This window comes from Stegodyphus dumicola, chromosome 4 (assembly GCF_044657685.1).
Source record: "Stegodyphus dumicola isolate Sdum_Otavi_A_Nest chromosome 4, ASM4465768v1".
Classification (NCBI taxonomy): domain Eukaryota; kingdom Metazoa; phylum Arthropoda; class Arachnida; order Araneae; family Eresidae; genus Stegodyphus; species Stegodyphus dumicola.
The window spans coordinates 50548928-50788034 of record NC_140771.1 but is presented as its reverse complement, the minus strand read 5'-3'; the positions used below and the strand labels follow the sequence as shown (position 1 = coordinate 50788034).

Genomic DNA, 239107 nt, shown 5'->3' with positions numbered 1-239107 from the left:
ATCTAACATTTAATAAATATATATATCTTTTTGCTTTCGAGAAAATTCCAGAAATTTCTAGCGCGCGATTTATAATCATATAAAAGGAGGAAAAGCTCTCAGTTTGGTGTGATTTTTGATTAGTTAGTTTGTTGTTGTTTTTAAGAGTTTGCTTAGAAAACTGCTCTTGTTCACAGTAGCGAATTCGCGGATTAGCTTTCTTTAGCTGTTTTGAATTACGTTCTCTTGAACATTTAAGTAGTTAAAAGTTAACTACTGTGAGATATTATTATACTGAAAGAATACCAGAGGAAAATTAGGTGCTACTTTGGTAGACGGTTGTACGAATTTTTGGCGATTTACGTTGGTGCAATTGTTAGAGCGATTTTTACAATCGTCAGCCATCTTGAAAAACGCTGCTTTTACGCATAGTAAAGTATTCGAAACTTAAAAAAAAATAAATATCGTTAAAAGTAATGGATTAATTTTTTGTTGAAAATGTCGTTTTTTAAGATGGCAGGCAAGTGTAAATAAATACATTTACTATGAGTATGAAATACTAAAGTAAGGCTATTATTACTTTCATATAGCAAAAAAGAGAATAAAAACATTGTGCAAACGCTTAATTAGATTAAAATATTACTGAAATCGAATTTAAAAATCATCCTACCAACATTTAAAAGAATTAGAATATTATTAAATTCAAATACTTTAAAATACGTTATATAAAATATAATTAACATTAAAACATATGTGACAATAATTATCTCAGCAATTTTTGAAAATAATGTATTAATTTTTTTAACAAAAATTGAAGTATACAATTATAAAAGAAAAGAAAAATATGTACTTACAATTTTTTGAGTAATTTAACCTCTTGTTTATTGTTAAGTACCACAAAAAAAATCGAAATCATAATTGAATCGGCTCTTTTAACCATCTTCATCTGTTATCCACATATCTCGCACTTCATTGAAGAAGCAATTAGCGATGTTTCCTCCAAAAATTTTAAGTAAATTTCCTCTGACGCTATTAACAATTTATAAATAAATCTTTGATTAGGAAAGACAGGTTTGCCAAAATAAGGTCTCAAAGGGCAATTTTTTTATTCCAAAACCAATAATTCTTGGTAATTACCAATAACAACATTCATCTTCGAAACAGAGATATCCATTCCATTTCAAATCTGACGAATTCGAAGAAATGAATAATAAAATTTTAAAATGGGGCGGTAATGCACAAATATTCGGTAACCAATCAGGGAGCTGATTACATCACGCATAGAATTAAAATTATTTAAATAATCATTCATAATATAATCATTTTTAAAACAAATGCAAAATTAAATTGTATTTTAATATTTAACAGCCATAAATAATGTTTAAAACATTAGATTAAATTTATAGATATTAATAAAACCAATTACTTTTTAAGTAAAGTGACGTCATTGATTGCATCATCAACAACATAAAATTATATAAAATATTAAAAACAACAAAATTTTTATTTCAAATAAAAATGTAAAATTAAATTGATTTTTAATATTTAGAAGCCATAAATAATGTTTACAACACGGAAGTTATGCATAATAAAACGCATTATTTTTTAAATAAAATGACAACAAAGTATTGGTTACCATAAATAACTTATCCAGCAATGGGTTTACCATAAGTTGTATTACTCGCCAAAAAATCGCCAAAATCCGTGCAACCGTCTACCAAAGTAGCACCGAAAATTAAGCATTTTTGTTGTGATAATAATAAATTTTCTTCATTTTTCATCGGACTTGTGCATTCATTTCGTAACGAACCCGTACGCACGCAACAATTTTTGGTGTCAGGAGTGGGGTTTGAATGCCAATAACAGGAGCGATGGAAAAACAATTGAAGCAGCTCATCAGTGCTTTTGCTGCGTTCCAAGAAATGATGGAAGCTGGACAAACATATTTTAAAGAAGAAATTAAAGAGGAGATGAAATCTGGTCAGAAAAAGATTGAAGCAGGTCAAGAAAAGATTGATGCAGATCAAGAAAAGATTGAAGCAGGACGCGAAAAGATGAAAAGGGAAATAACCTGCATAATAAAAAATAAATTTGAGGCTATGGAAGGCAGAATAGACGCGGTTGAAAACAGAGTTGGGCAAATTGAAGAAAACGTTTCTTCTGTCAAACAACAAATAGAACAGAAAGTTTCGACCGTAGAACAACAAATCGATTATAGAGTTTCTTCAGTGAACGATCAAATAGAAGAAAGAGTTTCCGCTGTGGAGCAACGGATAGAAGGAAGAGTTTCTGCCATTCAACAACAGATTGATGTCAGAGTTTCTGCAGTTGCCAGAGAAGTTGATAATTTAAAGAAATTCGTAGCGACGGCAGGGAGCACTTCGGATGGTTTAAAATTTCTACCCATGCCTGCTCGTCCCTCTCTGAAGCTATCGACATATGATGGGAAGACCTCCTAGCAGGTGTATAAGACACAATTTTTTATCGTGGCGGGTGCGAATGGATGGGATTCCCAAGCTAAGGCCTGTCATCTCGCCGCTTCTTTAAGAGCAGGCGCAGCAGATATCCTTCAGACTATTCCCGAAAACAAAAGGTTAGGTTTCGAAGCTCTGTCCGGCGCCTTGGAGCTGCGCTTTGGGAGTGTGTTTAAAAGACTACAGCAGGCTCAAATTAAAATCTCGTTAACAGAAGCCTACCGAAACACTTCAGGAGCTCGCCACGGATGTTGAAAGGCTAGCTCATCTCGCCTTTTCGGAATGCCCGACAGAAACAAGGGAAATCCTGTCCCTGTAATACTTTAAAGAGACGGCATCCTGGATACTGAAATACAGAAAGCTCTACTAAAGGCGGATGTAAAAGATTTAAAAAGCGCTCTAGTGTACGGCATAAAATTCGAGGCAGCCCGGCAAGCAACTCGTAGAGAACACCACCCATTCAGAGCTGCTCATGTCCAGGAGCCAAGGGATAAAGTCACTGTTCGTCTAGAGGATATAACCAAACTCAATGACTTGAGAAGACATATCAGTGAAAAGATACCGACCTTAAAATGTTGGAACTGTCGAACTGAAGGACACATACGGCGGAACTGCAGGTACGGATGTTAAGACCGCTCCAAAAAGCAGCAGGGAAACTAATTAGTGGCCATCTAGCGGGGTGGAGGTTGCCAGATAATGAAAAGTCCCAGTTTAAAGCGCTTCAGATTTCTGCAGTGAGAGGCGGCAGTAACGAACTTTTCATAATAGGAGATATTAATGGAGTTCCCTGTAATATGACGATAGATACAGGAGCAAACGTTACCATTATCCGAAAATATTTGGCTCAACAACTGGGAGGCAAACTTATCTGGACGCCGCCCTGCGTTACCCTCCAAACTGTGTCCGGTGAGAAGATCGAAATCGACGGAAAAGTAAGCGTTAACATCACGTTTGGAAGTGCCGCTTAACATCACACGGCATATGTAGCAGAGATCACTGATCCTTGCATACTCGGATTGGACTTTCTAGGGAAATACAATTTTTCCTTAGACTTTAAAAATAACGAATTGCATTCTACATCTGAGGACATAGCCCTATTCGGAATTAATAATGAAGGAGTGAAATCTATCCACAAAATTATAGCTCAAGACGATATCACAATACCCGCAAGAACCAAGTTTTTACTTCCTGGATCCATAGTCGAAAATAGAAATTTCCGCTACGGCATCATAGAATATCCCAATAACTGTAATAGCCCGAAAGGAGTACTAGTAGCTTCAACACTGGTCGACCTATCCAAAACGGTTATCCCGGTGAGAGTCGCCAATGTAACTGAGAAGGCGAGAGTTATTAAGAAAGGTGAAGTGTTTTCAGCATCTTCTCCTGAAACCAGCGTTGAAAAAAAGAGTAACATCCCAGAATCCGTGCCCTCAGAGAGTATTACATCGGGGTTATTGAAGAATGCGCAATTAAACGATGAAGAGAGGAATGCTTCGATCGCGTCATTAAAGATCTTCAAGTGTTTTTCTCCCGTTCGTCTTCTGACGTGGGTCGAATCAGTTTGACACAATATAGAATCGATACCGGCGATCAGCCCCCTATCAAGCAACATCCAAGACGTCTACCGTTTGCTAAACAGGAAGAGGTACGAACACTTTTAAAGGATATGGAAGAAGACGATGTCATCGAGCCTTCAGAAAGTCCATGGGCATCTCCCATCGTCCTTGTCAGAAAGAAAGACGGCTCAACAAGATTTTGCGTTAACTATAGCCGGTTGAATGAGGTTACAAAGAAAGACAGTTACCCTCTTCCTAGAATTGACGACATTCTAGACCCATGTTTTCCAACGTGGAGCCCACGCCCCACAAGGGGGGCAATTCGAAAAAGGACTCGTCCAGTGTTTAAGGGGACAAAGGACGTTCTAAATATGTTTCTTCATGAAGACAAAATTTTTCTAAATTTAATTTTTTATTCCCCAAAATAAAGATAAATGTAAGTGATGTACATGTAAAAAAGTTTTTAAATTGCGGCGCATTTTAATTATTTTATAAAGAATCCTCTGTATACATGGACATTTAAATGCTTTTAAAGGCATTTAAACAACTGACACATTATGCTTTCCAGACGTTTCTCGCACATTTCAGCCAACAAATTTATTTTATTTTTTACTGTAGGAATGGCAACCGGTATATTATTCTTTCCTTGAATGGCAACAGCAGCTGCTTTCAGCTTTGTTTATATTGATCTTATATTTATTTCTCTCAGCCCTTAGTGAAATGAGGGGTGCAAGCAAGAAAAAACGTTCGTCGGCTTTCGGAGGCATATTTAAAATTTGGTTTCATACCCGGTCCATAAACGGTCAACTTTTGTCCTTTTATGCCAATAATGCCTGACCAACAAATCAATGAAACTAGGTCGTCTTGAGGCACATTTGAAGGCGAAACATAATGCTGATATTAATTCAGATTTGAATTATTTTCACACTTTAAGGAAAATTTTTGAAAAAAAGAGTTATATTAAAGTGTCTATTTACTGCTCATAATGCAACTGTTAATAGTACTCTTGAGGCTATTTATCAAATTTCAATACTCATCGCTTAATCTGGGAAAAGCCGTACTATAGGGGAGAATTTAATCAAACCATCAATATCAGCATTTAAAACTGTTCTAGACAAAGATGACAAAGACGTTAAAGCTATGCCACTAAATAACAATACTGTTTTCAGAAGAAAGATTAAATGAGTGAGGATATTGAAATACAACTTGTTGAAAAGCTGAAAACAAGAAAATTTTCGGCGCAAATGGATGAACCAACTTTGAGAGACAGTGAGGCGTACTTGTAACTTTTGTAAGATATATTCATAAAGGTGATTTTGCCGAAGAAATGTTCTGTAAATCATTAAAAAGCACCACTACCTCCAAAGATATTTATAGTAAGCTAAAAAATTACTTAGATATAAAAAATATACCAATAAAAATATAATACATCTTATACTGCAGATGGTGCTCCTAATATGATGGTTGAAAAATAAAATAAAACACGGAATAAGAAAAAGGGTTGCTTAAAATTGATAAAAGATGAGAATCCAGAAATGCTTCTTGTGAATTGTGTTATTCATAGAGAAAACCTGGTAGCTAAAAACAATTCGCCTCTTCTAAATGAAGTACTCAATTCAGTTATAAAGTGTATCAATGCCATTAAAGCTAGGGGCAAATGTGAACGTCTTTTTAAGTTATTTTATGAAGAACAAAATGAAGACTATATGAGACTTGTACTTCACACTGAAGTAAGAAGGCTGTCGAAAGGGAACTGCTTGGAAAGATTTATGGAACTATTTGATACTCTTAGTTATTTTTTAAGCGACAAACACCTGAAATGAAAAATTCGTTAACGGATGATAACAAGGCAATTGTGAGTTATTTAGCCGATAGCTTTGAAAAATTAAATATATTAAATAAACAACTTCAAGGAGCAAATAAAACTTATGATGCAAAAGGAAGATACTATTTGGTTTCATTATCTTTGTTGAATTATGTCAGGCATATACTATTTACCACAAAAATTTTGAAAAGTCTCATTGATTCCAAAAATGTGACGTGACTACCGCTATACTTGTTATTGTCGATCATCTGAAAATTTTATCGGCTGATTTAAGAGATTTTCTAACTTAAAATAAATTGATTTTCCAACTTGGATGATGCAGCCAATGCTAGTGGATTTGGCTGATATTTCAAATATGCAGTAAAACGAAGAACTCGCAGAAATGCAAAATGATGGGTTAATTAAACTTTATTTAATATAAAAGGAGCGATGACATAGCTTTGTGAGGGAACCGGAATCAGATGTCCAAATGCAACAAAATTTGCAAGAGAACTATTGTTACCCTTTCCATCTTCATATTTTACTGAATGCAGATTAATGCCATAAATTATTTGCTGCTAACAAAAAGAAAGAAATCGGTTGGATATAATGAAACCGGGAGATTTGAGACTCAAGTTATCTAAATTGGAATCTGACATAAAATTTCTTTGCAGCAAGTATCAAGCGCAAGGAGCTCGTTAAATTTAAATAATAAAAATTACTAATACTTAAAATAAAAAAACTTTCATTAAAATGAGTTTTTTCTTGAATTTCAGTTCTCCATGTTTTCAAAGTTCACTTACTGTGTTTGCTCACAAAATTTCGTAGTCATTTCTTCCTAAGAAACTTGAATGATAGCTAAAAACTTGAATGATAAACTCGAATGATTCAAGTTTCTTTTGTGAAAAATTCAATTTTTAAAAATTAAAAATTATGTATATGCTAGGGGGAGCTTAAAACTTTTAGAGAGGATTAGGTGGGGCATAGCACAAAAAAGGTTGGGAAACGCTGTTCTAGACACTCTTTCTGGAAGCAAGTGGTTCTCAACACTTGATTTAAAGATTGGGTATTGGCAGGTAGAAATACATGCTGAAGACCGAGAAAAGACGGCATTTAGTACGGGACAAAGGCTTTGGCAATTCTAGGTGATGCCGTTTGGACTGTATAATGCGCCGGCAACATTCGAAGGCCTTATGGAGACTGTTTTGAAAAGTCTTATGGAGACTGTTTTGAAAGGTCTTTCCTACGAAGCCTGTCTGATATACCTGGACGATATCATCATCGTCGGAAAGAGTTTTGAAGAGCATCTAGAAAATCTTAGAAATGTGCTTCAGAAACTGAAAGAAGCCAATCTGAAGCTGAGTCCCGCTAAATGTAAATTGTTCCGAAAGGAAGTGACTTACCTGGGACATGTCATCTCTGCAGAAGGTGTGCGCATGGATCCTGAAAAGGTATCAGCGGTTAAATCCTGGAAACGTCCCGAAAATGTCCATCAGCTGAGAAGCATCTTAGGGCTTCGCACCTACTATAGGAGATTCGCGAAGGACTTTTCTTCCATCACAAGACCCCTTCACAAGCTGACAAAGAGCAAGCAAAGGTTCTTGTGAACAAAGGAATGCGAGGATGCATTTAACAACTTAAAGGAAGCTTTAACATTGATCCAATCCTGACGTATCTTCAGTTCGACAGACCATTTATTCTCGACACGGACGAGAGCAATAAAAGTGTCGGTGCTGTTTTGTCCCAAGAAATAGACGGCCAAGATTGTGTAGTAGCTTACTGGAGCAAGTGCCTATCTAAATCAGAGAGGAATTACTGTGTCACTAAGAAAGAGTTTCTCGCCATAGTTAAAGCCATAGAGCATTTCCATCATTACCTATACGGCAGGAAATTCCTCCTCCGCACGGACCATGCCTCATTGGCCTGGCTTTTAAATTTCAAGAATCCTGAGGGTCAAATAGCCAGGTGGATACAGAGACTCCAAGAATATGACACCACTATCCGTCATCGTAAGGGATCATCACACGGGAACGCCGACACCCTGTCTAGAAGACCTTGCCCAGAAAGCTGCCAGTATTGTTCCAGGGTGGAAGCGAAATACAAGCTGCTGACATCAACATCGGCTGATCGAGAACCGTGGAGTGATGATGTAGTCAGGAAAGACCACCTGGAAGACCACGACATTAAAACCATAACTGATTTAATGGAGTCATCAAACAGAAAACCTACCTGGCAGGACATTTCTATCTGTAGTCTTACAACAAAACAATATTGGGCACTCTGGGACTTCACATTCGAAACGGCGTCTTATACCGAAAATTTGAATCGGGCGATGGGAAGACGTTCCGATGGCAGCTGATACTTCTAAGATCCCGGATTCTTGATGTCCTTAAAGAACTACATAACAGCCCTACAGGAGGTCACTTTGGAATAATGAAGATCTTACAGAGAGTTCGTGAGCGCTTTTACTGGAATAATGCAAAGAATGACGTGCAAAAGTGGTGCCAATCTTGCGATGCCTGTTCAGGTAGAAAAGAACCGAGAAAACGCAGCCGAGGCAAGCTGCAACGTTACAACATAGGTGCGCATTTTAAACGTATCGCTTTTGACATCGTAGGACCTCTGCACCAACTGATGATGGCAACAAATACATACTCGTTGTCATTGATTACTTCACTAACTATCAAGTGGCCTGAAGCTGTATCCTATTCCTGATCAGGAGGCTGTCACAGTAGCTGAGGTGATGATACAACACTGGATTTCCAGGTTCGGAGTGCCTCTACAGTTACATTCCGATCAGGGAAGGAATTTTACGTCAGCAGTAATCAAATAACTCTGCAAACTACTCGGCATTGACAAAACCCAAAAAAAAACGCCATTACATCCCCAGTCGGATGGCATGGTAGAGAGGTTCAATCGAACCATCCTTAATAACCTCTCATTAGCGGTTTCCAGAAACCAACAGGACTGGGGCATGAAATTACCACTGTTTTTACTGGCTTAACGCAGTGCTGTCCACGAGACTACCGGCTATTCCCCATCACAGATGCTTTTCAGTCGTGACCTTCGTCTGCCTTGTGATCTATTGTTTGGTCACCCTCCGGATGCTCCTGCATCGTCTGAGGAATATATTCAAGATCTCTAGGCCCGGTTTGAAGTGATGCACAACTTTGTACGAGAGCGAGTCAACTTGAAGACGGAGATGATAAAGACCCGATACGACACAAGACCTACTGAACATCAATTCCAGGAAGGAGACAAAGTGCTGTTGTGGAATCCTACTCGAAAGAAAGGACTCTGTCCGAAATTACAGTCACTTTGGAAGGGTCCGTACACAGTCCTAAACAGGCTGAATGATGTCTTGGTTCGGATCCGTAAGTCATCGAACTCTAAACCTAAAGTTGTTCATTACGACAGGTTAGCTCATTACTATGGGCATAGTACGTAGCATAAATAATAGTAAATAATGTAAGACCATGGTCCGTTTTGTTTCTAAACGTGTATTTAGTATTTGATTTGTATTTTGTATTTGATTTGTAGGTGCTACTTTAGTAGACGGTTGCACGGATTTTGGCGATTTTTTGGCGCTTTGTTTTGGCGAGCGATACTACTTATGGTAAACCCATTGCTAGACAAGTTGTCTATGGTAACCGATACTCTGTTGTCATTTTATTTAAAATATAATGCGTTTTATTATGCATAAATTCCGTGTTTTAAATATTATTTATGACTTCAAAATAATAAAAATGAATTTAATTTTGCATTTTTATTTGAAATAAAAATTTTATTGTTTATGATATTTTATGGAATTTTATGTTGAGAATAATGTAATGAATGACGTCACATTATTTTAAAAGTAATTGGTTTTAATATCTGTAAATTTAATCTAATGTTTTAAACATTATTTATGGCTGTTAAATATTAAAATACAATTTAATTTTGCATTTTTTAAATACGATTTTATTATGAATGATTATTTAAATAATTTTAATTCTATGCGTGATGTAATCAGCTCCCTGATTGGTTATTGAATATTTGTGCATTGCCGCGCCATTTTAAAATTTTATTATTCATCTCTTCGAATTCCTCATATTTCAAAGCGAATGGATATGTCCATTTCGAAGATGAATGTTGTTATTGGTAATTACCAAGAATTATTGGTATCGGAATAAAAAAAATTGCCGTTTGAGACCTTATCTTGGCCAACCTTGCTTTCCTAATCAAAGATTTATTTATAAATTGTTAATAGCGTCAGAGGAAATTTATTTTAAATTTTTGGAGAAAACCTGGCTAATTGCTTCTTCAATGAAGTGTGAGAGATGTGGATCACACAGATGAAGATCGTTAGCGGACCGGTTTTTTTTGGTACTTATCAATATACGACAGGTTAAAAAATGTAAGTACATAATTTTCTTTTACTTCATAATTGTATACTTCAATTTTTATTAAAAAATTAATACAATGTTTTCAAATATTCCTGAGATATTTATTACAGCATATGCTTTAAAGTTAAATAATTAAATCCTATCAAACTTATTTTAAAGTATTTAAGTAATATTTTAATTCTTTTAAACGTTGGTATGATGTTTTTAATTCGATATTCAATTTAAGTAATATTTTAATCCAATTAAATGTTGCGCAATGTTTTTATAGCGGTGTTTTTATTCTATTATATGAAAGTAATAATTTAATGTTACTTTAGCATTTTATAGTCTTAGTAAATGTATTTATTTACATTTGCCAGCCGTCTTAAAAACAACGTTTTCAACTAAAAATTAATCCATTATTTTTAACGATATTTATTTATTTATTTTTTTTTTTTTTAAGTTTCGAATACTTTACTAAATGCGTAAAATACGTAAAACAGCATTTTTCAAGATGACTGACGACTGTAAAATCCGCGCCAACAATTGCACCAATGTAAATCGCCAAAAATCCGTGCAACCGTCTACCAAAGTAGTACCGATTTGTATTTTGTATTTGATTGCATTTGATTTGTTTAAGTAGTCCTTGCATTTATTGTTCCTTTTGTTTGTTATTGTAATGTAATGCTTATTGTATTTATGCCTTAGTTGTAAGTTTGGCTTCCTGTCCAGGGATTGTACTGCCCGGGACGTGCAGTCCTTGGGAAGGGGGCAGTGTTACAGATTTGGAATTTAAATAGCTAATGTTAGTTGAATTATAAATTAAATCGGTTTATTCCCCGTGCAGTGTAGCGCGTGACGAATATTAAACGAAAGCTAAGCCAGAAAATTAAAAATACAAGAGCACGTGCATCTAACATTTAATAAATATATATATCTTTTTGCTTTCGAGAAAATTCCAGAAATTTCTCGCGCGCGATTTAAAATCATATAAAAGGAGGAAAACCTCTCAGTTCGGTGTGATTTTTGATTAGTTAGTTTGTTGTTGTTTTTAAGAGTTTGCTTAGAAAACTGCTCTTGTTCACTGTAGCGAATTCGCGGATTAGCTTTCTTTAGCTGTTTTGAATTACGTTCTCTTGAACATTTGAGTAGTTAAAAGATACTTACTGTGAGATATTGTTATAATGAACGAATATCTGAGGAAAATTAAGCATTTTTGTTGTGATAATAATAAATTTTGTTCATCTTTCATCGGACTTGTGCATTCATTTCGTAACGTACCCGTACGCACGCAACATATTTTGTGATACTGCTACTGAATTGAATTTTATGGTTAAAGTGCGAAGAACATGATACTTAATAAATAAAGGTAACACAAAAAACATTAAAATACTCCTCTTTGGTCGTAATATAAAAATCTGAAAGCTTTCAGATTTTTTAAATATTTTTCATATTAAATAAAATCATGTGTTAGGACATACTGAGAAGTAAATATTAAAGATAAGCGAAAAAATATTCTTAAAATTTATTTTTCAATTTAATTTTATTAATTATAAAAAGTAAATAATTAGTTAAAAACATTTTAGCTCAAAAAGAACACACGACCAGCAAAACAGATTACTTGTTAGTTTGCAACCGGTACAATGTTTTCAGCTTATACGAACGAGGACGTGTGGTTCTCGTGTGAGATCTACCTTTTTCATTATTCCTGTGTGCTTTCGAAACATATTTTACCTCGAAAAATGTTAGGCAAGCGTTACAGATAGTAAAATAATTAATATCAGTATTTAACCCTCTCACTGCGTAATTTTTTTTTTTTTTTTTGTCAAAATAGGTTCAAAAATTGCGTATTTTTTTATTACATATTTCAAATCTACATATATTTTTGAGATGAAATATACAAAAAATTTTTGTAAAAGAGTTTTTTTCAATATAGAATTAGATCATAGGAAAAGGTTGACATAATACTGAAATCGAAGAATAATGATATAAAAGAAAAATTTTGAAAATTAATATTTGTTCAATTATGATTTATTTTTATAAAATATAAAGGTAAAACATATATACTAATGAAAATATTTGCATAATGTAATATTTTGCATATCAGTTTTGAACCACTGTCGATCGTTTTCAATAGAAACTGAATTTTCAGATTCATCACTATCTGCAGAGGAATCCGAGAAATTTTCATCAGGTTCGTTATAAGTATCTTCAATATACTTGAAATCAGAGTCAGAAATGTTGTCAGGAATATAGGTTATATCATTGGCGAAACGTTTCCTGCCAGACATCTTTGAGCTCTGAAAAGCGCGCGCAAAATACATTACGTATTCTTGTATTTGGTAGAAATGTAGATAACTAAACGCCGTCTCTTAGCCCATATCTAAATAATTTATCTACAACAGCTACGATTTTCAACTTATGTTTTTGTCATTAATTTTTCTGTTATTGAATGGCAACTATTATTATTGTTGCTGAGGAAAATATGCATTTCCTTTTCACGTAATGCCTCACGGATTGGAGGAAACGGCTTTCGCCAAAATCCTCATCTCCTTTCTTCTTGCTTAAAAGCAAGATTGCTAAAGATTTTCACGTAATCCCTAGAACGTAGTATTTTCAATTTTTTGTTTTTGTTTTTTGTTTACGTTAGCAATGCAAATTTAGGGCTGCATTTTAACAATAAATAGTCGTTAATTTTTTTTAAATTATCGAATTCATTCATCTGGAGAAATTATAGTTCATTTGAGTGATTTAAAAGGCGTCCGTAACCGTTTGTTTGTTGTTGTTATTTACATTTTCTAGCGTACGCGACAGGACTTTGCTTTTGGTTTTGAAAAAAACGTTTCAAAACCAGAAGTAAGTTTCAAGTAGCAAAAGGATTTAAGAAAGAGGACCTTTTTATATGTCGCCGAAAAAACTGGTACGACATTACCTCAAAAGATCACAGTAGCGGGACTGAAAGAAATTATTTTGCCAAGTAAGCAGCATTTGGAAGATCCACGTTACAGATTTTCTGGTAACGACTGTTAGCGAACGGAGACAAAAAGAAGAAGAGAGACGAAAACAAATAGAATATGATGAAGAGGAAAAGCGAAAATAAATAGAATCTGAAAAACCGGAAAAGATAAGACAACACGAACTGGAAATGGCGCGAGTTTTCATGCAAAATCTCCAACTGTGTCAAAACTCAGGTAAAACTCATACAAGTGCGTCTCAAAACTCTGGCATTCTCAATAGATCCAAAAAGAAATTTAATTTACCGAAATTAAAGATTAGACAATTTTAGTGGTGACATTAAGGGTTGGATACTCTTTTTTAGTCATTTCCAACAGATTCATAAGGATGAAGAAATTGATTCTGAAATTATTCACAGTACCTTATTCAAGCTACTGTAAGTGGATCCAGAGCACGAGACGTTGTAGAGTCAACAGGAGTTAACTTAACTACCCCAAAGCAGTTGCTAGTCTCAAAACTCGTTTTGAAGAGATGAACTCTTAGTGGAGGTTTAACTTAGTTTTTAAAACATAATTTCGGTTCAAAAATATGGAAATATTTCAATGGCATCTCTGTGTGATAAACCTGAAACGTATGTTACAAATTTGGTATTTAAAAAGCTAATGTTAGTTCAATTATAAATTAAATGGTTTTATTTCCCGCCCAGTGCAGCGCGTGACGAATATTAAAAGAAGAAAGCTAAGCCGGAAAATTAAAAATACAAGAGCACGTGCATTTAACATTAAATAAATAAATATGTCTTTTTGATTTCGAGAAAGTACCAGAAAATTCTAGCGCGTGATTTTTAAAATCTTATAAAAGGAGGAAAACATCTCAGTTCGTAGTAGTTGCTTAGTTTGTTGTTGTTTAGAAAACTGCTTTTGTTGATTGTAGCGAATTCGCGGATTAGCTTTCTTTAGCTGTTTTGAATTACGTTCTATTGAATATTTGAGTAGTTAGAAGATAACTACTGTGATATATTGTGATACTGCACTATTATTTGAGGACATTTAATCATATCTGTTGTGATAATAATAAATTTTCTTCATGTTTCATCGGACTTGTGCATTCATTTCGTAACGAACCCTACGCACGCAACAATTTTCGGTGCCAGAAGTGGGATTTGAACGCCAATAACAAGAGGGATGGAAGAACAATTGAGACAGCTCATTACTGCTTTTGCTGCGTTCCAAGAAAAGAGGGAAGCTGGCCAAACATCTTTTAAAGAAGAAATTAAAGAGAAAATGGATGCTGGTCAAATATCCGTTAAGGCAGAAATGAAATTGGGCCAGCAAGAAATGAAAGATGAGATGAAATCTGGTCAGAAAAAGATGGAAGAATCCGTTAAAAAGGAAATGGATACAGTTCACGAAAAGTTGGAAGCTGGTCAAGTAACTTTTAAAGAAGATATAAAAGCTGTACAAGAAAAGATTGAAGCAGGTCAAGACGAAATGAAAAGAGAAATTGCCTGCATAATAGAAAGCAAATTCGAGGCTATGGAAGGCAGAATTGACACAGCTGAAAATAAAGTTGGAAACATTGAAGAAAAGTTTTCTTCGGTAAAAGAAGAAATAGAAGAGAAAGTTTCTGCCGTGGAACAACAAATTAGTGATAGAGTTTCTGCGGTCACCAAAGAAGTTGATGATTTAAAGAAATTCGTAGCGACGGCAGGGAACAATAGTGATGGTTTTAAATTTTTACCTATGCCTCCTCGTCCCTCTCTGAAGCTATCCACTTATGATGGGAAGACATCCTGGCAAGTGTATAAGACCCAGTTTTCTATCGTTGCGGATGCGAATGGATGGGATTCCCAAATAAGGCCTGTTATATCGCCGCTTCTCTAAGAGCAGACGCAGCGGATATCCTGCAGACGCTTCCCGAAAATCAAGGGCTAGATTTCGAAGCTCTATCCGGCACTTTGGAGCTGCGCTTCGGCGAGAAATGTTTAAAAGACTACAGCAGGCTCCAATTAAAATCCCGTCAACAGAAGCCCACCGAAACACTTCAGGAGCTCGCCACGGATGTTGAAAGGCTGTCACATCACGCCTTTTCGGAGTGCCCGACAGAAACAAGAGAAATCCTGTCGCTGCAATATTTTATCGATGGCATCCGGGATCCCGAAATACAGAAGGCTCTGCGAATGGCGGATGTTAAAGATGTAAAAAGCGCTCTGTTGTACGCCGTGAAATTGGAGGCAGCCCAGCAAGCAACTCGTAGAGATCGCTACCCAGTCAGAGCTGTGCGAGTCCACGAGCTAGTGGATCAACTGATGGCGCGTTTAGATGATTTAGCCAGAGAAGTCAATACTTTGATACGGAATAGGAGTAAGAACAAAGTGGCTCTAAGGTGTTGGAAATGTGGTATTGAAGGGCACATGCGGCGGCATTGCAGAACACCCCAAGGCACGGATAATAAAGCGGATGGTTTGATAAGACCAGTGAATGCGTTGAGATGGAATACGGGTGAGAAGAAACCAACCCTAAAGTGCTGGAACTGCGATGTTGAAGGCCACATACAAAGGAACTGCAGAACACCCCAGAGCACAGAAAATAAGGCATACGATTTAAACAGACAACTAAATGCCATGGGAAGGAAAAGGATTGACAAGAAACCAAAGTGCTGGAATTCTGGATCTGAAGGCCATGTACGAAAGAATTGCAGAACACCCCAGAGTACGAAAATTGAGACCATTTCTCAGCAACGACGCAGGAAACAAATTAATGACCATATTAAGTAACGGAGGTTACCAGACAATGAAAAACCTTGTTTTAAAGCATTCAAGATTTCTACGGTGAGTGGCAACAGTAACGGACTGTCCATCAATGGGCATATCGATGGAGTTCTTTGCAATATGATCATTGACACAGGAGCTAATGTTACCATCATTAGGAAAGATTTAGCTGAACAGTTTAAAGATAAACTTATTTGGACGCCATCCTGTGTTAGCCTTCAGACTGCGTCTGGTGACAAGATCGAGATAGCTGGGAAGTTAAACGTGAACATCACGTTTGGAAGTGCCGCCTACCATCACACGGCATATGTGGCGGATATTACAGATCCATGCATACTCGGATTGAACTTTTTAAGGAAATACAATTTTTCCTTAGACTTCAAAAACAACAAACTGCTTTAAGCATCTGGTGGCATGACTATCCATCCTCAGAAGAGATCCTCACCTGGAAATGCCGACGCCTTGTCCGAAAGACCCAACTCGGGAAGCCGCCGAAATCATGCTAGGGTCGAAAAGAAACGCAAGACGACCAGCTATTCTCTATCCCAGAAGCTCTTCGGTCCAGACCTTCGTCTGCCTTGTGACCGCCTGTTTAGTCGCCGAACGGATGCGAGTGAACTTGGCGACTCACGCGAGTGAACTTGGTTTTTCTCCGTCGCGAGTGAACTTGGCGACGGAGAAAGTGAAGACCAGATACAACACGAGAGTTACTGGACATAGATTCAACAAAGGAGACAAGGTGTGGTTGTGGAACCCGATTCAACGAAAAGGAGTCAGTCATAAATTACAGTCACCTTCGGATAGTCTATATACAGTCCTGAACAGGCTGAATGACGTCATGGTTCGGATCCGTAAGTCTTCGAACTCTAAACCTAAAGTCATTCATTACGACAGGTTAGCTCATTACTATGGCCATAGTACGTAATGTAAATAAGTGTAAATAGTATAAGACCATGGTTCTTTTTGTTTTTAAATGTGTATTTGATTTGATTTGTATTTAGTATTGATTTGTTTTATTTATTGCATTTATTGTTCATGTTGTTTATTATTGTAATGTAATGCTTATTAATGCAGTTATGCCACAGTTGTAAGTTTAGCTTCCTGTCCAGGGATTGTACTGCCCGGGTCGTGCAGTCCTTGGGAAGGGGGCAGTGTTACGAATTTGGTATTTAAAAAGCTAATGTTAGTTCAATTATAAATTAAATGGTTTTATTTCCCGCGCAGTGCAGCGCGTGACGAATATTAAAAGAAGAAAGCTAAGCCGGAAAATTAAAAATACAAGAGCACGTGCATTTAACATTAAATAAATAAATATGTCTTTTTGATTTCGAGAAAGTACCAGAAAATTCTAGCGCGTGATTTTTAAAATCTTATAAAAGGAGGAAAACATCTCAGTTCGTAGTAGTTGCTTAGTTTGTTGCTGTTTAGAAAACTGCTCTTGTTGATTGTAGCGAATTCGCGGATTAGCTTTCTTTAGCTGTTTTGAATTATGTTCTATTGAACATTTGAGTAGTTAGAAGATAACTACTGTGATATATTGTGATACTGCACGATTATTTCAGGACATTTAATCATATCTGTTGTGATAATAATAAATTTTCTTCATTTTTCATCGGACTTGTGCATTCATTTCGTAACGAACCCGTACGCACGCAACACGTATAACGTTTATCACTTTAATGTGTATAATGTTTATCACTTTAATGTATAATGCTTATCACTTTAACGTAATAACGATTAATATGCTTTTAAAAACTTGTGAAAATCAAAATAAGAGAAAATGAAAGTAATCAGGGTAGTAGCTAGGTACATTTGTTCCCATATGTAGCATCCATACAACTTTCTTTTCTTTTCCTATTTAATATTGGGAAACAGAAAGCAAGAAGAAATCATAATTCTCCCGGGCGCTGAAAACCTTGGCTACGCCTTTAAAGTGATCATACAATAATAAAAAAAATATTTTTTAAATTGATCGTCAAACAACTGATCCTAAAGCCGGAAAAAATTGGGGAACAGCTTCAGTATAGCCCACCTTCAAAACTTCGCACGAATTTGTTTTGGCGCCAAAGCACGTGAAATACTTTGTTTTGAAAAAGGGTTGCCATCCAGATTTTCGACGAAACTCCGTGTTTGAAAAAATGGCAGCCATCTTGATTTCACCAGAAATCGTGGATAATAGAAATAAATTTATGACTATTATACACGATTTTAAAAGAAAGGAATATTAAGAAATGATTAATAAAAATGATTAAGTTTAAAAGGATGCAATTTTAAAAACAATACCGGAAACCTTTAGCTGTTTCACCCTTGATAAATAATTTGGTAAAAGCGTAGCATCAACAAAGTTGAGAAAGCGGAGCTATGTGACGTCCATAAACGGGCGGGAATAAGCTTGTGACGTCAAAATATATTCTCCATGGACCGCTACGCGTAGTTTCTATATTCTTTTTAAAAAAACAATAATGAATTGTTGGTGCTAATTTGGTAGACGGTTGCACAAATTTGTGGCGATTTACATTGGCGTGGTTTTTACAGTTGTCAGCCATTTTGAAAAATGCTCTTTTTACGTATTTCACGCATAGTAAAGTATTCGAAAAATTTAAAAAATAAATATCGTTAAAAATAATGGATTAATTTTTTGTTAAAAACGTTGTTTTTTAAGATGGCTGGAAAATGTAAATAAATACATTTACTAAGAGTATAAAATGCTAAAGTAAGCTTAAATTATTACTTTCATACAATAGAATAAAAACACCGCTATAAAAACATTGCGCCAACATTTAATTGGAATAAAATATTACTTAAATTGAATATCGAATTAAAAACATCATACCAACGTTTAAAAGAATTAAAATTTTTTAATTACTTAAATTCAGATCCCTTAAAATAAATTTTATAGGATATAATCATTTAACATTAAAACATATGTGGCAATAAATATCTCAGGAATTTTTGAAAACAGTGTATATAATTTTTAAATAAAAATAAAAGTATACAATTATAAAGTAAAAGAAAATATGTACTTGCATTTTTTTAAAGTATTTTACCTGTCGTATATTGATAAGTACCAGAAAAAAAAAGGATCTTCACCTGTGATCTACATCTCTCGCACTTCATTGAAGAAGCAATTACCGAGGTTTCCTCCAAAAATTTAAAATAAATTTCCTCTGACCCTTGTAACAATAAATAAATCTTTGATTAAGAAAGCCAGGTTGGTCAAAATAAGGTCTCAAACGGCAATTGTTTTTATTCCGATATCAATAATTCTTGGTAATTACCAATACCAACATTCATCTTCGAAATGGACATATCCATTCGCTTTGAAATATGAGGAATTCGAAGAGATGAATAATAAAATTTTAAAATGGCGCGGCAATGCACAAATATTCAATAACCAATCAGGGAGCTGATTACATCACGCATAGAATTAAAATTATTTAAATAATCATTCATAATAAAATCATATTTAAAAAATGCAAAATTAAATTGTATTTTAATATTTAACAGCCATAAATAATGTTTAAAACATTAGATTAAATTTACAGATATTAAAACCAATTACTTTTAAAATAATGTGACGTCATTCATTACATTATTCTCAACATAAAATTCCATAAAATATCATAAACAATAAAATTTTTATTTCAAATAAAAATGCAAAATTAAATTCATTTTTATTATGTAGAAGTCATAAATAATATTTAAAACACGGAATTTATACATAATAAAACGCATTATTTTTAAAATAAAATGACAACAAAGTATCGGTTACCATAAATAACTTATCCAGCGATGGGTTTACCATAAGTCGTATTGCTCGCCAAAAAAAATCCCCAAAATCCGTGCAACCGTCTACCAAAGTAGCACCGAATTGTTTATTATTGTAAATTAATATCAAATTCTGTACTTTAAATTTACATTTCTGACATTTAAGCTTAGGCGTAACTGAAAATAAGTATAATAAATTGTTTATATTTAAAATTACCATGATACAGTAAGCGAACTCTACCAATTATTAAAACGATAAAGAACGTCGCAGTCTCTCATATTTGTATTTCAAACTGCTTCAGTATTTTCAAAGATTTTTAAGCTTCAGCATTTATACAAATAAAAAAAAAGATTTTTTAAATTTAAATTAATACTCTGGAACATATCAATTTTATCATATTTACAAATTAACGTTCTGCTACGTAATGATATAATCCCTTACATACCAGTAACTAGACAAATTGCATTATTTTCTAAAAATTTTAAACTTCACTTTAATGAAAAAAAGGTTCTTAAATTTCTAAATCACATCATATTCTCTGTAGGCAGGCATACTAGAATTCTACAATAAAAGAAAATATTATAAGAAAATAAATAGTACAAATTTAGAATGCTAAGAAATGCTTTCCATACACACACACATATTATCAAAGAACTCATATTATCAAGTGCAATTACGATAGCAAACACTACGTATTATAATAATGAGGTAAAAGTTACTTATAGGGTGAAAGTTTACAGTTTTGCTACTGTGAGTAGATAGTCGGGCTATCGATATGTATCGTAAGTCGGAAAGCATTATAAACATATCAAAAACAAAAAATTAAAAATACAATTTAAATGAAAAATGATGTATTAAATATAATTCACAATTAAAACAACAATACAAATTTAAAATACACAAACCCTATGTTAAACATTGCATATAAAATGCGTTACATTACAGCTCGGCGTTCGCATTCGATTTATTCCGTATTCGCTCGAAAAACATCAAAGAATTGCACAAACTCGGTGTCCATGTACACATCCATCTATTTTTACCTTAAAAATATCAGAGAATTGCACAAACTCGGCATTGCGCACTACATTGGCTTTGCCCATGTACACATCGATCTATTTTCACTTAAAAATCATCCGAAAATTGCACTAACTCGGCACCGCGCACAACCTCATCATTGCGCACTACATTTGCTCTGCCCATGTACACATCGATCTATTTTCACCTAAAAAACATCCGAGAATTGCACAAACTTGGCATCGCGCACAACCTCGGCATTGCGCACTACATTTGCTCTGCCCATGTACACATCGATCTATTTTCACTTAAAAGACATCCGAGAATTGCACAAACTGGGCACCGCGCACAACCTCGGCATGCGCACTACATTGGCTTTGCCCATGTACACCTTTCCTTACTACATCGATCTATTTTCACTTAAAAAAACATCCAAGAATTGCAAAAACTCGGCACCGCGCACAACCTCGGCATGCGCACTACATTGGCTTTGCCCATGTACACATCGATCTTTTTCACTTAAAAAACATCCAAGAATTGCACAAACTAGGCACCACGCACAACCTCGGCATTGCGCACTACATTGGCTATCTCTCATATACTCGTAGTCACCAAGAAACTGTCTATATCTATAGTGACTCACTGTCGAGCATAGCCGCCATAGAGGGACCAGCCAGCTGAGACCCCTTCGTACTCAATATACAAAGGGCATTAGTCAACCTCCCGCTCAATTATCGTCCCATCATTAGCTCGGTAGCAGCGCACACTGGTGTACTCGGCAACGAGCTGGCGGACGAACAGGCAAAACAAGCGGCTTCGGATATCTTCCTGCCAGAACATGCTCTACCTCTGCCTTCCTCTTATCTCAAAAAGATTACACGCGGCGACCTTTACGCAGAATGGCAGCAGAGATGGGATATTTCCCGGACAGGTCGAAGGACGTATAAATTTATCCCAAAAGTCACAGACCTTGTCTTCTCCAACTCATCTTCATTGACTACATTCCTCTCTGGGCACGGTCCATTTCCTGATTACCTACACAGATTTGGACTTGAAGACTAAGATCTCTGTGAATGTGGACTAGTCGGAAGGCCAGACCATTATGCATTTACATGCAGATTGACAGAGGCGCACCACGTGCGTCCTTCATCAGACAGATATTGGAAGGAATGGACAAAAGTGCTACTAGAACGGAGGGGTGCGTGCTTTAAACTTCACACAGGGTTCGTACGGTCCTTAAAAGTCCTTAATTTTTTCAAAAATGATTTTTGGTCCTTAAAAGTCCTTAATTTTGGCCAAAATGAATAAACGGTCCTTAATTTTGCTCATTTGACATTTCTTATCATTTCTAATGATTGCCATTCTCAGTGTGAATTACGATTTCTCATGAATATGGAATTAAAATTACACGGCTCTTAACCAATCTGTTGGCGGATTTGCGTTTCAAACGATTAAAAAAAAACAATTAGCTACCCGAACGAAAGTATCGGTGTCTAATTGGCTATTCACCCAATCTTTCGAAACAGGTGTTATCCATAAATTTAGGCAGACTGTGACGAAATCGTGAAGCCGGAAGTTCTTTAAGAGGCGAAAGTGATGATGAAGGTGCTCGAGAAAAAAAAAAAAAAAAAAAAAAAAAAAAAAAAAGGGGGGGGAGATTCTGAAAATATTTGCCAAAATTAGAGCAATCCCAACCTGGAAGGCCACAACCCTTCCGACGCCAATAGGAACGAGATGCCTGGAAAGTGCATTTTCAATAAACTGTGGCTTCATCAAGCTGACTACAAAGACTGGATATTGATGGATGGCAATCCTTAAATGTGGTCTTTGTCTGAAACAAATTGAAATTTCTAGAATGGGAGAGTCAGCGCTGAAAATTCACATGAAAATTAAGTTTCGTTTTATCATTTCAATTTGTTTTTACACGGTTTTGCTTAGCTTAATTTCTGTGTTTGTTTCAATTAAGCCATAAATTAATTTTTTATCACCTTCTACGGAGTTTATTCTCTTTTGCACATACTATATGTATGGGATATCGGGATTATGAGTTTATTTCTGCAGAGGGTCTGTTATCGATTTCGCGGGAAATCTGTTGGCTCCATTTCGATTTTAGGTCGCGAAGGGCGAATTCGGTAACGCTAGCCGAGAAAAAGTGAACTTCGGAAATATGTTTTGAAGCTTCAATAGACAATTAAGTATTTGGTTTAAACCTATGTTGTTGATAGTAATGCACAATTTTTGCTAATGGCGATACAATTATTAGTTGAAAATAACTAATTAAAAATTTTTTAATATTTTTAAAGCTGAAAACAACTAATTGAAACTAATTTTCCTGAATTAACTAGATGCAAAATTAACTTTCATGAATTACTAAAGTTATTGGGTAGAAGTTTAACTGAAAATATACATTCCGTATTATATATATATATATATATATATATATATATATATATAATACGGAATGTATATTTTATATATTTATACAGTACAAAGTCCGAGGTCTGGACTCGTCGGGACTTCGGCAATCCCAGATTTGAGATTTTTCCGGATATTAGATCATTTTAAATCTACTAAGATGGCACGTAGAAATTATAAAAATTGAAAATATGAAATCGTGATTTATGAAATAATGAAGCATTTATTATTTAAAGGGTATCAAAGTTTACAAAAGAAAAGAGCTTAATATTTATATGTTTACTTTATTAAACATTTCTTTCAATGTGAGTTGTTTGATTTGTTTTCTCTGCTAATACTTTAGACTAATACTATAGACATATAATTTCTTGTTTAGTTATTAAGTTCCATTGTTCAAGTCCTGTAATTGCTGTGTCGAGAATTCCGAATAACTTGTCAATCAAAATTTTTTCTCGTTCAGTAACCTCTCTGTTACTTTCTTCACTATCGGTAGCTGTATTTTCTGGATTTAGAACCATACTACAGATTTCGCCCTCCGCTAATTGATTAATGATTGGGCATTGTCATCGCAATGAAAAACTTCTGTTTAACTTCGCTTAATTCTGCCGCCTGGTGCGGCCATGCGAGCTCTGGCGCTGGTTCTGGCTTTATGTGAATAACAAATCAGTTATTCTTAATTCAAATAGCACTAAATATAATCGTTTGTCCTATGAGTATCATTAACAAAATCTATTTTTAGCATAAGGAAAGAAATTTCTGCTAAATCTCCCCTTGTCAACAATTTAGCGCATTAAACTTAAATCTGTAATCGGATAATACTCTGTTATTTGGCGTCGCTGCATGATTCATCACTCGAGTTGTCATCCGTTGATAAACATGCGGTGATGAAAGCAAAATACAATAAATAATGATTCGCGATTTCGGCATCAAGGATATAAAATATTAGTTGATGTAAAATTAACAAATGTTTAGGTTTCAGATTATGCCAAGCAGATACGCAGCTATGGAGTCAAGTTACTAATCACACAAATTTATGCTAAAATAATTATTTCTTCAATAATGAGATATTTTATTTAGCGCCAAACTGAGATTAAGAATCGGGATTTCCGACATTTTTTTTTAAGATCAGGAAAAAAATGCGCAATTGGTTGGTGGTGGCTTTGAGGTCCGGATTTTAGATCATTCCAGATATTAGATGTCCGGATCTCGGACTTTGTACTGTATATATATATATATAATGTTGTATGATCTTAAATCCATTTAGTGCGAATACAAGTTATTACTACTTGCGCAATTGCTGCAAAGTTAGTTAATAATAATTTATTTCCTAAACAGTATTGATTAATTGATTATATTATCTCCTAAGTTTAATTAAAGTAGAATTATTTTAAAAGTGTGAATCCATACTGGTAAGTTATATTTTGAAAGATGTTTTGAAGTAATTTGAAAGCAAAATGTTAATAATGTTTTAACGGGGACTGGAGTTAAATCATCATGAAGAATAAAATTTCAGTTGTAAAAGGAAAAAATATATACATCTTTCAAAATATAACTGAAGTGTCTGGTGTGCAAATATAGAAAAATAACACTTCTCTGACTCCTATGGAACCAATATTTTATTCTTTACGATGTTATAGATTCTTATTCATAAGATTTATTTACATTTTACATGCACGTAGCATCGCGTGACAAAAACTCGAAGTTTGTTTACTTCGTTCTTCGCGGAGACTAGTAGGTGTTGCCATTCCGCTTTAACTAAATTTCATTAGAAACTTGATAGAACTGAAGCGACACTACACACCCCCTTCCTAGTGACAGCGATTATGGAAGATAGTCTTTAAAGTGACTGGGAAACTTCACATGTCTGCCGGTTCTAGTAGTCTTGGTTTCATGATGAGTTTCTGAATTTTCTTCAGTGTTCTTGAGTGCAGGTGTTTCCCCAAGTTCCGCTTTCTTGGAATGGGAGTTTTGAAAAGGAATATCAGAATCTTGCACTAGGAAACATGGCTTTAGTCTTTCTATTGAAACTCTTTTAACTTTTCCTTGGATTTCAATATCAAAGTACTTATCCTTTCTTGCTCTTACAGGATACGGTCCAAGATAGACAGGCTGTAGCGACGAATTATTAATGTTGTTGTATAGGAATACGTGAGAACAGTTGGAAAGATGTTTAGAAACAAAGACTGTTCTATTTCCATGGGTGGTGGTAGAACTTGGCTTCATAGCTCTTATTATTTTCTGAAGGTTTTGAGAAAATTCAGACTGTTTCATATGAGGTACTGTTGAAAAGAATTCATCAGGTAATGCTAAAGGGGTTTCGTATACAAGTTCTGCGGATGAGCAACTTAGGTCTTCCTTGATGGCAGATCTTATGCCTAAACGAACGAAAGGCAATGCTTCCAGCCATGATTTTGATTCAAGTAGATGACATCTGAGACTTGCTTTTAAAGTTCGGTGTGGTCTTTCGATCAGGCCATTTGCCTGTGGATGGTACGCAGTTGTAGTGTTTGTATGAAAACCAAGATATTTTCCTAAAGCTTGAAAAAGTTGGCTATCGAATTGCCGACCTTGGTCAGATGTTATGCGATTCGGAATTCCAAAGCGTGAAAACCAAGTATAAATCAAAGCTTTAGCAATAGATTCTGCTGATTGATCTTCTAACGGTACCGCTTCGATCCATCGTGTATAACGATCGATGATGGTTAGAAGGTATTTGAATCCTTTGCAAGGAGGTAGCGGACACACCAGATCTATGCTTAAATGCTGGAATCTGTGTGGAGGTACTTTGAATTCTCCCAAAGATGAATGTGTATGTCTGTGAACTTTAGATCTTTGGCAAGATAAACATTCTCTAGTCCATAGTTGGCAGTCTTTATTCATATTGGGCCATATGAAACGTCGTGTTATCAATTTTATCTTGGATCTTATTCCAGGATGAGATAAATTATGGATTGAAGAAAATATTTTCTGCCGAAACTTTGCAGGGATGTATGGTCGATTATAATTTGTAGAAGTATCACAGTAAATTTTCTTGTCGCTGTCCGGTATAGGGATCTGCAGGATTTTTAAGTTTGGGTTGTTTTTAAGTATCTCCAAGTCGTCATCTTCTTGACAGTCTACTATAGTTTGTAAGTCTATTGTAGATGGTACAGAAATGGTGTCTATGCGAGAGAGAGCGTCAGCGACAGTATTTTCATTCCCTTGTATGAATCGGATATCGGTTGAGAACTGGCCTATATATGATAGTTGTCTAGCTTGTTGTGGCGACGCTTTTTCCAAATTTTGTTGGAAGGCAAATGTTAGTGGTTTGTGATCCGTGTATATTGCAAAAGTTCGCACTTCTAAGATTATTTGAAATGTTTTACTGCTGTATAGATGGCTAAGAGTTCTCTGTCGTAGGCACTATATTTTTGTTGTGCTGATGTCAAATTTCGGGAAAAGAAATTTAAGGGTTGTTTTGCATTATTCACAATCTGATGTAAAACGGCTCCAATGGCAGTATCGGAAGCATCAGTTGTTAGCGATATTTCAGCCTTTTCGGATGGGTGAGTTAAGTTTGTGGCATGAATAAGTGCCTCTTTTAAGATCTGGAAGGCGTTTCTTGTTTCTGCCGTCCAGGTTATTTCTTTTCTGCAGTTCTTTTTAATACCACTGAGAAATGTTGTTAAAGGTTGTTGCAATTTCGCACAATTTGGTATGAATCTGTGATAAAAATTCACCATACCTAAAAATCGTCTTAAACTAGTAAATGACTTTGGTTCTGGGAAATTTTTGATGGCATCAACTTTCGTTGAGAGAGGTTTAAGTCCTTCAGCTGACACTTCGTATCCCAGGAATGCAAGTTTTGTTTGACCAAATTTACACTTTGCCGCATTAATACACAGGCCATATTCGTTTAGTCTCTCGAGGACTGCTCGTATATGTTTTCGATGAGTTTCTTCATCTGGAGAGGCTATTAGAATGTCATCCAAATAGCAAAACACGAATTCTAGTCCATTCAACACACTGTTCATGAAACGTTGGAACGTTTGAGCCACATTTCGTAGGCCGAACGTCATGAATGGGAACTCGAATAAGCCAAAGGGAGTGAGAATGGCCGTTTTCGGTATATCTTCTTCGCGAACTGGAATTTGTTGGTACGCTCTAATGAGGTCTATGGATGAGAAAACTCTTTTTCCAGCTAAAATGGAACTGCAATCTGTTAAAAATGGGAGAGGGTATCTATCAGGAATCGTGACGTTGTTTAACGCTCGATAGTCTCCACAAGGTCTCCAATCACCTGATTTCTTCATAGCGAGATGTAGTGGGCTCGACCAGTTACTTTTGGATGGCCTGCATAAACCCATTTGGAGCATAAATTCAAACTCCTTTTTAGCCGCTTTAAGTTTCTCAGCTGACAGTCTCCTGGCTTTAGCGAAAACTGGTGGACCTCTGGTTTCGATATAATGTTCGATGTTATGATTTTTAACTTTATTATTAACTACATTCAGTTTTAACAAATGCGGAAAATCGTTAATGATACGTTTATATGGATCATTTACGGCATTTAAAATCGGAATATTATTATTGTTATTTTGAAAACAAGGAGTTCCATTGGTTGTTAAGAATGTAGTACCATCAATCAACTTGCGATTTTTAGAATCTACCAAAAGGTTAAAATTTGCAAGAAAATCCATGCCTATTATCGGTTTGTTTATGTCCGCAATTATAAAAGGCCATGTGAATGATCGTCTGAGTCCAAGATCAAGCTTGAGTAAATTTTGGCCATATGTTTTAATTTTCGTACCATTTGCAGCAAAGAGTTCTAATTTTGAGATATTTTTTTTATTTGCAGGCAAGGGAGGAATGACAGAAATTTCTGCCCCGGTATCTATTAAAAATTGTGTAGCCGATTCTTTGTCGCTGATGAAAAGACGACTCAGCTGCATCCCTTGTCCCTCCGTCGTCAATGAGAGACGGGGAGCTGGTTTTCCGGACTATTTGTCTGTGATGTTGATGAGTAGTTGCAGGGTTGTTTACGCTTAAATGACTTATTACCGAATTTTTTATGATAGTAACAAATATCACTATATCCTATCTCGTGATTTGGATCGGTTACGACAATAGGGACGACTGTGGCGTTGCTTGTTTAAAGCAGAAACTTGTAAGCTAAGTTCACTAACCTGTTTTTGTAAACTTTCAATCCGTTTTTACCGTTCCGTTTTTACCGTTTTTACCGTTATGGATCCCGTTTTTACCGTTATTACCGTTATTCCGTTTTTACCGTTATTACCATTCCGTTTTTACCGTTATGGATGATGCAGCAGCTATTTGGGGAGTAACAGGGTTTAATTCCCAAATCTTATCGGCCATTGTAGCCACTTTTGACAAATCTTCACTACTAACAGATATAATGCTACGCATATTAATGGGTAAACGTTGTAGCCACAATGCTTTTAGGAAAGTATCTGTTACTTTATCGCCCGCCAAATTACGCATCTCACATAGCAATTGAGATGGATTTTTGTCACCCAGTTCTAACTCACTCAGTAATTTTTGGGTTTTTTGAGTCTCTGAATCAGCATATAATGAAATTAGTCTATTTTTAATTGCCTCATATTTATTATCTTGTGGTGGACTTAGCAAAATATCAGATACCTGTGACAAAATATCGGGTTCAATGGAACTTATAACATAATCATATTTGTTTGATCTGCACTAATTTTTGCATTTCTAAATTGTGCTTCTAGTTGAATAAACCATATTTTAGGATCTGGCTTCCAAAAAGGAGGAACTTTAACGCTTACCTTGGCGACAGATGCAGTTGTTGCTTTAATTTCGGTTTCGTCTTCGTCAGCCATTGTAGAATTCGATCACGCCGGGATACACCAGTGAAGTGTCTGGTGTGCAAATATAGAAAAATAACACTTCTCTGACTCCTATGAAACCAATATTTTATTCCTTACGATGTTATAGATTCTTATTCATAAGATTTATTTACATTTTACATGCACGTAGCATCGCGTGACAAAAACTCGAAGTTTGTTTACTTCGTTCTTCGCGGAGACTAGAAGGTGTTGCCATTCCGCTTTAACTAAATTTCATTAGAAACTTGACGGAACTGAAGCGACACTACAATAACTTACCAGTATGGATTAACTCTTTTAAAATAATTCTACTTTAATTAAACTTAGGAGATAATATAATCAATTAATCAATATTGTATAGGAAATAAATTATATATATATATAGTAAAAAATGTATATTTTCACTATTCAAGTATTCACTGTGACAAGTATTCTTATCTTGTCACACGAACAGGCCTCTGTGGAAAGGGGCTTCTCTGTAAATAAAGCAATTGAAATTGAAAATTTAAGTGACTCATCATACATTTTTCAACGCACAGTATTTGATTACATAAAATTTTCGGGGGGTGTTCTTAATATCGAAATTAATAAAGAAATGAGATCAGCAGCAGCTTCTGCAAGAAGTGGAGTTCGTTATTTAGAAGTTCAGTATTTAGAAGAACAAAAATCTTTAACTAAATCTGAAAATTCAAAGAGGAAAAGAAATATTATTGAGGAAGAAATTGATTATATGAAGCAGAAGAAAAAATTTTCCAAAGGGACATTAAAGATATTAATGAAGAAGTAGATGCTTTAGCAGATGAAGCTGAGACCAGCAGGAACATTGATTTGTTTATCAAAGCAAATGAACTTAGAAGAATAGTTAAAGAAAAGGAAGATTTCAGATTTAAAAAAAAGCACAAATGTGTTGTATCTTTTATTGTACAGTTTATTATTCTAGTATCTTTTAAAAAACCAAGGAAATAAATTGTATGTTCACAAATCAGTTATTTTAATCTGCAAAATATTCTTACATTGTGATTATAATAGTAGTTGACTGTGTTTAAATAAATATCAAATAAGTTAAATAATAATCATGTAAATCTCTAAAATAGTGACTGTTATTAGTGTAAAATACACTTATACATGTTTTTCAAGAAATTATGTCCCTAATTTAATGTTATCTACTTCATAACTTGTAGGGAGTTAGTTTAATTTTCAAAATTGTTTTATGGTAAGTATTAAATTAAATTTAATAATAGTGCATAATACACACGTCTGTTAGTTTTTTAAAGTGAAATTACAAGCATGAAGTCGGTTGTATGGATAACTGCTTTATTCTATTCATTTTTTGTTTGCTGATAGGTTCTTAATTTTTTCTTTGATGGTCCTTAAAAGTCCTTAATTTTCATATAAGGAAATGTGTACGAACCCTGTTCACAAGATCATCAAGTTCTGCAGGGTACACTTTTCATTTGTCACCTAATACCTCCCAGCGCATAACCCTGCTACCAGATAAGTAATGTCTGTTTACTATTGTTATGTCCATATTATTTTCATCATGCTCTTATCCTATTCGTTGAATGTATTTAACGTATTACCTTAATTACTACACTTTATGTGACTTTTACTTGACTGTAATAATCATCCTCGATGTGATTATAGTATTAACTTAATTGATATCATGTGCTTTCATTTAATCTGAATGTTGTAACTACAGTGTATGTTGTCAACACCCTAACGTGTCTAATATATTAATTTAATCATTATAATCGTAGTCTTATGCCTTCCATTTAAATTGAATGTAGTAAATTCATAATTCAATGCATATATATGTAAGTGGACTCCCGTTAGCATTAAGTAATGAACTGACAGTTTCATAAGTATGTTTCATAAGTAAATTATCTTAAGAATGTATTATATTATGTATATTTAAGCATTGCCATAAGTAATGTAAGCAAGATCCTGTATGCGTATCAATAATATGTGTTGCCAGTTGTTCAAAATTTCATGCTTGTTTAATCATTGTACCATGGTATTCTGTGCTTTGCTTATTGTACTCAGAACTTCATTCTTAGTATTCATTCATCTCAGTATGTTGTCATTTTTATCTTTTATGTTTTTGTTGCATATTACCAAGAAGTGTCATGTCAGCTTGTAGGGTTTATATTTATTTTAACTAACATTTATTTTAAGTTTAAACTATCTTTCCTGTCAAGCCTTACTTTCCCCTGGAACTGCCAATGCCAGAATATGTAAATTTTGAGTAGAACGCGCAAGGATTCAAATTATCAGCGGAAGTAGTATGAGTTAAATAGCAAGGAAACGAGTTCGGTGTGAGATTCTCTTACTTAGCGAGCGCGGAGGTAGTTAGCGAGAATTGAAGAACCCCGCGTTGCGGCCTATGTGCTTGGCGGGAAGGAGTGGTCATCGTTCCAGTGAGCTTCAAGTCTGCTGAATTAGCAGCGGTATTGTAAAACGCGGTGAGTTAGTTATTTTAGAGAGCCTCGTAGTTAGAATCTTGTCTTTATTTTTCTTTTCAGGTTATTATTTTTATTTGACTGCCAAGTTGGCATCGTCTGTAAGCGTCGAGAGAACGCAATTGTAATTTATTACGTTGAATAAAAAGGGACTTAAACCCTTCAAAAGGCTCTATCTTTTATACAAGTTTTCACAGTCACCTCTTGGTTGCGTGCAAGTTGTAGGCGCGCAACGTTATATTGGCGCCCGAACACTTATCGAACTGAAATGGCCGAAAATTGGATGGAAGCCGCTGGACAACACCAAGAAATGACAACTCAGTTAGAAGGATTTGGATACCTGGTCCAGACTTTGAGAGCATCAATCAAGCCAAACGTCTATTTCGACGGAAAGAATTCGGTGTCCGTATTTTTAGAAGGTATAGAAAACCACTTTCAGCTCTACCCTGTGCCTGAAAGACAAAAAGTTGCCATCGCTACATCAGCACTAAGAGGACAGGCCGCGCTATGGTGGAAAATATAGGCAAATTTCTTCTAGGTGAATTTGGAAGCCCGACGTATACATTTGAAAATTTCAAAAAATCGTTAGTAAAGGCCTTCCCCATAGTGAAAGATCGCGCACGGCTGGAAGCCGAGCTATATAGTTTCTATCAACGGGATACAGGAGATTTGACGGACTTTATTTTACGAAAAATCAAGCTAACGGATATGCTGTATGGGAAAAAAACCCGATGCGGAGATTATTGAAATAATATTACCAAGATTGTTACCCGCTGTCCAAGACTACTTTGAAATTAGAAACCCAAACACATTGCAGGAACTTTTCGAATTGGCGGTGAAGTTTCAAAATCGCAGAATAGCGGAAAAAGCGAGAGGGGAAACATATTCTCAACATACCCGAAGGAAGGAGGAAACCAGAAAGGGAAATCGCTCATATGGGGGAAAGAACTATCAAGCTAACGCATCGAAACTCGAAGGTCAAGGCCCAAAAAGAAAATTTGAAAATAAGCATCCGCGTACCCAGAAGACACAGATTGAAAGGAAAGCTTTAAACGACTAGAGGGGCCTGTGAAAGGGAGGGTCCAGACCCCAGAAGTTTTAAAAAAACCCTCAAATAGACATTTAAATACAGTCATCGTAAAAAACTCACAGCTACCAATTATACAAGTCCTGGTTGGCGATGTACCAGTAGAAGCCCTCATCGATACAGGAGCAGAAGGAAATTTCATGAGTGAAAAGTTCTTCAAAAAGAATTTTTATAGGATACGACTCTTTAAAACCAGAAATACGGAAATTATAGCGGCGCAAGGAAAAACATGTCACTGCATCGGGAAAGTATCATTAAACGTACAGGTAAAAGAGGAAAATCTCAAAGTATTAATTTTTGTGGTGAAACACCTGCAACACTCTCTTATTTTAGGTATGGACTTTTTAAGGGCCGCGAGGGCCAAATTAAATTTTCAAGATAGTTCCGTGGTGCTGGAGATGGACCAGAGGGTGGTGGAACCTGTGGAGACACCTGAATTGGACCTTAGCCATTTGAATGACCAGGAAAATAAAGCAATACAGCAAGTGGTGAGTAATTTTTCTCATTTGTTTTCAGAAAAACCAGGAAACTGTCAAATCGTGACTCACAAGATTCAATTAAATGCCGAAAAACCTTGTAGGACTAAACCGTATCGCTATGATAAACAAAAAGACTTAATCATCGAAGAACATATTCAGGAGATGTTAAAGAATAAAATAATAACGCCCATAAATAGTGAGTACGCGAGTCCAGTCGTACTATGTAGGAAAAAGAACGAGTTTCCTCCTTCAGATAAAAGGGCTTGGAGGTTTGCTATCGATTATAGAAAACTAAAGAGTATCACTAAATTTCCAGTTTACCCTTTGCCGGTTATAGACGAGATCATTAGACAGATCAAATCGACCAGATATATGTCTACTTTGGACTTAACGTCTGGCTACTATCAAATAGCTATGAGACCCGAAGATATACACAAAACCGCGTTTATAACAAAATCGGGCACTTATGCATTTTTACGCATGCCCTTTGGGTTGTGTGGGGCCCCATCAACATTCCAGAGAGCTATGGACATTGTTCTAAAGCCTGTCCTAGGAAAATCAACTTTAATTTATCTAGATGATATAATTATAACGAGTAGTACGTTGGAACAACACATTAATGACCTCGAAAAAGTTTTTAAATTATTAAAAGAGGCCGGTCTTACAATTAACGCCTCAAAATGCAAGTTCGCAACTAAAGAACTTAAATATCTCGGTTATAAAATTTCGCAAAAGGGTATAGAAACGCACGATTCAAAAATAAAAGCTATTAAGAATTTCCCACCGCCCAACACCGCCAAGAAACTTTCGTCTTTCCTTGGATTATGTTCTTACTATCGATCTCATAAAAGATTTCGCTAATATTGTTGAACCACTCTTAGTAATCAAAAGAAAAAAGAGTAAATTTACGTGGACAGCGGAAGCTAGCACAGCTTTTGAAAGATTAAAAGAAGCGCTTATTAATGCCCCTGTTTTAAAATTCCCGGAGGGGGACGAAAACCTGGAAATTGCAGCAGATGCGTCAGACTATGCGGTGGGTGCGGTTCTTATGCAAAATAACCATCCGCTGGCATTTTTTAGTAAAACATTGAATCAGACACAAAGGAATTATACAGCTACAGAAAGAGAAACATTAGCCGTATTAATGGCTGTACACAAATTTCGAGTTTATTTCGGCAAATCGCCAGTAACAGTCTTTTCGGATCATGCGGCTGTTGGTAGACTTTACTCGGGAAAAATCCTAACGCCCAGGTTAATAAGATGGGCTTTAAAACTCCAAGAATATAATATCACAATAAAATATAAACCGGGTAAGGAAAACAATGTAGCTGACGCACTTTCTCGTATAAAACTGGACGACGAAGGAAATGAACTTAAATGCGCTGTGTTGACTTCAAAAATTTTAGATTCTAGAGATACGGTTATTACTGAACTGAAAGCTGATCCTGAATTTGGAAATATCTATGCTTATTTGAAAGACCCCGAAAGCTTTGAGCACACAGATATCGATGCGATAAGAAATAGAGCAAAAAACTATGAAATAATAGATAATTTATTATTCTATACGAAAACAACAAACAAAAATCTTGAGTATAAGCCAGTCATCCCAGCCTCGCTTCGATTAAGCATTTTGAGGGAGTTGCACGAAAAAAAAACAGCGGGCCACCTCGGGGTCAGAAAGACTATAAAAAGGGTACGCGAGGCGGTATATTTCCCGCAATTATACAAAATAGTAACGGCGTATGTCAGGTCCTGCAATCAATGTCAGTTAATAAATGATATTAATTACACCCCGGCCGGGTACTTAAATAGCATTCGCGCTACATTTCCGAATGAAATTTTAGGAATAGATCTCCTTGGTCCCTTCCCCCATAGCGAGTTAAATAAAAATCGTTTTCTTTTAGTAATAGTAGATCATTTTTCAAAATGGATAGAAATTGTTCCTCTTAAACGCGCGTCAGCCAAAACAGTCGCAGATGCATTCTTACACAGATACATTTTAAAATACGGTGCACCGATAAAAGTCATTAGCGATAACGGAAAACAATTCATTAGTCAAGTATTTGAAAACATATGCAATGGACTTGGCATACGCCATATCAGAATGGTTCCGTATAGACCACAGGCTAACATAGCAGAAAGAGTTAATAAAAACATAGTAAAAATAATTCGCAGTTACGTGAGCACACATCACAAGCGCTGAGATGGCTACATAAATGAATTAGCTTATGCTTTAAGAACGGCACATCATGATACTAAGGGAAAAACTCCAGCAGAATTATTTTTAGGCAGAAAGTTAATTACGCCTTTAGATAAATTATTCTTTGTGCAACAAAGAGAGCAGGAGTTTAAACAACAAGATGTGCAAAAGTTGATTGATCAGGCGCTTAAAACCTCGGATACGGCAAGAAATAGACAAAAGTTATATTATGATAGAAAACGCCGTGAAGCAGATTTTAAAGTTGGGGATAAAGTATTGAAGCGGAAATTTTCTTTATCAAGTGCCCCAGACAATTTTATGGCAAAGCTAGCTCCAAAGTTTGAAGGCCCCTATGTAATTCAGGAAATCAAAGGGGTAGTATTATATCTTTAGAACGACAGAGGGGAAATCTGTAAAGCAAGTCCCGACCAGGTGAAAAAATACTATAATCCAAATGATTTTGAAATCCTTAAAAGTTTCTTGCAGGACTCAAGTCTAAACGAAATAGAAGGGCCAGAGACTGCAACAACTATTCCACCACCCAAGAAACGGAGAACTGAAGAGAGACCTAGGACTTCTACAACCCGGACGTCGGTATCAAAAAGAAAAAATGATTTTCAAACTCCGGCGTTTAAGAAAAACAAAAATACAGATGAACCGGTTAAAGAAACCGTGGTAAAGACGAAAACACCACCTACAAAGGATGGCAGGAGAAATTACACATCAAGGAGAACGCGCACACGGCCACAGAGTCAGGTGCCAGCAAAGCCGCCGTTCCGGAAACTGAAACGCCAGCAGGAGGCACAAAAATACGAGAAACAGAAGAAATTCAAGAAGGACTCCAGACCGGAGGACGTCAAGACCAGCCGTCCCAGGCAGAAACGCAAAGGCCAACAACCCGACGATTACTCCGTCAAGAGGCCAGCATGCAGAGGACGCAAAAGAAAGAGCAACGTGGACGACACTCGGAGATCAATAAGGAGAAGATTGACATCCATGAAACCTCTAACTTGGGATCAATTTTGCCAAAAACGGATGACGGAGTTTCAAGCATCGAAAACTCAAAGATAAGTTAAAACCTTCTATAAATATTTTTCTCTTTTGTTCCGAAATGTTATGCATAAGTACGAAGTTCTATGTTTTGACGAAAGTCAATATGTCTCGGTTGAGACTTAGTTTTGTTTTACTTTATTTAGCTAAGGCAAAAGTATTATTTTCTTTAAGTGTAAAAGCTAAAAACAAGCATTTTCTGTTGGTCGAAAGACTAATTCTGTTATGTTAAAGCCAAAATTTGGCCGAAGATAAAAATAACTTCGTATTCTTGTATTAATAAGAATTTTAGTTTCAGTGCCGCCAGCTTGGCGAAGAATGAGTAAAGTAAAAATTTATTTTCTCTTATTCATTTTATGGTAAATTGTAAAAAGCATATGTATAAAATTTTGTAAATGTATGTAAATACTTGAAGGTTATGTAAAAGTAGAATTTAGTCTAGAAGCATAAAATTGTAGATGCTAAAAGTGAATGCTTAAAAGCAATGAATTCAAAATTTAAGTAGTAAATTGTAGATAAAGTCATGCTTTAGAGCGAAAGCCTGCATGTTTAAAGATGAATGAGGGGGAAGTTAGAATGAATGTGTTTTGTAGGGTTCTCCACCTACATTTGAATTTTTAAGAATATTAAAGTAGCTCATTGAGTTGTAGAATGTCGAGTAAGGTGTTTCTATTTGGTTGTTGAATTCTAACAAATCATGGTGGTTAGGGGAAGTGTTGTAAGACTAAAACACGAATATTCCCGTTTGACACCACACACGGTGGAGAGCCAGGGTAAAGTTAAATTAATGCTTGAAAAATTGAATGAATGTGAAGTAAGCAATAACTAAGAAAAACGAATCGTTTAAAAAAAAATTTATTGTGTCAAGAAAGTGTAAATTATAATGTATGTAGAAAGATACTGATACTTATTCCTTCCAGATGCTGGAAGGAAAGACCAAGATTGATTGATGAAGTCCAGGAAAAGTTGCTGTAAGAAGAAAGCTTTGTAACGAGCAACAGAATTTTAGTATAATTGTTACATAAGATTTTTTTTTTTTTTTTTTTTGTGTGTGTGTGTGTGTGTGTGTGTGTAAACGAGGTTCTCGCCAGTTAGTTCAGAATTAGATAAACTTACAACAGGTCGTTTGTAGGACCTGCTTCCAAGTTTTCCAAATTCTGGCAGCGGCAAATGTAGGGTTTATATTTATTTTAACTAACATTTATTTTAAGTTTAAACTATCTTTCCTGTCAAGCCTTACTTTCCCCTGGAACTGCCAATGCCAGAATATGTAAATTTTAGTAGAACGCGCAAGGATTCAAATTATCAGCGGAAGTAGTATGAGTTAAATAGCAAGGAAACGAGTTCGGTGTGAGATTCTCTTACTTAGCGAGCGCGGAGGTAGTTAGCGAGAATTGAAGAACCCCGCGTTGCGGCCTATGTGCTTGGCGGGAAGGAGTGGTCATCGTTCCAGTGAGCTTCAAGTCTGCTGAATTAGCAGCGGTATTGTAAAACGCGGTGAGTTAGTTATTTTAGAGAGCCTCGTAGTTAGAATCTTGTCTTTATTTTTCTTTTCAGGTTATTATTTTTATTTGACTGCCAAGTTGGCATCGTGTGTAAGCGTCGAGAGAACGCAATTGTAATTTATTACGTTGAATAAAAAGGGACTTAAACCCTTCAAAAGGCTCTATCTTTTATACAAGTTTTCACAGTCACCTCTTGGTTGCGTGCAAATTGTAGGCGCGCAACGTTATAAGCTATAGTACTTCCCTGTATTCTTTATTATTTTACTGCTATATAATTATGCTTTATTGCAAATCGTACAACCTACTAAGCAAGCATATCTAATTAGAATTTATGATGCGCTTATTTAGTAATGGTGATAAGATAGTTACATCATTTCGATTTCCGCAGCAAATTCGTGAAACACAGCAGTATATTTTGCATTAAATTAAGAAATTTTGCAACTTATAGTACTATTTGCGAACTTTGTTGTGCACTTATGAGTTTCAGTATTAAATACTATTTTTTAGTATTAGTTTCTCACTATTAAACGTTATTAATGTATCTCAGTATCATTCATTTACTTACCATTTCAAATTTGCAATGTTCTGCATTCGAGTATTTTATTATTTATCTTATAATCCTATATATTATGTAGGCGCATATAATGAAACACATATATTATGTAATATGTAAATAACGTATGGCTGCAACAAAATCTCACTAAGCAACGCAACTGTAACATAACATGTGTACCTTGTAGGACCTATTTAATGTTTATAATATTCTGTGTGCACAGCTACTAATGAGTACAATATCTGTGTGGATAGTAAGTTATATAACTTGTTCATTGTACTAAGTTCATTGAGCAAAACAGTAAGTTATACATCTATTAAAAAGTCCAGTAACCAATAGTTTAAAGGCACTATGTAACGCCAGAGTAATTTTGTACTATATAATCGAACTATGTAACTACACTAATTATTAGCATTCTGTTATGTGCACTAAGGTATCTTAATATGCTCTCTATTACACGTTAATTGTGCAACCATATAAAGTACATCGCAGGATCTACTTAGTGTACTAGTAGTAAAACAGTTTAACGGTATTACTTTATAGTTTTAATGATATGTATGTTAACATTACATGTTAATGCCACGTATAATTTTGCTATGTATAATTTTTAATGCTACGCATAATTTTTAATACTGTGTATAACTTTTAATGATATGTATAATGTTTGATGCTATGTATATTTTTTAATGCTATGTATAATTTTTAGTGCTATGTATAATTTTCATGCTGTGTTTGTATAGTATGTCCTTAATTATGTGACACGGACAGATATGCAGCATAGATAAAGCTAAGTTCACCAATAATGATTTGTAGTGAAGTCAGGACACCTTACTAACTCAATGTAACAAATTTCATGCAGTGTCCTTAACCCATTACTGCCGATGGAACATTACACAAACACAGCAATTGTAATTACACGCATGTATGAATAATACTCAGCTTAGTACAACACTTACATCTTTTCATGTAGCAGACTACGTCTGCAAAGATGTCATTGTAGCAACCATTACTGTGAATCGGTAACTTCTGACTTGATAAATGCCGCTGGTTTGCGGGGCTCGCCCTGGCAGTAGCGGAAGTAGATAGTAAATAATTTCTACAGGTCAGGTACTATTCCGATTGATTATACCTCAGGTCGGAAGCATGGTCTGTAGTGCTGTGCCCATGTACACATCAAGCTATTTTTTACTTAAAAAACATCCGAGAATTTAACAAACTCGGCATCGCGCACAACCTCGGCATTGCGCACTACCTTGGCTTTGTCCATGTATATAGCGCTCTCTTTACACTTAAAAATCAGACATTGAATAAACTCTGCATTGTTCATATACTAAGAAATCTGCTTTCACTTAAAAGAAATCTGAGAATTGCAGAAACTCGCGCATAACCAACTCCATTGATTTGCGTTGTAAAATAAAAATGTTTCCAGAAAAACTGAGCTTACTACAGGCGAACCAAGATCCTAGCCTAATTGATTTCTCAGCCCTACACCTTGCATATCCAAATACTACCATTCGATGACTTTTTTTGACTAACTAACCAGCATGGTATCTTACATTTTTCACAACAAGAGTTATCCTTCAATAATCGACAATCCATCAAAAATCCTCTAAAAAGTTCATACTCTCTTGTTAATTCATACATAAAATATCTGTTTCCAAACTTAACGCCTGTTTGAAAACTCCCACCTTAAATTTTCCTTTAAAATCTCCTGATACTTAATTACAATATCACTAACAGCAGTTTTAGAGCAAGCAATAACTAAACGCAAAAATATCACCTCCAAAGTAGCCAAATATATATATATACAAAATAGTATTCACGGTAGCTGAGCGTTAAAGAATCGCCAATAACAGTGTTACGAATTGTGTAGTTAGATATTAATTTTAGTAGAATTTTAATTAAAAATGCTGTATTCCCCCCTGCAACGCAGCGTGAGACAAATTTTAAAAGAAATTTATACCGGAAAAGTAAGAATAAAAGGCACGTGCATTAATTAAACTTTGAGTAAATAGATATCTCGGTAATTTGTATTGAAATTGAATAAATGTAACTGACTACTATATTAGCTGTAACCGTAATTCCATCCTCTTGTTTACATTGCGTTTGGCAAATAGTATGTGTTTCCACATGATATCATTTATCGCCGCTCTTGGCGATATTGTTTGCTTAAAATTCCAGGTGGGCGCTATATTGATGCTGTGCCTGCTCTATTAAAGACTTAAAAGAACAATATCCAATTTTTTTTTACAGCTTGAGGATTAGTTTGACAAATTTGAACGTTTGACATCAGTGTGTTGTTTTTTATATGTTGGGTATGTGCTCAGTGATGATTACAAGATGTACACAAACATCGTTTATTCTACATTGCTCATCCACTATTCTATATTACAGTTATGATTAAAGATAATAATAGATACAGTTACAGTTACATATATAACATCTCCCTTTTTTATCAAAAATAATAATAATAGTAAAATTAAACATATTCTTTTAAATAATAAGGTTTCTTAACAGTCCTACCAGATCGAGTAACATAGTTATGTCCATTTGAAAAATTTGATGATACTATACCTCTTTGACTATTTGGTGACACAACACTTCTGTTAGGTTTTGAAGGACTTACAGGCACATCTAAATTTGTAGTGCTCCTGCTATTCTCACGTTCATCTATAACTTCATTCTCATAGTTGTTTTGTATTGCAAACTCTTTCTGATTATTTGCTTTAAGAAGGTCTCTTCTGTTCCTTTCTACAATTAATCCTATATAAACGTGGTCTTTCTGCTTCTTCTATAATTTTCCTTCTTTCATTTAGTTTTCTCCCTTTCTCTTTTATGTAAATATGATTTCCTACGGTCTTGCATTCCTATCATAATAACTTTGTTGTAAGGTTTGTTTCTTCAGTAAATGTTGTTTATGGTTTTCATATCGTTTAGCTTGGACGAAATTCTCTTTTAAAGGCATCAATCCATTTACTTTTCTTCCAAACATCAATTCTGAAGGTGACTTAATTTCATCTGAAATAGGAGAGTTACGATATCTCAGTAATACAAAATATGGATCCTTGTTGTCAACTACAGCTTTTTTTAACATTCGCTTGACAGTTTGAATATGTCTTTCAACCATTCCATTAGATTGTAGGTAATTTGGACTTGAAGTTCTGGTTTCAAAATTCCCTCTTCTTGCAAAGTCTTTAAATTTCCTGCAATTATATTGTGGACCATTATCCGAATATACTATTTTCGGAATACCATGTCTTGCAAAAATTGATTTCAATTGCTTTATCACTGCTACACTTGACAAATCTTCCAAACGTCCAATTTCAACATATTTGCTAAAATAATATATAACCATTAGATAATCCCTTCCTTGAAAGTAAAAGAGATCTGTTCCCAATACTTCCCATGGAACATTAGGTATTTCTTTAGATATCATTGGTTCTTTAGTATTAGCTTTTTGTAAACTTAAACATGTTTGACAATTCAGTATCAATTTCTTTCGACATTCCTGGCCAAAATAATATTTCTCTTACTTTGATCTTGCGTTTTACTACTCCTAAATGACCATAATGAATTCTTGTTAACATATCGTTCGTAAATTTCTTGGTACAACAACACAGGAATTTTTAAATATTAATCCATTTGCTTCTGATAGTTCTTCTCTGAAGTTAAAATATGGTTTCGCCAGTTCTGGGATCATACATGTTTCATACGGCCATCCAGTTTTAATTAATTTTCTTAAAACTATCATCAAGTTATTCATCTTTTTCTGTTTCCAGTTGAAAAACTTCCATTTTGCCTTTAGACATTGGTATACATTCTACAACCAATCCAACATGAGCTTCTATGTCTCCTTCAAAGAAATCAGATCCTTTATCAGTGAATGATATTGATAATGCATCCGCTATAAAAAGTTCTTTTCCTGGTTTATATTTTATCTCAAACTGTTATGGCTGTAATCTTATATGCATTCTTTGTAATCTTACAGGGCATTTATTTAATGGCTTTTTGAAAATTGATTCCAGTGGTTTATGGTCACTTTCCACAGTAATATATTTTTCAAATATATACTGGTGAAATTTCTGACACGCAAATACAATAGCTAAAGTTTCCTTTTCAATTTGAGCATAATTCTTCTGCGTATCTGTTAATGCCTTAGATGCATATGCTACTCGTAAATTATTCTGCAGTAAGACTGCTCCTAATCCTTCTTGAAATGCATCTACAGATAAAACTACTGGCATGTTTATATCATAATACTGTAAAACTGGTTTATTTATTAAGACATCTTTTAGTCTTCTAAGTGCTTTTTCATGTGTTGCATTAGAGTTCCAGATAACTTGTTTTTTCAACAAATCTCTTAAACATGATGTCAATTCTGATACATTAGGTATAAATCTAGAAACATATGTAATCAGTCCTAGGAAAGTTTCTAATTCTTTCACATTTTTTGGTGGTTTTATATCTAGAATAGCCTTAATTTTGTCTTCATCTGGTTTTAAACATCTTTAGAAAATATATGTCCCATATATTTCACTTCATTCTGACCAAATTTACATTTATTTAAATTAAATTCAACATTCTTTTCTCTGGCTTTGTCCAACAGCTTCTTTAATCTTAAATCATGTTCTTTCTTATCTTTACCCCAAAATAATAAGTCATCTATGTATATTTAAACTCCTTCTAAATCACTACAAATTTCAGAAAAACTTCTGTGGAAAACTTCTGGTGATGAACTCAGTCCATATGGCAACCTCAAAAAACAATATCTACGAAACGGAGTGTTAAATGTAGTAAATTCACAACTTGAATCTGACAGTTTAATTTGCCAAAATACTTTGTTTGCATCTAAAATACTAAAGACCTTTGCATTTGTCATTTGCAATGAAATTTCTTCAAAGGTTGGTATGTGATAATGTTCTCTCAATATATTTTGGTTAAGGGGATGAGGATCTAAACACACTTTTAAATTACCATCCTTTTTCCCTATTACCACTAATGAATTCACGAATTCTGTTGGTTGGTTAATTTTCTTTATAATACCATCTTTTTCCATTCTTGCTAATTCCTTTTTTTAATGGATTTAATAAGCTAAGTGGAATTTTCCTACAGGGTTCTATTTTACATACAGCTCCTGGTTTTAATTTAATATGATATGTATATCCAGTCATATTCACAGTTCCTTTAAACAAATCTTGATATCCTTTTAAAGATTCTGGTAACTTTTCATTGGAATCAGGATTTACTGTGCAAATCCTTTGTATTAGGTTTAAGTTTTGCAATGTAGGTAAACCTAAATAGCTGGAACAGTTTTATCACATGCTACGACTTGAAATTCTATTTCATCCTTGTTCCCTTTTGATGTTTCACATAATAATTTACATTTTTCGACTACATCAATTGTAGTACCATTGTAATTATTTAAAGTGACTTTTGATTTAGTCAAACATTTATCTCTTAAATTTAATTTTTTAAATTTAGGCAATGGTAACACGTTACACTGAGCTCCAGTATCCAACTTAACAAATAAGTATTTAGATATGTTTACTTTTAGTTTTTCAAACCATTCTGTCTATTTTTAGAAAATGGATTTGTATCTTCTACTGACCCTAAAATATATTCATTACCATTATTATGTAACTCATGCTCTAAATTATTCTGTACAACATTAACATTTTTATAAGTGCACATTTTAGAAAAGTGATTTTTCTTTTTACAGTACAAGCAAATCTTATTATAAGCAGGATCGCACCTATTCGATCAGGCCCGGATCGAATAGGTGCGGGGCCCGATTGGATTTTTTTTTTCGGCGCCCTCTTTCTGTATTAAATATTTAAATAAAATTCAAATTCAGTACATATATTGTTGCGTTTTCTTCTTTTTCTGACACCAGTTGTTACGTTATATTCTTCCTTCACGTTCGTACGGGTTTCGTAGATTTGGAGTGAATAACGACGACACTTGATGAAGTATCGAAACACACTTTATTTAGACAATATTGTCAGGACAGCTCCAAAACACGTTTTACAGTCGTCGATGAAACTACTATAAACACGCTGACACGATCAGCGACACAGCCTTCAGGTTATCAGGCTATCACGGTGGAGACAGCTTCCTGCAAAGCACCCGACTCTGCTTTCCGGAATACAGCTCCCGACTCTGCTTGGTCGTTCTCGGAACTCCACGTACTCTCGAAACTCTCCACACTTAAAACTCGCGATGCACTCGACGACACACAGAGCACGTTCCCGACTCTCGGTTCAGTCGTTTCCGGAGCTCAACACGCTCTCTCGACGATGCACTAACCGCGATACTCTACGAGACTCTTTCGGTGCACTCGACGACTCACTCGGCACTCGCTGCCCGGCTGTCTACTCGATCGTCTCCGCAGGGATTGACTCGCTAGACGAGACACACTCATTCGATGAGAGACGCACACTATTTGACTGCGGACCAGCAGGGTTTATTTAGCTTTCGGCTTGTGTTCGAGAACATTCTGGGCTAAACCGGTAAGAATTCATTCCAAAAGGTTCTCCAACCGTCCATGGTATATCGCCAATTTTGTCGCCAAATGTCACCTAATGGGTGGTTTCTCGCCATATATGGCAACCCTGCCCTCCTTTGCCGTTCTATGGCAACCCTAAAACTGCTTTGCGGGGAAGCCATTTTACCGCGCCTGTACATTTCGTAACACTGCCCCCTCCCAAGGACTGCACCGTCCGGGCAGTACAACCTTTGGTCAGAAGCCTAATTCGATACAAACAAAACGTAATGAAACAAACATAAGGTATAAATAAATAACATAACTAAAGAAACAGATATTTACAGTATGTACAAGTCATATACACAAATTAAACGCATAGCAATTTTAAATTATACAAATTAAAGTCTCAATTAATATCTAAAATTAAATCTAATTTCTAATTAAGTCTAAAATCTAATATCAAATTAAAGTCTAATCTCAGTCTCTGTCTTTTCATTAAAATATACCCGGGTCAAATACTTTTCCACTGCAGTTCTTAGATGTATTTCTGTTTTGCATATCACAGTCTGAAGATTCAGTCCTTTCAGATTTTTCATCCACAGGAAGTTCGGAAACAGTTTGTTCACCACTATGTAGTTCATTCGCATCATGCGTACAATTCAGCTCGGTATTTTCAGCAGCTGGTACATACTCGTTTTCCTCTATTTCCTGAAAACCAGTTCCGATGTTTGCATTAGAGTCGCGAACAGAACCCGATTCTTCACAAACACAAGTATCCAGGTTTAGAATCAAGTCCTCATCTGCACAACCTGAACTATGAGGCACACACCCAGTTTGTGAAGTGGATGAATTTTCCTGCAATACTGGAGTACACTGCTTAAGCTGCACATCAGCTTCTCCCATCTCTGCATCACATGCACTTTCAGATGGTTTAACACTTACTAACTGCGTTTTCATAACTTCACTATCAGTTTGTACAAACTTGACAGTCATATTTTCACTTTCTTCTATCTCTACTTCAGACACGTGAGAATCAAAATCTTCCTTCCCGTCTTTTATTTCTTCATGTTTTCGTTCTGTTTCTTTAATACCGTTAGATGTTTCATCCTTCATTTCTTGATCTTTCTCAGACAGTTCATTAGATACTTCCTTCATTTCTTCACCCTTTGATTCTTCAGAAGCCACTTCTCTCATATCCACATCGTCTTTTATGGCTCCAGTTTCTCCTTCAAGCTGCACTTTCACCTGCCCTCGCACCTTTTCTTGGCCGACATTTATTTCTTCTCGTCGGGCTTTCTTCTCTTCCAGTCCAGCTTTGATCTCAGATGTCATCTCTTTATATCCAGCTTTTATCTCTTTATATCCAGCTCTTATCTCATCATATCCAGCTTTTATCTCAGCACATCCGGCTTTTATCTCAGCATACCCGGCTTTCAACTTCTCCTGTCCGGCTTCCATCTTTTCTTGGAATTCAGCAAAGGCAGTCACGAGCTGTCTTAATAGATCTTGCATTGGTCTTGTCACTGGCATTCACCCTCAAATACCACTCCTGACACCAAATGTTTCGTTTTTTTATTCGTCTGACACCAGTTGTTGCGTTATTTTCTTCCTTCACGTTCGTACGGGGTTCATGTGGATTTGGAGTGAAAAACGACGACACTTGATGAAGTATCGAAACACACTTTATTTAGACAATATTGTCAGGACAGCTCCAAAACACGTTTTACAGTCGTCGATGAACTACTATAAACACCCTGACACGATCAGCGACACAGCCTTCAGGTTATCAGGCTATCACGGTGGAGACAGCTTCCTGCAAAGCATCCGACTCTGCTTTCCGGAGTACAGTTCCCAACTCTGCTTGGTCGTTCTCGGAACTCCACGTACTCTCGAGCTCGAGACTCTCCACGCTACAACTCGCGATGCACTCGACGACACAAGAGCACAGCTCCCGACTCTTCGGTTCAGTCGTTCCCGGAGCTCAACACACTCTCTCGACGATGCACTAACCGCGCTACACTAACAGACTCCTTCGGTGCACTCGATGACCCAGTCGGCACTCGCTGCCCGGCTGTGAACTCGATCGCCTCCGCAGAGATTGACTTGCTAGACGAGACACACTCACTCGATGAGAGACGCACACGGACTGACTGCGGACCAGCAGGGTTTATATAGCTTTCGGCTTGTGTTCGAGAACATTCTGGGCTAAACCGGTAAGAATTCGTTCCAGAAAGTTCTCCAACCGTCTATGGTGTATCGCAAATTTATCGCCAAATATCGCCAAATGGATGATTTTTTGCCAAATATGGCAACGTTGCCCTCCTTTGCCATTTTATGGCAACCCTAAAACTGCTTTGCGGGGAAGCCATCTTACCGCGCCTGTACATTTCGTAACAATATATATAAATATATCAAATGTCATGGATCATCAGACAGGTAAATTTCTACATAAATTTAAAAATTAAAATGTTCAAAATACAAAAACATTTATTAAATATAAATTTACATTGTTGAATATGAATACATGAATTTACATATTTCTAAGTTTTTATTCTGTAAATTCTTCTAAAATTCTTTGAAAATCTAATTTCCTTGCGTCTTCACTTTCAATCGACATAATTGCTAAACTATTTAATCTATCCTGATTCATTGTCGATCTCAGATAGTTTTTTATTAATTTTAGCCTGGAAAATGATCTCTCTCCAGAAGCAACGCTTACTGGAATTGTTAAAAATATTGGGAGACCAATAAACAAGTTTGGAAATGCCGTTGCTCTATCATTATCTGATAAAAATTTGAAAATTTGAAACGGATTTTCAAAAAATTCTGAAGGAAAAATAGATTTCAAAGCTTCCATTTCTTCGACTAATATTTTTCCGTTTATATCAGCTTCTTTCACCTTTGGTACATCATTTTCTGTTATTTTCGAAACTATTAGAGAAATTTCTAATTCAGCTGCCTGTTTTTGAAGTACTTCTTTTTCCATATTTTGAAATTTTCTCAGAAACCCAAATAATTCATTATGATTTTTTAATTGTTCAAAACGATCTTTTAGTGATTCGGTAGCTAACAACAAAACATCATCTAAAACAACATTAAAAAAGATATCTTGTATGCATTTATCGAGTCTTCAATAGTTTCATCATCGCCTTCATAATTGAAATGTTTCTTTCTTTTCCGAAGCCTTTTGTTTCGAAATTCTATTGATACTTCTACAAGAGTTTTTGCCCGAACTAGAACTTAATCGAATACAGTATTTCTGTAGTTGCTTAACCATTTTAAAAGTTTTTCAAATGAAGAAAGTGCAGTGGATACGTCTACAGATTCACTTTGAAGTTCCTTACTAACATAATTGACTTGGAACAGTAAATCGTACATAACAACCAATGATACTAAAAATTTATAGTCTTTCATTGCATTTCCCAGAGATTCTGCTTCGCTTTTAATTTGTGAATCTTCGGAAATTTTTGATGTTTCGAAAAGAGTATCATAAAATTCACCTGTTTGGTATCTCACTGCTTTTACGCTTTGAATTCGACATTCCCACCTGGTATCGCAAAGTGGCTTCACAGTAAGTCCTTTTACATATTTGAGAAGTACTAACCATCTTTTTGAAGATGCCGAAGACAAAACATATAGGCGTTGGAGAATATTAAAGAAGGTTAAAGCTTCTGGGCAAATTTTTGCCACATCTCCCAATACTAGGTTATAATTGTGACAAACGCAAGGAGTAAAAAATGGCCGTGGATTTTCTTTTAAGAATCTAGCTTGCACCCCGGAGACTTTCCCCTTCATGTTCGAATCATTATCATAGCCTTGCCCTCTTATGTTGTTGATGTCAAGTACTAGACTTTGAATTTCCTTTTTTAACACAAAAAAATAGATTTTCTCCTGTGCTGCTCTCTACATGTATAAATTTGATGAATTGTTCATATATAGCAATATTCGAGTCTGGTAATATTCCATTCGAAACATATCTGATGCTAAGAGACATTTGTTCTTGATGACTGACATCTGGAGTACAATCCAGAATCACGGCAAAATATTTTCCATATTTTATTCTATCAATAATTTTATTTTTTAGTTTGTTGCCTATTAAGTTTATTGTTTCATTTTGAATTGCTTTGCTTAAATAACTTTGATGTATTCGTTTGGTGGCAATTCTTTGTATATGATTCTGCATTACTGCATCAAATTTTCCAAGTAATTCAAGTATACCTAGAAAATTTCCATTTCGTGCATCGCCTAGGTTTTCGATGGATCCTCTAAACTTGATATTACTTTCTGCTAAAAACTGAAATACAGAAAATAATCTATCAAATATCTTATACAAACGAATTTTTTCTTGGTTCAACAACTTCTGTTGAACATTATCTAGTGTTTGCTCAGCAGAAAGTCCTTTTTGAAGCTCTGTGCATTTTAGCATAGCTACCAAATGATTTTTTGATTTTTCATGTGTGGCTAATCTATTATATATATATTTGGCCAGTTATTAAATCCTACAGTGGCTAGTGCGATTGAGGCACCCATACTGAATAGCCGACAATAAAAACAAAATATTCTGTCTTCTGATTCAGAATATATTATCAAAGAACGACTTATTATTTCCTCATTCGTAAGCTTTCTTGCAGATGCACTTTTGAAAAGTGTGTTCCATCCTCTTTGCGCGGAAACTCATTTAAGGTAATTTTTACAGGACCTTCTATAACTAAATAATCTCTTTTTTTTGAGTAATAATCTCGGGCCAAGAAACAGGATCATCAGTTATATTTTGTGATTCCATTTTCATTCCAATATTTGTTTTTTCCTGTTCCGGCTCCGGTCTGTGTAATTGTGTTTCTTGTCCATTTATAACTTATTTCTTCATCTTTATCATCAACTTCTTATTCATTTTTGTCATTTTCTTCTTCATGTGTGTCAGTACTTTCTTTTTCAACTTTGTCATTAGTTTCTTCCTCACCTTTGTCATCATTATCTATTTCTAAAAAATTGTTTAAAGCCACCTCTGAGTTTTTCACTTTGCGTTTTCCTTTTTGCACTTAATTTCCTTTTTAGACTACCACTTTTATATTTTCTTCCCACATCTTTTTCTCGTTTCAGTGGATTCGACATCTAATAAAATTATAGGTTAAGTATCCGTTTTTAATCACATAATATACTTAAATTTTTAATTTTAAAAATAATTGTTTGTTAATAAAGATTATGTAATATAATTAGTACTTACCTTATTCAACAATTATAGTAATTGTAGTCACAAAATACGACTCTAATAATTATAACGATTAGAAGAATAGCAATCTGCAAATGCAAGAAACAATTGACATTTGTTACTAGCTATACATCCACCACTGGCTGGTACGGTTGCGCAACTGGTTGCGCGTGCATATACCTGCATAGTAGTTTACGTACGCAGTGCAAAATCTCTCTAATATAGGACTATCCCGATTAAATTCAATACATTTGACATGAAATTTTACGGGTATCAGTTTTCTATATTATAAAGTATATATTATATAATAATAAACACATTAATAAATCTCATCCAGCAACACGAACTTAAAATAAATATATTTTTAATTATTTGAATAATTCATAATTTATCCATTATCGTCAAAAGCAATTTGCTTTCAATTTCGAAATATTTTTTGTTTTGTTTATTTTGATGGTAACGCGGGCTCTTTCAAATGCGGGGCCCGATTGTGCCCAATCGCCCTTTATCCGGCCCTGTTCTACACCGCTCATCTACTATTCTATATTACAGTTATGATTGAAGATAATAATAGATACAGTTTCAGTTACATATAAAACAATCAGTAAACGTGAGAGTTTTTTTAAAAACGCTGTACTAAATGGATGTAAGTTAAACTATTTATGGAAAACCTGTCTGGTTGTTGAAGAAAATAAAGAATGATATTGAGGCAGTTCATCACCCTGCTGATGAAACCGATTTGGACAAAAAAAAAAAAAAAAAACAAGCGTAATAATAGCTTACGAGAGAGTAGCCTAAAAATCAGAACGCGTGCTAGCCAGAGTATCTGGTATCTCTCTCATTAAGACAGTAGAACTTCGCGGTAAAATACCGCTCTTCCTCATTTAGAATTTAGAATTAGAAGTGGTAAGTTGAAAGCGATAGGAAAGGAAGTTTAACTCAAAATTTAATTGATAATAAAATTAACATAATCCTTACAAACCTATACTGGCAATAAAATGTTTTGTTATTAAAAAGTCCATGATTATAAATGTTATTGAATTTTTCTTCCCCAAGTATTATTATTATTATTATTTAAGGTTCTTGCTAATGCTGAAAAAACGCTACAGTCAGTTTCACCTAAAATGTTTTCAGTTAGACATATTGCTTCTTCCTCTGACTTCTGTGTAGTTGCAGAAAATGAAACTTTTTAGTGTCCCAAAAGATATTACTTCGGCTGTTGCGTTATTACTATATTATTACTACATTATTAATATAAGCTTGTAGAGTTGCGCGCCTCCAACTTGCACGCAACCAAGAGGTGACTGTTGTCCCTTTTTAAGACTGTTGTCCCTTTGTTAAGTCCCTTTTTATTCAACTTAAGAAATTACAATTGCGTGCTCTTGACGCTCACAAACTACGCCGACCCGGCGGTAAAATAAAAATAAGAACCTGAAAAGAAAATAATAACAAGACTCTAACTACGAGGCTCTCTAAAAGTAACTAACCTCACCGCGTTTTACAATACCGCTGCTAATTCAGCAAACTTTGAATATCACGTTGAACGATTAACAATTCTCCGAGGCAAGCACACAGGCCGAAACGCGGGGTTCTTCAATTTCTAGTTAACTACCTCCGCGCTCGTGAAGTAAGAGCAGCATATCTCGAACTCGTTTCCTTTCTATTTAACTCAGAATACTTCCGCTGATAATTTGAATCCTTGCGCGTTCTACTAAAATTTACATACTCTGGCATTGGCAGTTCCAGGGGAAAGTAAGGCTTGACAGGAAAGATAGTTTAAACTTAAAATAAATGTTAGTTAAAATAAATATAAACCCTACATTTGCCGCTGCCAGAATTTGGAAAACTTGGAAGCAGGTCCTACAAACGACCTGTTGTAAAGTTTCTATAATTCTGAACTAACTCTCAAGAGCCTCGTTTACACACACACACAAAAAAAAAAATCTTATGTAACAAAATATATACTAAATTTCTGTCGATACTTATATAAATCTCTCTTCTTACAGCAACGTTTCCTGGACTTCATCAATCAATCTTGTTCTTTTCCTTCCAGCATCTGGAAGGAATAAGTATCAGTATCTTTCTAAATACATTATAATTTACACTTTCTTGACACTGAATAAATTTTTGTTTTTAAACGATTCGTTTTCCTTAGTTACTGCTTAATTCACATTCATTCAATTATTCAAACATTAATTTAACTTTACCCTGGCTCTCCACCATGTGGTGTCAAACGGGAATATTTGTGTTTTAGTCTTACAACACTTCCCCTAACCACCATGATTTGTTAGAATTCAACGACCAAATAGACACACCTTACTCGGCATTCTACAACTCGATGAGCTACTTTAACATTCTTAGAAATTTAAGTGTAGGTTGAGAACCCTACAAAACACATTCATTCTAACTTCCCCCTCATTCATCTTTAGACATGCAGGCTTTCGCTCTAAAGCATGATTTTATCTACAGTTTAATACTTAAATTTTGAATTCATTGCTTTTAAGCATTTACTTTTAGCATCTAAAATTTTATGCTTCTAGACTAAATTCTACTTTTACATAACTTTCAAGTATTTATGTATATTTACAAAATTTTAATACATATGATTTTTACAATTTACCATAAAATGAATAAGAGAAAATAAATTTTTACTTTACTCATTCTTCGCCAAGCTGGCGGCACTGAAACTAAAATTCTTATTAATACAAGAATACGAAGTTATTTTTATCTTCGGCCAAATTTTGGCTTTAACATAACAGAATCAGTCTTTCGACCAACAGAAAATGTTTGTTCCTAGATTTGTACTTAAAAGAAAATAATACTTTTGCCTTAGCTAAATAAAGTAAAACAAAACTAAGTCTCAACCGAGATATATTGACTTTCGTCAAAACATAGAACTTCGTACTTATGCATAACATTTCGGAACAAAAGAAAAATATTTAATAGAAGATTTTAACTTATCTTTGAGTTTTCGATGATTGAAACTCCGTCATTCTTTTCTGGCAAAATTGTTCCCACGTTATAGGTTTCATGGACTTCAATCTTCTCCTTACTGACCTCCGAGTGTCGTCCACATTAGTATTTCTCTTGCGTCCTCTGCATGCTGGCCTCTTAGCGTAGCAATCGTCGGGTTGTTGTGTTTTTCATTTTTCCATTGGACGGCTGGTCTTGACGTCCTCCGGTCTGGAGTCCTTCTTGAATTTCTTCTGTTGTTGCTGGTATTTTTGTTCCTCCTGCTGTCGTTATAGTTTCCGGAACGGCGGCCTTGTTTGCACCTGACTCTCTGGCCCTGGGAGCGTTCTCCTTAATGTATAATTTCTACTGCGATACGTTGTAGGTGGTGTTTTCCTCTTTACCAAGGTTTCTTTACGCGGTGGCTTTTCATTCTTGTTTTTCTTAAATGCTGGAGTCTGAAAGTTTTCACTTTTTTTTTTTTGGTACCGTCGTCTGGGTTGTAGAAGGGCTAGGTCTCTCTTCAGTTCTCTGCTTCTTGGGTGGTGGAACGGTTGTCGCTATTTCTGGACCTTCTACTTCTTTTAGGCTTGAGTCCTGCAAGAAACTTTTAAGGATTTCGAAATCATTTGGATTATAGTATTTTTTCACCTGGTCGGGACTTGCTTTACAGATCTCCCCTCTCTCGTTCTTAAGGTACAATACGACTCCTTTGATTTCCTGAATTACATAGGGGCCTTCAAATTTTGGAGCTAACTTTGCAGTAAAATTGTCTGGGGCACTTGATAAAGAAAATTTCCGCTTCAATACTTTATCCCCAACTTTAAAATCTGCTTCACGGCGTTTTCTATCGTAATACACTTTTTGCTTATTTCTTGCCGTATCCGAGCTTTTAAGCGCCTGATCAATAAGTTTTTGCACATCTTTCTGTTTAAACTCTTGCTCTCTTTGTTGCACAAAGAATAATTTATCTAAAGGCGTAATTAACTTTCGGCCTAAAAATAATTCTGCTGGGGTTTTTCCCGTAGTGTCGTGATTGCCGTTCTTAAAGCATAAGCTAATTCATTTATGTAGCCATACCAGCGCTTGTGATGTGTGCTAACGTAACTGCGAATTATTTTTACGATGTTTTTTTTTCACTCTTTCTGCTATGTTTGCCTGTGGTCTATACGGAACCATTTTGATATGGCGTATGCCAAGTCCAGTGCACATGTTTTCAAATATTTGACTAATGAATTGTTTTCCGTTATCGCTAATGACTTTTATCGGTGCACCTTATTTTAAAATGTATCTGTGTAAGAATGCATCTGCGACTGTTTTGGATGACGCGCGTTTAAGTGGAACAATTTCTGTCCATTCTGAAAAATTATCTACTATAACTAAAAGAAAACGATTTTTATTTAACTCGCTCTGTGGGAAGAAACCAAGAAGATCTATGCCTAAAATTTCATTCGGAAATGTAGCGCGAATGCTATTTAAGTACCCGGCCGGGCTGTAATTAATATCATTTATTAACTGACATTGATTGCAGGACCTGACATACGCAGTTACTATTTTGTATAATTGCGGGAAATATACCGCCTCGCGTACCCTTTTTAAAGTCTTTCTGACCCCTAAATGACCCGCTGTTTTCGCGTCGTGTAATTCCTTCGAAATGCTTAATCGAAGCGAGGCTGGGATGACTGGTTTGTACTCGAGATTTTCGTTTGTTGTTTTCGTATAAAATAATAAATTATCTATTATTTCATAGTTTTCTGCTCTATTTCTTATCGCATCGATATCTGTGTGCTCAAAGCTTTCGGGGTCTTTCAAATATGCATAGATATTTCCAAATTCAGGATCAGCTTTCAGTTCAGTGATAATCGTATCTCTAGAATCTAAAATTTTTGAAGTCAACACAGCGCATTTAAGTTCATTTCCTTCATCGTCCAGTTTTATACGAGAAAGTGCGTCAGCCACATTGTTTTCCTTACCGGGTTTATATTTTATTATTAGATTATATTCTTGGAGTTTTAAAGCCCAACTTATTAACCTGGGCGTTAGGTTTTCCCCGAGTAAAGTCTACCAACAGCCGCATGATCCGAAAAGATTGTTACTGGCGCTTTGCCGAAATAAACTCGAAATTTGTGTACAGCCATTAATACGGCTAATGTTTCTCTCTCTGTAGCTGTATAATTCCTTTGTGTCTGATTCAACGTTTCACTAAAAAATGCCAGAGGATGGCTATTTTGCATAAGAACCGCACCCACCGCATAGTCTGACGCATCTGCTGCAATTTCCAGGTTTTCGTCCCCCTCCGGGAATTTTAAAACAGGGGCATTGATGAGCGCTTCTTTTAATCTTTCAAATGCTGTATTTGCTTCCGTTGTCCACGTAAATTTACCTCTCTTTCTTTTGATTACTAAGAGTGGTTCAACAATATTAGCGAAATCTTTTATGAAAGACCGATAGTAAGAACATAACCCAAGGAAAGAAGAAAGTTTCTTGGCGGTGTTGGGCGGTGGAAAATTCTTGATTGCTTTTATTTTTGAATCTTGCGTTTCTATCCCCTTTTGCGAAATTTTATAACCGAGATATTTAAGTTCTTTAGTTGCGAACTTGCATTTTGAGGCGTTAATTGTAAGACCGGCCTCTTTTAATAATTTAAAAACTTTTTCGAGGTCATTAATGTGTTGTTCCAACGTACTACTCGTTATAATTATATCATCTAGATAGATTAAAGTTGATTTTCCTAGGACAGGTTTTAGAACAATGTCCATAGCGCTCTGGAATGTTGATGGGGCCCCACACAACCCAAAGGGCATACGTAAAAATGCATAAGGGCCCGATTTTGTTATAAACGCGGTTTTATGTATGTCTTCGGGTCTCATAGCTATTTGATAGTAGCCAGACGTTAAGTCCAAAGTAGACATGTATCTTGTAGATTTGATCTTTCTAATAATTTCCTCTATAACCGGCAAAGGGTAAACTGGGAATTTAGTAATACTATTTAGTTTTCTGTAATCGATAGCAAACCTCCAAGCCCTTTTTCCCGAAGGAGGAAACTCGTTCTTTTTCCTACATAGTACGACTGGACTCGCGTACTCACTATTTATGGGCGTTATTATTTTATTCTTTAACATCTCCTGAATAAGTTCTTCGATGATTACGTCTTTTTGTTTGTCATAACGATATGGTTTAGTCCTACAAGGTTTTTCGGCAGTTAATTGTATCTGATGCGTAACTATTTGACAACTACCAGGCTTTTCTGAAAACAAGTTAGAAAAATTACTCACCACTTGCTGGATGGCTTGACTTTCATGGTCATTCAGATGGCTAAGGTCAACTTGCGGTTGCTCCACAGGTTCCACCACCCTCTGGTCCATCTCCAGCACAACTGAACTGTCTTGAAAATTCAATTTGGCCCTCGCGGCCCTTAAAAACTCCATACCTAAAATAAGAGGATTTTGCAGATTCTTCAAAACAAAAATTAATACTTTGAGGCTTTCCTCTTTTACCTGTATGTTTAATGATAATTTCCCGATGCAGTGACAGGTTTTTACTTGCGCCGCTATAATTTCGGTATTTTTGGTTTTAAATAATCGTACCCTATAAAAATTCTTTTGGAAGAATGTTTCACTCATAAAATTCCCTTCTGCTCCTGTATCGATGAGGGCTTCTATTGGTACATCGCCAACCAGGACTTGTATAATTGGTAGATGTGAGTTCTTTACGATGACCGTATTTAAATGTCTTTTTGAGGGTTTTTTTTAAAACTTCCGGGGTCTTGACCCTCGCTTTCACAGCCCCTCTACTCGTTTAAAGGTTTCCTTTCAAGTTCTGCCTTCTGGGTACGCGGATGTTTGTTTTCGAATTTTCTTTTTGGGCCTTGACCTTCGAGGTTCGATGAGTTAGCTTGATAGCTCTTTCCCCCATAAGAGCGGTTTGCATTTCTGGTTTGCTCATTTGAAGATTTCCTTCGGGTACTTTGAGAATACGATGCCCCTCTAGCTTTTTCCGCTATTCTGCGATTTTGAAACTTCACCGCCAATTCGAAGAGCTCCTGCAATGTGCTTGGGTTTCTAATTTCGAAGTAGTCTTGAACAGCAGGTAACAATCTTGGTAAGATTATTTCAATAATCTCCGCGTCGGGTTTCTTCCCATACAGCATATCCGTCAGCTTAATTTTTCGCAAAATAAAGTCCGTCAACTCTTCTATATCCCGTTGATAGAAACTATATAGTTCGGCTTCCAGCCTTGCTCGATCTTTCACTATAGGGAAGGCCTTTACTAACGATTTTTTGAAATTTTCAAATGTATATGTCTGGCTTCCAAATTCCTCTAATAAAATTTGCCTATATTTTTCCACCATAGCGCGGCCTGTCCTCTTAGTGCGGATGTGGCGATGGCAACTTTTTGTCTTTCAGGGAGAGGGTAGAGCTGAAAGTGATTTTCTAGGCCTTCTAGAAATATCGCCACCGAATTTTTTCCGTCGAAATTGACGTTTGGCTTGATTGACGCTCTCAAAGTCTGGACCAGGTATCCAAATCCTTCCAATTGGCTTGCCATTTTTTGGTGTTGTCCCACGGCTTCCATCCGATTTTCGGCCATTTCATTTCGATAAGAGTTGTCGATAAGAGATAAGAGTTCGATAGAGGCGCCAATGTAGAGTTGCGCTCCTCCAACTTGCACGCAACCAAGAGGTGACTGTTGAAACTGGAAAATAGACAGAGTCTTGCTAAGGGTTTAAGTCCCTTTTTATTCAAATTAAGAAATTACAATTGCGTGCTCTTGACGCTCACAAACTACGCCGACCCGGCGGTAAAATAAAAATAAGAACCTGAAAAGAAAATAACAAGACTCTAACTACGAGGCTCTCTAAAAGTAACTAACCTCACCGCGTTTTACAATACCGCTGCTAATTCAGCAAACTTTGAATATCACGTTGAACGATTAACAATTCTCCGAGGCAAGCACACATGCCGAAACGCGGGGTTCTTCAATTTCTGGCTAACTACCTCCGCGCTCTTGAAGTAAGAACAGCACATCTCGAACTCGTTTCCTTTCTATTTAACTCAGAATACTTCCGCTGATAATTTGAATCCTTGCGCGTTCTACTAAAATTTACATACTCTGGCATTGGCAGTTCCAGGGGAAAGTAAGGCTTGACAGGAAAAATAGTTTAAACTTAAAATAAATGTTAGTTAAAATAAATATAAACCCTACAAGCTATTTAAAAGAAATATCTTATACTCTTAGATTTTTACAGCATTATTTTTTTAAAAATCAGTAGAAAATACTTAGTAAAGTTATCAGTCTTCATCAAAAGATTTAAGTAGAATATTTTGTTTTCATATTTTTATAGATTTTCTCGGCAAAATTCAAAACTTTTAAATTCAAGCCTACTTTTATCAAATTTTCATTTCAGAATGCATTTCATCTCCATTTTAATATATGTGCAATAAGAGTAATACTATATTTATTTTGCATTACAAAAGTGAAATATATGAAATGCTACAGTTGTGATACTTTATCTCCTAATCTTTATTAATTCTATATTGCCGGTATGTTTCGTTGCACTCATTGTGATAAAAATTTCTACTATGTTCGTTTGTATTTATCACATTACCTTTTATAGATAACCCAAATTTAAATTATTTTTGTGGCTTGAATAACTGTCCTGCAACTCTTCAAACGTTTTCAACATTTAAAAAGTATTTGTATCAATACAAAGAGTTTAAATAAAAGCGTAAGCTCCAAATTAGCATGCAAAGTTTGTGGATTCAAGTCACATTTTAAGTGTACATTTATTTCGCATTTTAAAAAAACATCATATTATTTCATGTCCCTTAAATAATTCTTGGAATACATTCAAAATTTTTTCATCTTTGAAATCGCACTTGTCAAGGCATCACTCTTGTTATGCATTAATGATTTTCAGCCTGAGTTATTTACGCAGTTTGAAAATGCAAGTATACCAGAGTTGCCACATGCTGGCATCCCTAATCGTGTTGAAATATGTAATGAAAATTTCATATAAATAGGTGACTACAATAGAAATATTGCATTGTTTATTTTGAAAATGCAGGAAAATTTTTTGTTACCTAAGTTAACCATCTTGGAATTAACAAATGATGTGAATGAGCTCCAAAATGAAGCAATTTTATTAACTAAGCAATCGATAGTTGAAACATTGAAAAATGAAACAAACAATATAAATGATAGTAGTGTTTTAAAGTTGTTAAACGATTATGAAACAAGAAATTTATAGTATGTATTTAGGATAATGAAATAACAGCATCTACAGCAGAATTTTTTGAAGGAAAATTTTAATTTTGTTGAACTTGTACAGTATGTATTAAAGGCTGTTAGGCGAGTATCAACATACCATATATAAACTGCCGGGGGGGGGAAAGACAGTTTTATATGTCCCGTTCTGCTGGGCCGATTGACGAAATTCAAACTGCGTTTTTCATATCTCCAAAGCGCGACTTCGACTTAGACAGTTCTATATTACCGAGCTATTGCAGGAGCAACGTTGCCGGTTCCTTAAATTAAACCCAAGGGCACATGACATAATGAATTCAGGAAATGGGAAACATCTCGGATGAGAAAACGGAGAAAGGAAAAGTGAGAGGGGAACCAAAAGAAAAAAGGCCAAAGGCATCTAGCAGGTGAACGGACCTTGACAAGATGAAGAAAATCCGAGCGGATCCTTCACAATTCAGAGAAACGACAAATGCAAAACGTGGTTGAAAATGCTATACAACAAAAACAAAAGTTCAATACTACTATAAAACTACACAAATTCAACCCATACAACAGAAAATGAATACACAACGACTATTACAACACCATACTAGCAATCCAAACAACTTAGAGTACAGCACTGTCTTTATCAGGTAAAATGAAAGAAATTACCGCCTCCAATTGAAGAGCAAAAGAAGAAGCAGAAGTCTCATCCCATGAAGGTGTGAGCAGCAAGTGGTCTTATGTTGCGGTCTTCATTGAGTATTTCGAAGTTGAAGACTTGGGAATAGTTCACATAGTCGCATTGGACAGCTTTAGAGAAGAATTTCTCATGTGTTCTTTTAATAAATTCTGTGATGGTTTCAAGTTTAAGATCTCTATGAAGTAGTTCATTTCGGATGAGAAAGTCAGCATCAGTGATAATACGAAGAAATTTATTCTGCACTACTTGAAGTTCATGTAATTGATTAGGAGAGGCAATATTCCAAGCTGGAGATGCATAACAAAGAATAGGTCGGATGCAAGTAGTATAAATATGTTTCTTGGTTCTTAGGCTAAGGTAGAAAATTTTCCAATTACTGGAAGAAATCTGCACATAATTCCAATTGCTTTATTTTTAACTTTCTTAATATGGTTGATCCAAGTGAGATTATGGTTAAGAATCACTCCTAGGTATTTGGCTTTTGTAACTAAGGGAACAGGCTCTTAAAAAAGGAAAAGTTCATTAAACTTAATACGTTTTTTGTTTTTGCGAAGGATTAAAAGCTAAGACTGGCGTTAATTTTAACTCTCCAATTGGTGCATCAGTCCTCTACAGTGTAAAGAAAATCTTGCATTTTATCAATTGCATGATTAGCGTTGATAGACTTGATGGCTATCGCCGTATCATCGGCGTAGCATGCAAGAAGAGAGTTGTTGTCAAGTCCAGGATGAGGAAAGTCTGAGATATAAAACAGGTAAAGAACCGGACCGAGGATGCTTCCTTTTGGGACACTAGATCTTATAGGTCTCAGAGTAGAGATTTCATTGCCTAGTGAGACGAAGAACTTGCGATGTTGCAAAAAGGAATAAATCAGGAGAATTAATTCTCTAGGCAATCCAAGTGTTGATTTTTCCGATAATAATCCTATGTGCTATATCTGACTTCAAATCTAAAATTTTCTGAAGAACAAAAAAAACCTTGTCTAAAACTTAAAGGTTTATTTAACTGGAACTTCAACACTGATGAAAACTTAACATCATAAACGAAAACTTAACATCTTGGGCGGAAAAACTTCAAAGTGCTTTAAAGTAACAGCTATGCCGGCACGGTGAAGAACACTTTCCTTTAAAAGACAGAATCCATCTAGCCCTTTCGGCGTATATCTCCATTCGCTGAATTCAGACATCCGCTCCTACGTGTTTTGGACTTAAACGGCCAGGCTGGAACTGGAATAGGACTGGATCAGGACCGGAACAGGACTGGAACAAGACGGGAACCGGAACAGGGCGGGAACCGGAATCTCTCATCCCCTGGCTTCTCCCCGGGCAAGTCTATTCTGGCTCGAACTAAAAGGAACTGCGGTGCCACTAAGGAAAGCACCTCCTTTTATTGCCGGCGGTTGCCGTTACTACAGGCGACTATGCAAATATTTAACACAAGGTTGATGAGCTTGAAAACAAGCCCCTCATGCCAGACGCGGTCAAAGGCTTTTGTCCAGCATAAGGAGCTCTACTTTGCTTGTTATGAAGCAATACTTTGCTTGTTATGAAAAGCAGAACCGATGAATTCCACAATCCTGACCAGTTCACGAGTGGTGCTGAGATTTTTACGAAAACCATATTGATCATTAGGTAGAAGATGCATATAAGGTTCTAATCTTTTGAGGATGAGACGTTCATAAATTTTTCCGAGGTTCGATAATAAGCTGATTGGTCTGTATCCATCTGGTTTAGAAACATCTTTGCCTGGTTTAGGCAGAAGAAAAATTTTGGCTTGCTTCCAAGAGTCAGAAAAATAATGGGGTATGTATTAGATTTATATATAGCATCGATCTAATATAAGTATTTTGACCAAAATCGAACTTTTTCTGAAATAACATACCAGTTTTTTTCCATATTTCAGTTTTATGACTCAAATTACGCTAAACTACCAAGTGTTGTAGAAATCGCGTGAGCAGTTTTTAAAAAATTAGCTCTCAAAATTTTAGCTCCTCAATGTTAATTGAGTTTGGTATATATTTATTAATCTCTCTTTTCTTATTAAACTTATTTGATTCATCCTTCCACATTTCGAAATTTGGGTTCATTCAAAATAAAATTCACCCACTTTTTATGATTTATTTTTAAAATTTGTATTTTTAAATAATTTTTATAAATTTTTAAAAAAATGTTTGAATTATAATCTATAAAAATTTTACCATCATCTTAAAGTAGACGTATTTCTAAGCATACCTGCAAAATTATTCAAAATTTCCGAAGGTATACGTGAATTTATATATTGGCCCATTTTGAAATTTGGGATATTTGTTGAAAACGATAAAACATCAAATGTGGCTTAGACACTTTGTTAAAATTATTTGGAAGTAGATGATTTAGTTTGGTTTATTAGATTACGGCAAAGCACTCGAGGACTATCTGGCTTAAGGTAGGAATGCCTTTGTGGAGGACTTTCTAAGGGAAACTGCCTCGTATACATGTTACACATGGGGAAAACCACGAAAACACTATTTGGAAGTAGAAACGAAGTGACTTCCCCCCCCTGAATGCACAATGTGAAAAAGGTACGAACGAGGTGTCTTTTTGTCCGCTCTGGCATAGTGGAAGGGAAAGGAAAATTGGTTGCCACATGTTAAGAAGTTGGCCAAGTGAATTATTCTTGGCACAAACTGAAAAAAATTTCACCAAGATAAATTTTTGAATTTCTCCGTAAATTTCGCACTAAATTTTACAGATTTTAATATCTAGGCATAACTTAAGTCGTAGAATCGAAATATGGAAAAAATTGGTATGCTATTTCAGAAAAAGTCCGATTTTGTGTCAAAATACTTACGTTAGAACAATGCTATTTATAAATCTAATATATATCCTAATTCGTGCTTTAAAAACATGAAAAACGCAATTTGAATTTTGTCAATCGGCCCAGTAGAACGGGAGATATAGAACTTTCCCTCCCCCCTTTTTTTCGCAGTGTATCTATTATAGAAATCCTCCAAGTATTTTGTAAAAAACAGTGAAGTTTTGGATTATATCAATTTCCAGGAGAGAAAATTATATTTGTCGGATATACACAATCCTGTCTTTCTGAATTTTCCTAATGTAAAAATTTTACTTTATTTTGATAAATTTATGTGTTTTAACCCATTAATCGAGCAAAACAGAAACTGGCTGCAGTTTATTTAACTTGTACAATATCCCATCTAAATATCGTTCATCTGTTAAAGATATGCAATTAGCTGTTTTATGCAAATCTTCAGGTAAAAAACAATTTAGATTTGACAGTGTTCTGGAACCTCTGATAAAGGATCTGAAAATATTAGAAACTGATGGGATAACTCTGTCTGGTATACCCGGTAAAGTTAAGGGTGGAATTGTTTCTATAGTGGGTGATAACTTAGCTTCTCATCAGGTACATGGCTATGTTATAAATTTTTCTGGAAATGTACGTTGCTGTCGTTTCTGTAAAGCAAAAAGAAATGAAATGCAGGATCATTTTACAGGTTCTAAATTTGTACGAGGAGCAAAAGATTTGTGTAATTATCATTTGTCTTTGGTGAAAAATTGACAAAATGTGTGCCTCTGTTTATGGCATAAAGGGTAATTGCCCTTTTAATTGCTTAAAGAATTTCATTGTAGTACTATGTTACCACCTGATGCAATGCATGATTTGCTTGAAGGGGTTGTTCCACTTGAACTGGGGTTAATCATAAATCACTTGATACTTAAGAATTATATAATGCTCTCACTGTTAAACTATAAAATAAAAAATTCCAAATTTGGTTTCCATGATGCTGCTAACCGCTCTATGGAAATTTCAGAGAACTTTCAGATGGGTATTAAAATGACTGCTGCGCGCATGTGGTGCTTTTTGATACTTTTGTCAATATTTATGGGCCCAAACATCTCTGAATCTGAACCTGCATGGCATCATTTGTTATTGCTAAAAGAAATTGTAACAATTGTACTTGCTCTAAAGATTAATTTATCTTATATATCGTATTTATCTGATATAATTAAAGATCATCACAGTTGTTTCAAAGAGCTTATAAGATATTTCTCCCTCCTTCTTAGCGTGCCTTGGTGGTGTAGTGGTCTTCACGCTCTGCGCGTATTCGAGAGGTCCGTGCTTCGATTCTCGGGGAGGGTATTGCTAATTTTTCATGTCTCGTGCTTCCAAATAACCTATTCTTTCTGCAATGGCGCCCGAACTAAAAAAGGTGGTGGATGATGATTCTCCACCACCAGGACTTGGCGATTGGGTCTCCTAATTCCCAGTCGTCCTTTAAAAGGGGGAGTATATAAGGTATTTCACCCGCCATCTTAGCGTGCCTTCGTGATATAGTGGTCTGCACGCTCGGCACTTATTTGAGAGGTCCGTGGTTCGATTCCAGCATTCTCATTTTTCATGTCTCCTCCTTCCAAATAACCTAATGTCTCTACAAGCTGTTTAACACTATTAAACTTAACCTGAATTTCATTTTCCTGTACATTATCCTGAACTTATTTTTGAATTTGGTCCACTGAGTTTCTTCCTGGTCTATGCGTTTTGAAGCAAAGCACTTGTTCTTTAAACATGTCGCCAAAGTGGAAAAAACAATTTAAATTTTCCACCTACATTACCTAAAAGACATCAGCGACTGTGATGTTATTATAATTTAGAATGTTTAAGATCTGTTGGCAAAAGTGATGTAGTTACAAATGTGAAAATAGTTGATCTAAGCAGTTACTCAACTGAAATTGTACAGTTACTTACAGATTATGAGGATTTTTATTCAGTGGCAAAGACAGAACAAAATGGCATCGTCTATAAAGCAGGAATGCGTCTTGTTTCTCGATTTCATGATGAAGATCTAGTATTTGAGATAATAATTATTATTTTACGAAAAAGAACTATCATAAAATTTGTTTGCCGTACATTTTCAAGCAGTATGTTGTTTCATGTAGCAGTTTTCAAGATAGAAAGCTCAAAAGGTTTTAAAATTTTAAACTTCCAAAATTTTATTCATTCATATCCCCTATCTTTATATAAATATAATAACTGTACAGTAGTTATTCCAAAGTACTTAATATTTCGGAAAATTAATTACTAAAATATGTATCAGCAATTGGTATGCAGAGCGGCTTTATGTAAGTAAATTAAATTTAAGTTATACAATATAATTATGTTTGTTTATGAATATATATATCTTCGCGTACAATTTAACTACTTTCGTTTAGTGTAATTGTTTTAACTTGATGTGACATGTAAACTTAAGAATTAGCTGCATCGAATGTACTTTAAGGCTTTAGCTAATTTTTAACTTTCCTTTTCTTTTCAATCTATTTTAAAATTAGCTGCTCTACGCGCAATTTTTGACCAACTAGGTCTCACAACTTTTTTAATTTACTACTTATATTATATATATACTATATATATGAGTTTATGAGTATATATATCATAAACAAACATAAGTATATATTTATTTATTGTGATCATCTTATATATATATATATATATATATGTAGAGATCATCGACGACTGATGCTGACTTAGCGAATACCAAGCGAGGTGACATCATCCTAGCTTAGCACAGTGCGGAGCAGTCAAGACAACGTGAGATAGCGTCCAGACGTGGAAAAGAGCGGAGGCAAGCATACGGCTTGTAAATCCTCCAAGAGTTCGTGGAAACAGACGGTTTCCTTTGATGTTTAAGTTACTTTAACCAAGCTGATCACATTATCTAAAGCTAGCCATGGATGTTACGTGTGTATAGGACTGAAATGTTCATCATTACATGAATCCTGTGTGGACTGAGTATAACTATCATAACATCACCTGCAATATTAATTTTTACTTTTACTTTTTATTGCTTTTATCTCTTTTTTATTAGTAAAATAAAGCATTTAATAATGCAATAGACGTGCTCTCCTCGTGTTTTGAAAGCAAATTCTACATATATATGCAGTTTCTTTTTTATGTTGGGGAAAATGCCTCTCTTTTTCGGATTTAAATATGTAAAATCAGGGGTTCCTAACGGAATCGGTATCAATAGTTGATCATGCATCGGCAGTTGATCGGCATATTCAAATCTTATTGCAAAAAAAATTAATAATAAAAATGATAACTATTTATTGATATAAAACTGTATCATATAGTAAGAAAAGATTTATATAAATTAGGGCGATACACGAATGCTATGGTCTGTTATTGAACAGAATTACCACTGATCTCCGATATATCTTGATATTAAGATGCAATAAGAGTTAATTCCATTGAAGAAAGATCTTAAGCATAATCTGCAAAGTTTGGGAATTTGAAAGTAATCCAAGAGATTCATTCCAAAATAAATATTGTTGCATAACCAACAATATTGGCCTTCCTCTCTTCTTAACCCATTGAAAGCAGACTTTAGTCAAAATCAATTTACACTCTGCGTAAGTAATTAAAAGAATTTTCAAATTTGATCTACGATCTCCAGAACTACTGGATAGATTTTAATAAAATTTGGTGTGAACATAAGTTGATATAATACACAAAATAAACATTCAACAGTTATAATAGACACACATGTTCGTGTGCAACACTCATGGGAGTCTGAAGGTCTGAAACATCAGGCTTCGCAGCGTGATGTCATACTGGAAATAAGGCAGTTTATTAGTGCCTGTGGCAACTGGTCCCACTCATTCAGCAACGCTTTTTTCAGTTTCTGGATGGTTCTCGGAGGGGGTTGCGAGTTGAAGTTGCCCTCCCCAGAACGTCCCAGACATGCTCTATAGGGTTGGGGTCTGGAGACCTGGGTGGTCAATCCATCCGGCGAATATCTTCACTTTCGAGAAATTCGTCGACCAGAAGAGCTCTATGTGGCCTCGCGTTATCGTCCTGTAAGATGAATTCGTGGTCCACTGTTCGTTCCAAGACCTCATCCATGTACCTCACAACAGTCACAGAGCCTCTGTCAAAGACGTGGAGAGATGTGCGGCCATTCAACATGATGCCTGTCGAGACCATTACACCGCCACCGCCATAATTGTTGATTTCGCGGATATTGGAGGGTAGGCAGCGAGTCCCTGGCTCTCTCTATGAAAATACGGCGAGAATCGGTGTTTAGGCTAAAACGGGACTCGTCGGTGAACAGAACATTCACCCATTGCTCCGTACTCCAATCACTATGCTGCCTGCACCATGCTAATCGGACTCTCCTGTCCGTAGACGTGAGCGGGACGCAAATAGCCGGTGTACTGGCAAACAACCCTCTCTCATTCAGAATTTTGGAAACAGTCACCCTTGTTACACGGGTTCCTGTGGCTACATACAGGTCCGAGAGAGCTAAGAAGCTATAGTCCCTCTGCTACGCCCCACTCAAATGGACAAATAGCAATCTTCTCTAGTCGTCGTGGCTCTTGAAGACCTTGTCCAGGCTTTCTCTCGATGGATCCAGTATCCTGGAACTGTTTCCATAGGTTACACACGACGCTGAGCGTTAAACTCTCTGTATATCTGGGATTTGCGATTGGCCTGCCTCTAGCTTCCCCACAATTCACCACCCCATTGCATCATCTAAACGTTGGTGGTTACTCATTTTTACTGTTCCGATGTGAATTTAACTGATTGCTCCAAGCAATTCGCCGAGGTGTGCTAGCGAACAAAATTCGTTTTTTGAATACAAAAGTAGTTATACAGGGGTTCTACTGCTTTTGCAGTACTTCCCTGTAATCCTGAAAGACGTCCACAGTGGGCATGGTGATGAAAGCGCGAGTGTGTCCCATGGTGGGAGCAAGGAGAGATAAAAATTCCTCAGTAAACCCTTTGCAAACGCAATTCGTCTTATCCTCCATGCGCTTATAAAGCTTGTTTTTCTGCTGGCTCCGCCTACACACACGTGTAAGTTTACGTATTTGCCGTACAAGATTTGCACTTTTATCTAGAAGCAGCGGTTTTCCTTCAGTTCAGTTCTTTTCATGCAATTCGATAAAATATGCAAATTCTCTTAATTTATTTCACCAGTGTACTATGGAAAACAAGTTGAATATTTTTATGTGATTTAAGAATTAAACAATTTTATGCCAAATATTAAAAAGTTGTGTTGATACATTAAATAAAATGAAACCATTATTATACATTATTCAGTTACAATCTGCGATTTTGCTTCTGAAAAATTGTTTATATTTGTAAAATTAAAAACAATAAAACATGAATCTAATAGAAAAATTTCTAAACTTTTGTTGATAGTCTAACTGTTATATGAAATCATTTGAATAATCGTTATGTTGCACGCTGTTTGTTATACATAAAAAAGTCGATTGCTATAGGTTATTAATTATATAATAGACTACGTAATAATTAATAACTTATAGCAATAATTATTAATAAGCATTTCCATAGCAATAAAAGAATAAAAATATACCAGAAGAATCAGCAGAAAATGGCTAATGTGAAATTTTATGCCTGTACTCTCAAATATTTTTTGTGCGTTACACTTAATAGTTAAACATAGTTACAATTAATGGTAAATATAATTATAATTAACGGTCTTCGGTATTCCCAAATCATGTTTCAATATGTCTCCAATTTATGGTTAAATGTATTCCTAATTCCCGGTTCAACATTCTTCAATCATGGATGCTAATTCATGGTTCAAAATATTACCAAACAATGGTTCAGTCAAAGCACTAAACTATGGAACAGCATTTTATCATCTTTTGGTTGCAACTTTTTTGGTACCATAATTTGGTGAAACCTCGAACCAAATTTTTTACAGTTTAGGATTTATACAGATGGCTCCCAGGTGAATGGAATGACGGGCTGTAGCTATATCATAAAACGAAATGGAAGCACTTTAAGGTCTTTGAAAGGCTTTCTGGGCACAGGCAACTCAGTCTTCCAGGCGGAAGCTGAAGCCATACGCCAAGCAACTCTAGCAGCAGGGCATCTTCTGAATTAAAGCACATGCTGAATACCAGGGGAATGAGAAGGCGGATTTACTAGCCAAAGAAGCCGCGATCAATCTCGATGCGAAACAGCTGGCAGTAAAGTAACCAAAATCCTACGTAAAGAAGGCCGTTCTAAACGCCGCACTCAAGCAATGGCAGAAAGAGTGGAATCCTATTTTTCAAGGAAGAAAGACCTATAAATTCGCTCACAAAGTCAGCCTTGACAGGCAAATTTCCCAACCACACATCACCAGATTTATAACGAGTCACGGTCCATTCCGGGACTATTTTCTAGAACGAAAAATAACAAATACCAACATCTGTGTATGTGGCCAACCAGGTATCCCGGACCACTATGTTACCTCCTGCCTACTAACACGGGATTGGTACATGCCGTTTAACAACACAGATCCAGCATATGAACGATTCTTTATTATCCAGCATATGAACGATTCCAACCAGCAGTAATTAAAAAACTCAAATGTATTATGGACAGACTGCAGGCATTAAGCCAGGACTTGTGTGAGTCATCTTGTAGAGACATTAGGTATTTTGAAGCAGTCAAGAGATGAAAAAATTAGCAATCGCCTTCGCTGGGAATCGAACCACGGGCCTCTGGATACCGGCCCTGCGTGCAGAACCACTATACCACGAAGGCACGTTAGGAAGGCGAGAAATACCTTATAATCTTAACTATAACAGTATTCTTTCCAGATAACCAACCTATATATCCAATATACCTATGTCAATGTGCTCATGAATCCAATGGACATATGGACAGATATCAACCTTTTGCAAGTTACTCGTACCAAGTATATCAATTATATTCATGTATGTATAGCCATGCAGGACAACACATGACAATGTACCTTCATTCATTGTCATTAATTATTTCATTAATTGCCAGTGCATCATCAACAATTGTTGCCTATTATTACTTAAGTTATTAACTACCTAGATCAACACACTTATGTATCCGATGCACCTACGTCGTTCGTTTAAATGTACCATCCCTGTTTATATGTGTTAAGCCATGTAGTATAACACAGGATTATGTTTTATCATTAATCGTCATCTATGGTATTACTGTACAAGTACCATTTTCAGTACATCATTTCTATTAATGTATCAGTGTTTAAGCGTATCATTCCTAATAATGTATGTATTGCCATGTAGGATAACACACGATTATGTATCATCATTAATTGTCCTCTTTCGCATTAATGCACAAGTATCATTATCAGTGTATTATTTCAATTAATATCTGGTTGTTTAAAGGTTTCATTTCTATTAATCTAGGCATAGTCATGTAGGGTAATTTACGATCATGTATCTTCATTAATCGTCATTTTTCTAAAATATCTGTAATAAAAATTTTGGTTTAGGAAGTTCCCTTCTGCTCTGGTATTCACTAGTGCTGGTATCCACGGGAATATTATTTAAAAGAACCTGTATTACAGGTAATTGGGAATTTTTCACAACCACAGTTTTTAAGTACATTTTAGAGGGATTTTTCGATGCCCAAGGGGTCTGAACCCTCAAATTCGCAAACCTTTCTATTAGTTTAAAGCCGTTTTTCCTCTTGCTGTTTCCTGTCTAGTGGCTGGGGTCGGTCTTGACGTTTTCCTCCTCTATGAATCGGTTTCTTAGTCTGGAATGGTGGTGGCTCCTTGTTTTTTCGTTTGTTCGCCGGAACGTTGGTTCTTGGAATGTCGTCGTTGACGCGACTGCTGCATGGACACTTTTGGTTGTTTCGGGCCGTGTTGAGAGCCTTGAGCCTCAGCCGGTCTCTTTGTTCTACTCAGCGCTGGTCTTGTCGTTCTTTCAGTAAACCGCTTCTTCGCTGTATTCTGGTGTTGTCTACTGCGAGACCTTGTCCGGGCACGGCAATCCTTGTTCTTGGCAGGGGCCCTTCTTCTGGACGATTCCATTTTCTTAAATTTCTTGCTTGTTGGAGCTTCCATCTATTGCGGCATTCTTTTCTGGGGGACTCTTCGAGTTGTCTCTGGCCTTATCATCTCGTCGGTTCTTTCTTTTTCTCAGGGGGGTGGAAGCGCTGTTGGGATCAAAACCGCTGTTGTTATTGCTGCCTCTTCTGTCTTGGAAGTCTGCAAAAAACTATTTAGAATATCAAAATCTTTTCGGTCGTAGTATTTCTTTAACTGATCCGAACTAGCCTTTATTCTTTCGCCTGCATCTATAATAATGTGCATCAGTAATATAAATTACTGCCCAGCGTGTGAGAATTGCAAGTATGAACAACTTGACGGGGAGCCACTTTTGCGAGAAACATATGATGGAGTACCAGTCAACAAAGCACAAAGATAAGTGAATTTTCAATATATCCTTTCTGTCTGTAAAATTACATGTTAATATTTTAGTACGAGGTTTCATGTTCAAGTCAATTGCCTCTGTGGAGGACAAAAGTTAGTTCAGTTTATTTGGGAAAAGCGCAAAGCTAAAATGTATTGTAGAAATGTAATTTTAATGCAAAGAACGAGTATTTCAGGTTTTGTTAGTCGAAAGACTATGTTAACAAGCCAAAAGTTCTAGCTGGATACAAGCAACTTCGTATTAGTGCTTGTTAATGAAAATTTGTTTTAGATTCTCCCTTTTGGCGAGAAGAAAGAAGTCAAGTATATTTTTTTTCTCTCATTTTATTCTCTAGTATGCTAAAAGCATGTGATTGCAAAATGTGAAAATATCTATTGTGCTAAGCTAAATTATACTGTGAATGCATGTTTAATTTCTAAAGAAATTAGAATAATTATGTAGTGCGAAAAGTTTCGAAATATGTTTAAAAGTTAATGTAAGAAAATCTTGAAGTGTAAAAGTTAAATGTAAGAAAATCTTGAAGTGAGGAAATTTTAGTCAAATTAAATCATACGTTTCCGAGCGAAAGCTTGCATGTTTCAAAAGCCCGAATGTGGGGAAACATTTACTATTGTATGAATGTGTTTTGTAGGGCTCTCCACTAACACTTCAGTTAATTTTCATATTTATTATCTCATGGAGAATTTACGAATTTGAATTAGAGAGTGTCTTAGAAGGTTGGTATGTATAACTAATGTGTGTTTAGGTGGAGGGTTTGTTCACTTTCACATAAAGCACTTCCGTTTTGCACCACATATTGTGGAGAGCCAGAAGGGGATTAAGCTAAAGCTAACATGAATGTGGGTGAATACTTGTGTCCCTTAAAAACCGCAATGTCGGTAAAACTTACGGAAATTACATTAAAGTCTAAAGAGTTTGAATCTCGATAAAAAGTTTCAATGCTTGTAAATGTAAAGTGTTATTGGTTGTATGTTTACAAACATGTATTCATAGTTATTCCTTCCATGGGACTGGAAGGACAAGACTGAGTACCGTAATGAGCAAGAACGATGGATTCTACAACGGAAAATTTAGATGAAAACGAATTATTTGTATTGTAATTAAATCAAAGTTTATTTCTTGTATGTAAATGAGTCTCAGGGCTGTTTTTCTAGAATTTAACAGTTTGTAACAGGTCTTTAAGGACCTTTTTCCAAGTGTGCATCGGCAGTTGCCATGTCGGCAGTTGCCGATGCACACTTTCTGGCATCGGCAACTGTAGGGATTTATATTTATTTTAACTAACAATTTAGACCTTTCCTGTAAGCCTTCATTCCCCTAATTGTCAGTGCCAGAATAGTTAAATGTTGTAGCGCGCGGAAGGAAATGTAAATTTTCTACTTTGAAGAAAGTAGTTAAAAGCTGAGTTTCGGGAGGAGAAAGGAAGAGTTACACTTTTAGAAGCAAAAGTCCAAATATACCTGGTTGCATGATCAATAATTATGTGAATATACTTTTTAGTAGAATTATAATAATTTAAACCACCCACAGTATCAATAGACAATATTTCGAAAGGGTCACTGACCGGTGGTAGATTTTTCAGTAAACCAAATTTCTTTTGTTTTCTTTTCTTATTAAATTGACATACTTTACAATGCTTGCAATAACTTCTAATATCTTGAAGAATTCCTGGCCAATAATATGGAGAAGATAATAAATTTATGATTGAGGACACGCCAATAGGACCAAATTGTAGATGTGCTTTCTCAAGTAATTTAGTACGAAGATATATCGGAATTACAATTTTATAAAGTCCTTGTTTTTTAATAGTTAACACATCAGTCACTTTCTTATATTTAGGATTACACGCATTATCTAAATTTTGACATTCTTTTATTTCTGCTAATGATAATAAATTAACTTGCAAACTTAAATATTGACAAATAGGATTTCTAGATAGCACGTCAGCTTCAACATTAGTGTACCCTTTTTATACTTTATATTAAAATCATACATAGATAATTTTAAAGACCATTTACTAAAGAAGCGACCAGTAGAGTGTTTAATATCTTTACGCCAAAAAGCAATTGGATGTAAATTACCATCAGGATGTTCTTATCTTAACACAAGAACATCCTGATGATGATCCTTGATCCTAAACACGCAACAGATGCATCAACAAATACATGACACGGGTATTTTGGATTAAATAAAGTTAAGATAGTCCTAGAAATTGATGCACCCTTTTAATTTTTGAAAGCTATTTGACATTCATCAGTCCATTTATAAGGGGTATCTTCTTTTTAAGTAAATTTGTTAGAGAAGCTCTAATTTTAGCATAATTTTGAATAAATTTGTGATATAAGTTAATACTTCCTAAAAATCTTTGTAATTCTTTAACATTTTTAGGGGGTTTGCAAACATACCTACCTTAACATACAAAATTATTTTAAAAAAACATATCTAATTTAATATTTTTACTCACCTGGTGTTTAAACTGTTAGACTTCGTAATTATAAAATTCATGTTGTAATTTGAACAGTGAAACACAAGATGAAGACAATAATAAATAATTTAATTTGGAATTCACCACATAAAATATTACATCATTAGTGAGTTGAGCTATTTTACATGATATTTTAATAATCTTTCCCACAGAAATCGGATTAGATAAAGAAAATAATTTGCTTGTAGGTTTATCAGAAAATGATTTAATCTTGAATAGCAATACCAGTTAAAATATTGTAAGGAAGGACGTTTACCTGGGAACCTGTGTCGATAATGGATGGTACATTTTGTTGTCCTATTTGGATATTAACTTTAGAATAGACTCCTTTTTTCTGTTCAGATTTGGGCACTGTATTATGATAACTTAAAGAAGGAACTGGTTGATATTAAGCGGCCTGTGCGGATATTGAAACGTTTGCGGCCGCACATTTCTGAAATTTTGATACTGATAATGATGCGGTTGAAACAGCCTGCTATAGTAACCAGGTGGATTTCCCTAAGGGAAATAAAGCGTTGACTACGACTTGAAGTTGATACTTCCTCCAGCGCAAATGGTACAGGGAATAGTTTTCGTATCATTTCTATCTAGTTTCAGGGGTGTTAATGTTCTGCACAATTAACAGCATCCTTAGTGCTTACGGAAGGCCTTGATTAAGTGCTTCAACTAATGTTTTATCACTCCATTTTAAACTGGATCTATATCGTAATCTTGCCCCAAAATATTTATCAATATGATGAAATTTCTCATTCGTAATAGCTACAAAGTCATTAAAGGTTGACTGCTTCCGCTCTTGAAAAGTATGTAGTAAATTTGTCCTTTACTGTTTTCCAGTTATCATCTACGCAGTCCCTAAATGAAATATGCGAGTGCTTCTCTTCTCAAGCACTCGGAGAATATTAATGGTTTGTCCTTATCCTCAATATTTTTGGCATCACACTTTTTCAAATAATGACAGATATTTATCAATTGGAATATCACTATTAGAGCCATCAAAGATGGCACACCGAAATTTATCTACATTTACAGTTGCATTTTAAATTTTTTCTGTAGATTTAGTATGGGATCTTGTCTCCATAATTAATTTTAACATTTTCCCCGAGGAATTTGCACCAATGCTTTAAAAACATTTTTTGAAGCACCGATAGTCAATTTTAACAAAACTTAAATTTAAGCACCAATATTGAATATTGAATCATATTAATCAAATACTGAAATTTCTAAAAAATTTATAAATCGCTGCACATTTTTTCTAAAGAAGTTACTTTAAATAACTGAAACACCTTCATACCTTCACCTTCATATTTCACTGATCACATGAGACACTATACCCATCACCATATTTGAAGATTTAACGGTATATCACGGCACACCTGAAGACACCTCATTGCGTAGCCGACGAAAAGCAAAAGTACAGAGAGATTTTGTCTGCAGATGATTGATACACTATGCGAATGTATCCTTGACCCGCATTAGAAAAGGAAGTTAGAAGCGCGTCCGAAGATTGTAGAAATAAATCCAGAAGAGTGTTTTCCCACGCAGAATAAATCTTACCGGCTATTTAATAAACTGTCATATTGTGGCAGTCAGGCACAGGAATAATGAAGCTTGGCATCAGAATCCGGACATTGTTGTGGTATCATCTAATGACGACAGAGAAGTTAGGTGTTTTGATTCCACATCTTTATTCAATTCAAATGGCAAATCATTATTCTTTTAGATTCTCCGAGATTGCATATGCGATAGCAATTTAAACTAAAAATAGGATTAACTTCAAATTTCCTGCGTCATACTATTCAAACAAAGAAAGTCAGACAGGAAGAGCGGCAGCAAGGGTCTGATAGCTGCAGGAGGAGAAAAGCAGTCTGACGAAAAATGACGCAAACTCTACATTTATAGTAGCGGTTACATAAGATGCCAGAATGTTCTCGAAAGTACTGGTCTATGGGGAAGATCCTGAAATTGCGGAAAGTTAATTAGAGGTTGCCTGTTCGCGTAAAGCAAAGCTATCGTATTTTAGGTTGGGACAAAAGTCATGGCAACTATTTTTTTTTCTTGAAGATATCAGTCCGGTTGAAAAATATGACATATACAGACGAAAGGACAAGGTCTTAACTACATTTGTGTACAATAAATAGCACTGAAATATCGTAACACACGAATTTATTACGGTAGTATACAGGACAATATAGCCTTCACCGTGCAAAAGAATGATAACACAATACACACAGAGTTGACATGACAAGCCTGGGCCTGATGCGACCATCAATGTAGTCCCCTGCTACTGTCACCACACGCTGCTAACGATGTGGGTGGGAGGCGCTGAATACCATCAGCATTTGCCGCACCATGTGTGAATCAGGTCTGCATACACACTATTGGCGCACAGCATTAGCAATGTCCTCTCGTGTTGCAAATCGCCTACCACGTATTGGTTCCTTAATCTCGGGAACGAGATCAAAGTCACAGAGCGAAAGGTCAGGAGAGTACAGCGGGTGCTCCAATTCTTCCCATCCCCAACATCGGAGTAGCTGCCGTACACACTCTGCTTTATGTGATCTTGCATTGTCGTGCAGAATTATTGCACTGTCTACAAGATCCGGACGTTTATCCTGAACGCCCCGTCGTACCTGTCGCACCAGGAAGTCCCTGTAATACTGTGCGGTCAATGTTCTGCCATGAGGAACAAAGTGGAAAACAATGACACCCCTGACGTCATACGCGACGATCACCATCAATTTGACTGAGGAAGGATTCTGACGCTAGACCATTACGCAATATCCTGTGGATGGTGCGTTTCTCGATGCCATTTGCCTTCTCTAACTCCAGTAATGTCCATCGTCTGTCTTCATCCATGAGGTGCTCGATGACGGCAAGTGCCAAGTCGGTCCGCACACTCACCGGTCGTCCCGAACGTTGCTCATCACTGGTTTACACACGTCCTTGCTGAAACTTTGCTACCCACCGTGCTACTGCACGGTATGGTAGAGCGTTATTCCCAAGGGCTTCTACTAATTCACTGTGACATTCCATCGCATTTCTCCCTCGGAGAACGGCTATTTTGATGTAAGCACGCAGCTCAACACGGGTTACTTTCATCTCGCACGGCACTCACCAACTGACTGATTTCAGAGCCCTCGCTACCACAGAGCCATCTGTTGTTCTGCATACACACTATGCCTTCAGAACTTCCACACCACATATACGTTTTGTGATCCGTTCACATATCTACAAGAAAATATAGTTGCGATGACTTTTGCCCCAACCCTCGTATATATATATATATATATATATATACGTATATAACACATACACACACATAAGTTACCGAGGTAAATCTTTACATATAATAAAAGAAAGAGTCTGTCTGTGTGTGTGTGTCTTTCGCTCGCGCTGCGCGTAAGCTAATAGACCAACGGCTACGAAATTTGGTACATAGAAGCATATAGACAAGAGCCAGTGCACCTCGAAGCGATTTTTTTCGAAATTCGAATTAGAATTTTTTTAATTTTATATTTTGTGACGAAATCGCGTCATTCTGAGACATAATGGGCTATACGAAAGAGAGATTTTACTCCACGCACTCCATTTTCACACCGTCATGAAACGTAGGCATTTAGCTATTTTACGAACTTAAAATTTCGTGTTTCAATAAATCGATTAAATACGAACTTATTTAACAAAGGGAGCTTAACACCTTTTCAATGGGATTTTTTCTAAGAAAGTTTATTTTTAAAAATGTACAGTTTATTTTTCTTTGATTTTTGGACACGTTAAACTTTCATCGTTGCGACTGCTTTTACAAAAAGAATTTTGGAAAAATGATAATATTTTGTATTTTAAAAACTTTTTTTAAATGAAGCTTCCAAGTACACTTCTCCCATCTCACAAATGTCATCTCACATTTAAAAAAGTGATTTTGGCAACAATTTTCCTGTCTTATTGTTGTTCATAGATTTTTGATGAAATCCCATCATTTTGAATAGTTTCATTCTTTTAGAAATATGGGTTTGGCAACAATTTTTCATCGTATTATGTCACTTTTTTAAGAGATTGGCATATTTCATTGTCATTTTTTTTATATATATAATACATTTTTATTGATAAAATTGTTCTGCAGAGTAAATCTTGCGCGGAATTTCAGACGAGACGTTTTTTGAGTTTCTTTCATGTTATTTTTTGTTTATTTCACTATTTGTAAGATATTGAAAAGTTTTGCATGATTTTTTTTTTCAACGGAAATTTGGTTAATTTTTTTATTAGGATAATTAATATTTGTATCAAGGGATATAGCTTATTTCATTGTAATTTTTTTCTCTTGAAAATATATGATAAAATATCATTAATTATACTTTGCTTTTCAGAATTTTTTGTTGTTTGTATTCTTTTATGTTATTTATTGCTCATTTCACTGTTTTTAAGATATTGAAAAGTTTTGAGTGATTTTTTTTAGGAAACAAAGTTCTTAACCTTCTTTATACCATTCGAGTTCTTAAGATTATGCAAAGGGAAGTTGGTTAATTTATTTATTAGGATAATTAATATTTGTATTAAGGGATATTGCTTATTTCATCGTAATTTTGTTATACGTAATAACTTTTTTTATGAAGTAGTTCTGCAGAGTAAAATTCTACTCAGTTTTTAAATTTAACGTTTGGTGTTTCCTTCAGCCATTTTTCCGGTACATTTAAAAGCCAGACGAAGGGTGGCAGCGAAGCTGCTAGTTTTACATATATCGTTGTTGTGGATACATTAGTTACTTCTGAGTGTTCATGTACAGGGTTCCATCATACACGCACTAACTAGCATACTAACATGCCGCACAAGAGCATTAGAACCATATAATGAGACACCCGGGAGTAAGACAGTTAGTACTGAAGATTGGGCGAGAATCAGTATTGCACTAGGTGACTGATGTAGGTCTTGCCCCAAAGCCTGCAATTTTTCCATTATAAGTTCAAGTTTTCTGAGTAGAGCAGGGTGCTTAATGAAAGAAACACATGAACAGTGTACCATCAACTGGCAGTCGCATGTGCCACACCTCTCTGAGTGAGCATGCTGTTATGTAATGGTCTGGTGGAGTGCCAGCCTCAACACACAGACTGTTCAATATAAGTTTATGATTATGTATTCTCAGATGGCCAATAGATGGTGGTAGTGTTTATTGGTAAAAAGAAACTGTGATGTCATAATTGTGTATATGTAGCAGTTCGTCAATAAACGGTGTGTAGAATAGCACTTTAAGTTTATTACTTCAAATGCGACCCAGTCTTCGATTATTTAAAGACTTTTACATATTTGTTTTATGGTGCCGAAACCCGGGAACGAACCAGGAACCTTTAGATTATTAATGTTTAACACAATGTTTGTATCTGGAGAAATTCTAGTGTAACCATGTTATCTACTTGAAGTAAATTCTCATTTAGAGATTCATGATTTTTTTCCTTCCAAGAAGCATCATAAATCTCTAAATGATCACTTCAAGGACCAAATCTTCTTCCTGAACCTTTAAAAGTTTTAATAAGTTTTCGGCTTCATCGAATTGCATTTACGTCAGATATTCAGAAGGCGTTTTTGCAAATTTCTTTGCTTCTGAAGATCGGGATTCAATGCGACTTTTGTGGATTGATGAGAATTCAAGTTTGAGTAATCCAAGAATTCAAGTTTATTGAATGTGTCGTGTAATGTTTTCAGCAAAATAAGTCTATTTTATTAATGCTTGCAAAGCATTATTTAAAGAAATTTGAAAGCATCTATCGCAGAACTGTCGAAATATTAGGAAACTTCATATATGTTGACGACTTTATTTGTGGATCAGATACCGAGGAGGAAGCTGATATGGCCGGAGATCGATCGGATAATTTCGTATATCTGTAGCGGAAGAAAACCCAAGATTTGTAGGCGGTAAATGTTTGGAAATAGAAAGAAATTTTCCTCCACGAATGCTGATCGCCAAGACAAATCATAAAAGTGAAAAACAGGAGCAAGATAGCAAGAATTTAAACTAATAAGGGGTAGTTAACTACAAATAGTACACTCACCTTGGAAGAAGTAAAACTCCTCTTAGGCTCAATTAAATATGGTGGCAGTAAAATATTTAGCACTGTTAGTCATTCAAATTCTGTTAATCAATGTACCAACGAACGCATTGTTGGATACAGACACCCAAAAGTAGTTTCTTGTCAGAAAACAGTTTTCACAAGACCATTAAACGGTACAGAGAATTTGGTATTATGAGCCCTCCCCCGTGAGGCGCCATATTTGTGGGGTTCAAAGAGCACAAGATGAGTATTAATTTGCAAAACATGTTTGTGGAAAGAGAGGCTCAGTCACGTTAAACTTATATTCACATCCCTTTTCTTTAGTTTCTTTTCCTCTTTAGGATTTCTGCATGTATTATCAAATTTTATGTTTAATATTTTTTAGATTTTTATTTCTAATATCTCTTTTGAAATTTTAATTTTCTGCTGCAATAGTTATAGACTTTATATGTAATCTTTTGAGTTTGAAGCTATAACAACCCTTTAAATGTTTGCAAATTTTAAAATTTCATTCAGTTAGCTTATTTCACAGTATTTAGATTTCGGTGCTTTGACACGAAATTATTTTTATTTTAAAACATTGAAATTAAAACTGGTTAGAAATAAAATTCAAACTACTGAGCCTTCTGCAAGTAATAAAATGATATGTCAGTATATTATTTTTAAGTGAAGAAAATAAACAATACGTACAATTTTTTTATTTATATAAAGTTATACAAATTTTTGAATAAAAAGTAGTAGCTTAACCACATTTATGTATACAGCAAATGAATGAAATACACCAAAACAATAGAATATATTGTGCAATTTGATTTTTTTAACAAATAAACTCCTCTGTAGTTATAGTTTTTACTCTTTCGCATGTTATAATTTACTAACAACACCCAAATTATTTATAACATACAATTTAAAAACTTTATATAGACAAACTTTAATATCATTCATAAATTGAATGTTTCACGAAGCAAATTAGAAATCATGTTCAGTGCTGCATTCTCACAATCAGGTACAATTTAAAGTTTGTAAGAATATTCAGTTTGACTTTTTAACTAATGCTTGTATATGAATTGAACTACAAGATACAGTTTGATTTGTTTTATAAATATTTGCATTTAATTTATATTAATAAGTAAAAAAATCGATTATCAGTAATTTCATTATCAGTAATTTCAAGAAATAATATCAAGTTTCTTCAAAATGCAAAAGGAAATTTTTAGAATTTAAAACTCTCTTTGATAATTACTGGCTTTTGCTGATAGCAGAGGTAGAAAAGTATTACTTTGAGGAATACTATAAACACAGATTTTAATCATAAAACTGTACACTTGATTGCAAATAACTCAAGTTTTATGATGAGAATAAGTTTACGATAGAATGCATACTAGAAATAATTTTCTGTATCAAACCTCATTTTATTTATAATTTTCAGGCATGTTTCAACATGATGTTGCAGCAGATTTCAGAAACACGAAAAGTTTAAAACTGCAACTGCTGATAAGTTTCCCCTTTATCTGGTCCATGAATTTTACTTTTTACAACAACAACAACAAAAAAAAAAAAAAAAACTTATCTACATTTTATTCATTATTTAGGAAAAATGCTTTTCCCACTCTTTAAATTATTCAATCGTATTCATGAAAAGACTATTTCTACTATTCCATGACGCATTTCTCGAGCCATTAAGAGCTACTGGAACAATAATCTCATATTCCATTTAATAGATTTAATAACGAATTTGTATTAACAGCTTATTTGAAAGTTTTAAGAAAATCGATTCCTGAGCCTATATTAGTAAATCCACGCCTGCGGGATATTTAATATAAATTAATCATAATAAATTTTTGGTAATGAATATTATTTTGAAAAAATGAGAAAACGAAATAATTTATACTAACATATCAAAAAACTGCTATTTGCTTCGTCATATACAAATTACCTTTTAATATCGCAATTACATTTTTATAACATATTTTGCACACACGTAAAAATATAAGAATATATTACATAGTAAGAAAACAAGCACAGCCGCTAAATCGCACTTAAGATATTATTTAGAACTACATATAACACTTTTGCAATTAAAGAGCTTAGAAATGTAATACATTGCAAAAGTCTAAAAAATGATTGTAAATAAAATTACAAATACAAAATAATTTTTTCGCAGAACATCGGGAGGAGACAAATTACACTGAATCCACGAAATCCGTTCCACGAAAAAGAAATGTTTGTAAACGATGCAAAATAGGAAAGTCTCAATTTTAATTTGACTTTGCACAAAATGATAGAACAAGGACACAATTATTATTATTTTTTTTATTTCCGCAGTGTAATAATTAATTTAATTCGCAAATAATTACTACTTTTTTATTATCAAACTCAATAAATATGTAAAAGTCCTTTTTGCAAACGCTCTTTCTGAGAAGACGTGTCCTCTTTCCTCCCCCAAACATAAGGTTCAGTATAAAATAAAATAACTTGGTATGCAGAAACTTTTCTTAGTTTAACTCGTAGTTTAAAATATAAATAAGAGCCGTGTCTTTTTTTTTTTTTTTTTTTTGAAACATATGAAATCTACTATTTTCCAAAGAAATTGGAAAAATTAAGAATGAGACTTTGCTGTAAAAGCTACTTAAAGGGGAATTTAATAATTAAAATAATAAAAATAGCTTCGCTTTCACGTATAAAGAATAAATTAATTCAAAAATATTTTAATAGTTTAAAAACAATAAATTTTCAGCAATCACACACACACACACACACAAAAAAAAAAAAAAAAAAAAAAAAAAAAAAAAAAAAACACTGTATGGAAAAGAAACATGCAATTGCTTGAATTTTACCTCATTATAAAAACTCTCTGTTTTAATATCAATTCAGTTTAAAACGTTCAATAGAGAAACAGGCTTTCTGTCCGAAATACGCAGCTAGTCCCTTTCCATAGCCGCTATAATCATTCAATCACTTCACTGTACTTCATTTTAACAACTGCTAAATCTTTAAAACCAAATGAATTTCCATAGCAGGAATTTCAAAATTAAATTATATTTTAAATTTAACCAAATAAATTAGTATTAATCACTTAATGAATGTATATTTTAAACTCCGAAACTAAAACATCACTAATGGTAAATGATTTCTGCGGAGTATATTTAGTTGTGTCCTTGTTCACATAGTTCTTAGATAGTGCAGAACCTTTACAATCGTATAGTCTCAATGATTGCTGTAATTAGAATTTCAGACGGGCTTCATGGTACTGGGCGAAGCGCTGGCCGTTTTTGTCCAAGCTGAAGTCCATTCCTACAGTTCCGCACACTTGTCCTCTTCTTATAATATATATATATATATGTATATAAAAGAAAAATATGCACAAGATGTTATTTATAAGTGTCTTTTTATCCTCAGTTGATGGTCAGAGTAGTGTATCGCCTGTAGCTACTATTGCGAATGATGTAAGGTAAGATGATAGCCAAAGCAATGAGACACATCGCAAGAACATTAACTATGATACCCTGTTCTGGAAAGTCCTTGTAGTTGGGTTTTCCATCTTTGCCGCTGCGTAGAATAAAAAAAGAAATATTGTTAATGTAATTCACCGATATTTAAATTTCGAAAAGTTTTCTTCACAATATCTAAAACAGCTACATTTTTTTTTAAACTCACTAAACTGAATGGCTGTCATTCGCTACAAATTCCTTTATAGCCATATAACAAAAATAAATATTTAGCATCTGTATAAATTCGGAGGCTTCGGCCAGTGATACTATTTTAGACTTTAATTTTGCTAAGTAATACAAAACTCTAACCTTAATGTCAATTAAAACCTCATGATGCAATTTTATACATCAAAAACGAATGTTTGAAGTTTCTTATATAAAAGAACGGAGAAATGCTGCCTTCAGAATATCTGTCATATGCACACTAAATTACTTAAATTACATTAACTTCCAAATTTTATAACTTAAAAAATACAGTTCAAACCCAAAAATATTTTCTTAGCTTTTCTCTTTAACCTTAATCGGTATCAGGATATTTTTTACCTCCCTTTTGACAAGCTTTCGTCATATATTAGATAAGATTAGTGATAAGAAAGTTACCTTCAAGCAGAGTATTTACAAGAAAAATTAGTAATAATACTTCTTCGGCATAGTAAAGGGTTAATTCGGTGAAGTAACACAACAGCTATACTATCACAGACAATAATTCACAATTCATAAAAAGTAACAAAAACTAGGCAATTACTCTATCAAGAAAGTACCAAAGGGGGAAAAAAACACAGAATTTGGCACTCCTAGGCAGTGGCATAGCGAGGGGTGGGAAGAGGGTCTATCATGCTGTGGCACCGCTTGCCGAGGGACGCCAAATTGTCCCCAAGACAAAAAAGATTTTCCGGGGAAATTCAATTTTTATTTTGATCGATTTCTGAGAAATATACTTTAAATCAATAATTATTAAAATATAATTAATTATTTCGTTTCTTGTTTTGTCTGATAAATTATGTTATTAATACTGTTTTCAGTAAAGCAATTAAATATCTCCATATACAAATCGTTCTTTCTTTCTGAACACTTTATTTTTCTAAACTAGCGACATATTAATTTTTTTTAAACGAAATGCACGTACAGTTCACGCTTGTTATTTTACAACGATTAATACACTATAGGCTTTTATAATATTATAAGCTTTTCAGCCTCTGACTATCATTAATTCGGCGGCCAAGAGATGTCTTTCTTGTGCATTTTGTTTTTTTAACATCCACTTGGCGATTCTATTATTGAGTGAACTGTATATGAGTGAAATTTTTAACAATGTTCAATAAAGTACACCCTATAACAAAAACTCGACGCACCAAGAAGGAATCATCTGACTGCTTTGAAGATTTGTGTGCCAAAATGTTTTGACCAAATATGCAAATGATTAAAATTTGGTGTCCAATGAATGAATATTGCGATCTCCAGCACATCGGAACTGCGCTTCCAGCAGATGTATATAAGGAGCTGTTTTTGAACTGTTGTTAAAAATTTATGTTGCATTGCGATTTGGGGAGCTCATTACGAGCAAATGTCAGAGTTTGAAAGAAATCGTTTCATTGGATTGAAAGAGGCAGGTTGGGCAAATCGGAGAATCGCTCGTCATGCGGGTCGAAGAGATGTGGCGATTAGAAGATGCTGGCAAGAACGGGTGAACAATGGCAGATTTCAGCGTCATGATGGTAGTGGTCGACCGGTCGACCTAGGGCCTCAACAGATCGGGAGCACAGAGTGATAGTCAGATCAGCTGTCACAACGCCTGAACCATCGCTATCAACCATCAGATGTGTGACCCGCACACGAGTGTCCACTATGACCATTCAGAGACGGCTGATAGAGCGAAATCTACACTCGTACCGACCGTTAGCCACTCACGCCTCCACACTGCCGAGCTAGATTGCAGTGGTGCTTGACTCGATCCGATTGGCATGATGCTGATTGACGACGTATAGTCTTTAGCGACGAGGTGGGTCAACACATTATTGAGCTCGTTACTTTGTAAATATGTAACTCTGAAATAAATCATTCAACTTTTCTGAAATTTTAATCATTTTCTGTTCTGTACATAGTCTTCCCATCCACCATTTTTGTCTCCATCGGACAACTTCTTGGCGCGTCGATTTTTTTTTTTTTTTTTTTGTTGTTGTTGTTATAGAGTGTAATTGAAGAGATCGACAATATTAAAATTTTATTATTACATCGTTTGCAATTTCAAATAAAATAAATTTTCCTTTTATATTTTTACTTCCTTATACGAAGTAAAAAGGAAGTATTGTAATCGCGAAAAAGTTAAAAATGTTTCAGGCAGCATATTTCAACGAAAATATCCATTTTGACCGCAATCGAATGAAATTTAACGATGTTTTTGCGTGATATCTGTACGTAAGGACAGAATAAAATACTCTTTTCCTTCAAAAAAATTATAAAACTGCTTTAAAATGAATTCTGAACAGAATTTTTCGTGGCGTCTGTACGAACGTATGTATATACGTGCGTACGTACGTATCTCGCATAACTCAAAAATGAGTAGCCTCAGAACGTTGAAATTTTGTATATAGGACTGCTATAACATGTAGATGTGCACCTCGTATTTTGGTTACAATCGGCCGCACCAAACGTATATAAATATATTTATATATATATCCACTCTATTACCCGGCTTAGTGATCTCAGTTTCTTTACTCTTTTGTAAATTGTACATTTTTTTCTTTAAAAATGATTGAATTATATTGCTTTTATCTTCCGGTTAAGGATTTTATGCCTTTAGTAAATCTGTGTGCAATATTTTTAGAATTATCAGTAATTTTAAAGTTGTTTAATTGTCGTTAAGCCTGTTTTTAATGGCGGCCATTGATGTTTACATTTGAAACAGGAGACTAGTGGATTTGTTGCCAATCTAGAGAAACTTAGCTTCGCAACAACAAAGATAACGCATTCATTTATTATTGCCAATTAAATCTGTTAGCATAAATTTAGGTATTTTGCATAATGAAACTCGAAAGGCATACGAAACGAACGTGCGCCAAGGTATATATTGGCGAGAGAAAGTAAAGCTCGTGTGCAATGCAGTATATTTGATTTTCACCCTAGCTACTTGTACCTGGCCAAAGGTCTAATCCAGTAGTACTTTCTTCTCTTTCAGGTACGATGGCAAAGTATGTTCCTGTTTATTTTTCTTATTGCCTAATATAGGTAAGCCTGATGATATTTAGTACTGATGAGGATTCTATGTAAGTTATTCTTTTCAATACTTCAATTTTAATGTCCTTGAACATTATTACTTTTTGTTATGCTTAAGTTAAGCAGAATTATCCTATATTATTAAATAAAGATTTCGTAGTTAATCTTTTGACTTATGATTCTTTAATTCTGTGCTTGAGGAAACGTACTCATTACGCCTTCAGTGCTAATGCACAACTAACAAAATCATGCTTAATTCTTTCTGGAATTTTTTCGAGGAAATAAGCGTTTGAGATTTACTTCGTCATTTTTAATATAGATATTTTGAGTTTTTATGTATTTTTGCCTTCTCGCGAAGTAAGAACTGAATTAATTAAATGAGAAATACTCAATCGTCTGTGAAAAACTGTTTCTTTTTTGTTTTATTTGCTTAATTTCTTTTATACATAGTTCTAGCTTTATTATAGTATTGAACAGAACATGTGGCAACGATTAGATAATTTTTTAAATGATATACATTTTGTGCATTCTGAGTTATAATATGAATGAAATATAATACTGTTAAGTAAACCTAGCGCCAGAGTGTCGCTATGGTAAACAAAGTGAATTTTAAAGAATGCATTTATTCTACTGTGGTTTATGCGCCGTCGGCGAAGTAGGTTTAATTCAATCTAATAAGTTTAAATAAAATGCAAGAAAAAATGCGTATAATTTAATATTCCGTACAAGGAAGTCATGTGGTGTACACATCAGATTTTTTTAATGCTGTGTTGTTCAAAAGTGATACGTTAATTAATATAATAAAAATTGATTTTTTATTTAGACCATGCCAATGCCAAACTTAGGTTCCTCAGAACTTTAACAGAAAACTAGAGTAACAAAACGAAGCCCAGATCTCTAGAATAATAATAAAATCATGTTTAGTTAAAAAAATCGCAAAAGGAAAAAGCAGAAGATAAGAAGGATGAAAAGTGAAATCAGAGTCAGAATCAGATTCAGGTTGTACTCCTCCTGTTGCTAAACTTCTATGCGATAACACATCACAACAAATACAAGACTCTGAAGATCGGGGCTCAAGTACATGAGAAGTTCCAAATGCATGTCTATATCTAATGAAAAGAAAATGCAACGGAAACTCTCACTATAATTCCGTACGTTGTGGAGTTCAAAGATGTTGTTTATTTGAAATTTAGTACTAATCTTTCAAAAATACCGAACCATTTTCTCACAGAAATGATTATTCGTGGATCCTGCATATTTCAGAACGAAGCCAGTCTAAATGTAGTAGCAACATCAGCTAATCGTTTAATGCCAAAATCTTGGTTTTTCTCGACAGGCAAGTACTCAAGAAGAAGGAAATTCACCAAAAAATAATGCAGGATAGTGTTTTTTTTTTCTTTTTCTTACTGTCTATTACACCAAATTTCGCTACACAGTCATCTTTTCTAACATCTTGTTTTAATAAATGAATGGAAAAAGATAAATTGATTAGCCATGAAAGAAATCCAAATCATCGAAAATCGTTTACAATTTGGAAAGAAAAAGGAAGGTTAATTAATAAAACGGGAATCATTAGAAGCAAATATAGAGTCCGAAAGGAAAGGTGTTGAAATATATTGCAACGAATATTAGCTTGTATGAAGTTCTTCCTTTATCCGGTCATGTTGAAAATTTAGAGTTTCAAGATAGTACAAATGTCGGAAATCTATTACCTTTACTTAAATTTGTAGCTCAGTTTGAGCCACTACTAGGAAATCATTTTAAAAATGTCAAGGACACGCCAAAAACTGTCTCACACCTATCACCACAAATTCAAAATGAATTTATTCACCTTTTAGCATCCACAGTTGGAAATCAACTGATGACTGACACCAAAAGAAATAAACATTATGAGTTTTTATTTGATTCGACTCCTGATAACGTTCATCGAGAACAAATATTGCAAGTCTTTAGGTATGCAAGGGGGTATTGATTTTACCAAGAGAAAAGTTTGTAGCAAAGGGTCTTTTCTGCGGTTTATTGAAATGCACGCTAAACATGCAGCCTCAACTGATAATACAATTTTAGAAAAATTAAATTCCGATCAGATTTCATAAACAAACTGTAGATTACAACGTTAGCATAATGCCGACGTGATGTCAGGTATCATATCTGGCGTTCAACAAAGAATTATGGAAAAAATAATAAAGGATTATTTGTAAATTGTGATAACCACTAATTAAATTTAATAGGAGTTACTGCAGCTAAGACAGTAACATGTTTAGAATAACTGAAAACATATTTTTTTTCCACGTTCAACATTACGATGGGACTTATTAAAAATATGCTTTGAAGAAAACTGTGAAACGTGAATCTGAAACACAATGGAGCGCCAGAGCATAGCCTTATTGTCGATGAGCTGGAAGAGTTATTAGAACTATTAGAAAAATTAGCCGAAGGCAGTATTACCACAACTGATACTAGAAGTAAATACCGTTTTATTGCAAAATACACTGAATTTTAATTTCATAACTTTAGTCCATTTCTAGCAAGAAATCTCGAGGAGAACTAATTGATCGTGTGCAACTGAGCTTACAATATCCTAAAATGAATTTGTAATATATAAGCACTATACGTAATATATTATACATTAATGTATGAATTGCAATATATTATACTAATGTAAGATATAATAGTATAGTATAGATTATTATGTAGGTACTACATACTACTTTTATTTGTATTACATTCTTATTACGAATATATTTGATATATTATATTACTATATATATTTTTTTGAGGGCGCTAAAATTGTGCTGTGGCCCGGGCGCCAGTTATGCTCGCTAAGGCTCTGCTCCTGGGTATTTATTACTATATCCTGACTCTCACTATGCCTTTTTAAATATTAACATTATATATACCAAGTATGGGTATAAAATGGAAAAAAAACATAAAACATAATAATTTAAAACAAACTGATTAATTAAACTTGAAAAAAACCTTATAAAAATCTCACGGCCAGCTTAATGGAATCACGGTATAATGTCGTTGTGCTTTTACCTAAATCCACTTTCTTAAGAATGACCGTAAATTAGCCAAAATACAGACCCCTAAATTCGTGGGACCCATCCCCGGCATGCCTTTGTGCCTACATCTTAAGACGACAGAAAAGGAACATACAAGGTTAGATCACATTTTCTCGCCAATAGCACTCAATGGACAATAATTTATTTGGTAGTTTCAGCCATAAAAGGTATTCGCGCAAAGGGAAGGGCAAATTATTGGTGGAGTCCCAGACCTTTTCAGCTGACAGTCGGAAGATCATATTCGAGACCCGGTGTACAGCACAGATGATTTTCAATGTTTTTTTGGGCAAAGAATCTAGCAATCTTCACAGTGACAACAAAGCTAACAAATCTCAAACTTAATAGATATTGTGCCTCTATTCAATCATCCTTTAAGTGGGAGAACTATTGCCTTGCCCCTTGCGTCCCTTGGTAGTGTAAGGGGTAAGCACGTCCAATTAGCAGTTGAAATATCCATGGTTTGAATCCCGGTGAGAACATGTTGATTTTTCACATTTCATGCTCATAAAAATCATAATAGTTTCTACAAGATGAGTTATAAAAATATAAAATAAGTTAGAATTTCCTACTGAAATGATGTATATAACTCTACTTTTAGAAAGCAACAATGACAACAGTTTTTTTATGACAAGATTATTTAGAAAGAGAACCCAAGACAGTTTTAAAATTCATAAATATTTTGGTAACTCTAAGAAATGTTCAAACGGTTTTTAGCGTTTAATTTGCTTGACATTGGAAGCCAAATACATCCTTATTTGAGTTCTGGAGATATAAACATCCGGCTAATTAGGAAACCACAGAATGACCGAAGAGACAGATTCGCAGTGTTTGACAGCTACACATCTCCTGAAATCTCCGGAAGAACTTATTAAGCATAATAAAGACATGTTATGTCAGAAATAACAAAAGAAGCTAGAGAAAAAGCAATTGCTAAATTGAAACTGCCACGCTAAATGAAAACGGTTTAGATTACATCTTCTTCACCATATAAGAGGAAATCCTCTATTGATGCTGCTTTAATTTTTGTCTATGTATATTGCCGATTGTTGAATGAAAGATGACTAATTTTTTTCTTGTTTTATACAATTTTGGATAAGTAACATCTAAATTTCGGACATCAGTGAGCGTACGAAAGTTCGTTTACGCCTTTTTCGGTTTAAAAGTTTTACATTATAGCACTTTTCTTCGAATTGCATAATAAATCTGAAGAGGTTTTTGGCATGTTAAAGACATTTATTAAATTCAATTTTACAATAGAAAGCGAAAGCAAAGATATTAGTCAGAACTTATTTCCTGCACTCAAAATATGATTTAATTATGAAAAACTAAGAAGATTAAGAGCAGTTTTGGAAAGTTTCATTAATTGCCCAATTGTTGCAGATTGTTGTTAATAAAAGTTGTAAGACATGCATTTTCTTCTTCTTTCTTCCTTTTTTTTCTCTTTCTTTAAAGTTTTCCACCGAATTTAAATTAAAAAAAATTTCTATAGAATAAATGTTCCAATTTACTAAATAATCTAAAGAAAATTTGAAGTGAAAGTATACTATGTTCTTACTTTGTCATGTTTCTACGCAGTGTTATCAGATTGTGCGATTTTTCGCAAATTTGATACTTTTGACAAATTTTTGCTACTAAAATTTATGTTTATGCGAATGTGCGACTTTTCTGCTACTTCATTATTTCGCTGTGCTCCTTTTTGCTCCCAAATTTCTTTTTAATTTATCATGAAATTTGTTACTATAATACATCTATTAAATTTAATTTATAATAAAAATTAAAGAATTATTTAGACTTAAATCAAATCTGACAACTGGCAAAGTTGCAAGTAGTTAATGAATGCACAGGCATTCAATTTTCAATTACGAGTAACTGACATTTTCATGTGTTTTATTGATTTCTTTGTTTAATATGTTCTTGATCTGTAAGTATTTAATTTGATATACTATAAAAGTATATCAAGGAGTTCGAAGTTTAAATCAGATTATACCTGCTGTGTTTTAATTTAAGTATGAATTATGAGTAACATGAAAAAATTCAACACCACCTTTCAAAATGTTTGGCTTAAAATATTCGTGTTTGAGAATTGGATAGGAAGAATGAAAACAAAGAAGACAAAAACTTGTAGAGACATTAGATTTTTTTTGGGGGGGGGAAGCAGGAGACTTGAAAAATGAGCAACGCCTTCGCCGCGAATCGAACCACGGACCTCTGGAATACGTGCCCAGCATGCAGACCACTACACCACGAAGGCATGCTAAGAAGGCGGGAGAAATATCTTATAAGCTTATTAAAAGTTATATAAATGTGAACTGAGGGTACAGAAAATTGATTTAGTGAAGCACGATATTTCTTTAAAGCAAAAAGCAGATTTTACACTTGAAAACAGATAGTTGTCTTAGAATGTGTTCACTGTGTTTTTATATAATACAATTTTACTTCAAACGCTACTTAATTAACTTTAAAATGAAAATTTTTTTAGAATAACTGACATATACAGTCCAAACAGAACAAAGTCAAATTCTTAGCAGCTAAGATATGAATGTCTATTCAAAACTAAAATAACTACCTCATTATAAATAACATAAAACCTCATTATAAACAAATAAATTTAAAAGTGAAAGAAGGTATGAAAGCCTTTTATGAGCAATAAGGATTTGATGATATGGAATGAGTTCAACAGTCAGAACAAAATTTAGCTCTTCAAATAAAGTTAAAGAAAAACAAGAAACAAAGAATGAAACTCAAAAGAACTAAAACTCTGTCAACTCAAAATAATTAATATAACAATATTAGCAATCCAAACGCGAAAAATCATCTAACAATAGATATATTGAGTTGGCAAGTAAGTAATCTCAATTTGCCCAAATAGATAGATAGCGTTGTGTTCGTTTTGCTATCCATTTGTCAATCTTATAATTTTTTTTTCTTTAGAGGTATGGCAGCTGACACTTAGAAAAACAAATTCAGTTTTTTTTTTTTACAACTGTTACCTATGGGCAATTTTAATATGGAGTGCAACAATAAACATTTTCGACATATTTCGCTTTTTTATTTTCATAAAGACAAAAAAGCGGCTGAGGCTCACAAAAGTTTACAGTATTGATTGCTTAATAGAATATATGTGTTAGAACTGGCTTAAAAGCTTCCCTTCTACAGAATTTTCACTTGAAGATGACTGACGTTCTGGTCGATCTTCTTACTTTGATGATGACAAAATAAGTAATAATAATGAATAATAAGCCATAATTGAATCGAATCGTCATCTAACTATGAGACAGATTGCAAAAATGGTTAAATGTATCACACACAACAATTAAAAATCAGATAAGATGTCCTGTACACATTAAGAAGCTCGGTATTTGGGTTCCGCGAGAACTGAAAGAAATTCATTTAAAATCCCGAATCGACATTTACGATACCACTTTCAAACGTAGTGCATCCAACACTTTTTTGAAACCAATTATAACTGGTAATGAAAAATGCATTATCTACAATAACAACATTAATCGAAAGAGATTATGGTCCAAGCATGGTGAATCAGAAGCATATCGAAAGCTAAACTGCATCAGTAAAAGACCATGCTGTCAATTTCGTGGGATTATAAAGATGTTGTATATTTTGAGCTGCTTCCAAGAAACCAAATGATCAGACCTTTTATAATCGAAAATAACACCATAATTAATCATAGTCTTTGCAGAATAACATACTGTTATATCTGTTTATTCTCCGTAGTCTAGGGTAGAGGTCAACAACCTCTAAGATGCGTAGCGAAAGTGGCGTTCGGAACTAAACAAATTTAATAATCCGTTTATAATAAATAGCCTGCTGGTGAATTGAAATACACTGTTATGATCTCATAAAAAATGAATTTTTATTTATACTATAATCCTTTTAACGATATTCATTGTATTATAGGAGGCATTCTATGAAACATGAAAGCCGGAGTCGTTAAAACTTGCGGTTTTGAAAAAATAAACATTTGTTTGTCTCAACAAACTCTGCCAATTTATTGTTTGGAGAAACTGGAAGAATCAATAAAAGAGAAAAGATCAGAATCGGCAAATCGCAAATGAATCGTGTTCCTTCACCACAATCGGAGGCCTCACATACCTGTAAAAAATTATTGGTGCTTGAGTGGTAAGTGATGTCGCATCCTTCATATAGACCCGACCGTGCATCATCGCATTATCATTTATTTCGAAGTTTACAAAACTTCTTAAATTGTAAAAAATTTAGTAATTATGATGAGTTCAAATGGCATTTGGTTGCGCTTGTTGCTGATAAAGTTATGAGCGTGGAATGAAGTTACCAGTAAGATGGCAAAAGGTCATCGAACAGAACGGAAGTCATTTCACTGATTAAACGTAATTAAACTGAGTTTTATTTCACACTAAAAAACCAAAATCATTTCCTTGTTAGTCAGATAAATAAATTTACGACAAAATATAAGCCTAAATTAATTGAGAATTAAGGAAGAAATGAAGATTTAAACAATGAAAAATTAGCAATATGGTATGGAGACTTTCGTCAAAACTAATATTCCTAAGACCGAAAATCGATTTATATTCCGTAACCTACGGAATCCTTGGAGACTTAATTTGTGAGGATGTTAAAAATCACATGAGCTTACGAATCTCTGATGTAACAAAATAACGTAATTTCTGACGTCACGTGCTACTTTTTGCAACTTTCGGTTCTTCTGCTGGTACTTCAGCTGAAACTTTTCTGGCCATTTCACCATTTCTAAGCTCAAAAAAGCGATTTTTTAAATTACCTATAAACCTATGGCTAAAATGATAAAGGATACATAGGGGAAATATTATTTTAAGAAATCCAACTGCGAGACAAATTATTTTTAATAAGTAATTAAGGAAAGGAAGAGCATTGGCTTTTAGTTTCTATTTAAAAAAATTAATCTTTATTTCCTAATTAGGCAAATAACATTTTTCAGTTTATTTTTTCGCTGCGGACACCAGATAAAATGAAAATAATTTGTATTCACCTGCAGAAGAATTTCCGCATACTTATAGAAAATACTTATGGAAATTTCCCGTGAAAATCAATCATATGAGGAAAGATAAAAAATTCGATAATACCAACCTGAGTCTATAGCGGGCAGATTGCGTGAGGCCGGTGAGGGAAGCGGCTGCTGCAACACTAAAAATCACCAGTCCGAAAGTCACGTGAGTTGGAATCATCGTCTGCCGGAATTTCGCTGTAGCTGTATCACAACAAAGGAGTACCAAGAAAGTGAAGAAACCCACAATGAACTGAAAAGACAGATTTCAGTAAGAATAGATAAATACGCAAATAAACGAATTCTAGTGAATTTGAAGTAAATTTAGCAAGGAAAGATAATTTTGAAACGTTAATTTTCAGTTAGCATACTTTGAATTCAACTCCATATTACAAATAGTATCAGAATTAATTTCAGAAATTAAATTTTATCGATGATATATTCATATCTTGATTCTGAAAGCATTTCAGCTATCTTATTTTATACGTTACGTTATAACGCTAAATCTTGATCTAAATAAAAAAATGGCCTGAAGCGAAATGATTATAAAGAACTTTCTGATACTTTATGATAAATTCTGACGTAATCATGCGTCAGAACTGATTTCATAATTAAAGTCCAGTTTTACTATTTTTTCCAACTTACAGAAGATTTTCTGAATACTTCAGGGAATGTTTTTTCATATTGCCTCTCAAACGGAAATTAATAAATTGCGTACATACTGCCTCTCATAGACTTTAAATTATTAAACTTCATTTCTTTTAAACTGCTGAATTTTAATGCTTGGAGCAAAAAGAAGTTACCTTAGCGCAAATGCTGATGCCATACACGATAAATTAAATACAACTCTAAACTGATTGAAATAATAAGAAAACTGCTGCACAAAAATTAATAAAAATATATCATTTTGTGGAAGAGAGGTATTTTATCTTTAAATTTAAATTATATTTAGAAGCTTCCTAATTACAATGTTATTGACCACACGTGTTCTTAAAATTCATATTAGGGAAGGAAATATCTTAAACATTTAAAGCTTTTTGTTAAGATTCTCTTGTGACACAGGTATAGCAGATAGAAGTTCCATTTTCAAACTGGACAGTTTACAGCGGAAGAGTTTTATGTTTCAGAAGATGCAAAGTATTGTTACGGATTTGGTACTTAAATAGTTAATGTTTGTATAGAGTTATAAATAAAATTGTTTTATTCCCCGTGCAGTGCAGCGCGTGACGAATATTAAAGCAAAGCTAAGCCGGAAAATTAAAACTACAAGAGCACGCGCATTTAACATTTAATAAAAAAAATATCTCCTTTTGATTTCGAGAAATTGCTAGAACAATCTCGCGTGTGATGTAAAAAGATTATAAAGTGGAGGAAAACCTCTCAATTCAGTTAATTGTTGTTTTAAGAGTTTGTTTAGAAAACTGCTCTTGTTGACTGTAGCGAATTCGCGGATTAGCTTTCTTTAGCTGTTTTGAATTACGTTCTGTTGAACGTTTGGGTAGTTAAAAGATAACTACTGTGAGATATTGTAATACCGTACGAATATCTGAGGAAAATTTAAGCATTTTGTTTTATTTGTTGTGATAATAATAAATTTTTGTTCATTTTTCATCGGACTTGTGCATTTAATTCATAACGAACCCGTATACGCACGCAACAATTTTTGGTGTCAGAAGTGGGATATTTTGTGATGCCGTAGCGGAAATTTCTATTTTCGGCTATGGATCCAGTAAGTAAAAACTCGGTTCTTGCGGATATTGTGATATCGTCTTGAGCTGTAATTTTGTGGATAGATTTCACTCCTTCATCCTTAATTCCGATCAGGGAAAGAATTTTACCTCGGCAGTAATCAAAGAACTATGCAAACTACCTGGCATTGACAAAATCCAAAAGACGCCATTACATCCCCAGTTGGATGGCATGGTAGAGAAGTTTAATCGAACCATCCTTAATAACCTCTCATTAGTGGTTTCCAGAAACCAATAGGACCGGGACAAGAAATTACCACTGTTTTTACTGGCTTACAGCAGTGCTGTCCACGAGACTACCGACTATTTCCTATCACAGATGCTCTTCGGTTGTGACCTTCGTCTGCCTTGTGATCTCTTGTTTGGTCGCCCTTCGGATGCGCCTTCATCGCCTGAGGAATATGTTCTAAATCTCTTGGCCCGGTTTGAAGTGATGCACAACTTTGCACGAGAGCGAGTCAACTTGACGACGGAGATGATAAAGACCCGATACGACACAAGAGCTACTGAACATCAATTCCAAGAAGGAGACAAAGTGCTGTTGTGGAATCCTACTCGAAAGAAAGGACTCTGTCCGAAATTACAGTCAACCTTGGGATTGTTCGTGCACAGTCCTAAAAGGCTGGATGACGTCGTGGTTCGGATCCGTAAGTCATCGAACTCTAAACCTAAAGTCGTTCATTACGACAGGTTAGCATTCAATACTCCACTCCTGACACCAAAACTTCAAACCAGCCATCAAAAAGATATGAATTCAACCATCAAGGAGAAGGTGGATGCCGGTCAAGAAGATATGAAATTGGGCCAAATATCTGTTAAAGACGAGATGAAATACGTTAAAGACGAGATGAAAGCAGGTCAAAAGGAAATGAAAAGAGAAATTGCCTGCGTAAATAGCAAACAAATTCGAGGCTATAGAAAGTAGAATAGAATAGGTCAAAAGTAACGCTGGAGAAATTGATGAAAGAGTTTCTTCTGTCAAATAATAAATAGAAGGGAGAGTTTCTGCGGTGGAGTAACAAATTGAAGAAAGAGTTTCTGCCATCCAACAACAAATTGATGAACGGGTTTTTGCTGCTGTTGCCAAAGATAAGTTGACCTTTAAAAGAAGTGCATAGCGACAGAAAGATGCAATTCTGAGGGCTTTAAAGTTTTAACCATGCCTGCTAATCCTTCACTGAAGCTGTACACGTATGATGGGAAGACCTCCTGGCAAGTATATCAGACACAGTTTTCTATAGTGGCGGAAGCAAATGGATGGGATCCCTAAGCTAAGGCCTGTCATCTCGCCGCTTCTTTGAGAGCAGACGCAGCAGATATCCTTCAGACTCTTCCCGAAAACAAAAGGTTAGGTTTCGAAGCTCTGTCCGGCGCCTTGGAGCTGCGCTTTGGGGAGAAGTGTTTAAAAGACTACAGCAGGCTCCAATTAAAATCTCGTCAACAGAAGCCTACCGAAACACTTCAGGAGCTCGCGACGGATGTTGAAAGGCTGTTCCATCTAGCCGTTTCGGAGTGCTAGACAGAAACAAGGGAAATCCTGTCCTTGCAATACTTTATTGACGACATCAGGGATCCTGAAATACAGAAAGCACTACGAATGGCGGATGTTAAAGATTTAAAAAACGCTCTAGTGTATGCCATGAAATTAGAGGCAGCCCAGCAAGACCGCCACCCAATCAGAGCTGCTCATGTCCAGGAGCCAAGGGATCAAGTCACTGTTCGTCTAGACGATATAACCAGACAACTCAATGCCTTGAGAAAAAATATCAATGACAAGAAACCGACCTTAAAATGTTGGAACTGTGGAGCTGAAGGACACATACGGCGGAACTGCAGGTACGGATGTTAAGATCGCTCCTAACAAGCAGCAGGTAAACTAATTAATGACCATCTGGCGGGGCGGAAATTATCAGATAATGAAAAGCCCCATTTTAAAGCATTTCAGATTTCCACAGTGAGAGGCGGCAGTAATGGACTTTTCCTAATAGGAAATACTAATGGAGTTCCCTGCAATATGACGATAGATACAGGAGCCAAGGTTACCATCATCCGAAAAGATTTGGCTCAACAATTGGGAAGCAAACTTATCTGGACGCCGCCCTGCGTTACCTTCCAGACTGCATCCGGTGAGAAGATCGACATCGGCGGAAAAGGAAGCGTTAACATCACGTTTGGAAGTGCCGCTTACCATCACACGGCATATGTAGCAGAGATCACTGATCCTTGCATACTCGGATTGGACTTTCTAGGGAAATACAATTTTTCCTTAGACTTTAAAAATAACGAATTGCATCCTACATCTGAGGACATAGCCCTATTCGGAATTAATGATGAAGGAGTGAAATCTATCCACAAAATTACAGCTCAAGACGATATTACAATACCCGCAAGAACCGAGTTTTTACTTCCTGGATCCATAGTCGCAAATAGAAATTTCCGCTACGGCATCACAGAATATCCCACTCCTGACAGCAAAAATTGTTGCGTGCGTACGGGTTCGTTATGAATTGAATGCACAAGTCCGATGGAAAATGAACAAAAATTTATTATCATCACAACAAATAAAACAAAATGTTTAAAATTTTCCTCTATTCGTACAGTATTACAATATCTCACAGTAGTTATCTTTTAACTACTCAAACGTTCAACAGAACGTAATTCAAAATAGCTAAAGAAAGCTAATCCGCGAATTCGCTACAGTCAACAAGAGCAGTTTTCTAAACAAACTCTTAAAACAACAATTAACTGAATTGAGAGGTTTTCCTCCTTTTTTATAAACTTTTTAAATCACGCGCGAGATTGTTCTAGCAATTTCTCGAAATCAAAAAGAGATATTTATTTATTAAATGTTAAATGCACGTGCTCTTGTATTTTTAATTTTCGGGCTTAGCTTTGTTTAAATATTCGTCACGCGCTGCACTGCACGGGGAATAAAAGAATTTTACTTATAAATCTACTAACATTAATTATTTAAATACCAAATCCGTAACAGTATTCATTCATTGTTAATTTGAAATTTGCATTTTGAAGATAAAAATCCATCAAACTATCATAATTTTATACTTGAGAACAGATAGTGTTCTTAGAGTGTGTTCACCGAGAGTTCAAGAACATTAATTGCATGTGTAAAAACAAGAGCTTTGGTCAGCTAAGTGTTTTTAAGGAAATATTAATGAAAATTTTGAAAGAGTTTCCTGCCTAGCCTACAAAATCAGCAAATCGCATAAGTCCCGAGCTTGGTAATCCATGCCAAACCATCTCAAAGACTTGTGATGGTGATTGCTCCTGCAACCGTTTGTGGATACTGCAGGCCACACGATCAGATCAAGCGATAGGCCACATGATCATGATTAGATCAAGCGATACGAATTTTGAAATTGAAGTATAAGGTATTTCTCCCGCCTTCTTCGCAGACCTTCGAGGTGTGGTGCTCTGCACACGGCGCGAGTATTCCGGAGGTCCGTCAGTCGATTCCTGGTGAAGGCGTTCCTAATTTTTTATCTTTCCTGCTTCCAAAAATACCTAATGTCTCTACAGTGGCGTCCGAACTAAAAGGGTGTTGGATGATGATTCTCCTTACTTAGGATGTGGCGATTGTGTCCCCTAAAAACACCAGTCGCCCTTTAAGAGGGGGAGTATATAAGGTATTTCTCTCGCCTTCTTGGCATGCCTTCGTGGTGTGGTGGTTTGCACACTGGGCGCGTATTCCAGAGGTCCGTGATTCGATCTCGGCGAAGGCGTTTCACATTTTTTATCTTTCCTGCTTCGAAATAACCTAATGTCTCTACAGAAGAAACGAAAAACTGAACACGTCAGTTTTTCCCCCTGTGTAATATTCAATGACTAAGTTACCTTTCAATTGTACGGAATGTAAACTGTCACAAAATTCGGATAAAATGGATTGAAAGTTGTCATGGTCTCGTTGAACAAAACAGATTCATCATCTCCTGCGCCAGTTCACAGATAAAAGCAGAGGATCATTTCTCTTATTCGAATACACTATGACGGCTAAGTCCCATCGTCATATATTTCAGCTGTGATTATTTCTTCAAATGAAAGATGATTCAGAACATTTTATATTTCAGCAAGATGGGATTGCATTTCTCTGTCCTAATAAATTACGCTTTTACTTGAAAGATGAAAAGAAAGATGAGTTCCCACATCATTGTGTTAGACGGTATGATAATTTAACATTATTGGAATAGCTTCCATGGTCTCCTACCTTCCGCTGAGTGATTTTTCATTTGACAGATGATGCTAATGTGTCCAAACTAATTACATGAGAAGAGCTCCAAAACCGCATTACAGCTACTTTGGGGACTTTCAGTAAGGGGAAAAGTTACAACGCGTATGAGCGGCGGAGTACCGCTTGGATGTATATCGTATAACAAGTCGAAAATTTATAGTATTATGACTAAGATTTGAGAAAATTTCATTTTGTATTCATGATTCATTTTCAATACTTTATTAAATACAGCTTTTTGAAACCCGATGTTTCACTAGTAATAGCCTTGTACGTTATCACGAAATAATACTATATTATGGAAAAACATTATTATTATATTAATAACTAATTAAAACAACAAACAAATAAAAATGTACATTGGTTTCTTTACAGATTAGCAAAAATTTTACAATAGTTTGAAAAATATTAGACTGTTTAATTAAAAAAAGATACAAAACAAAAATACAAACTATTTATTTTTTATTTTGAATAGAAAAATAATTTTGGTAATGGTGGTACTAATAACTATATTTATTATTTTGACACTCAATTTGTGCTTGTTTATTTGAGAAAATTCGGATATTAATTGCAAATATGTAAGGAAGGAAGGTTGTGCACTACACTATCAGGATTTGAGCAACCCAAAAAAAGTATTTAGGTAATAGAAAAGTTTAGAGAAGGCTCTGCTTTATATACGGATTAAGGATCAAATTAATGTTTTCCTATTATAGAAAAATGAAATTTTCTGATTTCATTTAAATTAAGTCTTTACATTTTCAATATAATGTTTAAAAAATCTTCTACATCTGTGTTTTATAACTCATTACTTTTATAAAAAGCATCAAATACAACTTATTAAAACAGCAACAAAAAATACAATTCATAAAAGTATTTGACGTTTATTGGAAATGTTCCAAAATACGTTTCTGAACGCAAGATGTTGTACTTCCAATAATATGCTAAGCAAGCAGTTTTAACACTTCTCCTATTTTTGCATAGTAATCAAGTATAATGCAATACAAGTTCGCTAATCGATATTTAGGGCATATATATATTTTCAGGAATAATTATTGGATACAAAAGAAATAATTCTCCTTTTTTAGGAAATATAAGGATGTGGAAAAGAAAATGAAAAAAAAAAAAAATGTCATCTGATATTAAAATATATGTCTTATACTTGACAGGTTTCCATTACCAAAAATGCATAAACTTCGCTAGGATTTCAAATATAATAAATAGTAAGTAGATTCCCTTGATGTAACATCAGATATCGTTTTACCCACATTACATAGCAGTTTACGAATAATCAGTAAATTCTCTCATTATAGTGCTTTAAAATTTCTAAATTTTAAATAAATTTTCTTAAAATCAAAGAATACTCATCTTGAAGTTTCATAAAGATGACTGCCACAATCTGTTTTTTTCAGAACATCTATCCTCCTTCTTCTATTTTTTCTTAAAGAACATAATGGGTTTTGTTAATTTATTTGATTACGGCAAAGTACTCGAGGGCTACTTGCCTAAAGGAAGGGATAACTTTGAGGAGGGCTTTCTAAGGGAAACTGGCTCGTATATATGTTAGACACAGGGAAAACCATGAAAACGCCCATGCCTCCAATCCGTTCGCTGAGATCGAACCCCGAGCCGAGCTACCAGTGCTTAGCGACTTTCCGCTCGGCTGCTGGTGGGCTAGAAGTTACTGGAAAATGGAAAAGTGAAACTAAGAAATGCTTAAGAAAGCATGGAAGTCCTTTACGATAGTAAATTTCTTGTATGATTTTATAATACTAGACTTGAATTAAAATTATTCGTTTACTTCTTTCTTTTTTAAAACATCTCTTTAATAATTTGATATGTTATTTGATTAGAAACGGAAAGCGAATTAATCTACGTGTAGTAATGATAGTGAATGATATACGAAACTTATGCTTCACAACTAAATTTTGGCTCCGTACATACAACCAGGCGACTTATCGCCTTTGTCTTAATCTTTCCGAGAAATACCTACGTGCTCAGAAAAAGGTTTAAAATAAACCCCTATTATTAGAACTTCAATTTTACGCCTCTTTTAATAAATAGAACAACTCATCGCAGCTCACGGGATTTCAAAGAACATAAATGTCAAAGTAAAATTGAAATAGTTAAAGTATGCAATTCGCATCCTAAAGTTCAACTACAAGCTTTGATTAACTCCTTCTAAACACGCAGTATAGAGATTGTTAGCGGTTCTCTCTTAACTTCAAGAACTGAAGTTAACTGAAGTTAAGAGAGAACTAAAAGTTCTCTCTTAACTTCAAGAACTTTGTTCTCATATACTTTAACTAATTCGCAACCCGGCAGGTGCCGACGAAACTAGAAGTAATAATAAAGGTAATTAAAGGTGATAAGATAATGAGTTAATAAATATAAAATATAATAATGCCATTATCAAAAAGGCTGCAGAAGCCATCAGATGACAGGCTCATCTAATCTCGATTTTCATTTTTGACATTCATGGAGAAGGATTCAGTTCAAACAGATAGCTCAAGGAAGATTATGTACATAAAGAAAGTTCTATCATTGCAATGTGATCAAATGACATCCAAGTTTCACCAAGACATACAGCATTTCATCATACTTTAAGTCTCTCGAAAATGTGGTTTCAGTTGCTACTTACTTGTAAAGCAAAGAGTCCGCAAGCCACGAGGCCAATCCAGGAATGCAAGCTGTAGAAATGAACCGGGTTGGGACCGTCATTGTGGGCATCGATGGCGGCATACATCCCAATAGCAATGCAGGCGATAGACATGACAAAGAGGATAGCGTGCACAATCTTATTGTAGATCTTTTTGCAGCAAGGAAAGCAACGGTACACAAGCATCGCTGAATGTACAAGAAATAATAACAAAGAAATTTAAAACATCCGTATTTCATAAAAACATGTTATTAATAATATTATTAGTTATTAATATTATAATTTAGAGCTATCCAAAAATTAGTTCAACCTTATTCAGTAAACTGGGTGATTAAGTAAACTGAGTGAAACAACCTTATTCAGTAAACTGAGTAAAATGAGATAATTTTAAATAACTGAAAAAATAAAAACGACTTAATTCCGCTTATTAAAACTTCATTTTCAAGTATAATAAATGAAATTTTAAATAATTCTTGACTAAATACTGGAAATAAAATTGGCATATGTGCAAATTTATTTTATATTAAAATACTCAATTTGTGCATCATTCAGTCAATATTAAGCTTATCACATATTCTAACCTAATGGTCTTTTACTACAAATAAACTGCCCATTTTTCTGAAGTTGTTTTGCAAAATTTACACATGCACAATATACACTTTGTGAGGAAAATGAAGGTGGGATTACATATTTGCTCATAAAAACAAATTTTTTTCATACTATTTTAGGTAGCGATAAAAATTACCATTTATTTAATTATTTTAGATTTTTACTTTCGCAGTTCATACAGCATTCAAGCATTCTTCATCAAAGTACGAAATTGGTATTCAAATTCGATAATTTTAATTTCAGGTCTTCAAGGTTTTATTTTGACTTAATAGAACCACTAGAGCATGGGTTTCCCAATGTATAGACCCCAGGGTTCGATGAAAGTTTTGGGTCACTGGTGATCATGAGGTCAACAGCTGAATATGCCTCGACAGTTTATCAGTATAATCAAGATCCCACTGATTACCCTCCACCCAAAATTAAAATGAAAGAAAGAGTGTCTAGAATGTCGTCAGTTACAGGAAGACGGTAGCTACCTTTTTTGTGTGATGTCGTTCAACAAGTGATAGTCACCGAAAATCAACTCGAACCACCTTTCTTTCGGACCAGGACGATGGAAGAGGACCAAGGAGTTGCTTAAGGCTCGATACCGTCGTTTTCTTGCATGCTCTTTAGAAGTTTTCTTATCTCTTCCCGTTTAGCAATCGGTAGACATCTTGGATGTTGCTTGATTGGTGGATGATAACCTGTATCAATTCTATGTCAAACTGGTTCAACCTACGTCAGAAGACGAGAGGAAGAATCATGCATTCTGCAGCTTTTCTTTCTTCATCACTAATTGTGCATTCTGCAATAACTTCGATGTTAGGCTCTCCGAAGACACAGATTCTGGAGGGTTACTGTTTTGTTTAACGCAGGTAACTGGAGGACACGCAAAACCCTTTCGCCTTTCCTACTGACATTCGTCTTATCTGTCAACATTGGCAACTCTCACGGAGATATCATTCCACGATAGGTCGACGAGTCCCGAAACTACTAGTACTCTTTTCGGTCTGTTACAGTTCTTGGGATATTTCACGATGTCATAAAGGAAATTACAATTTTCAGCTATGGATCAAGGAAGTAAAAATCCTGTTCTTGCTGGAACTGTGATAGCCCTGAACTACGATTTTGTTGATGGATTTAACTCCTTGATCTTTAATTCCAAGCAGGATTATGTCCTCAGAGGCAGAATGTAGTTTGATATTTTTTAAGTTCAAAGAAAAATAATATTTCATTAACCTAATCTGAGTATGCTAGAGTCGGTAATATATGCTACATATGATGTGTGATGGTAGGTGTTACGCCCAAACGTGTTAGTAACGTTTAACTTTCCAACAATTTCAATTTTATCACTAGACACAATCTGGAGGATAACGCAGTGCGGCGTACAGATAAATTTACCTCCCAATTGTTGAGATAAATTTTTTTGGATGATAGTAACATTAATTCCAGTATCGATGGTCATACTGCAAAAGAACTCCGTTGATATGTCTCATGACGAAAGGTCCATTACTGCTGCCACTCATCGTAGAAACTGAAGTACAGTAAGATCCCGCTTAACGCGGGGGTACGTTCCATCAAAGTAGAGCGTAATGCGAAACAGCTTGACGTAGTTGCAGTTGCCGATGACAGTATTTTTTCTTTATTCTTAAGAATTGTCCTTATTGTTGAAGTTGCCAAATTCAATGCAGCACTAATTTCAGATTGACGTTCACCAGAATCTAATCTTCTAATCACTTGCATTATAATTTCCAGTGAAATGCTTTTTCTGGTTGCTTTCTTTTCTTGTTTTTTATTATCACTCATGATAAAAACTATAGATCATAATATTTGTCACTTTATTAATCGTTATAGTATTATATAAATTTATACTTACAATAATGTCAACAACTGTTTCAAATGATAAAAGTGCGTCCGTACAGCACCGCACCGCACCAAACAAGAAACACAACTACACTGTTTCGGATATGTTATTTGAAACCTAGCGCTGCGCACAATTTCGGGGAATCCCCGTAGTGCTACGAGCAATTTCGGGAAATCCCCGGGTTGAAATAAAAGAGCGCTAAACCGAAGCAGCGCTAAACGAAACAGCGTTAAGCGGGGTCTTACTGTACTTTAAAATGGGACTTCTCAATATCTGGCAACCTCAGCTCCGCGAGATGGCCATTAATTTGTTTCCTGCTTCCTTGCTTGGAAGCGGTATTATCTCCCTTGACCTGGGGTGTTTTGTAGTTCCTTCATACGTGGCTTTCACCACCGCAAGTTCCAATATTTAACGGTCAGTTCGTTGCCACTTTTTTTGTGCGTCAAGGCATTGACTTACTGGGTTAAGCTTTTAGAGAAGCAGTCGGTTGACCAACTGGCTCCTGGATATAAGCAGCTCTAATTGAGTGACGCTCACTATGAACTGCTTGCTGGGCTGCCTCGAATTTTGTGACATACACTAAAGCACTCTTTAGATCATTGACATCCGTCATTCGCAGGGCTTTCTGTATCTCAGGGCCCAGGATGCCACTGACGAAGTACTTCAGGGGCAGCATTTCCTTTGCTTCTTTTGGGTAGTCCGGATAAAAGAGATGAGACAGCCTTTAAAAATCCTTGGCTTACTTCAGGAGTGTATCCGAGGGCTTCTGTTGGCGAGATTTTAACTGAAGTTGCTATAGTCTATATAGCTACAGAAAACTGCTATAGTCTTTTAAACACGCGAATGTGCAGCTCCATTAAAAAATATAAATTTATTCCTCAATCATTCTTTCAAGGAACATTAATAGCATGTACCATATAGGGATATTATACTGAAATGTAAAATTCACAAGTTTTTTGGTTCAAAATGAAGACAATATTTTCCGAAGAAGGCAATAATATAAAGCAGAAGCATAATTTCCGCAAATAAGGAATTCTTGATAATAACATTGATCTTAAAATCTCTTTTATTAATTTTCCTTTACTTTACTTTTATTAAACTAAAGCTTTCAAGATATTTTTTCTAGAGTTGGAATGAAACCTAAATTTTCTAAAGTTCGAATGCAGATCATACAAGGTCTTCGAATTTCTAGAATCCTCCATGAAGAAATAACAAAAAGAAAGGATAGTTTCTCAATATTAAGATTTTAATGAAATCAAATCTACGTTTAATTAAAAACGAAATCAAGAATACTTAAAAAACATCTTTATTAATGAGGAAGATAGAAATGAAATTCAGTAAAAGAAATAATTAATTTAAACTTTTGAATCCTCAGATTCATTTTCTCAGTACTATTTTGGTACTACTTAATAGTTCATGTTTTACATTTTTCCACTGTTTAAATCACAGCAAATTCAGAGAAGGTAAATTATTTAAAGAGTTAATACAAATAAACACTAATAATGGAATATTCTCTCTGAAAAATTAGGAGTGTGGCATTTAAGTCCTATGCACGTGACATTAATGATCCAGATAAACTGAAATTGCAACAATTGCCATTTAGGAAAAAAAATAAAACAAAGTTTGTACTCGCCGTTATTAATGAAACTAGTCGTTTCACATCTTGAAGTACGATTCTATAGATAAAAGAAGCATGAAAATTAAAAACTTTGAATCCCGAATCTCTTTTAAAGATTCATAGGAATTTAGGATTCATATTTCCGTCTCTAATTTTTGCATACTTAATATATAAAACAAGATGAAATTCACAGTAAGGAATTTTAAACTTAAGGAAAACATCGATTTTCTAGTCTACAAATCAGTTAATGAATATAAAGGATTTCGAGTAACTGAGTAATAATAGTGCTGCATTTGTTACAGCTACTTTTAGTAAATATCCAAGGGGAAAATACTTTAGCCTCAGAATCTTACCATGTCCATTCATGAAAGTGAATCCAGCGATCATGAGAACGTAATGAAGGTTCATTTGCCTGGATCCATCTCCAGACCATGCTACCCCACCATGGTAGTTGAAGACCCAGAATAGGATAAGACCCAGTGAACCGGCCAGTAAGATCTCCGCAATGAACGTCAGCCAGCCGAACCCACACCGGACGATCATGGGGATCTCGGACTGAGTGTTTTCGTGTTTTCTGGAGACAAAGAAAAACATTGTTTCAATTTTATATATGTCAGATAAATTTTATTAAGAAAACTGCTAATAAGTTACATGAAACTAACTAAAAATCAAAAATTATTATACTGTTTTCACTCCTTATGGGATGGATTTTAATCAGTTCACTGCATTTTATCACTGCACTTCACTGCATTTTAATCAGTCATCTAACTCCTTTATGCTTAGATTATTAAGAATTCTAATTCTTTTATGATTCGTGGACGTACCAAAGAAATTGGTAATATTTATACAAATAAAACATGTATAAGGCTAACGCCGTTTCTTTCTAAGCAGTGGTTATATGGCAGCAATAAAAATATTTCAAACAAAAGAAGCAAGTCAATAAGGTTAAAAAATAAATATGACAATGTAGAAAATTAAGAATAATTCTCACAGCATTCTAAACCTCTTAACTTTTCAAGACTTTTTCTTTTCTGATTTTTCTTTCCTGAACAGAGAGCGCTATGGAGCCGTCCTCACAGCCGTCATTTCGATTATTTTATTTAAATGTTTTAATCTTCTGAAGAGTCTTTTGTTTCTTTTTGTTCGCCACATTGAACAGAAAATGAAGTTTTTAATCATACATGGCAATAAGTTCTTCCGTTTATCTTTAAAACGGGAAAAGTGCTTTTCAAATTTTCACACTTTAGCAGAGAAATGTCGGTGACGTGTTTTAGTACAACCTGGTACTTCAACATCACCAGATGAAAATTTTGCCAGTATTTCTAAATAAGAAAAATTAATAAAATACCTTTATTAACTCCGTGGTCGGGTGCTTGCTAGGTGTTCAAACTGACCTTATTAATTTAACCTTATTAATTCAAACAGAAGATGGCCTTATAATACAAACGTGTAACAAAGTAAGACATTTACAAACAGCATATACTTCTTTTATAACAATATTGAATTTATATTATTTAAGCCTCCCCAAAGAATATGCATGATTAAAGACTTTATGCCACGCCAGTTCGTGACTGTTTTAAACTTATTTACATCAATTTCATTTAAAGATAATTTTATGTTTTGGAATTTCTTCATTAAAGCGCGAGTAAAGGAAGTTACGCAATTATACTATCATACATTTATATCGGACATTCTTAAACACTTCTTAAAACGTTATACGGTTTAAAAAAAGATATTCCCGTAGAAAATATTAATATTTATATTCACAGTTGTAAGATTTTTTTAAAGTTTAATTAGCCAGTTTCTTTTAAGTTCTTAAAATTTCCGCTCCCTTTTCCAATTAAAAATTTGCAAATTTAAGGAGACGCAGAAAGGAAGTAAATCTGTAATAAGTTCCAGTGAGGATTGTGTGCTGTGTGAAATCTTACAAATTTTCTGTAGCTACTTTTCTCAATCACTCAATTTAGTATCAAGCAGCACGGCTAACACTGCACGTATAAAGGTAAGTTAGTATTAAAAGTAAACTGGTGAGAGTTTAGTTTAGTTAGCAATACCATTGCAAAGCTGCAGACGCATGAGAATTACATAATGAAGTTCTATTACTTGTGTTACTAGCGCCTGCAAGCTACAAAGGAGGCGCTTCAACTTAATAAACATTTTAGTTTGCTTTACGTAATCTGGTGCAAGAATCTGTAAGTATGGATGATATAGTGACCTAAATAAATAAAAGATAGAATTTGACATTAACATTAAACTAGCTCATTTATAAGGTATTTTTTCACTCCTTTGTGCATGCCTTCGTGGTGTAACGGTTAGCACACTCGGAGCGTATTCGAGAGATCCAGGTTCGAGTCCCAGCGACGGAATTGCACATTCTTCAATTTCATTGTTCCCCCCCCCGAAAAAAACATAATGCCTCTACGCATTGACGTTTTGTCTTCACATGAATGAAAACAGAATAATTCAGTTTACATTAAGAGATATATTCCGCACAATAAGTACAAAACGTCCTAATAAGCCACTAACACATTAGAAACAAAATATTTCTCGCATGAAAATATTATTAAATGTTTCCTTTTCAAAGCCCTTGGAAAAAAAATGGTATATTTTCCCAACAGTGTCTATCCAGCTGTAGCGTGTCAAGGCGGAGCAGGTGGAGAATGGTGTCTATGTTTAACTCCCGTGTACACAACGGATCGGCCAGATGGATAAACGTTACTGATTTATGCTAGTGCCCGAAGAGGAAGTGCGGATACATGGTTGACACAAACGGAACATGTTGCCTTCTACTGTATTTAGCAAAGTTTCTGCATGCCAGTGGTTTTTGTACGCTCCTAACTTAAACATGGCTTTATAATTAAGTAATCCGTTTATTTTTAATAGGCAGCTGGCTTATTTTTTCCATAAAGATGTTTTCGAGATTCTGTTTTGTTTAAAATGCTCCTGGTTCGCCTTCTTAAAGGTAACTCTTCTTTATCTAGAGGACTATTTATTTATGATTATAATAAGGAAAACTGTTTATTTGTACTTTTATGAAAGTCTTTTGACAATATGTAATTATAAAAACTTTATTATCCTTCATTTCAGCATATGTGCACAAGTTTGAACTGTAACGTGAGTTTCGCTTAAAATATTAATAAAAAGACAGCTTTCAGAGAAAGCATTCTTTTCATTCCATACCGCACGATATGATTCAAATAGTGATAGGGATACATCGCTTTATTAAATAAGTCGTATGCTAAAACCTACGCATATTTTAAGTTAAAGTGCCATTCGATTATAAAGAAAAATATCTAACCTCTTAACAAAATGCTGTATATGAGGAAGAGCGTGAAGAAAATTACACTGGTGGGGGAGGGAGGTCTGCAATATTACACTATCTTAATTAGTATCTGTAAATAATGTGCTTATAAGATGATTTCTCTGTCTGCTTTTATCTACAACAGCATAACTGGAAATCAAAAATAAAAAGGTAATAAAAAATTAAATTTAGGGGCAAGGATTCATAATATTCATAATATCATTAATATTATGTAATGAATTTCATGCCAATAATGCTGTATTTTAAACTTTCATTATTATGTTTCCTTACATTTCTTTTAGCAAGAAAGGCTCATGTGCAGTCTGCAAACATTTAATGATAATATCCTGTCCGATTTTAATTAAATATTTATTATGGTAGCAAATTTTGAAGCAATTTATATACAAATTATATATGCATGAAACAAAGTTTTTAAATTATTCGTAAGTTTTCTTAAATTACCTCAAATCACAGAATAAGTGGACACCCGTAGTTCAAAATCGCGTTCATTATGAGTCAACTGTATATTTTATTCCAGCTGTATCTTCTAACATCTTACATCGATGCTTACATTACAGATGCAATTTGTGCGTTAAAGTTGCTATAAAATGAAACTTTCTTAAACCTTAGATAAGGATCATTTCCGCAATAAGTTGACAGACACATTAAAATGGCAGCTTTTCTTTTCTTTTTTCTTTTTTTAATTTTCTTTTTTTCCCTTTTTTTTATTTTGTTAAACCTCTTAAATAACAGATTTAGCTATCGCTAATTTGTTCATAAAGTCAACAATCTTAGAGATTATATGGTGCATTTATTTAACGATTTACAAACATTGCGAAAATGACTTCCTTCAAACAATAAGAGAACCAAGAAGTATCAGTTCCAGGCGAAAAAGAACCATATTCGTCCAGATCTATTTATGGGAGATAGAATTAGGGCACTTTAGGATACTATGCTACGGGAGCGATTAATACTTTCCTGAAACCGTAACTGGCTGGACAGGGAAAATTTGAAATTGGACATGAACGTGAAAAGAGCGATTAGTAAATTTCGTCATTTTCCTTTCCGCTAGAGTTATACTATTTTCGTGTAGTCTGTTTTATTAATTACTTCTCGGTTCATTTCACAGTTCATAGGAGTCGAATTTGACAGATAAACTAAAGATATCTGCTTTCCTACTTAATAATAGCTCCTTTTCAGGAACACCGCAGCAAAAAATCTTTTTTTTTTTCTCTTTGTGAGCAATAAATATGTTTGTTAAATAGGCCCAAATTTACATACATACGCAATTATATAACAAGGCTGCCCTACTTTTAAGTGGTTACCTTCTTTTTTATAAGCTTTTATTTAGTTACCTCATGATGTTTGTTGCTATGGTCAAAAATTTGTCATATAATTTTAAACAACTTCCTCTTAAGCTTTCGCAGTCAAATTTGTACACACACTATTTGTGGATGGTAATAAGATGCATTGAAGAGATAATTTTCACACTTCGATTTCGATTTATTTAAATTTAGTATTAAACGATTTTACACACATATCGTTTAAGGAACAATTTAGAAGTCTCGGAATTTTATTGTTGCACCATCGGATATAGCAGATAATTCTTTTAACTGAAACTTGTACGAAATTTTTAATGCAATTTCTGACTTTTTTTTTTTTTTTTTTTTTTTTTTTTGGAAAATTTTGAAAAATGCTCAATTTTGTCCAATACTTAACGTCTGTTATTGTTAAAATTCAACATATATCGGTTACAGAGTTTTTAAATTTTTACTGCTTATAAAACTTCGCCCTCTTTTAAAATGAGAATGAAAAAAATATTAATTGGACGATTTTTACACTTTTTTTATCTGAATATGCGACGAAACAGAAGTGAAACTACCGATTCTTTCTTTCGCATGGAAACAGTTTCAAGTTTATTATGTCATTACGTCAGTGCATTTAACTTTTGTTTCGATTTTGAATTAGTCAACGAAGGATATAAATCAGCGTTATCGTATATATAAATCTCAGTGATTTGAGAAGACAGCAACTCTTTATTGCTTATTTTTGTTTAAATCATATATGTAATTGCTAAATTACAGAAGAACGAATGAAAACTCATCCCTGAAAAAATACACTTAACAGTTTCGGAAGGCACGAAAATTCTTGATCTAAAGAACCTAACAGAGAATAGTAATGTTTTCAAAACTGATCTTGAATTAGTGAAAAATGCAATAAATATAACTGCTCATGACTGACAGTTGTAATATATTAAGCCGAGTCTTTCAAAACTGTATTTTGATGTTTTTTTAATTTAATGTTGAAACGATATTTTGTACATAACTTCATCCAACGAATAAATTAAAAAGTCTCAGTATGTTATTGTTTGTCCCATCGGATAGAGAGGAAAATATATTTTAAATGAAGTTTATAAGAAATTTTAACACGATTTCTGATCTTTTTTTGGCAGAATCACTTAATAATTTCATTCATTTGATGTAAACAACTATTAGACGTAAAACAGTGATTATTCATTGTTGAAAAATAGTTTTTCAGTTTAATAATTTGAGTGAAAACGTATCACTAAGACATTAAAAATTAGAAAAAAAATTTAAAAAAATAACAAACTAAGCTTTATTTAAAACTCATAAAATAATTAATGAACTAAAAGTGAAAAAATAATTTTATCTTACAAATTAATGGCAACTCCCTCGATAAATTTATGAAGTTAATTGCTTACACTTTTGACAATGCAATTCTATTAATAGGTTTCATTATTTAAGCGCCCACGCTTTTATTATTCTTGAGATAAAATTGTAGATAGATTTTGTAAAGAGAATTACTTAATTTTTTGTTTCCATAGAGCTATGATAAATTATTTTTCTACTTTTAGTTCATTAATTATTTTGTAAGTTTTAAATAAAAGTTTATTTTATTAAACAAAGTCTTGGTTATTTTCAAGTGGTCATAACGCTCAAGCTAGGCATAACAGCGCACCGTCTAGTACGCGGGGAGCCTTTGTACTAATGGCAGTCTAGTTTTTCAAACTCGAGTATGGGAAAAAATCTCAAGAAACACCGATATGTATTCCAGAAATACTCTCTCGGAAAATTTTTAAAGAAGAAAAAAAGGATTGTGAGCAAAAGAATATGTTAGCAATCATTCAGGTGTAAATTAAGAATACAGCATTCTCTAGCCTTAATAATTGTACTATAATTAGAGAGTTAAAAGATGAATGCTTGGATGGGTGGAGAAATATCAGAGAGAGGACAGTGAGATGGTTCACAGCGTTCAGTTCTCCGTACTTTCTCCGCTATTGACAGCATTCTTAGACACAGATCAGGTTCGTGAGTTTAAAAAAATACATTTAAGAAAAACGAAACGTACACGAAAGCACAGCAACTAGAGTGTGTAAACGCGTCCCGCTTGCCCTCAGGCGCGGAAGATTTGCTCGCTTGACCTTATTCCATACAGCTTCCGCTCGCCCACGAATGTGCAGGCATTCCATGTAACTAATTATCCTCACGCATGCGTGGAACTTTAATGAAGAACACATCCTCCACCCCACAACAGTTTGAAGAGGATGCAGTGATATGCGATATGCATGTAAATTGAATACCCTCTTCTCCAAATATGAATTTGCATTCTACGCTTGAAAATGGAATTCTTTTCTAACTCAGTTTTTATGTCTCGGAGGTAATTTCGAGAGGATGTTTCAAAGTAACGCAAAAACAAGCTTTCCTGAAACATGCTTCCAGAAGAATTCAGTAGCATAATTAACATATACTGCTATGATAAAAGAGATAACTGAAGCATTACTATTCTTGTTGCCTACGGCCATCGACTGCAAAGGAAGGGGCAGCAGCTACTGCTGTCAGTAATGATGTTACCTGGGAATAAGAGTCTTAGTATTTACCACAGCTGCAGATATGAGATGCGCAGATTTTAGTTCTACAATCGTCTCACTTGAATTAGAATGCTATTCCAAATGTCACATCAGATCATGATCCAGAACGGGAAAAAAAGAATACAGTAAAATGGCTTATAAACGCCTTATGCGCGAATGCTCATATTTTCACGCCTCGAAACTTGCAAGGGAATATACATCAAAATGATACAGAATAGAGAAATACATTGCATAAGTTCTGTAATCGGCACTTTCTTACTTCGAAACTTAGTATCCCCTTCAGAGTTCTTTACAATACAAGTTGAGATATGTAGTCTTAACACTCTAGGCTCTGTCGACATATTGTACCCGAATCGAATTCTTACTTAAAATTCTTCGGCAGGCTGCTTGGTGAAACAGTCTCATTAAACTTCGGTTTGTATATTTCCATATTCTGTGTAGTGTAGGCCATTTGTCATCTTCCGAAATGACTTGACGCAATTACGCTTCGAAGCCTTGGAGGATAAAAACTCTCTGAGATACGCCACGATCCTTGCCTTATACGGGGAAGTCATTAGTGTCTTTTATTAGACAAAGTAAGATGGTGAATACTGGTTATCAGTCAAGTTAACCTGAAAAAAGATCTGTCACATATAAGACCAGAATCAGCCGTAATTGATTCTCAGAAGAAAAATTTGATTACCGCATTTCTTCGCTTTCAAAATGCACTTTATTTCTTCATATAAAAGCCTCTGAAAAGCGAGGTGAATTTTAGTTTTGTACCCCGTTTTCACATTTTTTGCCCTTTGCAAAATGCAAGAGTTTGTTTTTTCAAAGTTCTCACTGACTCAGAAGACAATATATTACAAGGGGGAGAGAAAAGATAAAGATGATTCCGAAGAATGAAACTATGAATGGGAAACAGACACTGATATTGACTGAGGTGTGGATGTTGAATGATCAGAAGTATCAAATTCTGATTCCGATTTGAAAGAAAATGAAGAATAACATATTTACAGAATAACAGTTACTACTGTTAGTTAAGTCAAATTCTATTACAGTAAAGTTATTTTTTGGAAATAGTTTGGTGCTTTATTTTAATTATTTAGTTTTCTTGTAATGAAGTCAAACATTACAGGTTCATTAGTAAGCTGTACAGTTCATCAGAGCTGTGCAGTTCTACTGGTAAGCTGTGCTGATCTATTGGTAAGTTGTTCATTTCACTCAATCAATTCCAGCCTTCTTAATGGAACTGATTGAGAAAAAATCCAATTTCAAAGACGGCGATTCATCGTGCCCAATTTAAGGATCACTACAACGTGGTCAAAGGTTCCTACATACAGAAGTTCTTATAACTTTCTGGTTACAGTTGCCAGACATAAAGGGGGGGGATTTTTTAGATATATGATTTCTAGTATCAACTTAGTGCCTGCTTCAAAATATCCCTCCCCACCTTTCTGCCGCTCAGACGAGTACATTCTGCCTGGCATAAATTCATAAAAGTTCATCATCAGGCAAGCTTCGATAATTCAAATGGAGATCATCTCATCAGGGAAGAGCTTTGATAATTCAAGTAAATATCCAAATGATTTCACCAATCGCATATCTGGAAGCAGATTCCTGTCCGCCGTTTCAAAACAAAATTCTCGAACACTGCCGCGAGAAAAGGATCAGGCTGAGAAACAGCCCTTTTATTCTTTGAAAGCCGTCACAGGAAATTCTTGAATTGTTTGCATCGCCGCAAGCGTGAAGATTCACTTTGTCAGATTGTGCAAGCAGCTTAGCTTGGGTATTGATACAAAGATCAGAAACGTCTTGGAATATTTTACCCTCGACTCGTTTCATTCCCATGAACTCTTTTAAATATTCTATATTCCTCTGAATATTACTGTACTTAACTGAGACTAAATATTCAAACTAATTCTTGACATATTACCAAATTATTCCTCGATTAATTACACTATGTTACGTTCTCATATGTTACGTTACACTACGTTGGTAGTACAGAACTTAAGGGCTGCATCTTGCGATCGAAGATGTGTTACCGAATATGAAGAACGACAATAACAGATTACAGATCAGATAATATTCTTTAATTTATAGGCTCATTTAGGAGGAAGGTATTAACTCTTGTACTTTAATATTCTTGTATGAAAGGCATCGTCTCTTTATCGACTTAAAGATACTTAAAATATTCAAGTTTTGCTACGTTGTCCTTTTTTTTTAATAAATTTAAAACAAAACGTCAGACTCCAATGTAAATGGAGAACTGAGCCCTAGAGCCACTATGATATTTGATGCTTCTTTAAATTGCATACATGAATGAAAGCTTAGAAGCAATTTGAAATTTAATAAAAAATGGAAGGCAGACATTAAAATAAAATTCTGCTACGTGAGTATTATAAGGAAAGGAGATCCAAGCTCAGGAAATGTATGATGTCACGTTGCCTAGTAATAAAAAGCAAAATCACATGATATGTTAATTTTCCAATCGCTTATATGCACATCTGATTTAAATAATGGGCTAGCTACCAAAAAATAAAATTTAATCAGTACTGCTACTTTAAAAAAGAAATAAAAAATCCAAGCAAAAAGGAATCTCATAAAGAAAACGTGCAAAATCAAAATAGTAGAAAACAATTTGATGTTACTTTCCTTTCTTTGTTTTCATTAAATTAATGTGCATGCATTACTCCTATGAAATTTTTGATGAGAAGAATAAAGCATTAGGTTTTGTGATGACACCCCTTTCCCCCAGTGTTGCTAATAGTTCGTGTTTCTAATCGAAGATGAAAATTTAGCGAATTTATTAACTAGCTGATTACAGTGTCATAGAAGCAAAAATTTTTCGAACGGAATTATTATCACCGAAAGCTGGGAAACTGAGCTTTTTCAGCGTTTTAAAGATTTAATCTGCCTTCACATGAAATTTCTTCTGAAGACAGGATATTAGCTTAGCACCGTTGGTGTCCTCATCATGGAACGCTTTTAGCTTAATGCAGTTTGAAATAATGATTAAAAGTGAATAAAAAACAACAGAACTTTGCATTTATAATACCACTCAACTTATAGAAGTAACCTCGAAATGTGGGTATTTTCAAAGAAGAAAGTTAAAATGTATCAGAATTTTTGTCGATTGCATTAAGAAAATTATTACACACAAGGTTTTGGCATCTGAAATTTTACGAAAACAGGAAATATGCAAACAAGAGATCCATTTATTGAGAAAATTAGAAAGACTTCCTTTTCATTTTTATTAAGTATATTATGTTTTTACATTATTTATTACTTTGTAGAGAACTATTTGGTATTATTCGATGTAGGAAACATGAAAAATCAGCAATTCCCTAGCCGGTATTAAACTCCGGGCCTTCCAATTGATAGCCTAACGTGCTTCTAACTACATTAAGAAGGTACGTAAGGAAGGAGAAAATTCTTTACAATCTGAAATGCTAAAATGCAGATGCGATTAAAATTTACGTAAAAGTTAATCTGGTGTTAATTAAGGTTAATATTAACTAGAGTTCAAACTAAGAAACTTTTGTGGTAGTTTCTGTAACAACTCTATTAGAAGTAATTTGATTTTCGTGCATATTGAATAGTTTTTGCAATTTTACGTTTCTTTTCAAAATCTGTCTGTTGATAGCGCAAAAAATATATTCGTTGGAATATTTAGTCACGAACTCTTTTGTCTTAAATACAAAATATTTAAAAAATGTAATTAAACTAGTTTAATGTAATAGAAAATGCTTAGAGATTTTACTGTTCATTTAAAAAAAAACTGCTAATAATTTTCAGCTTTCACGTTTCATACATAAAAGTACTTAAAAAGCTAACTGTAAAAGAAATTTTACCGGGCGTTCTTTAATTCAAGTTTCTATAGATGATTACTGAAAACAATGTATTTTTAGGCATTCTTAAGTATAAATCATTAGCATAATATTAACCATCCTAACATGCACCTTATGCTTTTTCACTTTTAAGTATTTTTATAGATTGTTTTTCAACGTTTTGTTCCTTACTAAAAGAGAGAGACGTAAAATCCTTAGAAATGCATAAAAGAATTATTATGTACAGGTGGTAAATCGAAGTTTCTCAAAACCAAACGTATGTCAGTTCCTTATATGCATTTTTCTCGAAACAATATGTTTTGAAATTCATGGTTTACTGCCGTGTGCTAGTATCATATTTGGCTAAACAAAAATTATGCTATTTATTTAGCAGACGTACGAATTTCAAAGTGTAGAAATTAATTTTAAATGTTAGCTGTTTACCTCGCTTTGAAAAAAATTCGAATGCTTCAAACTGTAATGATCACTATGCATACAGCTTTAATTTTTGTCACGGGAAAGAGAAAAAAAACTCGCGTCATCAAATTTAGCGGCCGAGGATTTGTTTTATCAGTTCAAGTGGGAAAAAATTACCAGACGCGATGAAATTACGCAAACAGCTAGCTCGTAACTAAATAAGCTTTATGTTACAGATTTTCAAAATTGAAATTTGTATTTTGTCGTTATCGTGCCAAAATCTCGAATTTGCAAAACCGTAACTTTGAAAAATTATCCTTAAAGGTTTGGCGGTCTTGGTATTTAGAAATTACGACTTCTAAACAATAATTATGATATAGTACTCATTCACTACATATAAAATATAAATTTGTGTTTTAATACAAAATACCGACAAACAGCATAAAAAGTAAACGCACATGTTAAGAAAAAAAATGCTACAGGTTTGAGGTTTTGGCATGGTACCGGAAATTTACAAAGTACTCAATGCAGTCATTGCTATTGTATGAGATGAATGTTTCCATCCAGATGGACCTTATTTTGATATATCAAGTTGCACACACATGTTTCTTCATAAAGTAATACAAAATGAAATTTAGAAAAAGGATTTTTTTTAAACATGAAATCATTTCCCAGTACTCACAGATGCTGAACGATGACTTAATGTAACTTTGGAAAAAGGCAGTTTCTCGTATTCCGGAAGTCTACCCAAAATTGAAGGATAATAAAAAATTAGATTTGGGGAAAAGAATTATTCTGAAATGTATTTTTCGGGTAAATTTTCATGAAACATAATATTGAAATCATTTAAATATGAAAAGTAATCTAGCAATTAAAACAGAAATTTTAAAAAAAATTGTAGAGACATTAGGATTTTTTTTAGAAGCAGGGATGATGAAAAATGAGCAATTGCCTATATATATATGGGAAAAAATCTGAAATCCTCGGATTTATTGGGTATCGATGGAAAGTTTTGATATTCGTGAAAGTTAAGAAAATTCCATAAAATTTGCAAAGCTAACTGTGGAAAATGTTTTCGCGATAAGCTTACTATGCTTTAAATATGGTTTTGAATGTTTCTTTATTTATTCGCTGTCTATTCATTTATTTGAGGAAAAGTTTCAGTAATTTTTTTTATTGATTGATAATTAAATCTTGTTTTCAAAGCAAGAATCCTATGCTTCCTTGTGGCAGAAGTGCTATTGCTATGTATGGTGCGAGGAATTTGAAATTACAATTATGGCAGGTAATAAGATAAAGGGGTAAATTACTCTGCAGGAATGATATCACTTTTATAGGAAGTAAAAATGCTACTTAGATATTTATGTGTGCGGAGCATCTAAAGTGATATTTCTGTTTCAAAGTTTATAAACGTTTTTTGCTCATTCTTCTTCTTATAAGTATTACATCGATTCGGTCTTATATGATCGGTACTTATAATTTTTATTATTATTATTATTATTATTATTATTGCAGTAGTTTAAAGAACATCTGAGCACAGATATTTGACGAGAATATCTGTTGAGACCCATTTTATTCCTTCCATTATAGAAGTTACAAAATAGATAAATTTTGATTATCAATGAGAGAATTATCTCACTTCATCAATATTTAAAACGAAATAGAACATACCTAGAAAACCGGGTTAAATGGAGCAGAACTCGAGACGAGGGATAATTTCGGCATTACAAAAGAAGCTAGGCCAAAGCAAAATTTTTAACATAAAAATGGCAAGTAGATATTCAAGGCAAGTAGATTCAGGATATGAATGAAGCACGTCAGTATTCATACAACGACTTTATAGATTCATATTATAGATAAAAATGTAAAATGAGTACAAACACAAGTTCGTATGCATACATGATTTATATCAGAAGTAATCTGTAAATTTTTTTGCAAAAGTTTGCAACAGAGCGAAACTAATCATAGACATTAAGAATTAAGAAACATTAAGAATTTAACAATAGTACAGTAAACAACATAAGCAAATTCTTACACAACATAAAAGTTAAACACGGCCCACTAGCAATAATGTTAATAGTAGCAAGAAACACAACGCTTACAACTAGTGGCAAAAGCATTCCGGTATTATTCTTATCACAATCTCTACGGATAATCGATTTGCACTGAGAGGGCTAAAGAATTTACACACATAAATGTCAGCTCTATTTCATGCACACTTCAAGGTAAGAATTACTAAGCTCTTCGTTCTACATGTCGTAAATTCTTTCATTTTCGGCCAACGCTTGCCCTTCACAGCAAGGACATAAGCGGCGAGCAGTCTACTTCGCAGGCGTTTTTAAGTGTCTAATCAGGAAAACTCGTTAAATCGCATATGCTATTTTGATAAATACCAGCATGATTTAGATCAGTCATAGTAAATGCATTGAACTATCTTCAGAATCATTTCTGTGCAGCTAGGCTTGTTTATATCTTTGATTCCTTCGAAAGAGGCCATTAAAAATTTTAATTTTATTTTAGTTATTTATTTTTATTTTTATTATTTTTAATATACGAAACATAGTTAGTAAGGCAGGAACATGTCGTGTAAGTTACGAGTAAAAATGTATAAATTAATTGCAACAGATACCTAAATCAGTTGCTCTAAAAATGAGGAAAAAGTGCGTAAACTGCTGGCTCTATGAGTACCGTAACATTTCCACTAAGCAGCAGCCCTAATTACGTGGAATCGATCAAAATTCTAAATTATTTATTTAAATGAATTATATAAGAAAGGTGAAAGAAATTTATACTTAACGATAAAAAGTATTTTACTTGAAAGTGCTTCTCCTTGTTTTTTTATGCAGTCCTCCTTATATGCGTATCAGTTCTTCTAAGTACTGTAATATATTTAGCTTGTAGAGACATTAAGTATTTTTTGAAAGTAGGAGAGATGAAAAATTAGCAAACGCCTTCGCCGGGAATCAAGCCGCGGACCTCTGGAAGACGCGCCCTGCGTGCAGACCACCACACCACGAAGGCATGCCAAGAAAGCGGGAGAAATACTGTTGCGCCTGCGCGCGCATTTCATTACTAGCGTCGGCGCATGCGCCTTGAGCTCTTGGAGTTTGTGACATGAGATTGTGAGCTAAGAGCGTGTGAGAGAATTCGTGGCTTCGAGTGGCCATGAACTATGTAAATTAATGAGAATTAAAGTGAAATATAATACAGTCCATTGTTCCTGAGTTTATTGAATTATAGTGTAGTGCCTGTGCAAAACATCGTGGTCCGTCATGGGCCAGAGATCTATGGATTATGAGTTATATACAAGTAACAAGTAAGTCAGCAGTTTCGATTTAAGAATAAAGTGCCATTTTGTTATTTTAAGATACTGTGTAAGAGTTTTGAGAAAATTTATAGTATTTATATACTGTGTTACTGTGTTTAAGTAATTGAGAAGAATTACTTATTATCTTGTGTTATTTCATTAAGAGTACAATGTTGATAAAAGGTGCACTTAAAGAGGATTTAAAGCTATTGGCTTTAGAACTGAATATAGAATTAAGTGAAAAGATAACTGTTACAGATTTAAATTTAGCGATTAAAAGTAGTGAAGCTTTTAAATCCGATCCAAATTCGGTAATAGAGTTGGGTAATTCCATAGTAGAGCATCGTAAATCTGAAGAAGCTAAAGTATTACAGTTAGAACAAATTAAATTAGAGAGATCTAAAACAGAACTGGAAATTGCTCGATTGCGAGCTGAAACAAAAAGTGTTAATAATGATCAAACCGAAAGTAAAGGAGAAAGTTCCGATTCCTTAGAATCTCTTATTAAAAGTATAAGAACACTAACATTGAAGGTTCCGAGTAAACCTGAAAACTGGAGTTATTTTTTCTCGTCTTTAGAAAGAGCTTTCGCGACAAAAAATGTGCTTGAGAAATCTAAAGCGGAAATATTGTTAAACTTGTTAGGGGAACGGGCTTCGAACATTATCGTGTATATTAGAGATGAGGAGCTAAGTGACTATGAAAAAGTAAAAGCTATTATTTTAAAAGAATTCGAACCTACACCACAAATTGTTTTAGAAAATTTTAAAAAGGCTCAACGCCTAAATGAGTCCCATGTGCAGTTCGTGTCGCAATTAACCACAAATTTCGAATATTACTTAAAATTGAGGAAAGTGTTTGATTTTGAAACTCTGAAGCAGTTAATAATATCAGACAAATTGTTTGAAACATTAGATCGAGAAACGTCAGCCCATATTTCTATAAGGCAAGCTGAAAGTTGGTTTCTGCCTCAACAAATGGCTAAGGAAGCAGATTTATTTTTCACATCTCGCGGAAAGTCCCTTGCCGCAAGTGTGCACAGTTTTCAAAAATCTCGTAACAATTACAAAACGTCGAAAAATGTTTCAAAGGTATTCCTTGCCGATGTAAAAGGCTTAAAGTGTGTTCTTTGTGAGGAGAATCATTTTTTGGCAAAATGCCCAAATTTCTTGAGACAACCGGTGAATGATCGGGTTGAAATCATCAAAAGTCATAAATTATGCTTTAATTGCCTAGCATTAAACCATTCCGTCAAAAACTGCAAATCAAAGTTTTCGTGTTCCGTTTGTGGGAAAAGACACCACATGACACTGCATTTTCCAGTAGAAAATAAATCATTGAAAGAGAAGGAAAAAAATAAAAACGAAACAGCGAGTAGTTCCAGTGTGCTTTCCCCCCTAGCGCCAGACTTTCTGCCTAACAGCGGTAATACTCTACTTACAGCGACTAGTGTAAACAGATCCAAAAAAAGTGTTCTTCTGAGCACGGCTATTTGCTTTATTAGTGATAGTATGGGTAAGCTACATCCAATCAAAACATTACTTGATGGCGGCAGTACTTCATCGTTCATAAGCAGAGACTGTGCGAATAAATTCAACTTTGATTATGAGAAGGTAAACATTGCGATTTCCGGATTAAATGATTCCTTGTTTACAATTCGGAAAAAAGTTTCGGCATGCATTAGCAATAAAGATAAAAGTTACGTGACACATTTAGACTTATTAGTGGTACCAAAAATCACGCAAGATTTGATTCCTTCAAGGAAAATTGATATTAAAATGCAGGATTTTTGTAACATAAAATTAGCTGATGAGAATTTTAATGTTCCAGAATGTATAGAGATGCTTTTAGGAGCTGAGGTTTTCTTTGAGATATTAAAATCTGAACAAATTCGCTATGAAAACACGGGTCTTATTTTACAAAACAGCGTGTTCGGGTTTATAGTGTCGGGAAGCGTTACATCAGAAGAACAGAGCCGCGTACATTGTGGGTTAATGAAAACATCTAATGACTTAAAACAAACAATGAGAAAATTTTTGGAAATAGAGAATGTTGAAATAGCCATTCCAAAAAATAAAGAAACAGCAATATGTGAAGAACATTATGTGCAAACTCATAAGCGGGATGAAGAAGGGAGATACATTGTAACAATGCCACTAAAGGAAGATCCTATTTGCTTAGGAAATTCAAAGGATGTTGCCCTTGAGAGATTAAATTCCCTATGGAAAAGATTAGTTAAAGACCCTAAATGTTTGAGTCTGTATCAGGATTTTTTAAAGGAGTATGAAGAGCTAGGGCATATGACTGAGGTTAAAGAGAAAAATGAGCCTAAGGTAGTGTACTATATGCCACATCATGGGATATACCGACCTCAAAAAACAACAACTAAATTGAGAACAGTGTTTAATGCATCGTGTTTGACATCAAATGGAATTTCGCTAAATTCTTTACAACGTAATGGAGGGGTTATTCAAGATGATCTCTTTTCAATCATGCTTAGATTTAGAAAGTACCCATTCGCATTTACGGCGGATATTAGAAGAATGTATAGAATGATTAAAATTAACCCTGAACAGAGATGCTTGCAGCGAATCCTGTGGAAAAAAGAAAATGATGCACCTGTGAAAATCTACGAGCTTAATACTGTGACTTACGGTACAGTTAGTGCGCCATACTTAGCTATGAGAACTCTTAAACAATTGTCGATTGATGAAGGTCCAAAATTTCCGTTAGCTGCGCCAGTCTTACTTAAAAATTTTTATATGGATGATGTGCTTAGTGGAGCGGAATCTTTGAGTACAGCTAAGGAACTTAAATCTCAGTTAACTGCAATACTGAAGAGTGCAGGAATGACACTGCACAAGTGGTGCAGTAATCATGCTGAACTTGCGGAAGAAGATCACTCCTATTCCTTTCCTAATGAAGCAGAATCTACAACACTTGGAGTGTCTTGGAGGTCTAGAAGAGACTGTTTCTGTTTTAGAGTGAAACTCGATAATGACATAGTTGTTACCAAACGACAAATATTGTCCACAATTGCAAGATTGTTTGACCCGATTGGTTTACTAGGGCCAATCATAAGTAAAGCCAAAATATTCCTCCAACGGTTGTGGTTGTTAAAGCTGAATTGGGATGAACCACTACCAAAAAAGGAAGCTGATGAATGGAAGAAGTTCTCTACTGAACTGGAAGTTTTAAGTAAAATAGAAATTGAAAGGTTTATTCTTATTGCAGAAGTAGACTATGTGGAACTTCATGGATTTGCAGATGCCTCTGAGGTAGCATACGGAGCAACCATATATTGCAAGTGCCGTTCGAGAGATGGAGAAGTGAAGACAAGGCTAGTGACGAGTAAATCCAGAGTCTCGCCTATTAAACGAGTTACTATTCCGAGACTGGAGCTTTGTGCGGCAGTCCTACTTGCAAGGTTGATGGTTAGAGTAATATCTGCATTAGAGATTTCTGTGAACAACGTTTATCTGTGGAGTGACTCCATGATCGTGCTTTCATGGATACAAAAGGAGCCTTACCAGTTGAAGACATTTGTTGCAAATCGAGTGGCAACAATTCAAGAGTTGACTAATGGTCATCAATGGCGTCATGTGTCATCAAAGGAGAATCCGAGTGACCTTATATCCCGAGGTTTGGATCCCAGTAAACTTCTACAAAATGATATGTGGTGGAAAGGCCCTCTGTTCCTGAGATACGACGACTACCCAAATAGAGAGATTCCAGTGGAAGTCATTGTGAAGGACTTTCCAGACGAACTTAAAATCCTTAGTGACTCTAATATTTTTCTTAATGTGAAAGCTAACCCTTTCATTGAGGATTTCTTAAATTTAAGTAACAATTACACTAAAATTATTCGTGTTTTAAGTTTTATTTTTAGGTTTGTAAACAACTGCAAGGAGAAGGATAAGGTTTCAGGTCCTCTTCAGAGCTCAGAATTAAAATTAGCTGAATTTAAACTGATTAAGCTAATTCAAGATAGTGAATTTAAAAAAAAATCTCAAGCCTTGAAAAGGAGGGTAAGGTACCTCCAGATAGCAAGGTAAGAAGTATTTTTCCATTTTTAGATCAATATGGAATTTTAAGAGTTGGAGGCAGATTAGCTAATTGTAAGTTGAATTTTGATAGAAAATTTCCTATAATCTTACCAAAGAATCATAAGTTGACTAATCTAATTATTGTGATGTTTCATAAGAAATACATGCATATTGGTCCACAAGGCTTACTGTCTATTGTTAGACAAGGGTTTTGGCCCTTAAACGGGCGCAACACTTGTAGAAAAATAGTACATGAGTGTGTCGTATGTTTCAAAGCAAAACCAGTGCCCTGTCAACAACTTATGGGTCAACTCCCTTAAGAAAGAGTCAGCCCGAATTTTCCATTCAATTGTGTTGGAGTTGATTTTTTTGGTCCTTATTTTATAAAATACCCACATCAGAGAACAGGTCGCCTTAACAAGGTGTATGTGTGCATTTTCGTTTGTTTTGTTACCAAAGCTTGTCATCTTGAGTTGGTAACAGACCTGTCTAGTCAAGCATTTATTGCAACCTTAAAGCGTTTTTTCAGCAGGAGAGGCAAGTGTGCACGCATATTTTCAGACAACGCAACCAATTTTGTTGGTAGTAATGCAGAATTAAAGAAATTGAATAGGCTAGTCAGCAAACCAGATGATGAATTAGGTAATTATTTATCGAGTGAGAGTATTGATTGGTCGTTCATTCCCCCTAGAGCTCCCAATCATGGAGGTCTTTGGGAGGCAGGTGTCAAATCTGTTAAGTTTCATTTGAAACGTGTAGTAGGCAATTTAAAACTAACCTATGAGGAGTTTCTTACAGTAATTGCTCAAATTGAAGGCATTTTGAATTCTAGGCCCTTGCAACCTTTATCATCCGAACCAGAGGATTTTGATATCTTGACACCAGGCCACTTCCTGATAGGCAGACCTATCACGGCTATTGCAGAACCTAATATTTTAAACGTTAACGATAATAGATTAAAGAGCTGGCAAAAATTGACTAAAATAGTGCAAACAATTTGGAAGTATTGGAGAAATAACTATTTGAGTGCAGTGCAAGAAAGAACTAAATGGTTCTTTGAAAAAGACAATGTCAAGGTTGGAACTATGGTTATTTTAAAGACTGATAATGTTCCTGTATGTAACTGGCCTCTTGGCAGAATCGTAGAGATATTCTTAGGTAAAGACAATAAGGTTAAAGTAGTTTCAGTGAAAACGAAAGGAGGTATTTTTAAGAGATCAATTAATAAAATTTGTCTTTTACCTATGCCAAATTAAACAAAAAGTATGTTTGTAATTAATTATTGTATTTTCTTATTATAGTAGTTTGATTTTGTTGATTTTATTATTTGATGTTTACAATTATTTACCTGTATTTCGTATTGTCACTCTGTGTAATTTTTTATTGTAAGATTTAATTTTGAATGATTACATCATGTCAAGGCGGGCGGTATGTTGCGCCTGCGCGCGCATTTCATTACTAGCGTCGGCACATGCGCCTTGAGCTATTGGAGTTTGTGACATGAGATTGTGAGCTAAGAGCGTGTGAGAGAATTCGTGGCTTCGAGTGGCCATGAACTATGTAAATTAATGAGAATTAAAGTGAAATATAATACAGTCCATTGTTCCTGAGTTTATTGAATTATAGTGTAGTGCCTGTGCAAAACAAATACCTTATAAGCTGTATCCTAATCAATGCAAATTTTTTGTGCTTCCCAAAAACGAAACTCCAAATTTCCACCGTTACACATGGAAACATAAAATTTACACGGACAGCTTATAACTAGAAATATACTGAAATTGCGCTTTTAGCTGTGTTTATAGTTTACTAACTGACATATGCGCGTCTCTTGAAAATCAGCTTTCGCAGTACTTATATGGTAGCCTGAAACACGCACAATATCATTTTGCATTACCTAAGGCTTTTGAGTCACGTAAAATATTTGTCATTAAAAAAGTTGATAAATTTAAAAGAAGAATATATTTTCATTTTCCTCCAGCTACATCGTAAGATTGACAACAACACAGCACGTCTGTATGCTGAAGTCATAGTTAAAAAGAAAGTAAATAGCAAAAAGTTTAAAACTCGTATCTTAGAGAGCCAAGTCTAAGAGTATTTCAAAACCTATAAACAAAGTAATACATACATACAGCATCATAATGAAAGTTTTTCCTCATTAACCCTTGATCTTACGCGGTAGTTTTCCCCGAAGAAAGAATAGATTTTTTATAAAAGAAGGATTGCTGTCGGTAACTTCCTTCCCTTTCGGAACTGGTCGAGGGCAATGAAAACGTGTTTCAAGGAACAGCTCATTTATCTAGCATATCTGGTGGCATCATTTGCATCCATGCCTGTTATAAAAATTGTGTTTGAAGGTTTAATCTTTTCCATGACACTGACATCATTCTTACTGTAAAATCATATGCTCTACTAACAAATTAATATAAAGGCTATATTTAAGTTAATTAAAAATCAGCAAAACGTAAACAGTAAAAATTGCCTTTAGAATATAATAGTTTGACCAAAGAAGTTTGTGTATTTCAGGCAGATTTCAGAAAAAGAATGAGGACAAATTTTGCGTAGAAAAAAAAAAAAAAAAAAAAAAAAGGAAAGCTTTATAAGCAGCTACATAAAATAAACCAGAGAATGCTTATTTAGAGTCTGATGCAATAAGTAAAAAAAATCAAGCTAACGCAAATATCCCGAGTTTAAAACATATAACATTTCGGAACGTATTTGTATAATTGTATGCACAGCCGAAAAGATGGAGAAGAGAAAAATATATAAATGTGAAGTCTTCTTAAGACCTAATAATTTGCACATATCTAAATATATTTTTATTGCTATACAAAAATATTAACATTATAGAGTGTAAGTAGAAGCTTCAGTAACCACAGCTTCAGATAATAAATCTATCCTACAAATTAAAAAAAAAAAATACTCAAAGTTAAGAGTTAAAAAAATATAAGTCTGCAACGAACTGAAATCAGTCAGTACAGGCATAGAAGTACAGTGCCCATTAAATCTACTAACAATAACAAACAGAAACATAAATTTTACTCTGAATTGACTTTCACAATGCCTAGCCTTTCATTTACATAATTTAATTTAAATGCACTAAAACAAAAAATAATTGAGTGATTTGATGCAACAGTTTCAAAATAAATCCTTGAGACTAATTACATTCTATTAACAACGAAGGAATTAGTTCACAGTGAGGTCATAATTAAAGAACGATAATCAGTGATATTTAAGCTTCTTTTAGTTCTTTTATTTTGTCTTCCGCTTCTGAAGCGAGGTGTGAAATGAGCAAGAGCACACCGGAAAAGCAGGCTAAAACGACTGACTGTATTGCTGGGTAAAAAACCCGCACAAAATGACTTGATCTCATTTCTCGTCTAACTATCAGACTAATCTCATTAAATTTAGGTGCTTAAAAAAAACTCTGATTGTTATTATGATGCAGTAGCAATGTACCATAGCCAGCAGACAATAAGAACACTGGAGTTAATATTATGAAGCAAATCTGGAGGGAGGGAATTTTTGAAAACATTTCTCAGCACTGTTTTAACCATTTCCGAAACATTAGATTATTCATGGTGTAGTAGTTATACAAGGTCAAAATAATAGACATAACAAACTGCTGTACTTAGACTTTTCTTTTCCTTTAACTTAAATCTTGATTTTTTTAAAAATACAATAAATGTTTTAAAAGAGTCGCAACATAATTGCGAACTCATTTATATTCATAAATCGAGTGTTTTGATTTATGCATCGTAAAAACTTATTTATAATCTAAGAACGATCAAACCATTTTCAGTTTATGTTATAACTCATTTGTTTATTTGCAAAAATAGCTTTACAGCTAAAGGCAGTCTAAAGTGCTCCTTGCTGTTTTACAGCTAACGTGTTGTGGCACATTTACATATTACGTATAGAGTTACCGTATTTTAAGAAAATTAATTCAGGACGCTTCGTACATGACGGTACTGTAATTTCCATTGTTGCATTTTAAAAAAATTCAATAAATTGTCAAACTTATTTCAAATATTATACTTAAAAAGACTAAAACTATACATGGAGTATTCAAAACTGCAATAAAAGTCTTTCACTATAATTTTCTGCATTTAATATCCCTTTCAACATAATTTAAAAAGGCGTTTAACGACAACATCATAACACACTGATGGAAAAGGAAATCCCAACACTACGAAGGAGTTGTGCTAGACAAATGAAATTTTGGAAGCGTGTTTACATATCTGAAAGATGATATCTATTTAAATTTTGAGCTAGTAGCACTAGTAGCGCTTCTGTGAACATGCAAATCACGTTTGCTTTAAACACGCGATGTAAGCTTCGTATGCTTTATTTTCTGAATTGGGCACTGTGGTCAAGAATTCATTTCGAATGATTACATATTGAGGTGATACTATACTTTGGTGTTAATGTTTTCATATCATTTGCACGTTACAAATGCTTACGTTAGCAATTTTATACTGGCATTAAAAGATAAATAAAATAATTCTTAATGAAAATCCATACAAGGAAGCGGCAAAATACAGACAGATCCCTTCTCTTTCTAAAAAAAGACAATAAATAATCTCACTTACCGAAAATAACTAATTGTTTTTGTTTCAGAAGAGTAATTTCTTTGATTTTCGAATCTTAGAAAAATTTCGGGTAGTATCAGAGCAATAGCAGAGACATTTACAAATAAATGGGGAGGGGGGACATATGTAGCTATAGAATAGATATTAGTAATATGCATATGACGAACATTGTATTTGTTTAACAGCTAAAGTATCGTACAATACTTGAAAAAAGATATCAGGATTCGATAAATTGTCGAAGCAAAATATGTAGAGCTTTTATTAATTTTCATCTTTTATTAATATTCAGTCCAAGACCTTCGTAGAAGAAATTATGAGGTTTTTTTAAATTTTCATAACTAAAATGGCTGTTCGTAGTTGTGATAAAATGTGTAACCGACTGAATTCCACCATTCTCAAATTAGAACTGAGATACAAATTAAAACTGTTAGCTTACGTAGATGTAAGTAAATCTCCGTATGTATACGCCTTTTTCAAACAAAGCGGATAAACGGACATTTGCGATAAATGTATTTCTTAGCAGGAAATATACTTGCCATTAAGTTTTCCGTCTACTAGATTGTACAGTTTCCGTTCTCCAATTTACCATTCGAGTTTAGACAATACTATTGCAGTGGCATTTCGAATACTGCAATGCATCGTTCGCTTCCGTTAGATCGGCAACAAATAAACTCATCAGAGGCCAATTATTTACTTGCTCTCTTCGAGAAAGAAAGAACTAGCCCATTTCTTACTCTGTCTCACAGTTCGAATTCTCTGCAAGTCATCATTCCGATCGCATAATCGAAAACGTATTAAAAATAATAACAATAAAAAATAAATTATTTTTCAGACTTCATATTCGTAAACTTTGCCCTCCTTTCATGACTTGACACGAACTTGCCCGAGCATTCTTGGTTGACCAAAAACAGCAGGGCTCGATTGCTCGGATCGATTCATAACAATGGTGGACGAACTGACATTTGACCCTAAGTGAGAATGGACGAACATACAATGCACAGCCGAAATTGATCGAGAAATTTTTTTCTTCACCTGACTGTGGGCGGATGAGTTCGATTGCGAAAGCTTTAATTTGATGAGATGGCCTATATTTTAGATTTGTATTCCAAGCAGCAAGAAAACACTGATGAGATGAATGACTCAGAGACTGAAGTATGTTTTAATAGCTACGATACAATGGCTTATGTTCACGATCATAATTTGCAACTTTATTCCTGACACGATAAAGGATGCAAGGATAAAATTCGACTTAATTACAACGCTGAATTTCGTATTGCACCAAACACAATGAATAAAGTATATTTTCAATTATTAAATGAGTAGTTAAAGGTTTACTCATTTTATTTACATTATTTTGACTATAAGAAACAAATTTTCCAAACAAATATTTAATATATAAGATTATACGGTCACTTAATTTTTAAGACTATAATTCTACTGTATAAAATATTTGTACAGAAAACACATTCAACCCATATGATTATACTTACATCAATACCTAATTTAAAATATAAATTTAATTACACATAGAAACTTCCCTAAAATTAATATCTGAATTTCAAATTACGAATATTATAGTCTTACATCGAGATAATTACATTAAACAACATGACCTTCGGTGGTGTATTAGCGTTTTTTCATAACGTTCTCAAATATACAGGCGATTTTTAGAGGTGATCGTCTCATGGAGGTGTCTCCATGTTAGGTTTCACAGTTCTTTATTAAAAGCCCTGCTGCTACAAAGAAAGAACAACATATTATTAAGAACTATACTCGTTTCTATAGTTGATTGCACTGGCTGAAAAAAAAAATATTAAAATACCACACGTCTGAAAGTGACCTGAAACCACCGTTTTAGCCCAATTTTACTTTTTACTTTATATTTTGAATTATATTTTGAAGGAATATAACATTAAATGATTTTGGATCAAATATTTTATCTATAGAGAATAGCTTTATATGCACAGAAGAACAGATGTATGCAATTCTTCATTCCAAAAAGCTTTTTCGACCATTTTTAGTCACGCGTTATCATCGAGCTCCGAAATTCTCACGGAAATAAAGTAAATGGAGCTAAAGCATGAAATTCTATTTTATCCGATATGACTTTTATATTTATATTATAAAAACCACAGTACACTAAGGGGAGGGGAGAGACAAAAACCGATAGATGCAATGAAACATACATTTAGTGTTAGATCAGATCACTGAATCAATAGTCAATTCAGTCAGTTATCACTGGTTCGGAATCTCTTTCTAAAACGATTTTAGTTAGAAGAAACGGTTGCTAAAACTTTTTTGAAAAAATATCAAAGCACAACTGGCTAGAAAGATTATGTAACATCTGCAATAGCTGTCAGTAAGAATTTCTCTCTGCCGTGATTATTGATACGCGAACATTCGTCATCAGTCAAACAATTAATGCCTTTTTCTTAACTCATAGCTAATTAATTTGTAGAGTCATTAGGTTAATTGGAAGCAGAGAAGATGAAAAATATGCAACCGCCTTCGCCGGGAATCGAACCACGGACCTCTGAAATACCGGCCCAGCGTGCTACCGTTACACTACGAAGGCATGCTAGGGAAGTGAGAGAAATACCTTATAAATTGGTTAATTCATAACGGAAAAAAGGCTAGAGATGTTTGCTTCCGGAAGCGATACCTTTATAGATGACTTTCTAAAGAAAACTGGTTCTTTTCACATTATAAATGGACAAAACACATAAAAACCTCATGCTGTGATCTGCCGGCAGATGCACTCGGACGAACTACTCATAATTAGTGATCTAATCATTCAGTCGCTCTCGAGTCTCCATTCTTAACTAACAGTGATACCTTTTACATTCATTCGTTTCTAGATGCAGAAAATGTAAGACACTAAATCCTTTGCCGAGATAATTTTGCTATAATTCAATTATTTCTATTAAAGGGACGTCCCGAGTACTTCAAAATAGTTGGCTGCATTATTTTTGCTGTAATATTGGTTTTACGCGACATAATAACACTTTTAGCTATCTTCTGGTTGCTTGATATTTCTGTGGGAGCTCAAGAGTAAAAATGTAGCCATTGGGCTTACAATTACTTTTCCTGCGCATTTTACGCATTTAATATGTTGTAATTTTATTTTATTTTTATTGCTAATATTATTATCATTTTAATGAATTAAAGTTTTCAATGATTGAGGCACACAGCTGTGAAAAAATAATATACGACTGAACACATAAATTTATAAACAAACATCAGTTTTTATATTTAAAACGATGGTGAACGATTATCCGAACCAAATGTAACAAATATTTGGACCCCAGACTGGTTGTCTTATTACTTAAACCTCATCACTGCATTGAAAGACTTGTTTCTATAACCTTTCCAATTTAGGGAGTCCTGGCATTGTCTTAAAACAATTCACCCTTGCCTTGAAATGAAAATCACCTTCACCTTGAAATGAGTCCTTGCCCCCCCCCCCAAAAAAAAAATTCTGCTGAGGAATAATGGATAATTTTATTGAATAAAAAACTTTAATTCATTTTCCATATACAGCTACTTATACGTGAAGGTTATACGGTACAGCAATATCACATGCAAATAAGCGTAAACTTTAAAAGAGGTAGAAAATTTCATTCCATGCCAGCGGTTAGATAATTTCATGCGGTAATAGATGCATTTAGAAGCAGAATAATTAACACTCCTCACGGTTGCGACCGCGTAACTCCACTCTAATCTTAGTTCAAGGTCAATTTTGAATAACTTTTTCCTGTCTCACTCTCTCTCACTGTTGCTCTGATTAAACGAAGTGCGAGTGACCCGGCAGTCAATAGTTCCGTTTGACTAATGCAGACATAATAAACGTCATTCAAAGACAGAATAGTGTTCTAATCTGGCAATCGTTCTGATAATCAGGGCTTGATTTGGCAAAAAGTAAACAGGACATTTACCCCAGTTCATCACTTTCAAATCCTTCTATAATAGTTAAGATACGTAAAATTTCAAACAATCCCCTTCCCACTGGTTTTAAAAAGTAAAATCAAAGGGGCAAAAAAATTAATTAAATTTAATCGTATTTAATTTTTTTTTATGTGTGTCTTCAAAATTCAGATTATTGTCTTGCACTTTCATTGGCGTTGATATTGTTTAGCGAAGGCTAAGTTTCATTGGCACTGATATCATTTAGCGAAGTTTCGATTTTTGAACTTGTCGTTAGTTGTCACGTTTTAGGAATGAAACTCCAGGACCGTGGATAATCAGGGACCATGCACCCAGGATAAGAATCCAGGATCACAGAGGACCATGGAGGATGGGATCATATACTTGCCCCCGTTGGAACGGAATCAAAAATGTGATTTATATTGATGCATGTAAATATAAAGTGTATGTGATACACATGTATTTTTATACTGATGCAATACCGTATACTATACAACAGGTGGCCATAGCCCAGATCTCGCAGGCGAGTGGTGTCTCTCTTATGTAAATATATGAAATGCGGTAAATTTAAACCATTCAGTGTCCAAAAGAATTTAAATAATATATTACATTTCTTTTCCAGGATTATTATTAAACTTAAGCTGATCAATGTCCAAACGTAATTATTTTATTTAATTTCTTGTTAGTTAAGAAACTTAATAATGTTTATTGGAGAAGTTAAACAATAAGAATCAGCGTAATGTTTGTAAATTTTGTAGGACTAGCATTATGCAATGTTTGTAAATGCATTGTTATTTACGTGAAATTATTTATATTATGTTTATGTCGTATGCTGTACATTACAGAGAAAAGTGCAAGGGGGCGATGAAGAAAACTAGTCTTTTAAAAGACGTCGATTCAAGAAAAAGGCTGGTAATACTGATCTATGTGACATTGTGGGTCAATTGAAATTTACATTCATTGAAAAATCTCTCCTGCTTTATTGAACCATTGGGGCAAGTGGCATAAACACCTTTAAACATAAACCTAGTTAAATTTTAAGGTATTTCTTATGTATAAATAATTTGTACATAAAAGATACAGATATTGCAACGTTTCTAGAACTATGCTGAAACAAATTCATTCTACTCCTTACTCTAATTTTTTTTTTAAAGTTGTCTTCCGTACATAAATATGCAACAATTTATAACTATTCATAACTACATAGACGTGCATCTGGAATGATCACGGAAAAAAATGGAAACAAAATCTTGAGCAAGAGCTCCAGATTTTACAAAGGCAATTAAAAGTAAGCTTTAGAGCTTAGTAAAGGCCAATACAACAATTATTATGATAAATCCATATGCAGAAATTGAGTCTCTTAGTACAAATTATCGGAAGTTAGCGCCAGCTTCAGTAGCTTTGCGATGGAGTAATTAGGGTGTTTCATTTTTTCAAGATGTGATTTTCATATGACTTTGTTTAAGCTCCGAATCTCAGTGATGTAAAAGATATATATGTCAAATTTCAAGAAGATTGGTTAATATTAGGCGTTGCACACATTGATCCCGTTTATCTCAAACTAGAGAAATTTCTAATACTGAAGGGGTTTGTACTAGTAGTCTTGTAGAGGTTATTTTAAGTTTCTAATAGTTATTTTAAGTTCAAACATATTTTACTGTGTATTCTCGTTTCCTTGCGTTTTTAGTATCGCGTTTTATGCAAATGAGTTAGAAGGAGTATTTAAGGAAGGTTTGACTAACTTCGAGAGAAAGTGCTTAGGAGTCCTTACTGGCGCGTATTTGCCTTCTGGCTACTTCGTTCTTGAATCTACTACCCTCGGCCATATTGTACGTGTCTACTGATAATCGCCGGCTAGGTTAAATAAAGGACCAACTACGTTAGGTATTTGTGTCAAGCTTCGGCTGTCTATTTAGTTCAATATTAGATTAGTTTCTTATTTTCTTATCCTGATTTAAAATCCCGAGTGGAGACTTTCCTGTAAGACCTAAAAAGGACCATCTGTTATTATTTCTTTAAGTGAATAAAAGGAGCAAGACTCTGTCGTAAATACTTGAACTCAGCGATAACTCGCTACTTGGTTCACTAGGTTCCTCTACATTTGTCATAGATAAAAGTACTGAGGAACATTACAGGCTTCTCATCTATTTCTTTCCTTGATCACGAGCCTTGGTCATGATGTTTAAAAAATTTACGTATCTTTAGTTACTGTTTATAGAGCTTGGGCAATCAGTAGAAGTAAAATGAAAAAGAAAATCGAAGAGCCATGCTTTGAAAATCCTCCCCATTCGGTCTTACATTGGGACAGTAAACTGTTGCCTTCAGTTGCACATGGAAGTGTGAAAACTTTGGAAGATAGAGGTGCAATTCTAGTAACTAGCAAAGAATTTGAACATATGCTTGGAATGCTTGTCCTGGAATGCACTGGTGAGCAGATGGCTGAAGTAGTTCTTCGGAAAATAGACCGATTTGGGGTACGTGACAATATCATCAGTAAGTCTTTTGATACTACAGCATCCAGATTTTTTGGAAGTTCTGATGTCTGTGGGCTTCATTTCATAAAAAGTCATATACGAAATGCTGGATGAAAAAAATCACATTCGAGGTTACTAGATGAACAACGATTGAAAATGGTTTACTGCATCCACAATGTCCAAAAAAACAGAAGATTCAAGAGAAGACTACAAAGAGTTATTACTACTCTCACTCCTATTCCTAGGAGGTTGGTCTCAAAACGACTTTAATTTCAAGATCCCAGACGTTCTGCAACAAGCAAGGTGGATGGAAAAGGCAATGTATGCACTTAAAATTCTCCTCTTCACTAAACAGTTGAATATTCCTCAACAAGGACTGAAAGAAATGCAACGGGCTGCACATTTTGGGAGCTTCACATATCTTCGCTTTGGTACGAGGCAATAGAAAGTCGAGGAGTTTCAAAGAATAATTTGGATATGTTACAGCTTCTAAGCACTTACTCAGATGCAACGTCAAAAAATGTATTCTCACAGTTGTTAAGCGACACCTTTGGTATCCGTCAGAAATAAACGTAGGATTGGCTTTTTTGTTGACGAATATATTAATCAGGCTAATAAGGAAAATATAACTAAAAATTTAAAAACCAAACTTGCAAGTAAAAAGGAAAATAAACGATTAAAGGGTAAAAACCTAGTTTTTGAAGGAATGACCACAGTTTGTTACTAATAAAACAAAGACGTCCTTTGAATTTCTTTTGTTATCCGCAACGTAACAGAAATACTGCGGTGATTCTCTAAGAAGCCATGTGAAAGCTCTTAATGTGGTCAGTGATACCGCAGAAAGAGGATTTGTTCTGACAAAATAGTGTAACAAATCGGTCAGGGACGAATAAAAACAGTTCTTGTTGAGGGTAGTCGAACATCACAGAAAGAATTTCGCTAAGCGAACAAAACAAGGGATTGCATCGTTCAGAGTTGATTAATATAACATACGTTTTGCCTATCATACTAAATACTCTTAGCGTCTAGTTTTTAATATTATTTTAAGTTTGTGATTTCTAGTTTCCCAATAAAAGTAATTTACATTGAAAGATCACATTTTTCGCCTACTTTTACAAAACTGATCAAAGTGTGAAACCGCTAAACATTATCCAGTCTTTCGGAAGTTTAAGACTCCGGGAATAAGCAAAGTCAGCAAAACTTTTACATTTTATTTTTTGCCTAACAAAATGAAACACCCTAATATCCATTAACTTTAATTCTAATTGCTCAAGAGCCTTCATTAATTATAAGCCATTTTTGTTTGAATGCTCACAAATAAAATTAGAAACTGAATGAAGCAAAAATTTCTCTTCAGTGTCGTCTCTTTCTTTCCTTTATTTTTTTATATGAAGAATTAATTTTTAACTTCACAAATATATGAGATAAATTCGTGTTTTTTGAGATATACATATCCCTTTTTTCTCTCTTTTTAGGTCATAGAAGACTCATATCAAAGGGCTTTTGAAACAAATAAAGAGTAAAGAATGACACTGAAAGCATTCTTTAAGTGAACAAATTTTTTTCTATGCCATGCTCCATTACATAGACTTTAAAGGTCCTAAAAATAATATCTTCACTGAAAAGATAATAATACTATTTTGAGGCCTGCTCTTGGGAAGAAGTGTTCATAATTGGCCTCAAAATGACAGCCATCTGTGAAAAATCTTGTTCAAGACATAAAATTTCCTTCCTGAATCTGCTTTTTGCAAGCACATTAAAAGTTTAGTAGTAGATGAGCTTTTAATTACTCATGAAGTTGTTTCCTTTTGATCATTTGGCACTGTCATAAAAAATATACAAAAGCTATGACTAACAATGCTTTTAAAACCAAACGATAAGCGATATTGGAAAATAACCGCAAAAACATAAACTAGAACATAATTTTGGCAGGTTACTTATTCTTTAATCGTTTTCCATTCTAATTATTGAATTAATTACTTTCATCTAAGCAAATCCTTATGCTTTTTTAAAATATATTCCTCCCTTTTCGAAAGGAATTAACAATTTAAACATAATATATGACGTTAAGACGTTTTTTAAGTTTCTTTTTTGATTCTAAGCCTTGTTAAATACCCATAATCCTGCGCAATCGGATTTGAAAGCACTTCCACCTTCAACTTGACATACTTCTGATATATTCTTCATTAGGGCAGTTTTTAACGCCTTTGTAAATGAGATTACTCTCATTTTGCGGCTCTTAGGAAAAAAGGATTGAATGCTAAAGAAGGAAAAATTATACAGTTTATTAAAAGCGCTCCGAAAGGCGTTTTTTTTTTTTTTTTTTTTTTTTTTTTTTTTTTCGCATTAATTTGGGTCAAGGAAATAACAAGTTTGCATAAACATTTTTCGTTTTAGTTGGGAGGCAAAGAAGATTAAACTCATTCTTCACAAAATTAAGATTTAGAAAAAGAATTGAGATAATACTTTCACAATTTTATTGTTTACAGTAGTGGAAAGCTACATTGTAAGTCTCAGTCTAAAGCTTTTGTGAACAGAAGACGATGTATAGCTGGAAAAAAAACCTAATTCAGAATATTAATATTTTTAAATGAATTTCAGTGTTTTAAAATTTATTTTTATTTCCATGGCCAGTGTAAATGTTGCTACCTCTTTCTACTATTAATTCAGTTTGGTATTTGAAAATTTCATCCGTAGATTTATTAAATGTAGTTTGCGCACTGATTTTTAACACAATATTTTTAGAAATTATATGAATTTAATTACCATAAATGAGCAATTATGTAACTTTTAAATTTCCTATCGTGAGGGATTAAACATAAAATGGTTCAAAAACACGAATTTCAGTTTCATTCGACAATGTAGCTGATTTATAAAAGAAAGCTATACGTATCGATCATCTTACTTGAAAGCTGCCAGTTATTTTAAAATGCTGTTGAGTAAATGTTCGCCCAGCTCTGGAGAACTCTCCAGCCTTCGAAGTAGATTGACTCGTAAAAAGCTACAAAATTCTACTTCGTTATAATGCGATGTTCGCCTACCCTTGCTAAATCGAATGAACACTGGCAGTTCGATCCAGGTTCAAAATCTGATAAGAGATTAGGCTGAATACGTGTTTTTATAACTTTCCACATATGTAGCATAATTATGAGCTAGCTTCCTTTAGAAAGTTCTTGATAAAGGTGTTTATTCCTTTACGCATATAGTCCTAGCGTGTTCTGCTATAATTCAAAAGTAAAGAAATAAATAGGTGGCGCTATAAACTAGAATTAGACGATTCTCTCTAGAACTGATTCAAAGAACCGATTCGGTTTACTGAGAGAATTTATTCCGATTCCAGAAAACGGAGTGGTAGTTCTTTGCATTTTACGGACAGCTCTTGTTGGAAGCCTGTCCGTAATAGGGATCTACTACTATTCGTTTATGAACTGATTCACTTTACTGAGCCAACAAACGCCTGATTCTCGAAAAAGGAGCCGATCTCTTGTTAGTCCAGTGCCAGGAAAGTTCGATTCCCATTTTAGGGGAGAAAAGTATGTTTATCATTCCATGTTAAAAGTAAGTTTAATTTTCATCGTTTCCCAATTTTTTGAAAAATTTTTATTCTAGGATTTTATTGTTAGTTCTATACAGAAAGGATTTTTTATGGAATCTCACGACTACAATTGAAAGTAATTAGTTCAGGGGTTAGCATTTAATACGGTCGATTCTTCCGATTCATGTATTTGTTCGATTCTTTTCCCTCATCGCTCCAACTCGCTAACCGATCCCGATTCCCTTATTCGTTCGATTTTTTCCGCTCTTCACGCCTTCATTGCTAGCCATTCTTGATTCATCCCTCGTTCTCAGACTCTTTCATCAGGGTTATTGTTAGTGAGCGGACAGTCATAAAAAAAGAACCGATTCATTTCAGTGAGCTAACGGTTCTGATCCGATATCTCATAAAAGAACGGTTTTGCACATCTCTACTATGAGAAGTGAGGATGGTGGTAAACTACAGTATATAGCAAGAATTTAAGTAAGGAAAAACTCGTGGATTTTATTTTTTATGCAAACACAAGTGGCAATGTCTAGACAAGTGAGTTAGGATTTTTTTGATAAATGAACTAGAAAAGGGTTCATAAAATGACATCAGAAACGGCTTATGTTTAATTTATTAATTTTAAAAACATTACTTAATTTTTAAGGTACTTTTTCCCTCCTTTCTGCATGCTTTCGTGGTGTAACGGTAGCACACTCGGCGCGTATTCGAGAGGTTCAGGTTCGAGTCCCGTCGAGGGTACTGCACATTTGTCATATCTCCTGTTTCTATAAAAATCCTAATGACTGAAAATTTGTACTCAACATTTTTAAGGAGGACGCAGTGTTTTATATAGCTATTTTATCACATTAAGTAATGCGTTGTTAAAATTGAGATAACGAAGTATCTCCTGTCGCATGTATTAGCTACAACTTTATTTTTCATTTCGGGAGTAACCTTTTGACCTGGGTGTGATATTAACACGCAAAATCACTACCACATGAAAAATGTTTTTCAAGTTCTAAAAGGGAAAAGCAGAAACTGCAGTTCTCACAGCTTATATTAACACAGTCATTCAATACTTTATACTAAAATCAATCAATTATTACAAGAAATCTATGCTAAAACAAATACATACATTATTCCGTTATTACTTGAACATTATGACCCTGATCTTCTGCATGTACTAAGATTTTGTCATATCCACTTCTCTCTAGAAATAATGATAAACAAAATGGCCATGAAATTACGGTTTGCTGAAGATGTGTTTAGTCAGAAAGGGTTTGTTTTCAGTGTTAAGTGTTACATCTTTGGACAGAAAGACAGTGATGCGCGCACTAAAGGAAGAAAAATTCAGCATTTCCGTATTCCATCATCGATCACAGTCGTAACAACGAATATAATGAAAGGATCACTGCAATAGTCAAGGCAAAGAGATTTAAACATACAAAAGATCGGACAGAATCATTTCATTAGCATACTCTTGCGGCGTCAATGGCGAAGCGCGCGAATTTGGCGGAGAGAGAATAAATTACTCTTCGAGCAAGCTAGTCCAAGGCCATATTAAAAAATGGCTAGTCAAACGAGTTTGACTTGCTCTTTCAAATACATCGGACAGTTATTATATTTTCGTGGTAATCCTTTCACAAAATATTGCTTGTATATTCTTTTATAATTTTTATTCTTATTACTATTTTAATTTCTGACAGCTGTGGAACCGGAACTGCAACATTTCGGCCTTTCGGTTTTTACTCCTTTCGCGGTTTCTTTGCCAGGGGTGAAGCTTGCAGTCACCTATTAGATCTGCCAGAATATCAGGGTCCAGGCACGGAAAATCGCAATCCAGGCCGAATTGAGCACATGGTCTGAGGCTTATTTTCTTTGAATAATTCGAGACGATAGGCGTTTCTATTGCAATCATTCTATAATTCTAGGGTAGTAATTAAAAATCCTTAGCTCAGAGACTATAGCAATGAACAAGTGAATCATTCTTATAAAATTCTTTCGTAAGAAGAGAGTAGTTAATAGGAAACTATGATTTTTTAAGCATCTATCCAGTTGCTGACACCACACAGGAACGAAACATAACAGCCACCTTTCAGGTAGACAAAAACCGTTTAAACATCATTAGTAATGTAAGAAAACGTATTCCAAACAACATAAAGAAACTAAAAGTTAAAAGCAATAAAAAAATGGTGCTGGAATATAACGTATCATTTAGCTTTGTCGAAATACATTAAGGTGCTTTCATGTCGAATATACAAGCAATGTTTCTATCTAAAGTTCATTTCAGTTTCTTATAAATAGCGCAAGTATTCTTAAAAGCATTTCGATTTTACATAATGCAATGGATACACATTAAAGATTAAATAAATAAGTAAAAGTTTTAAAAAATTTAAATTAAATCCATTCAATATGTCAGTTAATCTCATTTTTATATACAGCAGTGTCATGTTCTGAAGCAGAATCATTAGGTTATTTTGAAGCAGGAGACATGAAAAATGAGCAATGCCCTCGCCAGAACTCGAAGTGGGACCTCTCGAGATGTGCCGAGTGTGCTACCGTTACGCCACGAAGGAATGCGGAAAGGAGGGAGAAAATATTTTGTTCTGGAAAAATTTTAATTAATAATAGCGTAGAAACTTTGACGTACAAATATTAAAAATCAAATTACCATTTGATTTTTCACAGATGACTGAAGACGGCTGTAATCATTCATATAATCAATCATAATCATAATATCGCATTATCGGCCATGAATCGTAATTAATATCCATAACATAAACAATTGCAATTAATCATTTTATTTTGTTTTGAAAAAAGTGATTAAAAATAATTACTAATAAATACAGTACATCTACTTCTTGCAGTAGTTGTGTAATCCCCGACACCAATTCTAGTTAAAGGGCGGCATCCTCTGATGTTTCAAAAGCTATACTATCAGCATTTGAATCATAACATTTTCCCGCACATTTAAAACAAATAGAGAGACACAATTTTCTTTTTACATCAGATTCTATAATAGGATATTATTTCATTAACTTTATTATAATGGACAGTATTCAAATAGTTTACTGAATTCAGATGATTAAATTCATAAACAGGTTAAAATAGTATAATCAAATACATCAAAAATATTTTTTTTTAGGCCAAAAGGTCATATTTTAGTCAGTAACGCACTCACCTGAATTTTGCTCTTGAAAAGCAAGTATTTCTTTTTTTTTTTTTCAATGTTAAAGCGCAGAACAAATGGAAAAATTGAATAAAAAAGTGCAAAGGATAACAAGTAGGATTAAAAACATCATCATTTAAATCAATTCTTTAAGGAATAACCAACTGAAGTTTTAAATGTCTAATGGATCGATCTGCTTCAAACAACTACGTATTTAGCATTTCAGTTAGCCAATAATTTGTCTTGGGAAGAATATGATATTTCAAATTCAGTCGGTATTTGTATTTCTCTCATCTGCAGTAGTATTTTTAATCTATAATCTCAATGTAGGCTAGCGAACTAGTGGACGCTGAGGAGTTATTTGGAGGGTGAGGCTAAAGAACGTCTATGTATACACACAATTCTTGTCTAGGTACATAAAAATGCATATTCTTTGGTGAGGGGTTAGTAGTTCGAAGGATGGCGAGGCGTTAGTAGTTAGTAAGTGGGCATAGGAAGGTTAAGCGAGCAATAAAGAGCACGCTTGAAAAATTTGATTGCCTAAACACGTTTGAAATAAAGCATTTAAATAATCAATTTATTATGCAAATACATCTTCACAAGATGCATCTTTACAAGAACTGTATTCTATCATGTCAATTGAGGCTTCACATATATTGGTCAAAGCTATATGTAGATTCATTTTCTGTTCCAACGGAATGAAGTTATAAACTATTGGTATAAAAACATGACCATAAATGTGATATCCATTAGCTGAAGAAGTGTGTTCTTTCAATGTACTATAATACCGCACGTGTTACGGTTTGAAATCTTTGCAAGATTTGTCAGATCTATAAATGCTTTAATGAGTCTTTAATTGGTACCCTTCTGTTTCCGTGTTGCGTGACGAGTTTTAATTAACAATTTGATGAAAAGCGAATGCAATAAATACCTAAATGTTTTTAAATACTTTCAGCCAGAATTCGCAAATCCTACACATAAGACATATAAAATATAATTTCTGCAAGTGCTGAATTAGAAAACATCTCGAAAAGGGATTGGTAAACAAAAAAAGATTAAAAATTTATGCCTTACCTTATAAATGATGTTTAAGATAATTAATTATATTCTCATGCTTGGATTGTATAATCTGAATAAAACTGAATGAGAGTTAAACGGCACGTTCTTCTCTAGTAAGCACTTAATTGGATTTAAATATTAACATGCACCTATTTGTACAAACCTTCAGAGGTATCTATATAAAATCTTTATTCTTTCTAATATAACGAATGTCAAATTTAGGTCCAATGCCTTTTAAATTAATTCTCTGTTTCTTTCGCAAAGGAAAAATGAAAATTAAAACTGAAAAAGACCTATTTTTAAATTTTTCGCTTTTGAATTGTTCTGTTATTCTTGATTATAAAGAATCCCATTCAAAAGTCTGCTTAAATTGTTTCCATATTACGTCCACACTGAAGTTTCTTCATGTAAATATAAATGAAAATCTTGTTCAAGTACAATAGTGTTTTCAGTCAGTCGTGAGAGATTCGGGCGTTTATTTGGCACGAAACACTTTTCAACGAAGCGTTACAAGCCATTTTAAGGAAGAACGTGCATATGTGAATAATTTGAACATCAACAGTAGGAAATAATAACACTCCCCTATTTCCATCAACAAAGGAAATTTCGCAAAATGAAAGAGTCTTGAAAAATTATTTTAGTTTTATGAGATTATTGCGAATGACAGGGCTATAACCTCACAGACGTTTGGGATTTACCCTTGCGCAACTTAACAATGGAAAAAAAGAACTGCATTTAAAAAATATTCAAAGTACATTTATTTTTAATACACTTTTTATATAAAAAATACTTTCAAGATTACGATTTATACAAATAAGATAGAAACGAGTATTTAAGATGAAGCCTGTGTTACTTCAGGAGGAGAGCATGTTCTGCCTTTCGGCCACCCATTGTTGCTATTAATCTAGTATCCTACGGCCGTACTTAATACGTGCCTGCTAGTATACGCCAATGAGCATTAAATAGTACAAACCAACTCCGCGAGTTGTTTCTATGTTAATTTTATTTAGTATTAGATTAGTTTTATATTTTCTGTTCTGAATTGGAGCTTTGAAATTTTCAGTATTCTAGCTTCCAAGGAACTCTAGTTTAGCTACGATATTACAATATAATATAAGTAAAATAAACTAAATCAGTGACACTGAGAATCGACGAGTAGCCAGCCATATGGTATTCTTAATAATTGTTCAAATTCCAATATTATATTACTTATTAGCGTAACAAACTGAGCCAAAACATTTTAATAATATTTTGATGCTTTTCAATATATCAGTAATCTAATATAAACAAAAAGTTAGAAATTCAGAACCAATCTTACACAAAGATCCAAAAGAAGTGAAATTCAATACCAATAAATTTCAGAATACCCTATAAATATGCAAAATAAGAACTAAATTGTGAAACTAAAAACCTAACAATAAGAAAGAACTAAAACCAGAAAAAGTACAAAAACTAGAAAAAAATTGGTTTTAAATTTCTTGCTTTTTGTCTATACTGATCCATTTTCAGCACCATACTGCGCGGAAATATTTAGAATAATTATGTTTCTAAATACAATAATCTAATATATATGTGTGTAAGAAAAATCTAAAACTGTGAAAAGACTATGCAAAAGATAAATTATAATTTTAATTAGCAACGTAAACTAATTTCCCTTCTCTATTCTAAAAATAGTAATTTCTCTTTCCATTGCGTCATTTGGAGATTAATCCATGTCAAATGACTCTTACATAATTCTGATGATGTAAATGGAACTGAACTCAAACAACCAATAATTTTACAGCAGTATAAATTATCCAATCAAAATGCAGAACGCAAACTAACTCACTTTGAATTAAGATTTCTTCCTGAACATAAAGCATATGCTTTCTACTCTTCGGCCTAGCTGGACTGCAGTCTGCTGCTCTCTTCTTATTGCACATCTATCAAAAATGTAAACATTTTGATAATAGGGCACAAATAATGTGCCAAATTGTTTGCGGCCACAACACGTTTACTGAAATAAAACGAAGATTTTATCTGCCTCGGCTGCAAGTTTCCTGGTCATTGTAGATCGGCATTTCAGTATTCTACGCCATCAAAATTCTTGCTTTTCATTACCGATTTAACTTTCTACGTTCTACACCATTAATATTTCCAAGTCTTTTATTATATACGTAGGTTGGGGCAAAAGTCATGGCAACTTTTTTTTCCCCTTGAAGATACCAGTCCGGTTGGAAAATGTGACATATACAGATGAAAGGAAAGGTCTTAACTACATGTGCGGACAATGAATAGCACTGAAATATCGTAATACACCAATTTATTAAGGTAGTATACAGGGCAATATGGCCTTCACCGTGCAAAAGAATGTTAACGCAATACACATAAAGTTGACATGACAAACCTGGGCCTAAAGACCCTCAATGTAGTCCCCTGCTACTGTCACCACACGCTGCCAACGATGTGGAAGGCGCTGAATACCATAAGCCTCAGCATTTGCCGCACCATATGTGAATCGGGTCATCTGTTTTGGCGCACAGCATTAGCAATGTCCTCTCGTGCTACAAACCACCTACCACGTATTGGTTCCTTAATCTTGGAAATGAGATCAAAGTCCCAGGGTGAAAGGTCAGGAGAGTACGGTGGGTGCTGCAATTCTTCCCATCCCCAACGTCGGAATAGCTGCTGTACACACTCTGTTTTATGTGGTCTTGCATCGTCGTGGTGAATTATTGCACTGTCCACAAGATCCGGACGTTTATCCCGAACGCCACGTCGTACCTGTCGTACCAAGATGTCCCTGTAGTACAGTGCGGTCACTGTTCTGCCATGAGGAACAAAGTGGCAAACAATGACGCCCCTGACGTCATACGCGACGATTACCATAAATTTGACTGGGAAAGGATTCTGACGGACCTTCTGCTGCCTTGGTGATCCAGGATGTCGCCACTCCGCGGACTGACGTTTCAGTTCTGGTTTGTATACTCCGGCCCAAAATTCATCGATGGCGATTATTCATGAAAAAAATTGATCGCCGTCCTGTTGCCAGCGTGCAAAGAGGTCGGAGCATATTGCATAGCACAACCACCTTTGAACTTCCGTCAGTGCATGCGGTACCCACCGCGAAGTGATTTTGCGTAGCCGTAGCTCCTTACGCAATATCCTGAGGACCGTGCTTTTCTCGATGCCACTTGCCCTCTCTAACTCCAGTAACTCCCATCGTCTGTCTTCATCCATGAGGTGCTCGATAACGGCACACTCACCGGTCTTCCCAAACGTTGCTCATCACTGGTTGACACACGTCCTTACTGAAACTTTCCTATCCACCGTGCTACTGTACGATATGGTAGGGCATTATTCCCAAGGGTTTTACTAATTCGCTGTGACATTCCCTCGCATTTCTCCTTCGGAGAACTGCTATTTTGATGTAAGCGCACTGCTCAAAACTGGTTACTTCCATCTCGCACGACACTCATCAACTGACTGATTTCAGAGCCCTCGCTACCACACAGCCAGCTATGACAGAGCCATCTGTTGTTGTGCATACACTATGCCTGCAGAACTTCCACATGACACATATATGTTTTGTGATCCGTTCACATATCTACAAGAAAAAACAATTGCCATGACTTTTGCCCCAATCCTCGTTATATATGTCGGCCTACAGTAGTTTCATAGTTATTTATAAATATCAGCGTTCTCGTTACAGCCCTTTAGAGGTCACTCACAGGATTCAAATTTTCGTTCGTTAACAGGAAGTGTACGCTAAATGGGTGCACTGATCTCCTACTTAGAGGATCCTAGCGTAGCATTTTAAAATTGTAATTATGTTCTACAGTTTTTACCAGTTTGCACCAAGATTACTTAATTAATGTTAATATTTGTAATAACTAAAATTAATCTAATCTAGAATCTATAATCGAATCTAATGTTACATCTCAGGAGCAGCGTTCTAGCTGCGTCATAACGAATTGAAAGTCAAGTTCTCACTGTTGCCATTCTGAGGCAGAGAAAAGTTTGTTTCTAATCAAACCGGAACATCGGCATAGTGAAAGTTTCTAGTCAAACCGGAACAGTAATAATAGTCTCGAAAGGATTATAACCGTATTTTGCATTGTTTATTCAGTTATTAAATAGTAATCAAATAGTTTGTAATGCATACTAGTAATTGTAAAGACACTGTAGGTTGCTGGTCGTAACATGTTGGGAATTGTATTTGATTCAATTTGTAAACATTCAGTTTGGTTTAAATTTTAACTGCTGTATTTTTTCTCCCGTATGGTTGGCAAATTAGATTCTTAATAAAATTTTAGACTGTTTTATTGTGAATTTGCACACCATCTTTATGTTCATGTTTCACAACTGTGGAAAATAATTAGTTATTCTGAAGTGTCTAAGTCGTTTATATATGTATATTTGTAATGTGACTGATTTACTCTTTTAAATTTTATATATTTTGAATCTGACGTACTATGAGTTTAATGACAAAACTGCTTGTCCACACATAACAATGCTATTAAGCAACAGCTGTATTGCTTAAAAACTGTTTTTCCCTTTTGAGTTTTCTTTATAGTCCTGCTCATTTTGTTCTCCTTAATATTAGTGTTTTTAATATTTGTCTTGCCGGGCGCTTCGACGCTTCCTGTGCTTGGAGCTACTTATTTCTTTTCGTTGCTGGACGTTAACAGCTGTATGATTTTCATAATTTGGACAGCTATTCAACCGACGATTCAAGCAAATATTTAGCAGGTTCGAAGATTAAGGAACTGAAGTATCTGCTAAAGTGGAGTATCCATTAAGGAAGATTCGATTATATTTACAGCCATGTTTGAATAGCTTTGCCTAAAAATAAAGAAACCAAATCATGATTCGGATGATAGCGACTTGTTGTGAGCGGTGAGGGGATGAAGCTTATGGTATCTCTCATTGCTAGGGGTTAGCAAATCTAGAAATTTGTCGTTCCAATTCCAATTTTACTTTTACTTCAGTTACTTCCGCTGGAATAAGCTAACTTGTAAGGAGACCCATTTCTCGAGTGCTCTTGTTATGCAGTTGTTGCAGATCGAATCTCGAATCACTTACTTGACTCCAAGTGAAACTGCAGATTACGTTCAACGACTTTTCGCTCCCGAACACCTGAAATTTTCTTTCCTCAATCTTTCTTACTGATAGTTTCTGTGTTTAAATTCAAGACACATTGTATAAATTACTGACTAAGAGTATCACTACCCACTCCCACATTCCTTCATGTTTCGCTAAATAGTTTTTTGGATCTTTTAAAAATAATCGAATATGTATTATATATCCGTGCATAGAATATAAAATATATATATCCGTGCATAGAAATAAAAAAAAAGATTTCGACACATGCGACAGTCTACTGTATGATATAAATAATAATATATTAATATTAAATAATAATAAAGGATTCTGCAAGCAATAAAGGTCATAACCACTGTTGCTGTTCCTTCCATAACTGCTGTTCTTCTTATACGTGTTTTCCCCCTATATAATACTTAATCTAATTTAGAGTTATTTTGATTTAAACAATATGAAAGATTTTATACCTAGTTCTATGGTATATACTTATATAAAATATGATTTATGTATTTTCGAAGCAGCAAGATAAGATGATTACGCTTAGCAAAATAATTTTAATTTTATTTCTCTTTGGAAAACATAATTAACTGTCTACATTTTCTTGAAATTAAAAATTGCTTACTCATTCCTTTCTCAATACCCATACAACTTATTAGAATCAAATGATCGATGACTGAAAACCCTCCTTAAATAAAATGATGAATGATATATATACTGAAACATTTGAACATCATTCTTGATAAAAAGAAAAATTAAGGTGGCTGTCAGTATAGGATATTATTTTCTAAGTTACCCGCCAGCATGTTGATGAACAACTTCAGCAAACGGCCTTGCAAGGAAAACATCCCGCTACTTAGAATCAATTCAAAAGCCTCACGTTCCAAACACAAGGACGAAATATTACGCTACAAGCCAGAAATTAAACACCAAAATGAAACACCCCTTAGTGCAATCCTCGACAATCAACTGAATTTCCAAATAAGAATAATACACAAAACAAGAAACAGGGGGAAATAAATAAACTTTGAATCGTCTTCCCAAGAAATGGTTAAAAAAAAAAGAGAGAGAGAAAGAAAAAGAAGAACTGCAGTGAAAACAGGTGGCTCAAGGTCATTGAGGTGTTGTTAATTCATCTTCTGGGAGTCAGTGGGATTTCTAAGAATTTAGGTCACCATGTATGTTTTTCCGCATTGCTATTTAGAATTCTTAAATTTAAGTTGTAATGACATAGTTTTGAAACATCAAATTCTCTTTTTTAATATTCCCTTTGCAAGAAAGAATAATGAAAAAATAATAAAATTTTATTTAAGCAATGTTCCCAATTTTCCACATTTTGATATTTTTATGCTCAATAAAATTATGTTTCACTTATATTATACTATAAAGTATTTAGACATACCCTAATAGACACTGAAACAAAGTGGAAAATTAAATCCCAGTTACCAATATTAGTAACACAAAACCAAAAATATTCATATCAGATTATTAATATGATATCTTAATTTTCAACGAATTAAAAAAAACATCCGATTGGATAAATTCATTTTAACCCATTCAAACCAGAAGAATGGTTATCCTAATAGAATGAGAAAGCTTTAAAAAATATATATATCGTTCGGAATGGAAAATATTCGGTAAATGCTTGAAAAAATGCTGAAAATATTACGTAAATCATCGAAAGAACAAGTATGTAATAAAGAAAGTATAAATATCAAAACTCTGAGTATGTAAATCAACTAAAATGGTAAATTCATTGATTTAAATGTGGAAAACAATTTTGAAAATTCAATAATGCCGTTATGATCTTCCAGAAGACATCCATTCAAACAGAAGCTTAACATATCCGTACAAGGATTTTTGTCAAAACTTGAGTTTATAAATGTGTAGCAGTTGCATAAAAAAAAATTATGATTTTCTAATGTAGTACGATTTTTGGGTTAATCAACATACATTACAATATACAGAGACAGGCCTAGGAAATACAGTGGGATTAAGAGAAGGACTACATACGAACGGCTGCCTTAGACGCTAAGTTATACAGAACACAACACGTGTCAAATGTTAATTTCAATGCGCTATTTTCCAAATTCAAAGTCGCTGAAACTAATCGTCAATCCGGATTCAAATCCTGATGAATGGGATAGCTGAAAGAGCATTTTTGTAAGCTTTCCTTTGAGTAATATGAATATGAATCAGTTTCTTTTAGGAAGTCCTCCACGAATGGGATCCTTCTCTTGGCAGATAACCTTCTTGGCTCTTTCCCTTAATTAAGCACCAAATCATTATCCTGTTTTTAACTATATTAAATGGCATAAGAGACGTATTCTACTAGGAATGCAAAAACGTTAAATTAATTATGCTGCTATTAAATGCTATTAAATTAACTGCTATTAAATGTTATAACTACTTTTATTCATTATATCTTAAAGAACATCATTCAGACATCTTTGCAAAATATTAACATTATCTTTCCTGCCAATTTTTATATGTTCAATCACACACACCGAGATAAAAGTATAATTTTCCATCAAAAATTAGATTTTGTAAATCATTTTGTGAAAGACTTATCCCATTTCCTACAAATAGTAGCAGCAGCAAAGGCCAAGGTTTATGTGTTCATGCTACAAATACATAAAATGCCGAAAGCGCAACTTGAGGCATATTAGTGCAATTAACCTCAAAATGAAATAGCACGGCGAGATTCAGATACATCAAACATAACTCGCAGACTTATTTTTGTCTCTCTATGAAGCTAGTTGACATATCATAGTTAATTCCTTTCGGCAATGTGGTGCGTGTATATGTTCAGAACTAGTTCTTAACAAAGAACAAGTTAAGAAAAAAGTTATCCGCATATTTCAACAACGACTTAAAAAAACAAAGAGCTTATCGTCATAGCGCAAATTATAATTTTATACTCGCGTTAAATTTTAATATTCAATAGAAATGAAAATTTATATTTTCAAGAATCAATATCATTTCAAAAGTTTACAACTATGCACAAGCACTATTTTAAAAACATAGTTACACGTGAAATATTGTAATACTGTTAATCGTGAAACTAGTAAGGACATTTTTCTCTGTTTGCCACGCGCTTTCGTAGTGTAACTGGAAGCAAGTTTGATGGAGTGGAAGATTCGGAGTTCGAATATCGGTGAGGTTATCATTGGTTATTTCATCTTTTCTGCTCCAAAATTCTAAATCCACTTGGTTTTTTGTTGCTAGAACCTAATTCTGTACATGACGATGGCTGACACATTTCTTGAAAGGTATTATACAGTTTCAAACTGTTCACTTACTGAACTGAACAACAGGTGGAATTCTTCGTCTTCTTCTTCTTCTTCTTTTTTTTTTTTTTTTTTTTTTTTTTTTTTGTATGTATTCTGCTATTTTCTCTTCCAATGAAGTCTAACAGAAGGGAAAATATAACTATCAGTGTAAGAGAAAATACTACGCAGCTCTCTCTCTCTCTCTTTTTTTTTTTTTTTTTTTTTTGTGGGGATGGGAGGTCTATCTTTTTTATCGACGTATTTATAGCATTATTGACTACATCTAACTTATCCATGTAGTTACGCCAATGAACTCATTTGTATATATCAGAGTTACAATGTAATTAAATAATTGCAATTCCATTATTTTTAATTTCTATGGATTCTACGTATTTCTATATTTGAAAGTATTCAAAAATGCATCCAAATATCAATTTATAAAAAACTATATTTTCCCCCCCTTAACTGAAGCAAATTACTTCAAAAATTTATCTTGGTGTACTTTTTTCAGTTTGCCCTAAGAATAATTCACTTGGCTTAAGTCTTAATTCATGGAAACCTGTTTTTCTTTTCCTTTCATTCTTATGACAGGAAAAAAAAAAAAAAAAAAAAAGGCACGATTAATTTTTTTAAATAATTTTGACAAAGTGCGTAAACCGCATTTAGCGTTATTATCGCTTATAACAAATATGCCAAATTTCAAAACTCGCCAATATATAAATTCACGTATATCTTGGGAAATTTTTAATAAAAATCTTAACTTTTTGCAGGTATGTCTAAAAATATATCTATTTTAAGGTGATGGCAAAAACTTTAAAGGTTATAGTTAAACATTTTTTTAGAAAAATTTAAAAAAATTACTAAAAATAAATCGGAAAATATCAGCTAATTTATTTATATTGAACCTTAATTTCGAAATGTGAAAGAAAGAAGCAATTCAGTTTAATAAAAATAACAGAAATTAATAAATATATAACAAATTCAATTAACACTGAAGAGCTAAAATTTTAAAAAACTGCTCGTGCGATTTTTACAAACAACTTAGAAAAGTCGGCATAATTTGAGGCACTTAGGCATAATTTGAGTTATAGAATCGAAATATGAAAAAAAAATTGTGTCGTTTCAGAAAAAAGTCCGATTTTGTATCAAAATACCTATGTTAGAACAATGCTGTATATAAATCTAATATATATCCTAAATTTTCCCTTTTTTCAATTTCCCTTGTGCAGAGAAAACCCTTGAATCCTAAGATTGAATTTCTTAACATATTTGAAAAAAAAGTTTGATTAACAGGAAACAAAACAAATCGTTTATATTTTTCCAGAATCTTTTACAAGTATTGAAAAGAGAGGATTATTTCAAGAATTTAAACAGAGAAACACTAACAGCAGAAAGTTAAGCTCTTTTTAAAAAATTAAGACCACACGCTCAAAAATGCCTTGCAGTAACATAGGATATCTGCATCTATTACAATCATCATGACAATCGCTTGAAAAAAAAAAAAAAAAAAAAAAAACTACAGTGGACACCACAATGGCTTCCTTGTACGGCTATTAAATTATATACATTTTTTGTTGCACTTCATTTAAACTTATTTCCTCGATTTTTATTAGAGATATACTTCTCATTCAATCGATTCTGTTCTCACTTCGCAGCAAGGCAAAAATACACAAAAACTCAAAGCATCTTCATTAAAAAATGTAAAACACAGAGAAACCTAAACACCAGATACAGTTAAAAACAATTAAAAAAACAATTTTTACAATAAAAATTAAAATTCGTACGCAAAAAACAAGCAATTTGGCTGACGGAAAGAAGACAAAATTTTCAGAGCACAGAACTCAAAGTAAACTTTTGGTTCCACTGGACAAAAAAGCCACTGAAGTTGATGCACCAACTGGACTTGATTCAAATTATTTTACTAAGAGTTTCAAATGTAAACGAAGGTGGCCTCGTTAGGCCCAGAACCATTCAAACTTTTAAATTGTTAATTACTACAACTATTGCATAAAAGCCTTGACCGGAACATAAGAATATCAAAATTCAATCACTTTTAAAGCAAAAAAGGCACAGTTTACCAACATATAAAAATAAAAACACAGAGCTGACCAAGCCGGTTAAAAGAATAGGTATATATGCATATATATACGTTTGGTATGGCCGATTGCAACAAAAAAGGGAGGTGCATAACTACATGGTTTAGCAGTTCCATATACAAAATTTCAGCATCCTGGAGCTACTAGTTTTTGAGATATGCAACATACATGCGTATGTACGTACAAATGTCACGGAAAAAAATTCTTTCTAAATCCATTTTATAATCCGTTTTGGGAAAAATAGTCTTTTATTCTGTCGGTACGTATAGATGTCAAGCAGAAAAAAAGGTCTAAATGGATTCGATAGCGGTTAAAATAAATATTTGCGATGAAATATGATACCCGAAATGTTTCGCAATTACAGTTCTTCCTTTACTTCTTGTAAGGAAGTAAAAATGAGCGCTTTTTCTGGACGTCAACAACAAAATAATCTTTTCCGAAGTTTTGAGTTAAAATGTCTAATGGTCTCTTAGGTCAGGTTTCGAAAGATTCAAATGACGCCCCCCCCAAAAAAAAGAAAGGTCGAAGATTTGAGCTTTGGAATCTTGAATTTTTACAAGGATTCGTAAAATCGACAATTCAAATCCCATTCCTAGTTTTTGCTTAACATCTCAAAAACGTTCGCAATCACGAGCATTAGAAAACCCAATCAGGTTTAAGAAAATCCATATTTGCAAGAGAGTGAATAAGTAGGAGGAAATAACATACATATCTTTCATATTAGTTTATTTTCTTATTAAACACATATACCTCTAACGTTATACGTCGGATAAAACAGTTCCCGGCCAACTATAAAAAACTAAATTTATTGAAGACGGCAAAATAAAATTAAAATTTACTGAGAAAATATTTAATGTCTTGGTTCTTTATAAATGCCTCGCCTTCAGTCTTTAAATTCATACATAAATTGTTTTTCATAATTGTTTTAAAATTGCTTTTTATACATGGTTATTCCGCTGATGGAAATCGTTTCCGATCTAACTATTCCTAGAAATCAAACTTCTTCACCTAACAATCAAGATTGATTGAACAGTAACTGTTTTCACACATATTCTAAGAAAAGTCGAAATTTGGAATTCACAGAAAAAAATGGAAATTCAGAGTTATTGTCACTAAATCAAACTGAATAAGATAAAGAATAGGAAAACAATGGCTGAAAAATAGTTCTGTTTACATTTTACAGATTATTTTTTTTATCTTTCTTTTTCAGAAAAGAAGAATTTATTACAAAATATTTCTTCGAATTTTCAACCAATAGGGCATAACATTTTGTCGTCGACTGCAGGTATCGTTTCGAGAAAAATGTCAATATCAATGACCCTATGTTAAATGCATTGTTCTGACAATATTATCGACATGTTGTCTTATCAGAAGAATGTAACCTAAAATTTCCAGATTGATGGACAAATTTCTTTGCCATGAAGAAGAATACGTTTTTAAAAAAATAATTTCAGAAAAATTATTTAAGCGTCTCTCAATCAATTCTTTATTTTCAAAATACATGTACATAGAACAAACATAGTAAAGTAATGTACAGATTTTCATAAATACTGGAAATGAATTTATGTAAATCAAAAGTAAAGGGATGGGTGGGATGGAATCGATTAATTGAAAATTCCATTGATGTCAAAATTAATATAATTTCAAATTCTACATTTCGATATATTGAAGTTCGAGCAATCAAAATTCTACCATATGTTAAGAAATATTAATTAAAATGAAATTATTCAAGGCTATTATTCTTAAATCATTAACTTATTTTCAAAATGTTTTCAAACAATTCAATAATAATATATTTTAATAAGACTCTATTACATAAATATAGGCATATTCCTTCCATTTGAATCAATGATACAGATGGAAATATATTATACAATTACTTTACTATTGCTCATATTAATTAATCTGAATCTTACGCGAGACTTAATAAGTACTAAGAATGAAAAGAATAAAAAATTATTAAAAGCAAGAATATAAATTTATTACAATTGCATCAAATATTCAAAAAGGTAGAAGATAGAAGTACATATTTTGCAAAGCATTATATTTTCCTTTTGTTTTTATTTCGTTCAGATCATATCCATGCCCTAAAGTTAAGTGTGTGATCAAAAACAAACCACTTATCAACCCATAAATAATACATTTTTATTTGTAAAAATGTTTCATCCGTTAATGAATCTTGTTTATAAGATTTGCACAATTTTGTTCTTTCTTGTTTACATTTTAGTTTAGAAATTTCTTCAGCGAGATTGGAAAAAAAAAAGTCCAAATGCACTACAGTTAATTAGGAATTAAAAAAATCCTTTTTATATGTTGACCGTACATGGTTTTTGAATGCATGCAAAATTACAAAGAATTAATCCCATAAAAAAACTAAATATATTTACGTACTTCAATAGCAGTGTGACACAACTTGAAAATTACAAGAGATGTTCTCAGTTTTCAATAAAAATGCCCATTAGAACTTTTAAACATACTGGATTACTTTTCACTGCAATAAGTTCAGCACAGCCCTCATTATTTCTGTATAAGCAAATAGCCTACCTTTTGCTACGATTGCAGGTCTACATCAAATTCAATGTCTTTCACGTAAACACAGCTATTAATAAGCACTGTTAAAAGCACTCATCATCTCAATATGCTAATTCAAAATTTTAGATAGTAAACATAAAAAACTTCAGCTTTTGACAAATGTTGCTCATTGCCTCAATATATTTAGGAACATTTTAATTTTTAATTCCTTTAGTAAACCTTTTTTAAAGCAAATAAAACTCTTTCTCAAATTCTGAGGATCGAATTTCTGTAGAAAAAATTGTTTAAATTCTCAGAAATAATTTCATAACTTTTAACTATTACCCAAAATTAATTTATTTGAATTAGTTTTAACTTTCAATGTAAATTATACTCTTTAAACTGATATGATACTTTGCTACCTTTTTCAAAATTACTAAAAAGAAATGAAATTCATTTTCCTTTTCTGATTACAGCAGCACTGGTTAGTAAATAAAACGCACTCCGTAAAATGGAAAGGGGAATTTTTTCCCCCCCAAAATGTCTGTTTTGGCTCTAAAAGGGATGTAGCTTTGATGTGAAGTTTGGGAATTAAGGAAGCAAGTGTTACAGCTGATACGCGCTAGATTCAGAGGCATATCAAAGCGCTGGGATATAGAAAAGGGATGCCGTTCTCAGCTACATAATTTGCTGACCCTGAACTTTTCCCCTGACAGTCGACGTGCAAGCCACGCATCAAAACGAGCAGTAGGTAGAGATAGAAGGAAGAAGTTTTCCACCTTCCCGTAGGGAAATACCCCACAGACTTCCGGGACGGCTTGTTATGGCCCCCGTGCGAAAGCTTTCTGGACCGTAACAACCGACCTCTTCATCGAAGATTAGGTATTTAGTACCATTACTTCTTCGGTTGTTTTTGGCAACGGTAGAGAATATTTCTCAGCTTCAGGGCTGAATGCTTTATTTTATGCATTTTAGATGATTTGGATTTTTTTTTTTTTTTTTTTTTACAAAGAAACAATTTATTTATTTATTATTTTTATTTTCATTGTTTCCAAAGTGTAGCGAAACTAGAAGGAATTTGGAACTTTCGCGTGCGGTTGAGCAGATTTATATTTCTGAACTGTCGCACGCGTGGCTGGTTCCCCGTAGAAGCAAGCATAACAGATTGTGTAAGATTTCGCTAACAAGCAGTTTAAGAGCAAAATAATAATACAATTTCAGACAGGCGTTATTTCAAAAGAAAAATTTCCAAAATAAAGGGTGTCGATAAATTTAGTTTGGAATTCATAACTCAACATTTTATGAAACATCAGTGAAACTACGTGGATGACTCATCCGAAAAGTTAATGCACTCATATCGGATGAACAGGAAATAATGAAAGTAAACTTAAAATTTAAAACAGAGTAAAGGAGTAACCAATGTACATGTATGAATATTTATATGCCCATACAAAGGCAGTCAGAATTACTGCACAATAAATAAAATGGATGATTCCTATCAAGAAATTATATTAAAATATTTTCCTTTTTCCCAATGGAAGTCCTCACTGGAAGTGATATTCCAGAGATATAACAATTGAAAATTTCCTTTCAATATTTTCGGTAATGCAAATTTTCGATAAAAAGCATTCTTGGCTACAAATGCAAGATGTACTATAAAATGACTTCTCCTTCCTTTCCGCATGCCTCCTTGGTGTAATTGGGAGCGAGATGTCCAAGGTTCGAGTCCCGGAAAGGGAACTGCACATTTTTTCGATCTCCTGCTAAAAAATAACCTAATGACTCTACAGTACAACGTAGCGTAAAACAGATATTATAAAATGTGCAGTGTTATACTTGATCGTTGGGCGATGCTGCCTGTCTAATGCATTTGATTGTCAAGTCAACAGATAGTCTGAGATCTTGGATATCGTCAATTTGGGTATCTGACAGTAAGCCCTCCTTGCCGTGATGAACACTAAGATAGCCTCAATAAAAGACAGCATAATTATAATCTTGCAAACTATAATACATAATCATGACCGATGTTGCATTCAAATGCACCAATGGAATATGAGCTTAGCTGCTATCGTCACTAAATGCATTTATCCTAATTTACATTATCACAAGCGAACAATTTTTATATAGCCATGTCTTAAGGCAAATACTCATTTAATGTCTCATTTCCACCGTTGTCTATCCTATTATGCACACACTTAATGTGACAAAATTACAACTCATCGCTCTTCATCAAGAATTCGCATTACTGGACGTACTGCAACGAAATTCGCATTAGAGTATCTCTGTGAATTGTTACTAATTATGGTAACTGTTTCTAAATATGATATGCTGCGAAAAATAGTCAGTACGCTTGTTACTAATCACCTTGTATAGGTTAAGAAAGCGAATCATGATACTGTGGAATAAGGTTTCGGAAAAATTTCGTGTTTGTTGAATCAGTTATCTCTTTGACAGTTTCATAACACTGCCTAAGCTTGTTAATTTTATATTAGCCAGAGGCGGCTGAAACAAAAGACTGTCAGAGAGAAGTATGTCTGAAGTTATGAAGGAAGGAAAATGTCCTGATATTTACCAGGTGTTTACATTAACTATATCTCGGAAATAACGTTGAATAATAATTATTAATGTACAATAATTAAATAATAAATATTATTTCGATATGAACAGTTTAGTTTATAATTTGCTGATGCATTATAATTATTAAGTAATGCCTTTAAAAATAAATTAGGAGTATCATCATCCCTAAAAATGAATTACCTTTTATGACAGAATGTGAAAATGGTCAAAATTACATGATATTTAAACCAAATTTTGTGATTTATCATAGTTCATTAAAATTTATTTACATGTGCTCAAGACAAATTCTGAGGAAATCTTTCTGATATCGATCTATGTAATATAGATGAATTATGTACTTTCTAATATTTAACCTGTTTTGAATAAATTTCTGCTCAGTATTCAGCTATAAAAAGTATATTTCAATTTACTTCAATAAAAGAAAAATTCAGATATAAAAATCAATTGCACTTTTTCATCAGCTTCTCCATCTCATGGAGAACAGAAAAATACTATTGAATTGTTGCTACTTTGTTAACCCCATCATCAAATTTTTAAATCTGGCTTATTTTCAGATTTTAGTCTCCATTAAAAATAACATTTCATGTACGTTATGAAATTTATGGGGCAGAGATTACATTACATTAATAATTATTGTATTTGTTTATATTCACTACATTTATACTACTGCGATAGAAGTATCAATATCAGAAGGACATTATTTTATATCTTAGATTTACTGAGTATATCTGCACTAAACTATATTGCAAACCTTATTCTTGAAATTGCGATCTAACACGCGAAGAGACATTTTTAATCGCTTTCAGCACTGCACGTATGTTTTTTTTATTTTTATTATTTTCCACACTCTACCACATAAAAGATAACGATAATTAGGCACTTCAAAGGTACCACAGCTCACAATACCTCTTCTCATGTTTTGACTTGCAAGTATGACTGCAGTGGCCATGTTGCCCTTGGTCGTGTGCAGATTTTGAATAAGCTCGTAGCTTCAGTTATGCATTCAATGCAGTAGATGCTGGAGCCGGGTCAAGTTAGTAGGAACAACGACGCTCAGCTATGCGTTGATTTACATTTATTTTGTCAAGTTGCCGACGTTTGTAATCCTTGAGATGAATGACCAGTTTACCAGAATTGTATTCTACTCTTATAACCTTCTTCCGTAATCAGTTGTTTGAAATACACCACTTAGACCTGCACATTCTCCACTTTATCGATATTATTTTCCAAAATTCCTAATATTTACCCGTGCAAATCGCAAGTCAGTCTGAAAATATTCTATTAATGATATAACAGTTATTAAAAATGGTGGAAATAATTATCCAGAAATAAACTTTTTCTGAATGACTCATTTCTTTAGAACATTATACTGCAAACTGTTTCTGAATGACTCATTTCTTTAGAACATTATACTGCAAACTGTTTCTGAATGACTCATTTCTTTAGAACATTATACTGCAAACTGTTTCTGAATGACTCATTTCTTTAGAACATTATACTGCTATAATATGAAGACATATAAAATTGAACTTTTGATCTGGTAATAAATAGCTCGTTTATGTTAGTGAGTACGATTTTATAGTGTATGTTTTAGGTTCAAAAGATTTTGAATGAATATAGCAAAAAATGCATCATCAATATAATACAGTAGATATCCAAATACCCGGTTACAAATATCCGGAGTCCAGTTATTCGGGCAAGAAATGTTATAGGTCAAGCAAAATTAAACTTGCTGTTAATTTTTTATATTGTTTTTTTTCATTGATTTGGATAACAAAAAACCATATTACAGCAGAGTACATAAAATAGAGTAATCTAGCGTGGTAAATTTTTCCCTTTGTTATTTTCATCCATTTAGTTATAACCAAAGGAAAAAAATCTCTGTTTTAGTTGGCAGAATATAAAGTGAAATAAAATGCAAAATTCAAAAGAATAAAATTCCATACTTCTTTTACAGCAGATTTGTATTTGGTTTGCACGAAAACGACACTGCTTGTATAAAATAAATAAAGAAAAATATAAAATTCCTGCACTTCCATTACACAGAAATACATCTATATTTGGTTTGCATGAAAATGACTTATTAAGTAACAATCAAATTATCCAGATTTTCCGGACATCCGAAAGGGTGGTTACGGTTCCAGTTATACCGAATATAAAGTGAAATAAAATGCAAAATTCAAAAGAATAAAATTCCATACTTCTTTTACAGCAGATTTGTATTTGGTTTGCACGAAAACGACACTGCTTGTATAAAATAAATAAAGAAAAATATAAAATTCCTGCACTTCCATTACACAGAAATACATCTATATTTGGTTTGCATGAAAATGACTTATTAAGTAACAATCAAATTATCCAGATTTTCCGGACATCCGAAAGGGTGGTTACGGTTCCAGTTATACCGAATATAAAGTGAAATAAAATGAAAAATTCAAAAGAATAAAATTCCATACTTCTTTTACAGCAGATTTGTATTTGGTTTGCACGAAAACGACACTGCTTGTATAAAATAAATAAAGAAAAATATAAAATTCCTGCACTTCCATTACACAGAAATACATCTATATTTGGTTTGCATGAAAATGACTTATTAAGTAACAATCAAATTATCCAGATTTTCCGGACATCCGAAAGGGTGGTTACGGTTCCAGTTATTCCGAATATTTGAAGTTCAACTGTAATAAACAAAAGAATCTCGATTTCAGTGGATAGGTATACAGGTCACTTGGCGAGAGATGCAATATTTTACTTTATTGATGACAATCACCTGGATTGTCATGGTAAGTGAAGCATCAAGTGCAGTGAAAAGTAAACTTTCGGTAACGGTGATACTTATTAGACTGCAGCTCATCGTCAGAAAAGCGTAAATCATATTTGACAGCAAAGCAAATCCAGTTAGAGGTCAAAATCAGCTTCATGACTTACAATTACTACTTCCTGCAATATTTCTTGATAGAAAGTTAAGCGAAATACAGTTTCGCTTCCAGCTTACTTTTATGACGATAACGTGCCCGTGAAATTAAATTAAAAATCGAGAAAATATTCAAAAGATTTGAAGTCGCAAATAAAGCGCGCGTAAGGATTTAAAGGTCCCAGGCTCGACTGCTGGTCGGAAAGTATATGAGGTTTTCAAGTTCAAAATGAATCTGAATTTTTATGAAAAGTAAAATCGAGTCTAACATATGAATTTCGCTCCTAACTGCTATTATATGTATAAAATTGACCACAAGTATAATTATTGCTGTTTATCATTCTTTTAAGTAGAGCGTTAAACAAAACAATAAAATTACAAAAAAAAAATCGAAAAACGTTAAAACAAAAAGATCGAGTGAATTTTTTTATTCTTTCCTCTACACATATTTCAAATACCGGTACTTTTCCGTTTTGCCGGCGCAGGTTTTGAAGTCGCGAATAATGGTACAACTGATGCCAAACATAATATCCTCGCTGGTAATCTTTTACGTTTCATTTCCAAAACAATTTGCAGCCATTTCTTATCAGATTGATTGTTTCTTTCGATACTGTCATACAATTACATAGAATTTTTACCAGATAGTTCAATTTTAGGCCCTAAGGCCATTCTCTGTAATTAAGTCAATTAGGATGCAATCACACCGCTCACCCGAAGGCGAAAATATAGAAAACTTAAGGCAAAGTCTAGGTTAATTTATCAATTCTAATGAGAATTCGCTAGCAGTGTAGAGCACTGCGGTTTTACATAATTTCTGAGTAAGCTATTCGTACGAATTGAAATAAGTCTTGCATTTAAACTTTTATTCCAGATTAAGATTTATCTTGAAATTAATGTAGACGATTACTGAGAGAATTAGATTTTTGTAGCGTAGTTTGCGTAAGATGAAGTCACTTGGGACCACGTGATATGAAAAGGCGAATCAGGATGCTGAACCATGAAAGCATAGTAAATTCTTAAATTAATATCTTTTTACAAATTTATTGTCTTTATTTATTGGCTTTTTACAAAATTTTAAACGATATTAAAATGTTTATGCCTTCAAAATAAAAAATTCTTAGAACTAACATTTGTTAACAATTTTTATGTGTATAGTACGAGTATATGTTGTCGCCAATGAAGTTCTTGGCGGGATTTGGGCCGGCGAAAGGTAAAAATACCCAAATACCTAATCATAACAAATAATAAGAACTCTATACTGCTTTGAATTATAACGCAATTAATACAATTTCCTCACACCTCACCGGCTCATTAGGGGCCGTGCGTTAAAATCGCGAAAAACTGAAGGCTCCGACCTGGATTCGCTTCCAGATGAACGGCATTTAAATTGTTTTGTAAAATAAGTATTTGAATACCTTAGACTGAATTGCTAACATTTTTCTGTTACTTATTTCTCTTCTATACAACTTCTTACTACTTTGTTAAAATTCTAAACATTTGTTTGATTCTAATTCAGAAGTCAAACAACAAAAATCAGCGTTATATTTACAAAATTATTTGTTTTTTGACTTCTGAATTAGTATTTATTCGGCGTGTTATTGTGTCTTAATTTGTTTGATTTTCAATGATTTCATTTATTATTTCTATGACTGACTAGTTGTTCTTTTTCATTTATTTAGAAAAAGCAATTATTCTCTGTGTAATAACCGGCTATAATAATTTTTCACATTAATAACTATTTGACAAAGCCAGATAAAAAAATGCATAGCTATTAAAAGTAACTTATGTATACTAAACTTTCCATTTTCCCACGAAAGATAATACGAATCAACTATGCCCACTTTTTATCTCCCTATCCCGGTTTCCTCAAATATCAATGAATCCAAAGGCAGGTGGGCTCAGCAGAGCGCACAAGCATCCCATCGGTCACTGGGTGACGCCATTTTAGTAATTACCAACTACCTACGATTCGTAACAGAAATGGATATCGAGTAATGGTGGAACATTGTACAAAGGGCGGAAAATACATCTTCGTTTAGTCACCGCCGCCTGTTCCATTCAGCAGAAACATTCATATCTCATATTTCAGCCGCCAGTTTTGGGAGCATGGTATCATTACATGTTTTGCGGTATGACAAACAAATGATGCAATGTTAGCTGCATAAATTAAATACAAAAATAATTTGTTGAAACAAAGATGTATCCGGTATAAGAAGGCATCGTAGTTTAACGGATATTGAAAATAACCTCTACGCGTGTAGTAGTAGGTAGTTCATCAGTAAAAATCAAGCGAAATTTGATTGTTGTTAGTAGAATCAGTTGCTGGAATTTGGAGCAACTGTATGGTCATTGCATGAGTTCGTATTTTTTATTCTTTAAAATCTAATTCAAAACCCAAAAGAATCCTATTTGTTTATTTTTAGCAAATCTGTCTTTAAAATACTAGACTATTTAAAAAAAAACAAAATTGGGTTATAGTACCTGTTATCGTTTCCTGCTTTTTTAAATTGAATAATGTTTGAATGAAAATATTAATATGCAGAATTCTAATTAAACTTACACTCATAATGGTTAATTCTGAACTATTTGTTTAAACAGTCGTTCATCAACTAAATTCGAAAAAAATATTAATTGAATAAAATTACTAATTTTGTAAGAAGCAGCTCTCCGTTTCCTTTAATATTTATGTTTTAAAAATACGTTAAGAATTTTTTGAAAAATAACCCGCCCCCCCAAAAAAAGTCATAATATACTGTCTATCTACAACTAAAGTAATCTACAACTCTCTTAAGAATGAGCTCGAAAGAAAGAGTAAGAAATTAGAAAATAAATAATTTTTGAAGGGCACATTTCTTTATGTGAAGTATTTCATTACGTATTCATTCAAAAATTTAAAAAGTCATCTCACAGAAATCAGTTCATACATTATCTGTTGCTAAAAACTGCATGCTAAGTAAATTAATTAGGTAAAGACAAAAAAGACGAAAAATTACGACATTATTATAACGGGAAAAATTGGTGCATTGATTTAAAGCAGACACTCTCCTGTCTTGGCTCACCAACGATATTTTCGGCAAAATGTTTCTATCAAATCTAATTTCTTTGCCAATTCTAGGAAAACGTAAAGGGCATTGCTTCTGACATAGCGTATTATTACAAAGTAAACTTTAATAAGAATAATTCTAATCACCGTTTTGAAAGCTGTCGCGCTTATGCCTCAAATTAGTTGCTGTTATTTACGTTTTTACGGAGCCCTCCACTGGGGAAAGGGGTATGAGAATTCCAGAGAGAAAAACTATTAAAACTATGACATCACTTAAAAAAAAAAGGGAGGAAGAAAGCTCTTAAAATATGAGATTAGATATATCAGTTAAGTGAACAAAACAGTTTATTTGCCATTAACATTAGCTTTATGAAAAGACAATGTAATTCTGTTTCAGAATACGAACTGAAATAACAATAAGGATAATAAATATACAGTAACCGATAATTTTTCGTATTTTTAATCGACTATATAAATATTCCGTAAATAACTAATTATATGCCACATATATACACATTTTTAATCTGATTTGCGGCTCACCAGCGGTAACGTCGCTGAACACTGGTCGTTCGGTCCGAGGTTCGAAACCCGCGAACGGGCTGGCTGCATGGGCGTTTTCGTGGTTTTTCCCATGTGTAACGTGTATACGAACCAGTTTCTCTTAGAAAGTCCTCCACGAAGGCGTCCCTCCCCTTAGGCAGATAACCCTTAGTGTGCTTTGCCATAATTAAATAAATCAAAAACCAAATCTGATTTGCAATCCTGTAATCCACATACTCTGCTATGCTTGCTTTATCAGATTAAGAAGTAGTTTATCCATACAGATTCCTATCCCAGTATATTCCGGTTAGACGGGAATTCTCTGTAAAACTTTCAAAAGCGTTGCTGAATGTTCTCAGTGATATCCAAATATATAGAACTTGGAGCCCTTTTCCTTTCGATTGTGGCAAAATTCGCAATCGTAACTGCTGTCTTCTAAAATTTTTAATTTAAACATAATTTTTGAAATACTGAATTATTTGAAAAATAAGTTGATAATACATTTTTCTTGTTCTCCACAGATGTACATAACTGATTTCCTTTTAAAATGCGCAAAAAATATGGCAGAAACCACGAAAACACACGCTTCCTAGGAATTAAGTTTACAAACTGAGAATTTTACTCTACATTTAAAATAGTCTTGAAATATTGTTTAAACTTTTCCCTCATTTAATTAAATAAACCTTCTAATTAAACTTTCCCCCAATTAAATTTAAAATACTTATTATATTTTGTAATAAAGAATTTCCTTTTTCTTCAATACTCATATTTAAACAACGTATTCAAAATTCTAATCATCATAACTTACGACTATTTTTACCTGGGAAAATGAATGATCACAACATATTGACTACTAATGATTTAAAAATCAAGCTCCTTGAGAACTTAACAACTTTCCTCCAGTAATATTACATCTCGATAGTTTATCTTTTCTGTTAATTTGAATTACTTCCATCTGCTAGTGAAAGATTTTATGATTAGAATATGAAATTTAAAATATATTTTTAGTGTCTACCGATAGTATAGCGACTGTCTATTGTTAATATTACTGCTAGCCTATCCATTGAAATATTTTATCTCAGTCGATTAGAACGGACTGAATTCTTGAATTAAGATGAAAAACACAATGATAGCTTCCTTCCTTGAATATGTGCTGCAGAAGCTATTTAGAATTTTTTTTCGAAGCGAGAAAACATTAAAAATCAGCAGTGCCCTTTCCGATATCCAAACTCTGAACTTTTTAATTGTTAGCCTAGCATGCTTTTAGTTATGTACGCGAAGAGGAAGGTGGAAGATTTCTCACATTTTCCTCCACTTAAACAGCGGTACGAAATCCGGATTTTCCATCAACTAGTTGGACGTGCTTCCAGTTATACAAAGTAGGCACGTGACGGGTAAGAAGAAAATTTCTCACATTCTTACATACTAATTTTGATCAAAAACGCTACAGACGAATGCATCTGGAGGTTTGATACCTTTCTTCTATGCTACCAACAGCTTCAAACAACATATAATTTCACGAGGCTCTATTCGAAAAAAAAAAAAAAAAAAAAAGTTATAGTTTTCCGTGCCTCATTTATGATTCGAACCCAAGAACAATGGCATACTATGCAGACTCTACCAACCAATAATATCTTCCAAGTAGCTTTGGCTCGGCTCATTTAAAATTGACTGCTTAAAAACTGTGGGAATAACTGCAATTTAAGTTTTAAGATGTCAAAAGGAAAACTCGAAATGTTAAAAATTCACGTAGCAAGACATTTGATACTTTCATTATCTACTGCGTGTTCTTTTACCATTTGTAATCACGAAATGTAGAGAGAACCTTCTCAAGTCTTGTCCTAAATTCTTAAAATGTAACCTTCTCGAACTCAGATAACATTTCTTGATCCATTTCGACACTTATTTCGACACTTAATGAAACTGTAAGCAGAGCAATAAATGCGTGAATTTTTATTTTGCATCAAAATGTAAATGAATTCTAAAATACAAACAATTTCCTTCAATATCAAGCTAAGCAGAGAGTAAAATGTGCGTACAGTACTGAAACTTCTCCGTGATTGGCACGCGAAATGGTGCGAAAGAAAACTTTTCAAGGAAAAACAGCATTTTAATTTCTCAGCGTGGTTTTAAGTACAAAACACTGTTTTGGATGAAGACAACAGCATTTCGTGACCTATTTCAGCCATTTAAAAAATTTCATTTTGCATATTTTTCACATTAATTCTAGTTTCCGTTCCTTTCTTTTATCTATAAAAGAACTCTTATTAACATGAGACACACCAAATGTAGGGCTTGGGGGAATATTTGATTCTGATTAAATTTTTAAGTTGATCTTAATACTTAAAAAAAATCTTTTTAGATCACTGATAATAAAAGCATGGGACATTCTTAATAAATTTATGAAGATAATAAATACGTTATAGTTTGGCAATGCAATTCGATGATTAGATTTCGTTATTTAGGTGCTCGCATTTTTATTACTCGAGATATAAAACTGTAACTGAATTTTGCGAAGAAAAATATTTAATATATTATTCCCATTAAACTGTAAGATAAATTATTTTTCCTCTTTTAGTTCATTAAATATTTTTTGAGTTTTAAATAAAATATTATTTTATAAAAACTTTTATGAAAACTCCGTCTATGCTTTTTTATTATTTTCTTCACTTTCGTATCACTTAATCAGTCAACTATTCAACTGAAAAATCGTTTTTGAGCACTGATCAGTCACTCTTTTACTTCCATTAATTCTGTTATTATTTACATCCTTAAGACAAAATATACTATTTCTGACTAAAATTTATGTATATTGTCTTTATAAAAAATTAATATATTTGATCTTATATTATTTTGGACGGAGTTCTCATCTTCTCTAATTGCATTATCCTTACACGATTTTTTTCTCACTCAACTTTGCTACCCAGCTCCACTAGTTTTACAAACAAGTCACGTGACTCCAATGAAAAGCTGTTATTTACTCATTAAGTCATAGTGCAGAATGTTTTTAAGGGAAAATATAGAAAACCACCCAATCAATGCATTTCATCTGCATTTTTCATTAATATATTTTATTTATTTACTGTTTTAAAAAACCACGAAGAGTTATTTTTTTTAATCTATGAAATTTCGAAACTTTACAGTAGATACATTTAAGATGTTGAAATTTTAAAGTAATGGACATTAAATGATCGAGAAACTCAAAACAGTTTTCGAAAATTCGCAAGAAAACCAGAAATTTTGGTCAAATTTTTATATATACATCATTTAAAAGATTGTTTTCGCTGTAATGGCGCAAAAAGTAAAATTCTGAGATTTTTAATTTGTTCATTAAAAAAAAGTTTAAAGTTTTTTAAAAACTAAATACCAACTTTTGACCCTTAAATAAAAGCATATAGTAAAAATATTTTTTATTAATACACAAAATACTAATTCAATAATACTCTTTTTTTTTAGATTTTAATTTATAATTTATTCATACTTTTCATATGAATTAAAGCCAAGACTGAACACTCGTAATTATTTTAATTGGAATTTAAGTTAAATACGAAATCATCATACAAACCAACCTCCACCCCACCTCATACACATACATACACACACAAAAATTAACAATTAAAAAAAATCTGATAGGTTTCAGATTTTAAATAAGGTCCAAACGGGCGCTTTTTTTTTTTTTTTTAACAATTTGTGTGTTGCCTTCATTTATTAAATATAATGTTCTTCGTACTTAAATCATCAAATTCAGTTGAAGAGCAATATCGCAAACTAATTTTTTAATGAGCATATCTTTAGAATTTCCGGTAAACCGTCTCGCGCGCAAGAGATAAAAATGTTCTTTTCTGCACAACGTTGCCATTGCTCGCTTTCAAATTCTTGAATTTGTTAATGAAAAATTCGTTAAAGTTTTACAAAATATGAAATCGATAATAAAACAAATTCCAAATTTCATATTTGAGCATCCAGATGCCCATATTCGCAGGAGGATTACGTTATTCAAAATTGGATGGCTCTAGGTACCGTTGTTTTATCACAGTGCGAGAAACAAACATTTATGCAGATTCTTAATTATTTAATTTCTTTAAATATAACACAAGGTAATATATAAATATAATACGATAATATTTGGTGGCAACACTTTGAAAAGTGAAACAACGCTTGTAGTGAATCAAAGCAAAATGCCAAAACGAAATTAATAATCCTTCCGGGCAATTTGCCACTTTGAACTAAAAAAGAAAAAAAAAAAATGCAAATCAAGCAGTATTTATCGCATGCTTACACACAAAGTACGGGTTTGTAAACATTTTCTTCTTTATTTTTCAAAATGTCAATGAAACTGCACACCACATTAAATTTCGCTAGAGATAGTAGTGCTGTCATCAAAGCTTTATCTGTTTATAAAAATCTTCTCAAGTGATAAGTAAACGGAAAACGATATTTTCGCACGCTGGAATATCTGATACGTCTACTGCATTATTTTTTTCAATCATTTCAGACCTCCTTCGAAAAGTCAGTGTCCAAAGATCACTTTCTTAATGAAAACATAACTCATCACTCAATCAAGTAAATACAAATGTTTCCTATTTTTTATTTATGTAGCCCAAAATAATGCAAGTATTTCATAAACCTTCATTTAAAAAAGATTTAAGCTGTGTAGCCATTCGGCATAGCAGGTGCGTATCTTTTAAACTGCAAGAAACACAGCCAGTGTAAAATCTAAACTATTATACCCGGGCGCGTCTGTTTGTTTGTTTGTTTGTAGCATCATTTTCACCGGATCGGTGGAGAGTTGAGTTTCGAAACAGGTACCCCCTGATTCCAAAAATTTATGCCATTTCGATCATCCTCATCATCGTACGATTTTAATCAGCCGAGATATTAATTAAAAATTCTAAAACGCTAAATTGGAAACAAAATTTATTTACAAATTAGCTGTTGCGGGTTGCAGGAGATATTAATTATTCATAGCTGCGAGTTATTGTGAAATATTGAAAACTCTGAAAACGCTAGTTTGGCAACGAAAATCTATACAATTAAAATGTGTGCGTATGTGTCTGCCTGTCTGTTTGTAACATCATCTCTTCCGGAAGGGTGGGGAATTGTGTTTCGAGATAGGTACCCCCAGATTCCAAAAATTTATTATCCACGCGTAGAAAGCCATTTCAACCATTCTCATCTTCGTACAATTTTCATCACCCGATATATTAATTAAAAACTCTGAAAACGCTTTATTGGCAACAAAAAATTTATTTACGAATTAGTTGTTACAGGTTGAATGAAATATTAATTATTGATTGCTGCGGGTTGTTGCGAGATTTAAAAAAATTCTGAAAACGCTAATTTGCAACAAAAAAATTATTTACGTATTGGTTGCTACGAGTTGCGCCAGATATTGATTTTTGATTGTTGCGGGTTGTTGCGAGATATTAATTAAAAATTCTGAAAACGCTAATTTGGTAACAAAAAATTTATTTACGAATTGGTTATTTGCTTCAATAGACCGCTAGTTTCCTTTAAATTGTGAATGGAAATAACACTTACCACTTTCAAAACTCACGCGAGAAATATAAAATTTATAACTAAAAAAATTATTTTTTGTTCGATCCCCACATACCTGAAACTCCAACGATTTCCAAAATCAAGGCGAAATCATTTATTAATTAAAAAAGGATGAAAGCCCAAACTATAAAATTGGCAAACATGAGCCCTAGTAAAGTAATCACTGAAGAAACATTAAAGGAAAAAAGTGTGAAAGCTTTCAGATTTTCAGAGATTTCAGATTTCAGAACGTTTCGTGTGTTGCCTTCCTTTATTAAATATGTTCTTCGCAATTAAACCACATAAAATTGAATTGAACAGCAATACATAAAATATTTAAAACAGCATATCTTTAGAAATTCCGATACATAGTCTCGCGCGCTGGAGATAACAATTTTTTTCCCCCCGTACAGTGTTGCCATTGATCGCTTTGAAATCGTTGAGCTTGTTAATCAGAAATTCGTTAAAGTTTTACAAATTATGAAATAGATAATAAATAAAACTCGAAATTCAAAATTCGGCCTTACAGGTGCCTATGTTCGAGTGAAGGATTAATGTGATTCAGAATTTGATGGATCTACGAACCGTCGTTTTTTCACAATGCGAGAAACATACACATTCATGTGGATTCTTCATTTATTTAATTTCTTGAAATCTAATGCAAGGCGATAATATTTGGTGGCAACAGTTTGAAAAGTGATTCAGCCATTTATCAAAGATTCAACTCAAAATCCCATTTCGAGACTTAATAGCTCATCTGAGCTAACGCTTCTTGGGCTATAAACGTACAGAAATAATAGACGAATAGCTTCCAATTTTCTACTTTATGTAAATTTCCAATATTTAAACCACTGTAGCTTCGTAAAGTTTAAATCAGTTTACCAACATTTATTTCTGCGAGACGAGCAACATCAGTTAACAAGAAACTATCTAAACAGCTTTTAATCTTTTCCCGAAGCCGTCCACTGTTGATATTGTTGCGTTCTGTAGGCATTATGGATTTGGAGTGATTGACGACAACACTTAATGAAGAATGAAAACACAGTTTATTAGCTAATATTACTCAGCACAACTCCAAAAAAAATTTCAATCGTCGAAAAACTACGACAAACACGCTGAAACAATCAGCAACATAACCTTCAGGGCATCAGGCTTATAACGGTGAAGAAAGCTTCACGGCAAAGTGCCAGAGTACAGCTTCCGACTCGGTTCGATCGTTCTCGGAACTCTACGTACTCTCGAGGCTCTCCCCGCTATAACTTGCGATGCACTCGACGATACACTCGATAGCCTCAACGATGCACACTCTCGATGCACCAACTCGCGATACAATCGACAACCAACTCGACACTAGCCTGAAGATCAACTCGATGGATTATAAAACACTCGATAGAATTGACTAAGAGACTCTGAAGAGACACACTCTACTCCGCGTACCAGCAGGATTTATATAGCTTTTGGAATGCGTTCGAGAACATTCTTGGCCAAACCGGTAAGAATTTGTTCCAGGTTCTCCTTTCATCTATGGCATATCGCCAATTTTGTCGACAATTGGGCGATCTCTCGCCAAATATGTCAACCCTGTCTTCCCGTGCCACTTTCTGGCAACTCTAAACTCGCTTTGCGGAGAAGCTATTTTACCGCAACTGGACATTTCGTAGCAATATTATTTAGAATGTATAACTATACACACACCAAGAAAATACTTTTATCGCTGTGTCGTCGTTTTCACGAGTACAGTTACCTATTAATTATATAACTTTTAATACAATTATCGACACTGAAAAATGCAACAAGAAGAAGGAGTGGCAAGAAAATTATGCAAATTTCAGGGTAGACGCACGTCACTGAGTTACGCGAATCATGTGAAATGCGCAGCTCTCCAGCGCACGTTGAAGAAGATAGAAGGGAAGGAAACTGCAGAATGTTCAATAGCCACTTATACCATCTGGGGATTCAACCAGGCTCTTTTCAACACAAGGCTCACTGTGGGACTCCTTCCAGGTTATGGGGAAATACTAAATTTAATAGTAGAAACCCTGTATAACCCCTCTGTATCAAAGTATCAATGTTCAGTTTTCGTGCCGTTATTTCTGCTTGGGAAATCATCGTAGAAAATTTTTTCTTGTCTCAGAGGACACGTGTAATAGCAGAGAATTCCAAGCCATCGTCATCGGAGGCAGTTCCAACACACACACCTGGACACGTCCACAGTGCACCGGCTGTGGTGACGATGGTTGAAACAAGGAAATGTGGCAAGTTCGAGGTATACCAGTGCAGCCAGAGTGGCGACAGCACGCGTGGATGGACGCATCCATTGACACGCTGTGGCACACATCTATCTCCATTCTGCAGCATGTTCAAGACACCCTGAATGTTCCCATATCAACCAGAACCATTTGCCGTCGATTGGTGGCTAGCGGCCTGCATTCGTGGCGTCCGTTAAGAACACTGCCATTGGCTCTACATCAGAGACGTTAACGTCTGGCAATGGTACAGGAATCTAAAAGATAAGGGCTCCATTCCCTAGCTGTTACTTAGAACAGGGATCGAGCGATGTGGAATACGAAATGCCACAAGGTCGTGTTCTCAGATGAGTCACGCTTCTGTTTCTCCAATGATAGTTGCCGCATACGAGTGTGGCGTCAATGTGGACACAGGTCCAATCCGGCAGCAATTGTGGAAGGCCTCATCCAGCGATAACACGGCATCTTGGTTTGGGACGCAATTGTGTACGATTCCAGGTCACCTCTAATTCGTATTCAGAGCACTATGTAGGCCCAACGATACGTGGTTTATGTTGCTGCGGCCGGTGACACTCTCCTACCTTCAGGGAGTCCCCAATGCCCTTTATCAGCTGGATAACGCTCAACCACACACTGCTCGTATCAGCCAACGTACTCTGCAAGGTGTACAGATGCCTCCCTGTACATCGCTCTCTCCTGATCTCTCAACAATTGAATACATTTGAGATGCGATTGGACGCCATTTGCAGACCTTGCTACTGCCGCGTTTAGAAGACGAACTGTGGAAAATGGTTGACAGGGAATGGAGAGCCATTCCTCAGGATACCATCGGTAATCCCATTGACTTTGTGCCTACACGTGTTGCTTCGTGTATCGTCGTCCATTGTAGTCCTTTGCCTCCCAGTGTGGCATAGCATTTCGAAATAAAGATTACTTATTGTTCGTTGCTGTCTCTCCCTATTTTCCGAGTTTCATCACTTTCTTGCCACTCCCTCTTGGTGTTACATTTTCAATGTCGAGTAGAGTACTTCTTGAAATTAAAATTTGTTGCCAGAGCATATTCCAATAATTGTTATATTTTCCGTATTCGTCTGCTGCCTGACCACTAATGATTTTTAAGCTAATGTATACTTATAGTGTCGACAGATCAAAGGGTGCCAACTTAGCAACCGTATCAAAAACGTAGACAATGCGAAAAATTGTTTGAACTGTCAAACTGCTCTATAGCAGATTGAAATAATTAAATGTTTAAAGTTAACTGCTGCACCATTAGGTTATTGCCGGAACATTAAAGAATTTGAAATCTGAAAAAATCATATGTAGTCTAATGCCTCAAAAAAAAAAAAAAAAAAGAGTTCACCATTAAAAACTTCACAATTTTTTTAAATATTAAAAGCCATTAAAATTATTATAGTTTTTTAAATAATTATGTATTAGTTACCAATCGCATAGAGTTAGGGATATTTTTTATGAATATAACATAACAGTAAATATTCGTAAAAGCAATCAGTTGGACATATTATGAATTAAACGCTGTTTATCTGCATCTATTAAGTAATATTATTAAAAAACAAAAAATTTAGATCGTTAATTAGTTCCTTTATGGCTTTTACATAGCCCAATTTATTATCAATAACAGAATAATTAAAATACCTCATGCTTTGTCGAAAGTTAATAAACTACGAATCGGATTACATACGCAAGGGCACATGGAAGATAAAAATTGTCCGTGAATGGCAATACTTGCCAAGGCCGCGTGGATAATAAATGCTAATTCTGAATTTCTGCATTCTCTCCATCCTTCACTCATCAGTTTCCGAGGCTTGATCATATCTACATATTTTATTTTTCCAGAAAGTGATTTTACATGTTAATGAATGCAATAAACCTTTTTCGAAACGCAAAAATTTACCCAAATCTTATCATTGAAATGGAAGAAAGCTGAGTTCTGTGACTCTATCTACAGAAATTTCAACGTGTAGTTGATCGTGTTTTTTTTTTTATCTATCAAATGCAAAAAATCTTACAATTATTTCAAATTAAAACACATGTAGACATGATTTTATACTTCAGGAAAACAAATTTATGCAAGTGTGATGGTATATAATTTTGAATGTCCACTGCTTACAGATTGCAATTGTAGTTTTGAAAATTTGCTGTGTATATAAGCAAGCTTTATAGCATCACGTTTTGAAATAGATGAGCATTTTTTAGCAAACTTCCAAGAAACTTTCTTGCTCTGCATGTCTTTATCTTCATTATCCCCTTTATTATCTTTCTTCATTTCCAGGACATGTTCGACTATTTCGTCGTCATGTTGATCAAGTGTGATGGAAATAGAACTGTCTACATCCATTCAAGCTTCCACTTCTCGGAGCTTATAACTAAATCAAGATATCACCCACGAGCGCCGTTGGTTAAGGCTCGTTAGCCCATTACATATTTTATTTACCTAACAGATCTAAATTTCAAATTTAAATTTAGACCGTCAAAAGTGCAGTCAAAGTTATTTTGATACTACAGGTTAACTGGATGATGGTTACAAGATACTTTACTGCATTTTAAATGTAGAAACCAAGCTAACGGCAGTAACGGATATTTGGTGGTACAAGCCGAAAGATTAGCGAGTGGTTTCTTCCTGGCATACCAAATTCTTCAAATATAGGTACATAATATATTCATACTCTTGGAAATCTGGACAACAGAGTCAGAATTATTTAGTTTTGAGTTCTTCAAAATCAATCACAGTTTCATTGATCTAGAAATCAAGGCTAGCAAAATAAATTTTATACGTTTATTACCCCCCTTAGCCCCCGAAGAAAAACATTTGTCGACTTGTCCCATTTCTTGCTTCTGAGCATCATGAAATTATTTTGATTTGATTAACAGATACATAATTTTTGTCCAAATAATTTATAATGTTTGACGTACTTTGGTAGTATAAACTAGCATCAAACTCCCAATAGACATACAGCGAATTATCTCTGGCCTGAAGTAACAACAAAGGTTTAAACAACCTTTTTGTTAAAAAAAGAGCTTGAACATAAATGCATGTCTCGTGCTTACAAAATCAACCATCACTTGTGGCGATGAAACTAAATTAAAAGTCAAATTTAAATTAAAATGCAGGCTAGAAGTTAATGACTGGACAAGCAAATTTAAATTGATGTTGGCTTAAAAACTCTAACCGGCGTAAAAATCTAAATGACGGCAGCTATAATGCAAAGTCGAATAATTAAAATTTTATCGGAGCTGGTGAAACCTAGTAATGCGGCCCCGAGAGGCAGAAACACGTTTTCTCTTACAATCCAAAACACTCGACTTAAATGGTCTCAAATCTGCATTCTGGTGGGGAAAAGGACAGAAGAAGCGATAGTAAAGGCTGAAATTATAAATAATTGCCTGATTAAAATAATAACAATCCTACCAATTCTCGTGCGTGATTTTATTATAATGTAACTTCTTACGCCGTTTGCAGTATCTATGCAATCAGATGCATAAATCAAAGTCTAAGGATTTAAAAGATACAGACACGACTCTAAAAATACTCTAAGCCTAATTACTCTTCCTGCGCAATTTAGTTCGTTATCACCCACAAATATGGTATACATCGTATATCATCCATATATACTAAAGAACTACAAATCACTCTAGATTACCGTATACCATATATATAGTATACTGAAAGTAACCGCATATTTGCCTTATTATGACTCATCGCATTAGGCTGTATGTTTATATTAGCTCAGCTGTTCTTCAACTATTCGTAATAAGCGAAACAATTAAACTTAATAAAACACAACATTTTTTGTTTCATAAATTCTTCCTGAAATCTGTAGTCGTTTTATATGCTTAGCCTAAGATTTATAAAATATAATAAGATAAATTCCATGTTGTCCTTTACTTTTATATTAGAAGAAAGAACACATATTTAATCTAATTCCATTTCAAAGTAGAGTATTTACATTCGTTAACTATCTTTTTGTAGAATATATTCACACAACACATCAAGCTCATATTTATGAGAGTCTCTAGTCCTTTCTTCTTTGTACAGCATATTAAAATATAAAGATCAATTTATACATGACGCGTCTTACATTCGTTATTTTAAAATATAAATTTTCAGCTAGTGATATACTATCAAAGCAGTAGTTTGAAATATCTTTCCAACGTAAAATGATTTTAACAGACTTCAGACAGATGAATCCGAAGAAAACACCAGGTTTCAGGAAAGACTTTTTAAAAATCTGATTATGATCAAATTTTATTTCCTTGAAAAGTTTCAAAACTGACATTACCGTGTTTACAATATGACACAGCGAAAGGTGTCCTCGGACACATTTTATATTTAATAATGCTGACGTCACTCGAGTCAAGCTGTTAAATATAAATCCCTGAGTGACATCCTGGAAAGAAAGAGTAGAGATACTTTAACCATAAAACTAGTCTTTAAAAACATTCCACATAACACCTTTATAATTTTCACAAGATATTCGGATTAAAAGCTTTCAAGGGCGAATATCTCTGATATGAAAAACGAAATCTATTCTAACAAAGAACGGCAATTCTGCTAAGAAATGTTTTCTGTTCAGCTAAATCAGGAAATGAAAATATAATAATATGAATACCGTATTCTCTTCCTTCTGAAGTTAGCTCATTGTGCCCAATTTTTTTGTAGTGAGAAAAATTTTCTATTTAAGCCGTTAAGAATTTTCTAGGTGACCGAGCTAATAAAATAGCAAAATAATCCCGAAATAATGAGCAGATTTTCTTCGGAAGGCGCTGGATGTACAGGCCTTCTTTTCTTTAATTATTGCTAGTTTATAAAGTACCGGAAAGGTTTTGAAATAAAACGCTGAAAGCGAAACATTACCTCAGGCAAAACTGTTTTATACTAAGAAGCCGCATGTGACCTTGGAAAAAGAAAAGTTTTCATAATGAGTAGAAAGCGAGCGTAGCGAATTTATCTGATTCGCTTATCAGGTGACGTAAAAAATTTTCCATACGTAACGCAGAATAAAACAAGATTTGAAAACACTTACATTTCATACTTGGTCGCTTAAATTTTCCTCCCGCGAAAAATTCTAATGTTCCCATTTTACCATTATTTACAATGTATTCAGAAAGGTAAATCTACAAGAAGTGGATCAATTCAAATTTAAAAACTATGTAGACTATATATTTCAAAAAATTTATATTGTTAAGGATTTCAGCTTTACTTAATACCGAAGGAGCGGTGTACAAGTTATCTAAAAAGTGGTAATAAATGATGTAAAAATTAAAACTTCTTTTTTTTTTTTTTTTTTTTTTTTTCTGTTGTTATGCGACGGTTATTAAGCTAGTCTAGCATGCGGGACTGAGTCCGTGCGAAAGTAGAGCAGATTCTTTAGAAAAATATAATGTCTCTTTAATGCACTCAAAAATCAGAATTGATATTCAGTTATAGTTTGAAACATTGAGGCAATGAAAAATTTAATTAAAAAATTACACAGAAAAGTGGTTAAAAATCAGCTTATGAAAGAAATAGCATAACCCTAGATTTGTCTTTCATCCATCATCATCATCATCATATTCTCCATTAAAACTGAGACAAAGCCAAGCAAAAGTCGCACTGTCTTTCCAGTATTCAAAGCCTTGAATAACATTATACGCTCTTTTCCTTTTGGCCACGCATAATTCGCTTATCAGGTGACGTAAAAAATTTTCCATACGTAACGCAGAATAAAACAAGATTTGAAAACAAACACTTCATTTCATACTTGGTCGCTTAAATTTTCCTCCCGCGAATCCTCTCTGATCTGTGTAGGTATCTCAGGACCAGAGTGATAAATAAATAGAAAGCATAAAACTTATAAGTAATTCATAAATTAATTACTGATCCAATGTACTAAATAAAAAAAATTCAATTTGCAAAAGATGGTCTCTCACGCGGAACTATAAAATACATGATTCTAATTGCAGTAACTGGGGGCTCATTTGGTATTTTTTATAAATGAAAAGGTTCTTTGAAGAAACTTCTGATGAATCTTCCTTCATCTGAAGCAAAGGTTTTCCAGCGGCCAAGCGGTAAAACCGGCTGAACCGCTGATACTTCCATCCGGAATCAAATCTACGAATGGGCTTACTATATAAGAATTTTCGTGTACAAGTCAGTTTCTTTAAAAAGGCCACCATCCATTCCCTTAGTTTTTATGCTAAGGGAATGCCAATTATGTCATAACCTAAGCAATCCAATCATATAAAAGCAAGTCATGCCTTAGAATATTTACCTGGTAAGCGAACACCAAGAATCCTTCTAGCATTCTCATTAATAATCCGTAGATGTATTCAATGTACTTATCCGAAATATTTCGCATTCATTTGTTTGGTAACCCAACACTTATTTTACGTTGCAAGTGTTGCGCCATTTAGAAGAGGTGGAAGAAAAAAAAAAGTATTTTATGTAAAGAGGTAGTCAAACTTTTGCTTGCATTCTCAGGTAATATCTTTATATATATAAGCGGCTAAAGTGTGTGTCGCCGATAGTTTATTGTTGCCATTCGGAAAAATGAGCGCGGAAATTAACGTTTCCGCCAGTTTTTAATTAATATCTCGGGCGATTATAGTCGTACGAAAAAGAGAACGATATCGATGGATTCGGAGAATTTTTTGGAAACCGAGGATACGCGTCTCGAATTTCAACTTTCGCGTTTTCAATTCGGCGCCGTTCCGTAGATATTCGAGAAAAAAGAATTTGGCACGTAGCCAAATCCCTCTAATAGGGAAAATCCAAGGAAGAAAGTGGAAAATGTAAGGGAAAATTAGTTTTTAATTAATATCTTGGATAATTAAAGTTCCAACAAGACGCGAATGGTCAAAATGGCGTACCACGGACTTGCGAAATCCAACGGTGTGCTTCGCTAAGCCAGGGAACCAACCGTTTTGGAGGAAATGTATGAGGCTTAAGTGTCTGTTTGTCGCCGATATTTTATTGGTTGTTGCGTGACTGTACTAGCCAGTGGGGTGAAGTTGCCACAGCACAGGGTTGCTGTTTCAATTGAGACGTAGACAATTTCCTGTAAAACTTGCCTTTGCTATGACCATCAATAAGTCTCAAACGCTTAAGCGTGTTGGCATTTTTTTACCTGAGCCTGCATTTGGACACAGTCATCTTTATGTTCCCTGTTCAAGAGTTCGTGAAAGAACGGACGTAAACTTAAAAATAATTAATGGCCCTCTGCAAGGCAAGCTTAAAAAGATATAGAGAGATCTATACAAGAAATGTTGTGTACAAAGAGATCTTTGACGTGTGAATTAACATTTCATTATTTAAGTCACCTTTATTGATTGAGCTGACGGTGGCTCTTAAGAAATGTACCGCCAGTGGGTTCCTTCATTGCACTCTACTTTAAGCGATTAAGTAAGCAAAAGGGGGATAAGCAAAGGGGCGCCCTCGCCGCCTGCCCTAGGTAATTCAGTTTGAATTAGCAGACACCTTTCCACAAATCATTTTAATTACAATTTATAATATCTAGAACAGCGGTCATTTCGTATGACCGCCGGGCTTTCTAGTATTACCTATACGGGATGCGTATTTTGGTAAATTGGGGGTTTTGCTACAGCTGTTGCTCTCAACGCATACCAGCGTATATTCAGAACTCTTTTATGAATGCCACATAAAAGCCGTGTTATGTTGAAAAGAGCAGAATTACTAGAAGTAGAACCGACTGTAATAAAATAAAGAACTGCCTGATAAAATTAATAATTGTATTTCACTGGGTTCCAACATTCCCAGACCTGAAGAAGAATGGATATTATTTGCAGCAAGGACAGCACATTAATCTTTTATCTGTATTGCACACTATTTACAAATTAAAATAAGTTCCAAAATTTCAGATTATTAAAATGAAAAATATGAAAATTATTAAGCTCTAGTAACTTGTTAAATTCCTGCTGTATACAAGTATTCGTGCTGAATCTTTTCTAGGCGCTATTTTAATAAATGCATTGTCAAAGGGGGATCAAAATGAAGATGACTGTAATTTAAATACAATGAGAAATATAGAGTGAAAAGGGAACACGAAAAAAGAACATCAACCTCCGTCAACGTTTATGTTCAAATAAAACTGCTTTATACATTGAATAATTGATAAATAATTTTTGTAGAAAAAAGGCCTTATAATATAAATAATGAATATAGAAAGTTTTCGAATGTGAAACATATGCACGACATTTTAAGTGTCCGCTTGCAGCAAAGACACTATACACTTAAAAGCATCCAACCCTTCTCCTTATCTAACTCTCTGTTTAACCCATAACGGTCTTCTCGCTCTTTAATTAATGCTTCAGTCTTACTTATTTCATTTTTATTTCGGTGATGTGAAGGTAATTGTTATTCTATTACTACGCTACTCCGTAAACAAAACGCATCGCTAACCATTAATCGATAGGGATGGCAAGATAGGTTTAACCCAATTAGCCCAGATATTTGGAATTCTGCTTTAATTTTATAATTATAAAGCTTTGAATATGCTGCAACGTATTTAGGCAGTTTATATAATATGATCTTTATACAGGCGTTATATCGTAACAAGACATGAAGAATATTTGCCAGTATTCACAAAACAGAAATAATCCAAAAGAGGGGGGTAGAAAAGACTGCATAAGACACGAAAAATATAGATTGGAAGGCAATTTGGATAAATCAATTTGTTTGATTAAAATCTTGAGTGATTCAAAGTTAAATTTAAAAGTATATGACATTACTTCCAATAACTTAAATCTAAATATTAGTCATTGATTCCAGCATGGCACATAGCTTTCAGTTTAAAGGCAAAGATCTGTCGGGTTCTCGCTTTCCTTACGGCGCAAACTTTTCACACCAACATCACGAAGCAACTGTGCGATTTCACAATTCCTAGATTTCATTCAAAAAACATTTACCGAGACCTTCAGAGCTGGAAGATATTAAGATAAATAAAACTACCCGGGAACCATTGTCATTGTTGACCGTCAACCATTGTTGAGTAAATCTGGATTAATATATGCTTAAATTAAGCATATATATTTTTCATATGCCTTCGTTACTCGTTTGACAAGACAAAAGTCACAGATGCTTCTGAGGAGTTTCTGAAACTTGGACATGTCACCGAGTTTGAAGTTGGCTGAATTCATGAGATATTTCATATACCATTACCTAATTACCTACCCCAAAATTCCGGAACTTTTGAGAATTTTTTATCTCTTAGTTTTGGATTTTCATTTACAGTCCTTACATAGCATCCGAATCAAGAACACTCAAGTATTCTAGAAATTTTCAAGAAAAATTATCATCCACAATATTTTAGTCCAGATTTGCGCACTACGAGGCGCAAAGCCATTTCCATGACTGCTTCAGTAACTTTAACCGAAGAAAATTCCAAACGAAGAAAAAAGAACTAAAAGTATCGACTGAATGCTTAAAATCTGAATACACAGATCACAACATATACTTGAAGCTTCATTTGATATTCTAGACAGACGCTTTCGATCTTTTGGAGCATAAAAAAAATTTTCTAAGAGAATAAACTAAAATAGAATTAATCTTATCCATATAAAAAAAGGTCTTCCCTTTTTTGTTAAATAAATTTAATAAAACATGTTGCGTACAAAATTTGTTTTTGAAAGTAAATTATTATTAAAAAATTAAAGCTATCTAAAACAGGTAAGCAAGTTAGAACACTTTCGTGACAGAAATCCGGCAGTTAAATTTCGATTTGAGCGAAACGAAACCAGATATGACGCAGAATGACCATCAATGACTCCTTAAAATACACAGTTATTAAAGATAAAAAATAAAAATAAAGAAGAAGGTTCTCGGATAGAAAAAAGAAACGACGCTAACAACTTGCCGGTGTACATGCTTAAAAAATCTTGTCAAAAGGGAAATTCACTGTGTGTAATAAAAGCAATGACGCACCACTTGACGTCATAGACAAAAAGTAATTGTTAATAAAACAAGCCTAAAACGCTAAAAAAAAAAAAAAAAAAAAAAAAAAAATCGCGACCAATCTCTTAAAAACAGCGCAGCGGATCGTGACAAAGCAGAAGTGATAGACCATGAGTCAGTTACAGTTACGTAAACACTTTCATTATTTAATTTTTTCACCTGCAGAGCATGGCAAATGACGGTATGATACTATGAAATAATTGTGAAAAATATGTTTCTTATTTAAGTTCATCCACGCAAAGACAGCAGTTGGAGAGCGTAAAGTTTCAAATAATATAATATCCAACTGATTAGCATAACAGAATACAAAACATCAAGATTAAAAAAGGGTATTATTCGGTTTCGAGGGCCGTAAAAAATCGCCAAACTATTGTTGATGCTAATGCTGCCAAAAATAATTGCGGCAACCCTAATAATTGCGGCAAGGAATAAAGTATAATAGTAAATAACTATCTAACATTGATGTTTTAATTTAGATGAAAGGTTAATTTCATATAATACTTTTTTATTATTATAATTTATATGAAAAAGGCTAAACATGACTGAATGGAAGCAAAAGAGTAAATAGCTATTTCAGATCATTATTATAATTTATATAAAAATTGCTAAACATAACTGAATGGATACCTTCATCGCTATTTCGCTAACGACTTATCGCTAAAGCTTAATTTCATCTCGTTGGTTGTTCAAACGTAATTTTCTATAATGAATGATGCCTTTTCTTTGAAAATATTCTCGGTAAAGTGAAGAATTGCTCACTTATTTGTTCTCCGCTTTTTACAAGAGTAAAAAACAATTGGATTTTTGTCAATTTTCTTTTACTTTTTAAGTGAAAATAGCTCGATGTGTACATAGATAAAGTCAAGGGTGTGCGCAGTGCCATTTTTGTGCAATTCTAGGATTTTTTTTTTTTTTTAAGTGAAAATAGGTCGATGTGCACATGGATACCGAGCATATGCAGTTCTTAAAAACGCGTCAAGCGGTGAATGATTCTGCACTTTACCCAAAATTCTATTGCCGACTTTTCGTCATGGGCAATTCCCAAATTGTTAAATCCATAGGATATCAATAATAATAATAATAATAATAATAATAATAATAATAAATAAATAAATAAATAAATAAATCAAAAAAGGATTTAAAAATTAAACTAGTATTTGAATGGCGTCTTAAGAAATATAGAAATATGCAAACTTACGCAATAATGAAATCAGCGCGTACGCTAGATTTGGTGCTTTTGCGCATACATTTTCGCTGCAATTTTTTTACGGCACCCAAAACAGAATAGTACCAAAAAAAAGTGCTCAATATAAAACCCGATAGCTGCGTTACTTATATATTCATCTATTTACTTTATAAACCTGAAAGTTACTTTAATATTTCAGCTGCCCAAGAGTAGAATTATACAAAACCAAAAATTAAATGTGATGGAAGAGCAAGGCTATTACAGTCTTCCTTTAATACGGACTTTTACAGCAGGCATCTTATAAAGCAAGAAAGAACAAGAATTTTGTAGAACTTGAATTTTGTAAAGAAGAGTCTTGAAAGTTTTATGGTGCAGATAAATCCACTCGTGATCTTTAGGAGTTGAATGAGCCCATTATTAATTTTTTCTGTAATGTGCATGCCTTCCCTTTCTTGTCTGGAGCAAGCACTGCCGCTAAATATATACATGCTAAATAATTAATGATTTAAATATGCTTGGATTTGAAAACTATTTGAAAAGTCACTTAATCGCATTTTGTTCTGCCGGAATACAAAAATCAAAATTTCAACCTTAATTTGGTTATAATTTCGAATGGAAACGCTCAATGTATTTTGAAAGAAATGCATTTCCTTGCTTCAGAAGTTTCTTATTCTCTGGACGGAAGTTTCTAATTCGACAAAGATAGACCCGGTTAGAGTGCCTACTGAAACATGTAATAGCGAACTTTCATTTGAATCCATCAAATTAAATTTTTTATTTGCGTTCTAATTGATGCTTATCTTTTAATTTAATAACCTTAAAATATTTGAATTAACTAAGTATAGTATCTTAGCAAAATAAAGAATGTATAAGAATAGTCTTTGTCTATTTTGTCATCACTGATTAAACAAGAAATAGAAATCTTAGGTTTTAAAGCAGTGAAATTATAACGTTTCGTAACAAATACATTTTTAAATGCACACTAAAAACCTGAAATAAAATAATATGAAGAAGAAAGGGAAAAAATGCTTACAATAGTTGATCCTCTGGGATCCAGAAGTAATACTATAAAAACTATGGAACTTAAGGGAAAAAACACGTCTTAATTCTATGCTAGCCGGAAACAGAATGAACTCAATATTTCAGTTACGGGATGTTTCAGTTACATTTATCAAACAGTTTAATTAATTCTTGAAGGAAAAAAAAATTTCCCGATGCTTCGCCGTTGTTGCCATTCTTAAAAATGTTACTTGAAAGATATTCTTGCATCCAAGATAGCATCCACATAATTTTATTTCACTTAATTTGCTTTTTTTTTTTTTATTAAAAACGATGAAAATGCTTAAACATTAAAACGAAAAATAAGGTAATATTGTTGAAACTATTTTTTTAAGCCAATGAATTTTTATCCTGAATATCACACCAACCGTGTATGAAGTAGATAGACCAATATCACACAGCTGAAGACAAAGCGACCGACTTAGATCAGTATCAATCTGCTTGAAAGATTTAGTTCGTGCGGTCATAGTCTAACTTAGCACGAAAAGAATTTCAAAATTTAATTCATTGATACTTTAAGTTCAAATACATTGAGAAAACAGATTAGGCAAAGGAATAATAATAACAAAATTTTAAAAGAAACTTCTGGCAATGTTTCACTGATTTCTAAATGCTCATCATAAAATATAACGTTAAGTTTCGTTTGCCAATTGAAGTTAACTTTATAAAAGAAAGTTTTGCAAGTTGCGGGAAAAGTTCTTCTAATATCTTCATTATTAATAATACAAAACAAATATGAAATATTTAATTATTATGTAATATTTAATTTTCATTTTGTGAGGATAATTATCTTTGCAATAGTGCATTACTACTTATATACGCATATATATTAGAAGTTTTCATGGAGTAATGATGAAATTACAATTCTAAAATCATGTTTATCCGCTTGAGTGATCTAATGATTATTAGCAGTTGCAGACTGATTAAACTTGATAGACAGATTAAATATCTTATACTTTTCCCGATGGCAACACTTTCAGAACTGGTTATTTGAGTGGCTGCGTTGAAAATAAATTAATATTCTTAATTTTCAAGCAGAGGCAGCATTTGCCAAATATAGCGGATGAAAATGCACAATAGCGTAACGTAACAATCCAATAATTCTAGAAAAATTCCGCTAAAAATGTTTCTGGCATCAACGAAAAATAATGCGATGTCCTTGGGGTCTTCAAATCTATGAGTACCTAACATCCTTGCACCTTTCAATGAATATTTTTACACAATTTTAATGGAAAACGCTAAAGCGACGCATCCATATACAACAAAAAGATTTCGTGCTAAAGTAATTTCTCTCCAATAAAGAAGAGTTTAGCTTTTCCAATATTAAATTCTATTTCCATTAAATCTGATCTAAAATTTCAAGATTTGTCTTTCATTCTAAGTACTTGAGATATTTCTTGACACCAATGTTTCCTTTAACATACAAAAAAGGACGTTAAAATATTTGAACTTTAAGTGTGTCAATAATTATAAAGAATATTCCTAAAAGATTATCTTGTTGTATGTTAAAATATGGAAAAGTCTGCCAAAACATTAAAAATTCAATTCTAAAGATCATAAAAAGATTTATTAATCCAGTCCTAATGTATATTCAAATGATATGCTTAATTTTTTCCCATTTACATTGAATATTGTTGAATATATTCATCACTTTTTCCGGTTCATTTACTATTGAGAACTGACTGCAAAGGAAAATATCTGAAATCACATTTCTTCACACATTAATGGAAATGAACAATGATTAAAAACATACATCTGCAAGTAGATTCTTTGGCAACTTATTAATGGAATGTCGTATAATGCAGTGGAATCTCTGATCATGAACAAATTAAGTGAATAAAAACGCCTAGACATCTCGAGTTAAGAACATTCAATTCGATAACATATCATTTTCAAAGTTGTTGGAGATAATTTACGGCAAACTGAGGGACTTCTGAAAACACCACTTTAATATTTTTCGTTAGTTAACAAAGCCTGGCAGCAAAAGGAACTTACACGATCATGAATTCCACCTGGAGGAAACTATGAACAGACTGGGTTACAGGTAGAGATTCTGAGATACTTAGGACACTTAAATGCTTTTTACTTCCTTGTACGAACTAAGGGGAGTATTATAATCGCGAAAATGCTCGGGTATCAAATTTTAGCGAAAATATCTCTTTTGGTCATTCTCAAATCCATTTAGACACTTTTTTTTGCTTGACTTCTGTTTAGTACGGAGAGAATAAAGGACTATTTATTCCAAAACGGATTGTAAAGTGGATTTAAAATGAATTAATTCAGAAGGGAACTTTTTTTTAGGCGTCTATGCGTACGTATGTATCTTGCATAGCTCAAAAGCAAGTAGCTGTAGAATATTGAAATTTTGAATTTTAGACTGTTATAACAGGTAACTGTGCATTTACTGTTTTCGTTGTAATCGCTCCCACCTTGTTACCCGGCTTGGTGAGCTCAGTATTTTTATTGCTATATATTGGTAAATTGTTAATTTTTTGTTAAAGATTGTTAAAGTTATTGAATTATGTTTTTCGTATGTTCCGGTTAAGGCTTTTATACCTTTATTTAATCTATTTGCAATAGTTTAGACTTATCAACAATTTAAAAATTTAAGGGGCGTTAGGCCTAAGGAGGCCACCATTTGCTTACATTTGTAACTCTCAGATGAGCAATGAATTATGTCAGCTGTTGCACCAACTTCAGTGTCTTTTTGCCGACGGAGACCAAAAGTTACGATTTTGTGCACCAAAAATTCGGTCTTTTTGTCCGTTGTCAAAATTGCTTGTTTTGGGGTAGAAACTTTAATTTTAGTTGAAAAAATTGTTTTCTGACTTTTTTTAATTGCATTTGATGTTTTAGGTTTTTATGGATTTTACAGTTTTTAATGAAGATATTTTGAGATTTTATGTATTTTTCTCTTGCCGCGAAATGAGAACTGAACTGATTGAATGAGAAATATATCTCTAGTAAAATTCGAGGGGAAAAGTTTAAATGAAATGCTGCAAAAAAATATGCATAATTTAATAGGCCGTTCAAGAAAGTAATGTAATGTCCACATCAGATATTTGTTTTCTATGATACTATCACCCTAGAAAAACCTCGGGCTAGGAAGTAATATTTGAGAAAGTTACTAAAGGAACACAAAAATGAGTTTACTAAGAAAGAACTGCAGCAACTGTAGAGAGAGTAACAAAAGGTGACTGCGGAAGAAATGTATTCAGAACAAGAGGAAGAAAAAAAATATTTTAGTTCTCTGATTCGGAAAATTTCTGCAAAATGGAGTACAATGCAAAGTTTTCCCGTTAACTATATCTTTCTGATAAAGCAACAGCAAGCTACAGCATAAGCATTTACAATGAGGACGCCTAGACGCACTTTAGAAAACTTTAAAGCACAGGCCAAAAACAAATACTAATGGATAAATTTTGGACGAAATAAAGGCCCATAAAGTCTCAAGCAGATTAAAATGGTGCTTAGAGACAAACAATAAGATAAAATAAAATTCCCTCTAAAGACAAGTTAGTTACCTAATGTTTTTAAGGAAGGAAATTTCGCATCAAAACAATAACATCTTCCTCATCATTTTCAAATTATGCCGTCCATTCTCTTTCGTACAGGTTCAGTAAAATTATGCTAAGTTTTCGCCTGTTTAATATTGTATTTGCTTTGCTTTAATGATTTCCATCGATTTTGGCTTGTAAACTTGCGCACAAAATACTGTTGTAAATTTTAAGTAAATAACCATCTGTTTCGGTTTACGATCACTTTGGTTAACCCTTTGCGGCACAGTGTGTCCGGTCTGGACACACGTAAAACTTTTCTTCTGTACGCACAAAAAAATTGAATGAAAAAAGACTTATAGGTTACTATAGGTTATTCTGAACCTTCTTTATTTATAGTAGATGGCAGCTCAACACAAACCAGTCCATATATTTATTTTTTAAGACCCTTATTTTTCAAAGAAATCTTCCAGATATTTTTTAGGGTATAAAAGAAATTGTTTGAAAAGAAATTTCTATGTTATTTTTTGGCTGTATACTAATCTCCTTATTCTCTATTAGTTTTAAATTTTTACCTTGAAATCTTGCCTAAAATCAAACGGCGAACCCTAGCTGTGCCCAGACCGGTCTCACCGATAATCTAGGACAACTGAGAGTCTGTATTCTTTGTTTCTCCGCATCTCATCGGTCAGTTCATTGACAACAATGCTCGTTTCAGCACTCTTTTCGAAGCTCTATTCAATTAGTGTGCCACTTTGGGCACACCCACAGAATTAAACGATAAGTGCTATCTTCACAAAATTTTACTGCTCTAGGCCTAGACTGACTCCAACTTTAAAAGGTAGCTTACCGGAAAGGGTTAACGAAAGCCCTAAGGAGCGAATTAAATTCGTGAACCGAGGTTTCATAATACTATGCACGGATGTTTGATATTAGCATCATTAAGGTTTTTACTCGATAACCTTAATAATTTCAGTTTAAAAGCTATGTGAAAGTGTTATTTCATTTAATTATTTTTCCGGTTTTTTTTCCGATAACTCACTCATTTTAATCATTCTCTCGTTTTCAGTTGTTACTACAGAGAAATTGATTTTTTAAAATAAATCTGTTTCAGAGTGTTTTTAATATCAATTGAAAAATACTTCTGATTTCCTCTCAATTCTTTAACCTGGAAAATACAGAAACTGGAATAATATTAATAATAATTAATGATTCAAAATAATCATTTAGTAAATTTATGGTTTTAGGAAATTTTGAATTCTTTAGTGAAAGAGCTATTAAGTAGTACATTCTCAAAGGAACGATTGATTAAAAAATCCCAGTGTACGCTTTTGGGGTGACCACCTCCACAAGTCGACCATCTCCGAAAATGCCCAATATTTTAGAAAATATAAATTAACATTAACGCTGAACATTATCTTTCTAAGACGACCACCTCCACAGAAGCCCAAAATTATTACGAATTTTCGTCTTAAGAGTGGCTTCACTGCATTTGATAAAGGTATTGTGGAGAATTCTTCCCTCTAATAATTATAGTTTTCCTCTAATTAGCTGATAATGGAACCGAAAACGAAAAAGAAAAATTCTAACTTGGTAAACGATTTAACGCACACATCGCAGAACTTTTGTGACTGAAAATACATGACAATGCCGTGAGATTTAAAGCAAAACTTTATTAATTAATCAGAATTGTTTATTTATTTATTTACTTATTTCCTTGCAATCACAGCTTTCAACCCTCGAGTGAGAAACATGAAAATTAAAAACTTCGATTACAAAATCAGACATCAAATGACGTTGTAAAATTTACTTTTTATTTTTTTAATATCTGTGTCTCCACTGATCTTGAACCGTGAAACAGCATAGTTGACCGTCTCGAACAATCGCTTCGTCCAGCGTAATTCATTTATTAAAATGAATTTTAGTTTTGCTACAGGCACAATTTCAAATATTTTGTAACTGCAACTGAATGAAGCTAAATTTTTATTTCGAAAACTGCTATTTTTTATAACTCTTTTTCTTCTGATCTTATTGATACAAGATTTAACCTAATTTCAAAAGAAATCGCAGGCAGTAACACTGTAAATATAATACAGCAGTGAACAAAACCTAAAATATTATTACTCAAATTTATCTCAAGCAGAATATTTTTTCGTTACGAATAAAATCATAACTCATTCATGTAAAGCATTTGTCATTATTAAAATTAATCAAAATAGATAATTTAGTCGCCTTTGTAAAATTCCCTCGAATAGAAAACTTAATTACAAAATGAAAGCAGAATGATATTAAAATTTAGTGTGATTAGATTTTTCTTTAGCAGTTCAGCTTAATGCATTTCAATTGCAATTCCTTCATTAACTAATTTAGCTACAAGTTAGAACACAATTTAGCAGGCTATGTATCAACATATCGTTACTTACATGCTGTGAAATCGACTTTTTATAGCTAATTCACCATCTGTAGCTAATATCGGTAAGTCAAAGAGAGGCACTGTTTTATGCAGCACATCATCCTAGTTTTGACCAACATGACCCAAAGGCCAGAAGTTCCAATTATAATATCATTCACATTCATCCGCCTTACAAACAAATAAATTTGTGAAGTTATTCTGTAAACAGTAGCGAAGAATACTTGGAAGACTATTTGAAGAATACATACAGGGAAGAGAATGTGTGAAAAATTTATTACGACCATGCCGGAAATTTGAATTTTGCATAACTATATAATGATATGTTGATAATTATATCGCAAAATCACATGGGTCAAAGATGCTAATAATAATCATTCTCGTTGTTAATTACTTCCTTCATTTGTTCTTCGGTATGTCCTTTTTTGTTACATATCGGTCACGATTTTAATTGCTTACGATTCTAAGCAGACATATACTCACAAATCTTACCAGAATTCGAATCATGAATAATGAATAATATTTGTTTTTGCGAAATTGATTCATCTATAAAACAATACATTTCGTTTAAAGTTAGCTATAAAATTTCACAAAAGTTGTACATTTTAGCGTAAACAATACACAATTTTATTATATGAAAGTAATACACGATTTTATTCTAAAAAATTTTACAAGTTTAGGTATTAGTGGGTTTTTTTTAATTCACTGGTAAACTTTAATTTACTAAAATACGTATGATTATGATCTTTTCTTTTCAACTGTCGAATGCTTTTAATTACATTTCAAAACACTGCAAATTTATTTAAAAGAATATTTGAGATAAATATTTTTTATTTATCTAGTCTAGTTACTCAGTTATAACGTTCAAAAAAAATTCTTGCGATTTAAAAACTTTGATGAAATTATATTGCAATTAGTTTCATCATAAAAATATTTTGTCGTCAGAAGGAATAATCGAAATAAGCTAATTTTCCTGTGAATTTATTGACTTATTATAAATGACTAATTAATTTTTGAGTTATTACTTGAAATCAAAATGAAGCTTTATAAGAGATATCGAAAATGTTTCTTTTTTCCCTAATTTTCTTTTCTTTGGTTTTCTAAGAATTAACTTATCAGAGACTTTATAAGTTACTGAAGCAAAATTATATTGCTCTGAAACATAACAATGACTCTGTAGAAATTTTTAATTTTTGTGTGGTTTTCAGAAGCATCGGCAACAAATAGCATGCACAGTTGAATTAGTTATTGTACACTGGATTATACAGAGATAGTTTGAGCCATTTAAACGAACTGCTTCATTGAAATTACCATACAAAAGCGCTCAAAAAAGTAATGCAAATCTAAAAATGAAATGCTTCGCTTTGCGGTAGCAATTTTAATTTATAGGTCATTTCTGCGAAAGACGAATATTTATGGAAAGAATTAAAAAAAATTCATAGAAAAAATAAGTTTCTCGGTCAAAGATATATGTACCCATTTAAAGTTCAAAACATAAAGAAAAACACTATTTCAATGCTATTGAAATGCCATATTCTTATGTTTTTAAATTGCGGATGGAATGGGTAGAGAAACTGCAGGAGTATTCACGTTTTTAAGCCGTGCAGACAAGTGTGTCAATTCATTCTTAAGATAGTCGGATGGATGTTGCCATTAAAAGGAGGCAAAAATAGTAATACAATGCTCGTAAGAGTTCCGTCAGAAGTATTAGAGAAGAACATCAGTTCAAATATTTGCAGTAACTAATAAAAAAAATCTGTAACGATTTACGAAAGGTCATACATTGTTTAGATTCAAAGAGAAAAAAAATCCACAAGGCAGGGAGGGAAAAATTATATCAATTCCTTTCAAAACATTTTCGCACCAGTGATTCCAGACCGAGAAAATGAACTCGATTGTAGTAAATGAATAAATAAAATTAAAATAATGATCGGAAAAATTTTAAACAAAATAAAGCAGCTGAATATATCGTTGCAACTTTAAACGATGATTGCTTAAAAATTGCTTTTCCAAAGTAAAGAGCTGGTGCTTCTTTTTTATTTGCAATTAAACATGCTTTATTTCTTCTCCGGCCCCAAAAGCCCAAAATTCTACAACATCAATAAACAATCTATAACAGCAATAAATAAAACTATTTTTTAGCTTGAAAATATAGGTTAGAGTAATCAATGTATAGACGCATAATGATAGATATATTTCTTGGGATAACAGTATTCAAATGATTTCTCTTATTAACGAAAAGAACAGTCTGATAACTAAATCGTTTATAGATAAAAAAACTGATCTAGGCAGAAACTGAATGGGAATCAAATTAACAGGAGCATTTTATTTGTTTACATGCTGCAGTATCTCTGCATGAAAAATGTTTTGTCAGTGGCAAAGAAAAGTCATAAACCTTTCCAAGGTGACTGCGTGCGGATAGTGATGGTAGTCGTTCCTGAGGTGAAATTCAGTATTAGTTTTGAACTTCACAGCGGAAAGAGGTCATCTTAAGGGGGTGCTCGCCACGACAGGACTATTATATTCTTAATACGAAAACTGATGATAAAATTTGAAGACTAGTGAGTACAATACTGATTAAGACGCTCCGATGAATTTATAAAAATTGGATAAAACATTTTATCTCAAAAAGAGCACAAGATTGTCAAAACTTCTTAACTTGCATATCATTAATCGTTTTGAAATTATATAAGATTCTACTTTCGAATGAAGGGAATAATATTTCAGATTTGCATAAATGAGAACATGTGTTATAGAATTAACTTTTGTCATTATTTTTCTGTCCTTAAAAAATATAATATACCAAAGAACATGACAGATAAGCAATCGAAACCATACGGTTGAAATACGAACAGTAGCGCGTTGTCATAAAACGGCATCAGTGGTTGCCTGCACATGTTTCGCAATGATTTCTTGTGTAGGGCTAGCTTTCTGTACTGCTTCCCTTCTCACTGTTTAAACTTGAATTACTGCATCAGTACTGGCCTCGTGACTTGCGGCCACCTAACAGAATGACGCGCGGTTTCAAAAGCGGTAAAATTACGTTACTCTTAATGCTGCCGAATGTTAGATGAATCGTGTTCAATGCGCACTGCCGTTAGAGAGGGAACATTACGAGGAGGAATCATGGACTCAGATGATTCTTGACATGATAGTCTTTGGATTTATATTCTATTTTCCTAACCATGATAAGCGATTTGCATTGAATATAATTACTTTTTTTAAACAGTCATGAGCTATTGTTCAACACTACCTCAAGCAATATGAACAATAACAATCATTTTACTTATCCTTTAGAACCACTGCTTTAAAATGCGTATCTTTTTATAAATAAGCAAGAAAGTTAACATCTGATTGCAAGGATTAAATATTCTAAGAAGAACTATTACGCTTGAACATAGAAAAGCGTTACTAACATGGATTTCTATTCGTATTTTTTATGAAATCGAAGTGAATATTGAAAAGATAATAATGCGAATAAAATTTTCAATAATTGCGTTGTGCTTTCTAACACATATCCGTCCGTATGAATATCATCTATTTTACTTGAACAACAAGCTTTAGTGTTTGTATCGCCTTCTGGTTACAACAAAGTCCTACTTAAAGAAGCTCATTCTTCAGTTACGCAAAAAGCAAAAGCCTTAAACATTTTAGGATGGCATTCCAAAAACTTTTAGCAGAACGATATGAAACCTTTTGTGAGGATTGATCTTGTTTTCTTTGAACAGTTCCTAATGAGAGGCATGCAAAGCGCTGTCACTCTTGTAGGTTAGGAAATAGTGACCTTTTCTGAATATTCTGAGTAGTGTACAGGTTCTAGACTGACTGACAGAAAACACAAATTAACAAGGATTAAACTAAAATGCCGAGAACAATTTTTCAACAAAATCTATAGAATTAGGCTACAGCGACGCAATTTTGATCTTATAAGGAGACAGAAGCCTTACAAAAGTAAAAAGCCTTCGTCCCATATACAGCATTAGACATTTTGTACCAGAACACATGAAAAACCAACTATGTTCCGCTGGGATTTGAACCGCGGAATTTCTATTTGCCAACAGGATACGATAAGCACGTACAACAAGAGAGCACACATGCATTGAATTAGATAATTTCTTACATTCTCGTTAAAGAACTTCATTTAAATTAAAAAACAGTTATTGAAGTGATGCACTGTGTCTGTTTCTTAATACCATAAATTAATTAGATATACAAGGAAGACAATAAGTAGTATGGTAATATGAAAAAAAAGTTTTTAAAAAATATGTAATTTTTTCCCGTAAACCTCGAAAACGTATTCATTATATACAGTACGTGGATTCTGAGTCCTAACAAAACAAAAATTAGTAGCCTTTTAGGAGAACATTTGTTGCAAGATTCCAGCACAAACTATCCAGTGACATAAATTTACAGCTAAGTCCTGAATAACTATTAAGTATTTTCTTTAATAACTGAGTGCCCAAATCTCCATATCGCAGTAATTTACGATACAAAAGTACATATTTTTTAAAAAACTCTTTGGCAATTTCTGGTAGCTTGATTTAAATATTCTCTGCTCTCTACACCCCCATGAAGACAAAATCAGACCATCTATTATGCTTAAGCTGTTACTGCGTTCCTTCTTGAGGATAAATGTACTGCTTGTGCATTCGAAAATTTCGAAATCTTTTCACAGTAACCGTAAACGTAACAGCTTTATTTTTAAATCATCGCAATCTCGAGCGCATAGCTTCAAATAACAATATATGAAATTTCATTTCGACTGGTTGAGCGGATAGGCCGCCAGGGGTTCATATGTCGGGGAAGATTGAATTTGAAAAGTAAACCGACATTTATAGTGAACCAATGCAAAATGCCAAAACGAAATTAACACTCGATCTGGGCAAATTGCCCCTTTGGACTAAAAAGAAATAAATTTTTATGTAGACCTAGAAGCTATATGTTACTCTTAAATTTCGTTACAAGCATTGCATTTTATTTTGGCTGCAACCAATAATATAAACAAGAGTTAAAATTTTGCAGTCGACCTATTATAGAGTGCTAGAAACCTATTTTATTACTTTAAAAAAAAAAAGAACAAATCCTGCAAAAAATTTTTAAGACGTCCACATAAAATAACATTTTAAATGGTTTCCTTTTGTTATTTGATGAGCAATGAATTTTTCTAACACCCAAGCTAATTGAAACATCTCACGCAATATTGATTGACAACAACATTTTTAGCAGGCAGGATTTTATCGTTAAACGGAAACTTTAATATTTGTTCAATATATAAATAACAGGAATTATAATATAAATGTTTAGTCAATTGATGATACATTAGATTGAATTTTAGACTGAAAGGAAACCCCATGAACACTTTTTTGGTAACTTAAAGACAAAGAAGCAAAACTAAAAATCCTTCTTTCTCCGCCATACAATTACTGGCTAATATTCAGCTTTGCAGTATGAAATACGAAGGCGGAAATGTGTCCTTTCAAAGACGGAGAACTGTGGAGGGGTGGTAGGGCATGTGATTTACTCTCACGCCATTTCTGGGTTCGTAACAGGTTTATGTTAGAAGGTAGAGACATATAGTCATGCGATTTTAATAGCTCGTAAAACAAGCGCGTCTTGAGGTTGTGATCTGCATTTAAATTCGAAAGCACTGCAATAGTACAGCGAAAATGCATAAAATAAATGACACAGATTTGAATTCTGAAGAGCATTTCTTGCACAAAATTCAGGGGAAAAGTATCATTTCCAATGATATATTAAGAACTAAAGAACCCAAAGAAATGTACGAGCTCGTAATGTACCAGATTTTTATTGCGGAAGAGTTACGTGTGTTTGCCAGGGAAAGGGAAAAAAATCAGATTTCAGCAGTTCATCGCAGTTCGCTAAAACCGTAATATAAAAAATTAATAAAAGTTATTAATACTATATTTTCTTTGTGGAAAACAATGTGGCCTGTTCGATATTGTCGCTGATAGGCGGGTAAGGTATGAATGTTTATAATGGCGGAGGAGCTCAAACAATACGTTGCTGCAAGTGTTTTCGCATCATTAAAAGCATTAGAAGATGTCTACGAGAATCTCAAACATCCTTCTCTAGGAGTGTCTCGATCCAAATTTGGATGGGGATCAGCCAAACCTTATACTGTCACCAGTGGTAATGAAAAGTCTATGATCAATTACAAATGCACCCATTTCTCTCTTGCATGATTCTTCGTAAGGTCTCGGACATATACGACAACAAAAAAATTACACAAAATACAATAACAACAAAACTAAAAAAACACTTTCTAGACTAGTATTTGTGGCTATGGGAAAGATAGATAATAATAACAAATAATAGATTAAAAAAATAAAAACAACAGCAAACAAAGCAATAATTTGTTAATAGTTATTTTCTTACAGCTTACAGGCTTTGCAGCTTCTTACAGCTTACCAATAGCTTAGAGGTAAGACCACAGAACACTGATATTTCAACCTGGGTTTATTGCTGGTGAATAAGTGCTGGTTCCATAGAATTTTCATGGTTTTAATCAAGTGTAATGTGAAGAAGAGTCCGTTTCCCTTAAAAAAATATTTCGCAAAGGCATCCCTCTTCGCAAAGGAAGACAACCTCTCTCTACAGTTGTAGGTACTTTTTGGAAGCAGGAGACTTGCCCCCCGCCGGAAATCGAATCACGGAGCTCTCGAATTCGATACAGGAAGTCCGGCTCACGAAGTCCACTAGAATTAGCGGAAATTTCTAGTTTCAGGAAGTAATTTTATATTGTCAAATTTTGTCGTATAAGAAAAGAGTCAGTTGACCGAGGGAAAAATGACTACTTCTTTTGGGCATTGTAGACTTCACACATCAGTTCGTGTTTTAAAACTTAGTTACGTAATTCTTTTATTTACTATATCGTATGCTAATGGTTCATTCCGAAAGAAAATTTTAGAAAAGATAAAAATTTCTCGATAGTTTTTGTATATATAAATTGAGGAAAAAATATCAAAGGCCTCTCATTGCTTAATTATTTAAGTCATTAAGGAAATCTTATTCAATATGATTCATAAGCTATTGATGTGTAAATATATTTGAACTTTTTACATCGCACAGAAGAAAAGATATGTTATAACGAATGATAGTTATTGCGAAATTTACCTAAACTAGACTGTCATCAGTTGTAGGTCTTTCATATTGGTCATTGGAATAGAGCGGCCGTTATAACAAGCGTCCACTGTGTTAACACTTTTAGCATGTTTTTCTTAAAATCTAACTATTTAGATATTCGCTTTCCAAATCAGCGAAAATATAAAGGGGACAGAAAACAATCAGCTATTTTACATAAACAATGAACGTTTTCTTGAGAGATGCAGAAACCCAATGGGAACTTTTCATACAATAATATAGGCCAAATAAGAATATTACCTAAAAGTTTCCTATAAAGCTTTTCTCTGAAATTTTTCATAAATGTTTTATCTTAAGAAGACTTTTTTTTTTACCCATTTGTATTAGTTATGTTTTAAATATGCGTACTTCTAATAAGAGATGAGCCGAGGTTTAGCTGAATAACTTGCCTTCAGAAACGAGAAGACCGATGTTAAATTACAAGAAATTAACGGTCTTTGTGGACGGTGGCTTAAATGAATACTGATCAAATGTGGTCAAGTCATAAATTACAAACGACCCTAAACACGGGGAATGTTGAAAAAGGAAAGACTGAGCTCTTCGGTGTCGTGGGAAAATGTGAGGGTCATTTAATCTAACTTCTCTACATTTCGTTTTTTATAGGGACGAAAATAAGAAAACAAATTGAATTCTTTGAATGAATGCAATTTTTTTACTATGAAAATGGATTATTGAACGATAAACTGTTAGGCAAGTAACATCTTTTCTTAGAAACATAGGAGTAGAAAGATACGTATTTGTTACTTCAATGGATTTGTAGTGCAAATATTGAGTTTTGCATTTCGAATGCTGTGTTACATGTATACGAAATATCTGAGTATCTGAGACAATAGTCGTAACTCAAATGTCTTTCAATCTTTTCACGTTTAAGGACCGTTTACCAAATTACAAATACATTGAGTGTGGCTACTGTTTGGTTAATTTTCTAACGCCATGTTTAATTGTTTTTGATTCGGGGCTTATAAAATAACGCAAACTAGACTGCAGAATTTTTTTTTTTAAGAATGAAGTTAATCATACTGAGAAATACATTATTATTGCAATTTTTCGTTATATACGTATTATTAATATGGAATCATTAAATTATATATATATCTATATGTATACAGGCGTATATGAATGGATCAAAATATATAACAAGTATAAAATTACAGGAATTAAATTACCAGATGTCTGAAAACAGGTACGATAATTTTTATTAAACTAGTATTATTTTATATTTATGTAATTATTTTGTGTATTATTTTTTTTCTATATATTTTGTTATTATAATCGAATAATCAATAGATGTATTTTTGAAGTATAAATCAAAGAAGTAACTAGGCACGATTCTGATACTTAATTTGGAATGAACTTTGCAAAAATAAAAGATAAATTATGGTATACTATTTGCAGTTCTCAATTTTCAAAACGTATAATTTCGAGCGTTTAATTTTGTTCAAATATTTAATCTGTTACTGGCATTTCCATTAACCAACTCCAAAAATCAGTCCTAGTATTAAACTTAAAATTAAATCCATAAATGTGAGTGATTCTTATAGTTTAATATAATACGCTTTGCTTTGGTTCACTATAAACGGCATATCCCTTATCAAATTGTTGCCGTCAAATATTATCGCTCTGTATTATTTTTAAAGAAATTAAATAATGAAGATTCTGCATGTATGAATGTAGGTTTCTCGTATTTTAAAAAAACGACGGTACCTACACCCATTAAATTTTGAATAACGTAGTCCTTCACCCAAACATGTGCACAAATGTAAGATATTTATTTATCTTTTTCAGTTTTAATTACCAAAGTCGTCTCCATGAAAGCAATGTGTTGCCGCTGCTAGAAGTAAAACTCTTTTATCTTCCACGCGTCACCATGTTGCTATTCAGAAAAGCCTAAGATACTTTCGTATTTAATCTGAAAGGTTACTGAATAATAAACTAAGCGTTTCAAAAGCAGCAAGCGCTGTTCTTGAGAACATTTTTTACTACTTTCTAATGTGAGTTATTTAAGTAAACATGTTTAAAATCATGAAATGTTTAATTAGAAGTATTCAATATTTTTATGAAATTATATTAGCTGACTCATTAAAATCATAATTCTTTTTTATGATAACTATTTTATGCGGCTGGCCGTACGAGCGGCTAGTCTTTTAAAAAAAATAATATAGCGACTATAAATATGCTGTTTTTAAATATATTGTGATTTTGCTGTTGAACTGAGTTTTATATGGCGCAAGTTAGTGCGTAAGTTAGACGAACGTGATACTTAATAAATAAATTCGGTATATATAAACTTAATTATCAACAAAAATTGTGAGCCATCTTACTAAGAAAATTGGATACTGATATAAAGAACTGGGAAAAAACTGAAATGACTATAAAAATGTATGCCAACACTTAACACTGCATCGAGAGTTCTAAACATATGCTGCTATTCAGCTTTTTAAAAATTTTGAGATTTTGGTGTTGAACTGTATGTGGCGTAAGTGCGAAGAAAACGATGCTTAATAATAAAGCTAAAAAGACATACACACACACAAAGGGGAAAAAAAGAGGGGAAAAGCTACGGTTAGCAGGAATGTGTACAACAGCAGACTGGTAAATTGCGTGCTCAGGGTAAAAAACCTTAACAAACCCTTTTGTTTGACCGTTAAAATCTAAAACCTTTCAGATTTTTTTTCTTGTTTTCTGTTTTCTTTCCTTTTTTTAATACTGTATTTTTTTGGGGGGGCAAGAAAATTTTTTGCGTAGGGGCCCAAGAGTTTTAGTTACGCCACTGGCGAAATGCTTTCTGTTTTAAGTTGTTTCTTAAATTCTGCAGATACAGGCTTCTTGATGATGCAGTACAAGTTTATATAGGGACGTTTAGGCATGTACATAATAGCACAAATAATTACGGAGCTAGCTACATAAAAAAAAAAATAAATAAATAAATAAAAATATTACGTTACCAAGCTGATCATTATCTAATACATTAATAATATCAATAATCAGAAAAGCAATAGATAGGGTATCTGATGTATCACAAAGAACCACAACGATTCACAGCATTATTGAGAAAATAAGAAACTATATTAAAACCTAGGATTAAACGCAGGATACTTTAGAAAAAAAAGTGATGTGTTATAGAGTCAAAATAGTTTAAATTCCTTCTTAAAAAAGAACAGAAGTAAAACACTCATAGGATTGATCTACCTTTTACATTTACGCTTCTAAACTACCCAGAACTAGTAATTTGTCATGTCTGAAGAAAAAACTGCTTGTAGAAGCAGCAAGGAAATAATTTATTTCAAATTTGGTAAAGACACTGGCTATGTGGTATTGGTAACTAATCTTAATTACATTTGATAACAGGGTATTCAAGTCATTTTGAAAACACTCTTTCTTGTGTGAAAGGCTAGTACAACGGCGTTGGATAGAGACACCATTGATTAGGGACATTTTTCTCTCTCAACCTTTCCTCTTCTTCAGTTCTCCGAATACGAAATGGCAATGATATGCAGGCCTTATTCACTTCCTGTGTTCCGAGGTCTCGTTATCAAGGCCATGTGGTACGCGATAAGGCCCATCTAAGCTGTAACGATGTACTTTGGGCACGCGACTGTGCTTTCAAAATGCCCGAACTGCTCGAGGTTAAATGCTTTTAAGAGTCTGTCGCATGCCGAAATTCGTGCTAAAATCGTTTTATAACATTTTGCTGCTGTATCGATCGATTTACATAATTAGAAAGCTGTCACGCTGCTTCAACAATTTTATGAGATAAGAAGCTGAGTAATTACCAGGAACAATAAGGAAACGGCACTGACGGAAACAGCATAAGCTGAAGATAGTAACTTCATAAATATTCATTATTCAGGTAGGGATGCTTGAACTCTTCCTATATTTCAAGTCCGTCTTAAAAACGTTACAGCAACTATTAAGTGACAAAAAGGCATAGCGTACAGAACTAAATCCAGAAAGCAGTAGAAACGATACTAGTAGAAGGAAACGTTTAGAAATTATTGAATATATAAGTATGCAAGATTTTCAGAGCATCAAATACTATCGAAACGAACACGCCTTGCATCCAACGCTCAAATAATTCAGTTGATTTTAATATCTAAACTGAGAGCGAGTATGTTTTTAATAATGGTTTATTTCGCTGTGATTTTTTAAATACATTTTTGGTTTAACGCTACACATCATTGAAAGCATATTTTTAAAAATATATTCAAATTGGCCATATCACAGATTTATTATTTCTACTGTATAATGTAAAGAGCATGAATATTCCTTCATATGCCACCTAGCATTACTTTTCCAAGCATTTTCGAACATCATGCAGTATTTTCCGGGAAACGCATTTAAATAGATATTGGTGACTTTAGCGACAAGTGAGTTGTGTGTCTGCCTGTCAATCTTCTCGAAATCCTTTTCTTTCCCTTTTATGCGGATTTCCAGTTCCTTACTGCTATACTCTGAAATTTAAAATTTTGCATAAGTTTTACTGGAGACTTTTTAGGATATATCATGCTCTTATAACGTGCGTTTAGCTGTAAAAAAGGGCAAATCCCTCCAGTGCTGGTATTACTTCTAAAGATTGCACTGTTATTTACTGTTAAAAAAATTTAGGAGTTTTTTAATAATATTAATTTGATAATATTATAGCTTCCTAAATAATCTAAAAAGACTGGCCTTGCCATAATTTAGACTAAGGCTGTAAAAGATATCAACCATATTTTCAATCGCATTTTTCACCCTGCTTTTCTTTTCTTTCCTTTTTTTATTTAAAATTTAAAAAAAAAAATCTTTTTTAGCACAAATGGGTGTTAGCCCAGAAGACCTATTAATTATGTTTTGGCATTTTGCGTTGGTTTACTATGAAGTCTGAAAGATTTTTCAAATTGTTGCCACCAATTATATTTATAGAAATTAAATAATGAAGAATCTGCATGAATGTATGTATGTTTCTCGCATTGTGAAAAAAACAACAGTACATAAAGACATCAAATTTTGGATAACGTAGTCTTCACTCGAATATGAGCATCTGGAAGCCCAATTTGGAATTTGTTTTATTATCTATTTCAAATTTGTGATTAATAAACTCAACGATTTCAAAGCGTTCCCTTAACTTTAATATCGCGTCTGTCTTCCCAAGCACGGATATTTTATGCGCAAGATTTTTTTTTTTTTTTTTTTTTTTGTAATACTGCTGTTGAATTGAATTTTATGGTTTAAATGCAAAGAACGTGATCTTTAATAAATAAAAAGGAAACACACAAAACGTAAAACAAACGTTCCTTTGGACGTAATATAAAATATGAAAGCTTTCAGATTTTATTTCTTTATTGTATATTTAAGTAATTGAAAACAGGTGCGAAAAATGCGCGAATATTTTCAAGGTTATGTTATGCTGGTATGAATTCGTACAAGATGCATTGATTAATAGAAGATAAAACAAAATATTTTAAAATTCACTTTATGTGTTCAAAATAATTTGACTTCCAATTTTGCTATGTGTGGGTATTTTATAAATAAAACTAAGTTAACATTTGACTATTGATACTTATCAAAATCGAACAAAAACCATACACAGAATAATTAATTGTACTCAATCAAATATTACCGAATTCCTAATTTCTAACGTCTTAATGTCCATACTCGACACGAAGGTTGATGTCGTCATTTCTAGAATCTTGCAAAAATAAATCCTAATTATAACAATATGCATTGTAGGAAATCTCTATTCTCTTAAATATCGTTTCATTTATGTATGATTGGTGAATTTTAATTCCTGTGTGTCCCTGATCCAGTCGTAAATCCATTCGTTTTCAAACTATACAACTGTATTTTACATTTAAGTTTCACTATTGCATCTAGCTGTCTATCGTACTTAATATTTATCATTGTATCTTTGATCTCTGAGAGGTTTATTTAACTGGGACATCAAGTGATTGTTAGATTGTACTTCAACCTCCAGGAATCACTAACACCCGTTCGTTGCTAACGGAAAACCTTTTTCTCCATTTTAGATGGTAAAGTATCAAGTTTTGTTCTTTTTACGCCTTCTCGGATGTTATTTTTTACCAAAAATATGTCAAGAAAATAAGGGGAGAAAATACATGACGGTAAAAAATATGTCAGGAAGTAAAGCATTTTCTTTCCGAATTTTGTACACTTATTCTCAGCGCACATAATTTTCGACAGTATTCATTTGAAATGATCACGTTACTCCAAAAATCAGCCATTCTGGACTCTGCAAGCTTATTTTGTTATTTCATGTCACATATTTTACTATCCGTTCCTTCCAAAAAATGCAAGAATAGAACCGAACGCAACTAAATCACTAATTTCTCAAGTTGTCTATATATGTAGAAAAAAGGATTATTCTTATACAATCTCATTTGTTTATACTATGTAACGTAATTATGAACCTATTAATAGTCCAGAGCACTGTTAAAAAAATTACCTATATCGGCTTCCTTTCCAAACAGCACAGCTGGTGAATCTTAAAAAAAGCTCTACGTCTACACGGTGAGGTCAAATTCTCATGTCACACAACTCATTCCTTCGTCTCGATAGCTCATTTTCATTCTCCGTTGAGGCGCATATATATATATATATATATAAATGCACTCGAATGAATTATTATTTACCGTCAAACACTCAACAGAAGTGTGGGTGTGTTAAGAACTAAGAACAATAGGAAAGTATTTAGGTGTTTTCCTATCTCTCGGGTTTTAAAGTAGTAAAAGTGTATTGACTCAAAATCGATGTTTTCTCATCTTTCTGCTGTTACGCCCCTCAATTATGTTATCATGTTTTCCGAGGTTTCCATCTCTGTTCTTCTCAATAAAATTTTCAAATTGCCGCAATTAAAAATTCAGATGTTAAATTTACATCAAGTTTAATTTCACTTTTTTCTTCAGCACCAAAACAACTGTTCGTCATTGTAGGATCTGCACTGTTTTAAGTATAATATATGCAAATAATAGAAAATATATACATACGTTTTAAACCAGTTCTGAAGGAACACACACAAAGTATACTCAAAATGAAAAGATGATATTATTGCAATAAAAAAGTAATTGTTAGACTAACTGCCGTGCTGTGGTAAAGCAGACAGAAAACAATGATTGCGCTTCGCTCAAGTATCAACACAATATCGTCAGAACTACAAATCTGAATTAAGAACATAGATTTTATTCCCTTATAGCGGTGTTACAGAGGTACGTTCAGTAGAAACCATACTTAAAAATTTAATCTTATACCCAGCTAGCAATAAACACTGTATGATACTATACTCGCAGAATATGCGAGAATTTGGGTCATTGGTAAACCCACACAGGATGTTCTTGCTGACTATAAAGAAGCCTGTAACAAAACCAAAAATACATTTTGCGGTTAAAACTTAATACAAACATAAGGAGGAGCTGAATGTCATATGTCTCAGCAAGAACTGACTACCTACTATTGTCCAGGTTTAAAAGTAATAAAAGTGATTAATGTATCGTCCATACCATCCACCAATTAATTTATGTTCATTGATTCATATATTCGCCAAGCCCAACGAACTTTCATTAAATGCAACAAGCAAAAAATTACATGCGACATTCAACACCTTATTACAAAACCGGTTTTGTAATAAATGATTTTGCCCATCTGTAGTTCAGTATCAGCTAGATTATCAGTTTAAAAAATTATATGCCTATTCAGGCAGTGTCGAACTTTCAAGGATTAATTACGATTATCCGAGACACTATGGACAACGTTCTTCAAAAGCTCGCAAGACCCATTTTACCAATTTTTATGAATAAAAACAAAAATCTGAAAGTTGTACGATAATTTTAGAGCCACCTTATGTATGGTGCTTTAAGTTTAGGTCTTATGAGTTTAAGTAGCAACTAGGACTTAAGCCATTGCAGGTAAAAATGCATTTATAAAAATTACCGTTTATTGTAAATCACTGCTTTGTAAAACGTTACATTACTCTTTGTTACTGCAAGCTGTAAAATACACTCATGTCCATAAATTAAGGATAATTCGGAGTCACGCGGAAATCGAGCTCTGAAATAAATATATCTCCTGTAAAATCCCTACACACATCTTCAAGAATCATATGCAAGTTTCAGGAAGTAACCAGATGACACCGATCTTACGTCACAATGACGAGAGTGTAAGAAAGTAATATATAAGGAATACAGCAAAGAAGTAAAATTTTTAGCAAACGCTTTATAAGCATTTCAGTAGAGTTTGACCTTCCGTCAATAGCCGAATAGTTATGACACAAAGGACGCATTTGGATGATTTTTTACGTGGCAGAATTATCGGCCGTCTGGAATGCGGGCGTACCCCCAACTGGAAGTATCAGACGAACTTGGAATTGCCCAGAGTGTCATCTCCAGGCTTTGGCAACGATTTCAAGATGATGCTAATGTGAGTAGACGTTAGAGCACAGGTCGCCGCAGAGTTACAACACCGAATGAGGACCGGTATTTGGCAGTTACTGCCAAAAGAAACAGGCGGAGCACAGCCTCAGTCAGACCTGTCTCGTCAGCTATCTTCAGCCACTGATCCGACAATTTCAAGGCATACCGTGTACAGACGCTTAAGGCAGATTGGTCTATATGCTCGTAGACCTGTCAGATGCATTCCACTTACTGCAACTCACTGTCGCCTGCGGTTAGCCTGGAGTAGAGAGCATGCATTGTGGACACCGCAACAGTGGGCTTGTGTGATGTTTTCCGACGAGTCCAGGTTTAGCTTGCAGTCTGATTCTCGCCGGACTTTCATATGGAGAGCTCCAGGTACGCGTTACTCTCAAGAAAACATCATTGAACGACACTGTTACGGTGGTGCAGGAGTGCTCGTTTGGGGTGGAATTATTCTGGGTTCCAGAACTGACCTGCATGTTCAAATTGGAACCATGACAAGCCAAATCTATCGGGACGTCATTCTGGAACAACATGTACGTTTGTTTCGGGGCGCCATGGGCTCACAATTTGTGTGTATGGATGACAACGCCCGTCTTCACCGTGAAAACATCGTAAGCGAATGCCTTCAATCGGAGGATATCACCCGTATGGACTGCCAGCATTCTTACCAGACTTGAATCCAGTAGAGCACGTGTGGGATATGCTTGGCCGACGAGTTGCAGCCCGTCTAACTCCTCCTACATGTCTACCGGAACTTCGGAGAGCATTGCTTTTTGAGTGGTGTAACATCCCCCAAGATCAGATCAATAATTTGATACTCAGGCATGCCTAGGCGTTGTACGGACTGTATTGCGTCGTCTGGGAGACATACAATGTATTAACAATCATACCAACCATGTAATATTGGTTTTTTGTAAATAGGTTTTTTTTGTAATTTGCTCCAGGGAGAAAAAATCGCTAATTTTTTTAATAATAGCAAACATATAGCATCTTTTTTTGCTCTTTACCTTTTGTTTAATAAATAAGCTTTACAAATAAGTCAAATTTGTTTTGCTTCTAACTCTTCCTTTGCCTGATTTTGCATTATCCTTAATTTATGGACATGAGTGTAATTATTAATTCTACTTCACAGTATGAGATTCTTCAAGTAAAAAGGAAAAGCTATAACACAGACGTCTTCAGAAGCTCAGAAATATTAAACATAGCATAATGTGGTCTTGGTTTTATTATCGTTCAAAAATAGCCATATAACCCGCAATACAGAAAAGCGCAGAATCCACCAAATTACTGCCTGAGAAGAAAAGCATGTATGAAACAAATAAAAAAATCTTTAAAACTACCGGTTTCTTTTCAGGAAAACACTATTAACACCCTACCATTCAAAAAACATACATTCAACTTTTAATTATCCGAGATGAAATTTGTTGCGTGATCAGCCACTTCCAACAACCAACTTCTTTGTCATTTCCTCAATGACATGACCTTGGACCTCTAGCTCAGTATTCTTACCTACAATTTTACCGTCAATGAAAATTAGTGGAAAATCCCACTTCTAGCTGCTGGTCAAACTCTCGAATAAGACGCTGAGTCACGAATGACTAGTTTGTTAATTCTTTCCACAGCTGTGCATGTATGGTATGTGATGCACAACGATAAAGTCGGAAAAAGCTCGTCCCAAGAGCAATGACATATCAGTAAACAGTACACGCCTGTTGACGGAAGGTAACAGCTGTTTCCTGTGACTAGTCTCGAAAAGAAAAGCATTGTCTCAAATGACAACGGTTCAGTAACAGATTGTTATGACTGCGAGATTCTGCAATATTTATACTTTGTTTCTAGGAGCGTTCAAAAACTTCAGAACTTTTATTTTTTTGCCTGAATACAGAGTAAAATTTAACACTGTAGACATAATTAGAATAATAAATCTTGATATCTAAATGAATTGTTTATGTAAGTGCATCAACAGTTTTAACAAATCTAAGTCACTCAAAAAAAAATATTCCTTTCTGAAAGGCTAATTCACGCCATTCCTTCTCCAGACGGCTGTACATTTCGTAATCATCATATTAGAAGCTAACCGAACACCAGCCGAATATCGAATCTCTAATATCCCAATAGGAAGCCCAAGTCCGCTCTGAAGTTGAGTCCTCTTGCGATTATTCATAAGAGTCTCGTACCGGCAAAGATGAAATCGTACTATTTTCACGAAAAATTAGAACATATATGTGGGAGGATTTAAATAAGGAAATATATACAACTCTTTAACATTACATAGATAAATTTATTAAACTTATTACAAACGATTTAAAAATAAGGAATACTGAGTTAAAACAGTAAATTTAAAAAAAGCAATGTCCAAAAATTTTAATATGTACAGAATTTTGCATCAAATAATGTAATTATACATATATAAAAAATTCAGCCTTTAGCCGACTTCGATTTGGATACTACTAAGGACATAGGCTGCGCACTTTATAATAGAAGCACCTACCAGGTAAGCCACCTTTCCCCTCTATGAAGAGACGGATAATTACAACCATGCCTTTTCCGGGATTCGAAGCCGGGCCCCTTTGGTATCGCAGTCGGCTTTCCTAACCACTGCACCGCCTGGGCGGCATTCCGAATTCCCTCTGCGTGGTGATACAGTTTACGATCGAAAATCGACGACCTTGAACCTCGAACCTTGAAGTACCTATTATAAATTAACAAATTACATCCGCATATGATACAGCATATCTGTTATGGGCTCAGGAGAGGCGAGGAAAATAATCTCGTTTGTTAATTTTTAAACTAATTCATTTCATCATCATCAAGATATCACAGCAATTATTTATCAAAGCATAACGGCTATATGCACTGGCACTATTAAATCAATTTTTCTTCTATTTTACTACACAGGGTCATTGAAAAAGAATACCAACATCATAAAAATATATCCGTCTAAAATCAAAAATCATATTTAAATTTATTTACAAGGAACAGCATCCACTATTATAAACATTACTCGGTGTGGCAACAGCTTTGGCATTAGATCGATTGAGTTTTGAGATCTGCCGCGGGAGAAATAAAACAAATATCAAGACAAGATAAACTTTAAAAAAAAAAAAAAATCTGAAATGTTTCAGATTTTAAATTACGTCCAAAGGGGCGTTTTTTAACATTTTGTGTGTTACCTTTCTTTATTAAATATCATGTTCCTCGCACTTAAACCATAAGATCCAGTGCAACAGCAATATCGCAAAATAGTTTTAAAACGAGCATATCTTTAGAATTTCCAATACAGAGACTCACGCGCTGGAGATAAAAATGTTTTTTTCTGCACAACGTTGCCATTGCTCGCTTTGAAATCCTTGAGTTTGTTAATCAAAAATTCGTCAAAGTTTTAAAAAATAGGAAATCGATCATAAAACAAATTTCAAATTTCAAATTTGGTCTTCCACATGCTCATATTCGTTGGAGGATTACGTTATTCAAAATTCGATGACTCTATGTACCGTTGTTTTATCACAATACGAGAAATATACATACATTTATGCAGATTTTTAATTATTTAATTTCTTCAAATATAATGCAGGACTCTAACATTTTGTGGCAAATTTTTTGAATTCAGGAATGTTCGAGAGCCGCATCTAGTTTTTTCTAAAAGCCACAAGTTCATATTTACATCATTATACAAGTAGTGGAGGAGGTTTTAAATAGAAAGAAATCCCTGATAAATTTGTAAAAAGAAACTAAACTAATTAATTACTTAATTTTGGACACTGAATAGTTTTAGTTTACCATATTTCATACATATATTTTACATGCATGAGCCGCACGAATTGCCTGCAAGAGTTTGGCTACCCCTGCTGTAGATTCTAAACGTAAAAGATAAGATCTTTTATGAACTATTTTTTGTGCGATACCAGAAGTTGCCTTATAGCCCATGCTATTCGTCAATGTAAATGTTATTTGCGGAGAAATAGGTTCTTATATGAACATGTAAGCTTACCTTATTTTTCGAAATTAAAGATGAAAAGTCACAAGAATCTTAACCTCTCGTACCAGTGTTACTAACAAGGACGGAAAGAATCATTTTTTATTAAATGCTCATTAACAAAAAGATACACTAATTATTGGCGATGAACTTTTTCTGAAACATTGAAGAAAGAATCATGAAACTTCCCTAAATACACTTTGAAGAAAGATAGCAAAATAGAAACGAAAAGGTGCTAACCACAGAAATAGCAATGAAAACTACAATAACTTAAGATTCATTTCAAAAGATTCCGACGCAGCGAATAATGTGCTATTTTAAGAAAATGAAATGGTTTAAGACAAGGAATGTCATTAAGTTTCTAAGACATCGAAATGAAACATATGCCTTATCGACGATCAACTCATCCGGCTTCATCTGGCGATGACATCGGTATGCGTTCATTCCTATTAACAGCACATACACTATAAAAGTTTCGAATAGCCTTTGGGGGGGGTAAATACAATAGAACTGTCAAAAATAATATTCTTTGGTTCATATAATCTTCCACATATTTAATGTTTAGACATAAAAATTCACACACACACACACATATATATATAGTTTTACAGTTTACTTATTTTTACTGTGACAAGAGCCACAAACCTCAAGCAAATTTTGAGATGAAAAAAGCACTTTTTCGTATGAAAATGAACATAACGATCTGAAATATGAAAATATAAATCAATTATCATAATAGTAATATATAAAAGTAAAATTTTTGGATGTTTGCTGCTTAATTATGCAAACACCAACTGACGGATCGATTCAAAATTTTTCACATCAACAGGCAATGGTTCATTTAGAACATGAACTATAAATATCTCGAATTTCATTCTTATTCCCGTATGATGCGGGAAAACTATACATACAAAAGCTATTAGGTAAAATGTCATGAATTTTTAATAACGTAAAATGAGCCCTTCTTTACGCTTATTATGTAACGAGGACAATGAGGAACATGAACAACAGAAAGCGTGCTTAAATAGTACCACTAACAGTTAGCAACAATGTATGAAACAAACATTTTAAATTAATCTGTGAATTTAATCACTTCAAGCCTTCTAAAGAACTCTGGCAATGGATAGAAATCTCTGAGCGAAACTAGGTAATGCAGTACAATATTAAACAAAGTGTCAGCAGCAAGTGTAATTGTTTTAAAAAGATAAACCTATACTCTAGTGTTCGATAATATTTGATAATATAACTGAAGGGAAAATGTTTAAATAAAGAATATAAAGCTTCCTTTTTTCCTTTCCAGTTAAGAGGTAGAAAAGAAAAAAGTAACATCGAATTCAGCGTGCTCTCTGAAAAAGCTGTTTGCTATGATAAAAATTTTAGTAAATGAACTTTTGACAAATTTGAAGAAAATGATTGTAAAGTAATAAAGCAACAAAGACAGTTCCGCTGCCAATTAAAAATACGAAAAGATTTAATTTCAGTTTATGCAAAAAGGATAAATTAGTTTGACTTTTCCAGGAGAACCGAGATATAACATTTAATTTAATCAAAAAAGTTAGAACTAAAAAAAAATCTTTATTTTATGTATCTAGAGGCATAGGTCACCCTTATTAATAAAAAAGAAAACAATATACAATAGCGCAACCATCCACAAGTATTTTCCATGCCCTCTCTTGAAGCCGTCAACCACACCCAGCGCTGACATATTACAAGCTGCCTTCTGACCCACAAGTCAATCAATAACTTTATTAGCAAAATTACGATGTCTAAATTTATTCCGGCATACAGCACATGCAAGTCTCCCAATTCTACCATGAATGTTTAATACAAACCGTATTCGATAGTTTTATTGTAAAAATATCATTTTGACACCATTAATTATCTTTTAACAGTTTAGTATAGTTGCAAATAATTTAACGTGTTCGCACAATCGTCGTGCTGAACAACTAGAATACATCTGTTGTCTTGCATGATTGTTTAACTTTCAAAAAAAGAGGAAAATAAGTTACAGTGTTTGGAGAATAAGAAACATATGTATTTATTACAAATAATTAAATTAAAAATACAACCGGCATTTACACTCTAAATTAAAAATACTACTGTGTGTGAGAGAAAATAATTTTATCATTTCGTGCACCATCATCGAGGAAGATTGTTCTATACCAGGGGTTCTCAACTGGGTAGGTATTGCCCCCCTAGGTGTAAATAAAATTTTAAAGGGGGTCAGTGATGATCAAGGTGTCGACTGGTGGTCGACGCCTGAAAATGCACCATCAACTGATCAGCATATTATTGCAAAGTATTTAATTAATTAAATTGATAATTAATTTTTTACTGATATAAAACTGTGTTACTGATGTAAAACTGCGTGCAAGGAAGAAATCACATCAAATAAATGTAAGGGGGAATACAATAAAATTATTTAACACGTTTTAAAAATAATAATTTTTTAATATTTAAAATTTTTGTGTAATAAGTGTAATATAAAAATGTAAAGCGCAAGATCACAATAGACATAATCAAAAAGATATGAAGGAAGCAAAATTAGAATGGAAAACAAGAAGCAAATTGAATGTTTTTGAATGAGTTTGATTACATTTAGATTCGAAATGTACGGGAAATTAGAACCTGCGTACGGGCAGAAACCTAACTGAACTATTTCAAATATATTTCCGATAATTTTTATTGAACAATCTAAGTCGCAAAAAGTCTCCCATTTTGGCTTCCCATATTAAGCTGATCCCATCAGTGTTTGGGAGCATAGGTGAAAAACCTGAATCCCCTTGCAAAACAGAGTAGTCAGTTTCATTTCATGATTTGATCAAATCTTGTTGAAGTCTTTCACCTTTTAAGTAATACTACATGACACACAAACAAACAAAAAAGGAGGGGGGGAGCAGATCAAAATGTTTTTCAGAAGATAACAATGTCAGTGCTTACAGAGGACGGAAAATATCAGAATCATTCCTTTCTTCCCTGAAATGAGAATCGAACTGTCTTGGCACACTTTCAACAACAGATCTACTATCCGTGGCTGAAATGTAAATCAGTATACAACAGATCTAGCTCCATTAATTCTTCTTAAATAATCTTAACACCGAAAACCATACCAATTATTTATTTGACATCTAGCTCAAATTGTTTCAGAAAGCCATGCTTGTGCGTATTTTATTTGATGTACACACATATTTATATATATTCTGCATAATTGCAAACAATATCTTCCTGCACACAAACCTACCAATTCAGAATAACAGGTAGATTTTAATATTTCTCAGTTCGGGTGCTTAGAATCTTAGTGTTCCATGAGAATCATTAAAGGTTGCACCATTTACACAAAATTCGAAATTTTTAACGCAAAGCTTCTTAAATGGGGTTCATCAAAATCCTAGAATTCTGCGAGAAATCATAAGAAACACATAAACCTACCAAATTTAGAATAATTAAATTTCAATTACTTGGAAGATGAGAGAAATCGTTAGAGTTTCGCAAAACATAGTGATGAACAAGAGAATATGTGAATATGTTGCCAATTATATGTAATGCTTATGCAGAAACATGAGTATTTAGTATCCCGCGATGATAAAAAAAAAATCAGACTTACTGTTTTAATATAAAGGAACAGAATATACGGATAATCTACTGTGGAACGCGACTGACTAGCATTTTCCAACTGTGATATACTTGAACGAAAACTCTCCTCGAAACCGAAACTACTCGTAAAATTTTAGAGCACCGCTATAACTCATTGGCATTTTGATATGTTTACGATTTCCAGTAAATGTTTTCCTTCCGCCTCAAATCAAGCGTCCAGTAACGGAAGTAGTTGGGAAACTCGCGTTTAAACTGCTCCCGAGCTGTAATCATTCGCTGATATGATTTTTCTCTGAACTTTCACACAACGTGTAATGCATACCTTGCTTCAATGAATCACGAAGCACCAAAACTCGATGTGATTACTAATTGTAAACATCTTTACCTTATCGATACAATCTTGTGACTTTGACGTACATGCTGAAATTATTTGACTCAGAAAAGATATTTTATCATACCATATCTCACTAGAACGAAGTGAATCTTTCATTTCTACGCAAAGCTTATGTAGCGAATAACTAACATTTATACCATGAAAACTGAGGAAAGAATTCTGGCATCATTTCCTTACATACTCTTAGTAGAACATATGCTTTAACGTTAGATAATTAGACATTATTAACATAAAATTTCTACTTTTACAATGACGATACTAAGATTATCGATAAATTATCAGCGAAGATAAGCAAATTTTCTTCAAAGAACTGTTTTTATATTATTGTCCATAATTACTTGATTTTACAGCATATTTACGGTGTGTGTGGTGTATTTAATTATGGCAAAGCACACTAGGGCTATCTACCTAAGGGAAGGGATGCCTTCGTGGAGGACTTTCTAAGGAGAACTGGCCTCGTATACACGTTACACATGGAGAAAACCACGAAAACGCCCATGCAGCCAGCCCGTTCGCGGGATTCGAACCTCGGACTGAACTACCAGTGTTCAGCGACTATACCGCTCGGCCGCTGGTGGGTACAGCATATTTACAATTATGACACTATGATGAAGTCTTATAATTAAATAGTTCTAAACTCCTACTTTCCTAAATTAATTCCTTCTAAGCTACGTTCTGTCTACTGGAGCATACTATAAAAGTATTTAGTTCATTAAATGTATCCAGGTTTTAACCAAAACGGTACAAGGCCAGATAAAAGCCACACAAATTTAAATGCATTTGTCTTAGTGTCATCGAATGAAAATCTTCCTGTCATTGTTTTCATTATTAAAATGCTGGAATAGATATTTATTTTGTACAGTCTAATAATAAATAAAATGAAGAAATTCTACATAAAAATTAACATAAATAAACCAGAAATTTTCACTGGCAGTGAAAACAACAGAAGCTATAGTGCTTCACGTTGTAGTTCCTTCATTATCATCCTCACTGAAATGAATGGAATCTCCAGTTATTCGGAAGGTGAGGTCTTTATTGTTCCTGAAAATACACATAGGTCTTTACGTTCAATTATTTTATATTATACGTGTTCAAAAAGTAATAGCTTTGCTCGGGTTCCTAACATTACTATCAAGATGATTAAAGTTGAAGTTGTTCAAGTTGATGATGATCAAGTTCATTCTATTTCTACCTTTTCTGACGATAGTTAGATCTGCAACCTAATCTTCACATTTCTTACGATCATATTTTTTCATTACGTTACGCTTCTGTCTCCTTACTCACCATGCGACTTACCAAACTACTAGTTTTTCGGAATGTTGCCGTTCGATATGCCTTAGGAATTTTGAGTTATCTTTCAAATTAAAGTTTTAGACACTAGGTACATTTGTTTCGGAGAAACAGACATGCAAACTGTAGTGCTCTCGCTGAAATTCGAACGTGGGTGCTCTCGCTGGGTTTCGAACTCCGGACCTGTCGACTGCTAGCCTAACGTGCTTTCAATTATACCACGAAGGCGCGTGATAAGGAGAGAGAAAATATATTACAAAGTTATAAGGTATTTCTCCCGCCTTCTTCGCATGCCTTCGTGGTGTAGTGGTTCTGCACGCTGAGCCGGTATTCTAGAGATCCGTGGTTCGATTCCCGGCGAAAGCGATTGCTCATTTTTCATCTTGCTTACTTCTAAAATATCTAATGTCTCTACAGTGGTGCCCGAACTAAAAAGAGTGTTGAATGAGGATTCTCCACATCCAGTACGTTTTCATAGCTGATTTGAGCGAAATGAAAAGATAACATCTTAAATAATGTTTAATATAATACAATTCATAATAAATTAAGTTAGTAGAGAAATATATTATAATACAAAATGTGTATCGCTGTTCAAGAACTTTAAGATCATTATTCGAAAAGCACCAGCTAATTTTTAAAAGATTTGTTTCTACTTTTTAAAAAAAGGAAAGGTGTGGATTTATAATTTGTAAAATCTTCAAATCATTATAATAAATTATACATTTTTTTATACAGAAATGTAAATATTATATTGAACATGTAATATAAACATGTTAAACTTGCAAATTATAAATGTATCCAGGTGTTAACCAAAACGTCCATACGATAATCAATCTTTCGCATGCAAAAAGTAAAATTTAGAAGGCATAAAATTTCTTAGGAAAAGTACATCACAGTTAATCTATAAAAAAACTTGTTCCGTTATGCTAAATGTAATTTAGAACTGATTTGAGAGATCCACAAGGAAACAGTTCTCTTCCATCCCCACATCTGGATTCGTTGACGTGTTTCCCAAACACACCAAAATGAGTAATTTACGCCACTTTTTTTTTCTTTTTTAACTTTTCTTTACTTTCCCGGGAAGAGTATTTTTTTCATCCTGGCTGTGAGGAAGTTACAGCAGAAACGAATTACATCGCAAATTACGTTACGAACAAGCTTTCTGGAATTTCGTTCAACACGAAAGTCTGTAACTCTTTTTTCCGCTACGATCTAAGAGCTGGAAATTGCGAGTACGTAAGTTCTCCATAATAACAATTATATGGAGAATTTATGTACTTCAAGTTTCCCCATAATACGAGTATATTATATTATTAATAAATCTACAACATAGAGGGTTTTTTTTAATTTCATGCTGATCGTGTCATTAAATATCAGTGAAAAGAAAATAATAAAAATAAATGGCAAAACAGGCAACATAGACAAAATGTAAATTTTAACTTAAGAGTAATGTTAACATAAGAGTTTTTTTTAACGGAGAGAAGTGTACTGTTTCATGTTTCAGTTAGCGTGTAAAATAACATTCTGAGAAAAAAGTAATAATAATCTGAAATAAGCTTCTAATCTAAACTCATGTCTTAGAAACTGTCGAAGAAGAACGGAAAGAATACAGAAAAAACGTATACCATTCCACACACACCTTGTCAAGTATTGCCATTGTATGGAATGTATGATCTTTATTTTACCTTTCACGCGTCTTCGCGTATTGCCACAGTAATGCATAGATCTTTCATATTTAATCAGTCTGTTTACTGATTAGCAACAGATAAAATGATTCAAAAGCAATAAATTCAGTTCTTAATAACTTGATTATTAATTTCAGTTTTTTTGATAATGGATCTAATAATTTTCAATAATGGATAATTTAATATACATTAAAATATATTACATTTTTACCGACCGATTATTTTTAAGAACATTTGCAACTTTGTTGTAATACGAAATAAAACATGTTTCTAGCACCATATTTTATGTAAGGGATAAAGAACTTTTTTCTAAATAATTTTATGTTTATATTTGATAATTTTCTATAAGTTTAATTGAAAAATAATTTAAAATTAATGTTTTCAACGGTAATCTCTATTTGGGAGTATTTCTCTATACTCTTAAGGGTCCACCAGCAGCCGAGCTGTAAAGTCGCTGAACACTGGTAGTTCGGTCCGAGGTTTGAATACCGCGAACGGGCTGGCTGCATGACGTTTTCGTGGTTTTCCCCATGTGTAACGTGTATGCGAGCCAGTTTTCCTTAGAAAGTCCTCAATGAAAGCATCGCGTCCCTTAGGCAGATAGCCCTAATGTGCTTTGCCATAATTAAATAAACCAAACCAACTATAATCTTAAGATTACAAGTTTCTTTTTATTTAAACAAATCTCTTTTAATAAATGGTCATGTACTCTTTAATACACGTATTTTGATATTTTTCTATTTATACCTTTTTTCTGTCAGTAGTTTTAGAAATTAAAACACATATATCCTCTACGGCAGAGATTCTCAACCGGTGATACGAGTACCACTGGTGGTACGCCAAGAAACAAAGTATTTTTAACGATTAAATTCAAAAATTAAATACCCCAGCATCCTGTTTCAGTTATTTTCTCTAACATCTCGTAAATATTTGATAATTGACTTTAGCAAAATAATCCGTTTTTATTTTCAAAAATATTCTTTTAGCCATAGACATAACAAAATTTGTCATAAATGATGTTTTTAAAGAGTACTATATATGAATGTTGTATTTAAAAGGAAATAAAAATAAATTCCTATAAAAAGATAATAGTATCTCATTAATTCTTTTAGAGTTAATCGATTTTTAGCGTGTCTACACTTTATGTCTCTACAATTTCCGGACTCATATTACCGTATTTTCAATTCGAATAATTTTTAAGTCGATTTGCTGTAATATTTCGTCTTCGTGTTGCTTTGTATCCCATATTATCCTATGCGATTTGAGAATATCGTCGTTTCATTTTAAGACGTAATATATTGTGCATTTAAATATTTATGAAAAAAATAATAAAACAAACCTAGATTTAAAAAATGGAAAATGGCTAGGATTGTCTAAGCGGAAAAGTTATGATTCAAAGGTGATGGATCCAGGACAAAATACTAGCACTAAGAATACTAATAAAAGGAAAGAAAAATTGTTTATAGAAAGTATAATGAAAGTTATTTATCATTTAGGTTTACTTCGAATGGAGATGAAATAGACGTTCAAACTCAGTGTGCTGTTTGCGGGGAACTATTATCGAATCAAAGTATGAAACCATCGTTTTTTAAAACACATCTTGAATCTAAGCATGCCAATTTAACAGATAAATCGGGAAAATATTTTAAGAGGAAATTATCGGAGTTCAAAAATAGTAAATAAGTAATGAAAGGTTTTATTACTTCAAGTGAGAAAGCTTTGGAAGCTAGTAACCTAGTAAGCCTAAGAATTGCCAAGACTGATTTAACGAACTTAGTTTACACTTACGTTTCGAAGAAGATAAACGAATTGCTAAAGAGTATTTATGTTGTGAATCTCTTCATGATAAAGCAACTGAAAATGAAATTTTCAAAGTAATTGACAATTTTATATCTGAGAATGATATTCCTTGGAATAAGTGCATTGCCTATAAAAGTGACGGAGCTTGTACTTTAGCAGGAAGACATTCTCGTGATATTTCTCAAATATAGAAAGTCGCGTTTGAACCGAATTTACTCACTTCTCCATTCATCGTGAAGTTTTAGAAGCCAAAACAATCCCCTAAAACTTGAAAATCATTTTGAATCAAGTTGTCAAAATTGTTGATTTTATTAAAAGCCGAGCTTTAAAATCAAGAATATTTACAATTTTATGCCACGAAATGGGCCATGAACATGGAAAGCTTTTGTTACATTCCGAAGTAAGATGTTTATCCCGAGGCATAGTTTAAAATCGTCTTTTTTTTGGGGGGGGGGGAACTTCTATCAGAAATTCAAATTTTCCTCTATGATTCTAAATCTTTTATTTAGTGATATATGGTTGCCGCGTTTAGAATAGAAATTTCCTGTGATCGACCTCTAATTGAAGATTTCAAAAATAGTACACTTGTTAACTTCTAGCTGAATCGAAAAAAGGAATTTAAAAGCAATTTAAATGAAGCTATTAAATTTTCATTGCCTTTTTGCACAAACTATTTGTGCGAACAAGGATTTTCTTCCATGTTATATTCGAAAAATAATTACAGAACAAAATTAAAAGTAGATTCTAGTTTACGAAAATTAACTGAAATAAGACCAGACATAAAGAAATCGATCTCTTTCAAACATGCCCATATTTCACACTAAATTTTAAAATTAAAATATCATAACTCAAATTTTGATATTTAAAATGTTAACCAAATTTTAATGTACTATTTTTTATGTGAGCATACTTCATACAAATAGGCAGTAGATTGTGCAAATGGCAAAATATATATTTTTAAATATCACTATTGAGAAACTGAGAGATAATCATTGTAAAATGTAGTGGTGGTACTTAAGTTTTGCAGTTTTTGTTTAGATTGTACGCGTTAGTCAAAAGGTTGAGAATCGCTGCTCTAAGGTTTTAAAAATTGTTTCACTAGTAAGTAAACGTCTCGTTAATTACACAAGCTACGAAAACAAAGCAAGGTGTCATTTAAGCACAACGAAAATGTTTTCATTATTAATTCTTATTACTCACGACCATTAGATATTCAGCCACGCCCATTCAAAAATGCAGGTGTAATTTTAAAAAAAAAAAAAAAAAAAAAACTAAAAGATTCATTTTTTTAATAGCAACTTGTGAAATTATTATGTAATTTCCTTTTTCGCGAATATTTTTCTAGAGTACGTTTAAAAGAAAAGAAACAGTTCTTAAAACAGAGCGATTTGAGCTGCAGAACTCATAAGATAAAAAGGAAAAGGGAAGAGGGAATATAAAAAGCAAAAAAAGAAAAAGAAAAGAAAGAAAGAAACAAGAAAATGGAGGAGTTCGCTCGCATTGAGACATTTAAACATCTGGGAAAGAGGTACAATAAAATGTCACTCATTCCGAACTAATTACAGGCTAAAATGTTTCTTTAATATTATTTCAAAACTCTTGACACATTTTTCGTGAAAATTGTGCACTGAACCATTTTACATAACAATGGACATCGGTATGAGTAAACAGTACTTGCCAACAACTTGACATGTTTCGTATAAATTTCACTAACTTACAACAAATGGAACCTTTTGCCTGGAGAGTTTATACACCAGTTTCTAAATTGTTCTTCGTTTTGTAGTGTTACATAGATTATAATAAGAAATTTCAATTTTGAGAAGAAAGAAACTTGATAAGAAACTGAATTCTAATACATAAAGAAATAAAATTCCATTTATTCGGAAATTCGAATAAACTGCTCGTTATTGGTTTAATTTTGTTTTTCCAACATGCAGGCACACTAAAACAAATACAACAAATTCTAAAGGCTTTCGCTCATTTCCATCGACTTATCCAAATTCACGGGTATGTGCCAGGAAATTTCAGCAAATTTAAATGATTATTATACCGGAGATGAAGAATCAACTGTACCCTCGCCAAGATTCGAACTCCAACTGCTAACTTGACGTGCTACCCAACAGCACCACGAGAGCACGCGTGGAGGAATGCCATAATACCTTACAAAATCAACCGGTATTTAACATGTGTACACTTATTAAATATTGGAGAATTAATGAGATAGATACTATATATAAAAAAAATTTCCGTCTGATATCTTCTAAATATCCGAAAAAATCCAAATTGTTGTCACGAATTATTCAATTAACTACACATTTCATTAAGAAATTCAGAAAATGCTGCTCTCTGTTTTCAGATTTGTAATTTTGTTCCATGAAAACATAAATCACATAAAATTTATAACACTGCCTTGCAGCAATCATATGTAAAAATTTTTGTTTTATAAGTACACAGATACTCATTGAAGCATATATTTTAAATTTTCTAATTTGCATTAGTTAATATTCAATAATTATTTAGTAGGATAAAGTTGTAATTAAATGCTGCGAATTTACGGCTTGAAACGCGCCCGTATAAATTATCGTGAGTTACGCTCGGTCAATAGAGAGAATGACAGCCTTAGATAAACGAAGCAGTTAAAACGTTCGCCGATAAGGAAAAGAGAACGAAGCTTTCTATCTTAAACTTAATTGATTCTGTACGGAACAAAATTAGTTTTTGCTTTAAAAAAAAATTAAAAGATTCATATTTTAACGTCGCACCAGAGGGTTTGTTAAGTTTGTTTTAATATTCTCGCCGAGATTTCAGAAATCAAACTGCTCTTGGACTCTCCTGCTTAAAGTACCTTTTTTTTTTTTTTTTTTTTTTTTTTTTTTTGTCTCTTTAACACTTTGCCATATAAAATTCAACAGCAAAATTACAAAATGTTTAACAGCTGTATGTTTTTAGAATTCTCGATAGAATGTTAAATGTTGCCATACTTTTTTTCAGTATAATTTCTCAGTTTAATTATATAAGTATATCAATATTCAGTTTTCTTAGTACAATGACTTACACAACCCTTTTTTCATCTTTTTATTATTAACCTTTTTTTCTCTTTAACGTAACATCAATAGAGAACTACAAAATTTTTAACAGCATAACATATCTTTAGAATTCCTGGGTGTTAAATGCTGTCATACATTTTTTTAACACTGACAATGTATTTCTTAAAATTAATACATAGCGGTTACATTTGGCAGCAGCATAGCTTTATTTGAAAAGTTAACAGACATGAACGTGATTCAAAGGAAAAGTGAAATTCTAGATTAATAGCATCTCTTCGGCTAAAAGTACACTTAATAAATTATTATACTCTCTGTCGCTTGAAGAAGTTGGAGATTTAACTTTTTTAGGGCAATGTGTTATGTGGTTTTCCCCGTTATGATCACTATATTACATGCAAAAAGTTTTAATTATTTACGACTGGATCTTTACAAAATAAGCAACTTTTGAAGTAATAGATTTTGTACGATAATTTAAATTTTACAAAGAATACCCAAGAATTTTCATTTTGCAAGAAAATAATTAAATACACATAAATAAAAATTAAATCATGCAACGTACAAAGTACGCAACATATAGCAATAAAAATATCTTATATTAATTACGATAAAGTTCCAAATATTCGTAAAAATTATTACCTGAATATTATAAACTAAATGTATTTTAATTAACCATATTATCTTTGAACTGTTGGTACTCAAAACGTATTTTCGAAGGCAAAAATTACAAAATGCACAAAGTATAATATTCTGAGAGATTGGTGTTGCCAGGACTTAACGGCAAATTTAAAACTTTTATATCACCACTTCTCAACAAAAATCTTCAATTTAAATCAAACCGTGATCCGCGACTATGGCTTATGCGCTTAGCCTTTTATTTTATTAAAATTTAATACCCGAGAAATCGTATTATATTTCATTAAAGAAAAAAACCTTAAAAACAGAGAAAAAAGCGTTTAGGATTCCAAAAAAACGCTACGATGGCTCCATTTACTGGGCTATCAAGAACACAGAAAAGCACGTAATATATTTTTAACAATTTGCATGAAATATGTACGAATTTTTATACGACCCCTTATTTTTTTAAGTGAGTATTTTCAGGCACATGTCTTTATCAATTTTTCAGTCAGAATTTCCGCTCTTTTTACTTCCTTGTACGAAGTAAAAAGGGAGTATTGTAATCGCGAAAAGTTTCAGGCACCATATTTTAACGAAAATATCCATTTTTACCGCTATCGAATGCAATTTAACGATGTTTTTGCGTTATATCTGTACGTAAGGCCAGAATAAAATACTCTTTTCCTTCAAAAAAATTATAAAACTGCTTTAAAATTAATTCTGAAGAGAGTCTTCCGTGGCGTCTGTACATACGTTTGTACAGACGCCACGGAAAGTTCTCTTCAGGATTAATTCTCAGGAAAATTCTTCAGGAAAATTCTCTTCAGGATTTTTCGCGATTACAATACTTCCTTTTTACTTCGTACAAGGAAGTAAAATGAGCGGAAATACTGACTGAAAAATTGATAAAGACATGTGCCTGAAAATACTCACTTAAAAAAAAATAAGGGGTCGTATAAAAAATTCGCACATATTTCATGCAAATTGTTAAAAATATATTACGCGCTTTTCTGTGTTCTTGATAGCCCAGTAAATGGAGCCATCGTAGCGTTTTTTGGAATCCTACGTACGTTTTTTGGACGTACGTTACGTTTTTTTGGAAACGTACGTGCGTACGTACGTATCTCGCATAACTCAAAAACGAGTAGCCTCAGAACGTTGAAATTTTGTATACAGGACTGCTATAACATGTAAATGTGCACCTCGTATTTTGGTTGCAATCGGCCGCACCAAACGTATATAAATATATTTATATATATATATCCACTCTGTTACCCGGCTCAGTGATCTCAGTTTCTTTACTCTTATATGTTCGTAAATTGTACATTTTTTGCTTTAAAAATGATTGTATTATGTTGTTTTTATCTTCCGGTTAAGGTTTTTATGCCTTTAGTAAATCTTTGTGTGCAACATTTTTAGAATTATCAACAATTTTAAAGTTGTCTAAGTGCCGCTAAGCCTTCTTTTAATGGCGGCCATTGATGTTTACATTTGAAACAGGAGACTAGTGGATTTGTTGCCAATCTAGAGAAACTTAGCTACGCAACAACAAAGATAATGCTTTCATTTATTATTGCCAATTAAATCATGCTTAATTCTTTCTGGAATTTTTTCGAGGAAATAAGTGTTTAAGATTTACTTCGTAATTTTTAATATAGATATTTAGAGTTTTTATGTATTTTTGCCTTCTCGCGAAATTAGAACTGAATTAATTAAATGAGAAATACTCAATCGTCTGTGAAAAATTGTTTCTTTTTTGTTTTGTTTGCTTAATTTCTTTTATACATCATTCTACCTTTATTATAGTATTTGAATAGAACATGTGGCAATGATTAGATAATTCTTTAAATGATATAAACTTTGTGCATTCTGAGTTATAATATGAACGAAATATAATACTGTTAAATAAACCTAGCGCCAGAGTGTCGCTATGGTAAACAAAGTGAATTTTAAAGAATGCATTTATTCTATTGTGTAGTTTTTGCGCTGTCGGCGAAGTAGGTTTAATTCAATCTAATAAGTTTAAATGAAATGCAAGAAAAAATGTGCATAATTTAATATTCCGTACAAGGAAGTCATATGGTGTACACATCAGATTTTTTAGTTCGGCACTAGAATTCATGTAGGTTTTTCAAGGTCAATGAGCTTTTTCTGCTTAAGAGCTGCATCATTTTTTATTTAGATCGTCATTTATTTTTAATTTTGATATTATATTTCTAATAGATTTGAAAGTGATACGCATTTCTATCTATAATTCAAAGAAATATTTCGAATGGAAATATAAATTTAACAATTGTTTAAAGACTGTTATATCTATTTAAACAGAGTTAGCTTGTTAGCTGCTTATATTGCTTCCATACAACTTTTTAAAATGTTGAGTAAAATGGTAGCTTTCCGATTTCATTCATTATGCGAAAATTTATGGTGAACTTTTGGAAAAGTAATGTTGATCGTTTCACTTACTGACAATTTTAATTTTGAAATTTTAGAGCCAAAAAAGTACTAAATTCCTTCCCATCGCTTCAAATAGAGTAATATTTATTTCAGTGATAAAAAATACGCGAGGATTAATGATTCATTTTTAGAATGGTTAGCAGCTAGCTACTGTTGTGTTTCTCAAAGACTTTTCAACTGCTTGAAAGCATAAAAAAATTGTGCAACAACAAATACGTTCCTCGGAACAACAGTAAATCAACGCTTTCTTTTACTTTCTAACTTTACAAAATACCTTTCGTGTGTAACATTAAATACTGAAACCATATTGTATAATTAGTGTTTATTTTTTCGTTAATGTATAAGATATATACAGTAATAACGGAGTTACAAAATTTACGTAGCATACAAGTGCATTTTTATGAAATTAAAACTATTTATTTACTCTGGAACATAACTATACACTGGAGAAGTGCAAGAAAAAAACGCCAAAAACAAGAGCCATTCTTTCCCCTTCCTCAACCCCCCATAAAAGAAACGATGTAAATAAAATTAAAAATGAGTCATTGTCAGATAACTAGAAAAACTGTTCCGGTGTCAAAAACATAATACCAAACATTCAAAGAATGATGCCAGCTTTTACGAATGACAGCGAAGTTTGTCACAGAGAATCTAATCTTATTCTTCTAATTTTTATTTTTCAACTGTTTGCAAAATTCCACCATTATAAGAGAAGCTTCACTTTATCTTATCATATGAGATGTTTTTGTTTATATAATTATCTAGGAACTTATTTATTCAAGCGATAAAATTAACAAACATCAACAGAAAAATAAAACATTTCCACCTTTTCCAGACTTTAGCAAATTTACTACCGAAAATTTAATTTTTACATTAACTTTCAAGAATTCATTACTCGCAAGTCTTGAATTATGATTTTCTTTTAAATTAAAAAAAAGCAGCTTAAACAGTAAACAAAATGCCAGTTTTATTTCAAGCTTTAAGAAAACATCTTAAACAGCAGTAAATGAAACAACATTTTAAATTTTTTTTATTGATCATGCAGCAAAATGTTATGTAAAAAAAAAAAAAGTACATGGAAGGAGCATAACTGCTTATATGTTATGCAGAGCTGGCAATAGTGAAGTTTATCACCTGTCCAACATGGCAGTCTTGTGATGAAAGTAATCACAGCTGCGTTGACATATGAACCCCAAACAGGATCATATATCATATATCTGAAAGAATTGTTCTCTCCATAAAAGCCTTTAACCAACGATAGTCACGAAAATTATAACCTATAAGAGAAATTCTAGAGTAATAGGGTCTAAAATAGAAAATGAATGTCACGTTATATTATTTTAATTACGTTTAAATTCATATAATGTGTTACTATAAAAAATACTATTAAAGTTGTGCGGATATTTTCGCCAGAATAATGAAAAGAAATCTATTTCGGTAAATATATTAAATTAGTTAATAAACAGTAAAGAAAATGCTGCATTTTTAATACTGAATCGAGGCTACATTTCGAAGAGCCAGTTGGCAACAAGCGAAATGGATTATTATAATTATATACAATCTAACATCAGTATATTCGATGCTATTCCTCTCATATTTAGTTTAACTGAAATGTTCTACAGAAAAGTATATGCTATGGCAGACAGGAATCTTTTCAAATAACTTTTGTAAAATTTAGTTAAGAACCTCAAATTATAATAAAAGTTTTTTAAAATAAAGAAAATTTCTGAATAATGGATTCTTCACATTCTTGAAGATCATAAACTAATTCAAATATATCAATGTTTACATAATGTTACAATGAAACATAACCAAAATTGGCAATTCACGGAGTTCAATTACAGACATGGCATACAATTATTTCGTTAGCCGCTTAGCTTCTCTGAGATTTATTTTGCTGGTTGCCATTCGCGTGACACAAAAATTACGCTTTTATGGCTCAATTATAAGATAGAAAACAAATTACGAACTTTCTTGTACATGAAATTGTGTCTATAGTATCTTATAAATCACCGTATTTAAATCACCTGCGCTCTCTATGTCTCTCCTTGTTTTTTCGCCACAGGAATCTTCGATAGTATTTTATTCGGCAACATGAAATGCCGTGAAGGCTAAAAAGGCTATCTCTTGAGATCGAATAAGGGCACGAAACAATAGTATATACGGTATCACTGGATATTCTTATAACTGATACCAGCTTATGATTTCCCTTTCATATTTATTTAACTTATTAAGATTTACCCTAATTTACTTTCAAATTAAGTAAAATTCCCTTTCAGATTTATTTAAAGATTTTTCTGATAATTTTCTTAATTAATTTTTATCATCTTTATCACTTTCAAGTCTTTATTATTACGAAAATAAAAGAAGAAAGAAACATGTAGACGATATCCATATATTTTTACAGAATTTTATTATTATCATTAGATTTATTTTTGACGCAAACGATAATTTAATAATAGGAAAATTAAAATAAAATCTGAAACAGATTTGGATTATATAACATTACAAATGGCTTTTATTAACTATGGTATAAACCAGGTATAGACATTAAAAAAATTCCACGGTATAAATTTCTTTCATTTATGGAAAATATCTGATCTTTTCAATTCCATTTATTAACAGCAATCAAATCACTACTCTGAAAGTCGGAACAAAATACCTTAGTCATCTAAGCCTTGCAAAATATCTTAGTAATCGAAAAATATGGAGTTATTATTGAGAACTGCATAGCTGGCCCACTGTGCTGCACTAATAAGCAATGTTCTGTTATAAGCTGATGACCACATGAGAAATCTTGTAAGCGGTTACTAGCAAAATAGGATGTTATTCCCAATGGGTAAAGCAACAGCTTCTACGATTTAATGAATAGAGATAAAAGACAGCATTTTCTTCGAGAACTGGAAACATTACTTCTTTCATGCGATTAACTACTTTAAATATACTAAAAAAAGGCTCAACCTGGTTTATTACTTATAAACAATGTCACTTTAATATTATATAATAAAAAATAATAACCTTATGATCCATTCAAATAGGAACAAAGCGTATAATAATGACCTCGCATTTTCAATACTTTATCTGATACCTGAGAAAAACTGACTATTTAATATCGAAAATCTTTTAATTACCGACATAATTAATTTCTGTGATACATAGAGATTACTATTTTTTGGCATACCTAATTAATAGTGCACAAAATAAGCATAAGGCATTTAATTTAAGAATTAAACGTACATTTTGAGAGATGTACAGAATCTATATTTCTGGCTTTCAGTTTCTAGAAATTCAAGCGGGAACTCATCTCTACTATTTCTCAACTATGATAATACCTCTAAATAATGAAGAATCGGTTTGTACATGTGTTTTCATATTTCTTGTATTGTGAGAAAATGAAGGTACCTAAAGCCACCAAATTTTGAATACGACCAGTCCTCTACCTAAAACGGTGCGCCTTGAAATCCGAACTTGAATTTCGAATTTGATTTTTTATTTATTGGTGAATGTTTGATTAACTCAGCTATTTGAAAGTGAGTAGTGGCAAAAACTTTTCGAAATAAAAACATTTTTCTCCGATGCACCACTGTTGCCATTCGACAAAATGAAAGATATTTAACTTTCAATTTAGATCAACCAACTCGACTGTTTAACAGTCTGCCTGAAATAAAATATTTTTATCTCTCACGCTCCAGCGTATTGCCATTTAGTACAGCATAAGATATTTAACGTTCAAATTTAATCTGTTAATGATCAACAAACTAAGCGATTTAAAAGCAATAAACTCAATTCTTAAGAATATTTTTTCTACTTTTTAATATGACTGATTTAAATGCAAATGCGCTTAAATCAGATGTCTAATTAGAAACACTTTTTTATGAAATTAACTAACGGGACTCATTAAAATCATATATATACAATAATCTTATAATAACTCAGGGGACTGCGCAAGCGGCTAATTACTTTTATTTTTGTTGCCCGATCTGCTAATCTAAGGGATACAGGTTCCTAATATAAGAGGGTATTTTCGGCAACAACTATAACACACTTGTTTAAAATATTAAGAACGTTGTTGAGAATGCATTCAAATCAATATATTTACAGCATTTTAAATATTCATAGTAACTAAATGCGCCAATGACTCCGCTGATACGTAAATAAAACAACCCTTTTGTTAAAATAAAGACTTTTAAAGGTAAAATAAATAAAGTTTCCTGATAGGTGAAAATATAAAGACTACTTTATGGACAAAATAAATAAACGTTGAAAAAATATTTTAAGCAATTATAATCGATATTCAGAATATCACAAATATAAAAAACCAAAATAAACAAAAAAAAAAATGAATAAATAAATTAATTAAAAATACAAGTTTAAAAATATATATCCGTCCATCGCGGAAAACAGGCGCAAAAAGTAAATACAATTAAAATAAGTTCATTAGTTTTACAGCTGCTATCTTACTCATTTCATTCATGGAAAAAAAAAAAAAAAACTTAAAGAAAACCCTAAGTGAAAATACTCTTAATTACAGTTTTACCTTCAAACCAGACAACATTTATACTAGCTTTCTCTATTTCAGACCTGCAATTTCTAAAGATCAATTCATATAATCTAACACCTTATGCCGTACTATAAATACAAGAGGGAGAAAAAAGGCGAAAAGTTATACATTCCTCTGTTATTAGTAATACACCCGTTAATAACTGCCAGCCAGCTAGATGATAATAGTTTGCCAGTCTTATAGAACGAAGGAGGGTCATAAATCAACACGTTGCAAATCATAAAGTTCAAAAGAAAAAGTCACGTCGTTGAGTAGAACTGTGTGCGCACAGCAGGTTGCAACCCATTGTAAAAACATATACAAACGCTGAAAACCCCTAACCTGGCCTCTTCTTAAATACTGAAACTAAACACAGAATACAAAAATAAATTTTTGAAAACTTACTTGTTTCCCATGTTATTGCAATTGTGTGAAAAGTTATGTCAAATCCGTTCAGTCAGCAATAACAATTGTTGATCAATCCTGTGAAGTTGCGATTCACAAATCGAGATTCGCAAAAACTTAATGACGGAGTTCAGAAAAATAAATGAACACAAGGAGCAACCACTTCTCTCCACATCCGGCAACTTCCAATCAAAACGCGTTCCGGGGATGGAATTGCAAGTTCGCCCTCGGAACGCGTGAAGACGCTCATGGTTGCTGGAATTCATTTTTATCGCCAAATTCGCCAAATCTATAGAATAAGTCTTAAAAGTTTTTCACTTTACGTGACTTAAAAATAAAATAGAACGCAAGGAAAATATCATTTGTAAAGATATTAAATTGCTTTTAAGGTTATTAATTTATTTTCGTAATATTCTGAGCGAATTAAAAAATTTTTCATAGTGTAGTGATAGGAATTTTGTTTATAATCTGAAAATATTCTCTCAGCCTGCTGCTAAACTGGGTTAAAAAGCAGTCATACAGCTTAAAAAGCAATAAATTTTCGATGATGTTACTAACGAATTAAAAAGATCTGTTGATTTGAACGTAAACTTTTTCATATTACAAAGTAATTATAATATTAACAAAAATAATAATAATTAACTAATAATTACGTCCTGCTGTTAAATAAACTCATAACTTTTTCTAAGGTTCTCCATTTTGGCAATGTATTAATTTAAATTTCAAAAATGCTAATTTCAGCCTTTTGTTTTTGCTCTTCAACCGTTTAAGTAATCTGACGAAACAAGATCAGAAGGCGTCGGTGGTTTTAGTTTGGAAATAGGATACATGTTTTAAATATCTGCAAATTTTATTTCTCTGAATATCTATTATAATATTCTCACAAATAAAGATAATTCATCTTCATAAGTAAACAAAATATTAATTCACAGTAAAAGCCAGAGATTAAATTCCAAAATTAAAAGTGTTGAAGCTATACGGCAAGCAGTCAAGAAAGGTGAAAAAATATCTAAAATAATAAATAATTAAAATTAAATAAAATGTTATTACATAATGAAAGTTAACAAATTAAATTTAGCTTAATGACAAATAGATAAATAATAAATTAAAATACCAGATCTCATGCTATTTGGTGCTTTTTCTGGGATTAAACTTTCCTTAAAAAACTAAGAAAAACGATTATTACCGAACTAGAACCAGTTATTAATAAACTAGTGTAAAAAATATTTTTGTTGTGGCTTTAAGGGAGGAACTTTTAGTTTGCACACGTAAAGAAAAAAAGCAAATCTTGATGATAATTATTATAGTTTAATTGTCTAAAAATACTTACCAGACTCCGGTAAACTCCTGTTGAAATTAAACCCTGGATATACAGTATAATGTTCTATTTCAACAGATAGTAGAATGAAAATCACTGTTTCTCCAGAACAGCAATAAAAAAGCAGAACGGTTAAAATTTTACTCATGAGAGTGGAAAGAATGTTAGAAAGAGTTGGAGAACCGGGAAGAAAATTTTAACGGAGAAGCACGAGTATGAAGACCAGGGAATAAACACTATTTAACTATGATGCTCTGCTAATTTAGTTACAATTAGCAAGCAGAACGTGTGAAAGGGAGGGAGTGACCTCGAATCCAAGAATTGATCTGTAAGCTGAAAACAATTATAAAACTCTGTATAAGTGACCATTTTCATCCCCTACCCCACATTTTATGACATCAGTCCAAAAAGTCGGTAGAGCAGCATTTCACCGTGTTAAGCCTGCAGTCACTTGCTGCGCAGAAACATAAATGATGGTTCAGCCTTCACCATCACGCTGTAATTCGCAAATAACTAAAATCGACGATATCGAGTCAGACGATAATCCGAGTTGTAGAGACATTAGGTTAATTGGAAGAAGAAAAGATGAAAAATATGCAACCGCCTTCGCCGGGAATCGAACCACGGACCTCTGGAATACCGGCCCAGCGAGCAGAACCACTACACCACGAAGGACGCTTGGAAAGCGGGAGAAATACCTTATATACTCCCCTTTTTAAAGGGCGACTAGGATTTTAGGGGACCTAGTCGCCAAATCCTGGGTGTGGAGAATCATCATCCACAACCCTTTTAGTTCGGGCGCCACTGTAGAGACATTAGGATTAATTAGAAGCAGAAAAGATAAAAAAAATATACAACCGCCTTCGCCGGGAATCGAACCACGGACCTCTGAAATACCGGCTGAGTGTGAAGAACCTTTACACCACGAAGGCACGCTAGGGAAGTGTGAGAAATACCTTATATACTCCCCTTTTTAAAGGGCGACTAGGGTTTTAGGGGACCTAGTCGCCAAATCCTGGGTGTGGAGAATCATCATCCACAACACTTTTAGTTCGGGAGCCACTTGTAGAGTCATTAGGATTTTTTTAGAGGCAGAAAAGATGAAAAATAGCGAACCGCCTTCGCCGGGAATCGAACCACGGAACTCTGGAATACCGGCACAGCGTACAGAACCACTACACCACGAAGGACGCTTGGAAACCGCGAGAAATACCTTATAGAGTAACCGCAAGATATTTATCCGTTCCCAAACAAGCTCTTGTATATTTATTCCACTTCCCGAGGGCTAAGGTTTTAACATTCAGTTGGGGCTTTTCTTTCCTTGAATATCTGAACTTCCTCCATGAGTTGATATCCCAAGAGAAAAAAAGGTATACATTCAGAAGTTAATGTTAATTTCCAAGCCTTACTTATTGTTGAAATAAAATGGGGCGAAATCAAAAGAATTTTCTGTTAAGATTGTGGTTCTTTTTCATAAGCAGAAATGCCGAAGAACATCCTGTTTAAGGTTCAGGTACGCCTCGGTTAGAGCTATAATTAATCTGCAATCCTTAAAAGCAAGAAGGTAATCTTATAAGGTATTTCTGTCCCCCTTCTTAGCATGCCATCGTGGCGTAGTGGTCAGCACGCTCGATGCGAATTCGAGAGGTCCGTGGTTCGAGTCCCGGCGAGGGTATAGCTCCTTTTTCATGACTCCTGCTTCCAAATAACCAAATGTCTCTACAATTTAAGAGTACATATAAATAATCTGATAGATTTAGCTCACACTTAATGGGGAGAAATTTCGGTATTTCATTCCTCATGACTTGATCTTCTTGCTTCTTCTAATTTTCTCACCACCTTGACGAAAACAACGGAAGCTACCATTGTAAAACGAAGTGATTTTGCACAAATAAATCTGCATGATGTTGCATGTAAACATATTTTATTTGTTATTCTCTTTTACAAAGGGGTTGGAACACTAAGTTTTCATAGATGTGTTCTAATTTTCGCTGTAGTTTTACACGAGAGAATTCTTTACCTGTGAAATAATTCTTAGCATAGCGATTCTCGAGTCCGAGATTTGAGATATCTTTGAAGGAGAGAAAAAAAATTACTATGTCACAGAAAGGAAAAAAAAATTAATTTTTATGCTCCTTTAAAATATTTATTAAATTTCTTCTTAGATGTGAGCTATGAGTAGAGAAATTAATAGCACAGATCACCGTAATTAGGATTGCATAGGCCTTTGTAGCTGTAGCAATCTTGCTTTTAAGCAAGAAGAAAGGAGATGAGGACTTTGGCGAACGTCGTTTCCTCCAGTCCGTGAGGTGGCCTTTGTATTTGCGGCAAAGGCAATTTAAAAATGGAACAAATCTGTTGCTAAATGATTTGAAGAAGATAACTGAGTCAATAATTTCGTAGCAGCGGTGCATAATACTAATTATGCTAATAATTATTATAATAAAAAATTATTAATTGTAGAAAAGGCAGAATCAAAAAACATTTTTACCCATATTTTATAACCAATAATAACGTTAATGTATCCTGGTTATTTTATTTATAATTTCCTAGAATTTGATTTGAAACTTTAAAACTGCTCGTAGATTAATCATGTTATGATGAGCTGAGTAAAGCAAGATTTGATAAAGTGAAGTTACGTTTACGCAGACAGATGAAATACACAGATAGGAAAAAAGAAAAGTCTATGAAATGGAAAGGCGCCTGAAGTGGACTTAATGTTGGAATGGAAATTATTTTCTAAAAATTTTCTTAATGTGTTCTCTATGTCTTAAAAATAGGGGAAAGGGAGGAGCTACGAAGAAAAGTGCGAAAATGCTTTCATAAAAAAAATTAAATTCAGAATTCAACCTCAAACAATAACTTTTTAGAATTAAAATTATCTACTCACCAGATAGGAGATGTAGCCTATTTTCAACATTTTTAAACAACCAAAATAAATAAATAAACAAAGAAATAAAAATTTTAATTAAAATTTTAAAAAAATCTTAATTTATTTTACTGGATGAAAAAGAAATGTAATAACTTTCATGCAAGTGATGTGCAAAATGCATTTAGGAACAAAAAAAAAAAATTGCTTCTTTTAATGGAAATCTTAGATTACCCAGTTCAAATGATGTTTCGATATCTGAATAGCGGAAAAGTCAATTTCTATTTTGAAAATATATTTTTCAGAAATAAGTGTACGAGATGTGTCTTATGTGCCTTCAGATAAATATAATTTGTGTTATGTCTGAGAAATATATGGTGATCTGAGTAGTTAACCACGAAACTTGGAAACACAATAATTAATCTTTCTTCTGAATGAACATTTTGACAATCAAGTACAACCCCAAACAAGTTTACCCAGGTTCGATTAGATAACACAATTTAAAATTATTTAATTGTATCATCGTAGATAAATAGATAGATAAACATATAATCATAGCTGTATTTATTTCTTATACAAGTCCCTACGTACAACGTTAACATATTAAATTCACAATTAATATTCAAAAATTGATCTTATCCCAATCTCGGAACTATTCACAATAAACATTCAAAAACTGGTCTTATATTAATCTCGGAACTAAACTTCTTCATAAATATTTACATATTTGTACTTAGTTTTACGTAATCATCATTACATGCGAGGAGAACGTGTACATGCGTCGAGTCATAATACACGGAGCGTAAGACTGCAAATGAACTGAAGTAACCTATCCTTAACAAACTTTTCTTGATTTGATTTTCGATGGTTACGATGTATACGACGATGTATGTTACGATGTATGCTATTTGATTTCCGACTGTTACAACTTCCCTCTAGGAACAATAACGAACACTTTTATGGATTGTAAATGACTGTGTTAAACTATTGGTTTATTCAGAAGTTTTTTCTGAACTATTTTGCACCAAATAAATAATATAATTTAAATAAAGGAACTCAATATTTCTGAAATTTTACTACTTTCGAATAAGCTACAGAAAGCTATATATCTGAAAATTTTCGAAATGATATTTTTTCCACTGCATACAACTTTCAGTAATTCCTTCGGAAAAAATCAGAACTGCGTTTTAAATTCACTAACATATGCAGTCACTGTTTTCGATTTTGAAAATATTTGACTATATCTCTATTTAAGTTAGAAAGGAGTACATATTTATTACAGTTTTGGATTGCGTCTGTATCATCACCCTGTTACTGGGAGAAGTTAAAAATTCAGCTTTGAATGCCTTTTGAAAAGACACGTAATGAGAATAAAAAGTCGCACCCCCCACCCCGAAAAAAAATCTCTTAAAACCAAAAGAGAAATCATCCTAACTGAACATGCTAAATTTAACTGAAATGTTCTCATAATGTGACTATAGAAGCTAATAAAAAATAGAAGTGGTAGAAGCAGCTGATGCAAGAAATTTGGCTGAAATAATGTTTAATAAGACTACACTAACTTAAAGGAGGGTGACAAACAGATGAGAATTCCGATGTTCAGAACGTTTACTATAGGAAGGTGCAATATTAATTAAGAAATTCAGTTTTGTTCTTAAAATAATATAAAAGACTTAACCCACATTAAAAGGCGAGCTACATGGATGACTATCCTAGATGCTCCGTTTAATAAGGCGCCAAACATTTAACTAATAATTGTTATCCTGTTTCTAAGACTAATGCCAAAGACTTCTTCTACACAAAGCGCGAAAATATCTTCCTTCTGAGACAGACTGACTGCGGAGGTTGCAAACTATAAGAATTTAAATGAACCTTCGAAAAATGCCATCAAAAGTTTATTCTAATCAAGGCAGTGCATTCCCCCCCCTCCCTTCCGTTAAAATTAATTCTTGAGAAAGTGAAGAGTACCTAATAAATAAAAATCCAATAATAATTCTTAATTTTAGAACGCATGTTCTGTAGAGTAACTTTAGATGAATTGTGTTAGAAATTATGTTCTATAGATTAACATTTGATGAATTTTCCTATAAATTAGCTATAGATTGTTTTAACAGGCATCATTAACACTATGGCAAATTCATGAATCTACAAAAAATATATTTTAAGAGAAACACATTTGAGGAGAAACACATTCATGACCTTCCTTTGTTTTTCAGAAAAAATGTGTTATAATTTCTACGCAACTTATAGTAGTACATTCACCTTAAATAATACGTACCCTTCTTATTTGGCACAGCGTAGTATCTCGAAAAATAATATGAAAAAGCATGTAAGTAAGGGGAAAAAGCATGTAAGTAAGGGGAAAAAGCAGATACTTGTTTTGGGATGTTGTGAACAACATGTGTTTTAAAAATAATTCCTTTTGTATGTCATATTGTTCAAGAAAGCAAATTTTTCTAAAATTCTGAAAATTTCATTGCTAACATTGACATAAGCTTCATTTATTTCGGAAACTATCAAATCGTCCAATAATCAGTTTTTAATAATTACTGTATTTTTTTCTTCTGTTAATGACGAAATGAATTTCGTCTCTGTGAATACAGAAAGGAAGAATTTTCGTTAAAGGATGCAGTAAAAGCATTTACCCTATTTACAGGAAATTAAGAGCTTCTTTACTTTTAAGAATGAATTTTGAGAAATAAAAATATAGATGAATATTTGGTAAGAGTATGGTTAGGATTAGAATTCATTTGACTCTAATTAGAACGAAAAATAAGTAGGTAATAAAATACAGTATTTTACTATTATAAGAAGAAAATAGGAAACGTTAGGTAAAGCATTGTTATCCGTTTGTTTTCAAACATACCAGTGATAGTATAACTATTCCATGCAGTATAATAATAAAACGCCTTCCTCTCATTTTGAAATTTATCAAAATATGCGTTTATAAGACTCCACAACTAAAATATAGCAAAAGATAAA

At 33.6% G+C, this 239107-nt stretch overlaps 1 protein-coding gene and 1 long non-coding RNA gene across 3 annotated transcripts; one reads left to right on the top strand and one right to left on the bottom strand.

Annotated features, from left to right (window-relative positions):
- Positions 1-80304: 80304 nt before the first annotated feature.
- Positions 80305-232156, bottom strand: nemy (cytochrome b561 family member no extended memory). 2 transcript variants are annotated; one of them, XM_035370336.2, is made up of 5 exons: positions 231939-232156; positions 107481-107701; positions 103037-103242; positions 94491-94660; positions 80305-83170 (listed from the first exon to the last, which is right to left on the bottom strand). In XM_035370336.2, exons 1-5 carry the CDS (start codon positions 231947-231949, stop codon positions 83017-83019), a joined length of 762 nt encoding a protein of 253 aa, XP_035226227.1. In that variant the 5' UTR covers positions 231950-232156; the 3' UTR covers positions 80305-83016. The 2 variants fall into 2 exon arrangements, with proteins under 2 accessions (XP_035226227.1, XP_035226230.1); XM_035370339.2 differs by lacking the exon at positions 231939-232156 and adding an exon at positions 141542-141863.
- Positions 109596-138656, top strand: LOC118198611 (uncharacterized). The gene is made up of 2 exons (XR_004759823.2): positions 109596-110089; positions 138359-138656. It is a non-coding gene; the product is annotated as an uncharacterized LOC118198611 (long non-coding RNA).
- Positions 232157-239107: the final 6951 nt, after the last annotated feature.

Bases quoted from the DNA above. Each gene is read 5' to 3' on its own strand.
- nemy (XM_035370336.2), bottom strand. The intron at 103,243-107,480 runs GTAAGATTCTGA...TTGTACATTCAG, and splicing joins CACTTTCATGAATGGACATG to CGATGCTTGTGTACCGTTGC. The intron at 83,171-94,490 runs GTTGGTATTATC...TATTCTACGCAG, and splicing joins TCTGCCCGCTATAGACTCAG to CGGCAAAGATGGAAAACCCA.